At 41.0% G+C, this 288,358-nt stretch overlaps 2 protein-coding genes, 1 long non-coding RNA gene and 1 pseudogene across 7 annotated transcripts; 1 reads left to right on the top strand and 3 right to left on the bottom strand.

Annotated features, from left to right (window-relative positions):
• Positions 1-41,634: 41,634 nt before the first annotated feature.
• Positions 41,635-44,931, bottom strand: LOC148149808 (uncharacterized). Its single transcript, XR_015757365.1, has 3 exons — positions 44,010-44,931; positions 41,951-41,988; positions 41,635-41,711 (listed from the first exon to the last, which is right to left on the bottom strand). It is a non-coding gene; the product is annotated as an uncharacterized LOC148149808 (long non-coding RNA).
• Positions 44,932-59,970: 15,039 nt separating this feature from the next.
• LOC122548022 (protein POLR1D) lies at positions 59,971-105,617 on the bottom strand. The gene is made up of 3 exons (XM_087988197.1): positions 105,243-105,617; positions 78,406-78,480; positions 59,971-66,192 (listed from the first exon to the last, which is right to left on the bottom strand). The coding sequence occupies exons 1-3, from the start codon at positions 105,533-105,535 to the stop codon at positions 65,907-65,909; spliced, it is 654 nt and encodes a 217-aa protein (XP_087844323.1). The 5' UTR covers positions 105,536-105,617; the 3' UTR covers positions 59,971-65,906.
• On the bottom strand, positions 85,112-105,198 carry LOC148149807 (uncharacterized; annotated as a pseudogene).
• Positions 105,618-105,833: 216 nt separating the features above from the next.
• On the top strand, positions 105,834-218,476 carry lnx2a (ligand of numb-protein X 2a). Of its 5 annotated transcripts, XM_087988194.1 has the most exons (11): positions 105,858-105,972; positions 119,399-119,572; positions 136,215-136,732; positions 172,516-172,760; positions 194,259-194,458; positions 197,080-197,448; positions 202,228-202,377; positions 204,625-204,844; positions 207,150-207,381; positions 208,709-208,867; positions 215,947-218,476. In XM_087988194.1, exons 3-11 carry the CDS (start codon positions 136,326-136,328, stop codon positions 216,080-216,082), a joined length of 2,118 nt encoding a protein of 705 aa, XP_087844320.1. In that variant the 5' UTR covers positions 105,858-105,972; positions 119,399-119,572; positions 136,215-136,325; the 3' UTR covers positions 216,083-218,476. The 5 variants fall into 5 exon arrangements, with proteins under 5 accessions (XP_043547941.2, XP_087844321.1, XP_043547940.2 ...); XM_043692006.2 differs by lacking the exon at positions 119,399-119,572 and having other exon boundaries at positions 105,834-105,972; positions 204,625-204,802; XM_087988195.1 differs by lacking the exon at positions 119,399-119,572 and having other exon boundaries at positions 105,834-105,972; positions 207,153-207,381.
• Positions 218,477-288,358: the final 69,882 nt, after the last annotated feature.

Below are 288,358 nucleotides of genomic sequence, written 5' to 3'. Positions count from 1 at the left end.
AAACTGCATGCATTTATGTAAAACTCTGTTATCTCACTGTTTAGATTAGAATCAATCTAAACATCATGGCATAGACAGAGAACACAGGGGGCCAACACCTTCAACATATTGTCTAGCTATCACCATTGTTAACAGCTAACCCGAGAATGCAACTTTTTAAAAAAAGGTTTTGTGATTTACACATGAAAGAAGTGAAACTATCACTGTATTCTAACAGATGAAAGGCTGAACAGACAATCAATTTTTCAATGTATAATTTCAGTTACATCACACAGTAAATTTTTGCTATAAATTCTGTATGTTACGATTGAGCCCTCCACTACCACCTGATGAAGGAGCGTTGCTCCGAAAGCTAGTGTGCTTCCAATTAAACCTGTTGGACTATAACCTGGTGTTGTGTGATTTTTAACTTGGTACATTCAGATAGACTGCTTGTTTGACGATATCAGGTAATGATGTGATATCCATCACTCCACTTAGTACACTTGTCTAGAAATGGTTTGTCAGTGAACTGTGGTCCATTGTCAGATACTACCCATTCTGCCACGCTGAATAAATGGAAAATAATGGTCATTGTGTCAGTGATGGTTGAAATCATTGTGTTGCTAAGTTTTCGAACACTGGGAAATTTGGAGAAGAAGGGTCTAACTTTCTCTTATACTGTGAATCAGTCTTGCTTTTTACATTCAAGGAATAAATGGAATTTTGTATGATGTAGAACCTTTCTCTGCTGCTGGAGTTGGTAAGTTTGACAAGCCTCACATTCATGGGTTATTCCTGCTTCACTCCTGGCCAGTATATCAATTCACATGCTAATATCCTCGCGTGTTCAATACCTATGTATCCCTGGTATAACATGGTCACATAATCTTGCATAATGATTTTGGTATTAAGACTTGTTTGCCCTTGAAAATGACTTGCCATGATATATAAAATCTATATGGCCAAAATGAACAAATGTTCTCAGGAGAGTCTTTAATTGTCCATGCTGACGAGATATCTTAAATTAATCGAGTCCCTTAACTGGGCAGCACGGTGGCTCAGTGGTTAGCACTGCTGCCTCACAGTGCCAGGGACCCAGGTTTGATTCCCGCCTTGGGCGACTCACTGTGTGGAGTTTGCACATTCTCCCCGTGTCTGTGTGAGTTTCCTCTGGTGCTCCGGGTTCCTCCCATAATCCAAAGATGTGCAGGTCATGTGAATTGGCCATGCTAAATTGCCCATAGTGTTAAGTGCTTAAATTAGGGGTAAATATAGGGTTAGGGAATGGGTGGGGATGGTTACTCTTCGAAGGGTTGGTGTGGGCTTGTTGGGCCATAGGGCCTGTTTCCATACTGTAGGGAAGCTAACCTTAATTATGTAAGGCCTTGGATATTGGCTTTCACAATTCTTGTAGTGGCTCACCTTTGACAGTTGCTGATTGCAACTGTTCACACTTGCTCTGATCAAAGAAGAACAGATCTACCTTAAGAGATTTGTCAGTGCCATAGTCAAGAATATCAACATTTGGATCAAGAGGAATATCTCAGTCTTTGCATGGATTGGGTAATCTGCTTAGTCCATCAAATACAGTCATCCTGATACTTGGCAAGTATCTGACCTCAACATTGTATTCTTGCACCTTGACAAATAAATTCTGCAACATGGTGGTGCATTCATTAGCAGTTTATAGCAGATCATTTCCAGCAAATTATGATCTTTCTTAACTGTGAACTTCTTGCTGAATAAGTAGATGTGAAACAGCATGATGCCAAATACAAGAGCTAATGCCTTGTGCTCAGTATTGGAGTAGTTGGCTTGCTTGAGGCAAAAGCAATAGGCTTTCAATTTGTTAAAGACATACACTTAAACACTTCTGTATTGCATCCCCTTACAGAATCATCTTTTCTTTGAGGGTTGTGATATTGCGTTATGTAGCATTTTGCTTGATAGTATCACAGGCATGTTAGTTGTTGTACTGCCACACAAAGGAGCTGACTTTCTCAAGCAAATCTCTAAGGAGAGGTACCATTTTCATAAAGTTGGGAATATATGGCAGGAGGAAGCTGAAAAATCCTAGTCAATGTCATGGATACACTTTACCTTCTGGGATTCTGTGTGGCGGTTGACAGTTTGAATTATACCATTTTACTTTATCTCATTCAGTTCTGCTCAAGGCTTCACACTGAATGTACACACTTTATTTCCTTGAAAGATCAAAAAATAAGGAGGCTTTAATCTTGAGTTGTGATATTGCATCACTCTTAAAATTGCTGATGTTGCCAATGCAGTCTGGATACCGCTGTCTAAGATAATTGACTGGTTCAATCACATCATATCTGGTCTGCTCCAGCATAGTGTGTGCGTTGAATCTCATGAAATGTGACCATACTGAGATATGTGCCAATTTGACATCCTGCTACAACTGGACAATCTGTATATACCAGATAGAAGATTTTGGGAAGCCACAATAAGCTTGTGTATTCAAAATATAGTGTGATTATGCCCATGCATGGAAATGATGATCCGTTGCGGCTGTGAGGTGGCCTCTTGTGCACTTAGCAAGAAGTGGCACTTTCAGCATGTAGTGTATTGTATTGAGTCAAGAGTATGGCGCTGGAAAAGCACAGTGGGTCAGGCAACATTCGAGGAGCAGGAAAATTGACGTTTTGAGCAAAAGCCCTTCATCAGGAGTGTACTGTGTTGACGCTACTTCTGTGTTGACTTTAGCTTTTTGGATATTTCAAACTGCTTTTCAGTATGATATTAATGATTGCACAGAAATTACTTCCTGTAGGCACTAAATAATGATTATTATTTCAATGAATCAATGAGAGAGATCATCTTTAGAAAAGTCCCACTTGTGTCTTTTGATGCACCATTTTTGGTCAAATCTGCCAACAAACCCTTGGAATTTTCTGTCTGTATGATGCGTTGGAGTTTATTAACCCTGAAGTTAATTTTAAGTTAGAAATGCTCTTTGAATATTCTTCAATACTCTTTCTAATCCTCTGTCCAAGGACCGAAAGTATTAATCATGCAAAGTCTCTTCTTGCTGATAGCAAATAAGATTTTCAGAAATTGTTTCTTGGGATCACTAATTATTTAATCTGTGAAATGATACCGCATAAGTTACTTAATTAATAAATCATTTGCTATCAAATCCATAATTGTTTGCCTTCTATTTTTTATTGAAGAAGTTTTAGTTTTTAATGAAATAAAGTACAAGTCTTGTTCCTTTATAGAGTCATAGAGATTACAGCATGGAAACAGACCTTTCGGTCTAACCTGTCCATGCCTGACCAAATATTCCAACCCAATATAGTCCCACCTGCCAGCACCCGGCCCATATCCCTCCAAACCCTTCCTATTCATAAACCCATTCAAATGCCTCTTAAATGTTGCAATTGTACCAGTCTCCACCACATCCTCTGGCAGCTCATTCCATACACCTACCACCCTCTGCGTGAAAAAGTTGCCACTTAGGTCTCTTTTATATCTTTCCCCTCTCACCCTAAACCTATGCCCTCTAGTTCTGGACTCCCTGACCCCAGGGAAAAGACTTTGCCTATTTACCCTATCCATGCCCCTCATAATTTTGTAAACCTCTAAGGTCACCCCTCAGCTTCCGACGCTCCAGGGAAAACAGCCCCAGCCTGTTCAGCCTCTCCCTATAGCTCAAATCCTCCAACCCTGGCAACATCCTTGTAAATCTTTTCTGAACCCTTTCAAGTTTCACAACATCTTTCCGATAGGAAGGAGACCAGAATTGCACGCAATATTCCAACAGTGGCCTAACCAATGTCCTGTACAGCCCCTGCAACCCCCAACCACACACACACAACACCCCACACACAAACCTCCCCACACATGTACCTATGGACACACACACACACATACACCTGCACCCACATCCATACCCATCCACACAAAACACACACACCCATCCACAGGCACGCAGCCACACACGCACATGTCCACCCCCACACCACCGCACACTGATGTATGTCTTGGCAGCACGAGAACCAGGAAGCAATGGTAAGTTAGGGAAAAGATTTCCTGTAGGGCTTCCAAGAAATTTTGCACATCCAAATAACTTTCTGTAATCATAAACTAGTTGAATATTTAGATTGTGGAATCTCTTCTGGCTGGTGTACACAGGCTGACCAGAGAGCAGTCTAATTGCCACATATAGTCAGTCAATGACTATCTGTATCCACAGGAATCTAGCTATTACAGTACAACTGATATCCATCTCTGGAGAGAGAAACAGGGTTAACATATTGAGACTGATATGACTCTTCTTCAGAACTTCTACAGTTCTGAAGGAGGAGATTGTGAGATCTTGGAGATGTCCCCAGCAAATTCCTTGTTGAATTTCTATAGTGTGCCTTGTAGATGGTACACACTGCTGTTACTGAGTGTCAGCGGTGGAAGAAGTTGATGTTTGCAGATATGGTATCAGTCAAGCAGGATGATTTGTCCTGAATGATGTCAAGCTTCTTGAGTGTTGTTGGAGTTGCACTTATCCAGGCAAGTGGAGAGTAATCTACCCCAAACCTAACTTCTGGCTTGTAGTTGGAGGACAGACACTTGGGTGTCTGGTGGCGGTGAGTTACTCACCGCAGAATTCCAAGTCACCATATTTATGCAGCTAGTCCAGATCAGTTCTCCTCAATAGTAACCCTCAGAATGTTGATAAGGATGCATTCAGTGATGGCAATGCTATTGAATGCAAAGGGGTGATAGTTGGATTCTTTCTTGTTGGAGATGGTCATTGCCTAACACTTGTGCAGTGGCAATATCACTGCCAGCTCAATCTAGATATTTTCCAAATTCTTTTGCACTTGGACATGGATGGCATTAGTTTCTGAGGAGTCATTTCAGATGAGTAATCTTCAATGTTATGATTGCAAATATTTTTCCTATAGAGAATTTCTCTGGTGAACTGGTTGTAATGTGTATTTTTCCTTTGAAATCTGATTTTGAATACAGACCAGGATGGAACAATAACTTTCCTTTGTTGCTGCTGATAATTGTGTTTGAGCAATTTCAACTCAATATGGTGGGCAAGAATAACCTCAAAGCTGTTTGAGTTTCAGAAGATCACAAATACTGTTAGGGCCAGAAATGAAAAATATTAGTGCAGGGGAAAACATAGGTAATATTTCTGAGGTCTACCTTTGCTCTGCAGCCAAACTGTTAGGTACATTAGCAGCAGTTAATTATGGCAAAACAATTGCCCCATTTCAAGCATCAATATCCATCTCTTCAAACAGCATAAATATTCAGCACAAACATGTTTTTTTTTCCATTGAAAGAAATTTCTGTTTTAGGGAAGGATCACTGATAGTCAGAAAAGTGATTTTGCATTTCGTAAGAATAGGATGTATCGATTTCTCAAAGTATTCTATAGCTAAGTGAAGAGCAACGCAAAGCACACTGATTCTACTACTACAAAGAAGGTTGAATAAAATGACTACTCAGAGTTGCACTGTCACACAACTCAGGTAGACAATCCATCAGTTCATATGCTGACACTCAGTGGGACCAGTTAGAAAAATAGTTCAATTCTTGTCAGGAGACTAACATTTTACAAGTGAGCAAGAGTAAATAGTGACAACAGGAAGCACAGTGGACATTCAGCCATGACTGAATGGTGGAGCAGGCTCGATGGGCTGAATGGCCTAATTTCTTCTCCTATGTTTTATGTTTTTTATGGTCATTCTGTATCAGAGGTGCATGATACTCAAAGTTCTGCTCAACCAGGAGCAGAAATTTAAGCTTAGGAACTGATGTAATAATAGGTGACTTCTGGAGCAGCAGTGAAGAATGGTGTACTGAAAAATGTTTTAGCTGTTCTGTTGTACATTTACAGAGAGTTTGGAGGAATCCATTTTAGGAACAAGTGGCACGATGTCACAGGTCTCTGAAATGATATATTTGTTCATGAAATGAGTGGTCACCAGCATGCAGCCTAGAAATTAAACAAATGCATGTAGGTCCTTGTCGATGGTCTGTATGCAATGGGTGGAATCTTCCTGCTCCTGGGCTTTCAGCTGGGACCAGGAGGTAATTCATCGCAACTGGTAGCAAACCAGTTAGCTGACATGTTCTTCCTTTGGGCATTCTTCCTAGAAGTTGCCAACACAGGCAGCGGCTTGCAGAAATTTTGTATGTTCAAATGTCAAATTGTGGATTGATTGAGGCTAATATGAACAATGGATCTCCAACTGGGGACTAAGCCCAATGACCATTTAAGAAGTTGTGGCACCATTTGTTTTATTCAATATACTATACCAAAAGAGGGCACCTTGTAGTAACAGTCTCATGTTCTCCTTCTGTCCAGAACCCAGCTCTGCCGATGGAGCTTTTATCATTCCAAAGCATAAGTGGGCCTACAGCCTGCCATTCTTGTTGGATGATGAAGTTGAAAACAGTTCTGAGAAGATCTCAAGGAAGTGCCTTGCCAGGTACCGATGGATCAGCGCCTATAATTAGCCCGGACTCTCACTTTCAGAATAAAGGCAGACAGATTCCAATCTTCATGGTCACTTTAAATATGATTCACAATATCCTAACCTTGATCTTCCATCATCTCACTGACCTGCACAAAGGGGTCTCCAGCTTGTTAGTTGCAGTAAAACATGGGTGCACTAGAAGAGGAATGATGGTAAAAGGAAACAGAGAAATGAGGACTAGGCTCATTCTGTTTCAATGTCTCATCAGAAGCCCCCCACTCTATCCCAGCCAGTGTTCCAGTTGCTGGCTAATGTCCTAATGACAGATGAAAGAGGGCAGTCAAAAACAAAGATGTTGTCATTAGTGGTATCATGGTCATCTGGTGCATTCAACAGTGGGTCTAGTTTACCTGGTTGCAATAATCATTCATGGTGTTACTTGAGATCCTGTACTTCCCAAGATTCTGGCAATTTGGCATATCCAGGAATCTTATTCTATGCCTGAAACCTCCTGTGTAGTGGGTGTAGGCCTCCTGTGAGTTACACGTCTGTTACTATACTCTCATGTGGTTAAGCTGTTAGTGCTGAAGGTCCTGGTCATGTTGGTGCCCTTGTTTCTGCTGATTATCTGAGGACTCATTTAAGATTCAAATTAATAAATTTTCAGGTAAGTGGTACCTCTATAAAGTGCACACCAAAGGCAATATAACATGTTCCAGGTAAATGCAGAAGTTGAGAAGTTGAAGTTAGATCTTAACAAGATCCATCTTCCAGGATTTTAACCTACCACTCACTCTCAAATCCACATGCTCCTACAATTTAAAATGCAGCCAAATGATTGTCTTCCTATTTTCAACAACTTGTAACGATTAGATATTGGTATAATTCTAAACTGTGGCCATTTAGTTTAGAAATTCTTAGTGATATACATATGTTGACATTGTTTTGCCCAGTCTTGGTAAGTTAGGATACTGACATCAAGGAATACTTAATCTAGATATTATTTTGTAAGCAATATAAAATTACTTATCACATGGCAAGTGTAATAGCAAGATCATATTATTCCTTAATGTGGAACAAAAGCAGAAACTGCTGGACAAACTAAGCGGGTCTGGCAGCATCAATAGACAATAGGTACAGGAGAAGGCCATTCTGCCCTTCGAGCCTGCACCACCATTCAATATGATCATGGCTGATCATCCTTAATCAGTATCCTGTTCCTGCTTTATCTCCATAACCCTTGATTCCACAATCCTTGAGAGCTCTATCCAACTCTTTCTTAAATGAATCCAGAGACTGGGCCTCCACTGCCCTCTGGGGCAGAGCATTCCAAACAGCCACCACTCTCTGGGTGAAGACGTTTCTCCTCATCTCTGTCCTAAATGGTCTACCCTGTATTTTTAAGCTGTGTTCTCTGGTTCGGCACTCACCCATCAGCGGAAACATGTTTCCTGCCTCCAGAGTGTCCAATCCATTAATAATCTTATATGTCTCAATCAGATCCCCTCTCAGTCTTCTAAACTCAAGGGTATACAAGCCCAGTCGCTCCAGTTTTTCAGTGTAAGGTAATCCCGCCATTCCAGGAATTGACCTCGTGAACCTATGCTGCACTCCCTCAATAGCCAGAATGTCTTCCCTCAAATTTGGAGACTAGAACTGCACACAGGTGTGGTCTCACTAGGGCCCTGTATAGCTGCAGAAGAACCTCTTTGCTTCTATACTCAATCCCTCTTGTTATGAAGGCCAGCATGCTATTAGCCTTCTTCACTACCTGCTGTACCTGCATGCTTACCTTCATTGACTGCTGTACAAGAACACCCAGATCTCTCTGTACTGCCCCTTTACCTAAATTGATTCCATTTAGGTAGTAATCTGCCTTCCTGTTCTTGCCACCAAAGTGGATAACCATACATTTATCCACATTAAACTCCATCTGCCATGCATCTGACCACTCATCTAACTTGTCCAGGTCACCCTGTAATCTCCTAACATCCTCATCACATTTCGCCCTGCCACCCAGCTTAGTATTATCAGCAAATTTGCCAATGTTATTACTAATACCATCTTCTATATCATTAATATATATTGTAAAAAGCTGCGGTCCCAGTACTGATCCCTGCGGTACCCCACTGGTCACTGCCTGCCATTCTGAAATGGAGCCATTTATCACTACTCTTTGTTTCCTGTCAGCCAACCAACTTTCAATCCAAGTTAGTACTTTGCCCCCAATACCATGCGCCCTAATTTTGCTCACTACCCTCCTATGTGGGACTTTATCAAAAGCTTTCTGAAAGTCCAGGTACACTACATCTACTGGATCTCCCTCGTCCATCTTCAATGTTACATCCTCAATTTCCAAAAGATTAGTCAAGCATGATTTCCCCTTCATAAATTCATGCTGACTCTGACATATCCTGTTTCTACTATCCAGATGTGTCGTAATTTCATCCTTTATAATAGACTCCAGCATCTTTCCCACCACTGAGGTCAGACTAACTGGTCTATAATTTCCTGCTTTCTCTCTCCCACCTTTCTTAAAAAGTGTTACAACATTAGCCACCCTCCAATCCGTAGGAACTGATCCCAAATCTATCGAACTCGGGAAAATAATCACCAACGCATCCACGATTTCTTGAGCCACCTCCTTCAGTACCCTGGGATGTAGACCATCAGGCCCCGGGGACTTATCAACCTTCAGACCTAACAGTCTCTCCAACACCAATTCCTGGCAAATATAAATTCGCTTAAGTTCAGGTCCTTCAGCTACCTCAGGGAGATTGCTTGTGTCTTCCCCAGTGAACACAGATCTGAAGTACCAAATCAATTCTTCTGCCATTTCTTTGTTCCCTGTAAATATTCCCCGGTTTCTGTCTTCAAGGGCCCAATTTTAGTCTTAACCATTTTTTTGCCTTTCACATACCTAAAGAAGCTTTTACTATCCTCCTTTATATTTTTGGCCAGTTTACCTTCGTACCTCATTTTTTTTTCTGGTGTATTTCCTTCTTAGTAATCCTCTGTTGTTCTTTAAAAGCTTCCCAGTCCTCTGTTTTGCCACTATTCTTTGCTATGTTATACTTTTTCTCTTTTAACTTTATATGTTTCTTAACTTCCCTCGTCAGCCTCGGCCACCCATGCCTCCTCCTGGGATCTTTCTTCCTTTTTGGAATGAACTGATCCTGCTTCTTCCGAATTATACACAGAAATATCTGCCATTGTTCCTCCACTGTCATCCCTGCTAAGGTACTGCACCATTGAACTTTGGCCAGCTCCTCCCTCATAGCTCCATAGTTCCCTTTATTCAACAGAAATATTGTCACTTCCGATTGTACCCTCTCCCTCTCAAATTGCAGATTGAAGCTTATTGTATTATAGTCACTACTTCCCAATGGCTCCTTCACTTCGAGGTCCCTGATCAATTCTGGTTCGTTGCACAATACCAGATCCAGAATTGCCTTCTCCCTGGTAGGCTCCAGCACCAGCTGTTCTAAGAATCCATCTCAGAGGCACTCCGAGGTCCAATACTACCCTGATTCTCCCAGTCTACCTGCATGTTGAAATCCCCCATAACAACTGTAGTAACATCTTTGCGACAGGCCAATTTCAGCTCCTGATTCAACTTACATCCGACATCCAGACTACTGTTTGGGGGGCCTGTAGATAACTCCCAAGAGGGTCTTTTTACCCTCAGGATAATTTCTCAGCTTTATCCATACTGACTCTACATCCCCTGATTCTAGGTCCCCCCCACGCAAGGGACTGAATATCATCCCTTACCAACATGGCCACCCCACCCCCTCTGTCCGTCAGTCTGTCCTTACGATAGCATGTGTAGCCTTGAATATTCATTTCCCAGGCCCTGTCCACTTGAAGCCATGTCTCAGTTATCCCCACAATATCGTATCTGCCAATTTCCAAAAGACCCTCAAGCTCATCCATCTGTGGCGAGAAAGCAGAGTTAACATTTTGATCCAGCAACTCTTATCCAGTTCTGAAGACTTTCTATTTTTGTTTCAGATGTTCAGCTTCTGCAGTTCTTTATCTTATTTTATACCTTAATGTGTTATTTATTATCTTGCAAAAGTTGTTTTCATGGTCCATCCTGGAATATGGTTATGGTACAGTATTTGGGAATTTGAGCTTGAGGTTAATTTTTAGTTAATATTTGAAAACATTCATTAATTCTTAATATTTCAAATTAAATTTCATGTTTAATTTCACTTTCATTTACTGAGATTCCATGTCACAGCACATTGTTACCCACAGAATCAATGAATGAAGGTGACAATTAAAAATTTAAATCAATTGAACCTAAGTAAAATATGAGCAATTGTTTTCTCTTTGAATGTCACTTATAGTGATACCTTTCCATTACTAATTTGTAAAAGTCCAGGAGTTTTCAGAGAAAAAGAAATGCATCATGAGTAACATAGTTCCAATCACTATTTGCAATGTGCAAATCTTTTAATTTCTTTCTGTGCACTTGTGAACATGCAATAATGTAAAGCAGCTGTCGCGTGCTCAGGTAGCACAGGAACTTCAGGTTGCCGCATGGCTGAGCAGTTTGGAAGGACCATTGATCATGAGTTTTGCTCCTCTATAAATTGTTGCATAATTTGTTCCATTTTACCATTAGCCAATCAAAAGACTCTTTTCACCATAAGCCTTAACATTGGACATAATGATGATTGTGAGATTACTGGATTTACAACATCATTAGGAACTATTCCCATTCCTGTCAATAAGAGCTAATAACTAATATTGTACTGGCCCCTTTTAATGACACGTTTCATATCCTTGACATAAGCCTCACTAAAGGGAGCAACATTTCAGGAGGTTTTTTTAAAATTACATTTTGTATTGTCTTGGGATGGTCTTGGCATTAATTTTTACCTGTTTTGTCATCCAGATTTGATTTATTATTGTCACATGTACAGTGAAAAGTTTTGTCTTGCATACAGTACAGGCAGATCATACCATATAAAGATCATAGAATAAAAGAACAGAGTGCAATGTTATGGCTGTGGAGAAGAAGTACAGAGAGTGAGATCAACATTAAATTTAAAAGTCTATAAGTAATTTGGCATAAGATGAGGGTTAATCTGTTTGGAGGAAAATAATAACTTTGGACCTATGACTCACAATTAAGCTCTTCGCCACCGAAGTTTTCTCAAATGTTTAAAAGGCATTTGAAGACAATTTGCAAGCAAAAGTGAGATTAATCAGCATTTCAAAAAATAATACATAGCAACAATGAATTATATCAATCTTTTTAACTAACATATAATGAACTATCTAAATTAAAGATCAGTGTTTCTCAAATCCAAATGAGATTGTGTTAATAAAATGTTCAACCCCACACTTCCATTCTTTAATAGGCTTTCATTCTTCATGTTTTTGTGGTTGTCAATTGGAAGTGTAGCATTGAGCTAATTTGTGGTGGTAGTCTGTCAAGAAGTTAGAGGTTTTATCAACTAAAACCAAAGTTATGTCCCATGAACAATATTCAAAAGTATAATTTCACTAGGGGTGAGTTTACTACACTTTTCTGTATTTTTGAAATTAATGGATTAAGCATTCAGTCTTTTAGTTAATCCAAATATCATCTCACATTTTAAAGTGACTGTTTTATTTTAAAATGATTATTTCCTTTCTCAATTAATGTGCGCCCACTTTGACAAACTTAGCTATTGGACATTGATTCCCTTGATCTAAGGAGGCATAGCTGAAATGGAAAGACCACCCAATATCTTTGCTTTCATGTAACTATGGCTATGACAGCCTGTAGACTCAAAATATTGATTCAACTCATAATTAAAAACTGTCAGATGCCATGTTCTGAAATCATGTTTTGAACAATTTTGTGTGTGTAAATTGTAATGTATGCTTTATTCATTGGACAGAATATTCCCAGGACTTTTCAACTTCTGTAAAAGAAATACCTGTAAAATAGTTCTGGAATGGAGGGTCTTGATGCCCAAAATACACTGTCAGCTCTGCATGTGTTAAGAAATGCAGTAAGTTTAACTTTTAACTTTTGTGGACACTTTAACATTTCTTTCTTTTAAACTTCAAACAAGATTACAGAAACAAATAGGTTCTCTGAGAGTTGAAGCCACAATTTCTAGAATAGTGTGTGACCGACACGCTTACTCACAGTAGCTTTATAATGCCCTTTCTTCACATGTTCCATAGTTTAATAAGGTGTAAAGTACTTTGTTCTGAAATGGTTTCTTGCATGGGAACCAATACACTTAAATGAATTAACTTCTCAAAATACAGGTCAAATCAATGAATTTAATGAAGCTAGATTAACACAATGGATGTGGCTAGCGTTCTGACCCCGATAACTAAATGTGTCAGTGCAGGTCACAAGGCTTTAACTGAACCTTAAGTAGTTAGTACACAAATAAGACAAAATGCTTGGAAGCTCTCAGTGTTGTCATGCCCATTAACACATTATTAAATGTGCATTTAGCAACTGCATTGCTGAACTTGGATGAAGTATAACTTTAGCTTTCCCTTTTTGTTTGTCTGCATTCATCCAAAAGCTCTTGGAAGTTTCAAAGATCTTTTAAGAAATCCCTATAAAATCTCTGAATGCTTTGATCTTCCTTTGCTTTTTCACTTCCACATGTTAGGAGGCAATCAATAGGATTTCCAAATTCAATTAGTATTTGTGCTCTAATCTCCATAACAGTCATAACCCTTCTATAATTCAGAATTACAGATTCAAGATAAAGTATTTACTGTAATAATTACTATTAGAAGCAGCATTAGTGCAGGGATAAAATTAAATACTGTTGATAAAATAATAATATTTTTCAACTCAGCATCTTCAACAGAGTTATCAATTTAACTATTAAGCCAAACTTTTCATGCAGTTCTGAATCATGAGCCCAAGGAAGTAATTTGACTTTGTGATTGTATAACAATGGATGGTAGTGAATTGACCACCTATTTCACATAGCTTCCACTTTATATTTCTACCATCTTCAAAGTCAAAATTGCCCACATTGCTTCAGAGTCTTTCATATTCTGGACAAAGAATATATCCCCAAAGTGTAAAGTTAATGCAGCACCATTTTACATTCCAGAATCAAAAGTGAAGTCTGGAGTAATATTGTTTTACCCATTTATCTCACCCTGAGTATTTCTACTGGAAATCATTTCCAATTTTTACAACTAAAACATCAGGCTAAATAATATTTAGGCTGTGTAATATAATGGAAGCATAACAAGAGACTTCACAGATATGGTCTACTAACCAAATTTGGAATACTGTCCATAAGGTCTTGAGCCAAGAGTTTTGCTTAACTACATCAAGAAAATGCACCAGAGTACTTTTATTTTCTTTGATAAAAATAAGACCATTGTCATAACTTGATAGTCATTCTCTGCTCATCCTTCTTAAGAAACAGTTATAAGCATTGCACAAATTCTATTGAAACTACTGCAAGTATATAAAAAAAATCACTGGCAATTCGCACTGAGATACAGTCAAAACCTATTAGTCTCTCCAGAAAACTTTCTTAGAATTTCATGCCCATCATTCTTTGTGGAGGCAATTTATTCGTAGTAATACAACTGAAGTAGTAACCCAGATGGATTCATGCTCTGGGAACATGGGTTCAAATCCAACATCGTACCACTGGGGCAGAAGGCCGGGGTTCACGTCTACTTGCACTGCTGTGCCATTATTTGTCTGAAGAGCTTGATTACAAAGACTATAAAGCTAACCTCAGTCCTAGTGCCCTCCATGTCACTCCCAATCCACAGAAATGTAGTTGATTCTTAATTGCTCTGTGAGATAGGCTAGCAAACTATTCAGTTCATGGGCTTTTAAGGATGGGCAACAAATGCTGGCCTTGCCACTGCAATTCTGGTCTCCTTCCTATCGGAAGGATGCTGTGAAATGTGAAAGGGTTCAGTCAAGATTTACAAGGATGTTGCCAGGGTTGGAGGATTTGAACTATGGGGAGAGGCTGAACAGGCTGGGGCTGTTTTCCCTGAAGCGCCAGAAGCTGAGGGGTGACCTTATAGAGGTTTATAAAAGCATGAGGGGCATAGATAGGATAATAGACAAAGTCTTTTCCCTGGGGTGGAGGAGTCCAGAACTGGAGGGCATAGTTTTAGGGTGAGAGGGGAAAGACATAAAAGGGACCTAGGGGCAACTTTTTCATGCTGAGGATGATGCGTGTATGGAATGAGCTGCCAGAGGAAGTGGTGGAGGCTGGTGCAATTGCAGCATTTAAAAGGCACCTGGATGGGTATATGAATAAAAAAAGTTTAGAGGGATATGGATCAAGTGCTGGCAAATGGGACTAGATTAGTTAGGATATCTGGGTGGCATGGACAAGTTGGACTGAAGGATCTGTTTCCATGCTGTACATCTCTATGACTCTATGACTCTAAGATGCCTACATCCTTTGAAATAATAGAGGCAAAGTAAATATGGAATCAATGTTTGAATTACAAGTCTTGAGCATATCAAGCAACATCCCATTTTTTACCACATTTTAAAAATTTAGTTTCTCATCATTAAAGCAATCATGTTTCGCTGAAGTTAAAATGTGATATACTTTAACAATAATGATTATTTGAACTTTTATCTACCTTGCTACAAATTCAATAAGAATCAAAAGCACTGTTGAAGGTGTCATTTTAAAAATATATATACTTTCTAATCAACTTGCTCAGAGTTGTTACTCCAGGGGCAGATGGGACTTGAAGCTAGGCCTCCTGGCTCAGAGGGGGGGGACACTACCACATCAACCCAACAGCCATAAGGTATCAATTTTTTTTTTCTTTTTTGCATCTGAAATGCACAACTGAATGGCTGTCCTACCACCGAATCATTATGACATTTTATCCAACTATTACCCATCTTCTATCCATATGAATATGTTTTACCATTGCATCATGAGCTTTCATTTTCCACAATAATTAGATTACATTACAGTGTAGAAACAGGCCCTTCGGCCCAACAAGTCCACACCGACCCGCCGAAGCGCAACCCACCCACACCCCTACATTTACCCCTTACCTAACACTACGGGCAATTTAGCATGGCCAATTCACCTGACCTGCACATCTTTGGACTGTGGGAGGAAACCGGAGTACCCGGAGGAAACCCACGCAGACACTGGGAGAACGTGCAAACTCCACACAGTCAGTCGCCTGAGGCGGGAATTGAACCCAGGTCTCCGGCGCTGTGAGGCAGCAGTGCTAACCACTGTGCCACCGTGCCGCCCACAATCTTTGACATGGGACTTAGTGAGAGGCTTTTGAGAAAGCCAATTCTCCGTGCTCCCATTTATCCATTGCACGTTATTCCTTCAAAGTAATGTATTGAATTAGATAAACATGATTTCGCTTTTGTAAAAGTATACTGACTCTTCCCAAATACCTGAGTTTTCATATGTGTTCAGCTATGACCTCTCTAATAATTGATTTAACACTTTCTCCATGATAGACCTATACTTCTGTTTTCTGCCTCAACCATTCTTATAGAAGGATTATAATTGTTTCCCAGTATATCAGAACCTATCTGAATCTTCAGATTTGGAAAATTGACACCAACACATCTACTATGCCATTAGCATTGCTTTTACGATTCTTAGGTGAAGCCCATCTGAATCCAAAGATTTGTCAGTCCCCAGTTCCATCAGTTTGCTTAGCACTACTTCTCTCCTAATTGCAATTTCACTTAATTACTTTCTCTATTCACCTCATGCTTTACAGCTATTACTGGAAAGATTTCTTGTATCCTCTGTAGTGAAGACAGAAGTAAAATATTTGTTCAGTCATCTGCCATATCTACTATTCATGTCCATTCTCACTCTTTAGAGGACTAACACTCAGAGTCACAGCACTACTTAGCAGAAAGCATAAAGGACTGTCAGGGAATATAGGAGGATATAGATAGTCTGGAGAGTTGGGCGGAAAAAATGGCGGATGGATTTCAATCCAGATAAATGAGAGGTGATGCATTTAAGCAAGACCAATTCTGGAGCGAATTATACAATGAACGGAAGAGCCTTGGGAAAAGTTGATGGGCAGAGAGATCTGGGAGTGCAGGACCATTGTAGCCTGAAGGTTGCTGCACGGGTGGATAGAGTGGTCAAGAAGGCATATAGTATGCTTGCCTTCATTGGACGGGGTATTGAGTATAAGAGCTGGCAAGTCATGTTAAAATTGTACAAGACATTGTTTCGGCCACATTTAGAATACTGTGTACAGTTCTGGGCGCCACATTACCAAAAGGATGTGGACGCTTTGGAAAGGGTGCAGAGAAGGTTTAAGGGGATGTTGCCTGGTATGGAAGGTGCTATGGAGGTTGAGTAGGTTAGATTTAGTTTCATTAGAAAAAAGGAGATTGAGGGGGGTCCTGATTGAGATTTACAAAATCATGAAGGGTATAGATAGGCTGGATAGAGACAAGCTTTTTCCTAGGATGAAGGATTCAATAACGAGAGGTCACGCTTTCAAGGTGAGAAGTGGAAAGTTTAAGGGGGATACACACTGCAAGTACTTCACACAGAAGGTGGTGGGTGTTTGGAACGCGTTGCCAGCAGAGGTGGTAGAGGCAGGCACAGTAGATTCATTTAAGATGCGTCTGGGAAGATGCATGAGTAGGTGGGGAGCAGAGGGATACAGATGCTTAGGAATTGACCGATAGGTTTAGAGAGTACATTTGGATCAGCTCAGGCTTGAAGGGCCTGTTCCTGGGCTGTAAATTTTCTTTGTTGTTTGTTCTTTGTACTATGGTCTGTTGTGTCTGCACTGCCTTGCCAATGAGCATTATGATTTAATGCCTTTTCCCTATTACCTTGTTTCTATTTAAATAAAAATCTACTTCCCTCGTTGATGCCTTAATTGAATTTTCCTCCTCAAGTCAGTGCATCCTAGACCCAAACCACTTGTTGAGTGAAAATATTTTTTTTCAGATCACATTTGAAAATTACTTTAAATCTGTGTTGTCTCATTTTCAATCCTTTTATGAGTGGAACAATTTTGCCTTATCTATGCTATACAGACCTCTCATGATTTAAAAACCTTTATCAGATCTCTTCCTAGCCTTTTTCTCTCCAAGGAGAACAGTCCCAATATTTCCAATCTATCCCCGTGTGTATGCATTCTTCCTTAGCGGTGGTGCTCAGAACTATAAACAATACACCAGCTAAGATCAAACATATGCCTTGTATAGGTTCAGCATAATCTCCTTGCTCTAGTCCTCCATATACTGAATAATAAAACCCAGATACTGTACACTTTATTAACTGCTCTCTCCACCTGTCCTGCCATCTTCAATTATCTGTACACATTTACACCCAGTTCCTTCAGCATCTGCACCCTCATTTTGTATAGTCTCTGCATGTTCTTCTACTAAAATGCACCACCTACGTTTTTCCACATTGAATTTCCCCATCTGCCATTTCACCAATTTGTCTATGTCCTTTTGGAGTTCTAAATTATCCACATTACAATCTACAATGCATTCAAGTTTCATATCATTCCCCAAACTTTAAAATTGTCCTCAGCACACCAAGATCCAGATCACTCAAATATATCACAAAAAGCAAGGGTCCCAATACCAATCTCTGGGGCACTCTACAGAAACCTTCTTCAAGCCCAAAAACCATTCACTATTACTCTCTGTTTCCTATCACTCATCAGTTTTGTAGCTATGTTGCTACTGTCTGATTTTCATTCCGTGGTCTATTACTTTCCTCTCAAGTCTGTTGTGTAGTATAGTGTCAAATGCTTTTTGGAAGTCCATGTATACCACATCCAAGCCCTGCCCTCATCAACCCCCTCTGTTACCTCTTCAAAAAAAAACTCCAACATGTTGATTAATCATGATTTCCCCTTTAGAAATCCATGCTGGTTCTTTCTAATCACCCAATTTTTTTCAAAATGGCATTAACATTATCCAAAATAATTGTTTCCAGAAACTTCCTCACTATTGAAGTTAAACTGACTGGACTATAATTACTAGAGTCATATTTAAAGCTGTTTTGGAATAAAGGTGTATTGTCTGCAATTCTCTAGTCCTCTGGAATTCCCTTGAGTCGAGACAAGACTGAAATATTATGGTCAGTGCCCCTGAAATTTCCACTCACATTTCCTTCATTATCCTTAGATATATCATATCTAGTCCTGGTGCCTTTAATTTTGATTATTGATACCTTATCCACCATCTCTAGTAACAGTGCTTCTTCCTCTGTCACTACTGCCAGGGTAACATCTATCTCCTTAGCAATGTTAGATGCAAAGTATTTTTTACAACACAATCTGGAAATGTTTGCTCCTTTCTGCCATTAATCCCACCATCATCCCAGTTTACATTCAGGTAAACTTCTCCATTTTAACTACTCTATAATTTGGGCATCTGTCTGCAATTTCCATACAGATTTGTTCCTTTACATCCTTTTATTTGTTTATGGTCTATAGACTGAACCAAGCAAAGTAATTGTGCCTTTTTTGTTCCTCCACTCTAGCCAAATTGATACCTTGGGTCTGTCCTTCCACCCTCTCTTTCTCCAGCACTACAATCCTCACCTTAAGCAATATTGTCACCTTTTCTTCATTTCTTCCTTTCCTCTCTTTTCTGAACATCTTGTATTTAACACCTGGACTTGCGCCATCTTGAGTCAGGTCTCTGTTATTGCCATAATATCATATCTCCACAATCTGCAATCTGTACCTGTAACCAATATTCCTTCTAAATCTTTTTCAATTTGCAGACATCTGAGGTTCATGCACAGCAGTGACTTCTGAAACTAGAAGTCAATGCATCACCATACTAATCATACCCATCAGCATGTGCAGAACCTCAGTGCAGCCGGACAGTTTGGTGGACAGTGCCTGTAACTATCCCACTTCATTTACTGTACTCCATACATTTACTTTCATGCACAGTAAACCTAACTTAACATTATTACTTTCTCCCTTATTCTAGTTCACATATTTACTTTGTGTTCTTTACACCAGTGGCATACACTAGTACAGTGGTATACATAGTTTTCAAATATTTTTCACATCCTGATATTCCCCTTTAATATTCTCTCTTCATTTCTACATCCCTGTAGAGTTAGTTTAATGTCCTGCTAACAACACAAAAGAAAACACCTTTTGAGGAACTCAGTCCTGGCTCTGTTTAGGAACAACTTGTTTGGGTTGTCCAAGTGCCATCCTCCCCAGAGCCAATTCTAGTATCACAGGAATGGAAAGCCCTCCCTCCTGCACCATTTTTCCAGTCACGCATTCATCTGTTACTATTCAATATCTGTACTCCCTTGCACATGATGCTGTGAATAGTCTGGAGATTACTAAATTTGAAGTCCTATTTGCTAAGCTTTACCTAGCTCCTTAAATACTGATTGCAGGATCACATCCACTTCCCCTTACTCTTGCGGAGTTCAGAAGAGCAATGACTTTCTTCCTGTGTTGCTGAACATCCTACTTCACTTGTGACTCAGGCTGCAATCTCTGTCTGGCCTGGCTTGGTCTGGTTACATGGTCTCCTGTGATGGTCAGTTGGAAAAGGGACTGTTCTCTCCATCACCTTGTCTACCAAGACTGTCAGTTCTTTTCCCTTGGGCTATGTCCTGATTATAGAAGCTTGAGTCCCATGGTGTGATGGGTCATTTCCGCTTTGCAACATCTGAAGTGATGTTCAGCTTTGCTTTAAAAATAGCACTAGGGCATTAAAGCCAACAGTTCCTAGCAGTAATGAGATGTTCTATCTTTCCAAGACACAATTCTGTGAGAAAGGTTCCCAAGGGCTCAGCTGCAGAATTAGTGAGGTGAAGAGCAGAAGATTGAGTGAGAAAAGTCACTCCAAAACATAGCAAAATGGGTGAATCTTACTCAATAAAACACTTTAACTGAAGATGGGAAAGTTATGACCTAATTAGAATTACTAAACAGAGTACACTCTAATGATTATTCTGGCCATCTCTGCAAGCAGAGATGCTCTGAATTCCCACTATTATCTGAAAAATCATGAACAAACTTTACAAAGTTAACTATTTAATATTTCTATTTAAAAGGCTAGTAATTAATGTTAATTGAAAAACTTAACGTTTCTCAAATACAAAATTATTTCTTCAGCTGAGATTAATTTTTGTTTATACTTGGAAATTTTGCCTTGTTTCTCTCTACTATGAGAGCATTAGTGAATGTTAAATAACCACAATTAATGTGGTCATTATTATGCTGCAGCCATATAAAACCCTGGTTAGATCTGGTTAGGAAGCACTTCTTTTCAAAAAAGGTGGTACAGGTTTGGAACTCTCATCCACAAATAGCAATTGATGCTAAATCAGTTGTTTATTTTAAGTCTGAGATAGATAAATTTTGTTAAACTCAGGTAGTAAGGGATATGGGCCAAAGGCAAGTATATACAGCCAGGCCACAGATCAGCCAGGATCTCATTGAACAGTGAAACAGGCATAAAGGGCTGAATAGCCTACTCCTGTTCCTGTATTGCTGTGTGTGTTGAATGCTCATATATGGTCAGTTGAGACATTCTATTAAATTCAGTGAGAATCCATGTGTTCAAGAAGTGATGAGTGGTCAGAAATGATACTCAGAGTTTCATACTTTTGCAAAACTCTGGAGTGGGGAGGGATGTAGGTGGGCCTAGAAAATGGGGTGGGCATTCAATTGATGAGGTGAGGTTAGTTGTCAAATAGACAAACCGCCAAACACTGGTGGGCATGCCTGCAGTCTGGCAGACGGCCCCTCCTTTTAAGTGTGCTCAGCAGAAGGGCTGGCTGTGGCAAGGGAGGGGGTCCATAGGAAACCATACACTGTCTTTTATTGAGATTTGTTTACTCCAACTTTGCCAGGCCTCTGTAACTGACCCTGGTTCTCCCACATCACCTACCTGATTTCGGGGGCTCCAGTGACAATCCTCACCCTCAATCCAACTGTACTATTGTCAATGACCATCCTTTTCAGTGGCACTGAAAAGCAGCTGTCCTCTGATAATTCTCTCAGACAAAGCATTCACCTTGCAGGAGACTTTGCTGCAGGAAAGCCATCCTGCAGTTGCCCAGACCCCTGTTGATAGGCAGCAGATTTGATTCCAATCAGACAATGTCAGTGATACTCTGGGATATGGCCATAGTCAGTAACTGGGTGGGCTCCCCATTGCAACTGTTAAATTCCACTCTATCATTGCAGTTCTGTCTAAAATGTTCAGGTATAGTCAGTGCAGTCACTGTGTGCAGAATGTGAGGCAATTGTAGGGAGACAAACGATTGGAGCTACAATGTTTGCTGTTCTGAAGAATGCTGTGGAAGAAAATGACAGGAAGGTCAGAGTGTGGGGGCTTGGCGCCTGAAAGCATTATGGCACTCACCTTTCCTGTGCTCCTGAATTCATTGATTCTCTGGTGGAACCGTATCCAGGCTGGAGAGAGCACACTCATGTTGCTGACTTCCTCTACAGGCAACTTGCATCCACACTGGCTTGATTGCAGAGGTTTTTCTCTTCCTCATGCTCTTCCTCTCCTCAGGACCATATGTGTGAAATCTGGAGAGCAGTTTTCCCAGGTCTCGGTTCCATTTCTTTGGTTGCTGCAGCCTCAGGTGGTTGTGTTAAATGGCCAGACCATGAACAGTGAAGTCACTATGTAAAAGAATCAAGCAAGGGCATTGAGCTGAAGTTACATTCTGTGATCAGTACGCGGAAATATACAGCATGTTTGTCTGGACTTTCTATCTCTATACTATTGGAACATTGGTTAAATCATTTAACCAGTTTGGCAACATGGTCAGACATCGGCTGTGACTTAAATTGTGAACTAGTATGATTAATTAATAGTTATTTTGCTAACTCCAACCTTGTCAGAAGCAACATGTTACATGTGTTTAATTCTTTTGCAAAAAAGAATATTTTCTTAAGAAAATCTATGTTTCTAAGGCAGAAAATAATAGCATAGTATTTAGTTTAACACTGCACATATATTTATGTTATGTTTTGATAATCTGTTTGGGTAAAGATTTATTCCCAATATTTTTTCAATCTTTTAGATTTTTATTTTATTCTGAGACTTTGTCTTTTTTTATTTGAAAATGTGCTGCATTTTCATTGATCAGTAACTTTCTGTCACCCATCTTTGACTTTTCTGCTTACATCTGCATTAAAGCTGTCATTTACTGCTGCTTCTTTCCCTCTATATTTGACAGCAATAGCTTTCATTCGCTTTTATCTTTTTTCTTCACATTATGACGTAACTTGTGCAAAGTGGAACAGCTTCTCAGTTCTAATATGTAAAATTTGCAACATTTTTTTGAAACGGGTCAGTGCCCATTTTTGGTTCCTTTCTTTATTGAGTACCGTGCTAAAACTTTTTTTTGCAGATGCAGACTATTCAGGAGCAGTCTGTGGCAACATGCAGAGATGTGGAAAGAAGAAAAGACCTTTCCATTTTCCGATTACCATAGTAACTAGAACATTGCCCACTGCTTGTCATTTAAGTGGGCAATGGCAAGTAAATATAGTTTCCTGTGCAATCAAGCCCTCTACTGGAGATTGTAGCTTGTGTGGCTTAGAGTTACAGAGAGGCCAATATGTTTGGTTCAATTAAAATCAAGCATTTTTCTTAAAATAATACCCATTTGTATCCATTTTGTTCACAATAAAACAGCTGCTGCTTTCAAGTTGACAGTTTAATTGTTTAACTAGTGTATCATGTGATAGATTGAAAACAGATTAAAGTGTGTTTCCTTATCAATCTACGTTTCGTTCAGGAAATCCTATAAAAAAAGTGTGTGCAGGCACACATACATACATATGTTATACCTACAGCTGCAAAATGACATGAATACAGGGGTTAATATTCCAAAGAGTTAAATAATTAACTATTTAATTCTCATCCAAATGATACAACATAAACATGTTGCTTTAGATCACTGTTTAATGCCATCCTTTTCAAGGTACTTTAACTTTTTCACAATATACATACACAAATATTTTACTGTTAACTCATTTTGTCAGCTTTTTAAACAGCATTTTTTCTCTCCTACAGTTTTTGTCCAAGTACACTTACCTGGAATAGAAATTGTGAGTATGACCCATACTCAGCCACTAGGAGGTGCACAAGAACATCTTGATTTGCAGGGCAATTTATTCTTCTTGTTCTATTTGTTCAGCTGGAAAAGTGATTTGCCTACATTTGTCTGAATAGTTCATCTGAAATGGGGGAGAGGGCTTGTTGTTAATTAAGATTAATTAATGTAAAACAAATTAAAATAATCTTAAGGGGCCAATATTTTTATTCCTAGTTTGCAATGCCTTATCATTGCAAAGCTAAGCCGAATGCTGTCTGGTAAAGAAACTTTAAATAAAATATTAGCAGTAGCATTCACGTTTCAGTGACCATTTGGTTCTGGGATGAAGTAAGGAAAACTCTGGGCATTGTACCTAACTAATCCTTTTGGGGCACTGAATTCTAAGCAGTGGATCCTATGCAATGCTGACAAAAAGATGTGACAGGAGCATTACTGGACTTTTAAAAATGATACATTGAAAAGAATATACAATGGCTTAAAAATTGCTAGCAACAAGTTATGGTTCACAAGTACAAATTTATGTTGCCATTTTGGCATGTCATAGTAATCCACACTTTGAAATCTTTAATCATTAACATTTCAAATCCTGTAGATCATGTGTAATACACATAGCTCTTAACATTAGAAGATGATTGTCTTTTTTCAAAAAATGTTGTAGCTTTTAGTGCTTTTTGCATTAATTCGTGTCCTTTAACTCACAAACTGATATTACTAAATCATTATAGTTGAAATAAATGCTTCATAATTTGTATTTAATGTAAACCTAATAATAGAGAGTTTTCTCAGAAAAGCATTTGTTTAATAAAATCGAGAAGAGAATGATTCCTTGATAATGCAATGAAGATAATATTAATTGGTTATTAAATTGATACAATAATAATGACAAGCATTTGATAAGAACTTGCTGAATATTAAAAATAATAATGAGTCATAGCCATTTTAAACATAATCTCAGTGTGCATAAATATTTTAATTAATTGTATCGCAACTGGAGGGATTTTAAGATGATTGCCTCTGACTCACTGGACTAAGGGTAGGTTGGGAATTTCCAGAGCTTTGTGTGACTCTTTAATTCAGTCATTGGTGACTACTTCCAGGATCCCAACCAATCAGTGAGGTCAGATGGGTTGATGGTTCTGTATTGCTAAAGGAAGGATTCCTAAAGGGACCATAGCATAGCTTATAATGACTGACCTGTGCATGGATGTTCCAACCACAGGCTGGAGAAGACATCTGAGAAAGCATCTCATTCATACCTGGAGGCCTTGCTGTGGGAACTACAAGGATATGATATAGGCCAAGGATAGAATGAAGAGGGAGAAGAGGAAGAACAGGCATGCCTGAAAATGACTGAGGAAGTCAACAGCAAATGTATAACCCATCTAAATGAAGAGGATTCAGGATCTTAGGAGGACGGTTAAGGTAGTTGGATTAACACTTTCAGATGCTAAGTTGTCCAGCATTCTCCCATGCAGTAGTCCGCAGAACAGTGCATCTTGCAGTCCCAATTATTCCTCTCTTCACACATTCCCAACTGAACAGCCAATATTCACACTCAACCTATCAGCCGATTATACCGAGACATCACAGTCACCTTCCACAAATGTTGTCCTCTCACTTATCTACACAAGCCATTATGAACACAGGCCTCTCTGTTTTCTCTCCTGGCAGGAGAAACAAGCATACAACTTGAGAAGAGATAGTGACCTGTGGAGGTGACACCAGGCAACTTGATAGCTACTGGCAGTGTGTGCTCACCTCACTGACTGGCAGACAGGGCTTGTTCCAGAAAGCTGCAGGTGTCAGCATCAACCTGCCATGAAAACATAAGCCTCCTGAGACACTGGATCTCCAGCATGTTGAGAGCTTATCATTTGCCAACAAATCCTGTTTTAGGAGTTACTCTTTGGAGCTGGGTCTCTTTGTCCATTCTCTCTGCTTTGTAGAGTGTCATGCGGCTGAGAAGGCGGCAGCTGGCACACCCTGCTGGAGTCATTCCTTTGACAGCTGTCAGTGTTGATAATGGTGTAGCTGCTCTTCTTGTTCTTCATCAGAGGTGTAAGTATGTACAGTACTCCCATGTTGTGATAAAGCAAAGTAGCAGGAAAGTGTACTGAAAGTGAGTGAAGTGTGAAAAAGATGGAAGTGGCTTCAAAGAATTTGGCAGTCACCTGTCAGTGCAAAGGAGGGTGTGAGTAACAGCCTCTCACCTGGTCATAGCTACAACTCTTCAGTCTCACTAATGGAAGGCTTCCAAGTGAACACTACCTCAGTCTGTTATAACCAGAGCTGAGTGAGTTAGTTGTATTTCTAGCTATTGTACTGGACAACCGCATGGGCATTTGCCTCCATCCTTTCGTCTGTGTGTGCACGCAAATTCATCTCCTCTTGGCTGTGAAAATTCCACAAATTATCTGTAAGCTCTCTAATGTGCTTACTAAATCATAAACTGTTGTGAGTTGAGTTAATAATCTCTTCTATGAAGCATTTGGTTCTATTCTTGATTCTATCAGTAAAATCTATGGAATTGAGTGCTGATTTAAATACTTTTTCAAATTACTTGTGACCTTGAACAATTTGTGCATTTAGATCCCTCAGTCTCTCTGTTCCTGCACCTCTTTATAATTGTGCTCTTTAGTTCATTTTCTTACCAAAATGTATCAGTTCAATTTTCTCCACATTAAATATCGTCTGCACATATCTGTACAATTCATTGTCCTGTTTATATTCTCTTGAAGTCTATCTTTATCTTCCTCATATTTAGCAATGCTACCAGGTTTTGTGTTGTCTGCAAGTTTTGAAATTGTTCCCTAAACACCTGTTAAGATCAACAATATGATGGGAAATAAAACAGTTGTCTTAATTCAAACCCTTATGGAAACCCAATCTATACCTTTTGTCTGAAACATCAGTATTTATCACACCTTTGATTCCTGTCAATTAGCTACCTTTACTTTCCCTGTCACTGCTATTTAATTTGTCCATGGCATTCAACTTCACTGACCAACTTGTATTATCACATTTTATCCAATTCCTACTGGAAGTTCATGTAAGCCACATCAATTGCATTAACCTCATCACTCCTCTCAGTTACCTCATCGAAAATCCATATCAAGTTAGTGAAACATGATTTGCATTCAACAAATCCTTGTTGGCTTTCCTTATCAATCTACATTTGTCTGACTGACTATTAGTGTTACTTGTAAAAGCTTTCCCATCATTGAAGTTTAAATTGACTGGCTTATTATTATGTACTTGTTTGAATAAAGGTGTATCATTTTCAATTCTCAAGTATTCTGAGATAAGCTTGAATCTAAGGGAGAATTGGAAGATTATGTTACGTTCCTCTTCATTGCCCATCATTATTGTAAACAGTCCTGGTAATTCAGTTTTATATATAGCTGGTCTTTCCAAAAGTCTTCTTTAACAATTTTTACCTCAGCTTCTTCTTATACGCTTTCTTTACTTCTCTTATCTTTTTTTCACTTATTTTTTGAACTTTCTATGTCCAGTCTGGTTCTCATTTGAAATATCCACATGATATCTGTCATTTTCTACTTCACAGAATCAGGGAATTGTAATGGTACAGAACAAGGCCATTTGGCCAATCATACTTCATCTTACTCTCGAGCATTTTGTTGTTCTAGGCAGCTCTGATTTATCCTTGTGGGAATGTACCTTATTAAAGGAAACATTTATTCTGTCACTCTTTTGCCTGCCAAATTTTGATTTCAATTTACCCCCAGGTAGGTCCTTTGTCACTCCACTAAAATTGGGCATCCTGCATTTCCTTTCTACTCTGAATTGGTCCATGTATTTTTCTGCAGCTAACCTAAACCTTAGAATATTATCATATTGTCCTCTTAAGATGTCCCTACTGGCATTCATCCACTTGGCTCACCTGATTCCTCAAAACAAGATCCGACAAATCCTTTTCCTTGCTGGATTATAAGTGTACTGATGTAGAAAATTGTCCTGAAGATACCTTCTCTTCCCTTTCAAGCATATTAGGATAATTGAAGTCCCCTTTATAACTGTTCCGTAATTTTGCACCTGTCTCTAATTTGTAATCCCATGTTTTGCATCTCTCTCTACGTGTAATCCTATGTTTATCTTTCCATTAGTTTGTGGTTTAATACACTCAGTAAATAAGAAATTGGTACCTTTGAAGTTCTATTAGCTAGTTTCTACCTGTCCTTGTTATTCATATGGATCTTGACAGCTGGCTGTTTGTCCGGAGTGCTCCCCGACACCACCCCAACTGCCCCAAGGGTGCTGTGCAGCTGCAGCTATCTTTGACCTCAGCACCAAGACAGCAACATGCTATCCTATATTCATCCATATCTGTATTTGCAGAAATGCCTCTCTGTTCCTCTAACTTTAGAATTTCACTATTGCTTTTCCCATCTTCTTGTTGCCATCCTGTATAGCTCAGCTTCTGTGTTACTGCTTGTTCTGTTAAAGCATTTCAAAACTAAGCTCACCATCCTGCCCCAATCCTCATAACATGGAATTTTTTTCTTTGTCATATATGTAATCATTTTCTCCTGAATAAATGAACAAATAATGCCATGGAAATGTGTTGTAAGCACCTACAACCCTATTTGAATAACTTCTTCATAACCTCTTCTCACAGTCTCAATGTCAGTTTTAAGTTGGTAGCCTCCTTATTGATGACTGCCTTACTTGAGGAAACAGAATACAAAACTGGCAGCTCTACTGAGGCTTTAAATCATTCTACTGTGCACCTATACTGTTGGCTACTTCCTCCAAGGTCACACGACCTTCTTCCAGAAAAGGTACACCCCTGTTGCATCCCACAAAGGTTTGATTCACTGCTATCCAGACATGATAAAGCAGAACTGACTGATAAAATATAAACCGTCCCAACTTTGAGTGACAAATATCCAGGCAGCAACTGCATTGCTTATTCAAGAAAAATTGACATTAAATGGCAAGATGGGCTAAGCAGTAGCATTATTTAAAAGCACTCAGATTGCAAGTGAAGATCTTCTCTTGAAATTCTTTCCTATTGCAAAGTGTTTGAAAGTACTCTGGTTTGTTTTCTGATGTATATCTGCATTTGCCAGATATCATATGGCACAAGAATAGATGGTGTGCCAACAGAAATGATTTGATTGTAGAGCTGGTGTTTTGGATGGTGGTGGGGCTTTCTAAAATGCAATCTGTGCCCTTTCCATCACCATTCCTTCTGCCCTTTACCTGTTTTCCATTTTAAAGTGAGTGGGAAAGGTTTCAAGCTCCTACACCCTTGGGCCTAGTCGGAGGCCCCTAACTGGTCAATGAGCAGCCTCATTCTGCCTCTACAGAACAAGCAGTAACACAGAAGCTGAGCTATTCCAGCCAGACAGATAGCCTAGCAGCTTTCCCTCCATGCATTTCTGTCAGGCAATAAGGAAAGTGGGTTGACCTACTTTGGGGCAAGCCCTGTGCCCATTGGAGTCCTTCCTTTCATTGCTGCCAGACCAAACACCCTCTTCATCTCTAGGACTGCCTTTGGCCAACACTTGAACCTCACTGCTGAGACCCAGAGCTTTCAGCCAATCAATTGTGTCAGGTTTTCTCTAAGGTGCAACTTCCTCAATAGATGAGGTCAGAACTCTCACTCTGAAACCAATTATGGCTGCTTCAAATATAATGTCTGCAGGAAAGCCATATTTTGGTGGGCGAAATTCATAATGAGTTTTCAACTGGGGAGAGGTATTGGGGAAATATGGTGCATTCTAACATTCAGCTCAAAGCCTGTAATAGGTATGGGACAGTGCCTCTGGATCTACAGCATGATAGGGAAATGATGAAGGCTACAGAGAATTCTGCGCAATGTCCCTTTCTAAATTGAATCCAGACTCTTCTATAGTCCTTGATAACAATAGGACATGCCAGACAATGCACCTAGCATCTTGGCATCCTTATAGCATCCTTTCATATTAAGGCACTCATCTGAAGCTTCTGTGGTACAACTGTCCACCCTCGCCTGTGGTGGGCTGGTAATCAAACCCGACCACCCCTCAACCATGACCCCATTCCCCATCACCAAACCATCATCTCCCAGACCATACAGAACCTCATCACATCAGGAGATCTCCCACCCATAGCTTCCAACCACATAGTCCGGGAACCCCGCACTGCCCAATTCTACCTCCTTCCCAAGATCCACAGGCCTGACCACCATGGCCAACCCATCGTCTCAGCATGCTCTTGCCCCACTGAACTTACCTCTACTTACCTCGATACTGTCCTATCCCCCCTAGTCCAGGAACTCCCCACATATGTTTGAGATACCACCCATGCCCTCCACCTCCTCCAAGACTTCTGTTTTCCTGGCCCCCAACGCCTCATCTTCACCATGGATATCCAATCCCTCTACACCTCCATCTGCCATGACCAGGGCCTCAAAGCCCTCCGTTTCTTCCTCTCCCAATGTCCCCAACAGTACCCTTCCATCAACACTATCATTCGTTTGGTCAAACTGGTCCTCACCCTTAATAATTTCTCCTTCGAATCCTCCCACTTCCTCCAGACCAAAGGGGTAGCCATGGACACCCGTATGGGCCCCAGCTATGCTTGTCTCTTTGTTGGCTTCGTAGAACAGTCCATCTTCCGTGGTTATACAGGCACCACTCCCCACTTCTTCCTCCGCTACATTGATGACTGCATTGGCGCCACCTCGTGCTCCCATGAGGAGTTTGAGCAATTCATCAACTTCAAACACATTCCACCTCAAATTTACCTGGACCATCTCTGACACCTCCCTCCCCTCCCTGGACTTTTCCAACTCCATTAATGATGACCGACTTGACACCGACATTTTTTACAAACCCACTGACTCCCCACAGCTACCTGGATTACATCTCTTCCCGCCCTACCTCCTGCAAAAATGCCATCCCGTATTCCCAATTCCTCCGCCTCTGCTGTATCTGCTCCCAGGAGGACCAGTTCCACCACAGAACACACCAGATGGCCTCCTTCTTTAGAGACCGCAATTTCCCTTCCCACGTGGTTAAAGATGCCCTCCAATGCATCTCGTCTACATCCCGCATCTCCTCCCTCAGACCCCACCCCTCCAACCGTAACAAGGACAGAAACCCCCTGGTGCTCACCTTCCACCCTACCAACCTTCGCATAAACCAAATCATCCGCTGACATTTCCGCCACCTCCAAACAGACTCCACCACCAGGGATATATTTCCCTCCCCCCTCCCTTTCTGCCTTCCGCAAAGACCGTTCCCTCTGTGACTACCTGGTCAGGTCCACGCCCCCCCAACAACCCACCCTCCCATCCTGGCACCTTCCCCTGCCACCGCAGGAATTGCAAAACCTGCACCCACACCTCCTCCCTCACCTCCATCCAAGGCCCCAAAGGAGCCTTCCACATCCATTAAAGTTTTACCTGCACATCCACCAATATCATTTATTGTATCCATTGCTCGCGATGCGGTCTCCTCTACATTGGGGAGACTGGATGCCTTCTAGCAGAGCGCTTTAGGGAACATCTCTGGGACACCTGCACCAATCAACCACACCGCCCTGTGGCCCAAATTTCAACTCCCCCTCCCACTCAGCCGAGGACATGGAGGTCCTGGGCCTCCTTCACCTCTGCTCCCTCACCACCCGACGCCTGGAGGAAGAACGCCTCATCTTCCACCTTGGAACACTTCAACCCCAGGACATCAACGTGGACTTCACCAGTTTTCTCATTTCCCCTTCCTCCACCTCACCCCAGTTCCAAACTTCCAGCTCAGCACCGTCCCCATGACCTGTCGTACCAGCCTATCTTCCTTTCCATCTATCCACTCCACCCTCCTCTCTGACCTATCACCTTCCTCCGACCCCATTCACCCATTGTACTCTTTGTGACCTTCCCCCACCCTCCTCCCTGGCCTATCACCTTCATCCCAACCCCATCCACCTATTGTACTCTATGCTACTTTCTCCCCACACCCACCCTACTCTCATTTATCTCTCCACCCTTCAGGCACTCTGCCTCTTTCCTGATGAAGGGCTTTTGCCCGAAACGTTGATTTCCCTGCTCCTTGGATGCTGCCTGAACTGCTGTGTTTTTCCAGCACCACTCTAATCCAGAATCTGGTTTCCAGCATCTGCAGTCATTGTTTTTACCTAACATCCTTAACACTGGCTTGGCTTCAGCCCATTCATACCTGGTGGCTCATCACATGCAGATCCCAGATTTCTCGCAGCCTCCAACTATGTGCCATATCATATTGGGGTGACATGGTGGCTCAGTAGTTAGCACTGCTGCCTTACAGTGCCAGGGATCTGGGTTCAATTCCCACCTCCGGTGACTGTCTGTGTGGAGTTTGCACATTCTCCCCGTGTCTGTGTGGGTTTCCTCTGGGTGCTCTGGTTTCCTCCCACAATCCAAAGATGTGCAGATCAGGTGAATTGGCCATGCTAAATTGCCCATAGTATTAGGTGCATTTGTCAGGGGTAAATGTTGGGGTGGGTTACTCTTTGCAGGGTCACTGTGGACTTGTTGGGCCAAAAGGCCTGTTTCCATACTGTCGGGAATATCATCTTACTGTCCTAGCTGCTCATTAGTAGATTGTCACGACCATGTGAGAAGGGGTGAACCACATTCTCTCTTTTCAGTCTCTAATTGGTCACAAGAAAGGTTTGGAGCTCTTTTAAGTACGATCTTATAATCTCTCCAATTAAAATGTAGTTAACTTCTTTTTTCCTGCAAACAATACTGTTGTAAACTGAGATCAAGGTTGGTTTGTTGAATGCAGTCAGCAATAGTGAATGTTGCAGTTATTTGTAATATTCAGCTCTCTGATGACTCTCTCCAGTCCATGGGTATTTTTTCGGGAGAGAGAGAGAGAGAGAGAGAAAACCTTCTCATCCAATGATCAGTTCTGCAGTTGTACCATCCATGTTTGTGGATGTTATTATTTCCACATTAGTGATTGCACTGGATGTTTCATTTCATCATATGAGGTTAGTTGCCATAGTGCAAATCATATAGGAGATGGGGATCTTTTATGCTTGCAAAGGAGCCTGATTTAATCTCTCTTGGAGGAAAAGTCAAGTTTAGACAGTCTCTGGTCAGGTTATCCCTGGGCTATTTTAAGTCAGTGTTTTGGTCCCATTGTTAAAACTGTTTCTATTGATGAAAGTTCCAAGTGTTCAGTCAGCTGATGGAATTTCAAAGACCAAAAATCCATACTTTATACCATCAAGACAAGATCAAGTGATAGGTTCTCTTCATTAGCCCCTTTGCGATTGCTCTCACTCCTCCTCCCAGGGCTCATGTGGCTGCATAGTTAACAGTCCTTGGATGTTTGTAAGCAGGGTCTCAGAAGACAATGGTTGCTATGAAAGAAGGCATGTGAGATAGAAAGCAAAATGTCCACAATCTCACAATCTGTAACTTGTTTGTCATACCAGATAGTAGGATATGGTACACTGGAGTTGAGAATGGACATAAGACAGGAAGGTGCTATCATCTTCAACTTTCTCAGCAAAGTTTGATGCCCCTGGCTGTGCTACAGCTGGACCCATGATGCAAAGTTTGGTTTAGCTTAGGACAAGTAGGCATCCTTGTCCACCTCCAGTTTTGTTTGGCTCCCTTCTATTGTTTACCATTGTGTCATGACAGAGGACATGATGTTAGAGATTCCTTAGCACTGTGCTTGCATGATATGCCGGCCACGACTGAATAGCTGGAAATACATCGAGGTACATAGAACATAGAACATAGAACAATACAGCACAGAACAGGCCCTTCGGCCCACGATGTTGTGCCGAACTTCTAACCTAGATTAAGTACCCATCCATGTACCTATTCAAATGCCGCTTAAAGGTCGCCAATGATTCCGACTCTACCACTCCCACGGGCAGCGCATTCCATGCCCCCACCACTCTCTGGGTAAAGAACCCACCCCTGACATCTCCCCTATACCTTCCACCCTTCACCTTAAATTTATGTCCCCTTGTAACACTCTGTTGTACCCGGGGAAAAAGTTTCTGACTGTCTACTCTATCTATTCCTCTGATCATCTTATAAACCTCTATCAAGTCACCCCTCATCCTTCGCCGTTCCAACGAGAAAAGGCCGAGAACTCTCAACCTATCCTCGTACGACTTCCTCTCCATTCCAGGCAACATCCTGGTAAATCTCTGCACCCTCTCCAAAGCTTCCACATCTTTCCTAAAGTGAGGCGACCAGAACTGCACACAGTACTCCAACTGTGGCCTAACCAAAATCCTGTACAGCTGCAACATCACTTCACGACTCTTGAATTCAATCCCTCTGCTAATGAACGATAATACTCCATAGGCCTTCTTACAAACTCTATCCACCTGAGTGGCAACCTTCAAAGATCTATGTACATAGACCCCAAGATCCCTCTGTTCCTCCACCTGACTAAGAACCCTACCATTAACCCTGTATTCTGCATTCTTATTTGTTCTTCCAAAATGGACAACCTCACACTTGGCAGGGTTGAACTCCATCTGCCACTCCTCAGCCCAGCTCTGCATCATATTTAAGTCCCTCTGCAGCCGACAACAGCCCTCCTCACTGTCCACAACTCCACCTATCTTCGTATCATCTGCAAATTTATTGACCCACCCTTCGACTCCCTCATCTAAGTCATTAATAAAAATTACAAACAGCAGAGGACCCAGAACTGATCCCTGCGGAACTCCACTTGTAACTGGGCTCCAGGCTGAATATTTACCATCTACCACCACTCTCTGCCTTCGACCGGTTAGCCAGTTTTCTATCCAATTGGCCAAATTTCCCTCTATCCCATGCCTCCTGACTTTCCGCATAAGCCTACCATGGGGAACCTTAACAAATGCCTTACTAAAATCCATGTACACTACATCCACTGCTCTACCCTCATCCACATGCTTGGTCACCTCCTCGAAGAATTCAATAAGACTTGTAAGGCAAGACCTACCCTTCACAAATCCGTGCTGGCTGTCCCTAATCAAGCAGTGTCTTTCCAGATACTCATAAATCCTATCCCTCAGTACCCTTTCCATTACTTTGCCTACCACAGAAGTAAGACTAACAGGCCTGTAATTCCCGGGGTTATCCCTATTCCCTTTTTTGAACAGGGGCACAACATTCGCTACACTCCAGTCCCCTGGTACCACCCCCGTTGCCAGTGAAGACGAGAAGATCATTGCCAACGGTACTGCAATTTCCTCTCTTGCTTCCCACATAATCCTAGGATATATCCCTTCAGGCCCGGGGGACTTGTCTATCCTCAAGTTGTTCAAAATGTCCAACACATCTTCCTTCCTAACAGATATCTCTTCTAGCTTACCAGTCCATTTCACACTCTCCTCTTCTACAATACGGTCCCTCTCGTTCGTAAATACTGAAGAGAAGTACTTGTTCAAGACCTCTCCTATCTCTTCCGACTCAATACACAGTCTCCCACTACTGTCCTTGATCGGACCTACCCTCGTTCTCGTCATTCTCAGGTTTCTCACATACGCATAAAATGCCTTGGGGTTATCCTTGATCCTATCCGCCAACGATTTTTCATGCCCTCTCTTAGCTCTCCTAATCCCTTTCTTCAGGTCCCTTCTGGCTATCCTGTATCCCTCCACTGCTCTGTCTGAATCCTGTTTCCTCAACCTTATGTAAGCCTCCTTCTTCCTCTTTACCAGACATTCAACCTCTCTCGTCAACCAAGGCTCCCTCACACGACCATTTCTTTCCTGCCTGATAGGTACATACATATCATGGACACGTCGTATCTGCTCTTTGAAAAAGTTCCACATTTCCACCACATCCTTCCCTGACAGCCTATGCTCCCAACGTATGCTCCTCAAATCCTGCCTTACAGCATCGTAATTTCCCTTCCCCCAATTATAAATTCTACCTTGTTGTGCGCACCTATCTCTCTCCATAACCAAGGTGAAAGTCACAGAATTGTGGTCACCATCACCAAAGTGTTCACCCACTAACAAGCCCACCACTTGTCCCGGTTCATTACCGAGTACCAAATCCAATATGGCCTCCCCTCTGGTTGGACAATCTACATACTGCGTTAGAAAAGCTTCCTGGACACACTGCACAAACACCGCCCCGTCCAATCTACTTGATCTAAAGAGCTTCCAATCAATATTTGGGAAGTTGAAGTCGCCCATGACTACGACCCTGTGGCTTCTGCACCTTTCCAAAATCTGTTTCCCAATCTGTTTCTCCACATCTCTGCTGCTATTGGGGGGGCCTATAGTAAACACCCAACAAGGTGACTGCACCTTTCCTATTTCTGACTTCAGCCCATACTACCTCCAGAGGCAGATCCCCCTCAAACTTCCTTTCTGCAGCCGTTATACCATTTCTAATTAGCAATGCCACCCCCCCCTCCTTTTTTCCCACCCTCCCTAATCTTACTGAAACACCTGTAACCAGGAACCTCCAACAGCCATTCCTGTCCCACATCTATCCATGTTTCCGTGATGGCCACAACATCGTAGTCCCAGGTACCGATCCACGCCTTAAGTTCACCCACCTTATTTCTGATACTCCTTGCGTTGAAGTATACGCACTTGAGCCCATCTCTGTGTCCGCAAGTAGTCCCTGTCAGTGCTACCTTCTCCACAGCCTCCCTACAGTCTTGGGCATCTTGACACACAGCTAGCTTACTTGCTGGACTACAAGTCCGGATCCCATCCCCCTGCCAAATTAGTTTAAACCCCCCCGAAGAGTGCTAGCAAACCTACCCCCCAGGATATTGGTGCCCTTCTGGTTCAGGTGCAACCCGTCCTATTTGTACAGGTCCCACCTTACCCAGAATGCAGTCCAATTGTCCAAATATCTGAAGCCCTCCCTCCTACACCAGCCTTGCAGCCACGTGTTCAACTGCACTCTCTCCCTATTCTTTGCCTCACTGTCACGTGGTACCGGCAACAACCCAGAGATGATGACTCTGTCTGTCCTAGCTTTTAGCTTCCAGCCTAGCTCCTTGAGCTCTTGAATGACCTCCCCACCCCTCTTCCTACCTATGTCGTTGGTGCCAATGTGTACCACGACTTCTGGCTGCACACCCTCCCCCTTAAGGATTCTGAAGATACGGTCTGAGACGTCTCGGACCATAGCACCCGGGAGGCAACAAACCATCCGTGAGTCTCGCCCATGTCCACAGAACCACCTGTCCGTCCCTCTAACTAGAGAGTCCCCTATAACTAGCGCTCTCCTCCTCTCCCCCTTTCCCTTCTGAGTCTCAGAGCCACAGACCCCTTCACTGCAGCTTACACCTGCAACGCTGTCCCCCCCAACAGTTTCCAAAGCTGTATACTTATTTTTTAGGGGAACGACCACAGGGGAACCCTGCACTGCCTGCTTCTTCCCCTTCCCACCTCTAACTGTTACCCAGCTACCTCTGTAGCTGTGAGGCTCACAGCATTGACAGGTTTGTGAGAGTCAGAGAGAATATCTGAATGTTTAGCAAAGAGTTCTGAGTGCCACAGGGTATTGCTGATTGAGTGGTGGGAATGTGGTGTAGAGAGCAGTAAGGACAGGTTGGTTGTGATGGGCAAAGATATCATTTGAAAATTCATTCACTGACCTTTACCACGCCCCCCCCCCCCCCCCCCCACCAAGGCACTCAGACTACTTTTTTGGCACTATTGCCAGATCTTGGCGTCATAACTCCATACGTTGACCTTCCCAACTGCCTGCTGTATATTAAATTTGTGTGTTGTACATAGCAGTCTGAATAGGCACAGAAAGGTATTGTACTATGTCTCTACGTCCTAAAAGTGTGCTCACCCCAATTTTTAATCTGCAGTCCATTAACTTCTCAAAATCCTTCTTAATTTTAAAATCCATAATTAAATCTTCTTGCAGCATTCTCTGCGTCAATAGAAATAATACTGACATCTCAAATTTCTCCTCATAATTTGATAATTTCCATCCTTACGTTCTTCAAATTGTTGAAGAGTAGTCTGTGGTCATTGTTTCTGCTGCACTGAAGTGAGTTGGGAAGAACAGAATCAAGCAAATAATGTAATGAATGCCCCTTATCTGCTTTGAAAAAATGTGATTTTTTTTTTTCTGAAAACAGCAAATGCCATAAGAAATTTAATAGACTAGCAATGTTAGGACCAGATCATTAATAATTAAGGATTAATGAATTATTAAATCTAAGTTAAGATTTTAGGCCCTTCAACTTGATACTTTAATTCTCAACTTCTGAGTATTAGGCCACAATATGGCACTATTTCACAAGATTGTAATAACTTTAATTTTTCAGTTAAATGATTGAAACAGAGTTGTGAAAATAAGTTAATTGGAATGGATATTTTAAAGGCTATAATGAAATATTAACCTTTCTAAGAGCCAACACTGGGCTAATGCCCTAAATGGTCTACTACTTCTTTTAAAGTTTTATGAGGATAAACTGCAATTTCAGATGGAGTGTAAGTGCTGTGGTACAAGATCAGCCACTTGGTATATCCCTGTAAAATTTTCCTTTCTATTTACTTCAATAGGGAGGAACATTGTGCATTTTGTACAATGGACAGCTGAACCACTGGCACCGATTTTGGAGTCTGCCATGAGAATCCCCAATCAGATCATTTCATACTGCATATCCTGAACCTTGCCAAAGGCCACAACTTTAGTTCTGCAAAGTGCCTCATCTAGTTCAGACTATCCTGGAAGGATAAAATATCTCAAAACAATTTGGGTGACATTTGCTACTAACAGGATTGTGCCGTGAAGCCAAAACATATTCACCTGTCACACAAATTAATAATGTGGTATCTGAATTTTAATGTCAGTGTGGTGCTTGGCATGTAGACATACTGTATAAAATGGTATATCCTTTTCTTTGTTTGCCATTGGCAACGTACTGATTGTAGGAGAAAGCGAGGACTGCAGATGCTGGAGATCAGAGCTTAACAATGTGTTGCTGGAAAAGCGCAGCAGGTCAGGCAGCATCAAAGGAACAGGAGAATCGACCTTCTTCAGGAATGAGGAGGGTGTGCCAAGTAGGCTAAGATAAAAGGCAGGGAGAAGGGACTTGGGGGAGGGGCATTGGGAATACGATAGATGGAAGGAGGTTAAGGTGAGGGTGATAGGCCGGAGAGGGGGTGGGGGTGGAGAGGTTGGGAAGAAGATTGCAGGTCAAGAAGGCGGTGCTGAGTCTGAGGATTGGGACTGAGAAAAGGTGGGGGGAGGGGAAATGAGAAAGCTGGAGAAATCTGCATTCATCCCTTGTGGTTGGAGGGTTTCTAGGCGGAAGATGAGGTGCTCTTCCTCCAGGCATCGTGTTGCCATGGTCTGGTGATGGAGGAGGCCAAAGACCTGCATGTCCTTGGTCGATTGGGAGGGGGAGTTAAAGTGTTCAGCCACAGGGCGGTTGGGTTGTTTGGTGTGGGTGTCCCAGAGGTGTTCTCTGAAACGTTCTGCAAGTAGGCGATCTGTCTCCCCAATGTATAGGAGGCCACATCGGGTGCAGCGGATGCAGTAAATGATGTGTGTGGAGGTGCAGGTGAATTTCTGATGGATATGGAAGGATCCCTTGGGGCCTTGGAGGGAAGTGAAGGGGGAGGTGTGGGTGCAAGTTTTGCATTTTTTGCGGTTGCTGGGGAAGGTGCCGGGAGTGGAGGTTGGGTTGGTGGGGGGTGTGGATCTGACGAGGGAGTCGCGGAGGGAGTGATCTTTCCGGAACGCTGATAGGGGTGGGGAGGGAAATATATCCTTGGTGGTGGGGTCTGTTTGGAGGTGGCGGAAATGACAAAGGATGATACGATGTGTCTGGGGTGGTAGGTGAGGACCAGTGGGGTTCTGTCCTGGTGGTGATTGGAGGGGCGGGGTTCAAGGGCGGAGGAGCGGGAAGTGGTGGAGATGCGGTGGAGAGCATCATCAACCATATCTGAGGGGAAATTGCGGTCTTTGAAGAAGGAGGCCATCTGGGTTGTTCGGTATTGGAATTGGTCCTCTGGGAGCAGATGCGGCGAAGGCGATGGAATTGGGAATATGGGATGGCGTTTTTACAGGGGGCAGGGTAGGAGGAGTTGTAGTCCAGATAGCTGTGGGAGTCAGTCAGTTTATAGTAAACGTCCGTGTTGAGTCGGTCGTCCGAGACAGAAATGGAAAGGTCTAGGAAGGGGAGGGAGGAGTCTGAGGGTCCAGGTAAATTTGAGGTCGGGGTGGAAGGTGTTAGTAAAGTGGATGAACTGTTCAACCTCCTCGTGGGAGCACGAGGTTGTGCTGATACAGTCATCGATGAAGCAGAGGAAAAGGTGGGGGGGTGGTGCCAGTGTAGCTGCAGAAGATGGACTGTTCCACATATCCTACGAAGAGGCAGGAATAGCTGGGGCCCATGCGGGTGCCCATGGCTATTCCTTTGGTTTGGAGGAAGTGGGAGGATTGGAAAGAGAAGTTGTTAAGAATGAGGACCAGTTTAGTCAGTCGAAGGAGGGTGTCAGTGGAAGGGTACTGGTTGGTTTGGCGGGAAAGTAAGAAGCGGAGGGCTTTGAGGCTTTCGTAATGGGGGATGGAAGTGTATAGGGACTGGAAGTCCATGGTGAAGATAAGGCGTTGGGAGCCGGGGAAGCGAAAATCATGGAGGAGGTGGAGGGCATGGGTGGTGTCCCGAATGTAGGTGGGGAGTTCTTGGACTAAGGGGGACAGGACCGTGTCAAGGTATGCAGAAATGAGTTCGGTGGGGCAGGAGCAGGCTGAGACAATGGGTCGGCCGGGGCAGTCAGGTTTGTGGATCTTGGGCAGGAGGTAGAAACGGGGGGTGCGGAGTTGTGGGAGTATAAGGTTAGAGGCGGTGGATGGGAGATCCCCTGAGGTGATGAGGTTATGGATAGTCTGGGAGATGATGGTTTGGTGGTGGGAGGTGGGGTCATAGTCAAGGGGGCAGTAGGAGGAGGTGTCCGCGAGCTGGCGTTTAGCCCCAGCAATATAAAGATCGCTGCGCCAAACTACCACCGCGGCTCCCTTGTCTTCCGGTTTGATGGTGAGGTTGGGGTTGGAGCGGAGGGAGTGGAGGGCTGCACGTTGTGAGGGTGAGAGGTTGGAGTGGGTGAGAGGGGTGGAGAGGTTGAGGCGGTCAATGTCACGGCGGCAGTTGGCTATGAAGAGATCGAGGGTGGGTAAGAGGCCAGCACGGGGTGTCCAGGTGGATGGGGTGTGTTGGAGGCGGGAGAAGGGGTCGTTGGAGGGTGGGCGGGAGTCCTGGTTGAAGAAGTAGGCGCGGTGGCGAAGGCGGCAGAAGAAATGCTCGGTGCCTCACCGTATGCTGATTGTACCCAACCAGCCAGCGCTTGGTTGTGATTCATTTTGGATAACATTTCCTTAACAATCTTGGTTGTGCCAGAAATTATGAATACAACCAAATTAAGATTGTCAGTTGGATCTGTAGCATGGCACACTTTGTGCAGTAGCAAATACATATGTTAATATACAAAGTTCTGTTCTTTGCAGGCAAAAAGATTACGTACATGGTGCCTGTTTCAATCCAACAAAATAGGCAACAGCCCAAAGTTCCACTTCAGCTCTGTGGACACTTGGAGGATCTGCATATGCAGCATGCATGCTAATCAGCTTGCTAGTGCATTGACTTCTGGTTCCTGAAGCCACTGCTGTGCACAGAGTTCAGTGGTCCATACATTGGAAAAAGAACAGTGGGAATGTTGCTATTTTCTCATTCCTCAGGGCAATTCCTTGACCAGGGACAACTTGCCTCATTTAATTTAAATGAAGCTTGACAATTAACTGTCAGTAATCATCTACCTGATGCACTCTCCATGGCAATACCTCTACTAATCAGAGTCTAATTGCCAACTAATTAGCAAGTACTTCTTGTACGATGTAAAAATGTTGTTTGCCTTTACCTTTGGTATTCTTGCAATTTGTCCTGATCGGTGCATGATGTCTCTATATTTCAGTAATATTTAAGTTCTGTACTACCAAATGACTAGAAATAAGATACTTCTAAATCAAACTTCCATTGTTTTCATGGAATGTATTTATTTATTTAGATAAATATTAGCTGTGGCAATTGAATGAGCATTTAAATTGGCTGGGAGGAACAATTTATAAAATTATTAGTCAAAAAGATTTTCAGCAAATTAAAACTTTATTACAGAGTACTACACAATAGTTCCACATAACGATTTAATCTTCCTTATTCATGTCTCTTGCATGTAGTAGCTGAACCTAAAATATGACAAAAAAAACTATTATATAAAACATCACCAAGTAAGATATAAGGCATTCCTCGAGGATTAATTTGATTTAGAAGATACATTGAGTTAGAAGGTAGTGACATACACTAAAATAAAAGTATTTACAGTAGGCAAACATGAAGAAACATTGTCAGCACAGCATTTTAAATATAAATCATCCAGTTCTCTCCTCTGTGCTACCATGATGTTATGGATTTAATGTAATCTTACCAGTATCATCTTCATATTGGCAATGTATTCAAAATTAGCTGCATTAAAATATATGACATAAAATAAGTTTTAAAAGTAAAGCAAGTATAATTAGTCCACTTTCTTATTTATAAACAGTACATTTACACTCTTCTACCAATTCTGGTCTTTGGAACGTATCAAAATAGTATTTTATTTTAATTTTAAAAATTGACACAATATCTCCATTAAATCTGAAGTTTACTTGAACTATCTTTTTGTAATTAATTATTTTTCACCATCATAAGTATGGAATCTGATTGATTCTGAATATTTGAAAACCCTTTAGTTTGAGGTTACTATTATTTTAAAACAGGATTCCTATAGATTTTGATTGTCACCTGAACCAGTTGAGGTTAGTTTGGCATTTTCTATTTACTGCAATGGCATGATTGCATTTTCTTTCATGTATGTGTTGGAAACTAACCTTTCTTTTGCCCCAATTTCTCTTGTGATTCTGAGCTGTTTCATTTTTTTCTAATTCAGTATTGTTGCCATAGACACGGGGTTGTGATACTCCTGGTTTATTGCATTTATATACTGTACTGCACTAAGCTTATTGTTTAAAGCTGTATTCACTCAGTGTTTTGAAGATTTACATTTTTAATGGCTCATTTATGTAATCCCATAAATAAAACACCAGAAAAAAGCATCCCCACACAAATGAATGTGAATTGGGGTTTGACAAGCTGTTGGAACAGGTCACAGAGGGCCTCAGCTGCTGGGCCTTGATTGGTATCGACTATGTAACCACTGTGGACTTAAGACCACCCAGTCAGCCAAAATGGTGTTTTACCAAGCAACAGTTGGAATGGTGCTATAGTTCACTGTCCCTTTTTTGAAAAAAAGAATATGGAGTTCTACAGCAAAACCATTGCAGTATAAAACCCATTTACCTTATTGCTTTGACAGCTGCACATTTCAACCCCTAAGTTCACATGATTAGCTTTTCTTTATGTAGACTGTTCAATTTTTAATTTTATTGTCTAAAAGAGCTCTGTGCTGGTTAATTCTTAGAAAACCGCATAATTATTATTTATTAGACACCTGCTAAAGAGAGTTATATTTATCAGCAGTGAAAATAGCTTAGTTTAATGTATTTTACAAATATGATGAAAGTTTAGAACTCCTCCAATATGCAATTCATTTTAAATTTGCCTTACTTCAACTATTAAACCTGAAACATTTTACATTTCAAGTATGAAATGTAGTTTATCAATGTTTTCTAAATAAGCTAACAAAATATTTTTCAATTTCTGAATGCATGTATAAATTGGGATTTCAAGGTTTTAATCTGGACTAAATAAAAGCAGAACACAGAATAAATAAAGTGACCAGTAAGCAAACATTTCATTATACTGCACTGTGCATTGGAGTAGAACTTAGGTTCTAACATTACGTGAGTACTTTAATTATAATTTAAAGCTGGTCTTTTTTTTCTTTGCTTTCAGGGCCAAAGCAAAACACCCATTGTTTAAAACTTCATCCTATATTGCATTTTCTTGTCAAACACGTAATGCCTAAATGTATAATGGGAAAATTGCAATTGAAATAGTACTTGCCATAGTTAAAGTGGATTTTTTAAAGTATGACTTACCCCAGAAAGCGAATTTAATGGCAGCATTTTTTATTTCCTGACTTGATAGCATAGTTGAAGGCATGAACAGTACAATATATTAATTAGAGAGACTTTTACCATTTACATGACAATAGATAGTATGAAGGTAAAATTCAACACAAATAAAAGGAAGTATTATTAGGTCTACAATTATTAACTATTTGAACATTTGGAGGAGAGGCATAGCGGATCACCTTTGCTATTGTATAAAACAAATGGGATTGGGCAGTTTGTTCACCATCTAATACCTAATTCCATTGATTGCAATGGAACTGATTTTCAAATTATATTACAGTCAATTCAATTACATATTAGATGATGCATTGAATGGATTATTGATCTAATACTGTCAATCTGTATCACTGCCCAAGACAGATTTCTAACCTATAATAGCCAGAAAAGAAATATGATAAACATTGTTACCTGTAACTGATGTTAGAATTTATATGAAGCTCTTTATGCTTTATCCTAAATGCATATCTCACTTATTCCATGATATATGCTTCTGCTATCCTTAGAGGCACTTTTAAACGTTACTATGTCAGTTTAAGTATTGCCAAAATTTTATCCACTTGGTTTCTGAAAGGAATACCCCTGAAAAGACCATAGAAGGAATTAGTACAGCCTTTGATTTACTAGATATGGGTTGTCAAAGGAAATTCAGTATAATCAGTGGAGAAGTTTCATGTCACATACATTTCAGGAAATCACATGTACTTTCAAAATAAAACAGCTCACGTCATCTGCTTATCATTCATGGTCAGAAGGAACTTTGGAGAAACATCTCCAAACCATAAAAAATATGATTAAAGCCTAATATCTGAGAATCCCCTGGCTGAGTATTCCTTGGATTGGGGTCCATGGATATCATTCTTGGTGTGTACAACCAGAGCCATACAAAATGAATTGGTTGGCTTCAGCACTGTTGGATTTGTCTATGGGCATGAGGTATGGGGGCTCCCTTAAGATTGATTAAGGAGCATTTTGGCACACAAGGATGAAACTACCCTCTGGATTATGTGTTGAATTTTCCAGAAAGGTTTTGAAAAGCTAATGCAGTGCCTACAAAACATCTTAAAGTTCAAAGACTGTATAATCAGTTGATTATTCAGTTGAGTAATTGTATGTTCTATGTTAGTGACCATTTTAGATGCAGTAATACTGGGAATGTTCATTTTAGGCAATTGGGACCTTATTTGACTGACTGTCCAACACAAACTTTAGCATAAGTCTGACAAAAGTCAGTTTGCTAAGATCTAGGTCACATATTCAGTAAAGTCCAAGTTCAAGTGATAATAAATTTCCTAATCTGAAGATGAATGGGAAATATTTTACAATTCCTGGGTATCTATGGGTTCCGCAGGTGGCTTGTCCCTAACTTCAACATTTTGGTCACCAGTTAACAAATCTTTTGCAGAAAAACATGAGGTTTACCCAGTCAGACTTCTGACAGATAACCTTGAAGAAGTTAAAGACTTCCTTGATAAATGGGCCGGTTCTGGCGATACCAGTTTTAGTAACATGTGGAGTTTGCACATTCTCTCTGTATCTGTGTGGGTTTCCTCCGGGTGCTCTGATTTCTTCCAAAGATGTGCAGATTAGGAGAATTGGCCATGCTAAATTGCCCACAGTGTTCAGGGATGTGTAAGTTAGGTGCCATTAGTCAGGGGAAATGTAGAGTAATAAGGAATGAGTCTGGGTGGGTTACTCTTCAGAGGTACGGTGTGGATTTGTTGGGCCAAATGACCTGTTTCCACACTGTAGGGATTCTATGAAGAAATATTCAAAGTGGCCACTAATGCCAGTGATATAGACGTTGGGGCACAGCTGCTCCAAGACGGTGAAGTTGCCTTCAAGTGGCCAATTAGAGAGCTCTTTAAGAAACCTAATAAGTATCAGAGAAAGTTCTTGACAGAGAAAGAAACTTTGCATTATGTATCAGCTCTTCAAAACACTTCAGGGTATATGACCAAAATTACAGGGGGGATATTAACCTAATCTGACCACAACCCATTTGAATTCTTGGAAAGTTTTTGAACAAAAACCTCAGGCTATTTCATTGGAGTTTAATACAACAATTATTTACCTGAGAAGTTGTGCATGTTCAAGTGCTGGCAGATTTTCTCCATTATGCCTTCCTCAAGGATCATTTGGGAGAAATGTTCTGGATTTTTGATGGGTTTGTGGTAGGTTTACTTTCTGTGATGACACTCCTCCTCTTCCAAAACGTCCTTAACCCTGCTTAGAAAGTCTGAAAGTCAAACTAGTGAGAACTGGAAACCAAAGTCACTGCTCACCTAGGGTATTGGAAAGGACAGCTCCTGTATGCTGTCCCAGTGGTTATGCACTGCTCATAAATCAGTTGGTGGCCTCTATACCAAGTTAATGTTTGATTATTTTTATTTTTTTTTTTTGCAAAGGTGTTGAGTTTTTGCAAGGAAAAGAAAGTTTAGGTTTGGTCTTAGTGTTTTTTTGGCTATGTCCAAGCTGCGTTGGGTTTGGTGGAATGATTCATACTGCAAGACCAAGTGAATTTTCGCACCTTATCTTACAAAGCTTGCCACATTAATTGGTCTTTCAGCCCTCACAGCAAGCATCACATCTGATTTCAGCCCATCTTAGCATGCACCCATTCCCGGAACAAGTTGTCACTCACCAGATATCCTGGAGTTCACCCTCATCCCTTGCGCTTGCATCAATTTTAAAAGCCCATTGAGCACTTGGACAAGTACCATCAGTCTAGAACTGTGTTATACAGTTCCTGACACTTGGCTCAGATGTGACAGATGGGGACTTTGGGGTTGTGATGCTGAATGGTATGGTGCACAGGCAGGACTTCCTGCTCCCCCTGGGCCAACACTGGAGGCCATGACACAACACCAAGCCAACCCAGTCCAAGGTTTCCAACTGGGGTAAAGCATTCTCAGCCATCTGAAGGAATGCATAGCAGTGTAGGTAGAAAGTCTTTCTCCAATCCACTAGGCTAAGTGCAACCATCTTTTCTCCAGTACCTCCCACTCACATAATCTCTGCTACTGTACCTACTTCCAACAAGCTTCACCACTGTCAACATTGCCTGCAACTTTGTCCCCATTCACCCTCATCCACCCCAATCCCCGACACACCAACCTTGCACGGTCTCTGAACTGTCTACACACTTGCTCAGGACACCTCTCCTCCTGCATTAACATTAATAGCTGAGCCACCTACTTTCATTTTCGTAAGACCTGGCTCTCTCTCATTCCATGAGGAAAACAGGCCAAAATACTCAGAGTCAAACCAAGTGATGTGGTGCACATCATTCAGTACCTCACTCCTTGTGAGGAGACGATCCTGACCCTGACTGCCCAAACAGGGCCTGGACTGCTGTTGGAAGCTCCCTTGACTTACTGCACAGAGATCTCCTGAGTGAAGGCTATCACCTGGGGGGATGTAATGAGTTTCCAGGTCGGCTCAGAATGAGTAAGTATTATGACAGCAAGCAGACAGTCTGGAGATATAGCCTGGGCCAATCCATGCACTGGGATTGTGTTAATGAGGGCACAATGTCCTTGCAGCAGCATTGCAATGATAGCTGCCAATGCAGCATGAAGTACAGCATTGAAGTGTAGGAGAATCTCATAAATGATCAAAGAATGTGCCGTGAGGATCGTTAGAGGCAGGCATATCAGATGCCAATGTCTGTGGATGTTTGGCGGGAGTGGCCTGTGCCCGGGTAATGTGCCCTGATGCCCAACATGAAGGTTGTTTGGAGCAAGTGGCAAATTGAGGCCACATGGAACCACTCAGGTTTCCATGTTGAGCTTTCCTGATGCCTAGTATATGTATCAAGTTTGGTAAGATTGCAACCCGTGACAAGTAGAGCTATTAACAAGATGTTTAACAAGCAACAATATTGTCAATTGGAAATTCATTGCTGTCTATTCTGTATCTCGCCATGCCACTTGTAAAAATATGTGCAAGAAGCAGCCATTTTGATGTTGAAATGAGTCTTGCTGAATATCTTGCCTTAGCTCATGTCACTCACAGCCTTGTAAGATTCCACCAACTGGGTCATTGATGTGTTCTTGAGTGTTCACTTAGGAGGGCAGTTGGACATTGATGTGTTTTCACCCACATAATCATTTCTGTTTTTGAACTTGCACATCAAGGATCCTTCCAGGTGATATGTTCAAGTAATGTGTATCTTCAATAAGCGGGTTGACCTCAATTATGAAATTGAGTTCCTATTTGCAAGCTGCAAAGTAACAAGAGTGTCTTTGCTTTTAAGAGTATCTAATCAGCGTCTGAACTATAGCTGCCTTCAACCAGTGTATTCCTCCATCCCTTTGGAGATACAGCTCAGGAATGCATACTTCCACTGAGTTGTTTCAGGCAACTGGCGGCAAAGACAGTGGCTGCAAGATACATAGATGTACTGAATGTATGTAGCAAGCTATATGTTACCAGAGGAACCATCACACAATATGTTCAGGCACAATATTGGCTCATGACCTTAGCCATCATGCTCAAAGAAGAACTAGGCCATTACGAGGTCAATTCCTGGAATGGTGGGATTACCTTACACTGAAAGACTGGAGCAACTGGTCTTGTATACCCTTGAGTTTAGAAGACTGAGAGGGGATCTGATTGAGACATATAAGATTATTAAAGGATTAGACAATCTGGAGGCAGGAAACATGTTTCCGCTGATGGGTGAGTGCCGAACCAGAGGACACAGCTTAAAAATACAGGGTAGACCATTTAGGACAGAGATGAGGAGAAACTTCTTCACCCAGAGAGTGGTGGCTGTGTGGAATGCTCTGCCCCAGAGGGCAGTGGAGGCCCAGTCTCTGGTTTCATTTAAGAAAGAGTTGGAAAGGGCTCTCAAGGATTGTGGAATCAAGGGTTATGAAGATAAGGCAGGAACAGGATACTGATTAAGGATGATCAGCCATGGCCATATTGAATGGTGGTGCAGGCTCGAAGGGCAGAATGGCCTACTCTGCAAAACAACCTAGGGCAAAACAACCTAGTCCACATATGCCTGGACACTACGGACAATTTAACATGGCCAATTCCTCACCTAACTTGGATAAAAGCAAAATACTGTGGATGCTGGAACCTGAAACCAAAAGAGAAAATGCTGGAAAATCTTAGCAGGTCTGGCAGCATCTGTAAGGAGAGAAAAGAGCTGATGTTTAGAGTCTAACTGACCCTTTGTCAAAGCTAAAAAAAGGGAGCCATAGGGAGGTATTTATACGAGACTGAGAGAAGGTGAGTCATGGCTCCAGAAGCAAAGGTAGAAATAAAGAGGTGATAATGACAGTGCATAGAGAGATTATAGGGAGATTAGGAGCTGTGAGTGAACAAGGCTAAAACCAGTGCTATGTGACATATTATGTGGGGGATGGGTGAAGCAAAGGCAACATGGAAAACAGGGAGAAGGGTAGCAAAGGGGGAAGAGAGAGTGGGGAGCAAGAGAAAGAGAGACAATCAAGAAATGAGGTACAGAGCAGTGAAAAGAAATATAGATAAAAAAAGGATAAATAAAATAAATGAAATAAAAGTACGGAGCAGAATGAAAATAGAGGGGTCCAGATGGGATAATCATCTGAAGTTGTTGAATTCAATGTTGAGTCCGGCAGGCTGTAACGTGCCTAGTCGGAAGATGAGATGCTGTTCCTCCAGTTTGCGTTGAGCTTCACTGGAACATTGCAGCAGGCTAAGGACAGACATGTGGGCATGGGAGCAGGATTGGATGTTGAAGTGGCAAGCCACGGGAAGGTCCGGGACCTGATTGCGTACAGACCGAAGGTGCTCAGCAAAGCGATCACCCAGTTGGCGTTTTGTCTCTCCGATATAGAGAATAAGAATGGAATCAAGGTAGGAGGAAATAAGTTCAGTGGGGCAGGAGCATGCTGACACAATGGGCCTGCCGGGACAGTCCTTCTTGTGGATTTTGGGGAGTGGGTAGAAACGGGCTGTCCAGGGTTGGGAGATTATGAGGTTGGAACACGACTCCACCACTAAACACATCTTCCCTTCCCCCCCCCCCCCCGTCTACATTCTGCAGAGATCATTACCTCCAGGACAACCTAGTCCACTCCTCCATCACACCTAACACCTCTCCCATCACACACGGCACCTTCCCATGCAATCGCAGAAGGTGCAACACCTGCCCCTTTACCTCTTCCATGCTCACCATCCAAGGCCCCAAACACTCATTTCAGATTAAGCAGCATTTCACTTGTACCTCTTTCAATTTGGTCTATTGCATTGTTGCTCCAATGTGGTCACCTCTATATCGGAGAGACAAAACGCCGACTGGAAAACCCGGAGGAAACCCAAGCAGACACAGGGAAAATGTGCAAACTCCACACAGCTGCAATTGAATCTGTGTCTCTGGCGCTGTGAGGCAGCAGTGCTAACCACTGAGCAACATAGGTAGGATGCTTTCTATGGCACATCTATAAAAATTAGTAAGAGTCATTGTGGACATTCAAATTTCCTTAGCCTTTCGAGGAAGTAGAGACATTGGTGTGTTTTCTTGACTGTGACATTGATGTGGATGGATCAGGATAGATTGTTGGTGATATTTACTCCTAGGAATGAAGCTCTCAACTGCATCCTCCTCAACACCATTGATATAGACAGGGGTGTGTTCACCGCTCTGTTTCATCAGGGAGATGACTAGGTTCTTCATTTTGCTGACATTGAAGGAGAGATCATTGACTTTACACAATGCTACTAAGCTGTCTATCTCTTTCTTGTACTCTGTCTTGTCGTTGTTTGAAATCTGAACCGTTACAGTGGTATCATCAACAACTTTGTAAATGGAGTTAGAGCTGAACTTGGCCACATAGTCATGAGTTTACAAGAAGTATAGTTAGGGGCTGAATATGCAGCCTTGTGGGGTACCAATGTTGAGGATTATTGTGGAGGAGATGTTACCACCTATCCTTACTGATTGCAGTCTGTGGTTCAGGAAATTGAGAATCCAGTTGCAGAGGAGGGAGCAGAATCCTAGGTCTTAGAGTTTGAAGAGGAGTTTTATTGAAATTATCATGTTGAAGGCAGGGCTAGAGTCAATAAATAGAAGTCTGACATAGGTAGCCCTGTTTTCCAGGTATTCCAGTCATGGAGTAGGGCTAGTGAGACATCTATGGACCTATTGTGATAGTAGATGAATTATGTCAGATCAAGACAATCTGGGAGGCTGGAGCTGATGTGTTCTATTACTAACTTTTCATGATGATAGATATCAGAGCCACAGAATGGTAGTTATTAAGGCATGTTGCCTGATTAGAATGCAAGAGGTCGCAGCCATTCTTCTATTTGCAAGTGCTCCTCCTCAGTTTATGGCTGTACTTCAGTCCTATCTTCCTAACCTTTAGCTACCTGGTGCAGGGGTGAGTGAACTAGTTGAAGGTTAGTCTCATTGGACTATTCCTGGTCCTGGTCAAGTTGCCATTAATATGTGCAGGCAGTACATAATTGACGACAACATTCAGCTTCAGGAGGAGTTACTATGTTTTATCAGGCATAAAGGTGCATGAATATCTAGGGCCCAATGAGATATATTCCAGGCTACTATGGGAGACAAGGGAGGAGATTGCTGGGAGCCTGGCGGAGATATTTAATACTTTGCTGGCCACAGGTAAAGTGCCAGATAACTGGAGGATAACGAATGTGGTTTCTTTTTTTCTTATTTTTTAATTTAACCACCACACTACCACCTAAGTGCGGTAGTGCTTATTTTTTCGCCAGCAACCATGGTGTGTGTGTATACGTGTGAGATACAGTGAAAAAAACTTGTTTATTTTTTTTTTCTCTTTTTTTTTTCCCACACTACCACCTAAGTGCGGTAGTGCTTATTTTTTCCCCAGCACCCATGGTGTGTGTGTGCAGGTGTGAGACACGAATCTTTATTCAAATTCCACCACCAGGAAGATAGGAAAACACCCGGGTGGCCAGTGACAAACACTGCCCTTCAGGTCAAAGGGCAGTGCTGAGTGATCAAAACAGTGAAGGGGAGGGTAGGGACTAAATCAAAATAGAGTTGGAGGGAGAAATGATGCACTCCACCCCCTGCGGCGCCCACCTCTCCCTGAACAACTCCAGGGTGTTGGTCGACACCGCGTGCTCCTTCTCCAAGGACACCCGGGACGAATGTGGTTTCTTTGTTCAAGGCAGTAGGGATAGGCTAGGTAATTACAGACCAGTGAGTCTGACATCAGTGGTAGGGAGATTAGGAGAAAAAGTTCTGAGTTACAGGATTGATTAGTGACAGCACAGATTTGTTGGAGGGAGATACTTTCTGACTAATTGTATTGAGGGTGTATACAAACAAGTGGCTGATTGATAATTGGTCACTAGACCAATAGACAGATACCATTTTTGCCTGCCAACAACTGTGTGATTGACTCTTAAGCAACTGAACAAATTACACAGAGAGAGTTGAGTTTTTCCCCAGCTAAGGAGTTGTCTTTCTGTGCTCTACTGTTAAAACTCACTGCAAACCTGAAGAAAACCAGTTCATCTTTCCTGCAGTGTTATAAGCTGTGACTGTTAACTGATAAGTTAGAGGCTTTTTATAATGACCCGACTACTTGTGTCTTTCACCAACCAGTGACTCGAGGATTAGCAGGGCTTGATTTCAAGCATGAAAACCTAATGAGTCATAATAATACAGAGATGATCAAATACAGCTCTCTTGTGTAATGTCTAGGAACTCTGTCTTTGTATATTCATTCTAGACCTATGTAGCCTCTTCTGCTGATATCAGAATCATGTATCAAGTATATTAGCATGATGTACATGCATCTCATTGTACCACATCTCTCTTCAAGTTTTCCCCTACTTGGTCTAATTATTTAGTAGTTTACTTTTATTTACTTGCATTATATTTTGCAATCATTAATATTGTTGTTAACATCATTAGCATAATCAATGTTATCAGCATATCAACTTTGCCCTCCCATTCACCCAAAAGTCCTAATCTCACAGTTTGAAACAATTTTGAATCCTGATTAGACGTCCTGGTCTAGTGTTGCATTGTGTCTGGAATAGTTGTACCACTCTGTTTCTGGAGAAAGTGAGGTCTGCAGATGCTGGAGATCAGAGCTGGAAATGTGTTGCTGGAAAAGCGCAGCAGGTCAGGCAGCATTCCAGGGAACAGGAGAATCGACATTTCGGGCATAAGCCCTTCTTCAGGAATCTTTCAGGCAGCATCCAGGGAATAGGAGAATCGACGTTTCGGGCATAAGCCCTTCTTCAGGAAGGTTATGATGAGCTGGCACGAAAGAAGAGTTGAGGGCTTCCTGAAGAAGGGCTTATGCCCGAAACGTCGATTCCCACTCTGTTTCTTCTCAAGGTACCTTTTCAACACTTGGTCTGCTGGACTTTATTTCAAACACGCTTGCAGACAAAGTTGTCTGACTTTTGTGCACTTGTCAGATTTGTAGTTGCATGAATTCCTCTGAGTCTTTATGGAAAAGTCACTGGAAAAGTTATATCTATAGGAAAAGACATTATTTCTTCTACAAAAATATGATCCTCTTTTTCTGCTCAACCCACTGATACTCTCAAAAGTGTATCTGCTGAATCGTGTACTTTGCCTGGACCATAGGCTACACCATAGTAGTATTTCATCAATCTGAATCTAATTTTTTTGTGTGGAGACATTTTTTGCAATTTATTTTGGTACCAAGAAGAATTGAAGAAATAAAAGCAGGAGTATGCCATTCGGCCCCTCAAGGCTGCACTACCACCAAAACGTTCATGGCTGATCTGCCTCAGGCCTCAACTCTTCTTTCGTGCCAGCTCATCATAACCTTCATCTCTTCAGTATTTCAAAAATCTACCTAATATTTAAATACTTTACGAGGTCTAGCCTCCATAATTGATTGGGGCGGAGAAATCCAAACATTCATGTCCCCTTATTCTGTAAAGATGTCTGCTAGTTCAAAACTCCCCCATTAGTGGAAATAGGTTAACATCTAACCTGTCAAATATGCTTGGATCCTCAGATTGTGTATGTTTGAATAAGTCCAGAACCACAGCAACGTGGTTGACTCTCAACAGCCCTCTGGGCAATAAATTCTGGCCTAGCCAGTGACATACTGTAAACAAAAAAGAAAAAAGACCACTCATTCTTCAAAATTTTAATGGATAAAGGCCTAAGCTGTTTAGCTGCTTTTGATAAGTCAACCCCTTCATCCCAGGAATCAGCCTAGTGGTGAAGCAATATGCAATAGACAGGGCTACACAATCCCACAATAAAAGCAAATTCAAGCTCTGCAGTTCTGCCATATCCAATTGGATATGCTGGTTGACATGTAAACTACTATCAGGAGGTGCAGGCTTCACAGTTTGACTTCTGCTAAAGTCATCTGATCTCATTGAAGCCTTGGTCCAAACATGGACAAAGAAGCTGAACTCCAGATGTGAGGTGAGACTGACTATTTTTGAAATCAAGGCAGCAAACTTTAGCAAGTATGGCACCAAGGAGAGTTAGCAAAACTGGAGTCAATGGAAATCAGGGGAAAGCTCTCTACTAATTACAGTCAGACCTAATACAAAAGAGGATGCTTGTGGTTGTTGAAGCGCAATCATGTCAATTCCAGGACATCACTGCAACAATTCTTATGAACAAATAAAAAAAATGCTGTGTCTTCGTAGTGAAGATGCCTCCATTGTGTTGTGTGGGATATATTTTTAAAGGATCCAGCAGCTCAAAATTGGGCATTCATGATATGTTGTGGGCCCTCAGAGCAACAGAATATATTTAACCACTTTCTGCAATCTCATAGCTTGGTATATCCCCACACTCTCTTTACCATCAAGTCCGGAGATCAACCTTCAGAAAAGAAGAATGCAGGAAGACATACCATGATCAGTCCTAGGCAAAGTTAAAAATGAGGTCTCAGCTTGATGAAGTGACAGTATAGGACTACTTACATGTCAAACAGCAGAAGCATGATATAATAGCCAGAGCTAAGACTCCAATATGTTGTCGAGCTGCCATGTCCAGCCGTGAATAATGGTGGACAATTCTAAGGATAGCCCATGTTTTTAAGACACAAAATGGCCAACAAGGGTTAGATAGACGAAAACAGCTTGCTCCAGCATTAAGACACAAAATGACTGACAAGAAATAAACAGAACAAATAGTCTGCTCTAACATTTAAGTGAAACATTCCTTTGAACAGGGCTACTCCAAGGTCAGCGGGATACCTTGCAGGCAATCATCTGAGATTGTTTGACAAGAGGATGCCTAAGCATAGATAAGCGATTGATTCCAGCCTCATTAATAAGAGAATATTATCCCATTAAGTGATTAGTATCAGTTAGAACAAAGGGTGTCAATCTCAGCCCATGAACCAGCCAACCTAACTTATTGAACAGCTGTGAAAACAACAGCCAAAGTTACTTCATAGTAATTTGTTGTTTCTTCAAAGTTATTCACAATATTAGGAAATAGGTTCCAGTTAAAGGTGCAGATTTTCAGATAATCATATGGATTTCAACATAAGTATAGATACACGTATAATCAAAGTATAATAGAAGCATTAGGGGAAAAACACTTGAACATATACATAGAAGTTAATCATTCTCAGGAAATGCTTTCTCCTCACTTTTTAAAAAATGCCCATTACGAAATAGATTAATCACAACTTGTTCATCACAAAGTGCTAACAGTAGAAGTAGCTGTATAACTCTACATTTTATAACAAACCTTATAACAGAAATTAATATTACGATTCTTATAGCAGCTAGTTAAAATAAACAGACTTTGGTATTCTGTAGGTATATATATAAAAATAATTGGGACAGTGGAGAATATAATGAATAACAGAATTCAAGTAGTCCTTGGAAATAAGCAAGTCTGGGAGAGACCAGAAGTAGTATAACCAGTAACTTTGGAATGTTAATTAGCAAGATGCATAAAAAGATTCCAAGGCCTAGAGATTACAATGTTTGTTAAAAACCATGAGTTCATGGCAACCTGGGCTGTCCATGGGGATGCCATCATTGATTAGGTGTCTCAGGGTATACGGAGTAAGAGGGAAGGACATCGTGACCATGCTATATGTCATTTCTGTAACAAAGAATGTATAAAAATGCTGTATTTCACTGTAAAAATCAGAGTGTCATTGATCTCTCTTCCGATCTGAGCCAAAGATTAAAAGAATAATTGGATTCTCACATCAAGGTCAGATTCGGGCAAGATCCCTTGGCCCTCTCCCTGCATTGACCTGTTCCTGCTTGAATTAAAGTCTGCCATTTGCCCGAATCCTGCCTGCCTCCTGAGTCCTTAGCCCTGATCGGGGCTATGCTCCTGCAATAATTAAACACTAATTGAGGAGGTTGCTCCACAAATATCATCATCCCCAAAAAGAGGGAGCATCGCACATCAGGGCAAAGGCCTAAACGATGTATTTTTTGCAAACCGTCAGCCAGAGGTGACCAGTGGATGACTCATCTCTGCATCCTCATGAAGTCTTCAAGATCACAAATGCCAATCTTTAGACAATATGATCCATTCCATGTAATAGTAAGGAATTGTTATGACATAGGGATAAACCCCGCTGTTATTTAAACCAAACACCTTGAAAAGCTCACCTCGCCCCATAATCTGTTAAAATAGGAATGACAAGGAATTCCAAAATTCCACTACTTAGAGAAAATAATATCAATTTATTATTTAACTCTAAAAGTGAACATTAAACAACAACTATTCACAAATCTAAGCCCCCCTTTCTCTTAACTGCTTATTACCTGCTTCCAACTCTGTATCAATATGCTGTTCCAATAAACACAATCAACTTAATTTCAAAACCATACAGTGGCTGTCGTCTCTGGTGTCTTTCTTTTTTCGGCTTAAGATCTCCCTGGGTCAACTTCGTTCTTTTTACTGTGAAGATGTTTCATGTGAAAAGGAACCTTTGATAGAGAGTGTTTCAATCTTTTGTGTCACTCTCCCTTTTGATAGCAGTTACTCTTTCGATGGCAGTTACTCTCTCAATGGCAGTTACTCTCTCAATGGCAGTTACTCTCTCAATGGCAGTTACTCTCTCAATGGCAGTTACTCTCTCAATGGCAGTTACTCTGTCCAACTTTCAAATTGTCTGCTTTTTTATACCCCTAACATCAGATTATCTCATTGGTTCGATGTTGGCAAAATCAATAAATTCAAATTCGATTGGTTTTTAGTATCCTGGGGCATAATTTAAACTGATTGGTTAAATTCAAGTTGTTGTTAAAACAGCAACCAATTCAGGTATCTACTTCACATGTTACATATTTTCAATTTTCAGTACACTCTGAGACTGCTAGCTAGTCAAATGACAGGTGTTTGTAAGCTCCCAGTGCAAAATAGCATTCACTCTTTCTTAAAGTTACAGTACAGGCATTCAACTTCATAACACCTTCCCCCTTAAGAAAAAAATGAACCATCATAATGAAAAGATGGCTTCATTTTTCTTCTAATTCTTAATCCCATTATAATGAAATACATAGAACATTAATGTAAGTTCATATTAATTTCTGCGCGCGCAGATAACATAACACTGGTATCTATTCAATCTTATCAATAGTTTATATCCTTTAAATCTGCAATAACGCATCTGCTATCATATTTATATGAACTGCGATATGTACAATTTGGAGTTTAAAAGTCTGTAACATAAGACTTCAATGAAAAAGTCTCATATTCTTGTCTTTAAATTGTTTCAAGAATGTAAGAGGATTGTGATCTGTGTACACAACTGTCTCTGACACATTGTTTGTACGTAAACATTAAAATGTTGTAAGGTCAGTATCAAACTCAATAATTCCTATATTGCTGGCATCGATTGCAACTTTAAAGGGTTTCAAAAAATTTGGGGAAGCTAAAACTGGTGCGATGGTCAATACTGCTTTTAAATTCTCAAATGCCGCTTGGCATTGTCCTGTCCACCGAAACTTTGTGTTCTTCTTCAGTTAAATCTGTTAGTGGTGCCACCATATTGCTGACGTTAGGAACATACTTCCAGGAGAATTCGCTTAGTCCCAAAAATTGAAGCACCTCGTTCTTTGAGGTTGGTCATGGAAATTCCTCGATGGCCTGCATCTTGGCCTTTCTCTTAATTGCTTATTACCTGTCTCTAACTCTTATAACAATATGCTGTTCCAATAAATGCTTATTAAAATTACATCAACTTAATTTCAAAACCATACAGCAGCTGTCATCTCCGCTGTCTTTCTTTTTTCAGCTGAAGATCTCCCTGGGTCATCTTCGTTCTTTTTACTGTGAAGACGTTTCATATGAAAAGGTATTTTTGATAGAGATTGTTTCAATCTTTTGAGTCTCTCTCCCTCTCAGTGACAGTTACACTGCCTGGCTTTCAAAATGCTTGCTTTTTTTATTCCCCCAACATCGGATCATCTCATTTGTTCGATGTTGGCGAAACCAATAAATTCATACTCGACTGGATATAATTTAAACTGATTGGTTAAATTCGAATTGTTGTCAAAACAGCAACCAATTCAGGTATCCATTTCACAGCCAACTGTTCGATATTTTCAATTTTCAGTACACTGAAACGCCTAGCTAGTCATATGACACGTGCTTATAAGCAAAACAGCATTCACACTCTCTTAAAGGTACAGTACACACCTTCAACCTCATAACAGAATAGTGAATGCATTGCACGCCATCAAGGTTATGAGCCGTGCCAACATTCCGGCAAGTGATGGTCAATAACAGTGGGAAGTAGTGTTGGGGAATTTGGGTTTTTGTTCACATGGTCAATTCACCACCATACGCATAATGTGCACTGAAGAGCTCACAAGCACCTTACATTCACAATTATCTAATGCTTCCTAGTCATTGGGGAGGGATCACTGTCTGCAGCGTTATGCATAAATACCAAGAGTTGATTCACCACTTTCCATCATACTCAACTCTTCTCTTTCTCATGTTGCAGAATTACCTGTTGAACCATAGGAAGGAGAGGGCCCTGATTGTTGAAGGTCTTTTTGATCTATGCATCCTCATAATCTTTGAAGAAGTGGTCCAGGTAGCAGGCAAGGATCAAGACCAGTCCAGTGGGAAAGATCAGCCTGGCTGATGTCATTGAATAATGTTACTGTCTGCTTTTCCCAGAAACATAATCATTTTCACAATCCCTCTAGATAAAGTTTGTACTTGCTTACCAACTAATTCTCTTCCACAAATACAAGCAGTAAGCAGGTAGCAAAATGGAAGAAGCTGTCCAGCACCAGCAGCTCTGAGGGTGAGACCTCAAAGGATGTACCTGTATCTGCAAGATATTCACCAACATAGAGACAATCACATCAGTACGTACCTTAGCTAGAAACGACTCAGGGATAGAATCTGACAAGGATATCACTGTCACATGTTCATAGCTCATGAAGAAACAAACACTCAAAGTCTCTGACATGAGAGGACTACCAGAGACCAGGCACCTGCTCAATATCATACAGATGTGCTGCTGTATTTGACCATAAGTGACATGGTGAACCTGCAGAGATAGGCAGGACAACATTAAGCAGGTGTGCTGGAAAGCTTAACTTGACTGCAGTGAAAGATCAAGGAGTCCTTCCATCTTCTGCCTACTGTGCTGGCTTCTGCATGTAAACACTTGCCTGCCTTCATGGAAAAGGTGACAGATGTGTTAAAAACCCAGGTTGAGCACAATACTCAATAGTTGCTGGATATGCAATTCTGCCTGCACTCCATCACTCTAATGTTCCAGCCATCAGTGCTCAGCATCCGTGGTAAGGCAAAAGGGCATAAGGCATCTGAATATCACTCCAAGAAGAGAGTGGCTCCAACAAGCTCCTACTGCTTCAGCAATGGGTGTGTGCCTGTATGCCTTCGCGTAATCCAGTAAACCATGGACCTAGCAATTTGATAGTGCAGTCAAAACTGCAAAGTTAGCATTCAGGGACTTGTGCTTTGTCCCATTAGTTCAGTGGCAGGAAATTGGGATTGAGTCACCCATGTAGTGGGCTATATATATGTGTGTGTTCGTGTTAGTGAGAAGCGTTGGCATTTGTGCACCTCATGATGCTGGAAGCTCACTCACTGAAAATGCACAGCCTTTGCAAAATTAGTGTAGGATGTTAATATTTTGCAGGATGGTAGGGGAGGGAGGGCAGAACGGGACTAATGACATTAGCTACAATATCAAAGACTTGGGGAACCTTCTTCAGATTAAGTGCTCCCTAATCTGTCCTCTCTTTACTGGAGGTGTGTCCCAGAATATCATAGCTCTCTAAGAATACCTGTTGACAGGGATACCTGTGTTACTGTTACAGGTTCATGCAGTTAATGCAGAGCCTCAAGGTCTCTCAGTTAAATCATCTGCTTTAAAGTTATCACATCACAAAGAGATAGAAGAACTTTGTTTTATTCCAAACAGTAGTGCAAAATGAAACATTTCTTGGTCAGTCTGATCTGTTAAATAGAGCACACAGTGACATCCAAATAGCTGGTCCATAACAAGCATAAGAAAAATACATCCATGTATGTCAATGTCCTGGAAGTGAGTAGCTATGAGGACTTCACATGTCTCTTTGGCTCATTGAATCATAGCCCTGTCGTCCAAGCATTTGTGAAGGATGCCTGGGTCATTTCAGCATTCTTAGTGTCAGCCTTCTCCTCAGAGAGACCTCTCACTTCTCCAATACTTCCCACCCTTCCCTTCAGTTGAGTCAGGTCGTGAAGCAGCAAAATAATTATGATGGGAGACAGAGTTTGCGATGTACTACATCAAAGTCCTAAATCTCATTTTCAAGAGCCCAATGGTCTGCTCTAAATAGACCACTTGCAAGTATGGGGAGATGATGGCATAGTGATATTGTTGCAAAACTTGTAATTTAGAGACCCAGGTAATGCTCCGGGGAACTAGGTTTATAACCCATCAAGGCTTTTGGTGAAATGTGAATCCAAATTAATCTGGAACTAAAAGTTTAATGATGACCATGCAATCATTACTGACTCTCAAAACAAAAACATTTGGTTTTCACTAATGTCCTTTACTGAAGGAAAACTACCACTTCTACCTGATCTGGTCTATATGTCTTCAGACTTAGCCACTTAAATATGCCAAGCTGTTTAAAATGTATCAGGAAATAAATGCAACCTGACCAATCACCTGGCATCAATTTAGGCACCAGAAACAACACTGCAGATTCAACAGGTCTACATTTGCCAAAGTCTTCCTAAGATCAGGAGGCCAGTGCTAAAAGTGGGAGAGCTATCTCACAGACTGGTTAGGTAACTGCCTCGCAAGGCCATACTATGAAGACTTATTGGTGTAGCGCACTGGAAATCACATCCTGGTGTTCCCAGAGTCATCACAAAAATACATAAAATAAGTACACAAAATTCCCCATTTTACTGGTTTTCAATCCCAGGTTGATAGAAAGCACAGACCAAGTTTCTGTACTTAAATAGTAATTCTTCCTGTTACAAGTGAGCTTCAGCTACAGGTAAACAGTTATAAATCTATAACACTTGCTAACATACACACAGACAAGAAAATAGGTTATGGGCAGTGGAAAACTGGGAGACAGTTCAGTGGTTCCTATTCAAGGGTTGATGAAATGATCCTTATGGGTTCTTATGCTCATCATAATGTGACTTTTCAGTCATCTTTCTTCTGACCCTTCCACTGATTTGCAGGAGACACAAGATGGCTGATTTGCTTGTAAAAAGTCTTTGACTTATCAGTTAAAAGTCAGAGCTGACAACAACTGGTAAAAGGAAGATTACATATTTGACTGTAGAGAATAGAGAAACAGCCTCTGTGCTGGTGGGCATCAAAACACTTCTCCCTATCTTGTTCCCGGTTATAAATTGTTCAGTTATTTGAAACCCAATCACATGGTTGTTGGTAGGCAAAAGGCTTTTCCAATTGATAACTGGTCTAGAGTCGCTAGTATATAGAACAATCCACTTCCTGTTGCCACCCAGCTACATCTGTATATGGAACCAATTGGCTCCAATTTGCCTGCAATCATTTCAATTACTGCTGGTTCAAAGCTGTTTACACAATACTTCCTACAAGTGTCAGATAACTTGCTTTTCAAAACATTTAGTATTCTTTTAATACATTGGTTTTAAATCAGTTCTTTTCCATTTCAGTCCATAATTTTATGCAGCTCAGAAATTAAATTCAGTCTTTCCAGTATTTCTGAAGAAGACATGCTCACTGTTTTCAAATTCTAAAAAAGTCGTACTGCATTCAATGCAATAACTTTCCCAGTAGACATTGCAGAACCTGCTGAATTTCCCAGAGGTTTTTATCAGACCACTGTCGATCCTGGATATGCTTCTCCCACTGGTAGGACTGAACCAGGACAGGTGGCTCACAGTGGTGTACAGTCAAGATAGAGTGCCCTGGAAGTCCACACTTGGCTCCAGACCCCAGGATGTCTCATGGTATCAAGTCAAACATGGGCAAGAAAACCTCTAGTTATATCTTGTACACAAAAAGCAGGGCAAATCCAACATGGCCAATTACAATCCATCACCCTGTGCCTCACAATCAGTCGTCATTAGTAAAGTGGTGGAAGGGACCAGCATCAATGCTATCAAGCAGCATTCACCAAGCAACTGACACTCACTGCTCACCGACATTCAGTTTTGGTTCCACCAGAGTCAATCAACTCCTGATTGTATTACAACTTTGGTTCAAACATGGACAAAAGAGCTGAACTACAGAAGAGGAGATTGATGGCCTTTGACATCAAGGTATCATATGACAGAACATCAAAGAGCATTAGCAAAGGTAGAGGCAGTGGAAATTGGGGTAAACTGACCAAAGATCACTGGACAAACATTAACTCCGTTTTTCCCTTTACAGATGCTGCCAGAACTGGTGAGTTTTTTCAGCATTTTCTATTTTTGTTTCCGATCTCCACCATTGAAGTTCTTTGCTTTATTTTTGGTTGTCCATCTACTGGACTCGTCATTAACAGAGTACCGCCTTCAGTTGGTCAAAACTTGCAACATGTAGCTCTACCACACCCAAATAAAAGTATTTCCCACTTCAGTTGCAGCAATTCCTACTTTCTTAAAGTGTCACACAGTGAGCTTGAGATTTTCAGTCTAGTGAGATTCAGCTTGTTTGTCAGGTCAACCCTACTCACCTATGGCTCACCATTCCCCTACCCTCCACACTGTTCCAATCTCAATGCTCACCATTCATGCTTCCCAATGTGACACATTGCTGGAAAATAAGGAGGGGAAGGCAATCATTGGCGGCACTGAACTTTACAATTTTCTCCTGAAGCCCCTCAACATTGATACCCCACTGCCAATGCTGAGCCTTATCCATCTCCTGATCAAAGACATCTGCATTCTGATGTTCCTTGATGTGTCCTCCATGAGGCTGTACATTCCTTGCTTCTCACTTTCCAAATCACTAGCATCCAAATGCCTCCTGTTCCTGTGACCATTCCTTTCATTTTGCAAGGATTCCCAGAATGAGTCCTAGACACAAACTGGCTTCAGATACTTTAAACATACAAATCACCATCCATACTGACTGCAGGCTAACAATATCCAGGCACACTGTTGACCAAGCACCCTACTGACCCAAGCTCACTCTGTGCACTGACTGAAGCACGCATTCTGTACCCTTCCTCCACACCGACAAGAGCACACCCTTTCCTGACTTAACCTTCATTGCATTCACTGCTTTCAAAATCAGATACTGTTCAAACAACGCCACTCCATTCACTGCTTTTACAGCTCAACGCTGTTCAGACATTGCTACTCTGTTTAGTTTTTGCATCGCTACGTGATTCAGCTATAAGTAGCCCTTTGGAGAGTGCACTAAAATATGTCTTTGAGCCATAAACCTTGTCCGCCACATGTCAGATGGGTCTGGATATGGGTCAGGGGAGACACGTCTCCTTAGTCCACTCAGATGCATCAACTGCACTTGGTGACAGCATAAGGACTATAAGCATAATTTAAAGCCGAAGTTAGAACAGAAAACATGTCCCTGAGACAGAAGAAGGTTACCACTCTCCAGATACACACTTGCTCTTTCCTGTCAGTTTTCTTAAGTTCTTGCTTGGGTAGAAGCTAATTGCGAAGATGGTTAATCCCAGTGCGTTTTAGTATTAATGGGATGCAAATCATTCAGATTGGCTTCTCACAACAGCATTCAACACACTCAACCGTCACCTTGAGTGGATGAACATAATCCATTAATTATCTGAACTGTGAAAATAATTTTTTTTTGTGGAAAAAAAAGGAAGAAATGTATGAAGATCTAGGCAGAAGACTGTCTAACCATGTGTATTAGAAATGCTTGTGAAGAAGCATGTGGAGAAGGTGGTTGAGTTCATGGCACAGTTTTTCAATATGTAAATTGCAGTATTTAGCCTTTATGTGTAATAAACAGTGTTGGCCTGAAGACCGTTCTTGACCTCGTCTTCTGCTAGACAACCTGTCTTGAACCTAACATATAAAATGTTTGTATAAAACATGTCAAAAGATGGGAGGGGACTGGAAAATGCCACCCATCAATCCCTTAAACTACTTTCACCAATGCTTTCCCACGTTGTTAAATCTCATCACCACTTACGCTGTGTTTCCTGATCTTCTGAACGAAGAACCTTTCATCTTTTGTTATCAGAGCTAACCCACCCCACTCCCATTTCTCATTCTGCTTGTCCTTTAAAAATGTCAATTATCCCAAAGTATTTAGGTTATCTTGAAAACAACAGCTGTAGAATGGCATTTAGGACAAAATCCATTTACCTCTTTTTATGCCACTTGTTTATCTATCAGGTTATGCATGCATTCTGAAAGAGCCTACAACTTCAATTTTTTACCATTCTTTCCTTGTAACTTATCCATTGGTGCATTATTCATCCAAATTGCTACACTGCCCTTTTTTCCAAATCTTACCTCTAAAGTGTTAAATTTGCCCCTTTTCACAATCCTCCTTTCTCACTCTTTCAGATTAAAGCCATATCTACAGCCCTAGTTTTCAATTATTTAGGTCTCAGATCTCAGCTCACTTTAGGTGGAAGCCATCCCAACAGAAGAAATCCTTTTTCCAGTGTTTAAGGTGGTGCCCCAATGACTTGAATTGCCTTCCTTACTCACTGAACCATACATTTAAAAATTCCAAAATTAATTGTTATTTTGCTTGCGATTTAGGTAATAATCAGAGATTATAACTTTGAGGTTCTATCCAACACCTCAGAACATAGCTGCTCAAACTCCCTCCACAGAACCTCATTTTATATTCTACATGTCATAATAACCGGATCCTCTTCCTCCTCCATTCATAGTTCTTAATATTAAAGTCTGCACGTATGGTTAACAATATTAAACCTAGACAATACTAAACAATATTGAGAAAGACCCAATTAAATAATTCACTAATGTTCTGATAATTAAGTAAGCTAATTTTTGCTGTGTTTTTGCTCTTATTAATTGTTATATATTGCTTCTGATAAAATCACTATCTTCAACTTCAGCAGTAAATCTATCTGAACGTGTGACAATCTAAGACTTCTCATCTTCAACTAGATTTTCAATGTGAAAGGATACATTATATGATGAAATTCTGAATTATTGGTAACTACATAATGTTTTAATGTTAAAAGTCTATATGCTGAAATTAACAGTCTAAGAGAGTTGGTAGAGAGTTTTGTAGCAAAGTATAAACCATTACCAATGAAAATCAGTCAACAGATAGGATTATCCACCACTGCATTAACCAGCTCAATTTTTCTTTTCATCAAAATGAGTAGGACGAAAATTGTAAGGTGATAAGTATAAAAGTACAAGATCAGGTCAAAAGTGTACAATAAAAGTTTCTTCTAGTTAAAAGTGCTTAAAACAACAAATAAATAAAAGCATATATACAAATCCATAATGTTACCATAAAAATACTTATCTAATAAATAACCACTGATACCATTTTTGTAGGATGCTAAGAACTTCTTTATCTACAGAATATCTCTGCATTTGTTTTTACACTTTCTGCTTTTTTCCCCACTATTGATGAGAGCAACCAAATCTTTGTTTTTGTGTCAAATACTGCTTCACTTAAGAGTTCTTCATGTGATATTGTATACCAATGCAATTATGTAGAACAAATAAGTGCAATGTTTGCACGAAACGTAGTCTGGTTAATCTGGATGGTGTGCTAGAATGCTGCCCAAGAAGGTATTTGCCAGTTGTTACTGTTCTGGGTCAATGTTTGAAATTCTTCAAAGCAAAAACTAATTTCTATTCTAATTTGGACTTGCTTTTGTAGTCTAATCATCTTAGATGCCTGCTGATGCAAAAGGTTTTCAATAATCTTTTGAACTCTTGTACATTTTGAATCCTCTCTTTGAGTCATTTCGTCGTGGAGAAGGAGACCTTCTAGCTTTCATCCTCGGTTTTGATCCTGGTTTGTAAGGTTGGAAGCTATTTTTGTGATGCTTCTCCTTTTTCCTTTGTTCCTTCTCAGTTAGAGTTGAATCTTTAACCTCCTCCCTTTGTCTCAGATCATATGTTTGTCGTTGAGATTGTATGGTATTCTTAAGAGTATTGATGAGAAATCGTTTGTTGGCTCCTGGAAGAGGACACTTCATCCTGTTTTAAAAAATGCGAAGTAAGATAGTTTATTATTCTGAGAAGGAGAAATATAAACAATTACATTAAACTATTTGAAAACCGCATCTTCATTTAAGTTTCTATTCCATTCAAGAATTCAAATTTCTCCTTAGGTCCTTGAAGTGACATTTTGAGTAAATTATCAAGTAGGTGGAGCATCTTATTCTTTCAAAACAATTTACGGTAAAGCTAAATATACTTCAATAAATGATATGCAAGAAATTATACTTGTCTAGCACCTTTAATGAAGTGAATATTTTAAATGGAAAAATAGGCTGAGGAAGCTGATCAATTACAGGGGTAAAGTGGGTTTTGACAAAACATTTAATTGCATAGTGAATTTAGAGAGTTTTAGAAAAAAAAAAATCACTGCAGGATGACTGGTTGGAAAACTTGACGTAGAACAGGACCTTGCCATATAGGCAAAGGTCCAGATTTAGAAAATTTCAGTGTTCCATGCGTTTTAGAGTCAAGTGAAGATCACAAGGACTGAAGTGTTGGTGACATTGCAATTTGTGTACTTATAGGATAAAGGCTGTGAAGAACAAGTTGAGATTTGCAAAACAGAGCCTGGGAAACCTGCAAAGAAGTTTTATTTCAAGACTATAAATCGATGATATTGCATACATCTGGAGTATAAACAACACCTTACTAATTTTCCTTTTATCAGGAATACACCACTTTAAGCTCCACAAAATCTTATCACCCACAGACCTAAACATTTCCTGTATTGAAATTTAGAAATATTTGCAAGTTAAAAGCAAAAGCTTTAAACATCATCATATGACGATTGTCCTTAGAACTGACCTTTCCTTTTTCGCAGCATTTTAGATTAGACATTGTTTTCCTAGTGTTGACTCCCAAGACGCTCAAACTGTTCACTACTTTCGAAACATTTTTTTCGGTCCAGTTTAAGACCATTGACCCTAATTAAACAAACTACCACCAAAATAAAAAGCAGGAATATTTATGATAAGCAACAAAGTATTGATGAGGGTAACGCATCTCATAAATTACCACATAATAGGCTTGCCAGCAAAATTGTAACCCATGGAATAACATGGACAGAGGAAGGATGGATATTATGTTGCCTGATTTTAAGAGTTAGGGCGGAGTGTGAATGCTAGTGCTTTGGAATGGAGGAATATATAGTAGTACTTCCTATGATTGGGTTTTAGGACCACTATTATTTTGGATATATTTAATAACTTGGATTTGGGTGTGTAGGGCACAATTTCAAAATTTGCAGATTTTTAAGAGATTGTGATAGATTTCAAGAGACATTGACAGGCTGATGAAATGGTCCGACACTTCGCAGATGAAATTTAATGCAGAGAATTATGAGGTGATACATTTCGGTTGGAAAACGAGAAGAGTACAATTTTATAAAGGATGCAAGAAATAAGAGACTAGGGAGTTATACATGCACAAGCGTCTCAGGCTAAGACAGTGGTTAAAAAAGGAGTTGGGATCCGGTGTGTTACAGAGAGTACTAAAACAAGGAAATCATGAGTTATTTTTACTCCCAGTTTAAATTGGCATATTGTGTTCAATTCTAAGCAAGACACTTTAGGAAGGATACAAAGATTATTTAGAGGATACAAAAAAGATTTAAAAGGATAAGAGACTTTAGGTACACAGGTAGGCTGGAGAAGCTAGAGTGATTATTCTTGGTGAAGATTGAGGGAAGACTTAATAGGGGTGTTCAAAATCATGAAGAGCCTAGACATAATTAATAGAGAGATCTTATTCCTAATGGTGGACCTAGAGGACACTGATTGAAAGTGATTGGTAAAAGAACTAAAAGTGTCATGAGGAAAGTCATTTTTTATATGGTGATTGGTCACATGTGGAATGTACTACCTGAATGTATTGGAGCCAATCATGGTTTTGTAAAGCGATTTACATAAGCACCTTAAACAAGACAAAAAAATATTCAGTGCTTCAGGGCAAGTGTGCAGCAGTGGAATGACCGAACCTGTTCTTACAGAGAGCTGACACAGACTCAAACAACTAAATGGCATCTCTATATGTTGCAACTATTCGATTATTTTAAAAATTATAATTGCAAGGGCTATTTTCTTTAAAATTAATCAAGAAAACAATCACAGGGCATGATCCTGGATGTTTCCTTTGATATCTGCAATTTGTATTTCATACAATATGTATTTTTTGACCAATTCTACTCAAGGGGATAGCTAAGGGTAACAGCTCCGCTGAAGTTACCCTCCATATAATGTCATAACATACACAATTTACCAACTAAATCCTTTTAATTGAGATGTGGCAATTCATGTTCATTGACACAGCATCCCTCAGAAGACCATTATTTGAATGCAAAACAACTCAAGTAAGTAGGTCCTTGTGAAATCCAAATTTCAACATTTAAAAGTTATAAATCATGAATGATATTTCCATTAGCTCTAACAGCTTTTAGATTTTGTAGAGGAGATAATAACACATTTCAAAGGCGCTATGTAGGGAAAAGGAGTCACCATAATTGCAATTTCCAAAAATAGTGAAGGCCATTCCACAAGACCAAGAGCAAAAGTGGGCCATATGACCCCTTGAACTTATTCCACCATTCAATAAGGTCAAGACTGATCAGATGATGGCTTTAGTTTCATGTTTCAATTTGCTCTCCAGACTCCATGGTAAATCAAAAATCTGTCTCATTCAGTCCTGAATGTATTAAATGACCAGGCTCCAATGTTTTGCTAAGGTAGTGAATTCCAAAGGTTAAGATAAAACGGGAGGCCCTTTAAACCGAAGTTGTGACCCACCTTGTTCCAATACTATGAGGGAAAAATCCTTTCAGTATCATCATTGTCAAGCCACATAATAATCTTATTATGCTTCAATAAGATAACCACACATTCTACTAAACTCCAATAAATGTAGGCCCAACCTGCTCAACCTTTCCATGTGAAACAATTCTGTCATCCCAGGAATCAACATGAACTTTCCTTCCAATCAAATAAACAAGAAAACCAAAACCAATACTATAACCAGTATTCCAGATATGGTCACCATATGCTAAAATCTTTTGTAGTAATGTTTTAAATTGGTACTTTGTGAATGTCATTTCTGAAATTCAGATACACTAGATGTCCTAAATCATCTTTATCCTTTCTCCTTGTTGCATCCTCAAAGGACTCTAATCAATGTGTCAAACCTGATTTCCCTTTCATAAAATCATGTTGACTGCTCGATTATATTTTGATTTTCTAAATGTCCTCTTATTGCTTCCATAGAAAACAAGGAAGATAGAAACAGGGCTAGGCCATTCAGCTAGGCTAGGCTAGGCCATGGCTGATCATCCAACTCAGTACCCTGATCCTGCTTTCATCCCATACCCTTTGATCCCTTTAGTCCCAAGAACTATTTGTGCCCCTTCATGAAAACATTCAATGCTTTGGCCTCAACTACTTTTTGCAGCAGAGAATTACATAGACCTGCCACTCTGTGGGTAAAAAAAAAATTCTCTGCATCTCAGTCCTGACTGGCCCATCCAGCATCTTTAGACAGTAACCTCTGTTCCGTCAGTTCCTGGTAATCAGGAACATCCTTTGTTTGTTTGCCCTGTCTAGCCCTGTTCTTTCATATTAAGTTCCAGCATTTTTTCAATGACAGATGTTAGCCTAATTGGCCAATATATTCCTGCTTTCCATTTCCTTTTTTCTTGAATAGAGATGTTAAATTTATGGTTTTCATAAATAAACATGCATTTTACTAATCCTTCACCTATTTCACTTGAATGTCCATGCACTTAGTATCTCAGGCGTCCAATAGACAATTACAGAAACTTTCCAACCACTCAAGAATTAAATCTCACAGCAAGAGATAATTAATTTTGACAGATGCAGCAGCATCCAAAAACAAATTAAGCACACAGCTCCTTGACATAGGTTTTTAAAATAGATTGGAATTCCTCAAAGATATATGAAGCATGGAACCAAACACATTGTAAGGTAGTAGACATTATCTATTATTCAGTTCAATATTGGACAAATGAAAGAGTTTTGCAATTTGTACTGTAATTTTCATCAGCGAAGAGGAGTTGTATTTCATTATTCATCAGAGTGTACTGTTCTGCATAGGGACCCGAACAATATCTTGGTTCCTAACCAAATCTGCAAGTACGCAGATAAGGGATGTACTTAACCAAATGTACTTGCTATCAACAATGAAATTGTGTGCTCAGAGGATGAAAAAAAGTTAAAATCCAGGCAGGTGAGAATGTAGGAGATCTGCTCCATGACCTCTGTCACATCACATATCTGCAGAGAACAAATCCTTAGAAGTGGCATGACTGAAGTTGGAGAAATATACTGTCTCCCTCCATTCCCACTACTACACTGGTCACAATAAAAATTTGAATGTTTTATTCAGTTACAGATATGGTCAATTATGTACCTTATATATATTAGGTTTAGTTTCGGAATATCCATATTTATTTAATAAATAACAAATGATTAGTTTTTTTAGAAAACAAGATTTTTGACAAAGATACAAAACTAATGAGCACACAGTTTGAAATATGAAATTCTACATATTTACCCATCAAAATACTTTCCAAACATGTGAACAAAGCAGAAAAAAACCTACTTGGCAGATATTAATTTGTGATAAAAATCATTTTGGATAATAATGGTTATTTCTTGAAGGAAAAGGAATAAAATATGTAATTAGATTACTTACAGTGTGGAAACAGGCCCTTCGGCCCAACAAGTACACACCGCCCCGCCGAAGCGCAACCCACCCATACCCCTACATTTACCCCTTGCCTAACACTACGGGCAATTTAGCATGGCCAATTCACCTGACCTGCACACCTTTGGACGGTGGGAGGAAACCGGAGCACCCAGAGGAAACCCACGCAGACACGGGGAGAACGTGCAAACTCCACACAGTCAGTCGCCTGAGGTGGGAATTGAACCCGGGTCTCTGGCGCTGTGAGGCAGCAGTGCTAACCATGTGTAAGATACCTTTCACCTGTGCCAGGATTGAAAGCTATCACTAATAACAGGCTGTTGTGATTGGGACCTTGGCACGTAGTTTATTCAGGAAACATTGAGAAAACTCTTTCAGAAATTTTTCAGGAGAATGGGTAGATCAGTATTTCAGTTATCATGCTGAACTCCTAAAAGGGTTTTGTTAGAAAGGCAGAGGTAGAGCTTGATAGCTTGTCTTCCTCAGCAGGCTGAATCCCAAACTGTATCGAAAACAAAAATGATCTCCTGGCAACCATCTCACAGGGATATGATTTCCAGTAAATAATTATAAACAATTGGCTAAAGTCATTTGACTTCAAAGATGTGCCTTTTAATAAAAATGTCCCTTTGTGTTCTTTCTGTGATACCTTTAAAAATAGTCCAGTTATATCCTGAATCTTTTCAAATACATCACTGTCCACAATCCTTTAAGATGAATTTGCAAACAAAAAGTTAATAATACAACCTCTTCATAACAGTAGTATCTCTATGGGATGTGAACACTTGACTACTCATTTGGTTGACACTTTCTTCAAAAGTACCTCAATTACAGTTTGGTTTGGTATACATAGTATTGTATAGAAGGTGGTCCACCAAAATGATCTGGAGACCACATTTGTCTTTTTGCCACATTTAGAAACCATAAATTATTACTGTAGATTTTGACTATCCCATCCTCAAAAGCCATGGAAACAATATTCCCTTTAAGCTATGCAACCTCTTGGACGGTCTGTGTACATTGCATCCACATGTTAATCATCGATTTCCAGTTTCAGAAGCTTCTGCTGTGCACAGATCTCAGACAACAGTGCAGCGGCGAAGACATTAGAGAAAATGTAGCATGGGGCAAACATTTTCAAAGTCTTAAGGGAAGCTACAGCTCTAAGATATAGAGAAAGTCCAGGCAATTATTTCTGGCAGTGCAAACTTGACTTCAGTAGCCATTTAATAAGAGTCTAGATGCTGGACAACATTGTTAGTTATCTGTACACATTTCTGCATCTGGGTGTTTTTAAATTTTCATCTTTGGCTGTCACAAATTAATCCTCTACCCCTTCTTCAGTGGCAAAGATTGTTGATGAGTTAAGATATCTTTGAAGGGTCTGGAAAAGACTCTCTCATTTACAGAGAGAAAGAGTCCATTCAGCCTACTATGTCTGCACCAGTCAACAAGGATCATATTATACTGATCAAAATATTGTTTAAATGTAATGAAAGGTTCTGACTTCAGACAGTGAATTCCCGACTCCCACCACACTTCAAATAAAAAGGTTCCTCCCCAAATTTCCTCTCAGGCTTCTACTTGTTGTTATGGACAAGACCAGACCCTCTCAAAATATTTTAAGGAGGTAGCCTAGACTCTATTTTTTTTAATTTTGAAGGCAATTATAAAGTGTCCTGATGGAATGCAACTGGTCACACTACTCGATATTAAGCAAAACACAATTTATTTAAACACTGTAGTTAAAATACAACCAAAGAAAGAGGAATTTAGAATAACTTAACTCTTTTGGAAAACTTAACAGAATAACAGATAGTGACAATTACTAATTAACTGTTCCAACATAGGAACATGCTACAAACACATCTTTTGGCAAAAAAATGAAAAATCAGCCAGATTCTTACATGCAGTTTTCCAATCCAGGAGGAAAAAAGGTCAAGAGAAGATTCAAAGAGAGTAGCTACCAAGAGATAGTCACTGAAACTTCCAACTGCTTTGAGACCCTAAAAACCTGGTCTGAGAGAGCTGGCCACACACACACGGCTTCCATTGCTCCAAGGCAACACCAATTGTTTGCTTTCTTAGCGACAGCTCCTTATTTCCTTACAACCTCTCTACAGTACAAAATATCCTCTTAAAGTGATAGCATCATCACATTCTTACTTTAAATGTAAGTTCCCTGGTTATTGACCATTCTATTAATGGACAAAGTGCTTCCTCTGCACACCATCTTACCCTCAATTTCACATGCCTCTATCAGGATCCCTTTCAAGTTTTGTTGATCCAAGGAATATACCCCAGACAATCCAATATTTCCTCATAGTTCAGCATAGGCAGCATCCGGGTAGTAAATCTCCTCTGCACCTTCTCTTATGCGATCACATTCTTCCTATAATTCAGTGACTAGAACTTCATTTGGTACTCCAGTTGTAGCCAAAACAGCAATTCATATAGTTACAGCATAATCTTCCTTTGCATTCTGTGCCTCAGCTTATAAAGGCAAGTGTCCCATGTGCCTTCTTAAAAACCTTACTTACCTGCCCTGCTACCTTCAGGGATCTACAGATATGCAAATCAAGGTCCCTATGATTTTCAATATTTTCCAGGGTACTACCATTCATTGTATAAACCCTTGCTTTACTGGCCCCCTCAGACTGTTTTACATCACACTTTCCTAGGTTAAATTCCATTTGCCACTGCTTAGCCCGCCTGACCAGTCCATTGATATCCTGAAATTTACAGGTGCCCTCTTCATTATGACTATGTTTTATATAAGAACACAAGAACATGACAACCAGGAGCAGGAGTTGGCTATCAGGCCCTTCGAGCCTGCTCCGCCACTCAATAAGATCATGGCTAATCTTTTTGTGGACTCAGCTCCACCTAACCATGTTTTTACCAAATTCCTTTAGTTTTCAAAAAAATATCTACCTTAGCTTTAAAAGTGATTACTGAAGTAGCGTCAACTACTTCCCTGGGCAAGGAATTCCATAGGTTAACAACCCTCTGGATGAAGAAGTTCCTTCTCAGTTCAGTTCTAAACCTGCTTCCTCTAATCCTGAGGCTATGCCCTCTTGTTCTAGTCTCACCTAACAGTGGAAACATCCTATCTATTTTATCGATTCCCTTCATAATTTTATATGTTTTTATAAGATCCCCCATCATTCTTCTAAATTCCAATGAACACAATCCAAATCTACTCAATCTCTCCTCATAAGCGAAACCCCTCAACTCTGGAATCAACCTAGTGAACCTAAATTCAATCAATATTCTTGTCAGCAGAAAGCCTTTTGATCATAACTCCTATATTCAAATTTAAACCATTAATGTACACCACAAACAATAAGGGTCACAGCACTGAGCCCTGCAGAATCCCACTGGAAATTCTAGTCACAGAAATATCTTTCTACTGTCAACCTCTGCTTCCTACCTCTCAGCCAATTTTGGATTCAATGTGCAACTTTGCCTTGGATACCATGGGCTGTTGCCTTCTTCATCATCTTACCATGAGGGACCTTATCAAAAGCCTATGAAAACGTCTATTAGATTGCATCAAATACATTATCCATATCAATATTCTTGGCTACCTCCTCAAAATATGCAATCAAATATTTCAAATCTAATCTTCTATTTGCAAATCCATGCAAAGGAACAAAGGAATTAATGGGAGTAGGTAATTCATGCTTTCTAGCCTGCTCTGCAATTTAACGTGATCATGGCTGATCTTATCCTGGTCTCAATTCCACATTCATGCCTGCTCCCATTAGCCCTTTATCCCGCTTTTTATCAGAAACATCTATTTCTTTTTTCATATAATTTCATAGAATCCCAATAGGTCACCTGGGTCCAAACCAAATCTCAGAAGGTTGGCCCACCTAGACCCATTCCCCTACCCTATTACTCTATATTTATCCCTGACTAATGCACCCAACCTACATATCCTGAACACTATGGGCAATTTAGCATGCCCAATTCACCTAACCTGCACATCTTTGGACTGTGGGAGGAAATCGGAGTACCCGGAGGAAACCCATGCAGACATGGGGAGAATGTGAAAACTCCACACATACAGTCGCCAGAGGATGGAATCGAATCTGGGTCCCTGGCGTGGTGAGGCAGCAATGCTAACCACTGAGCCACCATGCCACCCTTGATTCTTTCTTGAATCTGTTGATTGATTCTGCCTCCACTGCACTCAGGTTCTCCTCATCTCAGTTTTGAGCCCACTCTATATCTATGCCCTCTTGTTCGAGACTGTTCCACACGGGGGAAAATCTGTTCCACATGCACTTTATCAATCCCCTTTAGTATTTTATATACCTCAATCAACCCACCCATATTCTTCTGAACTCCAGCCAGAAGAAGCCAAAGCTATTCAACTTGCACAACAGCCCTTTCATCCCAGAAATCAATCTTGTGAACCTCCTCTGAATTGTCTCCAGTGCTACCATATTCTTCCTCAAGTAAGGAGAGAAGAACTGGACACAATACTCCAGATGTGATCTCACCAACGTCTTATATAATTGCAAAAACACTTTACTTTTATAATCTAGTCCTTTTGCAATGAATACCAGTATTCCATTTTGCCTTTCTTATTATATGCTGCACCTGCATACCCACTTTCTGCTATTCATGCATAGAGACACCCAGATCTCTCTGCACTTCTGCTTCCCATTTAAATAATAATTTTTCCTTCTGTTTTTCCAGCCAAAATGGACAACCTCACACTTATCCACATTAAACTCCATCTGCCAGATTTGGGCCCATGCTCCAAGCCTATCAGTAAACTCTATCTCCTAGTCACTGCCTGCTTTCCCACCTATTTTAGTATCATCTTGAAATTACACTCTGTCCCTGCTTGCAGATCATTTATATAGAATGTAAATCGTTGAGGTCTAACAATTGAACCCTGCGGCCATCCAGAGAAGGACCCATTTATCCTGACTCTCTGCTTTCGATCAGTCACCGAATCCTCTCTCCAAGCCAATACTCGACACTTGACTCTCCGGGATTCAACCTCTGAATCAGTCTTTTATGCAGCATCGTGTCAAATGCCTTCTGGAAGTCTAGATATACCGTTCACCAGATCTTCATTATCTACATTGCTGGTTACATCCTCAAAGAACTCCCGCAAGTGTGTCATGCATGACTTGCCCTTCATGAAACCATGCTGACACTGGTGAATTGAGCTTTGTTGTTCCAAATGTTCAGTTCTCTCTTTCTTTATGATTGACTCCAGCAACTTGCCCACTACAGAGGTCAAATTAACTGTTCTATCGTTTCCCACTTTTTGCCTAAAGGATATCACATTAGCATGTTTCCAATCCACTGATACCTTTCTAGAATCCAGGGAATTTTGGAAGATAGTAACTGATGCAGCCATGATCTCTACTGCCACCTCATTTAATATACTAGATTGCAGGCAATCAGGCCCCAGGGATTTATCTACATTTAATCTCATCAGTTTACTTAATACCTTACCTCAGTTATTGCAATAGCCTTTGCAGTTTTGGGGAAGAAATTATCTTCCACTGTGAAAACAGAAACAAAATATTGGTTTGGTGTCTCTGATGTTTCTGAGTTTCCCATAATTACCTCATCTGTTTCATGAAACATTGACTTTCACTATTCTCTTCCTTTATATTTACTTGTAGAGGTTTTTGATATCAGTGCTTATGTTTTCTGCTAGTTTCCTTTCATAGCTCCTCTTAGCTCTTTTGATTTTGTTTCTAGTAATCCTTTGCTGACGTTTAAAGTTCTCCCAGTTTTCCAGAGCACGACTAACGTTTGCACTAATGTATGAAATGCATTAGTTTTTGCCTTTATATTATCCTTGACTTCGTCAAATTATGAATGATTTTTCACCTTTTTATAATTCCTCTTCCTCTCAGAAATATACTTTAATTGAGAGTATTTAGAATCTCTTTAAACATTTGCCACTGTTCTTCAACTGCCCTTTAATATTTTTGCCCAGTCCACTTGGGCCAACTCCTTCCTCAGGCCTCTTTGCCTAATGCTAAAACTCTTATTTGCAACTCTGACTTTACTCTTTCAGTCTGTGTTTGAAACTCCAGCATGTTATGGTCATCCTTCTAAGAGGATCCTTAACCATTTAAGGATCCTTCCTCGTTACATAATACTAAATCTGAAGTAGCCAGTTCTCTGATTGGCTCCATTACATGTTACTCTAAGAAACAGTCTCGCATACACTCCACAAAACTCTCTTCAAAGTTCCCCTTGCCAAGTTGAATAATCCAATCAATATGTATGTTCTAATTACCCATAATTACCATTATGCTCTTCTTACACACCCTCATTATTTCCTGGTTTATTACTTCGAGCTACTTTGGAAGTACTGGTCGGAGGCCTGTAAATTACTCCTACCAAGAGGTTTCTTTCCTTGCTTTTTATTTCCATTCAAACTAATTCAACATTTTGGTCTCAAGCACCAATATCATTTCTTAATACAGTCTTAATATCATCTTTAACCAAGAAACCAACTCCACCTCCTGCTCCTTATTTATTTATCCTTTTGGAATATTGAGTACCTTTGGACACATAACTCCCAGTCCTGATCTTCCTTTAACCACATTTCAGTAAACCCCACCAGATCGTACCCAATTGTCTCTATTTGTGCCATCAGCTCATCAACTTTATTCTGAATACTGTGCACATTTAGGTACAAGGTTTTTAAATAAGTTCTACCTTCTGATCACTTTGACATGTTGCTTTGGTTCCCAACCCCCTGACTTATTAGTTCAAAACCACGCAAATTGCACAAGCAAACCTCCCCACCAGGATGCTAGTGTACTTCCAGTTAGGATGCAACCGTCCTTTTTTTTTAAAACATCTGCCCTGGCAGAGATCCCAATGATCCAAAAATCTGAAATCCTCCCCCTCATACCAACTCTTTAGCCACGTGTTAAGGTGTATTATTTTCCTATTCTTTGCTAGACTTCCTTTTCAACTTATGGCCTAACTCTCTGAACTCTCTGTACAGGACCTCTGGCTATTTACCCTGGCTCCCCCTTATTCTGTCCTTCAAAATTCTAATAATTTCCTCAGCACCAAACTTAGATTAACTGACCTTTTTTTTCCTGGCTTGTCCATGATGTTAGCAAATCTCTACTTTAATGGATCTTTCTGAGTGCCCTCTTTACTTTGGCCAAGAACTTTCATGCTATAATGACACAAATTTCCTCTCTTAACAATAGACTGATCAGCTTTTCCCAGAGTTATTAATTCAATCAATCTTTGATTAGAAAATAGAATAAAATAGGCATTTGAAAATAAGTCATGTTAGTCAGGCAAACAATCATCATACCAACAGGGAAAAAATGAGTTAAAATGTTATTAAAAGGTACAAGAGTAAAAACACATTGTACAGCACTATAAGATTCAATTTCATTTGTATTATATTAATCCTTCAATTTGAACTATTTTCTAATTAGTGGATGTATTTAGGCATATTCTTACCAGCCCATGGGTCCCATGGTTTCAGCTCTGGCTTTTCCACGCTTTGCCTCTGTAAGAAGTTCTTCCACAGCCTTTCTATTTTAAAACAAAAATTGTTAATTAATGGAAGTTAGAATGTTAATGTACTGTTATTGAATTTCCTACCATCTTTCCTTCTACCATATTTCAAAACCTCTCATGCTTGCTGCACGTTTCTTCATTTTTCAGCTCTGATGTTACATTGTACCTTTTCAATACAAGATACAGGGCTGAAATTTGTGGTCAGCAGTGAAGCAATGCCTGCAGAAAACTACTTGCACAGAACAATTTTTATATGTTAGTTTCATTTTCTAAACAGCACTTTAATTAGGCACCAAGTCAAGGGATCCTCCAAGCACCCACAGACAGTGACATCAGCAAGCAAAGTAAGTAGCCAATCACACTAAAGCATTCTCAAGACTGAAACCCAGGAAGCAAAAATCACTGATCTTCAATTACTTTAAAATTATGAACAATAAAATACATGATTAGATCAAAACAAAAGCTGAAATATCAATAATTATGAAGTTAGGGTATTATTTAAAAGCTACTCACATCATCTTCAACAAAGCATATATCTTTTAGAAGTATTTTTACATGCCATTAATTGTGGACAAGTGGAAGCTTCATTGATTGACTGATGGCTTTAGGATTGCAATCAAGGGGACCAATAAGGTTCACCCAATCAAGAAATGTAGAATCACTGGCAGGAACTTCTGGGTTACTGCATTATTCTGCATATTCTTCATTGTAATAATAATGGTGAATGCTAACAATTCTATCATTACCGTTGCAAAATCTTTGAATTTAAAAACAAACTTAAATCCTTTTGCATATTTCAAGCCTAAAATATGCACAGCCTAAAATAATTGGAATTGCACTAAAAGTACAATGATCCAACTACATATTGAGATATTTGATAACAGGCCAGATGTTTTAAATCTAAGCTCAAATCAGAATTCAGAAAACAGTCTCTTAGTACTGTGGTTTTTCAGGTTTTTATTAAGTCACAGCACTTATTCTTCTAACTTTACAAAGGCTAACTTAATTGGTACTAAGAATAGAAGCTTTATGAGGTAATTTAAAACAACTTTTATTCTTAATGGTTTTTGATCTATTCTGCATGTATGCTATTCTTTTATATTTTGCTTGGCAGCATGAAAGACGACTATTGAAGGCAACATAAAAAAAAAATGGGATTTAAATTGAGTGGTTTCTGCATTGATCATTTGAAGATTATATAAGCATCTGCTTCTCTTTACATATATTAATTTCAATAAAAGTAACACAACAGTACTGACTTTATGTGTATCTTATAGAATTGTGGAAATTAAGTGATTTATTTTTATAGTTTATTTATATTGTATTGCCTTACCCAGAACTATGGCGGTGTATTACTACTATAAAACCGTTGTCTTTACAGATTGATTAGTTGTAAAGTGTTGGCATAGCAACAGCCATTCTTACTATTTGAGAGAAATACCGTAACTCCTGTGTTTCTTAATGTATCTTCGATTCCCCAGTACTTGAATTCCCCAACAATAAAACATAGAAGAATCGAATGATTAAGTATGTTTTGTATAGATATTAAGTGATCAAGTTTTCACTTGCCCTCTTCTGCAGCAAAAGAATCAATAGGAATTTAAGGTTTTAACAACCCTTGGGAAATGCTTAACAAGTTATTGTGAATCAATTCTTTTTTGCAAGCGCTGTCACCTCACATAACATGAACATCTACGAACAAAGTGACAGTGGTTGACTGAAAATTCCAATAACCAGATGCAGTGGTTTTTTTCCAAGATTTCTTGCAACTAAGGACTTTTCTGCATATTAACAAATAGATGCTTTTAGTAAATTAAAATGGAAACTGGATTTTTGATTGATTTATTGTCCTAACATCAGTAGTTAATCTTTTTAAAACCATAAAACAGGACAAAGTGGGACTAATTAGAAAGCTGTGGGTTAATTAAAGACAGCACTGATTAATAGTTATTCGGAAGAGATAACAGAATATGCTGAAGAAGAAAATGCCATGAGTTGGTATAAATCAAGATGTAATTCTTAAACATTGATTCCCTCCACCATCACTATGTGCAGTACAGCAAACCATCAACCTCTCAACAGCACATTCCAAATCTGTTACTTCCCATCCAAATGACACAATCCTGATTTCATGTCATATGACTGCTCCTGCATTATTGCTAGAACAAAATCCTGAAATTCCCTGACCAAACCATTCTGGGTATACATACACCATGCAGTGATTCCAGTGACTACACTTACTCAAGGGAAATTAAAGATAGATATTAAAAGTAAGCCTTGTCAGTGACAACCATGCCAAATGAGCAAATAATAAAAGAATTATGGGGAAAATTACACTAACATCATACAACAGAAAATGTTGCCATAAGTCAGTCAGCATCATTGATCAGTTAGCTCAGTTGGCTGGTCTGCGATGCAAAGTGAGGCCAACAGCAGTGGTTCAATTCCCACACTGGTTGAGGTTACCATGAAGGTCCTGCCTTCTCAAGCACGCCCCTTACCTAGGTGTGGTAACTCTTAGGTTAAAAATCACCACCAACTGTCTCTAATGAGAGATCAGCCTTATAGTCCTCTGGGACTACAGCAATTATACCTATCTGTGGAGGGAACAAAGCCAACGTTTCAGGATTTTCTTCAAAATTAACGAACATATTAAACTCGTATGGTAAAGAACTAAAACCAAGTATTTTAGTCTTCATCTACGTTGGATGTTAGTGAAAATAAGCTGAAACAAAACTCTATCAATTTAATGATACTTAGAAATGCAACTGTATTAAATTGATAAGTGATACTAGTCTATGAGAAGGGTGCAGCCTAAGAACCACAGAAAGATCTAGAAAATTTTCAATATAGGTAAATGGAAAATAATGTACATTTGAATGACGGTTATGATATGGTGTTGAACTTACTAACTTACTCACTTGCCAACCAATCTGCATTCTCCTCTCATACAATGTAAACATTACTTTTTTTACATTGACATTCACAGTCATAGAAGACGGACGGAAATGGACCCATTCAGTCCAACTCTCCTACGCCAATCAGATATTCTACATTAATCTAGTTCAATTTCCAGTATTCAGCACATATCCCTCTAAACCCTTCCTATTCATATACTCGTCCAGATGCCTTTCAAATATAGTAATTGTACCAGCCTCCACCACTTCCTCTGGCAGCTCATTCCAAACATGCACCACCCTCTGCATGAAAAGTCTCCTCTTCGATCCCTTTTAAATCTTTTCCCTCTCACCTTAAACCTATGTCCTATAATTTTGGACTTCCCCACCTCGGGGAAAGACCTTGTGTATTTATCCTAACCATGTTCCTCATGACTTTATAAACTTCTATATAGTCACTCCTCAGCTTCCGATATTCCTGGGAAAATGCCTCCAGTCTACCCAGAGTCTCCCTGTAGCTCAAACCCTGGCAACATCCTTGTACATCTTTCCTGAACCCTTTCAAGTTTCATAATATCCTTGATATAGCAGGGAGACCAGAAATGCACACAGTAGTCCAGTAATGGCCTCATCAATGTCCTGTACAACCACAACATGATCTCCCAACTCCTATACTCAATGCACTGACCAATAAAGGCAAGCACAATAAACTCCTTCATTATCCCACCTAACCTGTGACTCCACTTTCAAGGAACTATGATTCTTGCAAGTTTTCTGATTAGTGCAAACTTCAACAAAATGTGTATTTTCTCAGCGATACTCAAGTTCTGTGCTACCAAATGATTATCCATATAATTCTGGTTTGGCTTAATTCCATTATATGCAATAAAACTAGCTTCATTTATTTAAGAAAAGTAGAATCTTGTGCAGTGCGACAATTGGGCAAAATGTGGTTTAGATTTCTCTTTAAATGTGAACAATCTCTAAACAGATTGCAACATTATACAAATGCAAGTTGCTAAACTGAAGCCAATTGGCAGAGTACAACTCTGAAGCCATCATGTTTACCTTGGTCAGGCTGCACCTTCTTTTAAAATTTAACCATGCGATGTGGCTGGCTGTGCCAGCATTTTGTGCCCTTCCCTAACTGCAGTTAAGAGTCAACCACACTGGAGTCATGCCTGGCTAGACTGAGCAACAATGGTAGACTTCCTTCCCTAAACAGCATCAGTGAACAAGTTTTTACAACAATGGTTCATGGTCACTATTAAGCTAGCTTTTATTTTCTTTCCCCAGACTTTTTAACTTTTTTAAATTATTAATTTTAAATTTTACGAATTACCATAGTGGAATCTGAACACTTGTCCACAGAAGATTAACCTGGGATTTTGGATTACTAGTCCAGTGACAATACCACTATGCCACTGGTTCCTGAATGCTTGAAGTCTGATTTCATTTTTATTAACTCTTACATTAGGTTTGCGCATTGCAGGCAAGGTCAGTATTTGTTGATCATTCTTAATTGCCCTTAAGAAGATGGTGGCACATGTCCTTCTGGAGTTGGTGTAGGTACACCTACCTTGCTATAAGGAAGGGGATTTTATTTCCAAAGCTATAAACAGAACTATCAGTCTTGAAAGTTATGCAGAGAAGCTCCAGCCCTAAGTCCCATGATCAAAAGATTGAGACACTGCAAAAGAACTCTGGATTCTCAAAGCTTGAAAGAAATCTTTATAAAAACCACACATATAGCAGTAAAAGGTCAGTGTATAAGATTAAAAATACCTCAAAACAAAGGGGAATATGTGCACAGTGGCAAAATGTTGGCTTGATTGCCATTGATTATTTTCTTACGGTACTTCCTTAACAACATCTAATTATTTCTTGAATACTTCAGCTATTCATTCCCGAAGGTCATTCTAGATCCTGATCGATGGTTGTATGATGAAATATTTTGTGACATCAAGTTGAGCACTAGCTGGCCACAGGCATGACACCAAATACCCAAAGACTGAGAGTGCTATTTATTACATTTATCTGGACTGATTAACTTCTGTACCTTGCACTATGTTATTGATGATTTTCTTATTGAATGCTGTTAAAGTACAGCAGATTTCAAAAACATCCTATACTATCAACCAGTGGTACAGGTGCCAGAATATCCACTAACAAACAGTAATCAGGCCTTGGAATTGTTCGCTTCAAGAGAACTAGATGCTGCACCACAGGACAGATTTCTATATTTCTAACAAGATCTGGACTTGTTGAACTTCTTAGTTACAGTATTTAAAGATGACAAGAATTTGAAAATCTAAGCGTGGATATATCTGTCCTAATGCCTGACTGAAGTTATACAGGGTAAAAACAATGACTGCAGATGCTGGAAACCAGATTCTGGATTAGTGGTGCTGGAAGAGCACAGCAATTCAGGCAGCATCCGAGGACAGGCAAAATCAACGTTTCGGGCAAAAGCCCTTCATCAGGAATAAAGGCAGAGAGCCTGAAGCGTGGAGAGATCAGCTAGAGGAGGGTGGGGGTGGGGATAGAGTAGCATAGAGTACAATAGGTCAGTGGGGGAGGAGATGAAGGTGATAGGTCAGGGAGGAGAGGGTGGAGTGGATAGGTGGAAAAGGAGCGGAGCAGGTCGGACAAGTCCGGACAGGTCAAGGGGACAGTGTTGAGCTGGAGGTTAGAAACTAGGATGAGGTGGGGGAAGGGGAAATGAGGAAGCTGTTGAAGTCCACATTGATGCCCTGGGGTTGAAGTGTTCCGAGGCGGAAGATGAGGCGTTCTTCTTCCATGCGTCTGGTGGTGAGTGAGCGGCGGTGGAGGAGGCCCAGCACCTCCATATCCTCGGCAGAGTGGGAGGGGGAGTTGAAATGTTGGGCCACAGGTCGGTTTGGTTGATTGGTGCGGGTGTCTCGGAGATGTTCCCTAAAGCGCTCTGCTATGGGGCGCCCAGTCTCCCCAATGTAGAGGAGACCGCATCGGGAGCAACGGATACAATAAATGATATTAGTGGATTTGCAGGTAAAACTTTGATGGATGTGGAAGGCTATACATTTGAGTTATATATTTGAGACCTAACAGTTCCTATGTTCTGGATTAACTTCAACCAAGGTACTCCAATGGAGTGTTGCAGTTTTGTTAACTGTTATGCTTGAAGGAAAATGGACAATTAACAGAATCAATTCAGATTATTTTTCTGATATGATCCACAATTATTTTTATAAACAATGCTATTAGATTTCAGATTTTGTCTTCCAATTAATATAAAGAATAATGGTCTGGATGTAGGTTTGCTCGCTGAGCTGGAAGGTTCGTTTGCAGATGTTTCATCATCTAGGTAACATCAGTGAGGCTCTGAATGAAGCACTGGTGGCATGGCCCGCTTTGTATTTATGTGTTTAGGTTCCTTGGGTTGGTGATGTAATTTCCTGTGTTGACATCATTTCCTGTTCTTTTTCTCAGGGGTGGTAAATGGGATACAAGTCAATATGTTTGTCGATAGAGTTCCGGTTGGAATGCCATGCTTCTAGGAATTCTCATGACTGTCTCAGTTTGGCTTGTCCTAGGATGGATGTGTTGTCCCTGTTGAAGTGATGTCCTTCTTCATCTATATGTAAGGATACTAGTGAGAGTGGGTCATGCCTTTTTGTGGCTAGGTGATGTTCATTATCCTGGTGGCTAGTTTTCTGCCTGGTTGTCCAATGTAGTGTTTGTTACAGTTCTTGCAAGGCATTTTATAAATGACATTAGTTTTGCTTGTTGCCTGTACAGGGTCTTTCAAGTTCATTAGCTGCTGTTGGTGGGTTTGTGGGCTACCATGATGCTAAGAGGTCTGAGTAGTCTAGCAGTCATTTCCAAGATGTCTTTGATGTAGGGGAGAGTGGCTAGGGTTTCTGGACGTATTTTGTCTGCTTGTTGGGGTTTATTGCTGAGAAATTGGCGGACTGTGTTCATTGGGTACCCGTTCTTTTTGAATACACTGTACAGGTGATTTTCCTCTGCTCTGCATAGTTTCTCTGTGCTGCAGTGTGTGGTCGCTCGTTGAAATAATGTTCTAATGCAGCTTCGTTTGTAAGTGATGAGGTGATTGCTTCTGGAGTTCAGTATTTGGTCAGTATGTGTTGTTTTCCTGTAGACACTAGTTTGAAGTTCCCCATTGGCATTCGCTCTACTGCGACATCTAAGAATAGCAGTTTGTTGTTGTTTTCCTGCTCTTTAGTGAATTTTATGCTAGTAAGGGTATTATTGATGGTCTTGAAGGTTTCCTCTAATTTGTTTTGTTTAGTGATGACAAAGGTATCATCCACATAGTGGACCCAAAGTTTGGGTTGGATGATTGGCAAAGCTGTTTGTTCAAGTCTCTGCATTACTGCCTCTGCTAAGAACCCTGATATTGGAGATCCCATGGGTGTTCCGTTAGTTTGACTGCAAGTTGTTGTGTTGTTGAAGGCGAAGTGGGTAGTAAGGCATAGGTCCACTAGCTTGGCGATACTGTCCTTGCTGATGAAGTTGATAGTATTTGGTGTATGTGTCTTTGGTTCTACTAATAATGTAGTCTATATTTCCTTGGCCAGATTGATGTTGATGGATGTGAACAGGGCTGTTATGTCAAAGGAGACCATTATTTCATCCCCTTCTATCTTAGTGTCTTTGATGGTCTTTAGGAGTTCTTGGGTGGAGTGGATGGAGTGGCGTTAGTCTTCTACTAAGTGTTTTAGTCTTTGGTGTAGATCCTTGGCCAATCCGTAAGTTGATGTTCCAGGTACTCAGACTGTGGGTCTGAGGGGGGCTCTTGGTTTGTGAATTTTGGGTAGTCCGTAGAAGTTTGGTGTGTTGGATCCGTCTGGTTTCATTTTTTGGTAGTCGGTCTTATTTACTTCTCCAAATTTCTGAACCTCACCTTTGAGTAGAGCCGTGATTTGGTTCTCTAGTTGTGGAATTGGGTCTATCGCCACTTGTTGGTAAGTGATGGTACCTGCATGTAGTGCGTTTGCTTTCTCGACGTAGTCTCTTTGATTTAAGATGACTGTCAACCATCCTTTGTCTGCAAGTAGGATAACAATACTTTTTTAAAAGTCTTTCTAGCGCTTTCCTTTCTTGTGTATTGAGTGTGTTTCCTTCCTTTTCCTTGCTTAATGTTGGTGAGACTGTCTGATGGGTTGCTGGGTTTCCTCTGACAGTTGGTTATCTTTTAGTATTGTTTCTAATGCTGCTAAGAAATCTTCCTTGTCCACACCGCGGACTAGGCACCAGGATACATGAACATCACCTAGCCACAAAAAGACATGACCCACTCTCACTAATATCCTTACATACAGATGAGGATAGACATCACTTTGACTGGGACAACATATCCATCCTAGGACAAGCCAAGCAGAGACACGCACGAGAATTCCTAGAAGCATGGCATTCCAACTGGAACTCTATCAACAAACACATTGACTTGTATCCCATTTACCACCCCTGAGAAAAAGAACAGGAAATGACGTCACCACATGAAATGATGTCATCACAGGGAATTACATCACCAACTCAAGGAAACCTAAACACAAACAGAAAGCGGGACATGCCACCAGTGCTTCATCCGGAGGCTCAATGATGACGTTACCTAGTATGGTGATGAAACATCTGAAAACAAACCTTCCAGCTCAGCCAGCAAACTTATATCCAGAACCTCAACCTGAGCTACAAATCTTCTCAAACTTCGCTAAAGAAAGTTAGTTTTCATTATTGTAGAGAACAGTTCTGAAAGTTATTTTCTATAATACAAAATCATAATGCAAGTGGTATTTCGTTGTGCATCAGTTAAGGTGAGTGGTTCACTAATTATAATCACTTGTCATAATTAGAAACTTACCCAATCACTAAAATTAGTGTTGCAATTTCAGAAGCTGGTGAGTTGAGATATTGTAACTGCCTAAAGCAATTTCAGTAATGAATTTACTTTAATTCAATTTTGTTAACCCACCTAATGTTGGACCTGTAAAGTTGCTTATCCCTTACTCCTTCTCTCAGCCAAAAAAAATCAATCTTGAAACATTATCATTTCAAAATTGGTAACTAATTTTTAAGCAATTCACAAAATAGCCCAGAAACGGAAACTAGCGAACACAACAGTATCAATAAAAATTTGAATGCTATTCCAATAATCAATCATTCAAAATTTGTGATCACGGGATTGTTAGTTTTCAATCTTGCCAAGATGGAATATATAACAATATGGCCTGGATATTGTCGTGGTTATGATGTGAAATTATCTGCATTTATCATTTCTTCATTGAAACTGACAGCAATTTTGGAAAAATAAAGCTTAAATGCAGCGGTTGCTGTCAGCTATTCTCTCCTCCATTGGGTGTTCTGATGAGGTGCCAAATACAATTCCCAAGCAATCAATGAATGGATGAAAAATTTCTCTTTGATGCTGTTAGCCCTGAAGTATTACAGCTCCATGTAAAGCAATCTAGCCTGTCTCCTTCCATGCTCTACTTCTGCAAACCATCAAGTTTATTTCTTCAATTCCTTTTGAAGCCAGTGATCATCTCCACTTCCAACACCTTGAGTTGGCAGCAAGTTTCAGGTAATTAGTACTTTGTATTTTCAAAAGCCCTTTCTCACATTCCACTGCATATCTTTCCCAAACTTTTATATCCATGTTTATTGTACTAGCAGCTAAAGGGAACAGCTTCCTTTATTTAAAGCGGTCATTTTTTTCTGTACACCTCTATCATATCTTGACTCAAATCCTCTCTCTCAAATGGAGAAAAAACACAATTGCTCCCACATAAATGTTGCTAAAATCCCTCTAGCCTCAAACCAATTACTTAAATCACTCTCATATTCTTCCTTAATACGATCAGAACTGGATTTTATTAGTATTCAGAATACTGCAAGCAAATACCTGTTTTAAGTTGCCCCATTTTCAGTCAATTCAGTTTGGGATCAACATTCAAAACTTCCATCTTCAATTTATGTTTAATGTTATCTTGCAGCGTTGTTACATGCCATTGTTTTGTGTCATTTGATGTTATTTTGCATTATTTTCATTCTGGGCTGTTAATAGTCATTGGGTCTCATGATCTGATCAACACCACATTGAAATGAGTATAAATGGAGACATGCATTTGCAATTGAATAAACAGCGATCTTTTTCTAAAACTTTGAAGTAAAAGTTCTCAACAACAAATATTCAACCTGCAGTTTCTTTTTTGTAAGGAAACTGAAGCATGAGAATTTCTGAGCAAAAAGGCTCATTGCTTGAATTTGCAAACTGATTTTCATTTTGGTGCTCCAGAACTGCCCCCTGTGGAACTTTATATCAGGTAACGCTGAAAACCCATTTTAAAGTCTTAGAAAGACAGCAAATGGTACCAACCAAAATAGACAAAGGTTCACTTGGTAAGAAACTGAACATTAGGAAGTCAAGGCAGCTGAGAAAGTGCAAAAAAAAGAGCAAGAGGGAGAGAGAGAGAGAGATGAGTTTTATCAAATCTGAATTTTTATGATATTTATTTTATTTTGCAAGTTACTTCAACTATAAATGCATAGTACAACAAATACAGTACATGTACTTTGAGTTTTCTAGTCAGAAATTTTGAAGGAACCTAGCTTTGTTTTCTTACCTGTAGGAACCAATGATTCACTTAAAGTTACGATTTTCAGAAATACAACAATAACTAAGTGAGAAATTATTGTAATCAGTGTCTCTACTTATGAAGCCTAAGATTCTATATGTTTTACCAATTATATTCTCAACACGTTGGTACCTTCAAAAATCAATGTACATGAATCCACAAGCATCTGTCCCTTCATACTCTTTAGAGCTGTGTAATTAAGTCTACATTGTTTCTATATATTTTTACTATGAATTCTGTGTGTTAGGATTGAGCCCTCCACTACTTCGAAAGCTAGTGTGCCTCCAATTAAACCTGTTGGACTATAACTTTGTGTTGTGTGATTTTTAACTTTGTACACCCCAGTCCAACACCGGCATCTCCAAATCATTGTTTCTTCCTAACTGTTCTGTCAAAATTCATTGCCATATACTTTTCTGTATTAAATTCTATGTCACCTGTTCATTAGTTTATGTCCTATTGGGAGTCAATTTTTATCATCCACACTGCTAAGTTTAGTATTATTGGCAATTTTTGATATTATTTTAAAACATTTTAAGCTATTTAACCTCTCAATGTCTCTCCCCTTTCTTCATATCTTCCCTTTCTTTGTCCACACTTCTAACCCACACTTTCCACTCTACTTACATCTATTCCCCAGTTCTACTCTATTTGGGATTGCCACATGTGCCACATGTAATACAGAAAAGGATAGGTACTTTCTCGAGCATTCAGTTCCACTTTTGAAAAGGTCAGTGCTTGATCTGTGTTACCAATACTTAACAAACGAACTCAGGTTTTAAATTTAAGCAGATTAAAAATATACTTAATCACATGCAGCCAAATGAAATGTTAATGATTCAAAATTAGTGTATTTATTAAAAATAGTGGATATGGTGCACACTGTCAGTCAATATCTGTATTATCAGTATTTTTCATAACAATGCATGTTATGGATAATTCCTAAACATACCACTATTTTATAACAAGAAAACTTTACGAAAAACATGTCACCATCATGAACCAATTAGAATCACAACTTCTCTCATCGTGACTGACATTATTGATGTTCAAAATAAGGTTTTAAATAAAATGCTATTATAATAGTATAACTAAATTTTTGCACCAAATTGCCTTTTGTTTAGCTTTATACTATAAAGCTTTTGCTTGCAAAATTTAGTCCCTTCCAAAGCAAGAGTATGGACTTGATATTTTTGTTTATCACAGACTTACTTTATTTTTGAAAGTTCATTAGAAAGCGTAGAGGAAAAGAACAGTACAAGAGTTTCATTCCAGTTTGACTTTATTTAATTGTATGGAAGAAGATTAATTACTATGTTCTTTATCGATACTTTCAAAATTTAAACATTTCAATTAATAACGTGAAATTGTATGTCTATACCTTTCTTCTTTTTGCCTCTTGTATTCTTTTCTCTCTCCAGGGTCTTTGTTCACCATTACCCCCTCCACCAAATAAAAACCAAATGAGGGCTGGGGTGGAGGGGGTAATGGTGAACAAAGACCCTGGAGAGAGAAAAGAATACAAGAGGCAAAAAGAAGAAAGGTATAGACATACAATTTCAAAATCCATTAAAAAATAGAAAATGTCATAGCTATCTCATCCATTATTTCATGGAAAAAGAAGATCACGTAGCAGCTTCAAAGTGAAGCCAATTTTCTTCAGCTCTGTGAACAGGCAGCCTCTGCTCATGGCAATTCTCTTACAGCTGCTACACTGAGCCAATCATGTCAAATGCTGACCTTCAGTTCTGAAAGCACACTGGGATTCAGGATAAATGTATTTAGCCAAGATCTGCAGTCTGACAAAGGCAACATAGGCAAATACTTTTTCCACAGTACTCAACAGAGAGATGCCTTCACAGCTGTTGCAGGCAGACTTTCTATGGTGTCTAAAGCTTCCTCTAGACTATAACATGATGTAGTGTTAACCTCATCTGTCCAACTGTTATTGCAGTCAGTGATGACCTCCCCTGCTTTTGTTTTCAAAAGAGTAGTTTCCATTGCTGATGGACCTGTTGACTTTTTGATCCTATCAAGTATTATCTGTTTTGAAGGGCATCTGGGGGTTTTAGCAAAGCTGCAAACAGTGGCCATTAGAAGACCCATCTACAGTTTGGTGGACATTATTTAAAAACATCTCTTAGTGCATTCATAGTATTATATCTCACATAATTCTTGTAATTAACGAAAGCAAATTACTTAGCTTTAATAACAGGATCCTTGAAACATGCTACCTTGAAACATGAGTTGGTTTCCGCTCTTCCTTCACATATGTTCAGTGTTGTATTATAAATGGTCTCTTGGTGACTAAAAGGAAGCATCATTCAGGCTCTCTTCAGCCACACTTTAGATGCAACATATCAAACTGTTGGGCAGCATGTGAAAAATAATCCTATTTGTTGCTCCAATAGGAAACATTACTTGAAATCAAGATCAAAGAACTTCCATATAATGTATATTCAAATTTGGGATCTGGAGATTGATGCCTTTAACAAGTTGAGGGTAAGCACTCTTCTTGAACTACTCTACCATGGTTTACCTGTATAATTGAGTGGCTTGTTAGTTCAGTTCAGAGAGCAGTTACAAATGAAGCATATTTGTCGGGATAGGTTTGGCAAGAAAGTCAATTTTATTTTCCAAAAGAATATTATTGGATCAGAAAAATTCTGAAGTTTAAAAAGAAACTGTATTGGAAGTTGCATTATGGTGTTTGAACTCTTACTATTAGTCCACACTTCTTCAATAGGACTCCAACAGCATAATTACTACACTACTATAGCCCAAGCTTTCTGGAAAAGGAAAATATACCAAACATGATCATAACCATGTTAATAAAATGAAATAAGTATGAATTTTACTAGACATTTTTAAAAGAAAGAATGCCTATGTATATATTGGAGTTGGAGTAGACATCGACTGTTTAACCCCTTAAGCGTGTTCTACTATTAGTGAGATAATGGCTAATCAGAAACCCAATCTATTGTTATGGACCAGGCCAGATCCCCTTAATATATTTTAAGGTAGCCCAGACCCTAACTTTGTTTTCGACAAATGTATAGTGGATATTCCAGGAGTGATGCAGCCAGCCAAACCACACACCTTTAAAGAAAACAATTTACTTAAACACTTCTGACAAAACACGAACAAAAGAAAACACAATTTAGAATAACATAATGTATTTGATAACCTGACTCTATCGCAACTTAACAAAGCTGTTCCAATCCCTACAACATCCCAAAAACACACCTTAGCAAAAGGTAAATTCAAATATAGGTTCTTACAGGTAGGAGAGTTTTCAGAGAGAAAGTTTAGCAAGACTTCTGTTGAATCATGGAACCTTTTTTCACTGTAGCTGGTTCTCTAGGTCCTCAGAAAGTTTTAGACTGCTTGCTAAAACTAAACCAAACTAGAAAAAAACCTGAATTGGAGAACTGGCCACTCCTCCGACTGTTGACTTAGGCAGTTTCCGTCAGCCATTTCGGCACCACTGCCTTTACGACACCTCTTGACAAAAACCAATGGCAACATATCCTTGTTAAGGAGCAGGATCATCACAATATCCATCATTACTCCTTAGTCCTTTTCTATATCTGGCTAACAAAAATCAATCTCAGATTAAAAATTAACAATTGAGCTAATATAAATTGCTATTCGCAGTGTGTTCCAAAACTTCTCTCACTCTTTGAATGGATTAATGTTTCTTAATTTCGCTCCTAAAATTTCTGAATCTAATTTTTAGACTTTGGTCCTATTCACATACTATCCAAACTTAGAGAAATAGATTGTGTCAAATGTACCCCTCTATTTCCCTTAGTATTTTGGAATAAAGAATCAAATCCCTCAGACTTTTAAAAGGCCAGCAAAATAGCACCAATTCATGCAGTCTCTCTTCATATTTTGAGTCCAAGTATTATTAGCCCAATATATTCCCCCAAGGTGTGATGCCTGGAAATGCTAACCATACCCCAAGTGCAGTCTAATGCAAGTGTTGTATAATTGAAAAATAATTTCTACCCTTTATACTCTAGTCTTCTGCTGAGGAGGCCTGGAAGCCATTAGCCCTTTGATTATTTTCTGTTCATGACATTGTAATGATTTATACATCATCTTCTATGTGGAATTTTGCTGTTTCTAAGCTTTCACCATTTAGAAAGTACCCTATTCTATCCTTATATAAAAAAAGACCAAATTGGACAATTCAGACTTTTCTACATTAAATTCCATTTGCCAGTTGTTCTTAAAATCCACTTAGTTTAAACCCTTTGTAAATGTATGCACATGCTCCACCATATCTTTATCTAGATTGTTTTTATGAATTGAGAAATGAGGTGGTATCTTTGGAATTGTCTAGCGCAGAGGATTATGAATGTTCCATTGGTGAATATACAGTATTTAAGGTGGAGATAGGCAATTTTATGCTGTCAGGGAGCCGGGGATAGTGAGCATGTAGGAAAGCGGAAGGAAGCAGAAAACCACTCTCAAGACTGTAATATGCAATGAGGCACATCAATGTGACCTACTCTGGCTCTTATTTATATAGTCATAGTTCTATAGCATAGAAATAGACCCTTCAGTCCAACTTGTCCATGCCAAATCAGAGATTCTTAATTAATCGCATCCTATTTGCCAGCATCTGGCCCATATCCCTCTAAATTTTTCCTATTCATGCACCCATCCAGATGCCTTTAAATGTTGTAATAATACCCACTTCCTCTGGCAGCTCATTCCATAAAGCACCACCATCTGCATGAAAAGGTTGTCTCTCAGGTCCTTTTTAAATCTTTCCCTTCTCACCTCAAACCTATTTCCTCTAGTTTTGGACTTCCCTACCCTAGAAAAAGAGATCTTGGGTATTCACCCTATGTATGCCCCTCATGAATTTATAAACCTCTATAATGTCACCCCTCAACCTCCGATGCTCCAAGGAAAAAAATCTCCAATGTATTCAACCTCCCCTATAGCTCAAATCCTCCAATCTTGGCACCATCCTTACAAGTCTTTTCTGAACTCTTTCAAGTTTAAGAACACCTCTCCTATAGCAGGGAGACCAGAATGGAAAGCAGCATTCTAAAAGTGGCCTAACCAATATCCTTTACAGCCACAACATGACTTCCCAACTTCTATACTTAATGCACTGACCAGGGAAGGCAAGCATGACAATGCCTTCATCACCACACTATCTACCTGTGCCTCCACTCTCAAGGAACTACGCAATTGCACTCTTCTGTTTGGCAACACTCCCCAGGGCCAACTCTTGCCCTAATTTGCCTTATCAAAACAGAACACCTCAATCATCTAAATTAAACTCCATGTGCCATTTGCCCAACTGATCAAGTTCCCATTGTCTTCTGAGATAACCTTCTTCACTGTCCACGAGACCACTACTTTTGGTGTCATCTGCAAACTTACTAACCATACCTCCTAAATTCATATCTATTTATATAAATGATGAAAAGCAATGGACCGAGCACCAATCCTCACGGCACACCACTGGTCACAGGCGTACAGTCCAAGAAACAACCCTCAACCATCATCCTCTGTCTTGCTTATGGAGTCACGATATGGACTGGGGTGGACAAAGTCAGAAGCCACATGACACTAGGTTATAGTCCAATAGGTTTATCTGAAATCACAAGCTTTCAGAGCATAGCCCCTTTATCAGGTGAAGTGAGAGAAAAGCACACAGATACAGAATTTATGGGCAGAGAGATCAAAAGATTATACAAACGTTGAGTGGAGTGTCAAATAAGTCTCTGGAGGTGATCAAAGGTGTCACACAGTGCAAGCAAAGTGTTAAAAACTGAATAACAAGCAAAGGGATGACCAATAACCAGATTTGAAATAATTTATCTAAAATATTAAAGCTGTTAATAATTTATATTTATTATATACAACAGTCTCTATAATTCCTTAACTTTCATCGTGTGAACTGATTGAGGTTTTGTTGTTGTAATAAGAAGCGTTGCTTTTATTGATAATGTGGAATTTTTTTTCTCTATATTAGAAAGCATAGGATTATGTTCTACCTTGTCAGCAAGTAGTTTTACAGGACATTTTGATTTATATCACATAGTTTTATCAGCTGAGACAGTAAATCAATGTCATGCCCACTCCTTCAAATCAATGTAAAAGAAATAATCTCATGTCAGTACTTAATGCATAAGCTGGGAAGTTATTTGTTCCTTATCCAGTACCATTAAAAATTCAGATTTTCTAAACATTATTATATTGCTATTTCTGGGACCTAGCAGGGCTCAAAAGACTGTCACATTTCCTACATTCCAATATCAGTTTCCTTAGGAAGAAACAATGCTGAGGAACTGAAATAGTATAAATCACACAAGGACATAAAAGGTGTTTCATAAATGCAAGGTTTTCTTTACCCTATGTAGATTAGATTATGATTCGGAGATGCCGGTGTTGGACTGGGGTGTACAAAGTTAAAAATCACACAACACCAGGTTATAGTCCAACAGGTTTAATTGGAAGCACACTAGCTTTCGGAGCGATGCTCCTTCATCAGGTGATGTCGAAATCACCTGATGAAGGAGCGTCGGTCTGAAAGCTAGTATGCTTCCAATTAAACCTGTTGGACTATAACCTGGTGTTGTGTGATTTTTAACTAGATTAGATTAGATTATTTACAGTGTGGAAACAGGCCCTTCGGCCCAACAAGTTCACACCGACCCTCCGAAGAGCAACCCACCCAGACCCATTTCTCTACATTTACCCCCTTACCTAACACTACAGGCAATTTAGCATGGCCAATTCACCTAACCTGCACATTTTTGAACTGTGGGAGGAAACCTGAGCACCCGGAGGAAACCCACATAGACACGGGGAGAATGTGCAAACTCCAAACACACAGTTGCCTGAGGCGGGAATTGAACCTGGTTTCTGGCGCTGTGAGGCAGCAGTGCTAACCACTGTGCCATCCTGCCGCTTTTTACGAACTTTTTCCAGTTTGGGACTGATATTTGACATTATGGTGACCAGTTTAATATTGATTTAAAAGTTATTCACTTACCAAGTCATAGAGACAATAGAGATGTACAGCACGGAAACAGACCCTTTGGTCCAACTCGTCTATGCCGAACAGATATCCTAACCTCACCTAGTCCCATTTGCCAGCACTTGTCCTATATCCCTCTAAATCCTTCCTCTTCATATTACCACCACCTCTGGCATCTCATTCTATACACGCCCCACCCTCTGTGTGAAAAGGTTGCCCATTAGGTCCCTTTTATATCTTTCCTTCCTCACCCTAAACCTATGCCCTCTAGTTCTGGACTCCCACAACCAGGGAAAAAACCTTGTCTGTTTATCCTATCCATGACCCTCAATTTTATAAACCTCCTTTCATGGCCCTGCAGGAGGCCAGCGAGGCTTACCTGGTGTGGCTCTTTGTGGACACCAACCTGCGCACCATCCACGCAAGCGAGTCACCATCATGCGAAAAGACATCCAGCTGGCCTGTCAGGTCTGCGGGGAGCACACCTAAACAGAGCCTGGCCAGCCCTGCACCCTTCAGTCTTTGATGCTCCAGGGAACACAGTTCCAACTTATTCAGTCTCTTCTTATAGCTCAAACCCTTCAACCCTGGCAACATCCTTGTAAACCTTTTCTGAACCCTTTCAAGTTTAACAACATCCTTCCGATTGAAACGAGACCAGAATTACACACAATATTCCAAAAGTGGCCTAACCAATGTCCTGTACAGCTGCAACATGACCTCCCAATTCTCAATGCTCTGACCAATAAAAGGTGTTCTACCATGAGCTGTACAGCTCCCAAAAACAAAGAGGTGTTGAAATGGAAGATGCCTGACTGGGTAAACAAGATAATATCATTTATATCTTTTGGCTTGTTTTGTACAAAAAGAAGTTACGATATCTTAATGCACAAAGTGGTCACAGAAATGGAGAATTTGATCACAATGAGAGCTAGTATCTGTGGTTAATGAAGGTTTAAGACTGAAAGTATTTTCCCAGTGTTCTAGTGTTCAATACAAGTTAGTTCGTAGCAAAATAAATAAGTTTCAATAAATTAAAAATTAAATGTAAACCAGTGCCTTGAGTGGCTCGGTAACACTACTGTTGACCAAGCTGGCTGGGTCCTACAAAGAAAAACCAGATATTATATTGTCTGCCATGTTTTTGGAACATAATGTGGGAAAATGTGAGTTTATGCACCACGACAGGAAGAATAGAGGAGTAGAATATTATTTGATGGAGAAAGACTACAGAAAGCTGCAACATAGCGGGATTTGAATGTCTTCATGCATAAGTTACAAAAGAGGTGCATCCAAGTTCAGTGGGTAATAGGGAAGGCAAATGGATTATTGGGCTTAATTTCAAAGGGAATGGAATGTTAAAAATAAGGAAGTTTTGCAAAACAATACAAGGCACCAGTTAGGCCATACCTATGAACTAGCATTGGAGACAGTTCAGAGACAGTTCACTCTGAGTATAAAAAGATGCTCTTAAGAGAACAGACAGTGCTTTGGACCTGTACCCATTGAGTTCTGAAGAATGACAGGTGACCTTATTGAAACCTGTCTTAGGGAGGGTTGACAAGGTAAATGCTGGGAGGAATGGGCGAGGTGAAGTCCCAGGATAGGCAGTCAGCATCACCAAGTGCAGCTGGAGCATTCAGGTGCCAGAAGCCAATAGGCTGGCAGCAGACCTGAGAGAGATTCTGAAGTGGTCACAGCAAGGTTAAAAGGAGCAGCAAAAGCTGAGAAGTCCCTAGAGCAGACAGACCAGCAGTAGAGCTGCTTCCACAAAAAGAAATGTGACAACACAGGAAAGCAGGTACAAAATTTGTGGGCATTTCTATCTTGTCTCGTGATTGGATATTGATTTAAGTTGAGACCATAAATACAGCTAACAAACTTTGCACAAATAAGTAATATTTTAGAACTTCAAAACTGATTTTTTTCATTTGGTAGAGTTAAGGAGTTTTGATTAGTTGCCTGACTTAAACAAGAATAAGATTTTTCTCATCTATACCTAAGTCAGAGTGTGGGTAAAATAAACGTGAGTGCACATCTCTTTTGTTAAGCTATATCTGGGAAACACAGATCCTTGATTTTCTCATGCTGCATTATATTTGAAATCCTAAACACTCCTGCCAATCTGGATGACTGTGTGCAGGAGGTGCCTGCAGGTGGAGCAACCAAGGCTCCAGGTTTTTGCACTTGAATGGCAGCTGGGGCACTGTAGCCCCAAAGCCTAGAACATGTTGGTGGCGACAAGTAATATCTAACACCACCATGGAGACATGAAAATGGAATCTGGGAGCAAACAACAATGAAGTATTGATTGTGGCCTCCTTTCTGACAATAGTCCTGATTTTAAACAAAAGTCCCCAAATATATTTTACAAAATAAAAAATAAAACTTCAGAACTATAGAAAAACGTCATTAATAAAAACAGTGGCCTGAATTTTGCAATGGTAAAACCATCAGTTTATTTCACCACTGAAACTGAAAGCAACAGGATGTATAACACAGATAGCAAAATGTTGCTGCTAATGATTCTGCATTCGTTCGGAGGTACTAATGTCCTTCAAAACTACCATCACCGAGTAATCATTGAATCAATGAACATCCATTCTTCTGCTGTTAATCTCACAGTAAAAACCCTTGAAAACCCTTTTTTGAGCAAGGCATTATTGCATTCTTAAATAATGTACCAATGCCTCAACAGTACCACTAATGAGCCTCAGTGATCCTGAGAAGTTTTTTTTTGTGTGGAGAGAGAAAAAAATCCTTCAGTGTTAAAAATTTAAAATGTATCCAATAAAAATTTTACAATTTTACAAGTTTTTTAGTTACCAAAGTTTTGGATTTGCTGGGTATGGTTAAACAGGGCAAAAAAACAGCATGTATGAGTCAGATACCACAAAACTTCAAGGTATCCATTTCACTATATCTATGGCCTCTGTGAGATTAATGGATAAAATTAATAATGTAGACCCAATCATCTTCAGTTGCTTCAATGTATTTATACATTCAATTTTGTTGCTAATAGACCAGAGCTGGAAAATAGGACTAGTACAGTCAGGTCTTTAACTGGCATGGACCCAATGAGCCAAATGGCCAAATGGGTGTATGAGATGGTTTTCCCTTGTGGAAGAGTCCAGGACCAGGGATATAATTTCAGAGGAAAGGTTGCCCATTTAAAACAAAGATGAGGAGGAATTTCTTCTCTAAAGGTAATGAATTGGTGGCATTCATTACTTCAGATGGCTGTTTAGGCTGGTTGTTAAATATATTCATGACTGAGTTTTTAAGAATTAAGGGGATCACAGTTAATGGAAAAAAAGACAGGAAGGTGGATTATTAAATCAACCATGCTGGTATTCAACTATGGAGCAGAGTCAATGGCCAAATGGCCTACTTCTGTTGCTATGGTTTGTGGCTGGCACAGGCATTGAGGGATTCAGAGGGAGAAATCTACTGAGCATCAATCCTCTCCAATCTACCTGATAGTATCAGCAGGAGTAACCACCACTCAGTCATTGTGGTGATCAAGTGTTATCTTTGCACTGAGGACACCCTCCATTGTATTGTGTGGCACTACTGCTATCCTAAGACTTAAACGGATCTTGCAACTCAAAACTATCATGAGATACTATGGGCTTTTAGATCAGCAGAACTGTATTCAACTACAGTCTGTTACCTCATAGCCTGGCAGATGCCAAATGGGATCATTGCCAACAAATTGAGAGATCAGCCAAGAGATCAGTGAAGTGTGCAAAAAAGCAGTTTAATTTGGATAAATGGAAGGTATTGCATTTTGGTAAAGCGAACAAGGGCAGGACTTATACAGTTAATGGTAGGGCTCTAGGTAGTGTTGTCAAACAGAGAAGCCTAGGGGGCTCAGGTATATAATTCTTTGAAAGGTGCATCATAGGTGGTTAAAAAGGTGATTAGCATGCTTGCTTTCATTGCTCAGACCATTGAGCACTGGAGTTGGGATATCACATTGAGGGTGTAAAGGACGTTAGCGAGGACACTTTTGGAGTACTGTGTAAAATTTTGCTATGGGAAAAATATGATCAAACTGGAGGTGGTTAGAAAATATTTACAAAGATGTTGCTGCAACAGAAAGGTTTGAGTTTTAGGGAGAGGCTGCAGTGTAAAAGGTTAAGAGGAGACCTTATAGAGATTTATAAAATCATGATGGGCATAGATAAGGTGAACAAAGGTCCTTTCACTAGGTTGGGGAGTTCAAAACTAGGGGGTGTATTTTTAAGGTGAGAGGAGAAAGATTTAAAAGGGACCTGAGGGGTAACTTTTTCATACAAGGGTAGTTCATATGTGGAATGAACTGTCAAAGGAAATGGTATGTGCCGGTACAGTTACAACTTTGAAAGACATCTGGACAGGTATACGAATAGGAAAAGTTTAGAGAAATATGGGCCAAATGCGGGCAAGTGGGACTAGCTTAGTTTGGAAAACATGGTCAGCATGGACGAGTTGGACCGAAGGGTCTGTTTCCATACTGGCTGACTCTGGTCATGAATGATGTAGACAATAAAACAACCAGGAGGAAATAGTTGCACAAATAGACTATCCTCATCACTGGGGACACTCAGCACATCAGTGAAGTCAAGGCGAACGTATTAGCATCCATTACACAGATGCTAGCCTTCAGTCATTTCAATTCACAACACATGACATTAAGAAATAGGAACCAGGTGCAGGAATAGATAATTCAGCCCTTCAACCCTGCACTGCCATTCATTACAATCATGGCTGAACCTATCTCGGTTTCAATCACACTTTGCTGCCTATTCTCCATAACTCTTCAACCCATTACTAATTAAAAATCTGTTGATGACTTCCTTAAATTTACTCAATGTGCTGGCTCCATGCACTGTCGTGTAATGAATTCCAGATTATCGGTCCTTTGAGAGAAGTAATGTCTCCTCATCACTGTTTTAAACTTGCTACCCCTATTCTAAAACTATGACCATGGTTTTAAATTCCTCTTGTGGGGCAAACATCCTCTCTAGCTCTACTTTGTGAATCCCTTTTTGCATCTTATATGTCTCAATTAATTTTCCCCTCATTTTTTAAACTTGAGTGTGTTTAGGCCAGAAATGCTCAATCTTTCCTCGTGAAACAAACCTTTGGAATCAATCTAATCAATCTTCTCTGAACTGCCTCCAATGCAACTCAAACTCCTTCCTCAAAGAGGGGACCAAAACTGTAGAGTCTCCAGCTGCAGTCTCATTAATGCCTTGTAGTCACAGCAGCACTTCCCTACTTTCATACTCTCTTCCTTTAATTATAAATGCCAAACTCCATTTGCCTTTCTTATTACCTCATGCATGTGGACACCTAGATCCTTCTGCACTGAAACATTTTGAAGTTTCTCTCTATTTAGATAATACGTGCCTTTCTGCTCTTCTAACCAAAATGGACAACCTCACAATTAACTTTAAACTCCATCTACACCTTTCACCTAACCTATCCGCATTTATTTGTAAATTTGTCTTGTACCTAACAATGTAATTTTTCACGTGCAGTGCAAGTGTGCTAAGTGCATAAGCTTTCTAACATCATTCAATGCTGTTTTCTGATCTTTGAAACAGGACATTTTCTTCCCATTATTGATGCAAATTTTAAAATTATCTTTTAATTTCCCCAAACAATAACTTAGAAAAGTTTTTCCTTGTTACTATCAGCATTGGTTGCTTCAGAGGAATTAATACTGTCTCTTGGGATTTCCCATTTTGAATACATAATTACGATAACATTTTAAAAAATGTTTATTTCCCTTTAATTACACCAACTACAGTACAACTTTTCAATGCATAACCTTCAAATGATTCCTCAGAAATTGACGAGGTATTTTCTATAGATAGAAAAGAATGTACAGTCCCTTGAGAAACTGATCCACATTTATAGTTATTAAATAACAATAATGCAGGCTTTAAAGGGCATTTATGTAGACCTTGCACAATTCCAAGGCATAGGTAATGAAATTGCAGCTCATGTTTGACACAACCAAGTATATCAAAGTTTAACATACATGAAGAGAGTGGATGAATTTGCCTCCAAAAGCCCTAAAATGCCTGCGAAAAGAAAAATCGATAACAAATGAGAGAAATGCTATCCCTGCCTGTGAGAGAGATAGAACAAAGATGGTCTGTGCAAGAAGCCCAACTGCTAGCATATGGAATGCCAATGTAGCACTAAAAGCTGTGGTGAATCTGAGCCAGGAAGGAAGACAGTGAAATGGCGACAAAGATTAAAAACGCTCAAATAAGACACCCGCATTATATTCCCTAACCGGTACTTGTCTCAAAGCTGCAGCCTCATCATTTCCAAACAGTTAAACCTGGACAACAGTAGATCATACTCTCCAAACCACTTGTTAATTTATTTACTTATAAAGGTTGTCATATCTTTAAATATTTTGTGCCCTAAATTTACTACTGACTTTAGTTAAGTTGTTGCTAAGGGTTAAGTGCTAGATTGCTAGAAACCAGCTTTCATTTTTCTAATGAATTTTGAACTGAGCTGTCCATATTCATCCTGAATAATTTGAAAGCAAGGTACCTTTCTACAAACTGCTACACTTTACTCTGGTGTTTCACCGCTTTGGGCTACACATTAACTGTAACTAATGTCAGAGCGTCCTCATGCTGACTTTGCAATATGAATACAGTCTTTTTTTAGATTAGATTACTTAGTGTGGAAACAGGCCCTTCGGCCCAACAAGTCCACACCAACCCGCCGAAGCGCAACCCACCGTGCAGATCCATTCCCCTACACTTACCCCATCACCTAACATATGGATAATTTAGCATGGCCAATTCACCTAACCTGCACATTTTTGGACTGTGGGAGGAAACCGGAGTACCCGGAGGAAACCCACGCAGACACGTGGAGGATGTGCAAACTCCACACAGTCGGCTGAGGTGGAAATTGAACCCGGGTCTCTAGCGCTGTGAGGCAGCAGTGCTAATCACTGTGCCACCGTGCCGCCCATTTTGTGTGGACTAAGTACTAAACATCAAATGGTATCTGGGTCCTAATACGATAAGACATAATAAGATATCAGGGCATATAATGGAGCAGTGAAGATAGAAATTTCACGAGATACTTTTATGTTTTACATCCATTCAGTTTGTGACAGGGATCAGTAGTAGAGTGGTCAGCTTACTAAGCTAGCAATCCAAAAGCCTGGATGAATTATTAGGACTCAAATTCCCTTCTTGGAAGGGAAATTAAACTCAATGAAATAAATTGCATTGTTGTAAAGATAAACACATGATGCACTAATGTCCTCTCTGGAAAGAAATCATCCTTAAATATTGAGGCCTTTGTTGAATCCAAACACACTGCAATGTAATTGACTTTGAACTGATCTTTGAAAATGACCAGCAAACAACTCAGTTGTATTCAAAAAGGTAGTTTACCACTAGTTTTTCAAGGATAATTTAGAACAGGGAAAGCACATCAGATTATAGCATTGACATATGTTTATCACGTACTTTTGATCGGATTAATCCTTGGCTGAAAATTGGATGATCTGTGTATTATAGTCTTTTGATTTAGATTACTAAAATGCTGTAAAAGCTAAGGAAAAAAAACTGGAAAAAACAGTACAAATACAGACTAGTCATGTTACCATGTAATCTAACGCTTTATGGAGTAAATGAAAATGAAGAAAAGTAGACCCTGAAATTCCTCAAGGAAATCTCAAAACAGCCTTTGAAAAAGAGCTTAAGCATTTGTATGCAGATATATCAGCCCAGGTTTGACAGGTTAGTGCGATGTGGTATGTTCTATGGTGCTGTTTGCTGTGGTGTTGACCACCTCACAATCTTGGGATATTACACCTCCAGACATATTCCTTGCCTACTTAGATATTTTCTAACCAAACTGTTCAGAGGTGTTATTGCACACCTCTGGAGCAGGTGGACCTTGAACCCAGGTCTCCTGGCCCAGAGATAAGGTCTTTACTGTCGTGCCATAAGAGCTCCAAAAACTAAATTTAAGATTCCCTACAGTATGGAAACAGGCCCTTCGGCCCAACCAGTCCACACCGACCCTCCAGAGAGTAACCCACCCAGACCCACCTCCCTCTGACTAATGAACCGAACACTATGGGCAATTTAGCCTGGCAGTTCACTGACCTGCACATCTTTGGACCTTGGGAAGAAACCGGAGCACCCGGAGGAAACGCACGCAGACACGAGAAGGATGTGCAAACTCCACACAGACAGTCGCCCAAGGCTGGAATTGAACCTGGGACCCTGGTGCTGTGAAACAACAGTGCTAACTGCTGAGCCACGGTGCAACCCCTCATATTGACAACCTCACATTGCCCAGCCTTGGAGTAGAGCTGGGGTGGCACAATATGTAAGGAATAAAAACTTCAAAACAAGTTGAAAATATATGTCAGCTGGATATTGTCACATTGCTGTTTAGGGGACCTTGTATCACAGATGAAATGAAGTCATTATTCTGAAGGGTCACTGAATTCAAAACGTCAACAGTTTTCTCTCCACAGATGCTGCCAGACCTGTTGAGTCTCTCCAGCATTTTCTGTTTTTCTTAGCTTCAAATCTCCAGCATTCGTAGTTCTTAGATTTATTTCTGTTATTATGTTAGTAGCTACAGTGCAAATAAAGAGTAACTATAAAAAAGATAAATTTCCATAAAAATGTAAGTAGGATACCTGTAATAACATTCCACATGTTGATTTGATTTTCAAAAATTATATAAGCAGTAATTGAAAGACCGTGATAAGCATGGTGCTCTACTATGTTCCACTGGCGAGTCTAGTGACAAACAAATCACGGATGGTAACGTGCCGGATTTCTGAACCCTATCATATTCTCCGGCATGTTTTAGTCGGAGGGTAACTTGAACTTTATGTAGACACTGATTGATCCAAATCCCTTGCTGAGGTTGTGGGCGAGGGGATGGCCGTGACATATCCCAGATTTGTGAGGTGGATATCACCACAGCGAGAAACACGTCACACCAACTGGCCACACTGGGCTGGTATGTTTTATGCAGATATGCACAGACACATACTTGGGAAAATGCCTGTAACAAACGCAATACCGAACAAGTAACCAGAAAAGTTTGAATCGGTTTTGCTTGGAGTCGGTTGCCAAGACACCGCGGACAGGGCAGCGCCAGCAGGCCCTGTGCCGCTGATCATGGCATTAACATGGTCTCTGGTTGAAGTTGTTAGACATTGTTTACCTCTCGAGCTCGCCATCTTTCTCCATGACAACTTCCTGCGCCCCTCTAACACGGCTCTGAAGCGCGCGATTTGTTCGGTTTCTTTTCAAAGCCGCGTCTCGGTGCGCGAGCACCCCCCCGGACTCGGAGCGAGCCGGCGCGAGGACCACTAAAGCCCAGCTTCTCCCCGCCCCTCCACTGTCCGCACCAGGATGGCCCATCTCAGTCGCCTGATCATATCTGACCCAAAATAAAAACGACAGACGCAAGTGACTGAAATATGAAACGTTGTAGATCTCGGCGGCAAATAACATTCACTTTCTCAAGGAAATTATTTTTCTCTCTTCCTTTCTGTCTCCCCCTCCGCAACACACACCACCTCCAGCTTTCCTCATTCATGCAGGCAACGTCCAGAGACAGAAAGGTTTCTTCAGGCCGGCTTCACTCTAACTTGCTGGGACTGAGAGGCAGGGCCACTTTGTCATGCGTCCTGAATGGTCTGTTTCCCACGTGATGTCGTCCGGAGGGTGGAACTATGTGGCGTTTCGACTTACAATTGGACATCTGTCCTGTCAATTGGAGGATGTAGCTCCGCGACGAAGCAAGTTTATTTGACTGGTAATTTTTGTACAAATCTTGAATACTGAGACCAAGTTCTGGACGTGAATGCTGTCCGGTCGCCTTGGAACATTGTTGCTTGCACGATTTCTTTGAATGATATGGTACTGTATGCGATTTGCACCAACGAAAGGTAAAGTAAACGTAAAGGAAAACCAATTTGGTATTAATTTCGCAGTTATTGGTATCTTGACAACGAAGAACCTTGGAGGGAGCGTGTGAGAGAGATAGGCAGGCGTTTACTACCCCTCCCAACTCAATCTTTTAAACATGAAATCCTCCTGCTAGGTTGGTTAATTCCCCCCCATATCGCATTACTGGTAGATATGAGTCTATAGGAGCAAGCTGTTAATGTGACAGTTATCTGGGAAACTGCTGGTGAGAGCCGCTTCTTGGTTTGGTTGGCGAGATTGCTTTGATATTTGACTTGTGCATGTTACACGTCTCGCCATGCTTTGAGGAGGAGTGTTTGTTATTGCTGTCAGATGGGATACATATATATGGGCTTGTTAATGGGCAACATAAAACCTGCCATTCTGAGAGCACAAACAAACAGATGTTTAATTGATTCTGTCCATCCCCTACCCGATTTCCAGCATCCGCAGTCATTTGTTTTTGTGTAGGTGTACAATGCGTTGATATTTAACAATGAAATTTAATTTCTTCGCTGTTATTGATGTCCTTGTCGTTCACCTGTTAATTTGTTCAGTCGTTCAGGTCGTCTTCATGTCAAGCATAGACGCAAGTTTCTATTTAATCTTGCAAATATTTAAAGTAGAAGCGATCAGTTTAGAAAATGTTCTTGCGTTGGTAAAATGTAAAGTTGACTTATGTTTTAATGACATTTCAATAGCAATCATTTTAAATTAACGGAATGGCCGAAGATAAGCAGATCTTAATTAAAACAGCCTTAATCGTATGATTTTTTTCGTCTTTCAAATTGAACGAGTTTGTTATTGATTCTTAAATACTGCCATATTGGGTTATATTTTTGAATAAAAGCAGGGTCGTTTTTATTGCATCATTACAACCAGTTATTAATTCTGGATGGAGTTTTGTTCGTGTATTTTTAGTGTCGCAAAATATGTGATTGCCAAATCATTTTAAATGATTTGAATTCCTTTTTATATTTGAAATGCACCTTTGCACACCAATTTTATTTAATTGGTACTTGTGAGGATGTTAATTTATATACGTTTTTGTACTTCGAATTGCTTTGTTCAGCAGTAACAAAATAGATCAGTGTAACTCCGTGTTATTCGATATTGATATATGTATTATATATGGCCAACCAGAAATCCGAATTTGCCAACTAGCATTTCTGAGTAAATAAGTAATATTTATCATTGTTGGATAGTTAGGATTAGATTTGTCTGGAGCAAGGAATCTTGCAATGTCCCCTATTAGCTTGACTTGCAATTGCAGGTTTAGTTTTTTTTTTGCCTACAAATCACTGGAAGTGCTTGCTGATAGTTGTCCAGTGAGGTCAAAAAGATCGTGGTACCTTGCTCAACATTGGGACAATTTGTGTATTTTCTTAATCAATGAGAATAAGTGACTGAAATAAATACAGATGTGGTGTCATCTGGTTTCCATCAGTGAGACATAATAGCCCAGATCATCTGATAGGTGAAAGTGAAGACTGCAGATGCTGGAGATCAGAGTCAAGATTAGAGATTCCTGATGATTCCTGATGAAGGGCTTTTGCCTGAAACGTCGAATTTCCTGCTCCTCGGATGCTGCCTGACCTGCTGTGCTTTTCCAGCACCACTCTAATCAGATCTCCAGTTACTTACAGACTGGGATTACTCCAGAAGATGTGCCATTGAATTCTTTGGAAGTCCCAGTGCAAGGACTCCATGGGAATTGATGAATTTGAACTTTTGGTCGGCAATGCTTTGCTCCGAGGGCCCACAAAAATGTCTCCAACTCTCAGTTATAGTAGGAGACTTTGGAGAATATAGGCCTACCTACTCAAATGGTTACCCTGGAAATGTTGAAACATGAGGAAATCTGGTCTAAATCTTAATAACTATCCAGCTGAATCCCTAACCTGACCTCTCAATCACTCACACTGATTTCCCCAATTACTCCTGCAACGGTCCCAGCTTACCTCAGGGCACACCAACTACCCTGCCTAATTGTCCAACTCACCCCGACTTACCCCCAACGGACCCAACCTAATTGTCCCCAACTTGACTACCTAGCATCTCACCCACTCTTCCAAACTATCCACTGCACTCATCAGTAACCTTAGCCATCCTTAGTACTCAATAACCCTTAATCATTTACCTCACCTACCGTAACACCTCACTAAACCTACTCCCTTACCTACTAACTCCTTTACTTTATATTTTTACGTCATCCACACTTACCCGTTACACATTTGCCATCTTTCTGTGCTCTTCAGAGAAAGGTTGGAACTTTTGGCCTTGTAGAAAGCAGCAGCTAGTGCTTTAAGAAGAGGACATGGTGTGTCTTATCTGAAGCAGTTCCATTTCAGACACACTCCAGATTTCTGGGGAATCCAGGAATAAAAGCAGGACCAGAAATGTAGTGGAGAAAAGTATGAGTGGAGTGACAATATGACAACGACTGCCAATCCTCAAAAAATTCAGGCCAATCATACTTTTAGCTTTTTTTTCAGCTCTCCATGTGACTGTAGATTGACAGATTGATACATCGTTACTCAGCACATGACTGTAATATGACAGTGAATCCAGCACCATGGGATACATACTCATATAACAAGTTCTTTATGAATAATATAAATGCTTGTCGTCATTTTTTCTCTAAAAAGTCTCTAAATAAATATTAAAATTCCAACAATTAACATTTTTTCTATTAACTAAAGTAGATTGATAATTAACTTTTATAAATAAACTGAACACCTAAGAATATTTTATTGCTTAGTTTCTGTTCTTAAGTCCATTATTTGTTGTGTGGCTTGGGTGATGGAATGCTGTGTGTCCATTTTGTGGATTTGGTATTCATCGCTTTCAGTGATGAATGGCCAGGCTGCACAGGCAATATTGCTTTTGTTACTCCTAGTGTGTAGCAGTTTTGCTCAATGTTATTGATTTTGTGTCAGTTGCTGGTGACATTGCTGATGATGTACTTCTTGCTGGTTCATGATGCTGCTGACATTGTTGCTGAACTTTTCTACATTTCCAGTTCAGGATTCTAGATTTTCAGGATGGGATTATGTATGTGTACAGTTTGCCCTTGCAATTACTCAGGCATGGATTGAAAATCTTTGTTGAAGTATTGATATCCACCTACCTGTGAATAAGTGAGTTGACCAGGAGACCAGGAAGGAGTCTTGTACTTTCTTCCATTCAATTATTCCAAAGATAATTTTATAAAAACCTTGAGAGTTATAGATCAGAGTTGTAATAAAGCAAGATTGGTGTCTTTGTTTGATTTTCATTTTTCCATGAGTGTTCGAGTGACCATTTGGACATATTTATTGGTAATCCTTTGTCCTCTTTGGGAACGTAGTGCTGCTGTTGAACTTTGTGTAATACTGTTGGTATTTTTAAAGTGTCCTGTTTATCACATCCTTCATAATAGACTCCCATTATTTTCCCATCTACTAATGTTAGGCTAACAGGTCTGTAATTCTGGTTTTCTCTCGTCCTTCTTTTCAAAATAGTGGGTTACATTTGCCGTCCTCTAATTTTCTGCGACTGTTCCAGAATCTATAGATTTTTAGCAGATTAAAAACCAAAAAAATCTATTTCCATGACCTATTTTCTTTAGTACCCTGGGATGTAGATTATTAGGCCCTGAGGTGTTTTCAACTTTCAGCCCCATTAATTTTTCTAACACTTTTTTTCTTTGATACTAGTTTTCGTCAATTCTTCATTCCCAAAAATACTTGTTTCCCTATCACTTCTTTAAAGACAGAACAAAGGTTGGTGCTTAATTGCTCAATCATTTTTCTTCTCTATTATCAATTCTCCCAATTCAGACTGTACATTTTGCCTACATTTGTCTTCATTAATCCTTATCTTTTTACATACTTACAGAAGCTTTCATCATCTACTTTTATGTTCCTTGCAAGTTTGTTCTCATGCTCTATTTATTCCCTCTTAATTAACCTTTTGGTTAATTCATCCAATTCAGTAACCAGTTCCTGCTTCTTCCCCATACCCTTTGTTCCCTTTAGACTCAAGAACTATGTCTAACTCCTTGAAAACATTCAATGTTTTGACTTCGGTTGCTTTCTGTGGCAGAGAATTCCACGGGCTCACCACTCTCCAGATGATGACATTTCTGTTCATCTCAGCTCTATCCTTAGACTGTGACTCCTGGTTCTACACTCTTTGGTTTTCGATAATATCCTTCTTGTGATTACTCTCTGCAGGCCTGTTAGAATTTTATAGATTCCATGAGGTTCCCCCATTCTTCTAATCTCCACTGAATATATCCTAACTGATTCAGTTTTTCTTCATACATCAGTCAAGTCATCCCAAGAATCAGTCTGGTAAACCTTCATTCCATTCCCTGCATAGTCAGAACATCCTTCCTCAGATAAGGAGACAAAAACTATACACAATATTCCAGGTATGGTCTCACCAATGCCTTGTGCAATTGCAGCAAGACAACTCTCCTGTTATACTCAAATCCTCTCACTATGAAGGACAAAATACCATTTGCCTTCTCCACAGCCTATTGCACCTGAATGGATACTTTCAGCAACTGGTGTGCAAGGACACCCAGGTCTGTTGCTGCTCCCCTTTTCCCAATCCATTCCCATTCAGATAATAATAAGCCTTCCTTTATATTACCAATGTGAATAACCTGACATGTTATATTTCAGCTGCCATGCATTTGCTCACTCGCTGAATTTGTCCACATTACACTGAATTATCTCTGCATCCTTCTCATAATTCACCCTTCCACCCAACATCGTGTCATCTGCAACCTTGGAGATATTATGATTAGTTCCCTCATCTAATCATTCATGTATATTGTGAATAGCTGGGGTCCAAGCACTGATCCCTGCAGTACCCCACTAGTCACTGCCTACCTTTTGGAAAAAGACTCATTTATCCTATTTTGTGTTTCTTGTCAGCCAACCAATCCTCTGTCCATTTCAGTACACTACCTCAATCCCATGCACTTTAATTTTAACATACTAATCTGTTTTATGAGAGGCCTTATAGAAAACCTTCTGAAAGTCCAAGTAAACCATATCTACTGGCATCCCCTTATCAACTCAGTTAATTACATCCTCAGAAAAATTCCAGAATTTTGTCGGGCATCATTTCCGTTTTGTAAATCCATGCTGACTCTGTTTTCCAAGTGCTCTACTATTAAAACTTTGGTAATGGGGAAAATGTCCATTACAAATGTCAAGTTAAACAGTGTGTAATCTACAATATAAACTTCCCTGTTTTCTCTCTAAAAAATTTTAAATAGTGGGATTACATTAGCAACACTCGAATCCATTGGAAGTGTTACAGAATTGGACAGAGAGATTCCATGATGAAAATCTAAGACGGTTTCATTAGAGCTTAATGCTACAGCTATTCACTTAAAAATCAGTCATGTTGCAGGCAACGACAGTCCGGTAGCCAATGCTTCATCAAGAGCAAATATGGAAGAAAATGTATTGTGATCAAAATGAACTTGTGTAGAAAATGGCTATTATGAAAACCTTTTGTAAATTTAATGTAAATAGATTATTGCTGTCAATGTAAAAAAGCAATATCAAGAACTTACATTTTGGTAGAAATTGAAAATGCCTCATAAGGAATTTATTTGGGTAGGAGAAGTGTAATATGAGCTTGTCAGTTGGGAAATTGGCTTCCATACTAGAGGAAAAAATTATTTCAGTAATCATTTCTGTGGAAGTGATTTTTTTTTTAAGAGCTCAGTGAGTCGTGTTTGAACAGTGACTTCAAAGATTTCCAAGAAAGCATTTTATTAAGCAAAGCAACTTCACCTGAAACGTGGTGGTCAATTGTTCAATGTTTAAAAAGTAGAACTACAGAATGACCACAGCACGACAAATGGTCAATGGCCAGAATGAGGCCTCATTTACATAAAGAGTTCCATGTCAGTGGAAGAACAGTTTGTGCAGTTTTCAGGTTGGAAAGGTGTATTTTATTATTTCAGCAGTTCAAGGAAAAGACCCTTTTAAGGTTCAGCAGAAAGAGTTGTGAGTTCATGTTTTTCTGTGTCTGGGACAAAAAAGAGCAATGGAGAGAATCACATCTGGTAAATGTACAGAAAATCACTAAAACGAAATGCTTGCAACTTCAGTTTAATAAGAAATTAAAGAGTTAATATAAGAGTAACATTTCACTGGGATTGAAGGACTCTAAAGGATATTGCTGGGAAAGGATTTGTATATTTTTGGCTGTTTATTGTCTTTCTAAATTGTCTTTTTTTTTGTATGTTATGAACTTGGGTTTGTTCTTAAAATAACATTTGGAATATTGTATGAGTATAGGGGGTGACTCAGAGTCACATTAACAAAATTGTACAAATAAAACTTAAAATATACCAACCAAGCAAGTTTTGAGAAGGTTTGTAGCTCAGGTTGAGGTTTTGGATGTAGGTTTGCTTGATGAGCTGGAAGATTGATTTCCAGATGTTTCGTCACCCTACTCGGTGACATCTTCAGTGGGCCTCAAGCGAAGCTCTGCTGATAATTCCTGCTTTCTATTTATATGTTTGGGTTTCTTTGGGTTGGTGATGTTTTTCCTCTGGTGAAGTCACTTCCTGTTCCTTTTCTCAGGGGGTGGTAGATGGCGTCTAACTTGGTGTGTTTGTTAATAGAGTTCCGGTTGGAATGCCATTCTTCTAGGAAATCTCACGCTTGTCTTTGTTTGCCTTGTCATAGGATGGATGTATTGTCCCAGTCGAAGTGGTGTCCTTCCTCATCTGAATGTAAGGATACTAGTGAGAGAGGGTCATCTGGCTAGTTTTCTGTCCGTTTGTCCAATGCATTGTTTGTTACAGTCCTTGTACGGTATTTTGTAAATGACATTAGTTTTGGTTGTTGTGTGTATAGGGTCCTTCAAGTTCATTAGCTGCAGTTTTAGTGTGTTGGTGGGTTTGTGGGCTACCATGATGCCAAGGGGTCTGAGTAGTCTGGCAGTCATTTCTGAGATGTCTGTGATGTAGTTAGACTCCATCTACCACCCCCTGAGAAAAGGAACAGGAAGTGACTTCACCACAAGAAATAACATCACCAACCCAAAGAAACCCAAACATATAAATAGCAGGAATTTTCAGCAGTGCTTCACCGGAGTCCCACTGAAGATGTTACCTAGTAGGGTGATGAAACATCTGGAAATGAATCTTCCAGCTCAGCAAGCAAACCTACATCCAATACCAAACCAAGCTCTGAAATCTGACTTGTCCAGTAAGCAGTCAGGATTGTAGCTAAGTGTGGGCTCTTGGTGGGACAGAAATTTGTTGAATTTAAGAGGGATCTGTGAATCTTAGTTCTATGTGGGAGACCTATTGCAGTAACAGGAATGCCTAAGCAATTCTGAGTAAGGGGTGTATCACTAAAGAAGTGGATATTAAAACTGTAGTAATACAGATGGTGCAAGTTCTACTCGAACCTCCTCTGAAGGGACTTGAACAGTCAAGATTGGTCAGTTCCATGATTATTGAGAGAGACTCTCGCTACTGGAAGTTTTATAAATTTTATCTCAAAAGAAGAGGTATTTGCTTATTTTTCTACACAAGGAGGTAAAGCAATAAAAAAATTAGAGTACTGCACTAAGCCAGTCTTTGATGCTGGCTGATGATGCAGTTTTTCTTCCAGTGGAACTAATGCACAAATAAGCATTAAATGGAGTTATAAATGGAGGTTACAAATCAGCTGTTTTAAATGGAGTTGGATTAAATAGCATCTTTGTAAATGGAGATGTTGCAGTCAAAGTAGTGTAACAAATCTTGATAGAAATAATTGATTTTATCTTGCGGAGTTACTGCTGTTTTAAGAATATTAGCCTCATTCAGGGTGTTGGAAATCTAGTAGAACTAAAAGAATCTGAGATGCTACAGGAGAAACATCCTGAGTTGTTTCCTGGTTATGTTGTCTTCACTAGGTCTTATGCCATACATTAGATAAGAAGAGGAAGAATCCATGAAAAAGATGATATAGAAGTTCGGTTATTTGACACTATTTTTCAAAAGCTAAACAGAAAAGATGAAGGAAAAGACAACGAAACTGACATGTTTCACCCAGCGTCTTTGACAGAAATGCAACAGATGGAGCCTGAATTGAGAAAGCCTAATCAGAAATTGAACTAATATCATAGCCCTAAAAACCTGCTGATTAGTTTTGGGCAGTAGTCTTTTAGGTGGTAGTTCCATCTGAGTATCACAAAATTCTCCGAGCAGCTCACAAAATTTCAATAGCAGGTCACATAAGTATCATAAAAATATAGGCTAATAGACTAAAACATTTTTATTGGCCAGTGTAGTAATTGTAACCAGGGACAGATGGATCTCATTGACTATGAGATCCTTGATTGCGGTTGTTAACCTGAGCCAATCAGGGATCCATAGCTGACAGAGATAAACAGGAGATTCAGTGAGTCTCCTCATTCTAGGGACTGGCTCTGAGCTGGCAAATCAGAGCCAGTGTACTGTCCACATGTAAATAAGAGTGACTTGGTGACAGGATACCACCCTCTGTGCAGTTATTTCAGAGGCAATGGGAGAAAACAGTGTGCTGCTGAAAAAACATTGCTTGTGACAGTCACCTTTAAGTTGGGATAAGCATTTCTGGCATCGTACCTTTATTTGGGAAACTTAACTCATCGATCCTGTTGTCGAAGACTGGGCCCAATATGCGTTACTTTGTCTGGGCAAATCACATTGGTGAAGATGAAAAGCAATAATTAATCCTTCTGACTGCTTGTAGACCTGTAGCATTTTTGGTTTTTAGGAGCTTAACTTTCCCTGAGGTGCCAGATAGCAAAATCTTTCAAGCGTCGCCAGATTTAGTTAAGGAGTATTATGACCCCAAGCCTCCTCTAATTCTGATACGCTATCAGTTTTTTAACAGCTGTTCAAGAACCAGGGAAATCCGCGTCAGGATTTTTGAGGTTAAGATGACTGGCAGAGGCATGTGAATTTGGGTTAACCCTGTATAAGATGCTGAGAGACTGTTTTGTATGTGGGATTAATGATGTAAACATGCAAAAGCACTGACTAGCCAGTCCTTTCACAGGCTGAATGTTCTTGGTCATTGTGGATGCCCATTCAAGGTGGTTGGATGTGCATTGAGTTCATTTGGCAAACTCAAGGATTGAAAAACTGTGATCATAGTTCGCAATACACGGAATCTCAGAAACATTGGTCGTGGACAATTTACCAGCAGAGATTTTGAGTAATTTCTAAAGTTGAATGGCATTTGGCATGTTCAGACAGCTCAAAACAATCCATCGTCCAAACATTGAAGGCAGGCTTAAAGAAACACCCTACAGCTTCACTCAATACCAAATTGTTCTGGTTCATATTTGATTATAGGACAACCCCTCATGCAACTGCAGGGATAGCTCCAGCAGAGTTTCTCATGGAGAGAAAACTCCACACCAGATTAAGCCTGATATTCCTGGACCTGGGAGGAGGGTGAAACGGCAGCAGTAATGCCAATGCCAGCCACATGCGTACTCTGAGCGCAAGAGGTAGTTTACTTAAGGGGATAAAGTTTGGTATCGAAACCATGGAAATAACTCTGCATGGGTACGAGGTGAGGTCGATGTGAGGTCAGGTCCCGTGACATACAAAGTCCAAGTAGGTGAGATGATCCTGACCAAACATGTGGATCATATGATGGCTGTTACCTCACAAATTGTGCTGGAGCAAAACATATCTAACCCCTCAGAACAGTCAGAAATACCATTAGAAACAGTGAGTTCTCCCCCTTCCTCTAACATCAAAGAAACACCGTAGTCCAAGATGGATGCTTCGCTACCGTTACCCCCTGAAGAAGAGGAAGCTCTCCTGAGATGCTCCAGATGCAAGAGAAGAGCTACGGTCCGGTATATGCCACCTCCGTCCAAGTCAGAGGAATTGGACCTTGGACGACAATGTACTGGAAGAAGCTACAAGAAAAAGAACAGGTCTACATCCCTGGACGTAGTGAGGGAGGGATGTAATGATTGGAACACGGGCCAGGTAGATCTCATTGACTATGAAATCCGTGATGGGAGTTGTTAATCAGGGCCAAGCAGAGAGCCTTGGCTGACAGAGAATGATTCAGAAGATCGCACTATTCTAGGGACTGGCTCTGAGCTAGCTGGTCAGAGCTCATGTACTGTGCACATGTAAATAAAGAGTGACTTGGTGGCAGGATGCTGGTCTGTGTTAACTTATTTCACTAGAATTACTAAAACCTTGGTGAAATTTTTCCAGACATGCCAACCGTACTGTCTTCCTCATATTTACCCAAATAGCTAATGTTCTGTTGTCAGTTCTTCATTTGTTTGTTCAAGCTTTTAAGTTTCAGCCTCATCTACACCTGTGACGTTATGAACTTGCCCTTTTCAATCAATTCTTTTTATAATTCAGGATTTGCAAAGTCCCAAATAAATTAATCCAGGAGCCTTTAATCTGCATTCTTGTATTTACATTTTCTGGTTGCATCGTCTAATAGTTTTAAGAAATTGGCAACAACTTCACCTAATTCCTGCTGCAAGCTTTAAAGTGCATATCAGTAGATCTGATGGCTTGATTTTTGCTGCAGAGGAACATTGAATGTTTCAAAAGTTCTACATGACTTGGCTACTACTGCACTGTCTGAACTTATTTCCCAGCTGTTAAACAAAATTAACTATTTCTCTCATACCAAAAAAGAATGTAGCCATAACTTTTTGTTAGTAATACTTTTTTAGAAAGTGACTGAACGGTAGTCTTTTGTTCAAACTTCTCACATGTCTTTATTGACATCATCAGCCTTTAATTTTCACAGGCTGGAGCTGTGTGATTATTGCTACTGCAGTGTCTATTTTAGATTTGCTCGTTTCACCTATTTCTCTCTCATTGCCGACTTGATTTTCAATTTAATTCAGCATTAAACTTGTTTTGAAATGTTTAGTTTTTTACTTGCAAATAACTGCTGCCACAATGTTATATCTTTTGGTTCCCAAAAGTTAAAATAAGAGTCAACATAGTGCATGTTCATACACTATTTATTTCAGCACTTGGTGTTGCTGGTGAACTGATAGACTGGTGTGTTCTTACTCAGGACATGGCTCAGATTGACAGTAAATGTCACTACAAACTCACATGAAAATTAGTTTCTAGTTCTTTAACAGTGAAGGACTGAATATTGGGAACAAAGCATCTCTTTAACTAATAAGATTAAATGACTGAAAAGTAAGTACGATATGGACTTATGTAAAAGTTGCACATCTAAGACTACATTTCCAAATTATGCTATCTCATACAGATTACCACTCCACTCCTATTAAACAAAGAAAGAGTTCCACATATCTGACAGGTGATTCTGATCAGGGTTCCTTCAGAAAGTGGAGCAGTACTTCCGTTTCATAATTCAATCATAGTGCAGAAGAGTAAAGGGAAGGCAAACCATTTTTGCTTTTTCACAGTAGACAGCTGCTTTTTTTTTTAAAGTTACTGAATGAAAACAGCCATGTTGACAGCCGCAGTCAAAAAGTATATGAGGTAAGTGTGAGGTTTGAATGCTGGGAAAGGTAAGATGCCAGATAGGTGGAGAGGACAGGATGCCAACTGCACAGGGCATTAAGTGCATAGGGAGGCCATGTGGATAAGGTGTTGCAGGTAATTAGGGGGCAAGGCACACGGTGGCAAGGGGGCCAGATGGAGTCTGTCAAGCCTGGATGTGTTGGGCCCTGCAGATGGCTGCAGAGGGTAGGATCCAGTGGCGATGAGGGTCTGGGACAGGGGTAGAGGGAGAATCAGATTGGAAAGGAAATGTCAAGTCCACTACTGGGGGTGCGGGGGCATGGAGGTTGCGGGGTTCAAAGTGGGTGAGTGCGGTTGGGTCCAGAGTGAGGGAAAGCTTTTTGGAGAAATTGAAAATCATTCTCACTCATCCCTGACTAGTAGAGTTGCCAATCCAGATACTGATCCAGCCGACCCACCTCTGAAAAGTACTGCGCAAGGAACTAGAAATATTTTGTATTTTGACATAATGTGTTGACATGTGTCTGAGCAGCCATGATCAGTGCTATGCTATTCAATGATTTTATTATGTATGCACCAGGGTGTGTTTATTTTCAACTTGAGTATATACAGTATTTATTTTTCAGTCATTTAAACTCATTGGTTTAGGTAGATGCTTTTTCCCCCAATATTCAATGCCATATTATTGTAAAGAGCTAGGTACTAATTTTTATATGAGCAGGTGGTAAGTACAAAGAGTTTAGCTAAAAAATCAGTTTGACTTTTACACAGGATAGGTTATTATTTGAGTATATATGGTATTGGAAAGACTGAGAGTCTTTGGCACAAAAGCAAATTAGACTAAAGAATTTGAAAAGTTTTTTTTTTAGAAATGCTTTTCAATCTGTTAAAACAGCTCACACCCTAAGGAGATCAGATGCCATGGTTCTATTCATTTTCTGAACAAAATTTGATTGACAGTCATGAACAATTGAAAGGCAATTTGAAAGGCATTTGTTAATTATTTTCTGTTTTGCATTAATGTGCATTAATGTGCAAATATGTCAACTTGATGAAAATAATGGATATTAAGTGCAAGTTGTTTTGTGAAGCTGACTATGGAGCAATCCAAATTAGCCAGCAATTTGTGGGGCAGCTATTTCACACTACAAATCCTGGCAATTTATACTGGTTGTACCCTTTGTTTCATAGAAAAACTTGGTCTCGGGTCTCAATACTTGTATTTAACCAATATGTGACGGTAGTTATTTTATTCATAAAATAGTAGGTCTGCAGAGTGTTGGCAGAGTGTTGTGAATATTTTTGACCATTTGAGTAAAGTACTTCCTTGGTTATGAAAAGACAATAGATGTTAAGTACACATACACATAATCTACCTTTTTATTTGTGTTTCATGAGTGTCTTATGACAGTTTCTCCTAAATTTATTGTGTGGTTAAATCTGTTGCACTGCAGTAATTCCTGTAGCCAGTGAGAAATTTGTAGTAGACAATTAATGAAACTATCAGCTTATGTTTCTGAGACTCTAGACATAACTACATTAAGCAATTGTCTTTCATTGACCAATGTTCTTCTACATAATAGAGTTCATGATCAAATTTAATTGAAAAATTGCTGGAATCAAACTTAATTAAAGTAGAAGTTGGTGTATATCATTTGTAGTTCCCCAAGACGACAATACATTTTGAAATTCTTTGCCACTGACCTGTAGAACATTAATTCTGATAAGGGGACAAGGCTGTTGTGGGAGAGTTCTGGCATTGTACATTTTTTATGCTTACAAAATTTATTATACTTATAAAATTTATTATACTTTATAGATATATATAAAACCAAATTATACAAAGAGCAATACTTAACAATATGAAATCAAACATTTACTTGTATTTACTAAAATGCTAACCATTGCAGGTAGTTGAATCTCTGAATTGTCCATCCACACAAGACACACTTTTTCTGGAAGACATTACCTTTTGAATACAGAGAATTATTTGGTGGAAGAGTTGATTGTAGCAATTTTGTGTGACGACATATTATGCAGAATCATTTTCTATATCTATCTGGTTCAATTAAATACAGAAATTGGTAAGTACAGTATATGCGTTATTCATAAACTATTTAATTTGTCAGTTGGTTTCGTATGGTTTATTGATTTTTTTTAAAAGAAAGCTGAGTTCTGAAGTGCAGTGGTAATGTCCCTACCTCTGAGCCAGGCAGCCCAGGTTCAAGTCTTACATTTTGACACATCTCTGGAGCAGGTATCTGAACAGGTTTATTAACAACAAAAATAGCTGATTTCTTACACTGCTTATGGTGCATGTAATTTGTTGTTTATTAATTGAGTGATTGTTTAATTTGACAGGTTTATAAAATAAGGAGAAAAACTAGGTTCTTAACTCAGTTTTAATTGAGTCCACCTTTTGTGTGCTTTTTAAAAAAGATTCTGTTACTGTTACATTGCTCCTAGTGGCAGTGTCTATAGTCATTTGTAATTTAGGAAATTCTGTTGAATTCTTACTGGTCCAGGCGGTGAGTCGAGGAATGTGTCGTATTTTCATATTTCCTGACTGACTGACTGACTGACTGTTTCTCTTCTGTGGTTACAATTGTGCTCAGGTGTCCTGGAAGAAGTATCTCACAGTATCCACCAATACACTCAAAGCCTTTAGGTATAGGTTGGCATAGGGGGGCCTAGGATGTATTACTTTTATCCATCGTTTTCACTTAGTTTTCTGTCCCCACCACCTAATTTCCTACTTTATTTTATTTTTGTTATACTGCTCCTGGTGGCTTTATGTGTCTATTTGTTTGTCAGTAATTGGGTGTTTTATACATTTAGTGGTGTACTTATTTTGTTAACAAAGGGAGTTCTTCCCCAATGGAAATTAGTTTCTGAAAATGTTCCGGAAAAGAAAGGTGAAAACATACATTTGTACCATACAGCAGAAGTACTACTTACCTTGGTAATTTGCTGCCAAATTTACAGTATGGATATCACTATATAAAAAAAAGTCTAAACCTAGAACAACGAACAGTAGAGCTCTTCAGCCCACCAAGACAACACCAACACATGATGCCTTTCTAAATTAAATACATTTTGCCTCTTTTCAGTCTGTGTCCCTCTATTCTCTGCATATTCAACTATCTGTCAAGATGCCTCTTAAATGTTACATTTATATCCACCTCCACCACCTCTCTGACAGTGCTTTGCAGGATCTTACCACCCTTTTTGTAAAAAAAGACTTGTCTCTCTCATCTCCTTTAAATTTACCTTAAACCAAGTCCCTTGTAATTGGCACTTCGACCCCTGGGAAAAAGATTCTGAATATCCATTCTATCAGTGTCTCGCATAATTTAGTAAACTATCATTTCGACCATCATTCTTTGCTCAATTAAAAAAAAACAAGATTGTCCAATCTCTCCTTGTAGCTAATACCCTCCAAATCAGACAACATTCTGGTTAACTGTTATTGTACTCTGTCCAAAGCCTCCATATCCTGGTGTGGCAACCAGAACTGTACACAATACTCCAATTGTGGCCTTACTAAAGACCTGTACAACTGTAACGTGACTTGCTAGTTTTTATATTCTATGCCCTGACCGATGAGGGCAAGCATGCCATGTGCCTTCTTGACCACCTTACTCACTTATATTGTCATTTTCAAGGAACTGTGGACTTGTATACCTAGATCCCTCTGTATGTTGGTGCAGAGGTTCTGCCATTTACTATATACTTTTCTCCTGCATGAGACCTTCTAAAATGCATCACCTTGTATTTGTCCAATCAAACTTAAATCTGCCATTTCTTTAGCCAAGCCTCCAGCCTATCTATATCCTGCCATATCTTTCTGTCTTACTGTCTGTAGCTCCCCCCAATCTTTGTGTCATCTGTAAACTTACTAATCATGTCATCTATGTTTTCCAAATCAATGTAAAAAAAACAATAGGGGACCCAGCATTGATCCCTGCAGAACACCAGTCAGAAAAAAAAACACCCTTCCACTGCCTTCTCTGTCTTCCATGACTAAACCAGTTTTCTAGGATAAAGTGAGGACTGCAGATGCTGGAGATTAGAGCTGAAAATGTGTTGCTGGAAAAGCGCAGCAGGTCAGGCAGCATCCAAGGCTGCACCGTGGATGCTGCCTGACCTGCTAAACCAGTTTTCTATCCATCTTACCTGTTCATTGTGGATTCCATGTGATATCACCTTTTGTTATCAGTCTACCATGAGGGACCTTGTCAAAAGTCTAGCTAAAGTTCATATTAGACAACCTCTACTGCCCTGTCCTTATCAATGATCGTTGTCACTTCCTGAAAACTCAAGTTTGTGAGACACAACCTTCCCATTCTGCCTACTGCTAATAAATTCAAATTTTTCCAAATGAGAGTAAATTCTATCTTTAAGAATTTTCTCTAATAATTTCTCTACCGCTGACATAATTTCCCAGCTTATCCCTGTTATCCTTTTTAAGTAAAGGAATAACATTGGCTATTCTCCAATCCTCAGGGACCTCTCCTTTTAACTAAAGAGGGATGTAAAGATTTCATACAAGGCCCCAGCAATTTCCTTACCTGCCTCCCTCAACATTCTGGGATAGATTCCATCAGGTCCTGGAGACCTATTAACTTAATGCTTTTCAAAAACACCCAATGTCTCTGTTTTTACCCCAATATAAAAAAGATGACTGCAGATGCTGGAAACCAGATTCTGGATTAGTGGTGCTGGAAGAGCACAGCAGTTCAGGCAGCATCCAAGGAGCTTCGAAGGGCTGATGAAGGGCTTTTGCCTGAAACGTCGATTTCGAAGCTCCTTGGATGCTGCCTGAACTGCAGTGCTCTTCCAGCACCACTAATCCAGAATCCTTTTTTATATTGACATGTCCTAGAATATCAACATACCCCTTCCAAGACTCGCCATCCTCTGGTTGCATGCATAAATTCCTTTCTTTGACCTTGAGTGTCACAGTCGTAGAATCATATGGCCAGGAAACAGACCCTGCCATCCAATCAATCCATGCTGACCATGTTCCCAAGCTAAACTTGTCCTGTCTGGCTGCGCTTGGCCCATATTCCTCCAAACCTTTCCCATTCATGGACTTATCCAAATGTCTTTTAAACATTGTAACTGTACCTGCATCCGTCATTTTCTCCGACAGTTATTCTAAACACAAGCCACTCTGTGTAAAAAAAAAAGTTGCCCCTCATATCCTTTTTAAATCTTTCTCCTCTCACTTTAAAAATATGCTTCCTAGTTTTAAACTTGCACGCCCTCAGGGAAAAATCCCTTGTCATTCACTTTATTTATGCCCCTTGTGATTTTATAAATCTCAAAAAGGTAGCACTTCAACATCCTACACTTCAGCGAAATATGTCCCAGTCTTTCCAGTGTATTTTTGTATCTCAAACCCTCCATTCCTGGCAAAATCCTAGTAAATCTTTTCTGAACCCTCTCCAGTTTAGTAAGATTTTTTAAATAGCAAGGCGACCAGAACTGCTCATAGTGCCAGAAGAGACCTCTCCAACATCCTGCACAACCTCAACGTAATGTTCCAATTCCAATACTCCGAAGTCTGAGCAGTGAAGGCAAGTGTGCTAAGCACCTTCTTAACCACGCTGTCTACATGCGACGCAAATTTCAAAGAATTATGTAACCGAACTCCAAGGCTTCTCTGTTCTACAACACTACCCAGGGCCCTACCATTAATTGTATATGTCCTGTCCTTGTTTGTTTTACCAAAATGCAATACCTCACATTTCTCCAAATTAAACTCTGTGCCCCTCCTGAGCGCCATTGACCCAATTGATCTTAGAAAACCTTTACGGTCCAAAATGCTACCAATTTTGGTGTCATCTGCAAACTTACTAACTATGCCTCCTATATACTCATCTGAATCATTTATATAAATGACAAACACAAGTATGATCCAGTATGGCCCCTTTCCTAGTTAGACTATTTATGTATTGTTTGAAAAAAAATTGTCCTAGACACACTGAACAAATTATCCCCCATCCATGCCCCGGCTGTAAGTACCAGTCAATATAGAGTAAGTTAAAATCACCCACCACCAGAAACTCTGTTTTTACATTTTTCCATAATCTGTCCACACATCTGGTTGTTGGGAGGTCTGTAGTACCAATCCCATTAGTGTGCACCTTTCCTATTCCTGAACTCGACCCATATGGCCTCATTGAATGAGCCTTCTAAGGTATCCTCCCTAAGTACAGTTGTGATATTCTCCTTTATCTCTATTTTTTACATCCCTCTCTCTCTCGCCTGAAACATCTAAATCCCAGAAATGTTAAGCGGCCAATCTTGTCCTTCTCCCGGGTCTCTCAACCCAAATCTCTGTAATAGGAACAAAATCATAGTTAGATGTACAAGTACAAAATCTGAAATCAAAAGTTCTGAAATCCGATGTTTTATTCGTGAAGTATTTTTCTGTATAACAAGGTTGCTTGGCATGCGAACAAGTGAACCAACTCCACACCCACTCGACCCACATCACTCAGGTGTAATGTGGTGTGGCCCAGCACTGGCAGGCAACAATTGTGTTTCAGCGCAATTGGATCACACGTGGGTCTGCTGTTCAGTAAGAGTTTTTAAAATTTCACTGTGAAAATGTCATTTATTCTGAAATCCAAAAAACAACTGGTTCCAAGGATTTTGGATAAGCGATTGTGTACCTGTATTAATCCAAGCTCTAAATCCATCTGTCATATGCTTGACATTAAAACAAATACACCTCAGACCACCAATCCTTCTGTGTTTGGTAACCCCTCCCTTTGTGTTCTTCCTCTTAGTCTTACTGACATTAGCCTCTGACTCCTCTTCTGACATACTGCTCTGGTTCCTGACCCCCACCACACTAATTTAAACTCTCATGAGCGGCACTAGCAAACTTTCCTGCCAGGATATTGGTGCCTGTCAAGTTTTAGGTGCAATTTGTCCTTCTTGTACAGATCCCACCTGCCCTGGAAGGTGCCTTAATAATCCGCATTCCTGAAGCTCTCCTTCACCAGCTCTTTAGCCATGTATTTAACTGTACCCTCTTCCTATTCCTAACTTCACTAGCAAGTGGCACAGGGCATCCCAAGATTACATTCCTAGAGGTTTTTCAACTTCCTACCTAACTCCCTGAACTTCCTTTACATTCTGCTTTTTGTCATTAGTACCAATATGGACCACAAGGTCTGGCTGCTCACCATTACCCCATCAGAAATCCTTGTGCGCTCTCAGACATCCTTGATCCTGATGACAGGGAGGCAATACACCATCCTGGAGTCTCATTTGTGATCATAGAAATGCCTATTTGCTCCTGATTATCTAGACCCCTATCACGACTGCTTGCCTAAACTTCAACCCTCCCTGCTGTACAACAGTGGCAGTCATGGTGCCAGTGATCTGGCTACAGCTGCTGCTTTCCTCTTAGAGGCCATGCTTCCGGATTGAACCTTAGTCATCTTTTTTGTTTCTGTGTGGCCTCACGTGAGTCATTCACTTCTTCCATCCAAGTCATTCAAATATATTGTAATTAATTGTGGTCCCAGCATTGATCTCTGTAGCATTCCAGGTTGTCATACTGAAAATGCCTCCCTTATCCCAACTGTCAGCATCTGTGGAGAGAGAGTAAGCTAACGTTTCAAGTATTAAAGACTCTTCATCAGAGCTGATGAGTAAATTAGATATTTACTCACAAGAAGTTAGTAATTATTGAATCCATTAAACCTTTTGTCATACAGACGCTTAGTGATTTCAAATGTGATGTTTTTAACTGGACACACAATTTCCAATAATTTGATTTGAATAAATTTAGGAAATTTGACAAATGCAATAAGAGTTTTATAAAACAAATAATTGTTTTAGTTCTGAGTAAGCTGTAAATGAAAATAATCCATATGCTTTGCATTTAGCATTTAATAACCGAAGTGGTTGCAGCCTAAAGTCAGGAAGAATGCATTCCAGTGTAAGTGACGGCTCACATCCATCCTGGAACATTACTGCCAATGCATTTCAAGTTAACACGGTTAAGTGGAGGCCAGTTCACTCTCATAGCAATGTCAGCTGTCTGTCTCTTTAATGGCACAGGAAGACTGCAAACTATGTAAGAAGAATTCTGTCTGCAGCAATGATGTCCTTTACGGAAAATTATTTCAAATTTTTAAACAAATTGTGCTACCGTTAAGTTGGCTTGGATCAAGGCCATTAGAGAAGTCTGATCCAATGATAGCCTGGATTCCTAGTGAGGCAATGGTGCCAAAAAGGCCTAGTATTGGGAGTACTCAAGCCCAGCTCCCATTACACCACTGAAAAAGTAGGTGCCTTGTATCAGGTCCTGTGGAATCTAGGAAATATTTGCACATTCTGGACTAATTTGCATGTCTCCTAGAGAAATAGGAGGTATTTGCCAAAAGCGTACTGGATTTTCAGCCAAGAATAGTTGTGTTTAAATATTATTTTCATCTTTTTTATTTTTAGAAGTTTTAAATCAAAAAAGAGGTTGCAAAACATATGGCGGTACCATATTCTGCAGACTTGGCAATAATATAATTTTACTTAGAAGATTATTTTGAAAGTCAAAACCTGACTTTAGAACAAGCTTGTATTTTACATTCTTGACAACAGAAGGGCATTGTAATTCTTGCCTGTAGATAGTCTTAATGCATGTTTTTTAAAGTTGACAGTGATGCATCACTTTTTAAACTGACTTGTGTTTGATTTAGAATAAATGACTTGCAAGGGATTTTTTCTCCAATTATCTCTTCTGCCTTCTGATCAGCCTGTACATGTATCACTTGCATATTATAGTGCCATTGCACAGCAATATGAGTCACACAATGTAGGAGGTATAAATCACGATTCATCACTTGAAAACAAGTACACTGCTGTGGGTGGCACAACAGCTGAGTATGTATCAACCAACAGTGTACTGTTTTTTGAGAAAATAAAAATTGTATACATAATAATAGCAGCAGTATAGTTACAATGGAAAGACTTGCCAGGTTTTTAATTCAAATTAGGGATTTAAGTAACTAAACTTCAGCGATAAAGTTTATTAATGTCAGTAAATAGCTTAAGGCTCAAGAATGTTTTCTCTGTATCCTTTAGCTAGCATTAAATGTATCAGCAGCTTTTAAAATGGAAAAACCTTAATCAACACTCACAGATATAATTACAATGCTGAAATTGCATATCATGGAAAGAATATAAAGGAATATCAGAGCTTGAGTGATGTAAATGGTCAATCAAATGGCAATTAATAGTTTTGACCAACCCAATCTGTTCTTGTTCGCAAAGAGGCCAATAATCTCGTGTCATAGATTTAAACGTAATAATGAATGGATTAGTAGGAATTTAGATGAATTTTGGTGAGCTGCCTGCACTTGAACCTCTGCTATTAATGGTGGTTGATGTACAGCTACAATGCAGTTGGGAAAAGAATTCCAGAAATTTGACCCAACAATAGTGAAGGAGTGGTGTCATAGTTCCAAGTCAGGACTATGGAAGGAAACTTCATTTGTGTACTTCGTCCTTCTATGCGGTAGAGACTGTGGGATTAAAAGGTGCTGTCAGTGGCCTCAGTGAGTTACTGCAATGCATATTGTAGGTGTTATATACTTTAGCTGCTGCTGCTGTGCATCAGTAGTCAAGGGAGTGATTGGTGAAGATGGTGGATAGTGCGTTATAGGTAGTGTTCAGGCTTTGAAGAGTAAGAAGTGAGTGACTCGGCATAGATTTTCTAACCTCTGACTTGCTGTTGTAGCCACAGTATTTATATGGCTAGTTCAGTGTGGCAGGCAATCCAGTCAATGACATTCCGTAGGATGTTGATAGCAGAGATTCGGGAATGATAATGCAATCAGCATTCCCACTAATGTTCTGACTGGCACAGACCTCTGACCCTGTGCACAACAGCAATGTCTGGAGCCAAAGTCAATGCTGCAATCAGCAGGCCAACACTGATAACTATGCACAGAACATTGGTGTTTATAGGGAACATTTCATGCCATTAAATGTCAAGCAGAGATGCTTTGATGTTACTTGTCACCTATCAGCACAAGCCTTCATATTGTCCCGGTTTTGCTGCAATTGGACATGATACTTCAGTATCTGAGTAGTTCAGCAACATTTGCAACATTATGTAATTAATCATCAGTGAATGACTGATCTCACTTCTGACGTTAAGATGGAAGGAAGATCATTGATGCAACCATTGAAGATGGTTAGTTTAGTCCATTAGTCTTATTGAGCCATAAATTTAGAGAAATGGATAATTGAGGTGTTGTGGTATCTGGCACATGCGTGTTTTCTTTCCTTTACTGTGCCTTTAAGGATAATTATCAAGCAAATAAACTTTGGCAGCTTGAGAAGCTCCTACAATGTAACATTTTTATTGCCTAGGACCCCTTTAAACTCTTAACATTGAAGAAATCTGACATTCCATAAATATAACATTTAACTTCTGAGGACAATTTGGTATTTATTGTACTAATGCTTCAAAAATACGTTGACAGTGAGACTAACAAAATAAGAATGGATGTTCATTGATTCACTACTTAGAGATTGTATTTTTGAGAAATGTCAGCACTTTCAGAGGAATATTAGCAATGGTATTTTGGTTATTTGTGTTATACATCCTATTGCTGTCAGTTTTAGTGACTAATGATAGTGAACACTGGTTTCATCATTGTTAAATCCAGGCTACTACTTTTACTGGTGGTTATTTTTGCCATAGTTCTAAAGTTTTTATTAACTTTTGCAAAACATGTTTGGGAACTTTATTTTAAAAATGACGAGTATTATCATAAAAAAGGCCATGATCAATGCCGTCTTGCTATTTATATCCAGATTCTGGTTCATGTCTCCAATGATTGAAGTGAGCTGGATTTTACCTGTCCACATGAAATAGGAATTGGAGTACACTCCGCTGTTCAATAGGATCATGGCTAATCTGGCAATTTTCATGTCCACCTTCCTGCCCTCAACCTTTAATTCTCATACTGATCCCGTACAATCTATCTTTCTCAGCCTTAAACATGCACAAGACCTCTGCCCCACAGCTTTGTGTGGCAAGGAATTGCAAAACCTCAACCCTGTGAGAGAAGAAATTCTTCCTCACCTCAGTCTTAAATTTTCGCCCTTTAATTCTGAGGTTGTGCCCTCTGGTCGTAGACTCACCTATGAAAGGAAACATTCAGCATTTACTGTGTCAAGCCCCTAAAGAATTCTGTATGTTTCAATGAGATCATCTCTCATTCTTCTAAATTCCATGAGTAGACCCTCAACTTGTTTAACCTTGCTCATCAGACAATCCCTCCATACCTAGTGAACTTTCTCTGAACTGCCTGCAATGAAATAATGTCTTTCTTTAATTAAGGGAACTAAACCTGTGCACGATACATCAGATGTGGTCTCATCGGCACATTGTATAGTTGCAGTAAGACTTCCCTATTCTTATATTCCAATCCCCTTGAAATAAGGCCAACATTCCATTAGCCCTGGGATTACCTGCTGCACCTGTGTTCTGGCTTTCTGGGTTCCCCGCCCCCACAACTCACCCATCCTTCGTGTTGCAGCTTTCTGCAGTTTTCTCCATTTAAATAATTTTATTCTCCCTTCCAAAATGAATAACTTAATATTTTCCTGCATATGCTCCATTTGCAAAATTTTTGCCCACTTACTTAACCTATTAATATCTCTTTGTAAACCTTTTGTATCCTTCTTGCAACATGCTTTTCAATCTATTTTTGAGTTCTTTACAGATTTGGCTACATTTTCTAAGTGACCTCTATTTACTTTGACTTTTTTCTTCCTCATTATATATTTAGAAAAGTTCTTCTTAGCAGTTTTTATATTCCTTGTTAGTTTGCCCTTGTAGTTTATTTTCTCTGTCTTTATTATCTTTTTATCTTTTGCTGGGTCCTAAATTTATCCCAGTCTTTGCGGCTTTCACTGAATTTTGCATCCTTACATGCATTTTCTTCCAACTTAATACTCTCCTGAACTTCCTTGGTTAGCCATGGTTCGTATATCCCTCTCTGAGAATCTTTCCTTCTGACTGGGATGTGGTTTTGCTGAGAATCATGAATTACATCCTTAATTGTTTGCCATGGCTTTCTTACAGTCACTCTTGATCATCTGTCTGCTCGGCTCACATTAGCAACTCTAACCTTATTTCATTGTAATTCCTTTCATTTAAGTTAAACACGGTTGTTTCTGACCTAAGTTTCTCATTCTCAAACTGAATATTAAATTCATTATGTTGTGATCACTACTTCCCAGGATCTTTTACTATGAGGCATTTATTAAACCTGCCTCATCATCCATTACCGTATCCAAGATAGCCTGCACCCTGATTGGATCCATGACATGTTGCTCCAGGAAAATATCCCTGATGAATTTATTGCCATAACTACCCTTTCCAATTTAATTAACCCAATCAATGTGAACATTCGAGTCACCCATAATTATTACTCTATTCTTTTTATTATTATGCTCTTATTATTTAGTGTATATTCTTTCCTACAAAGTGGTTACCGTTTTAGGGTCTGTACTCCTACCAATGCCTTCTTACCCTTGCTGTTTTTTTACCTCTGCCCAAATGGACTCTACATCATCTAAACCTAGATAATTTCTCCCAAGTATCTTCATTTTGATTCATATCAACAGTGCTACTGTCTACCTTTTTTTTTTACCTCTCCTGTCTTTCCGAAAGGTCAAATACCTCTGAATATTAAGTTCCCAGTATTGATCTCCTCATAACTATGTTTCCGTAATAGCTATATGGGATCATGTCCATTTGTCTTGATTTACATTGTCAGTTCATGTATCTTATTCTGAATGTTTTGTGCATTAAGATACAAAGCCAATTCCCAGCTAGCATGTGACTGGCCAGGCACAGTTACCTAGTATAAGTAAACAAATAATTAAAGATCAATTGCCATTTTCAAAAGTTAGTTTAACCTCAACGTAATGCTGGCATAATAACATTGCCCTGGGCAGGCAGGCATTAATGGATGGCCCATTTTGCTTTCCTCCAGATGATGTTTTAAAAATGGTGGGAAAGAAAGGAGGACTTTCTTTGAGGGCCAGCCTTCACGCATTTTTAACCCACCCAAAACATAGTACTTCACTTCCTTTCTCCCCATCTATATTGCAAACTCCATCTCCCTCACATGCAGTTCCCCCTCCCTAATAGGTCCAATCTGTTCCTCCTGTGACAATGCTGCTCGTTTAGAAAGTTATGTTGTCCTCGGTTTTCTTCAAGAGGGGTAGTCAAGTCAGTGGTGCTGAAATGGCTAACAGACACTGCTGAAGTCAACAATCAGAGGAGGCCTTTAGATTTTTTTAAAAAAACAGTTGTACAATGAAAGGGAAGTGGACAGTTTTCCAGTTCAGGTTTTTATTTCTAGTTTGGTCTGTTTTCACAAGCAGTCAATAACTTGCTGGGGACCTAGAGAAGCAGCTACAGTGAAAAGTGATTGCATGCTTCAACAGAGGTCTTGCCTGAACTTCCTCTGTGAAATCTCTCCTGCCTTTAAGAACCTGTGTTTGAATTTACCTTTTGTCAAGGAATTAGAACAGCTTTTGTTAAGTTGTGATAGAATCGATTGGGTTATCAAATAAGTTATTCTAAATACTGTTTTCTTTTGTTTGTGTTTCATCTGATGATGTTTAAATAAATTCTGTTTTGTTTAAAGCTGATAGTTTGATTGACTGCATCACTCCTGGAATATCCACTATACATCTTCCGAAAAAAAATGAAAGTTAGAGTCTGGGTTAACTTAAAACGTTATGGGTCTGGTCCATAACACTCCCCAATATTGCTGACTCACTTTGGTCCAGGATCTTTGTCTGTCTTTCCCATGAGTCTGTTTGTAGTGCTGCTGGGATGGCAAGAACTGACCAGTCCACATTGGCTGGGAGATTTGGTGTGTGGATTTCCTCAAGTAAAGGGTTTTCGTCCCATTGTCACCTTGTCAATGTCACCACAGAAAAACATTGCCGTAGGGCGGATGTGGTTCTGATTCATCACTTTTTGACCAATATTTGCCATTAAAATCAACCTAGAATTTTACTCATTTAAAAACGCTTCACTATATAGAAAGGGTGCAAAGAAGATTTACCAGGATATTGCCTGGACTGGAGGGCATGTCTTCTGAAGAAAGGTTGAGGGAGCTAGGGTTTTTGTCATTGGAGCGAAGAAGGATGAAAGGTTACTTGATAGAGGTGTATAAGATAATAGGCATAGTAGAGTGAATAGTCAGAGACATTTTCCCAGGGCAGAAATGGCTATCATGAGGGGGCATAATTTTAAGGTGATTGGAGGAAGGTTTAGTGGAGATGTCAAAGGTTGTTTCTTTACAAGGGAAAGGTGGGTGCATAGAATGCACTGCCAGTGGTGGTAGTAGGTATATTTAAGTGACTCTTGGATAGGCACTTGGTAGATAATAGTACTGTGAAGGATATGTAGGTTAGTTTGATCTTGGAGTAGGATAAAAGTTTGGCACAGCATTGAGGCCGAAGGGCCTGTACTGTGCTGCACTGTTCTATGTTCTATATTTTAGTTGCATGCAAGATCACTTTAATTGACTACATCAATTTAATTGTAAGCTCACTGTATTGTATGAGGCTTGCTTTATCAAACTATCAGGCTGCCCAGGAAGTAAATCAACTGCTTTGACTAGAAGTTTCTCATTCACACAAGTTATCATTGAGAAACGCACAAATGTGTGTAAGCTATTCCTTTTTGTAATGCAAAAGAAGCTTAAATTATCCAGAGAAGGAGGCTTGGGAGGTATTGATTACCATTTGATGTTGTTGAAGACTTGTTACAACTATAGAAAAGTTACAGCACAGGAAGTGGTCATTCAGCTCATCGTGTCTCTGCCAGCTAAATAAAGTGCCTGTTCTAATCCCAATTTTCAGAAGTTGGTCTATGGCCTTTCAAGTAACAGCACTTCGGGTTCCTTTTAAATGGACTTGATGGTTTCCACCTCAAGCCAACAAATTAGTCCAAAAATTAGAGACTCTTCAACCTCTGGCTGAAAGGTATTTTCCCCCTCTTGTCCCTTCTAATTTTTTGAACAATCACATTAGATCTGTACCATATAACTGATCTCCCCACTAGAGGAAACAAATCTGCCTTGTTTATTCTATGTATGTATCTCATTATTTTATAAACTTGAATTAGTTCACTTCCAAATTTTCTCTGGTCTAAGGAAAACAATCTTTAGCCTTTTCAGTATTTCATCATACCTGAAATTTTCAAGTCCTGGCATTACTCTTGTAAATCACTTCTGTACTCTCTAGAGCAATTATGTACTTCTGTAATGATATCCAGAAATGTACACAAAACTCCAGGTGTAACCAAGCTAGTGACACCCTTGTATGTATTCATGTATTCAATACCTTGCCCAATGAAGGGGGTCTCATAAGTCATTTACAGCACAGAATGCTATTCTTTGTGCCTGCACCAGTCAGTAGTGATCAGATTATACTAATTTCATTTTTCGTCTTATGGCTATATCCTTGAAGGCTATCGATTTTTGAGAAGATTTGTAGCTCAGGTTGATGATAAGTATGTAAGTTAGCTCGCTGAACTCCAAGATTGTTTTCAGACGTTTTGTACCCATACTAGGTAGCATCATCAGTGAGAGTCTCTGGCGAAGCGCTGGCATACTTCAGCACTTCACCGGAGATTCTCACTGATGTTACCTAGTGTGGTGAGGAAACATCTGAAAACAAGTCTTCCAGCTCAGTGAGCTAACATACATACTTGAAGGCTATGGCAAAGCAAGTGAATATCTAAACACTGATTGAATGTTACAAGAGTTTTGGGCTCAACTACCTATCAGGAAGTGAGTTTCAGACCATCTATTTAATATGGACAGGTCCCATATCCCTAGAAATGGTCCCAATGCTTCAGGAATCTAAATCTCTCCCTCCTGCACTATCTCTCCAGCCTCTCATTCATCTGCTCTATCCTTCTATTATTTATACTCAGCACTGCATGGCACTGGGAGTAACTTAGAGATTATTATTATTATTGACATCCTAGGTTTAAATTTCCGACCTAATTCCCTAAACTTTGCTTGCAAGACCTAATTTTTCTTTCTTCCTTTGTCATTGCTTTGTCATTGCTTTCTTCCTTTGTCAAAACTCATGGACCATGAGTTTTGGCTGTACACCCCTCCCCCAGCCCCCCCAAAGAACTTTTGGAAAGACATGCAGGCGTTACAGTACATTCTTCACGCTGATACCCAGGAGGTAACATATCAACCTGAGGTGTATTCTATGGCTGCAGAAGCACCTGTTTGCTCCCCTCACGATTAAATTCCCTTCTATTATTGCACACTTCTTCCTCCATCACCTGAACAACTGGATATCACTGTGCCATGGTCTTGGCCCTGGCTGACATCTACAGTGGAAGCATCCCATACATCTTCTTTGCCTCCTTTTAAAATTGCACTGCCATCTTCAGGGACTTGTGGGCGTGCAGACCAAGGTCTCTCACTTGTCCTATTCCACTGATATCCTTCAATTTGTTGTGTAATCCCTTGCTTTGTTTGCTCTGTGAAAAATAACGACTTCACACTTCTTTGGACTGAATTCCGTTTGCTATTTTCCCCCAAATCAACCAAATCATGGATATCAGTCTGAAGCCTTCCTGAGAATGTAACTTTTAAAATAAATTTTGTGATTTACATATGAAAGAAGTGAAACTAACATGGTCATTCTAACAGATGAGAGACTTAATAAACAATCAAGGTATTTTTCAATGTATAATTTCACTTACATCACACTGTAAACTTTTGCTATAAATGCTGTGTCTTACAATTGTATACTCCACAACCACTGATGAAGGAGCAGCACTTCGAAAGCTAGTGCTTCCAATTAAACCTGTTGGTCTATAACCTGGTGTTGTGATTTTTAATTTTGTGAAACCTTCCCCTTCACTTTAACTATCTGGCCAATTTTTTTGTGTAATCTGCCAATTTCCCAATCATGCTTCTCACATTTAGTCTAAATCATTGATAAGTACCACAGACAGCAATGCTTGCAACTCTGAGCCTTGTGATATTACCAGAAACAGCTTTTCATTTGCAAAAATGTCCATCAACGGCCATTCTTTGTTTCCTGTCATAGAACAAATTACTGCTCCAGTTTGCCACATTCCCCAGTACCCAGTAACTTTTCTGCCCATGCCCACTTGAGACCTTGTCAAATTCATGTTGACCACATCCACTGCCCAACCTCATCAATCCATCCTTGTTCCTTTCTCAAAAAATTCAATTAAGTTACTATGACATGACCTTCTTTGAGAAAGTCATGCTGACTGTGTCTGATTAACCTGTACCTTCTTAAGTAACAGTTAAGTCTCTGTTTCAGTATGGATTCTAGTCATTTGTCCCCTGCTGAGTCAGACTGACCTATAATTATTTGGACTATCCTTGCATGCTTTTTGTCTAACGGTACAGTATTCACAGATTTCCTGTCCTCACCTGTATCTAGTGAGGCTAGCAAAATTTATCCACAAAACATCTACCTTTTCCTCCCTGGTTTCTTGAACAGCCTAGGATACAATATATTTGGCCCTGGGTGATTCATTCACCTTCAAAAGGAGGTCAGTCACTTGAGTACTTGGCATTATGCATATCTTATCAATTATTTCACTGTCCTCTTTAATTATGATGTCTTCTTCATCCTTCTTTGTGAAAACGTAGACAATACTCTCATTTTGAACATACCCAAATGTCTGCATTCACACACAACTTATCAAATATACCTCTGATAGGTCTTATTCTTGCCTTAGTCATCTTTTGCACTTCATATACTGGTTTTTCTTTTACTTTTTTGGAAACTATTTGCTTTCTAATTTCCTTTTTCACTTCACACCTATACTTTCCATATTCCTCTAAACTCCCTTTTCAAGATTGGTATAATCTCTATTTTCTGCTTACCCTGTATGCTTCTGGATAACCATGGGACTCCAGATTTGGCAGTACCATCCTTTTTTCTTTGTGCAAACAAGTCTGCACTCTGCTGTATAATCTCAATTTGAATGTCTCCCAAAGATTTGTCACTAATTTTCCTTCAAGAAGCTGTTTCAAGTCTGAGCAGAGAAGAAGGATGTAACGATAATTTTCTTAACACAGGATGGATGGAAAGTGGGGATGGTGAAGGAGATGAAGTAGTGTCGAGAAAGGGCATTTTCAGACATCATTGTCTTTGAGTGGGCTACTCTGACCATAAGCCTCTTAAGGTCATATGTGCACCTAATTTTATATTTTCTAATCAATCTGTTTGGGGATGATATTACACATTTCTGCAGCAAGTAGGACTTGAACCCGGGTCTCCCAGCTCAGAAGTAACAGCTGGTCAGCATGTCAGTTTTTTGTCAAGGCAGCAAGTTGAAAATTTTACTCAAATTTAATTAAGTTTTGTGAGATTATACATGACAGCTTTAGGCTTTTGGGTTTTAATGAAGGGAACAATTACTCATAAAAGCATAACTTTTTTTAGAGCTAAGTTTCTTTTTATCTCCAGGAGATTTGAAGTAAAATTACTTGTTCTGTTTTTATATGGAACGATTGAACTGTCTTTCGTCAATGTATTCTTTGATCCTGTTAAACCTTGTCTTCCTCAGTTAATGATGAATGGTAAACAATTAAACAAAATGCTTTTGCTTTGATAGAAGATGAAGTTTTTTGATTTTATTTTTCACAGAACAATGAGAATCTGAAATTGCTGGGACCAGGATAGTTTGCATTTGAATATCTGACTATGGACTAATGACTGTAGATGAGTAACTGATTGAGAGCAACCGTGCCAAAGTGAATGATCATGAGTACTACTAATGATGATGCTAATCCAGAGGAACAGGAGTTTCCTTTAAATCCATTATGCTTTGAATGTGGCCAACAGCACTGGACAAGAGAGAACCATCTGTACAATTACCAGCATGAAATGGATGATGACCTCGTTTGTCACATTTGTTTGCAGCCTCTACTGGAACCACTGGATACTCCCTGTGGACATACATTTTGCTACAAGTGCCTCCGTAATTTCTTGCGAGAGAAGAACTTCTGCCCATTGGACCGTATAAGTCTTCATTTTAAACTGTGCAAAAGGTCCAGCATTCTTGTTCACAAACTTTTAGACAAACTGTTGGTGGCTTGCCCTTTTGAAAGTAACTGTCAAGAAGTGATGCAACGCTGTGATTTGGAGGCGCATCTTAAACACAGGTAAGCAATGTATGAAGAGTGATTTTAAAAATTGCATATATTATCATTGTATCAATGTTGATAAAGGTACATTATTGTAACTTCCAAATATGATCAGTTGGAAATTCAGGCGTACCGACTTTTGAGCATCTTACTCCAGAATGGAAAGGTCTGAAGAGCCCTTGATTTTAGACCTCTGAGCACATCATAATGTAGTTGGTGCAAATGTAGGAGTCCGCACAGTTTAGTACCCCAATTTCCAGGGAGTAATTGAATTGAATCATGTGCGGTCTGGAGGAGTTGTAAGTGGGCCTTGGAGTGGATGATCAGGGTTCATTAGGGTTGGAGAGAGAGGATTACAAATCGGATTAATATTGGGGGTGTAAAAATCAATGTTTGGTTTAGGTAGGAAGATTGCAAATCTTAGGAGCACGTTTGGGTTGAGAGTTTGGATGGGATCATTTGTAGGCCTTTGAAATCCTGGCATTGGGGGTTGGATAAGGAGATTGCTGCCCTAGGGAGTACTGTTGGGAGCAAAAACTGAAAATTCTGGTGAAATGCAGTGAGTCAGCAGCAGATGTATGATGGACAGATTTTTTTTATCAGTAAGGGAATTCAGGGTTACGGGGATAAGGCAGTAGAGTTAAGGATTGTCAAATCATTCATGATTTCATTGAATGGCTGAGTATACATAGTAGATCAAATGGCCTCATTTTGATCCTAAATTTATGGTCTAAAGGGTCACTGGACTTGAAATGTTAACTCTATTTTTTTTCTCCACATGCACTGCCAGACCTGCTGAGTTTCTCCAGCACTTGATGTTTTTATTTCCGATTTCCAGCATCTGCAATTCTTTTTATTTTTACTTTTATTGTACTGTAGGGGTCTGGTTGGATAGGAAGATTACAGATCTCTGGAGTATTGTTGGGGAGTGGTTGTGTAAGAAGATTACAAGCATTGGGAGTGCTGTTGGGGTGATTGTCTAGCATACTAAAGGATAGAAAAAGTGCACAGTTCAGAGTTGGACAAGGGAAGTGCTGGGACTATGTTGGGAGGTGGAGCAAAAGAGCTCAAGACTGGGGCAAGGTTGCACTAGTGGGTGAAGTTGAAGATATGTGGATTGGGAGCACTGATACTGATTGCCTCAAGGCAAACCAAGGTTGCAGAAGAGCCAGAAGCTGGCCTTTATTCTTTTACTTTTATTTGCAAATAGACTAATATCTGGTTCATCATAGAATCCCTACAGTGCAGAAGGAGGCTATTTGTCCCATTGGGTTCACACTTTCCCTCTGAAGAGCATCCCACCCAGACCTAGCCGCCTACCATATCGCTGTAACTCCACATTTACCATGGCTAAGCCACCTAACCTGCACATCTTTGGACTGTGGGAGGAAACTGGATTACCTGGCAGAAACCCACGCAGACCCAGGAAGAATGTGCAAACTGCACACAGTCACCCAAGGTTGGAATCAAACCCGAGTCCCTGATGCTATGAGATAGTGGTGCTAACTACTGTGCCAGCGTGTTGTAATATATAGGTGAAGGTCACCTCTTTATCAAAGTGGCATCTGGCATAAAGGATTTCTTTATCAAATTGGAATCTGGCATGACTTTCAACAGGAATGACTAAATGCATGCATGATATTTTTCTTTGATAGCTTTAGGCATGTGGCAACAACAGAACAGTATCGTGGATGTAATTTTAAACAGTTATTTTAATCCAATGTATAATTTAGTAGTATTATCCATGATTAATTTTCCTACAAACTGTTAATTAAAATAGCTAAATCTCCCTAAAAGAAAATATAGATCAATTTTGTGTATAATGAAATTTTATTAACAGCATTAAGCATGCTGTTCCTTTTTTGGTGAAAATTTTTACTTGGTTGAATATAATATGTTAACAATTCAAAAAGTTATCAAGTTAGAAATGCTTTATGTCACTGATCTAGAATTCTGTACAATGCAAAACAAAAAGCAATTCAACCCATTAGAATTCCAGGTCCTGTTTTTTTTCTATTTGCAGTTAATGAATAAAGGTGTATGTAGTGTAAAATTGAAATTGGTATATTTTCACCATATTTGCAAACATATTTTTCTATTAGAAAGAGTTCTTATGGCACAGTGGTAACATCTCAATTCAGAATCTCCAGGTTTGAGTCCTCTGACAGGACTTATTGCCCATAGAAGTTGCGTGCGTAATTTAGCCAAGCAGGTTGATTTTCAATCTGTAAAGATCCTTCTGGTATACCTGATGGCAGGTTGTATCAGTGGAATCCTGCAGAAGGCAATGGCCAACTTCGGCAATACTTTTGCTATAGCATAGACCAATCCAATGAAAGAACATGGTTCAGCCCTTGGAAATGAGCACAGGAGAAAAGACAGATAGAGTCTGTTATAAAATTATTTCTATTTAGTATTTTTCAGGTTATGAATACTTACAGTGCAACATGATTGTTGCTAATAAAACCTAAATACTAATAAACCTAAATAGTACTTGTTAGGAATTATGAAAAAATGACAATGAAGTGGTGAGTTGTCTTTAGAGGTACAGTTGATCTAAAGGAATCTCTAGCGCTTTAATCAGTAGTCTATTCGCCATGAACCAGGACTGCAGCATTTATCTATTTACATAACGTATCACTTACAATATTTAAAGCTACTAATTATTTAAGATTCCACTGGGCGATGTACTTACCAGATATACCTCGGTCATTATGTTAGTCCAAGGTCTGGTGATGTTGATCAATACATTTTTAAGCATCAATTTGAAACTATAAGATTTTAATTGGCTGAGTTTGTACAGAACTATTGTTTTGGTTTATACTTTATATTGATACTGAAATTAATCATGTTATTGGTTTATTGTATGAATCCTGGCATAGCACTAATGGTATTGAATTGGTAACATGAAAAAAATTAAATCATGATTGTATAAATAAGCTAATCCTTTTAAATCAACCAAGCAAACTGCTAAGTCATAATTAAAATTCATATTACAGCATGTTTATGTTTAATGTAGAACCATGTGGATTTTCAAACAGTAAAGCATATTAAGACAAACTAGTATATTCTGCTGGAATGATGTCTTAGTTTTTTCATGATTTGGAGGAGCCGGTGTTGGACTGGGGTGGACAAAGTTAAATATCACACAGCACCAGGTTATAGTCCAACAGGTTTATTTGGAAGCACTAGCTTTCGAAGCGCTGCTTCTTCATCAGGCGGTTGTGAAGCGGGACCATAAGAAGCAGAATTTATAGCAAAAGATTACAGTGATACGGTGATACATTGGACAAATCTAGATTGTTAAATCTTTCATCTTTTAGAATGGATTTGCTGTTTCAGTTTTTTACTATGTAAATCCCAGAACTTCGTTTAAGTCACATTTTCAAGATAAATCATGGTTTTATAACAAAAGATGACATCTCAGCTCAGACAATGTGTTAGAGATATGAGATTAGGGTCTGTCTGTATCCCAATCTTGAGTCAGACTGGTTATATTTCCAAAATAGAATTTACAAATATTATATGGACTGACTGCCCGCATTGACTGCAGGCAGGTTCTGCATTTTTTGAACAAAATAGAATGTATCTGCAAATAAAGTTCTGCAAAATTCCAGTAATCCAGAAATTCACAATAGAATGAAAACAAGGAAAATGGTCATGATTATTTTTAAAGAACTTCCTACTTCATGATGTGGGAATTTCCTATGACAATAAAAGCATCCCAGAAGCAGGATTTCCTTATTTCCAGTTATTTTACTGCAGTGATAAATCTGTTTCAAGAGAGAGACTTCTTAGAAGCAAAAGGCTTCTGAAGACTATTGCTGTGTCTAGCTGGTGCAGAACTAAGCAATATAAAATGCTTATGCTTTGTGATTTTGAATCAAATCTCTGAATGTTCTCTGCTCTAAGGAGATCAATATCTGCTCTATGAATCATACTCTTAATTTGTATTACCTACCAGGGGTTCCGGACAGGGTGATTTTGCTGAGCCATGTTGGTGGATGCACTGGCTGGCCCATCTGCCCTTGACTAATTGAGGCTCCAAAGTAATACTTAATGCCTCATTAAGGTCCTTATCCTATTCCTGCGGCTATAGTACAGAAAGTAGAGGGAGGCTCACACTAACTGTGTTGGCAATGTAGCTTTAGCTGCTCAATGTGAAGTCAGGCAGGATGTTGGGGCACTGCAGGTGGATTTGGGCGCAGCGCCCTTTTCGTTTTGTAAGTCCTCTATGCCAGCTGGAGACTCCTCCCTCCCATAGTAGCTCAAGTTCATTACAAGCTCCCCACTCCTGCCAAGTTTAACAATTCTCCTACTCCTGCCTTCACCACCTTAAATGCAGCCACTTAGACTATTCACTTCTCCACTGGGCCTTCCAGCTAGACCCTGCCAATAGTCCAGACTTAGATTCAGCCAAACATCTATCAGCTATTCAGGGACTGGCTATATGTAGTGTTAGCAATGGTTACGGCTCTAACCTGGTGTTGCTGAGACTACAGAACTATCAGCCATCCAATTGGCTAATGGCTCTCTAAAATGGGATAGAGATATTTGGAATGGAAACATTGCCTTCTGAAAAGTCCTCCCAATAGATACATTTGGTTAAACTAAAATTTGTTGTTCTAGGCACTATTTAATTATATCTTATGCAGAAAATATCCTTCAGTACAAAGAAACTTTGCAAAATTGTAAATGAAGTATATTAAGAGTCAAGACTGACACTGATATAGTGCCTTCAGGAATTTAGCATTTCACAGCCAGTTCAGTTCAGCACGATTAAGGTGTAGTCAGTGCTATAATATAGTCATTTGAAGCCACCAAGCTCTTCTGTAGTTCCATTTTCCAACATTTGGTTTTAGATTAGATTAGATTAGATTACAGTGTGGAAACAGGCCCTTCGGCCCAACAAGTCCACACCGACCCGCCGAAGCGAAACCCACCCATACCCCTACATTTACCCCTTACCTAACACTACGGGCAATTTAGTATGGCCAATTCACCTAACCTGCACATCTTTGGACTGTGGGAGGAAACCGGAGCACCCGGAGGAAACCCACGCAGACACGGGGAGAACGTGCAAACTCCACACAGTCAGTCGCCTGAGTCGGGAATTGAACCCGGGTCTCTGGCGCTGCGAGGCAGCAGTGCTAACCACTGTGCCACCGTGCCGCCCACCTGTGCCACCGTGCCGCCCACCTGTGCCACCGTGCCGCCCACCTGTGCCACCGTGCCGCCCACCTGTAGCCTTGAATGCTATAGCCTTGAATGTTGTGCTAGTAACCTTTATACTGCCCTTTCAGACAGAGTTCCAAATATTCACCATGCGCTGGGTGAAACATTTCTTCCTTAAATCCCCTCCAAACCTCTGCCCCTTACTTCAAATCTATGTGTCTTGATTATTGGCCCCTCTACGAAGGGGAAAGTTCTTTTCCTACCTACCCTGTATATGACCCTCATAATTATGTACACTTCAGTCAGGTTCCACCTCAACCCTCTCTATTCTAAGGAAAACAAAATCAACCTGTCTACTCTTTCTTCAAAGCTAAAATGCTCCAATCCAGACAACATTCTTGTGTCTCTCGTCTGCATCCTCTCTAGTTCAATCACATCTTTCCTATAGTGTGGTGGCCAGATCTGCATACAGTACTCCATATTTGGCCTAACTAACATTAATTTTGTAATCAGTGTCTTGATTAATAAAGGTAGCTATCCTGTATGGCTTCTTAATCACCTTGTCTACCTGAACTGTTGTATCCAAGCATTTATGGACATTCCTGCCAAGGTCCTTTTGATCCTCTGTGCAACTTGGGTTTTTACCATTCGTCATGCATTCCCCTGCCTTGATCGTCCTCTCCGAATGCATCACCTCATACATTTTATGATTAAATTCCATTTGCCACTGTTCTGCCCATCTGACCAGCATAACTGTATTGTCTAATGGACTAATATTTTCCTCTGTGCTGTTTACCACAACAGCAATTTTCATGTCATTTGTGCACCTACTGATCAAACTTTTACGTTTCTGTCTCAATCAATAATGTACACTATAAGTGGCTTAGGTGCCCAATGTAAAACTCTGCTGTACGCCACTGGACATAGGCTTTCAATCACAAAAACAACTTTCGATCATTACTCTCTACCACTTGCTACAAGCCGATTTTTGATGTGTTTTTCTAAATTGCATACTATAGTGGTTTTACCTTCTTGTCAAAAGTCTTACTGAAGTCCATGTAGACTAAATACACTACACTACGCTCATGTACGTACTTGGTCACTTCTTTTGAAAATTTACACAAACCTGTCAGGCATGATCTTCCCCCTGACAAAGCCATGTCTATCATTATATCTAATTACCGTCATTATGCCAGTTTGCACACCACAAATCTTGGAAAAGACAATGAGATGATTGAGCAGTTAACTTACTGCTGTTGGTCGAGGAATTTTTGTTGCCCAGGATGCCAGAAGAACAGTTTTTATGTGAATTTAAATTAAATTGAGAATCATCATGGGCCTGAATTTTCATAGTGACATGCCAGAGCTGCAAATCTGGAAATTCCACTCCCATTTCCGGCACCGACCATTTTCTTTGGGGGAAGAGCAGGGATTAGGGGGTATTATTTCACAAATGCATTGTTTACAGAGCCAGTCACATACTTAAAAGTGTAGCTGCCTTCGCTGTGTGTAACAGTCATCTATTCAGCAACATTATGCGACCAATGCAAATGACATGATAAGATAACGTAACTTCTCATGTGTTTTGTGGATGTCAGTGTTCATGTTCTGAGAAAACTGTCGAAGGCTACTGAATAAGCCTTGCATTCTTTGAAATGTTTCATGCTTCTCTTGTATCCACTCCGAGTGATGATTGCTGATGCTGCACAATCTGTACTCCATAAGAAAGCATCAATGTGACTTCTCCAAGAGGAGATGTGCATATATATCTCTGACTTAGACCACTCCTGCAATCTGCTGTGGTGCCCTTTATCATTTGCCACTCACCTTGTGTGTGCTGGATCCCTCTGTTGCACCGTCATTTTTTAAAAATATCATGGTATGTGGTGTCACTGATTAGACTAGAATTTATCGCCCATCCCCATTTGTTTTTAGAAGGTATTGGTAAGTTATTTTGTAGAACCACTACTGTCCTTGAGATGTAGGGTCACCACAGTGTTTTTAGGGAGGGAGTTCATGGATTTTGACCTAGGAACTGCAACATAATCATGGTAGTATGTCGCTTTGAAGGAGAATTTGAGGGAAGTTGTGTTCCCATGTGTCTGCTGTCCTTGCCTTCTAGGTGGTAGAGGTCACAGATTTGGAAAGTGCTGTCTGAGGAGCTTTGGTGAGTTGTTGCAGTGTGTGTTATTGGTGGTACACATTTTCTCTTAGTAGTGGAATACTAACTAGAAACAATGAAGGAACGATAATATGTGTTCAATTTAGATGCTGTGTGACTTGTAGTAGACTTTGTTGGGGGTGTATCTACAATGTTGCTGCCGTTATTTTCATGGATATAGGCTACATGTAATGATACTGTCCATGTGACCTTGGTGAGTTGCTGCAGTGATTTTCATTAGAATGGATTCTTAAGGTAATATTGTTTTAAACTATAAATATACTCGACTGCAGAGCTTCACAAAGTACTGAAGACATCAATGAGTAGCCGTTTCTTTGTATTTTTAGCTGTCTTGATAATGATAAATTTTATTCATGCCTGGTGAATTTACAAAAGGAAATTTATAAAATTCCAACTGAGACTACTGTTTAGCATTTTGCGGTATGAACAGTGTGTGGAGGGTTTTACAGATATGAAAAGTGTGCCGCCAGATTCAATGTTTTCTTTTGTAAGAACCCTTTATTTACAGCTAAAGATATATGTAGGATCTTCAAATGAGATTAGAGTTCTGCTTCTACCCAAATAATTGCAACTAATCTTGTGACTCTGACATCAAAGTTACATCATCATCATGAATACTTCTCTTGTTAGCTCACTATTCTACCACACACATGCACACATACCTCGCAAAGTATCAGACCTCGCAAAGTATCAGACTTCACAGGGTTCACTCTGTGGTGTCTTAACCAATCACTCCAATTATGAACTTTAAGAGTTTGAGGATACATTTATCAATGTGAATGTCCAGGTTTCCACATTATGTGTTCTGTGCGTGCAGCTGAGATCCCAAACCTGATTGTCTCTGCTGTTCTTTATCATCTTGTGGCTATTTTCTGTAATGTTACGTTTTAGTATGTGTGAGACAGATGGAACCTGTGCCCTCAATCTCCAATCCATCACTAATTCTAACAGTGCTATATGGGTGAAGATCAAGAACTCGAGTGAAATCAAGGCCTTCATATTTCCTCAATAAAGCTTCAATTGCTTGTGACCCTTTCTCAGCCTGTTCATTTGCTTGAGGACAGCAAAATGAGCTGGTAGCCTGACCAAAGTCATATTTGTTTGCAAAATCTTGGAATTTCTCCTTTGCAAATTGTGTCTGGTAACAGACACTTCAATATCATAGAGTTATAGAATCTACAACAAAGAAAAAGGCCCTTTGGCCAATTGCATCCACACCGGTAAAAAACAATCACCCAACTATTCTAATCCCATTTTCTGGTACTTGATCCATGGCACTGTATGCCTTGGCATTGCAAGTGTATATCTAAACACTTCTTAAATGTTTTTAGGGTATTTGCCTCTACCACCTTTTGAGTTCCAGATTCCCACCGCCCTCGAGGTGAAAAAAAGATTTTTTCCTCACATCCCCTCTAAACCTTCTGCCCCTTACTTTAAAATCTTTGTCCGGTCATTAATCCTTTTCTCAATGTCTTCCTGTCTATTCTATCTGTACCTCTTACACTTTTAAACATCCCAATCATGTCCACTTTCAACCCCTTCTGCTGTAAGGAAAACCACCTCAGTCTGTCCAATGCCGCTTCATAACTGAAACTCTCCAGCCTAGGCAACAATCCAGTGAATCTCCTCTGCACCAGCTCCCATATTGTTGAATCAAGAATTGCACACGATACTCTTGCTGTAGCTTAACCAATATTTCATACAATTTCAGCATCACCCTCCATGATCTTAAACAGTATGCATCGACAGATAAAGGCAAGCATATCACATGCCTTAACTACTTTATCCACTTGTCCTGATATCTTAAGGGGCTGATGTACATGCACACGAGGATCCTTCTGACCCTTGGTGCTTCCCAGGGTCGTACCGTTCGTCATGTATTCCCTTGCCTTGGTTGTCCTGCCCAAATGCATTATCTCTCATTTAAGTGGATTGAATTCCACTTGCCACTGAATAGCTCATCTGACCAGATTGTTTATATCCTCTTGTAGTCTAAGGCTATCCTCCTCACTATTTACCAAACCACCAATTTTTGTATCCTCAGCAAACTTACTGATCAACTCTCCTACTTTCAAGTCTAAATCTTTTACTTAAACCACAAAATAACAAACAAAATGTCCAGAATCCTATGTGAGAAATGAATTCTCTTGAGGAATTGAATGACTGCTTCTGCTATAATGTTATGCAAATGGTTCACTTCAATCCACTTCAGTAATATTCAATAGTTATAATAAAAATATTTCCCTTAAAGTTGAATAAATTTATTTTCAGACACTCCCATGACCTTGATGAAAAAGAAGAAGGCAATTGTGGTTTCTTTTATGCTTGGCTATTTACGGCACAAGTATAATTAGACATCATTTCATCCATAGAGTGAATAATGCCTGACCACCAGACTAATTGCTGTGGCTTCACATTCACTTTGCACTTCCTAATTGGCCTTGGTGAATTCTTTGAAGTATATCAAGCTGAAGGGCTCTTAGCGTGACTATACTCCTATTGAAAAATAGTAAATCATCTCAACAGTGAAATGCTTGCAGTGTTCAAAATAGTGGCATATTTTCAAGATTGTTTGCGATATAGTTTGGCTATCCTTCTTGACAATATCTTTGGATTTGAAAACCATCTTCATCCCATTTTTGGGCTTGTCTTAACTGTTGCATCTTCCTTTTGGTAGCTGCTAAGTGCTGTGATTAAGGATGTTAACATGAACATTTCAGTGTTCTCGATGGATAACCCCTTATTTTTAGTACAGGTAATGGTATTATACCACATGAGTTTTAATCTGAAAAATTGGATTCTGAGCAGTATATTAGTGATTTCTTTCATGATCAGAAGTGTGACCAATAGTTTATGGTCAGTTTCAATTTTGGAACATCAATAGCATGAGCCGCCTCCTCCAATCATTATGATCATGACTGATCATCGATAAAGAAATATCCCATTATTCTATTAACCTCAAGAATTGTATCTACTTTCTTCTAGAAAACACTATGACACTTTGGCCTCAACCTTTGAACAAGTTAACCCATTATCCTCATCTTAGTCCTAATAGGTTTATCCTTGTAATTAAATTATGACTCTTAATTCTGGATTTCCCCAGCTTTGGGAACATCCTTCCTGCATCGAACCTGTCTAGTCCTGTTTAGAATTTTACAGATTTCTGTGAGATCCCCCCCTCATTTTTCTAAACTCCAGTGAATACAGTTCTAACCAATGTAATCTCTCCTGACACATCAATCCTGCCATCCCTGTTATCAATTTGGCAAACCTTTGCTGCGCTCCTTCCATAGCAAGAACATTCTTTCTCAGATAAGGAGACCAAAACTGACACAATATTCCAGATGTGGTGACACCAGTGCCCTGTACAATTGCAGCAAGACATCCTTGCTCCTTTACGGATGTTGTCTAACTATGAAGTGCCTTCTTTACTGCCTGCTGCATCTGCATACTTATTTTCAGCAACTTGCCCACAAGGAGACCCAGGTCTTGTTGAACTTTCCAGTCTCTCAATTTATAGCTATGCAAGTAATAATCTGACTTGCTAGTTGTACTACTAAATTGAGTAACCTCACATTTCTCCACATTATACTGTATGTGCCATGCATTTGCCCCCTCACTCAGACTGTCCAAATCATACTGTGCCATCTATGTGTCCTCCTCACAGCTCACCTTTCCACCCAGCTTTGTGTCATCTGCAAATTTTGAGATATTACATTTGGTTCCTTCACCTATATAATCTGAACAGCTGGGGTTCCAATTGCGATCCTTGCAATGCCTCACTAACCACTGCCTACCATTCAGAAAGAGGTCTATTTTTGCATATTCTTTGTTTTCTGGCTGCTAATCAATTTTCCATCCATCTCAATACACTACCCAAATCCAATGCACTTTAATTTAGTTTACACATTAATTTGTTATGTGGGACCTTGTCAAAAGCCTTCTGAAAGTCTAAATAAACCACATCCACTCACTCCCCCGATCAACTCTACCAGTTACATCCTCAAAGAATTCCTGTTGATTTATCAAGCATGATTTCCCTTTTGTGCATCCATATTGATTGTATCTGATTCTTCTTCTTATTCTAAATGCTCTGCTGTAAAATCCTTGAAAATGGAGACTAGCATCTTCCCACTACCAACATCAGATTCACTGGTCTCTTATTCCCTTTTTTCTCTCTATTTCCCTTTTTTTTAAAATAGTGAGGTTATATATATAGGAACTGTTCGAAAGTCTAATGTCTTGGAAGATGACCACCAATACATCCACTATTTCTCGGGCCACATCCTTAAATACTCTGGGATGTAGATTATCAGCCCCTGGGGATTTATACCTTCAATCCCATCACTTTCCCCAACATTATTTATCTACTAATACAGATTTGTTTCAGTTCCTCCTTCTCACTAAACTCTGTGTTTCCCCATCATTATTTGTGTCCTCCTTTGTGAAGCCAGAAGCAAAGTATGAATTATGTTTGTCAGCCATTTCTTTGTTCCCATTATAAATTTCCCGTTTCTGACTCCGAGGGACTTACATTAGTTTTAACCAATCTTTTTCTCTTTCTTAATCTAAAACTAATTCACAATCCCTTAGTGCTGTCATTGCCTTTCTCGATTGTGATGTACACTGTTCTGTCTCAATTGATGATGTAGTCTCAATTGTGATCTAGTGGCATAGACTAAGTGGTGTAGTGGGAATGTCACTGGACTCGTAATGCACAGGCTGTGCCTAATATTCTAGGGATGTAGGTTCACATCCTACCCCAACTGGTGAAATTTGAATTCAGTTAAAAATTCTTGAACTTCCAACTAGTTCCAGTAGCACTGACCATGAAATTATCATCAATTACTGTAAATCTCATTTTATGTGCTGTCAATTTTATGTGCTGACAACGTATCCAATGCCGCCTCCTTATCAATAAAAGACTTTGGGATTTCCTTCTGTGTTAGCTGCCAGTCTGTTTTCATAATTGCTCTTTGCTTTCTTTATTTTCTTTGTCATCTCCTTTCTCTTCTTTGTTCAGCTTGGTTTTCAATTGTGTTTGCTGTCAGACACCCTTCATAAGCACATTTTTTTCTTCTTTAACTTAATTTGTAACTGCTTTGTCTTCCTGAGAGCTCTATACAGTATTTGTTTATCCTACCTTTCTCATTTGCAGTAATATACCTTAATTGTGCCTGAACATTTCCTCTTTGAATGTAGCCTGATGTTCAGTCACTATTTTCCCTCTAACCTTTATTTCCACTGTGTCTGGCTCAGCTCTACTCTGGACCTATTGAAGTCAACTGTGTGTTAGCAGATTATTCCTACTCTGGATTGACTAATGTCATTTTCCATCATCATTATAAATATTATCATATAATGATCACTATTCCCCTACTGTCACTTGATATACTTGGCCTACTTGATGTAGTGGCATACCCAAATCCCTCAGCACTGCAGCTTTCCCCATTTAGATAACATTCAGTTCCTCTATTCTTCAGGCTAAAGTACATAATCTCACATTTTCCAATATTATATTATGAGTTTCTGCACAGCCACTTAACCTCTATAACCCCCTGCTGACTCTTTAAGTTATCCTCACCTCTTTGCCTTTCCATCTATTCTTGTGTCATCCACAAACCTGGCTATACTACATTCACTTTCTTCTTCCAAGTCATTAGTGTACATTGGAAATAATTGTGATCTGGCAGTGATTCCGTTGGCACTCTATTAGTTACAGGTTGCTATCCTGAAAATATCACCTTTATTCTACTCAGTCTTCTAATAGTTAACTAATCCTCTATCCATGCTAATATAGTACACCAAACAGAAGTGGTCTTTTATCTTATTAAGTAGCCTTGTATGCTACGTATTGCATGCCCTTCCTGTATTTATATTTCCTGCTTCCAGTGTGTGAGATTAGAAATTTACATTTTTTACCAGTGCCACTGTCAGACTTTTTTCTCCACTCCTCACACCATTTTATCTGGTATCCTGTCTGCCATGCTTTGTCTTGGATGTGATTTTGCGAAAACTTTCTAGAAGCGGTTCCAAAGAGTAACCTATTGAAACAATAGCATCTGTAGGGTGCTGTGGATGTGGTCAGGAATCCAGATTCTTCATCAGGGCTAATTGCCAAAATGTACTTTGAGCATCCAGTTTCGAAAATAGAATGCTCCGAACAAATTGAGAGAATGGGCAAATGCATGGCAGATGAAGTATAATGTGGATAAATGTGAGGTTATTCACTTTGGTAGCAAAAACAGGAAGGCAGATTATTATTTGAATGGCAATAGATTAGGAAAGGGATGCATGAAGACCTGTGTGACCTTGTACACTGGTCACTGAAAGTAAGCGTATAGGTGCAGCAAAGGTGACAAAGTCAAATGGTATGTTAACATTTGTAGTAAGAGGATTTGAGTACAGGAACAGGGTTGACTCGTTGCAATTGTATAGGGCCTTGATAATACCATGCTCGAATACTGTGTCCAGTTCTGATCTGAGTCAGGATGTTTTGGCTATGGAGGGAACGCAAAAACATTTTATCAGACTGATTCATGGGATGGCAGGACTGATGAATGAAGAGAGTCTGGATTGGCTAAGACTGTGTTCACTGAAAGTTAGAAGAATAAGGGAGAGGGATCTCATTAGAAAACTAAATTCTAAAAGAATTGGACAGGGTAAATGCATGCTATACATGCACATATGCATTATTAAACACCTAGATCCCTCTACAACTCAAAATTCTGCAATCGTTCTTCATTTAAGTAATGCTCTGCTTTTTTATTCTTCGTGCCAAAATAAACAACTTCACCTCTTTCTGTGATATATTTCATATGCCAGATATTTGCCCACTCCCTTAACTAGGATGCAGACCAACATAATCTACGTGTGCACCACATCAGTAGCTTTACCTGATCAACCCTTTCTTTTACCTCGTCAAAAAACCTCCAGCAAGTTAGTTAAACATGATTTTGTCTTTATACATCTGTGCTTATACAGTCCTTCCTAAACAACACATCTTTTTCCATGTCTTACTTATTATACAACCATAGAGTCATACAGCATGGAAACAGACTCTTGTCTCCAACTTGTCCGTTCTATCCCAAGTAATTAATTCGATACCTCCTTTGTGTGGTGTTGCTTTAGGAATTTAATTTCATCCTTTGCTGGTTGTCAAAATGACAGCTGCTTTACAGTCGCTTATTTCTCCACAAAAGGAAAAGTTGACATTCCTCACATTTCTCTGTTTTGGTGCTTTTGTGGCCTTTCACCTTTGTGACCTAGAAATTTGAATTGTCTCATGTGGTGTCCTTCACAGACCTTCATCTTCTCCACACACAAATATCTGATTCTGTTTTTCTAAGTTCAGCTTGTCTCATAATTTGAATCATTTTCTCTACTTTTAAATTGTCCTAACCTGCAAGAGGTCCAATAATTCTGATAATGATCAAGTCACAGTCACTTTGTTTTTTTAAACTCACGTAAGTACATTTCTCTACCAGCATGTAAAGGTAATTGAAAGCAAAATCTATGTTTTCACTTATACTTAGTCTTTGCTATATTTGGATGTTCGATAATTAAGTTCTGATGATCCCTGAAATATGAGTCAAGTTACTGTATTAGTTGTTCAAAAGCGCTGTTGTTTCATCACTCCCTGCATTGCTCAACATTTCATTAGCAATGGTACTCATTGCGTAAAGTAATGTACTGACATGGTCTTTACTATCATTCAAATTAGAGGCGGAAGTAAGCCACTTAATCCTTTGAGGCCACTCTGCCATTTAATAAGACTTTCATTGATCTGTTTGTTTCAATTTCCTCATTCCCTTCTATTCATGATGACCTCTGATTTCTTTGCATAACAAGAATCCACCTACCTCCATCTTAAGAATCCAGGCACTAATCCAGAAATCATTACCCTTGAAGACCTGCTTTCTAGTTAGTGCCTAACTTCTCATACCCCTTCACCAGAACCACTTGCCTGTTCTCCCTATGTTATTGGTCCTGACAGTGACCATGACCACTGGATTTTCTCCTTTCCGCTGAACGTTCTTCTCCATCTCAGAGCAGATATTCCCAAACCTGGAAATGTGTTGCTGGAAAAGCGCAGCAGGTCAGGCAGCATCCAGGGAATAGGAGAATCGACGTTTCGGGCATAAGCCCTTCCTGAAGAAGGGCTTATGCCCGAAACGTCGATTCTCCTGTTCCCTGGATGCTGCCTGACCTGCTGCGCTTTTCCAGCAACACATTTCCAGCTCTGATCTCCAGCATCTGCAGACCTCACTTTCTCCTCAGATATTCCCAAACCCTGGGTAGGCAATACAATCGTCTGGACCCACGCTTGTTGCTACAGAAAACAACATCAAAACCCCTCACTACCCCCCAATACAACTACATTCCTTCTTATTGTCCTACTTGAATGGCTCCTGTACCACAGTGACATAGCCAGTTCCCTCATCCACTCTGCATCCCTCACTCTCAGCAAAACAACTGAGAAAATTTCAAATCCAATGGACAATTGCAAATACTAAGGCTCCTGTGTTATAGCCCCACGGGTCCCTTACCAGCTTTGTGTGCAGTTAAACTCTCCTGTTCCTGACCACTGACTAAATCCAAGTAATGTGTAACTAAGGGGTGTGAGTGCCTCCCAAAATAAAGTATCCAGGTAACATTCACCATCCCTGATGTGCTGCTTGGTCTGCAGTTCTGCCTCTTGCTCAATAACACTTAAGCTGACATTTCTGTAGCCACAAACAATTGCTACAGGTGTGTTTGCCCTAGATCTCACTAGCATCCAGAAGCCTACGCACTCTGAAATCTCAGTACATTACCTGCCTCTAATATGTGTGAATCAATTAATAATTGTTGACTCATTAACTTATAATTAATACAGCCTTTACCTCCCAAAATGCTTTAACTGCTAGCAACTTTTACTATAGAGATGAAACCAGGTAATACAATAACGATAAAACACACAGTTTGTAGCAATACCACTTGCTTATTTGCCTGCTCTTTCTGCTGCACAAAATTAAGAATCAAATGCTGGAGACTAAAAACAAAATTAGTAGAAAAAAATCTGCTCCTCAGCCTTCACTGAATACCCCACTCTGTAAACTTTAGGTATTGCAGTAATCCTCATTATAAAGCACATATTCTTTCCTATGCATCAATTTCCCACTTCGAACCAAATTGCTTGATATGCTCTCTCACTGTCCCACTGAGGTGAAGTTTCCCTCGCACTGAGTAAGCTCCTTTCTGGCCTTTTTATCCAAGTCTGAAGCAGTTTTGAAGCTGATGAATATTTTTTACTCTATTCCCATTCCCAGACCTGTTGTGGTCCTTCCATAGCCTGGAATGTTTTCATGAGTAGTAGGACGGTTTCCATGCTTCTTCTGAGCTCTGGAAGCATTCCTGCACTTGATACTGCTTCCTCACCACTGCTTGCAACTTTGGGCTCACTGCTGTCTGATCTCCAACTTTGTGTTCCAGCTTCTTTCTGCTCCCACAAAGTTCTAATTTTTTGGTGAGTCTTAGATTTGTTTTCTTTTTTTGCCTCAAGTGACCTTCAGATTTTCTTGAAATATTAGCATTGTCACTTCTTTATGTGCTTTTCCACTGCTTTCCTGCTTTGTTGTAAGGTTGAGCCTGGAGGGTTATTTGGGGCTAGTTAGTCTCTCAAAGGTATGCTGCTGAGTCCATGGTCTCTTTTACAAAAACCCTTAAAAATCAGCTAAAAAATGCACACAAGAACTTATAGCTCTGCTTCCTTCCAGATCTCTCCAACCCATCATGATATTCTGATATCAATTACATCATGTATGCATCTGATGTCTACAGTAAACTACTTTCAGAGCTGAGAAATAAAACTAGGAAAGAAAATAGGCCATGCTAAATTGCCCTTAGTGTTAGGTAAGGGGTAAATGTAGGGGTATGGATGGGTTGCGCTTTGGCGGGTCGGTGTGGACTTGTTGGGCCGAAGGGCTTGTTTCCACACTGTAAAGTAATCTAATCTAATCTAATCTAAAATTGTTCTGGGTTTGATCAAGGAATGCAAGTTTAAAGCGAAGGCTTGAAGTGATAATGTTTGATCAAATAGCTTTTGTAAATTAAAAATATGGCAGAAGAATACAGAGACAAATAGCAGTATCAATTTGTTTCGCTTTGTATCAGAATTTTTTCAAGGGTGTTCAATGCAGTAATCCATTGTGTTGGACAGTTAACTCGGTTGTTTTTTTTTAATCATCCCTTAAAATTTAGAGTTTGGCATCATTTTGGACTTTGTTAATGAAACCCTTGCCTACAAGTGGCTGGAGTAGGATGTTAGAACAACAAAAGGATGTTGTTATCATTAGATTATTTTTAGGATGTGAACTTAATGTGAACTTTGTACTTGAGGAAACAAACAGCAATTGTAATCTGTTTCTTTGGAAAGTTATTTGCATTTTGAGGACTATTTGATATTTGACTTGAGGACACTGTATTCTATCACTTATGCTACATAAAAGCTAATTAAACAGTGTCGACACATGTCAAACATCTGGAATTGTTGACTTTTTGATTTTTAAAAAATTTTTTTCCAACTTATAGTAACTTTGAAGCTAATAAATTCTCAAAAAATATGATCAATAACTCAGTGAATCAATTGTTTTGCATCAATAACAGCCTGTTACATAATTCATCTATAACACTGCAGAATAATGTTTAGTTTTTCAAGACAAAATTTAAATTGTTTTCTCATTTATTATTCTAGGACAACAGCTTTTTTGAAGATTGTAGTAATTAGTACATTTATAATGTTCAAATGTTAATATTGGTGATTGGTTTAGCATTGCTAGTTTTCTCTCACATTAAGCAGTAAGTGGACTGTGCTTCAAGCTGTGGACTTTGTCCTGAGAATGTGAAAACTGTGATATAAGTGCAGATTTTTCCCCTTTTTCTTTTTATTGTTTCTGTTTGACTCCAGTTGTCTTTAGATCTTACATTCAAAGCAATTAGCTATGTCATCTATATCACTGGTGATTACGGGGTCCTTGCCTTATGCAGGTTTAGTGGATCCCATTTCAAAACAGTAACTCCAATCAAGAAATTTATCTGGATGAAACAAAAAAGCACAAGATACTTGCAAATTCCTGCTGCATTTCCTAAGAAAGTGCTTGTGATGGGGAACACTTTTGTGTCATGCCATTCAACAAAATGGAAGTTCAAATGGAAGTTTAGCAATTCCAACATAATCAACAATAGCTAAAAATGACAGCTGTACAAAACCCATTCTAACTGAATGGTATTGCTTTTTGTATTGGAAGGGCACCGCCATTTATTGAAGACTAAATTGTATGTAGGCATTTTTGATGATGTTAATGAAACACTGATGTGAATTTCTAATTTTCCACTTCTTGACATACCAATTTTTAGTCATTTATGTTATTTTGCTGAATAAGAGGAGAAAGAAGCAATATTGGATGCCTTGAGTATGCAGTATTCTTGCAGAATCTTATGCAAGTAAAAAACATCAACACTGGAAAATAGGTTAAATTTCCAAAGTTTGGCACATGGTACATTTTAAGCCAGTCATACTGTGAATCTTTTTGTTTTACTACAGCAATGTTTATTTTAACTACAATCGGTCAGAGATACATACATCTTTGTGGAAGACCTCTTGGATTTGTGTAATTTCTGTTCACTTCAGACAAAGCTTCTTGCTAAATGGAAGTCCTTCATCATTTGATGTTTTCTTCACACACACATCTAAGAGCAGATCTCACACTCAACAATAGACACAATGGACTGAATTTTTATGTTCTGATATCAAAAACATCCTGCTTTTGTTTCAGCTTCAAAGGAAAAACTTTAATTCAGACAGCAAGCGTTTTCCTTGAGTATGTGTGAATTCAGGTAAAATCACAACTGGATGATGTTTTCCAGGCCTCTGACCTCATCAGCTCTTAGGAAATTCCACTGCAATGACTGTTTAAAGATTCTGTAACATGCGATGTTATCATGTCATGCATATGACTTAAAAGGCATGCAGCAAAGTCAGATCTTTCTTGTTTCTTTTCCCTGTATTTAAAAGTATTTGATGAAAACCACTAATTTTGAAATCATGCCTTTGCTATATACCTTAATTATCGTTTCGGTCGCACAATTTTTTCCTCTACTCCTTTTCTCGTAGCTATTTGTGTTTTATTGACAGTACTTTTTCTTTCCCACTTGGTAAATTTTTGTGCCATTGTCAGGGCAAGTTATATTAAAGTGGGGAATTAAATACTTCTTTTATACTGGAGTACCTAGTATCAACATCACGCACACCAAATTAGCATTATTTATAATGTACTGCATTGCAGATTTACCAGCAACTTTTATTATCTTACATCATGCATTTTAATATTTTAACACCTTTTTATACCCAAATTTTGCAGAAAATATTCTTATTATAATGCATATGTACAATTTAAACAATTATTTTTGTCATTAATGTGACATTTGAGGTTGTTTGTTCAGGCATAGACACACAGTAGAATTTTTTATTTTTTTTATTTTTATAATATTTTTATTAAGAAAAAATAGATTTTTAAATATTATAACAAATACAAAACAATGCAATTCAAAACAGTACAAAAATAGTATAAAACTAAACCCAAATAATAAAAAAATTCCCCAACCCACCCTTCTATATGAATGTATAAACATATATAGAGAAGTATAAAATAAAAAAAACCTAAACTAGCTATTTAACTAACTAAATAAATTACCTAACAACAAACAAATAAATAGTAATAACTCAGCCCAGTCGAACAAAACACTCATACATTCACAGTTCCTCCTCCCTGGATATTGACTCATGAAACACAATTGTTACGGCTATATAAAAGCCCTTGTTAGTGTGGCAGATAAATCTGTGTCCAGGTATTTCAAAAAGGGTTGCCATGTCTTGTAAAAATTCTCAGTTTTCTGATGTACCATATTTGTGAGAAAATCCAGGGGAATATGCTCCATAACAATCTTCCGCCAACCCGACAGGCCTGGGGGTTTTCTGATATCCAACCTAGCAAGACATTCTTCCTTGCACAGAATGTAAGAATATTGAAAGGTTTTCCCATATACGAGTCTGCAGGAAATACAATAGGTAGGCCTAAAAGGAGCGTAATAGGATCCTTCTCCACCCCTACACCCCACCCTCTCCATTGCACCCACCACAGCACTCCAATATGTTTGAAGCCTGTCACAAGACCAAAGACAATGGGTAAGAGTACCCGTACAGACCTTGCACTTGGGGGATGCTGAAGAAACCCTGGTTTAAATTTTGACGAACGGTCTGGGGCGAAGTGGACCCTGTGGAGAATCTTCAACTGTAAAGCATATGCCTTATTGCAAATTGATATCTTCCTTGCATTCTCCCAAATATCCTCCCATGCCTCTGAAGAAATTTCAACACCCAGCTCTCTTTCCCACATCTTGCAGAGTCGATCAGACTCATCTGAGGTGGCACCCCCCAATTGGTGATATAGAGTACTGACAGAGCGTACTCTTAGCCCTTAGTACCCCTCTTTCTATGTCAAATTTGTAGGGATCAGTCAAAAGTGTGGTCCTTTTTTGAATAAAATCCCTAACTTGAAAAAAACGAAAGAGGTCTCTATTAGGTAACTCGTACTTCGTACTAACTGATCAAAGGACATCATTACATCTCCCTCAAATAAATCACCCATGCAAGATATACCCCTAGCTGCCCAACGTTTAAATCCTGAATCTATCATACCTGTATTGGAACAACCGAACAACCCAGATGGCCTCCTTCTTCAAAGACCGCAATTTCCCCCCAGACGTGGTCGACGATGCTCTCCACCGCATCTCCTCCACTTCCCGCTCCTCCGCCCTTAAGCCCCGCCCCTCCAATCACCAACAGGACAGAACCCCACTGGTCCTCACTTACCACCCCACCAACCTCCATATACATCGTATCATCCGTCATCTTTTCCGCCACTTCCAAACGGACCCCACCACCAGGGATATATTTCCCTCCCCTCCCTATCAGTGTTCCGAAAAGACCACTCCCTCCGTGACTCCCTCGTCAGGTCCACACCCCCCACCAACCCAACCTCCACTCCCGGCACCTTCCCCTGCAACCGCAAGAGATGCAAAACTTGCGCCCACACCTCCCCCCTTACTTCCCTCCAAGGCCCCAAGGGATCCTTCCATATCCGTCAGAAATTCACCTGCACCTCCACACACATCATTTTCTGCATCAGCTGCACCCGATGTGGCCTCCTCTATATTGGGGAGACAGGCCGCCTACTTGCGGAACGTTTCAGAGAACACCTCTGGGACACCCGGACCAACCAACCCAACCACCCCGTGGCTCAACACTTTAACTCCCCCCCCCCACTCCACCAAGGACATGCAGGTCCTTGGACTCCTCCATCGCCAGACCATGGCAACACGATGGCTGAAGGTAGAGCGCTTCATCTTCCGCCTAGGAACCCTCCAACCACAAGGGATGAACTCAGATTTCTCCAGTTTCCTCATTTCCCCTCCCCCCACCTTGTCTCAGTCCCAACCCTCGAACTCAGCACCACCTCCTTAACCTGCAATCTTCTTCCCGACCTCTCTGCCCCCACTCCCACTCCGGCCTATCACCCTCACCTTAACCTCCTTCCATCTATCACATTTCCAACATCCCGCCCCCAAGTCCCTTCTCCCTACCTTTTATCTTAGCCTGCTTGGCACACTTTCCTCATTCCTGAAGAAGGACTCATGCCCGAAACGTCGATTCTCCTGTTCCTTGGATGCTGCCTGACCTGCTGCGCTTTTCCAGCAACACATTTTCAGTTCTGATCTGCAGCATCTGCAGTCCTCACTTTCTCCATGAAGCAGTTTTTGTCAGGTATGTCCAGGAAGGGTTCCTGACTCAATATGTAGATAGGCCAACTAGAGGTGAGGCCATATTGGATTTGGTGCTTGGCAATGTGGGCACTAAGTGGGAGAGCATTTCGGTGATAGGGATTAAAAACTCCCTGACCTTTACTATACTCATGGAAGGGACAGGAGCAGACGGTATTGGAAAGAATTTAATTGGGAGGCGGGAATTACAATGCTACTAAGCAGGAACTGGGGTGCCTCAATTGGGAACAGATGTTCTCAGGGAAATGCACGATAGAAGTGTGGAGGTTGTTTAGGAAGCACTTGCTGATAGTGCTGGACAAGTTTGTCTCACTGAGGCAAGGAAGGAATGGTAGGTTGAAAGAACCTTAGGTGACGAGGGATATGGAACATCTCGTCAAGAGGAAGAAGGAAGCTTACTTAAGGTTGAGGAGGCAGGGATCAGACAGGGCTTTAGACGGTTACAAGGTAGCCAGGAAAGAATTGAAGAATGGGCTTAGGAGAGCTAGAAGGGGGCACGAAAAAGCTTTAGCGGCTAGGATTAAGGAAAACCCTAGGGCATCCTACACTTAGGTGAGGAACATGAGGATGGCCAGAGTGAGGGTAGGGCTAATCAGGGATAGTGGAGGGAATTTGTGCCTGGATTTGGAGAAGGTAGGGGAGAACCTTAATGAATACTCAACCTCAGTATTCACTACTGAGAGGGACTTTGACATTTCTGAGGATAGCGTGAAACAGATTGATCTGCTTGAACAGGTTGATGTTAAGAAGGAGGATGTACTGAAAATACTCTAGGTTACTATAGGAAGCAAGGGAAGAGATTGATTTGCCTTTGGCAATGATCTTTGCATATTCACTGTCCACTGGAGTAGTGCCATTTGATTGGAGGTGGCAAATTTTATTCCCTTGTTCAAGGAAGGGTACAGGGATAATCTCGGGAAATACAGACCAGTCTGTCTAACATCTCTGGTGTGCAAAGTATTGGAAAGGATTCTGAAAGAGAGGATTTATGATTACTTGGAAAACCATAGTTTGATTTGAGATAGTCAGCATGGCTTTGCGAGGGGCAGTCATTCCTCACAACTTTATTAAATTCTTTAAAGTGTGACAAAACACATTGATGAAGGTAGAGCAGTGGTGGTGGTGTACATGGATTTTAGCGAGGCGTTTGATAAGGATCCACATGGTAGGCTCATTCAGAAAGTAAGGAGGTATAGGATACACAGAAATCTGGTTGTCTGGATACAGAATTGACTGGCCCATAGAAGACACAGGGTGGTAGTAAGTGGAAAGTATTCAGCCTGGAGTTAGATGACCAGTGGTGTTTTGCAGGGATTGGTTCTGGGGCCTCTGCTGTTTATGAATTTTTATAAATAACTTGGATGCGGAAGTGGAAGGGTGGGTTAGTAAGTTTGCCGATGGCATGAAGGTTGATGGGGTTGTAGATAGTGTGGAAAGCTGTTGTAGGTTGCAACGGTACATTGACAGGATGCAGAACTGGGCTGATAAGTGGCAGATGGAGTTCATCCTGGAAAAGTGTAAAGTGAATTACTTTGGAAGGTCAAATTTGAATGCAGAATAAAGGCAAGATTCTTGACAGTGTGGAGGAACAAAGGGATCTTGGAGTCCATCGATCCCTCAAAGTTGCCACCCAAGTTGGTAGCATTGTTAAGAAGGCTCTGTTGGCATTCATTAGCAGAGGTATTGAGTTTAAGAGCTGTGAGGTTATGCTGTAGCTCTATAAAGCCTTGGTTAGTTCACACTTGGAATATTGTGTTCAGTTCTGGTCGCCTCTTTATAGGAAGGATGTGAAGCTCTAGAGAGGTTGCAGAAGAGATGTACCAGGACTGGAGAGCATGTCTTATGAAGAAAGGTTAAGGGAGGTAGGGCTTTTCTCTTTGGAGAGAAGAAGGATGAGAGGTGACTTGATAGTGGTGTACAAGATGACGAGAGGCATAGATAGAGTGGATCGCTAGAGACTTTTTTCCATGACAGAAATGTCTATCATGAGGGGGCATAATTTTAAGTTGATTGGAGGAAGGTTTAGGGGAGATGTCAGAGGTAGGTTTTTTACACAGAGTGGTGGGTGCATGGAATGCACTGCCAGCAGTGGTAATAGAGTCAGATACATTAGGAACATTTAAGTGACTCAGAGGCACATGGAAGACAGTACAATGAAGGTTATACAGGTTAGCCTGATCTTAGAGTTGGATAAATGGCCGGCGCAACATCATGGACCAAAGGGCCTGTGCTGTGTTGTACTCTTCTCTGTTCTTTGTCTTTTTCCTGGTTTGGGGGAGTCCAGAACTAGAGGGCATAGGTTTAGGGTGAGTGGGGAAAGATATAAAAGGGACCTAAGTGGTAATATTTTCAAACAGCGGGAGGTACATGTGCAGAATAAGCTGCCAGAGGAAGTGGTGGAGGCTGGTACAATTACAACATTTAAAGGGCATCTGGATTAGTATATGAATAGCAAGGATTTAGAGGGGTATGGGCTAAGTGCTGGCAAATGGGATTAGGTTAGGTAAAGATATCTGGTCGGCATGGTCGAATTAGACCAAAGAATCTGTTTCTGTACTGTACATTTTTATGACTTTATAAGTAGGGTAAGCTGCTCACTGAAGCAAAGGTTATGACAGAGAATCTAAATGAGTACCTTGCTTCTTTCTGTACCAAATTAGAAAATGGTAACAATGGCAGAGTTGAAAATGTGGTTATTGAGCAACTGAATAGATAAAGAAGAGATGCTAAAAAAGCAGGTAAGATAACTCCACAGAGACCAGTATCTCATCACCAAGTCATCTCTTATTTATACATGACTTGACTTTCGTACTGCCTCATTCAAAGGCTGGTACCAGAGTGTCAATATCTCTGACACTCACCCTTTTTATAAGTCAGCTAGGGCTCCCTGATTGGTGCAATTAATCTGGTACAATCAGGGAATTTGATTTGATGTATTATTGTCATGTACAAAAAAATCAATGAAAAGTATTGTTTTGCGTACTAACCAGACAAATCATATCCTACATAAGTACACCAGATTAATAGAACAGAATGCAAAATATACTGTTACAGCTTGAGAAAAGGTGCAGAGAAAGTAAAATAATTTTGTTAGTAATTCTGATGGGCTTACAATTCAGATTTAAAAGAGTAGAACACTTATAAAAGATCTGAGGGGATGATATGCTTAGGAGCACTCTAGGTAGAGACATCATCAGACCTGGATTGGATACAGCCTAGATTGCTAAGAGAAGGAAGGGAGCAAACTGCACAGCCATTGACAGAAATTTTCCAGGCCTTTCTGAACACAGGATTAGTTCCAGGAGATTGGAGAATTGCAAATGTGACACAATTTTTAAAGTAAGGAGCAAAAGATAACCCAGGATACTAGAGACTGTCAGCTTAACATCAGTAATGGGCAAGCTGATGGAAGCCATAGTACGGGATAAGATAAATAAACAACTAGAGAAAAACAAGTTAATACCAGACAGTCAACATGGCTTTGTCAAGGGCAGGTCATGTCTGACAAATTCGATTGAGTTCTTTGACAAGTTTACATAGGCAGTAAATAAGGGTAGTGCTGTGGATGTTGTATATTTGGACTTTCAGAAGCATTAGATACGATGCCACATGGCAGATTGGTTAGCAAATTATAAATGCGTTGGATTGATCAATCCTTGGCAGCATGGATTCAAAGTTAGCTAAAAGATAGGAAATGGAGAGTAGATGTAGATGGGCATTTCTCAGATTGGAGAGTTGGAAGTGGTGTTCCCCAGAGATTGGTGTTAGGGCCCTTGCTTTTTATGATATGAATAAACAATTTGGAATTGAGTGTTGAAGGAAAAATCACTAACTATGCAAATAATGCCAAATTAGGGAAAATAGTAAAGTACAAGGTTGACTCTAAGCACTTCAGAGGGACATTGACAAGTTGGCCAAATGAGCAGACACCTGATAGATGAATTTCAAAGTGAAGTAATGCATTTTGGTAGAAGAAAATACAGTTTGCACATTCTCCCTGTGTCGTGTTGGGTTTCTGTCAGGTGTTCCGGTTACTTCTGACAGTCCAAAGAAATGAAAATTAGGTGGATTAACCATGCTAAATTGGACTCTTTAGGGGTCTATAGTACATTTCCAACAATATGGTTATCTTTCTTTGCTTTTAAGTTCTACCTATATGACCTCATTTGTGGAGTCTTGTAAGATATCATTCCTTTTTACAGTAGTAATTGACTCCTTGATCAATACTGTGACACTACCTTCTCTATTTCACCTTGCCTTGTCTCGCCAGAAAATTCTACATCCCAGCATCCCTCAACCATGTGTCTGTGATGGCAATTATGTCATACTCCTTGTGTTAACCAGTACCATCAACTCATTTTCTAACTCGCAAGACTCCCTCCAATAAAATAAAAGTAATCCAATCTTACTGAGTTTCCTCGTGTCTTAACTTGACAGTCTCACTTGACCTTTCTTCTCCACTTGGGAGAAAGTGAGGACTGCTGATCAGCTTAATCAATAGTACTGCTGCCAAACACTTGAAATCACCCACCCAGGGTACATTTTGCACCTTACCACCCTCAGTGTTTCCATAAAGTGTTGGTCAACATAGAGGACTACTGATTTGTCAACGGAGGGGGGATGGTACATAGTAACCAGCAAGAGGTTTCCTTGCTTATGTTCAATCTGAAGCCATGAGATTTCATGAGGACTGCAGTCAATGTTGAGGACTCCCAGGGCAGCTCCCTCCTGACTGTGTACCACTTGTCACCACTTCTGCTGGGCCTCTCCTGCCTGTGGAACAGGACATATCCAGGAATGGTGATGTTAGTGTCTAGGGCATAGTCTGTAAGGTATGATTTTGTGAGTGTGACTGTGTAAGGCCATTACTTGACTAGTCTATAAGACAGCTCTTCAAGTTTTGGCACTAACCCCCAGATATTAGTAAGGAGAACTTTGCAGGGTGGATGAGTCTGTTTCTGCAGTTGTCCTTACTGGTGCCTGGGTTGATGCCAGGTAGTCATTCGGTTTCATTCTTTGATACAACTGAGTGGCTTGCTCGGCCTTTCAAAGGCAGTTGAGAGTCAACCACATTGCTGTGGGCTCGGAGCTATGTGTAGGCCAGACTAGGTGAAGAAAGCAGATTTCCTTCCCTGAAGAATATTAGTGAGCACAAGAGAGTGTTGCCTTGGCTGGAGTTTTTCAACTATGAAAGGAAACGAGAGAAGCTAGGGTTTTCCCTAGAGCAATGAAGGCTGAAGGGGCACCTGAATGAGTTGTACAAAATTATGAGAGTGCCATAGGTAGGGTAAATAGGAAGAAACATTTCCCCTTAGTACAGGGATTAATCATCAGAAGGGCATAGATTTAAAGTAAAGAACAGGAGTTTTAGAGGGAATTTAAGGAAGAGTTGTTCCACCCAGAGGGTGTAGGTATCTGGAACTCAGTGCCTGAAAGGGTTTTAGAGGTAGGAATCATCACAACATTTAAGAAGTATTTAGATAATCACTTGAAGCACCGCAGTCCTTGGCCCGTAGCTGCATGTGCTGGAAAATGGGACTGGAATAGATAGGTGCTTGATGGTCAGTGCAGACATTAGAACATAGAACATGACAGTGCAGTACATGCCCTTCAGCCCTCGATGTTGCGCCGACCTGTCATACCAATCTGAAGCCCATCTAACCTACACTATTCCATGTATGTCCATATGATTGTCCAATGACGACTTAAATGTACTTAAAGTTGACAAATCTACTACCATTGCAAGCAAAGCATTCCATACCCTTACTACTCTCTGAGTAAAGAAACTACCTCTGACATCTGTCCTATATCTATCACCCCTCAATTTAAAGCTATGCCCCCTCATGCTCGGCGTCACCATACTTGGAAAAAGGCTCTCCCTGTCCATCCTATCTAACCCTTTGATTATCTTATATGTCTCTATTAAATCACCTCTCAACCTTCTTCTCTCTAATGAAAACAGCCCCCAGTCCCTCAGCCTTTCCTTGTAAGACCTTCCCTCCATACCAGGCAATATCCTAGTAAATCTCCTCTGCACCCTTTCCAAAGCTTCCACATCCTTCTTATAATGCGGTGACCAGAACTGTACACAATCCTCCAAGTGTAGCCGTATCAGCATAACCTCATGGTTCCGGAATGCGATCCCTCTATTAATAAAAACTAAAACACTGCATGCCTTCTTAACAACCTTGTCAACCTGGGTGGCAACTTTCAAGGATCTGTGTACATGGACACCGAGATCTCTCTGCTCATCTAAACTACCAAGAATCTTACCATTAGCCCAGTACTTTGCATTGCGGTTACTCCGGCCAAAGTGAATCACCTCACACTTGTCCACATTAAACTCCATTTGCCACCTCTCAGCCCAGCTCTGCAGCTTATCTATGTCTCTCTGTAACCTACAACATCCTTCGTCACTATCCACAACTCCACCGCCCTTAGTGTCATCTGCAAATTTACTAACCCACCCTTCTCCACCCTCATCCAGATCGTTTATAAAAATGACGAAGAGCAGTGGACCCAATACCTACCCTTGCGGTACACCACTAGTAACTGGACTCCAGGATGAACACTTCCCATCAACCACCACCCTCTGTCTTCTTTCAGCTAGCCAATTACTGATTCAAACTGCTATATCTCCCACAGTCCCATTCCTCCGCATTTTGTACAATAGCCTATGGTGGGGAAACTTATCGAACGCCTTGCTGAAATCCATATACACCACATCAACCGGTTTACTCTCATCTACCTGTTTGGTCACCTTCTCAAAGAACTTTGAGCCAAAGGGTGCCTTTCTGTGCTATGAAACTTTATGACTTGATAGCCATGCTCTACATTTCCCATCAAGACAGGGCTTAATGAAGAGTATAGGAGCACATGCCAAGTGCAGGACTGGGTAGACTTAAAAATGAGTTGTGAACCTGATGAAGCTACAACTCTACAACAGTATTAGCAACATGTGATAGCCAGAGCTAAACAATCCCACAATCAACAGATCAGAGGTAAATTCTGCAGCCCTGCCATCTCCATCATGAATGGTGATGGACAATTAAATGTTTAACAGGAGGTGAAGGCTTCACAAATATCCCCAACTTCAATGATGCGGAAGTCTAGCACATCAATACAAAAGATAAGGTTGAAGCATTTGCAACGAGTTCAGCAGAAGTGCTAAAGAAATTATCCATCTCAATGCCCTCCAATATCACAGACTCCAGGCTTCAACCAATTCAATTCACTCTACAGGATGTCAAGTAACAGCAAAAGGCATTGGATACTGCAATCACCACATTCTGGCAATTGTACTGACGACTTGAGGTCCTGAACTTAGTGCATCCTAGTGAAGTTGTTGCAACAGTCATCTATAATAGACTATGGTTTCTCATCAATAACTGGATGTTCTGGTGCAAGACGCAAAGTTCTGGATAGTGATAGTTGATCTGAGGCTGACTGCTTGGAGTCAGCACTGGGAAGGAGGAGGTGGATAGATCAGCCCCCAAGTTAGTGTGCTAGGTAGCTCAGTGAGAAAGTAGGGTGTGGCAATTGGATTGCTGCTGGAAGGAAAGGGTAATTACAGGTGCCTCAATGGGTCCGTCAGAGAATGCCATGCAAGGCACAGAGAGAAGCTGTAGGCTTATTTTAGAGGGAGCCACGGTGAACAATAAGGTAAAGACTTAAGAAGGCAGAGTACTCGAGAAGAAATGAAAGGAACCAAAACAGTGAAGAGTAGAGGAAAGTGGAGAGAAAAAGGAGGTAAGAAGAGAGTACAAATAATCAAGCAAAAATGGAAGGACCAAAGAGTGCGTGCAAATGGACAATGGAAAATTTTAAATTGCCTTACTCAATACAGTTAGCTTACTTGATAGATCTCATCCCATTAAGATACAATCCCACTGCATACTTAACACTTCTAACTGCTCAAATGAAAGCAAAGTTCAGCAAGTGCTGGAGGAGGTCTGAAATAAAAACACTAAGTGCTGGAAAAGTTCTGTTGGTCAGGAAGCATCTGTGGAGAGAGAAATAGGTTTGAGTCCAAAGAATCTCCAGAGCTTCATAGTTAAATATGCATATGAATTACAATTGAGTGGATCCAATTAGTAACAAAGAGTTTTTGCTGTGTTTTCTTACCCCACCTTACGAGTTTAAATACTTTATTATTGCCCTTTGCTCTTTTTTGGCAGGCTGGTATGAAAGGAAAGCTACTGGTGATTGAGAGCTCTTTATTTTAGAAAAGGCCTGCTCTTTTTTCAGGTGGCATTATCCTCCCTGTAGCATAACATAACAATAGAAAAGTATGCAAGAGCATTATGCTCTTTTTGAACCCTGGCACCCTGGCATTGCAAGACAACAAAGTTTCCATGATAGTTGACAACTGTGGCACTTGCTTGCATCTAAACATAAAATCATTGGCAGCTGCTTTTCTCGCTGTAAACTCAAGCAGCTGCACTCAACACAATTGGAGATCCCACAAAAGCACCAATGATTGACACTGAAGCAGCAAATTTCATTGAACGAAGGAGTTCTCTATTCCAATTGCCAACAAACATGAATTCTTTATCCATTGTCAGTGTTCATAAGGATTCTTGTTTCCCAGCTGCTGACTTAGTTGGAAAATGTTAATGCTGTGCAAGAGGAGGAAAGAGAGGGAGGAAAATGACCAAGTAAATGAATTCAATTAGTAGATTGGGATACAGGACCACTTCAAATTGTATGCCCATATTGAGGAAGTGGTTGGCAACCAAGCCAGACATCCTAACTTGCCTCGTACACACAAAGTAGAGTTGAGTATGTGGACAAAATTTGGAAGGACTCAAGCAGCATTTGCAAGTATTTCACAAAATTCTTGAAATGTATGTTGCAAGTTTTATATGATGCTTAAGATTTGATTATATGCATTTTAAGTTGTTTCATGTATGCTGATATTTATAGTTTTTCTGCACTATACTGAAAAGCCATGTTATTAAAATCATTTCATGTACACTATTGGGTTATTAAGGTTTTTGGAACGCTGTGCTAGGCCTTACAGCTGGAAAGTTATGATTCTTCCCCACCTCAAACTGTCTTTCCTTCTTTCTCACAAGTCCCTCCCAAAATCCTGCACAACAATCTCCTTTTGGTGCTGATTGCTAGGCTCTGGCTTTCCCAATTTCTGTTCACTCATTTCAGAGATGTGGCTGATCAGCTGCTGGCCAGGAGCTAACAGATCCTGTGTTTAGGCCTGTCAGAACATTTTATATTCATGCCACCTGAAATCTGTTGTGATTTGAAATAATTATGTCCTTGTAGACATTCTCAATGGAGCATATTTAATTTAGTTTGTGGAATTGTCCAATTCTACTGGATCAAGAGAATCAATTTTATTATTTCAAATGTGCAAAGCTTCTTTACAAAAGTTACTTTTCTATGTCGTAAATTATCAAATATAAAAATACATTGTCAGCCTGCCAAATTTGCTAATATTTGACTGGTTCAGAGAACTATGGACTGGTCGTAAATGTTAGTGATTGATTTATGTGGAAGAACTACATCTAACTCCTTGAAAGCATTAAGTATTTTGGCCCTAACTGCTTTGTGTGGTAGAGAATTTCATATGCTCACCATTTTATGGGCGAAGAAATTTCTCCTCATCTCAGTCCTAGGTGGGCTACCCACATCCTTGGACTGTGACCCCTGATTGTAGACTCCCCTGATCATCGTGAACACCCTTTCTACATTTACTGTGTCCAGCCTTGTTAGAATGTTATAGGTTTCTCAAGATTCTTCTAAACTCTCCAGTGAGTACAGTCCTAACCATTCCAGTTTCTCTTCATGTGTCAGTCCTGCCATCCTGGAAACAGCTTGGTAAACCTTTGGTCTACTGAATTTGCTTGGTCCAGTCAGGAAGAATATTCCAGTAATCTCCAAGATTCTATAGCATACAACAAACAACTTGTCTGGTTCAGCACCAGGGTCACAATTCAGCGGAGAGGTAAATGGACCATCCTCAGACAAGGAAGAAGGGAAGTCTGACGTAGATGCAAAGGGAAGCGAATCTGATAATACAGCTGCTGAAGAAGCCAGGGCACAAGTGAAATGTGACAGTCAAGCCCAAAAGTACTTAATGATACCTGAATTTAAGAACAAATAACTGTGGACTAACAGATGTGAACAGTCAGAACTAGGAGATGGCTGTGGCAGTGACACTCTGCCTTGAAAAGAGTGCTTGATTTTTAACATTTAGAATTTATTCTCTCTCATTTGGCATTCAGCATTATGGGTGTACCTAGAACAAATGGTCTGAGCTGTTCAAGGAAGTAGCTCATCACCACCTTCTTACAGGAAGCTAGGAATGGGCAATTAAGTGCTTGCACAGCCAATGAGCTTCCATCTTAAACTTGTTTTAACTTCGAATCCCTGCAGTGCAGATGGAGGCTAAATAGACCAAGCATCCCATCCAGACCCAGTCTATCCCACACTTCCACATTTATCATGGCTAATCCACTTAGCCTGCACATCCCTAAATATTGCAGACAATTTAGTATGGACAATCCACCTAACCTGCACATCTTTGGACTATGGGAGGAAACTGGAGCACCTGGCAGAAGCCCACACAGACACAGGGAGAACATACAACTCCACACAGGCAGTCACCCAAGGCTGGAATCCAACCTGGGTTCCTGGTGAGGTAGCAGTGCTAACCACTGAGCCATCCTCTTATAAATGAATAAAAGAAAATTCAATGCTCCGATTATCTCCTGGTCCAAGCAACTTCAGCAGACCAAAGGAAGTACGACAAAGGTTTCCCAGGCTGTTTCAGGGATGGCAAGATCAATATGGAATTATGCAGGAGCATATGGGAGATGTGCATACTTTTCTCAAACACAAGAGGGCAAGATGCATTATCTACTGCAGAGACAGTGTGTTGAGGCACACATCAAATGCATGCATCTCACTTAAGGTCATGCTTCCCAGAGATTATGTTCCTCTCACAGGGCAGCAGAGACCAGCATCCTGAGTGCTCCAGGCACGTGATTGTACCTATAAGCACCTCTGATGATCAGTGTCCTTCAAGGTTGGGTGGAAGAGAAACAGGATGAATCAAAAAACATAACGCGTGCAAAAAGACAGCATTAATATAGTACAATGTGGACAGTGCTTGATTTTATATAACATTGACACATGTGCATCCAAGGAGATTTCGATGTTCTTTCATCCTTCCTGTCCACTGTGCGTTGGCAACTGCAACTGAGCTTTAAGGAGCCAGTAATATCCATGAGTTTGTTATCTGTTCTCTAACCTGGCTAAGCTTTACAAAGGATTTACTACTTCTGAGCTTTCAACCCTCACTTTATGCTGCACTGAACTACTGGTGACACATGGCTTCTTCTGATTCCCCATGGATACCAGGACTTTTCCAGAGCCCTGACTCCAACACTAAGCTGCATACTAATTGCTCGAACTTCTCTGAGTTCTAACTGCACACACAAACCTCTTGACTTCTGAGTCCCCACCTCCCCAATTCAGTATAGTTGCCTTTCAGCAGAGGAGTTAATTTCTGCATGGAGCTTGTTTCAGTCTTTTTCTTCTTCAATTAACTGTGACCATGAAATGCTCGCCAGTGACCCCTAACCTGTTCTGAGTGAAATAATCTCCAAAAACAAAGATTCTGCCTGAAGGGCCAAATAATAACCTCCTGTGTTGTACTATTCTAAGATTCTGTGATCATAAGAGATTACTGAATGCAACTGATCAGAGTATTAAGAATTGGATGAGTGGGGGGAATCTTAATCTATTTCTAAGATTCTAATTTTGATTGTCTCTCATATTTAACTATTTAGCAGTAATTTACTGTTTAAATTCTAAATTCCATCCAGACTTGAGCAGGTTTTTCAAATTTTCTACTTGCGAGCAGCTGATATCAGTTAACCAAGGAAACCAACTTTGACTAGTTTTCCTGTACCTGTGACTGAGCTGACTCAGAATATATAGATAGCACCTCAGTGCAAGTTAAGGGAGAAGGGGAATGAAGTACTCCTTTGTATTTTATTATTTTTTTCAGTCTGTAGGAGGTTCTTACTCTACTGCAGGGAAAAAAAGCTAGCTGTTGGTGAGTATCTAGGAAGTGGTTATGGTCTATTCTATTCCTAAGGCTTAAAATAGATTTGATTGATTGATTTATTGTCACATGTACCAAAGTACTGAGCAAAGCTTTGATTACGAACAGTACAGGCAGATCATTGTAAGCAAGGATGTACAGAGCAAAAAGACTTAGATAGAAGTATACAGCTTACATTGCACGGTTGTGCGCTAGGCGAGATCAACACTAGCAAGATCAGCATTATTTGAGGCCATTTATCATCATAACAGCCAGGAAGAAGCTGTTCTTGAATCTGCTGGTGCGTGTGTTCAGACTTCTTTATCTTCTGCCTGATGGAAGAGGTTGTAGAGATCATTGCCGAGATGGAAGAGGTTGTAGAGATCATTGCCGAGATGTGATGTGCCTTTGATGAATTTGGCAGCCTTCCTGCAGCATTGAGCCATGTAAGTGGAGTCCATGAATGGAAGGTTGGCTTCCATGATGATCCAGGCTGTGCACGCCACCTTACGGTCCTGGACAGAACAGTTGCCATACCAGGCCGTTATCTACCTGGACAGTATGCTTTCAATTGCTCATCTCTGGAAGTTTGTGAGGGTCCTTATGGACATGGCAAATTTAATGAGCTGCCTGAGAAAGAAGAGGCATTGTTGTGACATCTTGACTGTCGCATCTACATGGGAAGTCCAGGACAGATTGTCAGTTATTGTCATTCAGAGGAACTTGACACTGTCCACCCTCTCAACCTCAGTTCCATTGATGTAGAGGGGGGGGGTGTTCTCCTCCTCTCTTTCTGAAATCAATGATCAGTTTTGCTGACATTGAGAGAGAGGTTGTTCTCATTGTACCATGTCACCAAACCCTCTATTTCCCTTCTGTATTTTGACTTGTCGTTGTTAGATATCTGTCGTACTATGGTGGTGTTGTCAGCAAGCTTGTAGATGGTGTTCATTTGGAATTCGGCAACACATTTGTGGGTGTACAGGGAGTACAGAAGGGGGTTGAGGACCTATCCTTGGCGGAGGGGGCGCTCTAGTATTATAGAATAGGAAGTAAGATCAATAAAACTTACAAAAAGAAGCAGCAAATAATTAAATATAATGATTAAGCAGTTCATTAAAACATTAAGAATGGCAGGAGAAGTGCTACTTTGTGGTTGCAGGATGTGGGGGCTTCTGGATGCCAGTATAACCCAGGGCCAGCATATCTGAATTAAATATTGCGGCTGGAGTAGCTTTGGCTCCAAATCATTGAGCTGGAGGCAGACCTGCAGGTACTTAGAACTTACAAACTAACAATTCTAGTTGACTCTATTGTATTTTCACTTTGGCCATCGCAATGAAATGGGTTGCGCAATATAATTTTAAACCAATTTATTGATTGCTCTGCCCCTTACAGTTCATGTTTATCTTTTAAATTTCAGAGACTCTGTGCTTTTCAGCATTTCCCACCTTTCAAAAACTGACTGAAATTTTTTTGGTCTACTCTTTTTAGGTGTCATGGAGCATTAAACCATAGAGCTGCTTTACAGGTACGCAGATCTTGCAGGTTACAAACTGAGATTGGAAAGGACAGCAATTCCACTGTGGCAGGGCAACCAAAGAATGAATCATCAGATGCAGACCAATTTAAGACTGTATCCCAGTGTTGCCATTTCAGTGTTGCTTCAGCAGCATCCACTTGTGCAGATGAGCAAAGCAGAGAGAATCCTGTCTTTGAAGGAAACACAGAGGAAAACAGTGAGTATTGCCAAGCAGTTGCAGATTTTAATTGCTAATTAAAGCCATTTTAGTTAATTTAGAACCAAAGTTTTACCATTCATTTTATATTCTTTTCATTTTGTTGAGATTAAAGAGCTGATGGGCTTTCTGTACTCCAATTTCTGAATATGTAAAAATTATATTCAGTAGAGTATTGACCACATTTAAGTGGCAATTTGCAGTTATGACTAAATAATGCAGTAAATTTTGTTATCAATTTTAATTTTATCAATGCATGTATTTTGAATCCTAGCTGTGATTTTACTTCTTGTACCCAATTAGCCAAGTAATGGTACTTAATATTTTTGAGCTGGAAAACTCTTCAAATTTGCACTGGCTGTCCAGACATCACTATGAAGTTTTAGCAGCGCATGTATATTCTACCAAACATTTGATGTCAGCAGTGGAATTGTCTTAATTACTAGCATAATTTTAGTCAAAGGTCAGTGGAAATCCTGGCAGAAATGTTCAGCAGGGGCATTAACTTTTTATATGACCCTTGCAGAGGTTAATAACTTTTACAGACAAATTTGAACTTCCAGTTAATAGCTGAAAAAAAAAATGATGCAATAAGATTACGTCTTTAAATTGTTTACAAAACATAAAGCTAAATATTTCATTGCCTAACAAAATCTTTATGAGTAACTTATACTTTTAACCTCAGGCACCTTTCCCTATTTACTTAATACAGCAATAAGAAAGCCAATTCACAGATACGCTATATATATATTATGTTATGAACCAAGTTAATGGTCGCAGAATCACAGTGTTGTCATACAGTATAGAAATAGGCTCTTTAGCCCGCTATGTGAATGCCAACCAACCATCACAAACTATACTAATCTCACTTACCTGTGCTTGGTCCATGGCCTACAATGGCCTGGAATTTTAGCTGCTCATCCAGATGATCTTAAATATGTTGCCTCCACCACTCAGGCAGTGCATTCCACATTTCTACCATCCTTTGGGTGAAAAAGATTTTCCTCAAATCCGTCTAAGCTATTTACTCCTCACCTTAAACTTATGCCTTCTGGTCTTAGACATGTCTGCCATGGGAAAGAGATTCTCAAGATCTAAGCTGTCTGTGGCATTCATAATTTTGTATCCCTCAATCATCCTTCTGATAGTGCGGTGACCAGAACTGCACAGAAGATTCCATCTGTGGATAATCAATGTCTTATAAAGTTGTAAGGAGACTTCCTTGCTCTTATATTCTATGCTCTGGTGAAGAGCTGAAAATGTGTTGCTGGAAAAGCGCAGCAGGTCAGGCAGCATCCAAGGAACAGGAGAATCGACGTTTCGGGCATAAGCCCTTCTTCAGGAATGAGGAAAGTGTGTCCATCAGGCTAAGATAAAAGGTAGGGAGTAGGGACTTGGGGAGGGGCGTTGGAATTGCGATAGGTGGAGGGAGGTCAAGGTGAGGGTGATAGGCCAGAGTGGGGTGGGGGCGGAGAGGTCAGGAAGAAGATTGCAGGTTAGGAAGGCGGTGCTGAGTTCGAGGGATTTGACTGAGACAAGGTGGGGGGAGGGGAAATGAGGAAACTGGAGAAATCTGAGTTCATCCCTTGTGGTTGGAGGGTTCCTAGGCAGAAGATGAGGCGCTCTTCCTCTAACCGTCGTGTTGCCATGGTCTGGCGATGGAGGAGTCCAAGGACCTGCATGTCCTTGGTGGAGTGGGAGGGGGAGTTAAAGTGTTGGCTACGGGGTGGTTGGGTTGGTTGGTCCGGGAGTGGAGGTTGGGTTGGTGGGTCAGGTCAGGTCCACACCCCCCACCAACCCAACCTCCACTCCCGGCACCTTCCCCTGCAACCGCAAGAGATGCAAAACTTGTGCCCACACCTCCCCTCTTACTTCCCTCCAAGGACCCAAGGGACACTTCCATATCCGCCACAAATTCACCTCCACCTCCACACACATCATCTATTGCATCCGCTGCACCCGATGTGGCCTCCTCTATATTGGGGACACAGGCCGCCTACTTGCGGAACGATTCAGAGAACACCTCTAGGATACCCGGACCAACCAACCCAACCACCCCGTAGCCCAACCCTCCCCTCCCCCAAGTCCCTCCTCCCTACCTTTTATCTTAGCCTGCTGGACACACTTTCCTCATTCCTGAAGAAGGGCTTATGCCCGAAACGTCGATTCTCCTGTTCCTTGGATGCTGCCTGACCTGCTGCGCTTTTCCAGCAACACATTTTCAGCTCTGATCTCCAGCATCTGCAGACCTCACTTTCTCCTCAAGCATCCCATATACCTTCTTCGCCATTTTATGTACCTGTGCTAACACCTTCAGGGATCTATGGACTTGTACACCAAAGTCATGATGTTCCTCAGTATTCCCAATGACTTACCATTCATTGTGTATATCCTTCCCTTATTAGATCTCCCAAAATTCATCACCTCAGACTCTATACTGAGACCATCTTTCTCACTATCAACAATGCTACCAATGTTCCTGTATCTGCAAACTTACTAACTATATCTTCTGCATTCACATCCACTTGCCTAATGTACATAACAAACAGCAAGGGTCCTAGCACTGATCCCAATGGTAATACTGAACAATCTGGATCCCAGAATGTGACCTGGTTTAATTGACCATAGTTTCTATTTTGTTTACAATAGTGGTGAGTTATTGAAAATAATCACAAGAGATTGCATTTTAAAAAGAAAACATAAAAGCTTATTACACGGGCAAAAAAAAATCACGAACTTGACTATGCTAGAATTATTTGAAATGGTCTTATTAGAAATATCAGAAATATAGATTCAAACTCTTATACCCTCAACAACTAACTTACAGACACTCAAATCTCAGTGAAGGGTGGCCATGTCTCTATTTCAAAGTTCCCTGTTCACTTGGAAGCTATGGATGTAATTATTTCTTTTCAGCAAATTTCTATATTCACTCAATGCTATATTCTTTAATTGATCTCTAGTTCTAAGACACTTAATTGAACAGCTAAGGGTTCCTTAACATGGGATCCTTAAGCTCATGTCTTCCACCGTTTTCTCCTCTGGAGTTTCCTTCTAAGCAGTTAAGGACTTTTTCCCCACCCCTAACTGTTCTGCTGTTTTGAACCTTTCTGTCTGAATGAGCAGGCACACTCCTTAATTGTTTCTGGATATTATTGTTCTTTTATATATTCACCCCTCGTTATCCACTGATTCACTATCTGCATACTTGTGACCCCAGACCGTTTTTCTCATTCATTCATCTATTCTGATCATGGGATCTTTTGTGGTACAGTACATGCAACTGGAGTCTACATTTCTTGTTGTCCACCAAAAGTCGATGCCCTGTCCCCTGCGGATAGCAACCATTTAATGGACTGAATTCCTATCAACAGACAACAGCAGCTATATTTTTCACTCATGCCATCTTTTCCTATTGCACTGAACTGTTCCCCTGAAGGATTTAATCAACTCATTGAAATGCATATTAAGAAACAGCTGCCCAGACCTCCCGCTTACATTTACAGAACTCAAAAATGAAACTAAAAACATCAATTTTAAAGCTATGTTTTATTCACCCAATTTAGAACCCAGCTCTCAGCCACTAGTAGCATATCATGAATCTTCTTCATATGTTCTTTATGTAGTATTCTCTTAGAATAAGTCAATAAATAATTCATTGCTCCAATGAGTTTACTTCCAATCTTTTTCTTTCACAACCTGATAACCTCTAACCCCAAGCTGTCATTCATGGTGAATGTATTACTGGAGACCCTCCTGCCAGTGCAAGATAACTGAATATTCCTGCTTTATTTCAACTCCTCTCAAAACTGGGCCTGGGTTTTCACTCCTGGGTCGAGAATTCAAAGTCAAGACATCTCCTGATCCATGATCCATGAGATGATGGCTTGAGAGATCAGATTTTTGTTCTGAATTTGTGCAGTTCCTTGGGAGAAAGGCCAAATTACTCCAGAACAAGAGTAAAGGCTGCGAGGTATGCAGGTGGACTGCATGGAAGACTTTCCCTAGATTACAGGACTATGCTGAAGTTTAATTTTTAAAAGGACAAATAACATTCCTCCCATGTTCACGTCCCCTCCCCAGCTCATATCAGCTGATGTACCCTATCTACTAGACTTTTCTTTACACTAACTATGCCAAATGACCCAGTATCCATCATGGACAGTCCTCAGCACACATGCAGAGATAAAATAAAACAGGGTTTGGTAAAATGAAGTTCCAAATGTTTGCGGCAGATTTGATCATATTGAAAAATGAATTCTATATTTTAATTCTTTCAACTTGAACTTTTAACTTTATTTCTTTGTTTTTCTATCTTTCTGTCCTGTTTATTTCTGTGTCTTAAGATGACGCCAGAGAGAAGCAACATTATGCAACACTTTTGTGACATGTATTTGTGACAAATACTGTGAAAATACATGACAATAAATAAATAAACCACAAATAAATGAATAAAAATACTTTAAAACATTAAAGTTCTCCAACAACAAGCAATGAATTTCATAGTCCTACATCAAATAATCTCTAACCACATTTGTCAGTCACATAAATGGCTGACACCCTGAGGTGATCATGTGGAATTGCGATACCAGATAAAAGAACTAACCCAGCCGTTCAGTCTTCTAAATATTTGTTTATTAAAAAGCAGAGGAAGCATCACATAGGATACAACAGGTGGAGCAGAATGTTCATTTTAATGAGGGCTATCTGACCTAACCAAGAGGTCGGAAGCACCTCCCATCTATGAAGGTTCTGTTTGATTCTGTCAAATAAATGGGCAAAATTGGCTTTAAATAACCGATCAAAAGTAGAGAAAGCCCTCCTGCGACCATCTAAAAGGGAACCGAGATTCGCCCTCAGGATCAGGCACTCTTGGGAGACCACCCATGGGCATGGCCTCTGACTTCGCAAAATTGTCTTATAACCTGAGAAGTCGCCAAATAAATTGGTGCATTGTATCAGGTGTGGCACTGAGACTTTTGGGTTTGATAAGAAGACAAGAACGACATCTGCATACAGTACGATCTTCTGTGACATTGTCTCCACTTCTGGAGTGGTTATATTGGGATCCCTGCGTATTGCCTCCCCCAGCAACTCGATCACCAATGTGAAAAGCAATGGTGACAAGGGACAGCCTTGTTGACTGCCCCTACAAATATTAAAATTGCTTGACTGTATACCATTGGTGCAGACCGCAGCACGAGGATCACGATACAAAACCTCCAGCACCTGATGAAGGTCTTTCCCAGGTTAAACTGCCTCAAAGTATGGAAAACATATGGCCACTCAACCGTGTCAAATGCCTTTTCCACATCTAAGGAGCTCACCAGTCCCTGTACCAATTACTGTTGACATACTTGGATCATGTTAAGTAATCTCCTGACATTATCTGTCGATCTACGACCTTTTATGAACCCTGTCTGGTCTTCCTTAATGATGGAGGGCAGTACGGTTTTAGCCTTAGTGCCAGAGTCTTGGATAGGATTTTGAAGTGGACATTCAGGAGTGAAATGGGTGTATAGGAAGCACAGTCCTCCGGGGCCTTCCCTTTTTTAAGAATGAGAGATGTTTGCCTCTCTTAGAGATTGTAGGAGGAGGCCACAATCATGTGAATCATTAAACATACTAAGCATCAGCCCTGACAATATACTTAAATTCTTTATAGAACTCACTGAGGAGCCTGTCAGGACCCGGCACCTTCCCATTCTGGAGATGCCTCACAGCCTCCTGCACCTCTTGCTTTAACAATGAGGCAATGAAGAGAGACTCTTGTTTAGGGATCACTTCTGGAAGGTCCAAATCCTTAAAAAAAAGGCTCCATCATAACCCACCCACTTTTACAGCTTTCAGATTGGTATAATTCAGAGTAAAATTCCTGGACTGCTGCATTAAACCCAGTCATACCCATTCTGTTGCAGCTTCAAATGCTCTGCATCATCCAAGTGTGTTTCTTGTAATAAGGCAACATTCAACCTTTTAAGGCTGGAAAGTACCTTCTTCCTCTTGACAGGTGAATGACTCCCCTTAATATTCCAGGTGCACATCCTTGGCCATAACCTTCCATAACACCATCTCGACTCCAGAGAGGAAGAACCTGAACTACAGATTGCTGAGCTTTAATGCAAAAGAATCCACAAAACCCAAAAACTAAACAGAGTAAAATAAGTGCAGCTAACAAATTGACAAAACTTACAAAAATGATGTCCAGCAGAAACAAAGACAAAAAATAGCCAAAGTCACTGATTGGAGGAATTACCACCCCCCCCCCCCCCCCCCCCCCTTCATATGGGATATCTACACATCCTAAAATCCAACTAACCATCCCAACCACCCCCTCAGCTCCTACCGGCTAGGGTCGCACCACATACACCAACTACCCAGTAGAGAGTTAGCACTAGACAAGTAAACTAAAAGTAAATATGTCACCCATCTCTTTATAATAACTTAGAAATTAAAGATAAATACTCTCTCCATCCCGGACATTATTTCACGTAACTTTATTACCAGAATGGAGACTCCACCAAGTCCTTTTTAAAGAAGAGCAAACCCAAACAGCTCTGTCTTCTACACCTATTCGGCCGTACAACTTAGGTCAACATGTCCACAAAGTTCTTTGCTTTATCTTGCGAGTCGAACAAATGTATGGATCCATTACGATTGATCTAAAGCACTGCTGTAGATCTTAAAGAATACTGGATCTCAAGTTCTTTCAACCTCCTCTTGATGCCATCATAAAACTTCCTTTTCCAGACCACTGCTGAGGAGAAGTCTTGAAAGAAATGTGACCCTGGAGCTGTCGTCTGGTCCCTCCTCTGGGCTCTAGAGGCTTCCATGACCCTCTGCTTGTCTTTATAATGATAGGACCTTACCAGGACAGGGTGTGGCTGCTGATCCGCACCTGGTTTTCTTGCCATGATCTGGTGGGCTCTTATCCTTCCCTTCTCAACCTCCAAACCAAGGAACCCCGGGAACCACTTCTGGAAGAACTTCACCAGCCTCTGTCTTTCTGTCTCCTCCGGTATGCCAACAACATGCAGGTTCTTTCTTCTGCCCCTGTTTTCAAAATCGTCTACCAGTTCCAACAGACCATGGACCAGTGTTTCCAAGGCTTCAGTCCGGTTCTTGGAGGAGTCAGTCTCTGCCTCTACTCCTGCAGCCCGGCGCTCGAGTTTATCGGTCCTTTTTCCCAACTCTTGCAGCATAGCAGATCCAGGACCTAGCTTCTCTTCAATTTTTTCCAGGATCTGCCTCCCCAGGACCTCACAAGATTTGGCCAGCTCCTCAACTAGGGTCTGGTCAGTAAGCAAGCCCACTGCTTCAGAGGGATGGGCTGTGGCCCTGGCCCTGGGCAAACTTCCTCCTTTCTTCAGCATTCTCCAGCTGCAAAGACAAAGGTAAGTAGATTTTTTTTCAGGTTTCTAGCTCCTTTACTGAGTTTTTACTCACAGTAAAATGTTTGACGGGTTCTGGCTCTGTCGGGTTGTTATTGCAGCATGGATCCCTGCAAATGCAATCCTAACAGTACGCCGCTATCTTGGACGACCCAAGAGTTAGGTCACTTAATGTGAAATCAGGAGGCTTTGTTTGCGCAAAGGTGTTAGAAATCTAGCAGGAAGAAATTAAATAGATCGCTTATTCCTTTTTTGATCATGTAACCGTGACTGATTTCCAGGCCTTCCAAATTAAGATATTATTGTGGATAAATCACCGTATAGTTACCTTTTAATTCAACTACTTATAATGAGTTTTATAGACAACCAAGTACTGAAACAATAATTTAGACTTTTTTGCATATAGCAACCAAAATAAGACCCCTCAAGCAAGCCAGTTAAGCCTCGCAACCCAATTTAGGGCTATTGCTTGATTAATGATGGAATCTGAGTCTAGATTAGAGTAGTGCTAGAAAAGCACAGCAGGTCAGGCAGCATCCTGCTGTTGGATACTGCCTGACCTGCTGTGCTTTTCCAGCACCACTCTAATCTAGACTCTGGTTTCCAGCATCTGCAGTCCTTGTTTTTACCTAATGATGGAATCTGGCCAGGGTTTCACCAACAGTAGTCCGTCTCTGGAAGCGTACACGATTCAGTCCTTATGCAGTGTAGATCTGTGAAATTCTGCTACTAACTTGATCTGGTATTGGGATTCTTATCCAATTTTCTGTCTTTCAAGTTTGTGGTGTGACTATTGATTATTCAATAGATTTTTTTATCCCCAACATTGATTATTCTTTTTGGAGACCTCAAGTCTGTAGCTTGCCTCCCCTTCAGAAGTAGTTTTCCTGTTCCTTGTTACATTCGGGGTTAGCTATCTGTTTAAAACACTTCTTTTCCTGCTGCTAGCTCCTTAAATTGTTCTGCCAGGAAATCCTTGTCCTTTGTGGCAATAAAGCATCCAATTTATCAAGTAATATATGAGAATTACCATTTTTTTTCTCTTTATTGTTTATTCTACAATAGCTGTTTCTGTCTTCACCCCTCTTTCCCTTATATATTTTTAATAGACTTTGTACAAAAATAAGATCGATAACAGGTATTTAATGAGAATAATAATTTTCCTATCACACACAGGCGTTTATCTTATTAAAAGCAAAAGTAATTTACAAATAATATCTGAGCAAAGCTTTTGAAATTCAGTGTTTTCATTTGAGAATTATTTGAGAAAAAGGTAATGGACAGAATATGCTGTGAGGAAAATAAAAATATCTCAGTAGTAGAGCTGGTTGAATTATACTGATACATTCTGTGGTATTGGATAAATTATGCTCACTAAATCAGGTTTGGGAACAATTATCAAGTACAAGCTCAGGTTTTTGTGATGAACTCTACACAAAAACTTGTTGCAAATGGGAATTGAATAAATATGCATAATGTGTAATTGTTTAAGTCTTTATTTTGGATATTAGCAATATCAGTTACTGAGAAAAAAATGCATGAAAAATTCCTCAGTATTTTGTAACAATATCTAGAAACTCACGTGTAGTAGTTAATGGGAATCATACAATGTGAAGCCTTCGATTTGAAATATCTGTTGCATTAAAACATGATTAAGTAGGTCACAATGTCCTATGTTATTAAATTTAATGTTTAATTGATTTTACTTGCTACTTTGCAAATTTCTTGTGTCATTTTGGGTTTAGTTTAGCTTTCTGCACACTGCAATGTGCAAGTATTATTTGAAACCAATATGCGTGACAATATTTTGTTTATTAAACCATGATGTTGCAAGTGATTTTTGTCCAATTTCTATGCCCTTACTATTATGTATAAAGAAGAAATATGGAAATTTCATTACTGTAATATTGTGCCACACAAGTTAAGAATTATCTGAAGAAAGCTACGAGGCAATAATTGTAAGAGAGAAAGAAACTATCCCAATCAAAACAGTTGGCTGATATTGTTAAGTTGGGTAAATTGATCTCACAATATCAAGTTTGGGCCAAATTATCAGGCAGAAACTTGCATGTTTGGGAGAGAACTGAATGTTCACTAATAAAGAAAGATACAAACAGCAGTTTAATGAATACATTCAATCCTATAGAATAGTTTGTTTCTTTCATCAAAAAAACTTCAGAAATACTTCATGCCCGAATGCAGGCTCATCTTTCTTAGCTTGAACTTCTGCAGGCTGCAGCAGCAAAGTCATGGAGGAGGTGGAGGACCCAGCTACGTCTGGAGTGTCCTGAAAAAAATCTCTGGAGTTAATTTGTAGTTCTTTTCTCTCTGGGTGCCCACTGGCACTATCCCATCTCTGAGAGGAAAGGACACCTGGAGTGAGTTTGAAGTCCTTCACCTTCTCTCACCCTGTCATTGATGTAGAACACCTATGACCAAAATAATCCAGTGCAAAGTTGTGCATATATCTAGCAGACTGAGTAGTTGATATTGTCTCTCCATGATGATTGGCACTCTCTGCATTGGCACAGCCAGATGCATGCTTGCCGAAACCAGCACAGTACAGATAATGTTGGTGGACTCCTTCATCCTCTGATCCAGTTTACTGTCTCTGACAAATATGCATGTGATTCCTGTGCCTTTGGCAAAGTCATTAATGACCAAGACTTTGAGATCTTTTATGCCTGGAGCTGAGCAGGTGTCTGCTCTCTGGCAGTTTTCAGAATGCCATAGATCTGGATAAGTTCTTCCTCTGCTAGCTGCACAAATATTTCAGTGATGTGCTCACCAGAATGTGTTCCTGAGTCTAATCAAGATGGAATACACATTGAGATGGATGTCTCTAAGCTGGTGGAAGCCTTACCAATGAAGATTTAATGGCTTGCTTCTCAGAGGTGGAGTGAGAGTGTCTGGCCTCTTTGTGAAGGTTTGTTGTGTGCTGCCAGTGTCTACATAAGAAAAGAGAGGGAATTAGTTTTGTAAGTGGAAGAAAAGTTTGTGTAAGTTAAGAATCACTATCTACACTTCGCAAGGCAACCTGTTCGAATTTTCCCATCTATTGCTGTGTATACCTAGACTGGACAACCTCATCCCATAGAAGCGAAAATTATAACAGACTGAGACTTCCATATTTAAGGATCCTTCCAAACCACCCAAGGGGACAGTTTCAACATTTGGCAGTCTATACATTTATCAAAAACTTGACTAAAATTATGCTGGCAGAGCATTACAGCTTCATAACAATTGCTGTGCAAAGAAGACAAGAGTTGGACACACATGGACCTTTACTGGTATCTGGTGCAAAATATCAAAGATAGCAAACAAGGCTATTTACATCAACCTCTAACAAAGGATTTCTAGTCAGTTGATGATCAGGTGGGGGCTGAGCATAGATAAATCATTACACTGTATGTATTACTCACAGTTATCCATGAAATATTCACTACGTTACAATTATTCTTTTCTGCAGTTTCCTGAAGAAGAAAGACAAAAGGAGTGATTGTTCTCAAGGTAGCAGGGTTAATTGTACAAGGTTGAGGCTGTTTTCCCAGGAGAGTTGGACGTTGAGGGGTGACCTTTATAGAGGTTTATAAAATCATGAGGGGCATGAATAGGGTGAATAGCTAAGGTCTTTTTCCCAGTTAGGGGAGTCCAAAACTGGAAGGCATAGGTTTAAGGTGAGAGGGCAAGATATAAAAGGAACCTAAGGGACAATCTTTTCACACAGAGGGTGATATGTGTATGGAATAAGCTACCAGAGGAAGTGGTCGAGGCGGGTACAATTAGAATATTTAAAAGGCATCTCAATGGGTACATGAATAGGAAGAGTTTAGAAAGATATGGGCTAAATGATGGCAAATGGGACAGGATTAATTTAAGTTATCTGATCTGCTTGGATTAGTTGGACTGAAGGGTCTGTTTCTGTGCTGTACAACTCTATGACTCTAAAGCAAAATTATTCATTTTTAAGCAACCTTTTAAAAAGTGACCTGCAGCTTTTTAAAACATATTAGGATTTATTTCATCTCTCATGGCTGTATTACATAGCTGTTGGGCCTGCATATTCATACATCAGAGCTCATAACAATTGGGGCAGTGATTCCTGTAGAAATGTCCAGTGAAACCGACCCTTTGTACCTCTGGCACAAGTGGGCCTCTATCATGAGTCAATCCAAAGACCATTTTTGATATTCTAGATACAAGTTTGGAATTTTTACTCCAATGATTATCAGTCTTACTAACATCCATGCCATTCATCAAACATCCATCTATTCTAATTCTATTTTCTAACACTTGGCCTTGTATGCTATGGTGGGTTGAGTCTTTATCTAAATAGTGCTTACATGTTTTGAGGATTCTCATCTCTACCACCCCTTTAGACAGTGAGTTTTATCCTAACTTGAGGAATGCTAGCAATGGAATCTTTTTTCCATTTTCATACTCAATATCAGCAATAGTGTGGTTTAGATGCAGGATAAATTCTGTCCATTAACATGTTGTAGAATCCCATGGAAGAGGGATTCCTATATATAAAACACCTGATTACATATCAAGCTATAGATAGATTGGATATGAGTTGACATTGTAAAAACTAATTACTGCAAACGTGTAATGTGACAATAAAAAATGTTACTTTCATAGAATGTTTTCACAACTCTAACAGTTTCTTATTGAATACTATTCATGCTTAATTTGGCATGGTAACAACAATGTGCACTAAAAGCAAATTATGGTCATCTATAAATTTTAATGGTAGGTTAGCCAAGTATGAACAGTGAAGTTATTTTTTTACAAATAGCATTGTTTGCTTTCCAATAACCAGCAATGAGTAACTATCGGTTCTGAGATTCAATCTTGTCTAATCTCCAAGTATCTGCCCTGTTTGAGCCACTGTGCTATATACCATGAGTTTACTGCTACCAGTAAAATGTTTGGTGCTTCAGCTATAAAAAAAACTAAAGACACATTATTTAGGCCTAAAATTTAGACTTTAAAATGCCTATCATAAAATATAATAAGATTCTTAACTATTCATGATCCTTGATCAGAAATGGTTCAGTACTAAATCTGTGGTGCATCATCTAGTATAGTACTCTCAATCTGGAAAAATCTAGATTGCTATCAATTCAATTGTCAGCACAATATGCAATCAAGTATGAAATCATTTCAGTAGATGGAATATAATAGTAATATTTTATTTGTTTTACTTCCACCATACTGCTGACTGAAGCATGTGTTTTTTTGGAGTTAGATGAAAATGTATGAGAGGACACTCATAACCAATGGCCAATTTTTTGTGCTGCAAATTCTGGGGAGAATTTCAGCCCCAGAACTCATGATGAGTGAGAAGACAATTGGAAAGTTTAACAGTATTTTTATGAAACCGAAGTCTCACCATAAATACGTCTACTTCTGTTTTGACTGCAGTATGTTTTGGAGTATCAAAGTAACCCATTCTGAAAAGATGGATATATAATTGTAATCCATAAATCAGTTTGATATGGATGGGAATAGCACAAAATTAAGCTCTTTAGTCCACTGAATTTGTATCACCTCATTCAAAGAGTAGCAAAGCTAATCTTGCTCCTTTGCAAAATTTCTGTATTTTTCTCCATGAAGTAATAAACCAATTCACTTTTGGAGTCATCTGTAGAACAGCCATCTACCGTTTTACTAGGCAGAGCATTTCAAATCTTAACCACTCATTTTGTAAAAACCTATGGTGTTGCCTCCAATTCTTTTGCTAATTATCTTAGATCTGGTTATTGTTTATTTCAAACATAGAAATCCCTTTCTTTTAAACTTCATGAGTCTTCACTCCCCGAAGGCAATCAGTGAGATTTCGTTCCTGCTATCTTGGCAGTGAGTTAAATTTAAAGCTAGGTCTCAGTGAACCCAGCAGCGTAAGGGTGAAAAGAGCAGTCAGATCCAGTAAATTACTTTTTTTTTGTAGTTCTGCTTGTCAGCCAGGAAGACTAAGAGTGTTCTTCCCCATCTCCATCAAATCATACTTTCCATCTGCCCCAAACCCCTCCTACTATGAGCAAATCAAGAATACTTAAAGCCTCGATTTTCCTGATCAACCTCTAATCATCTAACTTGATAATTTCTTTGAAAATACTCCAGTGAAACATCTTGGGACATTTCATATGATAATTATACTTATATAAATAAAATATTATTTTTATTATAGATTTGTTGCTTGTGAGCTATTTTAGCTCTGTTGATTAGCATGCATGTAGTCCTACTTAATAGTTTCAGCAAGTTCTTTTGACATGCTCTTCTACACTCCTCATTGACCCTGGTTTGATTTCCAAGCACATTGCTGATGGGTAAGTGACAGGTGGCAGGCCATCAGGTGACAAATCGACAGGAAAAAAATTTATATCATGCAGAAATGAAAAGTTGTTGGCTGAGAGTGAGGCAACAATCTCATTAAGACATCTGCATTTTTATTAATTCCACAGAGAATTGAAAAATAACCAAATGTACATGATTTATGCATTGTGTTATCAAATCATCATGTTGCAATATGTAAAGTCCAAAAATATCTTTTTTCCAATTTTTTTTAATTGAATCAAACTTTTTTCCAAATTATAAGACAAAATACACATTTTCACACCATTCTCCCAGCTTTGTGTGCACATACAAATGAGGAGCAGAACTGGGCCATTCAGGCCTTCAAGGAGACAGTGAGAAATGCAGATGTTAAAGATCAGAGTCAAAAAATGTGGTGCTGGAAAGGCACAACCGGTCAGGCAGCATCCAAAGAGCAGGAGAGTCGACTTTTTGAGTATAAGCTCTTCTTCAGGAATGTGATGAGCTTATGCTTGAAACGTCGACTCTCCTGCTCCTTGGATGCTGCCTGACCGGCTGCCCAATCAGCTCCCTCACCCCAAACCTCTCTGCCATTCAGTAAGATCATGGTCAATTGGTTTGTATTTTGACCACATTTCCAACTATCCCTAATAATCTTATTTCTTGTTGTGTGAAAAAAATCAGTCTACGTCCAGCTTAAAAATATTCAATGACACTGGCTCTTCAGCCTTCAGACTTTTTGAGACTCATGCACTTTCTGGAGATTTTTCCCAGTTATTCCCATTGGCTTCAATTTTGCTATGGCTGCTTCATGCCATTTTCAGTCAAATGCTGCCTGATGTTAAAGGCAGTCTTTCTCACATCTCCTCTGGAGTTTAGCTCTTTTATCCAAGTTTGGATCAAGGCTGTAATGAAATCATGAACTGAGAGTTGTTCACTTTAGCTTTCACCAAGGCCGATGAGCAGTTTATTGCTGAGCAAGTGCCACTTAATAGCACTGTCAATGAGCCTTTCACCATTGTATTGATGATCAAACGTGGATTGGCAGGGGTACAATTGGTTGGGTTAGTTTTGTCTTGTTAATTGTGGATATGACATACCTGTACAATTTTACATATTCTTAGGCACATGCCAGTGTTGTAGCTGTACTGGAAAAGCTTGTTTAGGGGCCCAGCTAGTTCTTGAGTACAAATTTTCAGTTCTATTGTTGGAATGTTGTCCAGGCCTAGAGCTTTTAAAGAGCAGTTATTTAGTGCATTCTGTCATTTCTTGATGTCATGTGGAATGAATTGAAAAGGTCAAATGCTGACAACTATAGTGCTGGGGACCTCAGGAGGAAGCCAAGATGAATCATCCACTTGAAAGTTCCAGCTGAAGATGAATACAAATGCGTCAGCCTTATTTTTTACACTGATTGCTGGGCTCTTCTGTCATTAAGAATGCGAATCCTTCCTGTTATTTCTTAATTGTCTGCTGCCATTGAATGCTGGATGTGGAGGGATTGCAGAGCTAACCTGCATGTAGGATTGTTTAGCCTTGTCTATTTCATGTTGCGTCCTCTGTTGGACTTGCAAGTTGTCCTGTGTGTAGTTTCACCAGGAAGACACCTCATTTTTTTAAGTATACCTGGTGTTGTTCCTGACATTCTCTCCTGCACCCCTCATTGAATCAGATTTAATCTCCCACGTTGATGGCATTTTTAGTAGAGTGGGAGCTTGATGAACAATTATGGTTAAATATAATTGTGCTCCTCTTGATGGCCCACGTTACCTCATGGATACCCAATTTTGAGTTGCTAGTTCCAATTGAAGTCTGTCCCATTTAGCATGGTAATGGTGTCGCACAACACAGTGAAGGGTATCGTCAATATGAAAATTGGACTTTACTTCCACAGAGATTGTGCACAATAATTCCACAGCACATTCTTCACCTGAAGGAGGGAAGTGTTACATTAGCATGGAACATGAACACAATGCCTACATTTATAGATACAGGTAGAGATTTCAGTCCCTAGAGCTGAGATTGTCTCGGAGTCTTCTTTGTAAGAGGAATGTGGAATGGGCATGTTAAGTGTCAAAGTTTTCTTAATGAAAGATGGTCTGTATCATCACAGAGCTACAGTTGATGAAAACCAGTAAGATGTTAGATCATGTATGTGCCTGGAAGGGTTCATCCTGAAACCACATTCAGTGGTCATTTCCTGCCCTGTGCAAGCCTTTGGTGAAAAGCTATTCAATGTGTATGCACTCTTAGTTGTGAAACAAGGTCAGAAACATTGGTGCATAAGCTGTTGAATGTTTTAGATCTTTTTTTATGTTTTAAGTGTGTATCCTGGTAGATGTGTGGGAGACAGTACCAATGTGGGGCCAGTAGAGCTACATTGGAAGCTGCAGTGAAAGTTACAGAGATTGATTATACATGAGGCATCTGATGAAGATCCCAGGCACCTAATTTTGTGTGTGACAGTCTTCTGTCCAAGGCAAACGTGCAATGCTAAATCATTCATAAGGATATGAAGTATCAAAGAGACAGTGGTACAAATCTTATTGGAGCATTAGTCATTGTGGACTCCATAGTTAGGGGGACAGATAAGAGATTCTGTGGGAACGAGAGAGACTCACGGTTGGTGTGTTGCCTCCTAGGTGAAAGGGTCCATGATGTCTCTGATCATGTTTTCGGGATCCTTAAGGGGGAGGAGAACCAAGTAGGCACCAATGACATAGGTAGGAAAAGGGAAGGGATGTAAAGCAGAAATTCAAGGAAGTAGGGTGGAATTCTAGATCTAGAGCAAACAGAATTGCTATCTCTGGTTTGTTACCTGTGCCACATGCTAGCGAGGCGAGGAATAGGAAGAGAGAGGAGTTCAACATGTGGCTACAGGGATGGTGCAGTAGAGAGGAGGGACCTAAAGAGAGCTAAGAAGAGCCAGGAGGGGACATGAGAGTCTTTGGCAGGTAGGATCAAGGAAAACCCTAAAGCGTTCTATAGGTATATCAGTAATAAATAAATGACTAGAGTAAGATTAGGGCCAGTCAAGGACAGTAGTGGAAAATCGTGCTTGGAGACCGAGGAGAAAGGAGAGTCACTAAATGGATATTTTTCGTCAGTATTCACACTGGACAAAGACAATGTTGTTGTGGAGAATTCAAAGTTTGTGAGAAGATTTGTAGCTCGGGTTCTCATTGTTGTGGTTCTGTTCGCCGAGCTGGGAATTTGTGTTGCAGACGTTTCATCCCCTGTCTAGGTGACATCCTCAGTGTTTGGGAGCTCCTGTAAAGCGCTTCTGTGATGTTTCCTCCGGCATTTATAGTGGTTATAAATGCCGGAGGAAACATCATAGGAGGCTCCCAAGGACTGAGGATGTCACCTAGACAGGGGACGAAACGTCTGCAACACAAATTCCCTGTTGTGGAGAATACTGAGATACAGGCTATTAAAATTGACAGGATTGAAGTTCATAAGGAGGCAATTCTGGAAAGTGTGAAAATAGATATGTCCCCTGGGCCAGATGGTGTTTATCCTAAGATTCTCTGGGAAGGGAGGGAGGAGATTGCAGAACCTTTAGCTTTGATTTTTGTCGTCCTTGTCTACAGGAATAGTGCCAGAAGACTGGAGAATAGCAATGTCCCCTTATTCAAGAAGGGGAGCAGCGACAACCCTGGTAATTATAGACCAGTGAGCCTTACTTTAGTTATGGGTAAAGTGTTGGAAAGAATTATAAGAGATAGGATTTATAATCATCTGGAAAGGAATAATTTAATTAGGGATAGTCAATACAGTTTTGTGAAGGGCATGTCATGTCTCACAGCCCTTATTGAGTTCTTTGAGAAGGTGACCAAACAGGATGAGGGTAAAGCGGTTGATGTGGTGTATATGGATTTCAGTAAAGCATTTGATAAGGTTCCCTGTGGTAGATTATTGCAGAAAATATGGAGGCATAGGACTGAGGGTGATTTAGCGGTTTGGATAAGAAATTGTCTAACTGAAAGAAGACAATTGATGGGAAATGTTCATTCTGGTGTTCAGTTACGAGTGGTGTACCGCAAGGATCTGTTTTGGGGCCATTGCTATTTGTCATTTTTATAAATGACCTGGATGAGAGTATAGAAAGGTGATTAGTAAATTTGCAGATGACACTAAGGTCGCTGGAGCTGTGGACAGTGCTGAAGGATGTTGCAGGTTACGGAGGGACACAGGTAAGCTGCAGAGCTGGGCTGAGAGGTGGCAAATGGAGTATAATGCAAAAAATGTGAGGTGATTCAGTTGGGAAGGAGTAGCAGGAATACAGAGTACTAGGCTAATGGTAAGATTCTTGGTAGTGTAGATGAGCAGAGAGATCTCAGTGTCCATGTGCACAGATCCCTGAAGGTTACCACCCAGGTTGATTGGGTTATTAAGAAGGCTTTTATTGGTTGAGGGATTGTTTTTTGGAGCCGTGAGGTCATGTTGCAGTTGTAAAAAACTCTAGTATGGCCGCACTTGGAATATTGAGTACGGTTCTGGTTGCAGCATTACAGGAAGGATGTGGAAGCATTGGAAAGGGTGCAAAGAGGATTTACCAGGATGTTGCCTGGTATGGAGGGCAGGTCTTATGAGGAAAGGCTGAGGGACTTGAGGCTGTTTTCATTAGAGGGAAGAAGGTTGAGAAGTGACTTAATACAGACATACAATATGATCAGAGGATTAGAGAGGGTGGACAGCGAGAGCCTTTTTCCTCAGATGGTGATGGCTAGCATGAGGAGACATAGCTTTAAATTGAGGGGTGATAAATATGGACAAATGTCAGGGAGTAGTAAGGGCATGGAACACCCTGCCTGCAACAGGAGTAGACTCACCAACTTTAAGGGCATTTAAATGATCATTTGATAAACATATAATTGATGATAATGGAATAGTGTAGGCTTCAGATTCATTTCACAGGTTGGCCCAACACCGAAAGCCAAAGGTCCTGTACTGCGCTGTAATGTTCTGTTTTCTAATACAGGAAATTATATATCCATAGGGAGATGTTTCGTTGCTGGAGGAAGTTGCAGAGATATGGAGTGGTACAGGTGCTGGAGTACGCTGATCCCCACAACTGCCTCTATGCAGACTAGCTTCATCAGTCAGGTTGGCCTCCTGTTGTCATCCCTGAGGAAAATAAATATCCTTGTGTCCTGGATAGCCTTCAATAGAACTTTGAGGATGGTGTTGCTTGGTATGGTGCTATTTTTTTGCCTGGTCTCTGATAACTCCAAGAGTGGATGGGAGTGATGAGCAAAAGTTTAGTGATGCAGTGGGTTGCAGATAGTTTAGTGTCTTCTGGATGCCTTCTAGCTATGCCTCTTAACGTTAGAATCCGGAATGTCTGAGATCAGATTCAGAACTCATGTTTAACCTATGCACACGTATATGATGAGTTTAGAAAAACATAATCAACTGGCAAAAAACCTAATCCAATCAAGTGTCCAGACTTAATCTAAAAGAAACAAAATTTTACTCAATAAGTGCATCATTATTGCTGAGCAGCTTGTTGTATCTGAAAAATTAATTTTATATTTGTTGAATGTTACATTTCTCAATTATCATGAAAATATTGTTTTAAACAAGTTTATTTCTGTTTTTACTTCAGTCCCATGTCCAGGTCTCAATAATCTATTAGGCTGTCAGTAAAATTTTAATTAAAAGTGGAAAATTTCCATTTTTTTTTACTTCCTGGTTTACTATTCATTAGAGTATTTCAGTGTGATTGGCTACTTAGGCTGCGTGCTGATATCCATGTTGCTAGTGGCTTGGATAACATCTTGACTTGGCAGCAGATTCTAACTGATTTTGGGAAAGGGGCAATCCACACCACAGAGACTGTCAGATCATTTCTTTGCAATCAGCTTAAGTTCCATCTTTTCGTTGCTGACCTCAAAATCTAGCTGTTATGTCCAGAAGTGTTAAATTTCAAACCCTTTTCAAGTTTAAGCTATGTTTTCTTTTAATGCTACTATATCATGTCACTCCTTATTGATGCTACTATTACCTGCTCAATTTTAATTAGCATTCTGGAGCATTCACATACTTCCAATCAATTCTGATATGATTTTTCTGGTACATTTCAGTTTTTAAAGACAAAAGCTAGCATTATCCCTTTAATATTTTTTCGTCCCTTGCTAGTTGCTGGTTTACATCTCATGCCCATGTTGTTATTAATCATTTCTTTTGTCTTTTACTTGTATTGTTGTATATACATGGACTTTAGTAAGGCGTTTGATAAGGTTCCTCATGGTAAACTAATAGAGAAAGTGAAGTCACATGGTGTGCAGGGTGTTCTAACTAGGTGGAGACAGAGAATAGAAGACAGAGAATAGTAGTTGAAGGGAGTTTCTCGAAATGGAGAAAGGTGACTAGTGGTGTTCCACAGGGGTCAGTATTGGGGCCACTGTTGTTTATGATATACATAAATGATCTGGAAGAGGGCACTGTTGGTATGATCAGCAAGTTTGCAGGTCACACAAAGATTTGTGAAGTAGCAGAAAGCATAGGAGACTGTCAAAGGATACAGGAGAATATAGATAGACTGGAGAGTTGGTCGGAGAAGTGGCAGATGGAGTTCAATCCAGATAAATGTGAGGTGATGCATTTCGGGAAGTCTAATTCTCGAGTGAATTATACAGTAAACGGAAGAGCCTTGGGAAAAGTTGATGAGCAGAGAGATCTGGAAATTCAGGTCCATTGTACCCTGAAGGTTGCACAGCTGGAGAGAGTGGCCAAGAAGGCATATGGTATGCTTGTCTTCATTGGACGGGGTATTGAGTATAAGAGGTCATGTTAAAATTGTACATGACATTGGTTTGGCCGCATTTAGAATACTGTGTACAGTTCTGGTCGCCACATTACCAAGAGGATGTGGATGCTTTGGAGAGGGTGCAGAGAAGGTTTACGAGGATGTTGCCTGGTATGGAAGGTGTTAGCTATGAAGAGAACTTGTGTAGGTTAGGTTTGTTTTCATTAGAAAAAAGGAGATCGAGGGGGGACCTTATTGAGGTCTACAAAATCATGAAGGGTATAGACAGGGTAGATAGGGATAAGCTTTTTCCCAGGGTGAAGGATTCAATAACAAGCGGTCATGCTTTCAAGGTGAGAAGTGAAAAGTTTAAGGGGGATACACGCGACAAGTACTTTACACAGAGTGTGGTAGGTGCTGGGAATGCATTGCCAGCAGCGGTAGTAGAGGCAGGCATGGTAGATTCATTTAAGATGCATCTGGACAGATGCATGAGTCGGTGAGGAACAGAGGGATACAGATGCTTAGGAATTGGGCGACAGGTTTAGACAGTAGATTTGGATTAGCCCAGGCTTGGAGGGCCAAAGGGCCTGTTCCTGGTCTGTAAATTTTCTTTGCTCTTTGTTATTTATTTCACTGTAACCTATTCCAGTAGTTTTAATAATCCTGCTGTCTAAGTCTCAAACAGAATATTTTATTACACTTCCATCTGCACTGTAGGGATTCTATATTTCTGTTCTGTGATTTTAAATACTCTTCCAAATTAATTTATATTACCTCCTGTGATAATTTACATTGTAACCTTTTTCCTTGCCTTTGGCAAGGAATTAGACTTGCACTTGGACGCAGGTCTAAGAATGGAAAGCAACTTATTTAAAAACATAAACAACTTACTACTCCATCCTGTGCACTTTGCTGTGTAGTTTAACTTATTCATCTAAAAAAAGAACTTATTAAAAAAAACCTAGTGACAACTTATTGAAAATTTGAGTTAGTGGTTTAAATGCACTTGTTTGTGTTTTCTTTTAATTGCAGCACTACCAAAGCAAGCTAGTCTGCCTGAAGGAGAGGTTGCCAATATTGAAATCCACAGAGCCAATCCCTACATGGAGCTAGGTCTGAGTATTGTAGGTGGAAATGAAACCCCTTTGATAAATATCGTAATTCAGGAAGTTTACCGAGATAGTATCGTTGCAAAAGATGGAAGGCTTCTTTCTGGTGATCAAATATTGCAGGTAATGAGATTAAAAATTGTTTATGCAATCTATTTTTAATTGTTTGAAAGTAAATGAGGCTCAGTATGAGATGTGGTTAAAGTAAATATTCTTGCTGTGTTTTGTAAAGAACACTTTCTCCATCTATCAACTGCCCTAACCAATTTCCAGTTAGGAACATCAAAATAATTATTTTAATGCTCCCTTGGATACTAGAACAATTGTAAATTTAATGTAATTGCCTTATCATTATGGTGAACTATCATTCTGAATATCTGGACTTGCCAGGGACTTATCCAATCAATTAGAAATTACCTTGTCAGCAGATTGTTACTTATAGCAGTATATCAGATGAGGTCATATCTACTATTGAATGCTTTCATGAGGAGAGAAATAGTTGAGTTATTAAACCTTCCTATTAGCAACTGCATATTCAATCTCTCTCACGCACTCATTTAAGCCTTTTTTTTCATTCGTGGGATGTGGCTGTTACTGGCGCAGTCTGCATTTATTCCCCACTCCTAATTCTCTAATGTCTAAAGTCATAATTAGGTCACTCCCGATCACGATGGCAGATTTCCTTTCCTAATTAATATTAGTGAACTGAAAGGGTCTTTATCACAATCTTCACTGTTAGGCTGCCTTTTCTTCTAGATTTTTATCAAATTTCACCATTTGCACTGGTAAGTTTCAGCCCATGTCCCTCGAACATTAACCTGGGGTTCAGGATTACCATTCAAGTGACATATTAATCATGCCACTCCCCCACCCTGCCCCAACTCTTAACTCCTAAAATCTAATTAAAATTTTACAAACATGTTGAAAGCTGACCGAAAGGTATTTGTTCAGCAATTGAGGTTTAAAATATTAACCAGGCTATAAAACCAGATATTACCCTTTGAAATATCCAGCAGCCTTGAAACTCCAAACTCCAGTAATAGTGATTTTGATCTTTAAGCATGAATGTACCGGTAGCATGTATTCTATACAATTGTATGTTTGTTAAAGCAGTTCTGTTTTTCTCTCAAGATTTAGATCCAAAAATCAGTGTTCAAACGAGGAAACCAAGACATAAATTTACAACTTTGCCTAATGAAGATTGGTCATACGTTATTGGAAATAGCTGATTTTCTGACTTTTCCTTTTGTGCCAGTCAAACCTAATGAAAATTTACTTATTTTTTGCACCACACCGTGATTAACTCTGCGCTTTGCTATAATGTATTTTATCAGCCGCACTCTTACTCATTCATTCAACCATTCTATAGCCCTTTGCTGTCTGTCGCATTCTCCTCACTAATTATTTTCCCTGTATGGGTTGGAGGTTGTAAATTTGATAACCTTTTGCTGACAGTCAACTCAGTTGTCCAGATGGCTAGTGTACGGTTCAGAACCACGCCAGCAAGGCTGGTTTGATTCCTGTTCCAGCTAAGATAGATTTGAGAGCTGGTTCCTTAGTCTGTCGCTGAGAGTAGAGACAGTGACAAGTCACCGGGACAAAACCTGCAAGAAAATGATACAGGATTACAAGGCCATCTGTCATTCTGTGGGATTGTGGCTGATCTAACACTTATGTTCACTTTCCTCCCCTTTCGCGATAACCCCTGATACATCTACTGATCGAGAATCTCCCTATTTTAGCCTTAAATATTCCTTTTTATGGCAAGGAGCTCCAAAGATTCACAACCTTCTGAGAGAAGAAATTCCTCCCCACCTTAGTCTTAAGTTGACGCCCCTTAATTCTGAGACTATGCCTTTTTGTCATATACTGTCTCACGAGGGGAAACATCCACTCAGCATTTGCTCTGTCATGACCCTTCAGAAATCTATATGTTTCAATGAGATCACCTATCATTCTTCTATATTCCAATGAATAGAGTCCCACATTTACTCGTAAAACAATTCGGAGGAGAAAGTGAGGTCTGCAGATGCTGGAGATCAGAGCTGAAAATGTGTTGCTGGAAAAGCGCAGCAGGTCAGGCAGCATCCAGGGGACAGGAGAATCGACGTTTCGGGCATAAGTCCTTCCTCCTGAAGAAGGGCTTATGCCCGAAACGTCGATTCTCCTGTTCCCTGGATGCTGCCTGACCTGCTGCGCTTTTCCAGCAACACATTTTCAGCTCGTAAAACAATTCCTCCATCCTCAGGATCATCCTAGTGAACCTTTTCTGAACTGCTTAAAATGAAATAACATATTTTCATAAATAAGGGGACCAAACCTGCTCACAGTATTCCAGTTGTGGTCTCATCAGCACCTTGTACATTTGCAATAAGGCTTCCCTACTCTTATACTGTAATCCTTGAAATAAGGGCCATATTCTGTTAGCCTTCCTAATTATCTGCTGTACCTGTGTACTAGCTTTCGGTGGTTTGTGCACAGATATCTGCAAGTCCCTTTGTATTGCATATTTCTATAGTTTTCTCCATTTAAATAATACGGTTCTTTTTTATTCTCCCTTCCAAATGAACAAAATCAACAGACAATGAACCAAAATCTTACCTTCAGACTGAACACACATGGTATGAGATATATGTAAGCTTCATGAGGCAATAATTGATATATTTTGTTGTGCTGATCATGTTTTTGTTAATGTCATGTAAGCATGAAATAGAATGCCAAATGTTTTTCAACTTTTTTACCAGGTAAATGGTGTTGATATCAGCAATGTACCTCACAACTATGCTAGGTCTGTGTTTACACAGCCTTGCTCTACTCTACATCTCACTGTTCTAAGGGAGAGACGCTTTGGTGGTCGAACAAGTATCTACCCTGATGGCAGCTGCATGAGAGAAAATGGCTTACATGTGACTTTGTTTAAAAGAGACTCTAGTGAGCAACTTGGTATTAAGTTAGTTCGTAGGACAGATGAAACAGGCATCTTCATCCTGGACCTTCTGGAAGGTGGTTTGGCTGCCCAGGACGGGAGATTGTGTAGCAATGACCGGGTACTCGCCATAAATGGACACGATTTGAAGCATGGAACACCTGAAGTTGCAGCTCAAATTATACAGGTAAGATTACTTTAGTGCATCAGATGTGTGGGTGTATATATAAATGTTTGGCTTGACATTGCATGGATGTTAATCTCCATGCTGCAGTGCTGTTTGATCAATTACAATAATAAAACAAAAGTATAATTTTATGTGATTGGAAGATTTACAAAAATATGACCTGATTTCATAATCGAGAAGCAAGAAGAATGTTGTGAAGTAAAACTGGTGCAGCTATTGTTCAGGTTTTTAATCTTGATTTTTTTTCTTGTTAGCATATTTTGTGCTCATGAAGCTAAGAGATATACATGCTGATGAATTGTTCTCTAGGTCCATGATACTGAGTGTTGGTCTTCTAGAATTCCCAGAGCAGAATAAAGCACACAAAATGATCTGTAGAACAGGGTTGGTGCAACTAGATGCAGATTGAATCTTACTTCATTATGTCCCTACATGAGTTCTAACATCAGCAGAGCAACTTGACATTTCTTACATTAACTATATTGGTTCAATCACTCTGATACAGTCACTTACTTTCAATAAATCTGCAAGGCTGCTAAAGTTTCAACACTTACATCATAGTTTCTTTTCTCTTTTTCAGTTGCTTTTAAAGGCTTAATGTAGTCAGCTGTGGAGCTTTTATTGATACAGTTAGAATCATTGTTGAATGGAATCTCATACTGTGTGCTTGGCTGAGTTTCAAACCCTTTAATCAATTCTACACATCAGTTGTTTATACAGTTACAATTATGCATTAGAATTTCATTACAACCATTTGCCAGTTCTCAGCCCATTTATGAATTTTTCTCAGCAAGGTTTGTTGACACAGATGCTGAAGAGACTGTGCTTGGCTATGTTGGTGATTTATGCGGAAAAAAATCTTTTTACAGTGTGGAAACAGGCCATTTGGCCCAACAAATCCATGCCAACCTTCCAAAGGGTATCCACCCAGCCTCATTCTCCTACCCTATTACTCTACATTTCCCATGACTAATGCATCTAACCTACACATCCCTGAACACTATGTTAAAATCACACAAAACCATGTTATAGTTCAACAGATTTATTTGGAAGCACTAGCTTTTGGAGTGCTGCTCCTTCATCAGATGGTTGTGGAGTATAAGCTCATAGGACACAGAATTTATAGCAAAAGTTTACAGTGTGATGTAACTGAAATTATATATTGAAAAAGACCTGGATTGTTTGTTAAGTCTCTCATCTTTTAGAATGGGCATGTTGGTTTTAGTTCTTTCATATGTAAATTCCAGGACTTTCTTGAAGTTACATTCTCAAGTGAACTTTAACAATAGGTACCATGTTGGCTCAGATAATGCATTGAAGGTGTAAGGCTGTCTGTGCCCCAATGTTCAGACTGACTCTAATCTAAAAAAGGGACTTCACAGAATCTTACATGGATTCATGTAGTTTTTGAGCAAAATAAAATGTAATTCTTCAAGTACAAATTCACATGTGTGTATGTGCATGCGGGTCTTTGTGGGTGGGTGGGGGGGGGTGTATGAGTGTTTGTGAGAGAAAGTGTATACGTGCGTGCATGTGTGTGTAGTGCAGTGAGATGATTTGTAGTGTGACACGAACCCAAAGGCTCAGATCAAACAGATCATTGTTTGCAGCAAACTGCCCAGCTTTCAGGACAACACCATACAGCCTTGTCATAGTAGACGATGCAAGACGTGTCAGAGTGTTGACATGGCTACCACCATTACACATGGGGACACCTCCCACAATATGCGTGGCAGGTACTCATGTGACTTGGTCAACATTGTCTATCTCATACACTGCAGGCAAGGACGCCCTGAGGCATGGTACATTGGTGAGACAGGCAACAAAGCATAGTGGCTGAGCAGAGGCTGATAGCCAAGTTTGGAACCCATGGGGATGGCCTCAACCAGGACCTTGGGTTCATGTCACACCATAGGTAATCCCACTGCACCATATACACACACTCATTCTCTCACTATCTCTCTCTCTCTCTCTCTCTCTGTCACTCACACAGACACTCCTACAGGCACACACACATGCACATGCACACGCCTACAGACCCATACACTCAACCAGACCCTCTCTCATACGCTCATACAGACACTCCCACACTCATACAAACACCCTCTCACAGACTTAGATCCCTTTACACTCACACTCACTCACATACAGATGCACACACTCTCTCACAGACACTCATACCCCTGCTTCTGGATTAATGGTGCTGGAAGAGCACAGCAGTTCAGGCAGCATCCAAGGAGCAGCGAAATCGACATTTCGGGCAAAAGCCCTTCATCAGGAATAAAGACAGTGAGCCTGAAGCGTGGAGAGATAAGCTAGAGGAGGGTGGGGGTGGGGAGAAAGTAACATAGAGTACAATGGGTGAGTGGGGGAGGGGATGAAGGTGATAGGTCAGGGAGGAGAGGGTGGAGTGGATAGGTGGAAAAGGAGATAGGCAGGTAGGACAGGTCCGGACAAGTCCTGGGGACAGTGCTGAGCTGGAACTTTGGAACTAGGGTGAGGTGGGGGAAGGGGAAATGAGGAAACTGTTGAAGTCCACATTGATGCCCTGGGGTTGAAGTGTTCCGAGGCAGAAGATGAGTCGGTCTTCCTCCAGGTGTCTGGTGGTGAGGGAGCGGCGGTGAAGGAGGCCCAGGGCCTCCATGTCCTTGGCAGCGTGGGAGGGGGAGTTGAAATGTTGGGCCACGGCGCGGTGTGGTTGATTGGTGCGGGTGTCCCGGAGATGTTCCCTAAAGCACTCTGCTAGGAGGCGCCCAGTCTCCCCAATGTAGAGGAGACCGCATCGGGAGCAATGGATACAATAAATGATATTAGTGGATGTGCAAGTAAAACTTTGATGGATGTGGAAGGCTCCTTTAGGGCCTTGGATGGAGGTGAGGGAGGAGGTGTGGCCGCAGGTTTTACAGTTCCTGTGGTGGCAGGGGAAGGTGCCAGGATGGGATGGTGGGTTGTAGGGGGGCGTGGACCTGACCAGGTAGTCACGAGGGAACGGTCTTTGCAGAAGGCAGAAAGGGGTGGGGAGGGAAATATATCCCTGGTGGTGGGGTCTTTTTGGAGGTGGCGGAAATGTCGGTGGATGATTTGGTTTATGGGAAGGTTGGTAGGGTGGAAGGTGAGCACCATGGGCGTTCTGTCCTTGTAACGGTTGGAGGGGTGGGGTCTGAGGGCGGAGGTGCGGGATGTGGACGAGATGCGTTGGAGGGCATCTTTAACCATGTGGGAAGGGAAATTGCGGTCTCTAAAGAAGGAGGCCATCTGCTGTGTTCTATGGTGGAACTGGTCCTCCTGGGAGCAGATACGGCGGAGGCGGAGGAATTGGGAATACGGGATGGCATTTTTGCAGGAGTTAGGGTGGGAAGAGGTGTAATCTAGGTAGCTGTGGGAGTCGGTGGGTTCGTACTCATACCCCTGCACACACACACACACCCACATGCGCATGCGGACATATAAGTTTGTGGAGTGTATTTGTACTTGCAGAATTTCATTTCATTTTGCTCAAAAACTGCATGAATCCATGTAATATTTGGTGAAATCCATTTTTGAGATTAGAGTCAGTCTGAACATTGGGGCACAGACAGCCTCACACAGGGCACCTCACATCCTTCAATGCATTATCTGTGCCAACATGGCACCTGTTGTTAAAGTTCAGTTGAGAATGTAACTTCAAGAAAGTCCTGGAATTTACATATGAAAGAACTGAAACCAACATGCCCATTCTGAAAGATGAGAGACTTAACAAACAATCCAGGTCTTTTTCAATATATAATTTCAGTTACATCACACTGTAAATTTTTGCTATAAATTCTGTGTCTTATGATCTTGTACTCCACAACCACCTGATGAAGGAGCAGCACTCCAAAAGCTAGTGCTTCCAAATAAACCTGTTGGACTATAACCTGGTGTTGCATGATTTTTAACTTTGTACACCCCAGTCCAACACTGGCACCTCCAAATCCTGAACACTATGGGCAATTTAGCATGGCCAATTCACCTAACCTGCTCATGTTTGGACAGTTAAGCCAATAATATTATTTCAAATTGTTTTTCAATGACTGTTTATATTGACAGTTTTGTGAGCTTCTCCAATATCTCCCAATATTATTACAGATCATGTGTGATCTATATGTTATGGATTCTGACTGAATTATTATTGATGGTGGGATTTTATGGGGGTATCGGGAATGAGTGGTATGCAAACATTAGAGGGCTGAGGAGTTATGTAAGTTTAGAGGAGAATGGTTGATGCAGGGAGGTTCCATAGGTGGGGAAGATGAGTATGTTGGGGAGTCCATTATCACCAGAATAGGTCCAATATTCCACAGAGCACAGACAAGTGTTTCAACCTAGCTGCCTTGCCAACCTGCCAGTTTGCCCTCAGGGTTGCTAACAGGAATGCCATTCTTGGCTCCAGCCCATTCCGATTGTCCATCATGAAGCTATTGTGGGCAGGCACTGATGTGTTTTGGGCTATGGCCAAATTCCCAATTCCCACCTCAAAGGTATGCACCCAGTTCTTGCATTTTGGGTATCAATTAGGAGTTGAATTGGTCCTCCCAAATTCATATTGACTGGAACGCTTACAACAGCCAGAAAAGGTTTTCATTGCAATCTGGGTCTAATTTTTATTGCATTTGAGATAAAGGTCAACCTAATGGATTATAATAATTTCAAGGCTTACTTTTTCTATCTTTTTTATCCCTCAAGAGATGCTTTTATTTTAAGAATTAATGAATAGTATATAAAATAAAATAAGAAATGTTTTATTTCCATGTTTATCAGGCCAGTGGCGAGAGAGTTCATTTTGTTATCTGTAGAACCACAAATGAACAGCTTTCTAATGTTATTCGAGAGTCAGGATCTCTCACAAGTAATCAACATTTGCCCCAACACACACAGCTCCTGTATCACAGCAGACTGAGTTCTCAAAAGGTGAGTGAGAAAGTAACTCAGTTATGAATCTCATTAAAATGCATGATTTTATGTTAGTTGAACATGTTAGATGTTAACTAATTAGCTGCATTATAAAAATGGTTTTGAAATTATCTCTATTAGCTTTAGTATGCTTGACAATCACTTCAATTAAAATTATTTGCTTCAAATTTATAATCACCCAAGATAATATTCTTTGTCCATTAGGAATTATTTTACAGTTCCCAATATGATACATTTCATTGCTCAAATCTATGGTGATCTGTGGAATACCATTATATTCTTGAATATTATTTTTGAACCCGCCCAGCAGAATAACAGAACTTCTGTTAAATTTTCTTGTCGTCTTAATTTTGTTAGAAATGCCGACACCTATGACTGTAAGCAGTGTTTCTAGTTTTGACAGGGAGAATGGGCCAGAAAAAGGAAACTCAGTAACTAATGAGATCTTGTATTGACGTAGCCCCTTTAAATTGGGAAAGTGTCCGAACACACTTCACAGGACTTTTGTCAAACAAAATGTCACACCAAGCCATCTAAGGAGGTGCTAGAACAGGTGACCAAGAGCTCAACAGTGTTAGATTTTAAGGAATACCTTAAAGGAGGAGAAAGTGGAAAAGAGGTTCAGAGAGGGAAACCAAGAGCTCGATGCCTAGACAACTGAAGGCATTCCAATGTAGGAATGAAAGTTGGTGATTTGCAAATGGCCAAATTAGAAGAGGACAGAAATGTTATAGGACTGGAAGCATTCACGGCCATGGAGGGATTTGACAGCACGAATGATAATTTTAAAATCAATGCATCACTGGCCTAGACGTCAATTTATGTCAGCAGTGCACAAGTGTAGATGGTAGTGAGCCAATAGACCTTGGTGTGAATTAAGATACGTACTGCCGAGTTTTGTGTGAGCTCAGGTTCACAAAATGAACAAAGTGAAAGGAGCCTTGAAATAAGTAAGTTTTGAGGTAACAAAGGTTTAGCTGAGGCAAGGGGAGACCGACAATGTTATGAAATAGAATTAGTTGACCTTAATGATGAAGTGGATAATGAGTTAGAATTTCATCTCAGTGTCAAATAGGACAACAAGGTATTGAAAGATTTGCATCCGCCTCAGGTAGCAGCCGTGGTGATGAATGGAGTTATTGGCTAAAAGATTGACTTTGCAATGAAGACTAAAACGTTGCTTTCAGCATAGCCAATATTTAACAGAAGGTCATTTTGCTTACCCAGCGCTGGATGTTGGAATCACAGTTCAACAAAGAAGAGGCCATGGTGGGGTCAGAAGAATTAGTAGTTGGTAGAGCTGGATGTTGTTAGTGTACTCGTGAAGCTGATGTGTTTTCAGATAATGTCACTAAGGTGCAGTATATAGATGAGAAATAGGACAGGATCAAGAATAGATGTTTGGGCAAATTTTCAGAGGCAACAAATGTTTCAGAGGAAAGGTTAATGATGGACATTCTCTGGTCTACTATTGGAAAGCTAGGAATAGAATCTACAGAGGGCAATCTCACCCAGTTCAACTACATTAAGGAGGCTTTGGAGGAGGATTATGTGGTCAACCCCAAGAAAAGCTGCAGATAGTTTACTGTGCCATTAGAATCCACCGTTCAGTTTCTTTTATTTGTTCATGAGATGTAGGCATTGTTGGCTTAGTTAGCATTTAATTCCCAGAGGCCACTTAAGAGTCAACAACATTGCTGAGGGTCTGAAGGCACATATACCAGACTCAGTAAAGGTGGCAGATTTCCCTCTAAAATACAGTAGTGAATTATATTGATTTTTACAACAACCCACAGTGGTTACATGGTCACTAATAGGCCAGCTTTTAATTCCAGATATTACTGAATTCAATTTTCACCATCTGCTATGGTAGCTTCAAACTTATGTCCCCTGTATATTAGCCTGGCATTCCTCGGTTACTCATCTAGTGACTTTGCCATGTTGCCAATGCCTCTCCTCCCCTGAGTTAAATAAATCAGGCGTAAAAATAAGGTGCAATACAAATAATTCAGAATCAGTGAAAATGTATTCATGATGATTTAAATAAAAGCAAAATACTATGGATACTGAAGGGTTCTGAAGAAGAGTCAAAATGGACTCAAAAAGTTAACTCTGTTTCTCCCTCTGCTGCCAGACCTGCTGTGGTTCTCTTGCATTTTCTGTTTTCATTAACAATAACTGCCTGTTTTGTCATTAACATTTTAAAACATTTAATGAAAGCAGATGTTTTCCCTGTTTCCTCAGGACCTGTCCCAATGTGTTACTTGTCAAGAAAAGGAGATCCATGTAAAGAAAGAGCCTCATGAATCTTTAGGAATGACAGTAGCAGGAGGACGGGGCAGCAAAAATGGTGAATTGCCGATCTTTGTCACCAGTGTACAGCCACATGGCTGCCTCTACAGAGCAGGGAGGATCAAACGTGGTAAGACTACACACTGGCCAGAGCTCCACAGGAACTTCATTGGTGATTCAGTTTGATATCTACGTTAAATAGCATACTTGTTAACATTATGCAGAGTCAGAATTGACCAAATTTTGCTTGCTTTACTTAATCGTAGAGCTTGAGAGCAGTTCCAAGAAATTACAATGCTGACTAATCCTTTTCTCAGGATTTTTTGTATCTATGAATTTCATTTTCTATAACTTTTGCAGGCCTGGTAAAGTGTTGGGCAGATTTACCACTGGCTGGACGGTTTTTATGTCAGTGTAGATGCAACGCACAGAGAGGCCCACCAGCAATCCCCATCATAGCAGACTCAGAAGGAATTGCCCAGGAAATTGGATTTTCCACTGGGCAATTCCTCGCTGCTGGGATACCTCCAAAACTCTTCATTTAACCAGAAGCTTTGGATAGTCCTGATGAAATTAAGTAAAATAGTTATTAAGGAAAAGTTAGACTACGACGATCTATTGTGAGATATTGTGTTTTAGTTTATTTTTACTAATTTACTCACCGGTTCACTATAAAACAAACCCCATACTTACTTTAGACTCTCCCATATACAGAAGCCCCAAACCCTTTGCACCTGCACAAGAGGTTTAGATGACCTAACCCCGTCCTGCTGCCAGTTCCGAAACCCCAGTCCTGACACCCACATTCCCTACTCACCTTCTCCTCCACCACAAAACCCAGCCTGTCCTTGCACCAGGACACCCTAACTCACTCTAAAGAGTGCATCATTTATCTTCACTCCTTGCCACTTTGCAACATAGCACAAAGCCCACTTAGCATCCTACCCACTTGGCAACATACCCAACTAGTACTCTACTCCCTCCCCAGCTGGCACCCCACTTTCCTGGCTCCATACCTATTTAACACCCAGTACACTCCCAGCAGCTGTCAAAATGGCTGTCAGGAGATTACATTTGTGAATATAGATGCTGACAACTGTGAAAAGGGGCATGGTTTGCCTTCCTCTGACAAATCTGTGCTATGAAAGAACTGTCAGATTGGAAGTAAAAATCCACATTCCTATGTAAACCAGACCAGGTAAGGACAGCAGCTTTTCATACCTAAAGGACATTAGTGAGCCTTATATGAGAATTTGACAATGGTTACATGGTCACCTTTAGATTAGCTTCTAATTACAGATTTCATTAAATTCCAGCTTCACCATCTACTATGTTGGAATTTGAACCCATGTCCCCAGAATGTTAGCCTGAACCTCAGGATTCCTAGTCCAGTGATGTTACAACTGCACTACTGCCTCACCCAACATTTTTTGAAATTAAGAACAGGGAAAGAAATTGAGTAATCCCACATCCTACATTATTATTGACCATGCTTTGTTTTGAATGGTTGCTTATGATTGACACTTGAACTTTTTCTTTTGTTAGTGCTATCTTTCAGGAGTTGTTGTATAGGCTGATAGAGCATTCATTTCTAACAGTTTACACCAAAATTTGACAATGAGGACTGAGATCATGGCTGGGATCTTTCGCTCCTCTGGAGTATATTTTACCCACAGCAGAGATAACAATGGATGGCATTTTCCTGTAGGCACACTGAGGCCCTTAACTACTGTTCAGCATTTAGCCGTGGTGTGGAAGACCAGTGCCAACTCCCAGTAAAAGCTTGTAAGCTGTCGGAGGTGGAAGAGAGGACAGGGTGACTTATGGGGAACCTGTGCCTCTCAGAGTGCATCCTCACACAACATTTCCCTTCCCATCCCACCTGTTATTCCTGGTCCATGGCCCTTGGTCCTGGTGAGACCCCATATTTATCTTTGTCCAAACTCCACTGGCTGCTCTCCTACAGGGCAGTAGGGCACCTGCAAGTGGCATTGCAGGCAGAAGAGAACTGCTGCTCTTCTGCTTAACCAACATCTATCGAAAGAAGAACTTTCTTCCTGATTATTGGCCTGATGATAAGGAAGTGGTATGGGACATGCCAACAACTGAACCTGCCCTGACTTTGGCACTGTCAACATACCTTGACCCTATGTATCAAGATCAGCCTTTCAGCTCTGAAATATATCTCTTGAGTTGATTATGCTGACTATTAAGAAAAGAATCAGTCTCTCATTTCTTCAAAGGATCAGTGTAACAAGCCAGCTATTGTCTCCTTCTCAGTAAAAAAAAATTAAAACTAACATTTTCCCAAGTTAGTGGATAATTATATTTTGTTGATTCAAGTTCCAAAATGTTTTCTAGAATGATCTTGTAAAAATGTCAGAAGGCATGAAAAATTGAGATTTGTGTAATTTAATGCAAGCACCCCGCAGCTAAAATGCACAGAAAGTTGAAAGTAAGTTTGGTTATTTTAATAGGAGATGTGCTACTAAGCAGCAATGGTATTGACCTAACCTGTCTGAGTCACAGTGAAGCCGTGGCCACGTTAAAAACTAGTGCCACTTCACCAGTTGTTATACTAAAGGCACTGGAAGTACAAACTGTAGAAGAACAGGATCAAGTTGCAGATGAGCAACTCAGCACAAACATTGAGAATGAACATGATACCACTTGGTCACCATCATGGGTCATGTGGTTAGGATTGCCAAGGTGAGTGAATTGTGTATTCAGTCAAGTTAAACAGATGATCATCCTTTTCAATGTTAGCTGAGAAACATTGAAGAAATTTTCTATAAATTCATTTCTGTCCAAAGAGTATGAGGGCTTCCTGAATGGTATATGATTGTTTACATTTCTCCAATTCTTCATTATCAATATTCTTTGCATATCAAGGAGGTGCACAAAATTGGCATTTGTTGTTACATGGTGAGGACTTTCAATTTGCTTGACATATTCAAGCATAGGATTGCAGTTGCTAAGTGGGTGCATTTGGTTTAAAACTCCCCATCAGTGTGCTTTAACCAAGACTCATATTGGGACTGGAGAAATGAGCACTGATTGATACAAATACACCAAAATGCTCTTAGCCTTGCCTGGTATTGAACTTTTTACATCAATCCCAATAATGTTTTCCGAATGGGTTGGCCTTTTGAATCATGGTCATGTTCAGTTCATTCATATTCTATTTCCATTCAAATTTATGTGTCATTTCAGTAGCAACTTACCATAATCTTCTGCCAGGTTTCATTGGGGGAATCATCCTTATTACCTTCCTTTGTGAATTTGATGTGTAAATTCAATTTCATTCTTGCACTCAATAATAGTTATGTTTCTTCATAAATAAGGTATCCTGCATTGGAATTTCTAAACTTTTGCAAACTAATTTTCTCTCGTGAACTTGTACTACTGGTCATTAATTTGGCAATATAGTTTTATGGCTAAGTCTTATTATAAGTTGATTCCCAAAGTGGTACTATAATTTGCCCGTTGTTAGGATAGTATTATACCAACTTTAAACCCCTTCCTCACAAATCAAAATGTTGCTTTTTACTACACTGATGATCAGAAACGTTCAGCATTTGATATCGATCATATCTTTGTATGTGTTTCGCCAAAGATACGGGTATGTGGCACAAAAGACTGAGACTAACTAAACAAGGATAGTGCAATCTATTTTTCTTTGCTGTTCTGTGGTAGGCAGAATACTTTGTTAAGGATACTCATTAAGATTTGGTATCATATCAGCTAACTTAAAGTAGATCCCAGTTGAGCCACAAAGCTGCTTCATGGAGTGATCTGCATACCAAAAGAATGAATTGTGACTTAGATCACTCATCTAAGGATGATTTACGTTTTGATCTGTTTTTCCCGTTGCCAGAATCTTAGTATTCACACAAGAGACACATTTCTTTTCTTCCTGTTTATGCTTTTTTTTTCTGTCTCCTGAAGTCTGAAGTAGATGTCAAGAATAAAGACCACTTAGCAATCAAGTGAAAACATAATGGAGCATTCATTATAATGTTTCATTTCTTTTCAGCTCCCTTCATGCTAGTCATGATATTGTCCTCCGGAGGAGTAACTCAGGAAGCTGGGGCTTTAGTATTGTTGGTGGTTATGAAGAAAATCACTGTAATCAGCCATTTTTTATAAAAACAATTGTATTTGGGACACCAGCTTATTATGATGGAAGATTGAGGTAAGTAACCTTTCTTTGTCTTAAATTGGAACCACCTCCTGAATGAAGCCTCCATTTTAAACTGAGAAATTCTACATACGACTAGCTCTTTCATTGCTGAGGCAATGTCCCAGATGTGTTCCTCATTACAATAGCATGAATATTCGATTATAATATAAAGTCGACTTTTGAAGCATCAAATTAAAAATTGACTCTCCCCTCCTTACAATTTTTCTTTTTGTGTATATTCTGTTTACAAGAGATTGTCGACTTGAAATTTGTACAAAAGAACGTTACGTAAAAAGTCATCCAGTTACTGTTGTTTCCTATAGTATTGGAGCACAACTTATCATCTTGCAGGAAAATTCATTAATGCACAGATTTTCTGAAACATAATATCATGTACCTAATTCACAATACTAAGTATTGACAACTTTCAAATTTATTCTCAGTGAATAGTTAATGGAATTTCAAATTCCTTAAGCTGTAAAAATGCAATATTCCTAATCAAGCTGATATGGTAAAATGGGATTATGTTAATCATTTTAGTTATATCATTAATAGCACTGAGATTTTTTGTAACTGTCTAGTTACATTTGAACTTTCTAACTGGCTCATAGGCCTGTATTTTCATTTGTAAGTCCAGTGCACAGAATCAGGAGAGTCAAGCTCCATGAACCTGACCTCTAACAATGATTGCCCAGGTATCAGATCTTTAGCCTGGGGTATGTATTTGAAGCTGGGGAGGTGACCCCAGAAGCAGTGAAGAGAAGACTGTGTACAGAGGTCAGCTGTTTGGAGTTCCGGCACTGTTTAAACGAAAGCACAAAACATCCCTTCAACCCTCACCCCTCTCACTCCACACACTTCCCAAGCCCCGTCCATGCACCTATGATCTGCACATATTCCTGCAAGACCCTTCACACCCTCCCTCCCAATTTGTGCCCCTGTACCCACCTAACGGTCCTTTTTAACTTCTTTGCCCTTACACTGCAACATGATCTCGGCCATATTTTGCGATGGTCAGGCCTCAAGATCCATGCAGAAATTAGATAAAATAAATTTCTAAGTGTCATTTGCAGACTTCTCGAAATTTTAAATAATACTGTCATTCATAACACTACATTTATATTTCTTCAATTTCATGGTGCCTTAGAACAACAAACATTTAATTCAAATGCATAATCTTTTATAACATAAAGCTTCGGAAATTCATATGATACAAGAACCACTTGTAACTGTGAATCAGAATAGGACACAGAATGCACCCTGCTATGATAATCCAGTATCGGAAGCCCTCAGGCTTATGTCAACAGTTAGAATGATATAGCCAGCAATGATATTTTTAACATTCCAGATACATTTTTCAAAGATTTAAAGGACAGGACTTTTATAGGTCCTCTTGGCAGTTCACTTGGATAGGTAAGTCGATGTTTCCAATAAGTTGGAAGTTAATGAGTTTATGTACTTTTAATGCACATGTATGCCTACTTTTTAACAATTCTCGAGGGCACCCTACAGGGCACCAGAGGAGTTCAGGACTATATCCAAAGACCTTATCTATCTAAAGGGATACCCTGAGATCAAATGAATACACAAAGATTAAACCTACCTGTTACCATGTACACTCTACAAGGATTGCACTTCACAGTCCTGGGCTGCAAAAATATATCTTGAATGAAGGCAGCTGATTATTTAAATAGCCAGCTATCTCCATGACCATGCATGGCAGAAACATGGCCTGACTCCATTGCAAAACTAGGAAATGCTATATTCATGAGAGGGACTTGCAATTTCCAAGCTCCTCCCCCAATGACAAATGGAGCCCAAACAAAATTAACAAAAGACACCTGGTGACCTGGAGGATCTCTGCAGTATTCTCCTTTAAGGTTGTTGGTATATAGTTCAGAGGTGCTGGGGCATCTTGGGAGGAGCGTATCATCAAGGTGAGGCAGATATTGGGCATTCTCTCTCCATTGTGTCATCAGCTGTGAGGTACTCATGGAGTTGTTGTACGTGACGTTAGACTGGCCTATTTCCCGAGCTTGCACCTCTGTAGTCACCAGGGCCCCACCTTCTACTTCATCTGGAGATCAAAGATGGACCACATCAAAAGGGACACCATGTATAAAGCTCTGGATAAGATGGAAATAACATACCCAACACCGACCTCACTCTGGCCACATTTGTGTGTGGCTTCATCAAGCTGTGCATAGATCCTCAGTATGCAAGCACCAAGTATCAATATATACTGAGATTCTATCTGTCTCTGGTTTTACGAAGAAAGAGCTTGGCCTTTTGCCACTTCAAGTAGTGGGATCGTTCCATGTCACCTGCCCTAATTGGAAAACTTTGTAAAGAAAAACACGTTTGACCATACGTCTATCAGGCAGTGGTCAGCACATTAGAATCATCAAGACCCTGCAGAAAAAGGAGAGGGAGGATCCTGTTGGGTTGTTCCCTGAGCAGACTGTCAAAGTCATTTGGTAGAATGTCTCATATCAGAATTTTCCAACAAGCATCAAGTCATCACTTGGCTGATGCTGAGAAGGCCACTACCCGTGCAATCCTTCATGCATGCCAGATTTTCTCCGCCACTGCGTGCTACCCTCAAACCATCTGCTTCTGGAATTTGTCTTTGCAAAGAAGGAGAATGATGCAATGGCTTTTGTTGAAGTATGTGCCAAGCAGCTTCCTGATGCAGGACTCTGTGCTCTACGGCCTGTTCCCTGGGACACACACCAGGACAAATATCAAATATGCTTGGAGAACTATCACCTTGGTGAAAAACTGTGATCTTTCCAATCTAAAGAGTTGACCTTGACAGACTGTTGCAGCCTGGCACATTCCGTGGTCCAGGATAACGTGCGAAGGACTCATTAAAGCTTGGGGCAGCTACCACCACAGTCTAAGGTCTTTCTGCCAAAGTTCAGTGGGAGTCTGATCAGTTATCAGGACTTCCCAGTGCCTGAAATGTATGTAAATATCATCCTGCATACGTAAGAAATGACTTGGTTTTTTTTTGCAATTACAGGCAATGCCAAATTTCAATGTTTGTTATTCATGTGCAAAGACTACAGAAATGCTTCAGTAACTGTGTATGTCTATAAAGTTTTTTTGTGAATAAAGTATATTTTTATAATATAAAAAGTAGCTACCTCCTTGAGGTGTACTCTTGAATCCTGGAAGCTGTTATGGATCTGTGTCAATCATGAAAAATGCTGAGTCAGTTGGGAATGACTCCGTATGAATAATTCATCAAAGCCACCAGGGTACTGTGCACAGATTTGCAAAAAAACCTTCTGTGATTACAAATAACCTGCACATTCAGGAGGTGGAAGGACTTTTGGTTAAAGAAGGTATCAAGTTTGTAAATCAGAGCTCTCAAAATGACAAGATTGCAAGGGAAGCCTGCTAAATAGAACTTGTGGCTGTTTGCATCTACAACACGAGCAAGTCAGTGCACTCTACCATCTGAGAACAAATGACATCAGTGAATCAGTGACTCCTTGATGCTACAAACCTAAAGTTGATCTAATATTAATGAAATGTATATTGAATTCATATCATCACGACATAAAATGCCTTAATGAAATGTATTTTCAATTTTTTAGCTTGTTAGTCTACATAAAAGTAAAGTTTTTTTATGAATTAATGCAAATGTTTCTCCCACTTACATCACTCAGTCAGTTATATGAAAGAAAGAACTATGGATATTGGAGATCTGAAACAAAAACAGAATTGCTGGCAAAATTCAGCAGGTCTGGCAGCATTTGAGGGAAGAAAGCAGAGTTAACTTTTCAAGTGTGGTGATTCTTCTTCAGTCAGTAATATTATGTTGGCGCTTTGCATATGTTCCAAAGAACAATGTAACTTTCTATTTGGCATCATCTATCCATGCTCATTATTACAAACTGGGCATGTAGTGATCCATGGGCTGAGAAGTGGCAGATGGAATTTAATTCAGGTAAATGCAAGGTGCTGCATTTTGGGAAAGCAAATCTTAGCAGGACTTATACACTTAATGATAAGGTCCTAGGGAGTGTTGCTGAACAAAGAGACGTTGGAGTGCTGGATGGGGATTGGGGGGGGCGGGTGGGAGGCAGTATTGAATGGGGTTTGGGGGCGGGTGGGGGGTGCGGTGTTGGATGGGGTTGGGAGGTGGACATGGGGGCGATGTTGGATGGGGTTTGGGGTGGGCAAGGGGCAGTGCAGGGCTCGCGCGAGGTGTGCTGCTGCCTTGAAAGCTCCTTGAAAGTGAAGTCGCAGGTAGATAGGATAGTGAAGAAGGCGTTTGGTATGCTTTCCTTTATTGTTCAGAGTATTGAGTACAGGACTTGGGAGGTCATGTTGCGGCTGTACAGGACATTGGTTAGGCCACTGTTGGAATATTGCTTGCAATTCTGGTCTCCTTCCTATCGGAAAGGTGTTGTGAAACTTGAAAGGGTTCAGAAAAGATTTACAAGGATGTTGCCAGGGTTGGAGGACCTGAGCTACAGGGAGAGGCTGAACAGACTGGGGCTGTTTTCCTTGGAGCTTCGGAGGCTGAGGGGTGACCTTATAGAGGTTTACAAAATTATGAGGGGCATGGATAGGATAAATAGACAAAGTCTTTTCCCTGGGGTTGGGGAGTCCAGAACTAGAGGGTATAGGTTTAGGGTGAGAGGGGAAAGATATAAAAGAGACCTAAGGGGCAACTTTATCACGCAGACGGTGGTACGTGTATGGAATGAGCTGCCAGAGGATGTAGTGGAGGCTGGTACAATTGCAATATTTAAGAGGCATTTGGATGGGTATATGAATAGGAAGGGTTTGGAGGGATATGAGCCGGGTGCTGGCAGGTAGGACTAGATTGGGTTGGGATATCTGGTCGGCATGGACAGATTGGACCAAAGCGTCTGTTTCCATGCTGTACATCTCTATGACTCTAAACACCTCTGCATACTTATCTGCTTCTATTACCTATCCAAAAGGATTTACAAGTCCAAGGCTCTTTTGTTTGGAGAAGAAAAGACTGGGCAGTGACCTGATTGAAATCTTTAAGATTTTGAGAGGTTAGGCAGAGAAAAGATGTTTCCACTTGTGGATGAGACCAAAACGAGTGGCTCCAAATATAAGATTAATCACTTATAATTTCCATAAAGCATTTTGAGAAATTTTCTCCAGAGAGTAATTAGAATGTGGAATCTATTTACAGAGGGATGGTTGAGAAAAGTAACATGAATGCATTTACAGAGGAACCTCGATTATCGGAACGAGATGGGCAGGCACTATTTCATTTGGATAATTGATTATTCAGCTAATTGATTCAATGCCTTTCCTCTGGGGCTCGGAGTTTTCTGTTACATCAGCCCAACAGAAGAGGCAGTTCAGGAGACAAGGCAACAGCACACCTCGCACGAGCCCTGCACTGCCCCTTGTCCACCCCATACCCCATCCAACATCGCCCCCACCTCCATCTCCCAACCCCATCCAACAACGCACCCCCCACCTGCCCCCAAACCCCATTCAGTACTGCCCCCACCCGCGCCCCCAATCCCCATCCAACATTGCCCCCCCACCCGCCCTTACACCCGCTCCAAACCCCGTCCAACTCTGCTTCCCCACCGGTCCCCCAAAGCCCGTCCAATACTGCTTCCCGCTTGTCCCCCAAGCCCCGTTCAACACTGCCCCCTGCCTGCCCCCAAACCCAGTCCAACACCGTCCCCCACCTGCTCCTACTCCCGGCCCCAAACACCGTCCGACATCACCCCCTGCCCATCCCCAAACCTTATCCAACACCACCCCCATCCGCCGCCCAAACTTCATCTACCACCGCCCCCATTGTCCGCGCCCGCAACACCGCCACCCAACCCCATCCAACACCACCCCCCAAACTCCATCCAACACCCCACCCGCCAACTTCCCCAAACCCCATTCAACACCTCCCCCCACCCGCCACCCAAACCTCATCCAACACCGCCACCCTGCCGGCCCCCACTTCCCCCCACTCCCAAAACCCGTCCAACACTGTCACCCTTCCTCCCCACCCGCCCCCAACCCCGTTGAATACCGCCCACTGTGCCCCCCGCCCTGTCTCCGTGCAGCCAGACTGGACACCAACAACAAGACTGCTGCTGCTGCCTTTTCGGGTGGAGGGGGTCACTCTCCAAGTAGCACACACACAAATGTTTACTGCAACGTTTTGACAGGTTCGACATTTGCCCTGTACAGGGCAATGTTGGAGTGATTATCTGGGGAAGAGGGGTTTAGTGTACACCCCTGTGTAGAACTCTAGGGAAAGTGTGTGGGGGGAGAGCGAGAGGGCAGGAGGTCAGTCATTTGGAGACAGTGCCTGGGCTCCCATCAATGTCCAGGACTGTTCTTGGCAGCATTTCATTAAGGCAAGTTTGTTTTTAATCCCTGTAAACAAAAAGTGCGATCAGTGTTGGAAACATGTATTTGATCTAATGTTTCTATCGGGATCTCAAGTTCTCCTTTGGATAATCTGATATTCGGATAATTGATATTCTTCTGTACTTATCTATGCTAGATAAGTATATAAGGGACAAAACAATGGAAGATTATGCCATTGGGGTAGAGGAAGTCAGATGAAGTTAGCATTGTGTATAAATACCAGAATAGACAGATTGGCCAGAATGCCCTATTTCTATGTAACTGTTCATATTTTCCCAAGTTATATGTTTCTTTACAAATTTAAAGATTAACCTATCATTTCAGTGTGGGTAAAAAAGCATTTTCAATTCTGCTACTAAAGTGTGTTAGATATACGTAGGAACTGAATTTGTATGGTGAGCAGGATTTCCAAACAACTATCACCCACTGTACCAGTAAGAATCTGTGTAGCATTATCACTGACTGGAATTTTTAGCAGGACATTAGTTTGGAAGTGACCACACAGATGCCAGAAAACAACGGGAATCAACTAATCAGTAAATGCACCTATATTTCTAAATCAGTCCAGAGTAGCCAATAGAATTACATTATCTATTTGGAAGCTGAGTGCAGTTGTTAGTATTCTTACAATGTTCCAACCTGTCATTCCTTATAAATGATTAGGTTTCACGGGTATTTATTTTTGTTTGTTCTCTTCCTCATAGGTGTGGTGATATGATTATAGCAGTGAATGGACTCTCAACAACAGGGATGAGTCATTCAGCTCTCGTCCCAATGCTGAAAGAGCAACGAAACAAAGTTACATTAACAGTGATATCATGGCCTGGAAGCCTTATTTAAATTAAGCCAAATGATTAAGAATGATTATTGTGAAAGAACATTGGATTCATTTATTAAAAGGTTCACTGAGTATTTTTTTTTATCAATCAGTGACCAGCAGGATATAAAACTACAATATATTCTTTTTGTAAATTTTGAAAATATTTACATTTGGAGCTCAAATCATGTGATCAGCTCATCTATTCAACATTTTAAAATCAATAGCCCTTATTCATAATAAGTAAAGATAATCTGATTCATGGTTACAAGAAATTATGTAATCAAACACTATCATTACCGACAGATCTAAAAAGCCTTACCAGCTGAACAAGTTTTAGACAGCCACAGCCCAGCACAATGATCTTCGAACATCTTATTACCATGAATACAGTTTTTGTGTAAAATGCATTTTAATAGCAGACTTTAGCGTATGTTTTAATTTATTTTGTGGAATTTTGCTAATGTTTAAGGTGCACTTATTTTCTACTACAGCACACATTTGTTGAAGTGAAATTGTTAGCAACACTTGCATTGAAAGCTCTAAGGTTCTGAAGTAGGCTGTTTGGTGTAGGATATGTGTCTATTTGAGATATTCAGATGCACACAAGTACTATATCCAATTTCAATATAGAATGCTTTTGAGGTTCAAAGTCCAAAACTTACTGTCAAGCTATTAAGAGTGCCTTTTTTTTAATGTTTTCTATTTTAAACTATCTCTTAAATATTTAGCTGTCTTATTACCTCATTAAAACAATTGGCTTAAAGATATTTGTTGATATATTGAAAGGGAGATTTTACAGTCAAAAATTTTGATCCAAAATAAATACTTCTCAACTATATAAGTTACAGAAAATCTGTTTACTTACTACATCTATTATTTTATTTGATTAAGTTTACTATTTGTAATGTTACTTATAAAATAATCTTTTCATTGGGAAATAAAACAGAAACAGTTGGAAATACAAAGATGTTTAGTCTAGAATGAAAAACGTGGCTTAACATTTGATTAGGGGCCTTCAACAGAGCCCACTCAGTTTGAGTTCTGGAGAAGGCCAAAACATTGACGACAGTCAAGAAAGATGTAGATATAGTTCTTAGGACTAAAGATATCAAAGCAGAAATATGGTACTGAGTCAGATGCTGAGCCATGATTGTATTGAATGGAGAAGACGATTTGAAGGGCCAAATGGCCTACTCCAACACCTATTTTCTATGTTTCTAGCGTTCCCATGCAAAATCTAAACCTTTTTTTCATTTTCAGATGCTAATTGGATTTTACTGTTCCAGAATTTTCAGTTTTTATTTCAAACTTTTTACATTCAGGATTTCTTTGTCCATCTCTAATTTTCCATCGTGTAAGATTTTTACAAAAGCAGAATGCAATTGTTGGCTGAACCTTCAGATAGAATCTTGTTGAGGTAATGGGAGTTTGTCTGTCAGCTGCAGAGCCAACAAGAGATCCGCACTGCCTCCTCCAAGGAAGCCCCAAACCCAATCATGCACTAGTAAGGCCACCAGAAAGGGCTGTGGCTACTGATGGAAGATCATTCAGAATCATGGAGGATCCCATAATCAGGTAACTGATTGATTGCTTTGAGGAGTTGTAAGGGAATGGTTGTTTCTAGGGATTGGGCTTTGCAGGAAGAAGGATTGCATGGATCAGAGGCCACTATCTCTGTTGGGCACTGATTCGCCCTGTCAAGGGACAGTCTGCTCCCCGCAGCCAGAAAGAAGCAGCACCACCAAGGTGTCAAGCTGAATGCACAATTGACCCAAAATAAAAGTAAAATGCTGTGAATATTAGAGATCTAAAATGAAAGAAACTGCTGGAGAAGCTCAGCAGGTCTGGCACCTTCTGTGGAGAGGGAACCTGAGTTAACATTTCAAGTCAGAACAATTCTGAGGCAAAGTCAAACTGGACTTGAAATGTTAACTTTGGCTTTTTCTACAAACATGCTTTCCAATCATCTATGTTTCTCCAGCACTTTTGATTTTTTTGCACACCTGGCTTGTCAGGAATGTTGCATGGCAACAAGCCAACTTGCAACAGATTAATGCCAACTGGGTCAAGGCCTTTAAGTATCCTTAATTGGCTACTTAAGGGCCTCAATGGTGGCAGGTAGGACAATCAATCATGGACATCACACTGCGGCTTTAATTCAAACAGAAGCAATAACACAACAGGCTTTGCGGTAAACCAACATCTCCTCTAATTAAGTACCCATCCTGACTCCAAGCTTGCCAACTCCATGACTACAAAATTGTACACTTCGTTGCAGCTGCTTCTTTTAACCCAACTGAACTTAATAAATAACGTGAAAATAATTATTTAAACTTTGTGTTTACTTTATTCACTTACTAGGACCTGGATTGTTGGATATTTAATTGATATATGATATCCTGCTCTTCTCTAATTATATCAGAAAATAGTAGGTGCAAAAATAATTCATAATTTCTGAAAGAGAAAATAAACAGGTCCATACTTCAGCAGAATTATCGTTACAAAGGATATTTGAAAGTCCATTTATAGTCCCGAATGAATCAAAGATTGTGCAGTGCAATAGGAAACAGTAGACATCAGAATGTTGACATCTGTCATGAGTTCAAAACATAGCTGTCAAACCAACATTGTTTTTGAAATAAATTGGGAAACTGGCATTTTTCAGTAACAGCTATCATTATACAGTGAAGCAAGTATACAATGCCATCAGATCATATTTACCATCAATACAAAAATTGGATGTGTATCAAAACAGAAATATATCTTGGTAATATGACACCATGCACTAAAAATAATTTCAGAACAACCTTGATTATCTGAACGAGATGGGCGGGAGTATTTTGTTCAGATAACAGATTGTTTGGATAATGGATTGCGTTTTTACAGGACATTGGGATCTTGTTCGGATAATGCAAAATTCAGATAATTGATGTTTGGATAGTCGAGGTTGCTCTGTACAGAACTGGGTGGTCTCTAACCTCTTGAAGTTTCGGCAGTAGAAATAATACAACAGTAAAGTCCTACTTAAGAAGTTACATAGGTTAGTAAATGACCTGGATATATTGTAAACTTAATTTCATTTCAATTTTCGCAGAGAATGGAAGCACTGTCCTACTCTTAGTGTACTCAGCAAAAATAATACTGCACGTATATGCTTCAGGGGTTGCTACCCCTACTTTGCTGTGGAGCTAATTACAGGGTGCAACCAGAAATTCAACATGACCATGCAAATCGTACATCACATTTTAGCAGTTTGAAACTTTTACCTGGAACAACATTGTCCAATAAAAATCACTAACTAGCCACAGCTATGTCTAAAGTATAACCAGTTTAGCAACATGCCTTAACTTTAGTAGAGAATATCATGTACACAATACTGATAAAGGTACTTCACATGTATCAGTCCTACAACTGTTCATCAAGTACATCGATGACATCATCAGTGCTGCTTCCCACTTTCATCTGGAATTGAAAACGTTCTTCAATTTTGCTTCCTATTTCCACTCTGCTCTCAGCTACATCTTATCCATTTTCAACATCTCTGTTTCCATCTCTTGGGACAGGCTGACCACCAATATCTACTACAAACCCACCGACTCTCACAGTTACCTGGACTATACATCCTCACACCCTACTTCCTGTAAAGATTCCATTCCATTCTCCCAGTTCCTTTGTCTCCATCGCATCTGTTCCGATGATGTCAGCTTCGACAAGCGGGCTTCAGAAATGTCCACCTGCTTCCTGAACTGAGGATTCCACGCCACCATGTTTGACAGGGTCCTTAGCCATGGGCGATCCATCTCCTGCACTTTGGCCTTCACCCTCTCTGTTCCCTCCCACAACAGCGATAGGGTCCCCCTCATCCTCGCCTAACATCCCACCAGCACTCGCATCCAAAATATCCTTAGCTGCCATTTCTGCCATCTGCAGTGGTTTGCCAGTACTACACACACATTCCCATTCCCTCCCTTGTCAATCTCTTGCAGGGACCGTTCCCTCCAGTACCCTCTGCTCCACTCATCCTCCACTCCCTACACTTTCCCACAGCCCCACAGCATCTTCTCATGCAATTGCAGGAGGTGTAGCACCTGCTCATTTATTTACTCCCTGCTCACTATCCAAGATCCCAAACACACCTTCTAAGTGAAGCAGCAATTTACCTGCACTTCATTCAGTCTAGTCTATTGTAACTCACTGTTCACAATGTAGTCTTCTATATATTAGGGAGCCAAAGCACAGATATCATTTATATAAATGATTTGGATGTGAACATCAGAGGTATGGTTAGTAAGTTGGCAAATGACACCAAAATTGGTGGTGTAGTGGACAACCAAGAAGGTTACCTCAGAGGGCAATGGTACCTTAATCAGATGGGCAGGTGGGCCAAGGAGTAGCAGATGGAGTTTAATTTAGATAAAAGTACGGTGCTGCAATTTGGGAAGGCGAATCAGGGCAGGACTTCTAAACGTAATGGTAAGGTCCTAGGGAGTGTTGCTGAACAGAGCTTGGAGTGCAGCTCTTTATTTGAAAGTAGAGTTCTGGGTAGACAGGACAGTGAAGAATACGTTTGGTATGTTTGCCTTTATTGATCAGTGCATTAAGTATAGGAGTTAGGAGATCATGTTGCAGCTCTAAAAGACATATACTCTGTAACGATAAATCTGCTGAGTATGGCCTTTTTTATCTTTCAGAAATTATGAATTATTTTTGCGTCTACTATTTTCTGATATAATTAGAGAAGAGCAGAATATCACATATAGATTAAATATCCAATAATCCAGGTTAGATCACTTCTGGAATACTGCATTCAATTCTAGTCTCCCTGCTAAATGAAGAGTGTTGTGAAACTTGAGAGCGTGAAGAAAAGATTTACAAGCATGTTGCCAGGGTTGGAGCATTTGAGCTATAGAGAGAGGCTGAACAGACTGGGCCTATTTTCCCTGGAGTGTCGGAGGCTGAGGAGTAGCCTTATAGAAGTTTATAACATCATGGGGGGCATAGATAGGATGAACAGCAAAGGTTTTTCCCCCAGGGTAGCGGAGTCCAAAACTAGAGGACATAGGTTTAAGGTGAGGGGGAAAGATTTATCAGGGACCTAAGGGGCATCTTTTTATCACAGAGGGTTGTGCGGGTATGGAATGAGCTGCCAGAGAAGAGTGGATGCTGGTACAATTACAACATTTAAAAGGCATCTGGATGTGTATACAAATAGAAAGGGTTTAGAGGGATATGGGGCACATGCTGGCAAGTGGGACTAGGTTAGGTTTGGATATCTGGTCAGCATGGACGAGTTGGACCAAAGGGTCTATTTCCATGCTGTCCAGCTCCATGACTCTATGACTGGGCGACCACTTTGCAGAACACCTATGTTCCGTCTGCAAAAATGACCCTGAGCTTCTGGTTGCCTGTCGAGAACATCAACATGTTCTCTGGCGAGCATCTCAGTCTTGGGCTTGCTACAGTATTCTAGAGAAGCTCAGTGCAACGTAGAAGAACTGCACCTCATTTTCTGCCTGGGGACCTTGCAGTCTTCAGTTTAATAATTTTAGGGCCTGAGCACCTTATCTCATGTCCTTACCCCAAATTCCACACACCAGACCTTGTCATCACATAGACTGCTATTGCGAACAACTCATTGTCAGCTCCTAACAGTCTCCATGAGCAGCTATTTATTCTCCCAGGCTGATCTTTTACCTGCTCCTTTGTCTGCCCAACCGTTTTTCTCTCTCTCTGGGCTCCATCTCCACTTTTGTTTACTACTTCCCCCTTCATTCACCCCATCTTCAGCATATATACCAACCTTTTCCTTGCTACAATCAGTTCTGAAGGTCACTGAACACAAAATGTTAACTGTTTCTCTCCACAGATGCTGCCAGATCTGCTGAGTTTTTCCAGTAATTTCCGATTTTGTTACTTCACGTTTATTAACTAGCATCAGTACATTTTTCTTTTCACCAAATTTTGGAATGAATTTAGTGATATGACCACATTATAATGCAAAATCTGGTATTTGTACAGCAATTGTGAATAGTGTTTTGCCTTTATCAGAGTAAGAGCTAAGCGTGTTAACTTGAAAAAACCTAATACACATCATTTTAGCAAATAAGCAGCATTCAAGGAGGTGAAGTCTATAGAACAACCAAAACATTTACATGCTACACTTTTTGTTTTGCTATTTAATCAAAGATGCGTGAAGTCTGAATATTGAGACCACATGATTGAGTGTGACTTTTATTTATTTTATATATACTAACTGAAAATACAGTTAACCACATTCAATTCCCAATTATCCAAAGGTGGATAGTAACTAATGTATTGGTCACCACTGATCCACAGCATTATACAACTCCATAGGTATGATAAAAGGCTTCATTAGTAGTTGAAAATGTGATTATTATTTATCTTTGGGGAAAATTCACTTATAAACTACTTAACACTATGGTATTCTAGAAACAATTGTAATGACTGAAATTTAGATATATTCAGTGTTGTACAGATTAATTTGTCTGTAATTGAAGTGATGAAACGCCTTAATACTATCATATTAAAATAAAATATTGTAGTGAAATGGCACAGCACGATTGATTCTTTTCAGAATGCACCAGAGTTTTTGCACCATTCTTAAAATTTTGCAGTTTAATGGTTAGAAAAACTGAATGTTTCAAAAATAATTGTCACTTAAGATGGCTGTTATTTAAGTAGCCAATGTATATTGAAAGCTTGACTTTAAAATACATTTTTATAACTTATAAATTGATTATAGAGAAAAATACCAAAGTGTCAATGTTTGTAGAATAATGAAATCTGGCCGAAAATGTCTGAATAGCAAGAATGGATTAGAATGGCTAAGATGTTCTAATGTTGTGCCATAGCTACTATGAAACACAATTACGTGTTTACAACCCAATAAAATATTGATGAAAGGTGTGTACATTGAATTGTTGTTTTATGTGTTTAAATTACAGCATTACACAACAACCAGATTCATTTATTAATGTATTGAGAGTCATATACTAGAATAATATGTGAAAGAGAAGTGTGTGATTTATAACTTAGAAATTTCTAGCCATTTGGCATTATTTCCAATAAAATTCTGCATTTTTTTGAGATGACTATTCTTGTGGTTGAAATTGAAAATGGTGCCACATGTATAATGTAAAATCACAAAACAATCCACTATGGGAGCTCCATTTTCAGCCAGTGCAACTTTGAAACCAGAAATCCCTCTAATAACAAGGCAATTGCTTTCTTATTCCAGAGCATTTATAACACAACCACACTGATAAAGAAACAAATTTACCAATAACAAAAGTCAATGGTAAATTCCAAACTTTCTACTAACAGGTGTGGAGCAGCCAGCCTTGCGTGGGTGCTAAGAAATGATAATCCAGTATTTTAAACAGCTCCAGAAAATGCTGCAATGTGTTGTATGTGTAAGATTCAACCCTGTTAAATCTTAAAATATATAAAAACATTACTCGTGAATGTATATTTCTAATGCTATTGAGAGTTGATACAAATTGTATGTATTTTGAATTTGAGCCTGAATATAGTTAAAAATTACTTCCTTTATTCTAAGCCAGATATTGTTTGACTGGTAGTTAATAACTTCCAAGATTTTCTATAGAAAATCTTATTAAAAATTTGGAATATTTGATAGTACTTCATATTTAAGGGATCATATATGTAATTTCTTATTTTCTGTGTAGCTGTCATTTGTTCTTGCAACAATTGCTTGATATTTTTTTAATGTCTTGCTGTACTTATGTAAAATCATATGTATTCTAATTCTGACGCTGGACACTATGGGCAATTTAGCAAGTCCAATTCACCTAACCTACTTGCGTGGAAACAGACCCTTCAGTCCAACTCGTCCATGCTGACCTGATATCCTAAATCAATCTACTCCCATTTGCCAGCACTTGGCCCATATCACTCTACACCCTTCCTATTCGTGTACCCAACTTTCAAATGTTGTAATTATACCAGCCTCCACTACTTCCTCTGGCAGCTCATTCCATACACGCACCACTCTGTGTGAAAAATTTGCCTCTTATGTCCATTTTAAATATTTCCTGCCTCACCCTAAACCTATACCCTATGTAATTCTGGACATCCCAACCCAGGGAAAAGACCTTGTCTATTTACTCTATCCATGCCCCTCATGATTTTATAAACTTGTATAAGGTCACCCCTAAGCCTCTGACGATCCAGGGAGAACAGACCCAGCCTCTTCCTATAGCTAAAACTCTCCAACCCTGGCAACATCCTTTTAAATCTTTTCTGAACCCTTTCAGGTTTCACAACATCCTTCCTATACGAAGGAGACCACAATATTCCAAAAGTGGCCTCACCAATGTCCTGTACAGCTGTAACATGACCTCCCAACTCCTATACTCAGTGCTCTGACCAATAGTTGAAGGCAAACCACACACCTTCCTCACTATCTTATCAACCTAAGACTCCACTCTCAAGCAACTATGAACCTGCATTCCAAGGTCTCTCTGTTCAGCAACACTCCCCAGGACCTTACCATTAAGCATATAAGTCCTTCTCTGATTTGCCTTTCCAAGATGCTCACATTTATCTAAATTAAACTCCATCTGCAACTCCTCGGCCCATTGGCTCATCTGATCAAGATCCCATTGTACGCTGAGGCAACCTTCTTCACTACACCTCCAATTTTGGTGTCATCTGCAACGTTACTAACTATACCTCCTATGTTCACATCCAAATGACGAAAATCAGTGAAAAGCAACCCTCCACCTTCAGCAACCCTCTGTCTTCCACCTTGGAGCCACTTCTGTGGTATCTTCAGGCTGTGGGAGGAAACCCACACAGACACGAGGAGAATGTGCAAACTCCACACAGACAGTCGCCCGATGGTGGAATTGAACCCACGTCCCTGGTACTGTAAGGCAGCAGTGCTAACCATTGAGCTACCACATTGCTTCAATCAGAGCTAGGTGCGCCATTGTTCGTCAGTTAAATAAACGATTGGGATGTGAATATAGGAGGTATGGTTAGTAAGTTTCCAGTTAACACAAAAATTGGTAGTGTTGTAGGCAGTGAAGAGGATTAACTCAAGTACAATGGGACTCGATCAGATTGGCCAATGGGACGAGGAGTCGCACGTGGAGTTTAATTTAGTGAAATGTGAGATGTTGCATTTTGGTAAGGCAAACCAGGGCAGGGCTTATACAGTTAATGGTCCCTGGGGAGTGTTTCCAAACAAAGAGACCTGGAGTGTAGGTGTATAGTTTCTTAAAAGTGGAGACGCAGGTAGACACAGTAGTGAACAAGGCATTTGGCAAGCTTGCTTTTATTGGTCGCAACATTAAGTAAAGAACTTGGGATGTCATATTGCAGCTGTAGAGGACAGTGGTGAGGCCACTTTTAGAATACTGTATACAATTCTCATTTCCCTTCTACAGGAAGGATGTTGTTAAACTTTAGAAGGTGCAGAAAAGATTTGCAAGGATGTTGCCAGAACTGGAGGGCTTGATTTATAGAAGAGGCTGAATAGGCTGGGATTTTCCTCCCTAGAACATTGGAGACTGAGAGGTGACCTTATAGAGGTTTATAAAATCATAAGGTGTATGGATAGGGTAAATCGCCAGGGTTGAGAGTGTGTTATTGGAAAAGCACAGCATGTCAAGTAGCATCGGAGAAGCAGGAAAATCAGGCTTCAGTCGATTCTCCTCCTCCTCTGATGCTGCCTGATCTGTTGTGCTTTTCCAGCAACACACTCTCAACTCTGATCTCCAGCATCTACAAACCTCACTGTCTTCTAAATCGCCGAGGTCTTTTCTCTAGGGTGGGGGAGTCCAAAACTAGAGGACATAGAAGTTTAAGGTGAGAGGGGTAAAATTTACAAAGGACCTGAGGAGTAACTTTTTCATGCAGAGGTTGGTGTGTGTGTGTGTGTGTGTAGAATGAGTTGCCAGAGGAAGTGGTGGAGGCTGGGTACAATTACAGCATATAAAAGGGATCTGAATGGGTACATGAAAAGGAAGGGTTTAGAGGGATATGGGCCAAATGCTGGCAAATATACAATGGGACTAGGTCAGATTGTGAAGTCTGGTTGACGCAGATGAGTTGGATGAAGGTTCTGTTTCTGTGCTGAATGACTCTATTGTTTTCTTTAATTGAGACAATTAACCATATTTTTAACTGTCAGAGTTTGGATGGCTCTCCAGGGAGAACGGTCACAATTTCTTCAGTCTGTCCTCAAAACTGAAGTTCCTCATTTCTGGAACCATGCTTGTAAATTACTTCTGCAATCTCCTCAGCACTTCATGTCTTTCCTGTAATGTCACGTGCACAACTGTACATAATACTCCACTCAAGGTCTAACAGGTGTCTTACACAAGTTCAAAATCACTTCCTTGCTCGTGTACTTTCTCTCCCTACAATCAAGAATATTACATGCTTTTTTAACTAATCTCTTTTTCACGCAGAGAATGGTGTGAGTATGGAATGAGCTGCCAGAGGAAGTGGTGCAGGCTGGTACAATTACAACATTTAAAACGCACCTGGATGGGTATATGAATAGGAAAGGTTTAGCGGGTTTTGGGCCACATGCTGGCAAATGGGCCAAGATTTATTTAGGATATCTGATTGGCATGGACAGGTTGGATCGAAGGATCTATTTCCATGCTATACAGTTCGATGACTCTATAAGTCTCTACCTATCTTGCCACATTGAATGAACTGTGCATATGTACGTGGACATGGTCATGGTCCTGCTCCTGTACCCTTTTAGCATTGTAGCACCTATTTTATGTTGTCTTTCAATGTTCTTCTGACCAACACGCATCACCCCATAGTTTTTTACATTGAACCTCCTCTCTACTAACTTGTTTATGTCTTTTCAAAATTCTACACAGTCCTCTTTACAGTTTACAGTTCTTCCAATTTTTGTGTCATGCTGCAAGTTTTGAAATTTCCTCTGCACACCAAGTCTATATCCGTAATGTGTATCGGGAAAAGCAAGGGTCTCAATAGGGCTATAAACCTTCCTCCAGGTCAACAAATATCTCTTGACCATTACTCTGTTTCCCATCAGTCAGCCAATTTTCTATCCATGTTGCTGCTGTCCCCTTTATTCCCTGATCTATAACTTTCCTCTCAAGTCTCGTATGGCACTGTATTAAACACATTCTGGAAGTCCATATGCACCTTTCAACAGTGCTACTCTCATCAAACCTTTTTGTTACTTTCTCAACAAACTCCAGCAAGTGAGTCAGATACAATTTCCCTTCCGAAATTCATGTCGACTCTTCCTAATGAACTTTCTCTAAGTGGCTGTTAATTTATGCTGATTTACCACTGTTAGCACTGCTACCTCACAGTGCCAGGGAACTAGATTCAGTTCCAGCCTTGGGCAACCATCTGTGTCGAGTTTACACATTCTCCCTGCATCTGTGTGGGTTTCCTCTGGGGGCTGCAGTTTCCTCCCACAGATGTACAGGTTAGATAAATTTCCCCGTAGTGACCAAGGATGTGCAAGCTAGGTAGATTAGCCATGGGAAATATAGGGCTACGAGGAGAGGGTGGGAAGTGGGATGTCTTTTGGATGGTCGGTGCAGACTCAATGGGCCAGTTGCCTCTTTCTGCACAGTAAGGTGTCACAAAGCTAGTCCTTCTTTCTAAAAGTTGCTCCTTTTCTCAAGGATACTATGTCCTTAGCTTTTTTCAGAGGGTTCATAAACATCTCCCAGTTCAGATTAGTCTGGTTTGGTACAGAGATTAAAGTGTATTGAGAGGCCTTTTTGTTTATATGTAAACAGATGAGACTTCAGTCCAAAGTGGTCATGTTTTAGAAGTTACCTGTATAATGAAAGGGGAGTGGTCAGCTCTCTAGCTGAGCAGTTTAGTTCAGTCCAGAAGTAGTTGGGAGTTAAACAGTGAGCTGTGTGGAAACAAAATCTCTCTCTTCTGCCCTTCTGACTTCAATCTGTAAGCATGTGTTCCATTTTCACCGTTTTTTAAGGGGGGAGGGTTGCTTATTGGGATTGTTGTGTTTATTCGGAACAGCATAATTAAGTCTAGTTTGGATCGACTGAATTCTGTAGGGGTTCTTTATTCTGTTCTTTGTGTTTCATTGTGTAATTTTGTGAATAAACTTTTGTCTGTTTTAAAACGTGGTAGTCAACCTCGCTAACTTAATCTGGGTAATTTTCATTGTACACTTAGCGAAAGAAATTGCAAAGTTAAGTTCTGGGCTGTCTGCTTAAGAATGTTTTGAGTGGTCTGGCCTAGTCCATAACAAAGGATTCTATGAATTGTTTCTTGAGGCATCCCTACTCTTGAGTTTAACTGACTGGTCTGTAATTGGTGCAATCTTTCTTGAACAAGGCTGTAACATGTGCAATTTTCCAGTCTTCTGGCACCTCTCGCAAGTCTATAGAAAACTGAAAGATTATGGTCTGTGCTTTTGCAATTTCCATTTCACTTCCTTTGAGATCCATTAATGTATCTCATCTGATCCTTTGTCTTGACAACTTTAAGTACCAACAGTTTATCCAACACTTCTTCCTTAGCATTTGATTCTTTCTAATGACATTTACTTCCTTTGTTACAATGGCCTGGGTAGCATTTCCCTCTTTGTTAAAGACATACAAATGATTCACCTCAGCCATGTTCCCTGATTCCATGTGTAAGTTCTCTGTTGGGTCTCTAATCGTCATCTTTTTGCTAATTATAATATGTCTATAAAAGACTTTGGGGCATCTCTTTATGTTGGCTGCCAGTCTTTTCTCATTATATCTCTTTGTTTCTTTTAGAATTATACAAGCCCTACAGTGCAGGAGCAGGCCATTCAACCCATTGAGTGTCTACCAATCCTCCAAAGATCATCCCAGACCAACCCCCTTCCTTATCTCTGTAATCCTGCATTTCCCATGACTAATCCACCTAACCTACACATCCTTGGACACTATAGGCAATCAGCATGGCCAATACACCTAACCTGAACATCTTTAGACTGAGAGAAAACGGGAACACTGGGAGGAAACATGTGCAAACTTGGGGAGAATGTGCAAACTCCACACTGACAGTCGACCAAGGCTGGAATCAAACCCAAGTTACTGGTGTTGTGAGGCAGCAGTGCTAGCCACAGTGCTCTTTATTCGCCACTTTTTTTTTCCCATGCAGTCATTGCTATTTATTTGAAACAATACGTAATACTTTAATATTTTACCAGAGAAATCGCACCACTAACAATGCAACACTCCCTCAGCACAACGCTGAAGTAAGCATCAATTTGATTTTAAGCTCAATTTCTACAATAGAATTTGAACCCACAATCTTCTGACTCAGATGAGAGTGCTACCAATGAGCTAAGCTGGCACTTTCTTTTGTATACACAATAAAGGATTATTTATAAACTATGGTATAGTTCCTAAATGAATGTTCATATTGACAATTCAGTACCACAACCTACTTCAAATAAAAGCATAAACACAACATTGGAGGCCTTTAAAACAAATTAGGAGGGGGGAGTGTTTGAAAGAGGAGAAATGCAGGCTTACAAAACAGGAAGATATGACGGCGTTATGGGGCAACTATTGAAATAACAATTCCCAATGTGGTGCTGGAAGGAGCAAAGCATCAAAATATAGAGAAACAGCAGTAAGTAGGGTCAAGGGAGGAAATTTGTACAAAGGTAACATTGGTTTTTTTACTTGAATGCGCATGGTGTTCGGAGAAGCTGATTTAACAGCACAAATGCAGAATAATGGGTATGACATTATAGCCATTACAAAGAGATTAGAACTAGAAACTAAATATTCAGGGCATATGTGACTTCTTGAAAGAAGATGATCATGTATTGAGGTGTGCAAATTCTGAGGAACATAGGGTAGATAGGGAGAAAACTTCCCCTTAGTAGAAGGGTTAATAACTGGAGGCATAGTTTTAAGGGAAAGAGCTGGTAGTTTACAGGGGATAGGAGGAAAAGCCATTTTGCTCAGATTGTGGATGATTGGTATCTGGAACTCATTGTCTAAAAGGGTAGTAAAGGCAAGAACCTTCAAGATGTTAGTATTTTAGTTAGTACTTGAAATGCTGCAGCATAAATGACTACAGGCCAATTGTTGAAAAATTGGTTAACCTTGGTAAATGCTTAATGGCTGGTGTGGACACAATGGACCAAAGGTCTTTTTTTTCCATGTTGTGAAAATTTGATGACTCTGTGACATTCTTCAATCCATAGAGAATGCTTCAATTATTTTCTTTGCTGTAAACTGCCTTCTTCAATTCCTTTAACCCCATCTCTTCCAACATTACCTCTTACAATTGGTGCAAGGAGCTTGTTACTTCTTTGTCACGAGGATCAAGACCATCCAGTCAATTGCCTCAGCCTGCTCCCCGTTTTCTAATCTCTCTCTAGCTCAAACCTAATTCCCGCTTGCCTTAGCCCTGAATTTTCATCTTTCTTTAGTTTTCCTACTGTGCCCCTCCTCATGCCTTCTCCAATTCAGCTTGTTCATAAAAAGCCACCTCCTGTTCCCTTGACCTAAGTCCCATTAGACTGCTGACCACACAAATTCCCATTCCTATGTGGTTAATTCTTCAAATGAGATTGAGGTTAAGTTAAATAATTGCATATACTATTAAGAAATCTGTTAAGAGCTTTATAAGAAATTGGGATTCTGTGAATCTTTGTGCTATTTGCTCCAGTTGGACATTTAAGAGATAGACTGCTAAGCCAGTGGCCACCACCATAAAGGTATGTAAAAACATTTTGTTTTGAGTTTTCATGGAGCTAGTCATTCTGCTGTACTTCTAATAGCTACTATTGTCCTCAGTCATTCTCCTGCTGTTCTTCCACAGCCAAGGTTTAACTGAAGGCATTTGCTGGTGAGGCTGTGCACTCATTACTATATATTTCATTTTGGAGAGCTAATTATGCAAATACAGTTCACCTTGAATATTGAAGAGAAAGACAGAGGATCAACCCTTTAAAATTATTGGCTCCATTTTCAGATACAGGAACTGTTCCCAGTTTGCATGTCCAACCCATGGTAAACTGTAATTGTATATTGCTTGGGAGCGGATAGTGTACTCAGAAGCTTTTCAAAAACACGCTATTCCTTTCAAAGTCCAGCATCGTTCTCTTCTAACTGAAAGAAATACTATCAATTCCTCCATCAATACTGTACTATCATTGTTTACAAGTGGGTTGCTAAAATTAGCTCACTTGTAAGTTGAATGGTGATCTCTTTAAAAGATGTTGTTGGAGGTTACTGTGTGCAACTAAATGAATGGTCATCTGTGCTTCTTTGAGAGATTGTTAATGAGAGTGGCAAAGTCTAAAATGGAAGCATGGCATCAAATCCATGTTACACACTGACTGAACTTGTAATCTGCACATTGCATATTCCAGTGCATAGTCACATCGGCTGTGCCAGCAGTATTCAGTAGCTGGCCACACCCTTTGATATCTGAATCAGCTCACATAGAGCTGGAACTAGCTATACACACACCAATTTTGTGCCTTACTGTTTGCTGTTTGTTTTGTGGTGTTAAATTTTGTGATATAATTTGATTCATTATTGCAATCCATAATAATTATTTGGACCTACTTTTTCATGCATGTTACTAGTTGTTTTTCTGTTGTACTCTATTGGGAGTTGTTGGAGGGTATTGTTGAGGAAGACCCTCAGATGTTCCTAATATCCAGAATTATAATCCAACGTGGAGGTCCTTTGGAGCACGCAGTGAGCCGAAGTCACCAATTACTAGTTCTGGTTTGAGTTTTCTTGTTTGGTGAATTTATTAAGACAGAAAGCTGAGTAAAAATGAAGTCAGTTGGACTGTCGACAAGGCAGTTAACAAGCTTTAATCACCATCAATTGGCAACTCACTATAGCCTAGCAAGAATCTCGCCCATGTCATTTGTGAAAAGCATTAAAGATGGAAAAAGGTGCTTCCAGTGTCAAGATAGGCTTTGTCAGACTTCTCATCTACTTCTGCCACCAATCTTACCACAGCCCACATCATTCAGATCCCTGTAAGATACCGCTCTATGTATACACAGTTTGCGATATCACTGTTTTTTCAGTTCATACTTCGTTGTAACCAACAGAGGAATGGGACAAGGAAAATAATTGTTCCCCCTTCTTAAATTAATTATAACACATTGACTTACTACAGCATTTGACCCATTGTGATCCTGCTGGCCCTTGTAAGGAGCAATTTACATATCTCTGCTCCTGTCCCCTCCCCCCACCTGCATACACATTCTTCCTCTTCAGATATTTGGAATATTTGGAAAATGTAGAAACACTTACGGCACAGAAGGAAGTCACTCTGCCCATCGTATCTGTGTTTTATAAAAAGGGAACCATCCAGATTATTTGCATTTTCCAGTACTTTATCCAAATCCCTGGAGGTTATAGGACTTCAGGTGGCTATCCAGACACTTTTTCAATGAGTTGAGGGTATCTGCCATGACTACCCTTTCAGGCAGTGAGTTCCAAATCCTAAACACCCCTGGGTGAAAAGAAATCCCTGAAGTCTTTTCTAATCCTTCTACCAATCTATCAAACCTGTGTCCATGAGTCACTGATTAAAATCTGCTAAGGGAGATAAGTCTTTCCCAATCCCTGTATCCAGCCCTCTCAACCCTTGTACATCTCAATCTGGATTCTGTTGACTGGAGTCAATGGGAATCAGGAAAAATCTCTCCACTGGTTAGAGTCATACCTGGCACAAAGGAAAATGGTTGTGGTTGTTGGAGGTCAGTCATTTCAGTCCCAGAGCATCAGTGCAGGAGTTCTTCAAGTTGTGTCCTCAGCCCAAACATCTTCAGCTATTCATCAATGACCTTCCCTCCACCATAAGCTCAGAAGTGGGGATGTTCACTGATCAATGCAAAGTGAACAGCATCAGTTGCGACTCCTTGGATATTGAAGAAGTTCATATTCATATGCCGCCAGCCTTAGACAGTATCCAGGGTTGGGCTGAATAACATTCATGCCATACAAGTATCTGACAATGACCATCTCCAACAAAAGAGAACCCCAACTATTGTCTCTTGTCATTCAATGTCATTGTTATTCGCAAGGTCCTACTATCAATTTCCAGGGAGTTCCTCTGAACAAAACTGAACAGGACTAGCCACATAAGTACTGTGGCTACAAGAGCAGATCAGAGGCTAGTAATACTGCAGTGAGTAGCTTACATACCTGTCCCTGTCCATCTTCTACAAGGTACAAGTCAGGACACACATCATTCAAAACCCTTGACGTCTACCATCAAGAAGGACAAGAATAGCAGATGCATGGAGATACCACCACTTCCCCTCCAACCCAAACATCATCTTGAATTGAAAATATATCACCATTCCTTCAGCGTCACTGGGTCAAAGTCCAGAATCTACCTCCCTTCCCAACAGTACTGTGGGGACTCCAGCAGTTCAAGAAAGCAACTCACTACCACCTTTTCCAGGGCAATTAAGGATGGGCAACAAATGCCAATGATTTCCATGTCCCAAGAATAAATATGAAACAATTAAACTCCCCTCAGCCTCCTCAGTTCCAAAGAGAATCATCCCAGCTTATCTAATCTTCTCTCAAACTACAATTTTTCAGTCCAGGGAACATTCTCGTAAATCTTCTCTGAACCCTCTCTAATAAAAGAACATCCTTTGTGTAATGAGGTGAATACAAATGTATTGAATTTGTTCTCTGTCAACTCTTTCAGAATAATTCCAAACCTCTGATGGAAATGAGATTTTTGATCTTTTGATTTATTTTGAAATAGTCAGTATAAATGTACTTGTTATAAATTACAATATCTAAGCATCAGTAACTGAATTTTATTTGAGGACGTTATGCCTTGCATATCTGAATCTAAGTTAAGACAAATCTGAGGAAAACATTGTTTTTGAAATTAAAGCCAACTAAAATTGAAATCAGAAGATTTTTAAGATAAAAATTGTAGCTTTAATGCATATTCTTCTAATTGATGAGGAGAGAAAATGTACTTATATACAAAACTGGGGGTTGCATGTATTTCTTTCCTTGCAGTTGAAAACTCTTTTTGAGTTATGAATTTTGACTTCCAGCTTTCTAATGGTGAAGGTATCTCCATATCAGAGCATAATGTTTTCTATTTCCTTGTTTATCTGTCGCCTAGACAAAAGTTATCCTCCTTTTGTGATAAATGCAAGTGATAAAATGTGTGCTGTAATGTTACTTTGATGAGGCAAGGTGCTCTGTAGTATCAGGTCTGAGCTGTGAGATATTGTTGCTGCATTTCAGCTGAATTACATTGCTAATTTGTGGTGGGAGATGAAACATCAGTTTAAAACAACAGCAACTTACATGCTATGTTTCCAAATTACCTTGTTATATAGCTGAACTTTATGCTTGATGTTCTTTAAAGGTATTAATAAAATTCATTTGATTGTGGAACAGGTATGAATATCAATCATGATGTGTAAATGGGTATTTACAAACTGATCACAATATCACAGTCAATTAACATTCTCTCTTCCATCTCTCTCAGGTGGACATGAGCAATCCCATGGCACTCATTCAAAGGAGAATTTGTTAAATTATTGTTGTGTCCAATATTAATCCCCGAATCCCCATCACTAAAACAGACGATTTGGCCATTATCACATTGCTCTTTGTGAGAATTTGTTGAATGCAGATTGGTTGCTGCCTTTTCATCACATCAGAAGTACCTTATTGGTAATAAACATTGTGGATGTTTTAAGGTGGTGAGAGGTTTGATCTAAATACCATTCTAACTTCCTTTTCCTGACCTTATAGTCCAGAATGCTTCTTGATGTGGCAAATGAGCCCCATCAAGGGCAGACAAGTTCTCTTGCTTTATAGGTTGTTAATTAGGGAGTAGTCCAAAAAGCTGGGAATGATTCTGTTTTGTCAGCAGTATCTGAAGGTTAAAAGTAAATAATTACCAGGTACAGTATAATAGCTACATTTCCAAAAATGTCTTCTCTTTTGAAATACTTAAGTGCATTGAATATTAATAATATCCATTCTGCGTGTTCAGGTTCCAAACACAGTCCAAATCCTTCATGCTGCTGCTGAAAGAAATTATATCTGGATTTGTTTCAATGCTATCTACATGGTAAAAGGCCATAGTAGGGTCTGAATATTATGCCTGTGTAATATTGCATGATTTCAAAATTCATTCAAAGAATGAGAAAAGTAATCAGCCATGGCCGTTTGTGTCTGGCGTCAAGCTGAGATATGAATATGAAGCAAGTAGAGACAGTCCTCCATCTCAACATCCTGAAACTTGTTTTACAAGAGAGAGTGAAGATGGAGCTAAAGATTCATTAACATAAACAGACACAAGCCAGAAGCGTATTGCCAATTGCTTTTAATGACAAATATTAATGACAAATGAGAAATAAATCACAATTCTTTTCTGACATCTGGTTACACCAGACCTCCAATTGCCTCATTAAAATCTGCCCTGCCAAATACACCCGCACCATAGTCATTAATGAATTTAACATTTGGGAGTGATTAAGATATTTACTGTTGGTGTTGCTGAGGATGGTTCAGGAGTTGCAAATCTTGAATAGATCCAGCTTTTCCTTTGACCACTTCTCTTTCATCCAAACTAATTTCTGGGATATTAAAGTGATAAAAGGGGATGCAATGCCCTAGAGGTATTATCACTGGACTGTTAGCCCAGGTAATGTTCCGGGGATCTCAGTTAGAATCCCACCATGACAAATGGTGGAATTTGAAGTTAATTTTTAAAAATCTGGAATTAAGAATCTAATGATGGCCATGAATCTGTTTCAATTGTTGTAAAGACCCATCTGGTTCACTAATGTCCTTTAAGGAGGGTAACTGTCATCCTTACTTGGTCTGGCCTATATGTGACTCCAGACTCAGCAATACGATTGACTCTTAATTGCTCTCTGGGCAATTAAGAGTGGGCACTAAATGCAGGCCTAGCTGGTGATGCACTCATCCTGTGAATGAATAAATAAAGTCAGGGAGAAGTAGTGGCCGAGGTCAAAGTCTTCCTTTCCCTACCTTCAGCAACCTGCTCTGTAACACACCTTCTAGTTCATCATCTCACATGACCTCTCCTGCATATCTGAATGCAAAAATCCTTCATGTGTGCTCAAACATTGGAATGTGAGAATTATTTCTCTAGTGACTGAAAGCAATATTTTCACTTACATGGTAACAAAGAAATCAAAGTGTGAATTACATTCTCACTGCAGTGACTGCAGTTTTCTGATGATTAATGCCTAAATACCACATGGTTCCTTCTTAGTAGCTCTCCTTTAAGACCAGCAATTCCCTCACATGCAGTGATTTGTTGCTCTGACAGTCACATCTGTATTTATCAGGATATTGTGGTACAGTGGTAGTAGGCCCACCACTGGGTTAGAAATTTTGAGTTCAAGTTGCACCTACTCCAGAGGTACATCATAACATGCCCAAAAGGTTGACTAGAATAAGTTCTTCTTTTCACACAGTGGTTGGATATACCATTGATTATACAACATAGAACAGTACAGTACAGCACAGTACAGGCCCTTCAGCCCTCGATGTTGTGCCAACCTTTTATCCTACTCTAAGATCAAACTAGCCGACATACCCATCATTTTACTATCATCCATGTGCCAATCCAACAGTCGCTTATGTATCTGTCCCGAATGTATCTGACTATACTACCACTGCTGACAGTGCATTCCTGCACCCATTCTGCGTAAAGAAACTACCTCTGACATCTCCCCAAAACCTTCCTCCAATCACCTTAAAATTATGCCCCCTTGTGATAGATATTTCCTGAGAAAAGTCTCTGGCTAACCACGCTATCTATGCCTCTCATCATCTTGTACACCTGTATCAAGTTACTTCTCATCCTTCTTCTCTCCAATGAGAAAAGCCTTAGCTCCCTCAACCTTTCTTCATAAGACATGCCCTCCAGTCCATGCAGCATCCTGGTAACTCTCTCCTGCGCTGACTCTAAAGCTTCCACATCCTTCCTCTACTGAGGCAACCAGAACTAAACACAAATTTCAAAGTGTGGTCTAACCAGGGCTTTATAGAGCTGCGCCAAAGCCTCACGGCTCTTAAACTCAATCCCCCTGCATTAGCCAACACTCGATGTGCCTTCTTAACAACTCTATCAATTTGGGTGACAATTTTTAGGGATCTATGAACGTGGACCTCAAGATCCCTCTGTTCCTCCACACTGCCAAGAATCCTGCCTTTAACCCTGTATTCTGCATTCAAATTTGACCTTTCAAAATGAATCACTTCACACTTTTCCAGGTTGTACTCCATCTGCCATTTCTCAGTCCAGTTTTGCATCCTGTCAATGTCCTGTTGCAATCTACAACAGCCCTCCACACTATCCACAACTCCACCAACCTTCATGTCATTGGCAAACTTGCTAACCCACTCTTCCACTTCCTCATCCAAGTCATTTATAAAAATCATGAAGAGCAGAGGTCCCACAACAGATCCCCGCAGAACACCATTGGTCACCGAGCTCCAGGCTGAATCCTTTCCATCTGCTACAGCCAGATTTCCCATGCCTTCTTACTTTCTGAATGGGCCTACCATGTGTAACCTTATCAAGCACCTTGCTAAAATCTACGTACACCACCTCCACTGCTCGACCTTCAATGTGTTTTGTCACTTCCTCAAAGAATTCAATAAGGTTTGTGAGGCATGACCCTCTCAAAGCCATGCTGACTACCTCTAATCAAGCTATGCTTTTCCAAATAATCATAAATCCTGTCTCTCAGACTCCTCTCCAATAATTTACCACTCACGAACCTAAGACTGACTGGTCTGTAATTCCCAGGGATGTTCCTATTCCTTTTCCTGAACAAGGGAATAACATTTGCCATTCTCCAATCATCTGGCACTACTCCAGTGGACAGTGAGGATATAAAGATCATCGCCAAAGGCGCAGCAATCTCCTCCCTTGCTTCCTGTAGTAACCTTGGGTGTATCCCGTCTGGCTCAGGGATTTATCTATCCTCATGTTTTTCAAAGTTCCCAGCAAATCCCTCTTCTTAACATAAACCTGTTCAAGCGTATCAGACTGTTTCATGCTGTCCTCTCAAATGACAAGTTTGTGAATACTGAAGCAAACTATTCAATAAGGACCTCCCCTACCTCCTCTGACTCCAGGCACAAATTCATTTCATTATCCATGATCGCCCTATCCTCACTCTGGCCATCCTTTTGTTCCTTACATAAGGGTAGGACGCAGTGGGGTTTTCCTTAATCCTACCGGCCAAGGCTTTTTCATGCCCATTTCTAGCTCTCCTAAATCCATTCTTCAGTTCCTTCCTGGCTACCTTGTAACCCTGTAAAGCCCTGTCTGATCCTTGCCTCCTCAACCTTAAGGAAGCTTACTTTTTCCTGTTGACTAGATGTTCCACATCCCTTGTCACCCAAGGTTCCTTCACCCTACCATCCCTTCCTTGCCTTAGTGGGACAAACCTATCCGGTATTATCAGCAAACTCCTTAAACAACCTCCACAATTCTGTTGTGCATTTCCCTGAAAACATCTATTCCCAATTTATGCTCCATCCTTCGCACCAAATAGCATTGTAATTCCCCCTCCCCTGATTAAGTACTTTCCCATACTGTCTGCTCCAATCCCTCTCCATGACTATAGTAAAGATCAGGGAGTTGTGATCACTATCACCAAAATGCTCTCCTACCTAGAGATCTGACACCTGGCATGGTTCGTTGCGAAGCACCAAATCCAATATGGCCTCCCCTCTAGTTGGTCTATCTACATATTGAGTCAGGAATTCTTCCTGGACACACCTGACATATTGTGTTCCATTGAAACTATTTGCACTAAGGAAGTTCCAATCAATACTAGGGATGTTGAAGTTACCCATGGCAAAAACCCTGTTACTTTTGCAAAATCTGACTCCCAATCTGCTCCTCTGTGTCTCTGTTGCTGTTGGGCATTCTATAGAAATTTCCTAATAAAGTGACTTCTCCTTTCTTGTTTCTGACTTCCAACCATACTGACTCTGTAGACAAATCCTCCTCGATGACCTTCCATTCTGCAACTGTTATAGTATCCCGGATTAGCAATGCCACTCCCTACCTCTTTTACCTCCCTCCATATTCCTTTTGAAACATCTAAACCCTGGTTGGAGATGTTGCTTGTGAATTGAAATATCTTCATTTAACCGAGATAAAGATGCTGACATAGGTAAAGTGGGGAACAACACCTCTACTACGTTACAGCTTATGGTCTCCAAGTACATTAATTCATTTTTTATAAATTCCTTTATTGGGGTGAGGACATCGCTCACTAGTCCAGCCTGGTTGCCCATACCTCCTTGAGAAGTTAGTGGTGAGTTGCCTTCTTGATCTACATGTGGGAAAAGTACACCCATAGTGCTATCAGGGATACAGTTCCAGGCTTGTGTGTCATGGAGGTTGCATTTAATGCTTTTCCTACCTTATTTTGTAAAGCTTGTGTCACCATTTTCTGTAGCCTTCTATTCTGAGTCCCTAGGATTCAATTCCTTCTCATTTCAGCAATATGGAAGTCTGCAGATGTATAGTATACTAATACTGTTCCTGCTACTGAAACCCCCACTGCCCCTACAATACCATTCTTCCTTCTGACATTCATTCACTTTGAGAATGATAGAGTGGTTACAGATCAGAAGGAGGCCATTTGGCCTGTCAAATTCATGCCATCTTGCTTAAAGAGCAATTTTGTTGATTCACCTCTCCATATCCTTTCCCTGTGCCCCTGCAATTTACTTTTTCTTCAGGTTTTTTTTTAGATTAGATTATTTACAGTGTGAAAACAGGCCCTTCGGCCCAACAAGTCCACACCGAAGCGCAACCCACCCAGACCCATTCCCTTACATTTACCCCTTCACCTAACACTATGGGAAATTTAGCGTGGCCAATCCACCTAACCTGCACATTTTTGGACTGTGGGAGGAAACCGGAGCACCCAGAGGAAACCCACACAGACACGGGGAGAATGTGCAAACTCCACACAGAGAGTCGCCTGAGGCGGAAATTGAACCCAGGTGTCTGGCGCTGTGAGGCAGCAGTGCTAACCACTGTGCCACCGTGCTGCCCATAACTAGCTAATTTCCTTTAGAAAACTACAATTGAACCTACTTCCAGAACCTTCTTATGTAACGCATTTAAGATCTTCACCACTCACTAAGTGGCTACGTTTTTCCTTATGTCACTTTTTGTTCTTTGCCAATTACTATAAAACTATGTCCTCTTGGTACTCACTCAACCTTTCTGCTTTTAAGAATCATTTTTCCCTGCTCTGTCTAAGCCTCTTATGATTTTGAACACCTCTATCAAATCTTCTCTTAACCTTCTCTTTACCAAGAAGATTAGTACCAGCTTGTCCAATCTATCCACATCTCTAATCGCTGGAACAATTCTGAAAAAAATCTTTTCTGCATCTTCTTTAAAGCTATAATTTCAATCTTGAGGTATGTTGTTAAAAAATGGGTATAATAGCCACGTTCAGCTGAATCAGTGTCTAATAATCAGAAATTACTTCCGGTTTCACTCTATGCTTTATAATGTAGACAATCCAGTATACCTTGCTCAAGTAGTACTGTCGAAAACCACTATTTGGAATATAAACAAGGCATGAAAGCAGAGATAGTGCAAATTAATTGGCAATTTAGGTTAAGGGACAAGTCAATAATGGCAATCATTTAAAGGAATATTCTATCTCAGCTTAACTACAGAAAAGTCAAAGATAATATCAAATTCAAAGAAAAGACATGTAATTCTGCAAAGATAGGTGAGAGGTCAAAAGATTGGACAGAATATTAAAAAATCACAGAATAATAAAGAAGGAAAAATTAAAGTATGAAAGCTAGCCAAACATATAAAAACAGAGAGAGAAAGTTTTTAAGATTTTTTTAAAAACTAACAAAGTAAATGATGACCCTATGGAGAATGAATCTGGGGAATTACTAATGGAGGACAAAGAGATGGCAGACAAATAGCACAGATATTTTCTGTTCATCTTCATCAGAGAGGATAGAATTAGCGCCCAGAAAAAGCTGTAATTCAGGTATAAAAAGAGAGGAAGAAGCTGAGTAAACTATTGGAACTGTGAATTGTCATACCCCTGGTCTTGATGAATTTCATCCGAAGGACTTAAAAGAAGTAGCTAATGAGATTGTTGCCCTATTGCTCTTAATCTTCCAGAACTCAATAGGTTCAGGGAAGGTTCCTTTAGATTGGTAAAAAGGTGTAGTTGTCATAGTAATACTGACCATTGGCCCTGTTAATAGAGAGAAATGACTGATGGTGGTTTAAACTGAGGGTCACCATACTTTGGGTGAGGTGTGAGATTAAGAAGGACAGTCTTTCATAGTAATCTCAGCCGGTGTGGGAATTGTACCCCTGCTGTTGACACCATTTTACATTGTAAACCAGCTGTTCAGCTAACTGAGCTAGCCAACTTTAAATTCGAAAATAGTTGATGGAACTCCTTTATTCAAAAAGGAGGGATGCAGAACACAGGAACCTACAGGCCAGTTAGCTTAACATCTGTCATGGGAAATTGTTTGAAGCTATTATTAAGATTTTATAACAGGGCTTTTGGATAAGTTCAAGGTAATCAGGCAGAATAAACGTGGTTTTGTCAAAGGGAAATCATGTTTAACTAATTTGTTGGAGTTCAATGAAAAAGTGATTTATGCTGTAGATATAGGGGAACCAATGGACATATTACATTAAATTTCCAGAAGGCATTTGATAGATACCACATCAAGGTTATTGCAGAAAATAACATATTGGCATGGATAGCTTGATTTGCTGACAGGAAGCAGAGAACAGGAATGAATTGGTCTTTTTGAAGCTGGCTGTATGTTACGAATGGTGTGCTGTAGGGGTCGATGCTGGGACCTCAACTCTTTACAATTTATACAAATGATTTGGATAAAGGGATCAAAGGTATGGAGGCTAAATTTACTAATGACATAAATGTCGGAAAATGATTTGTGAAGATAACATACTGAGCCTACAAAGGAATAAAGATCAATTAAGTGAATAGGCAGAGATCTGGCAAATGGAATACAATGTGGGAAAATGTGAAATTGTCCATTTTGGCATAAAGAACAAAAAAGAATCATATTATCTAAATAGTGAGAGATTGTGGAGCTCTGAGATGAGAGACATCTGTTTCCAGTGCATGAATCAAAGAAGATTAGTACGCAGGTACAACAAGTAACTTATGCTTCAGTTACACAAAGCATTGGAGAGATTGCACCTGGAGAACTATGGACAGTACTGATTACCATAGTTACGGATGTAGGTTAATGTGTTTAAAGCAGTTCAGAGAAGGTTTGCTACACGAAAATCTGGAATGAGGGGATTTCCTTACAAGAAATGGCTGGGCCTGTATCCTCTGGAGTTTAGAAGAGTTAGAGTTGACTTAATTGAACCATACAAAACATGAGGACTTGACCTGGTGGAGGTTAAAAGGATGTTTCCTGTTATGGGAGAATCTAGAACTGGGGGTCATAGTTTAAGGGGACCCCATTTAAAACAGATAGGGGAAACAATTTTTTTATCAGAGGGTTGAGAATCTTTGTAATTCCCTTTCTCAAAAAGGCAGTGGATGCAGAATCTTTAATTGTATCTGAAAAGCAGTAGATAGATTCTTGATTACCAAGGGGATAATAGATTATCGGGGTTATGCAGGAATGTAGTGTTCAGGTTAAAATCAGATCAGTCATGAAGGGACAAGTGTCTGATTTGTCTGATTCTTGTTCCATGTTCCTATGTTCATAATTAATGCACATAAACCTCCTAGTCTCTCTAGTCCTGTAGCCCTTTTAGAATTGTACCCTTTGTTTAGGATTGCCTCTCATTTGCCCTACAAAAATATATCATCTATGCTTTTCTGCCTTCAATTCCATCTGTTACAAACCTGCATATTTGATCAGCTTGTTTATGTCCTCTTGAAGTTTGGCCTCATGCAGAAGTTTAAGGGCTATGACAAAACTTGATTTGCTTTCATCCCAGTGGTAAGCCAACAAGCACTACGTTTACTGCTTTAAGTCTTAATAAGAGCTGTGAGTTAGCAAAAGCATCATTTGGGGAAGTAGGAAGTTCCAAATCCAGTGCTAAACCACCAACTGAAAGAGATTCCAGTCCAAAATGTCTATAATAATCAACAGCTGATAATTCAAAACCAATATTCTCCATGTACATGTAAGGGATTTGGCATCAAATATCATACAATGAAGAGTCATCAATCAGCAAAAAATCTGAGATACAAATTATCCTTTTAAAGGCTCCACAGATCAATATTCATGAAGGGTCCAGCCTGAAACATCTATAATGAAAAGCTCTTACGTATATATTTGTAATAACTATATTCCCTTTTATTAATTATGTAGCATATTTATCCCTTTGCTTATGAGCCACTGGAATTAACTGGTCTGCTGCATTTTCCCCTTCAATTCACTTCCACATTATGAAAACCTTACTTCTCAACCAAAATTTTAGTTAATTTTATAAGGAACTTAATTTGCTGTTAAAAGTTTAAAATAATCTGACATAATTATCATTAAGAACTGTGACTTCCAACATTAAATATTTTAATTATCTTCAATATTTCAGTTTTGATTTGAATTTATGATTTTTTTTCTGATGAAGAGTTTTACTTGAAATGTTAACAAATTTTCTCTGTCAGACACTAACCAACTTGTTTTGTACATTTTTATTTTTTGGTTTGCCAATATTTGTTATCTTTCATTCTTATCTTCATTTGTGTAGTTGTTGCTTTAAAAAGGAAACAGTGTGGTGGAAAATTAAACTACCCACAAAATAACAAAAGTGCAAATATTTCCCACCCTCTGTGCTGTCTCCTAACACAAAAGCCACCAGCAGTCCTCATTGTAACACCACGGTCAGTACTCCCACTATATCTTCACTATGTACAGAATGTTAATAGCTAGCAGAGGATGAATAGGCTTTGTGGTGTACTTGAAACATATAAAAATGGCCCAAGCATTAAAAAAGATAAAAGGGAAAAGGGCAGTAATGAATTTTGCGGAAAATGAACATTAATGGTACTCGCATTACTCATGTTCCACATAACAAATTATTGGAAATTTGACAAGCACACCAAATTATCTACTCATCTACTGCTGTAAGCCCTTTGGAGCCATCCAAAGCCAGCCGAAGCAAGACAATTTAAGCTAATTTTACTATTTATAACAATAGAGTAGACCATTAAGACAAATTAATGTCATTATCAAGTTTCTATGAAAATGACAAATACCACCATTTCAAGCAGCTTTAGAGGCTGTTGACTATAATGAAATTGCCTGTACAGGTACTGAAAAGAAACACTCCAAGTAATTATTTTCTAGTAGCTTGTTTGTCTCCTGTCCATTCATTTGCCTACACTACAATTAGTTCTACGCACAATATATGGACACTAACAGTCAACATTATGCAGCATTAGTCCTAATTGGGCAATTACAGTGCAGTTTTCCTTCTTTATAGCCACTGAAGAGAGATCCATGTACACATTCTGAAGGGCATGTATGGGGCTTGCTGCTGTAACTTGAAAATGACCAATTTCTGTTCTGCTATTTTATCTGTGTGCTTCCCATCCATGGACAAAGCTTTTATTACAACGGTCTATATGTACTGATTCATTCATGATTATTAATATTCAATTTTAGGGTTTATTTCTAATTACTATAATATTCAAGGTATAGTGATTATGCAAATATTCAACTAATAATCAGTGATGAAGAAGGTGAGAAACTTTGCACATTTAATAGGGTTGAACAATGAGATACTGTATTTGAATTACTGCTTAATATTAAAATCTTCCATCAAAAAACTAGGAGCTTTTAAATAACCGCTTGTGTTCACGTTTCACTAATTTAAGTAGAATGCATGTGAAGACTTTGAACATATGACAATTGATCTATATAATGTATTTGAACTTTTGATCCCTACTGGTTTCATTTTTAATCAGATTTGGACCGTTTCCTCTAATTATTTTAAGACATCCAACACTTATCAATAGTAGATTTGTATCAATTTTAACATCTTGTGCCTGTCAATAAAACAGTTTAAATGTAGCAAAAACAAGAGTCAGGCTCTAGTATCATTATACAGAGGAATATTACACATTAACAAGATTCATATCAATCTGCACCGGTATCAGAATGCATAAAATTGAACAGATCACAATTTGACAATTGAGTTTGCATCTAACAACACAACAGAGTTTCATCAGAGATGGTATTATAGATTGGAGGAAATTGTGAAGTATAGTTAAAAATGTTTTGGTACTTGATTGCAACCAAAGAATATGAAGTAAGTTAATTTAATTTAATACCATTTGTAACAACCATTAAATCATTAGAAGATAGTAAGTATGGTTTGTATACCAAACTAAATTTTAACTCAACATACTTGTCAGCTGTCACTGAAAAGGACTCAGAAAGTGGTATTATTACAATTACTGTCATTCCATCTATTCTATTGGTGAAGACAGGCTCAAAAGCTTCAATGGAGCTGCCACAATTTCTTTTATTGAATTAATTGAAAGGCAACACATTGTTAACACTGGTATGTGCCTCATGTTCAAATGCTGAAAGAAGTAAATATCTGTTCTTCTCTTTATAACTATTTATTGTTACTTTTTTTTGAAAAGCACAGTGAAAGTATTACATAAAGAAGTCCTCCATTGAAATTCAGAACAGAATCCAGAAAGCTTGGGGGTATAATGTTTGCAGTGCATCACTGACTGCTTCATTTATTTACAAGTAAACACCAGTATTAACTAATCTGACAATCAGCCTCATTGTGCACTAATTAAACTCCCTTTCACAGTATTTACTCTATCAAGTATCTCTGAGTGTATCATGTATTAGGGTAAGCCATAGTACCTGCATTTAAGATAATGGATATATTTTTATTAAAGTAAAATTTGGACCATTAATTGTTACTGTCAATATTCTAGTTGAATAGCCTTATTAACACATAGAACAATTTGAAGGTAGCACTCACTGTCACTGTTCTCCATATAATGTTTTAGTTGAATAAAAGCTTTATTATCTCATTGATGTGTTTTTGCACACTGTAATAATCACTTGATGACACAAAATCATATTCAATATGACATTTTACAAGTTATTATAAATTTTGTTGCAGGAAACATGCACATTCGCTGAAATCATGTATCATTACAACAAAAAGAAGACAAAGTCAGTTAAAATTTTAACCCTACCTATATTACAAATGTAAATCAGTCTTATAATGATGAAGCAAGGAACAGATTTGTTATTGCATTGATCAATAGACAACTAATGAAATGGAACAAAAACTAAATAAAGAATTCAGTTAAAGACAAATGGAAATTTTTTAAAAAAATAGATATATTAAAAAAACTGAAAATACATTTGCTACCAAATTAACATGCAACATTTACTTCAAAATATTTTCAAATTTGAGAGGAATTAACTGGAAACTAGCATACATTTTTTAAAAATAATAATTCTATGTGCAGAGCTTAATAAATTAATATTTGCAAGCAGTCCAACAATGCAGAGCTGTTCTGCACAAACTGTAGATTTCAGATTAATACTCAATGTTTATTATTTAATATAGATGACTGGTAACTCATTCTCAGATAACTGGTAAAATCTTGCATGGTGTTATAATCTAATCATGGAAATATGTAAACTTGAAGATGACAATTACTTTTTTTTGAGATATACATCAATTCTGAATGTTTTGGCCATTTAATGCAGGGCTCATGAGAGACCCAATGTATCAACAGCACAATTATAGAACCAACAGGCTTAGCATTAGGAAGCATTCTTTTCATACATGAATGGGCTTTCTTTCTGTCCCATGGTTGAACTTTTAAAATCCACTGAACCATGCATGTGGCTCCACCTGTTTGAATGAAGCCCACGGTTTTAATGAAAGCTGTCTTTTCTAATTGGTTGTATAAACGTTCAGTGTATTAACAGCGACTTCCATCCTTTGTCAGCCTATCTCTCCCTCTAACCACCCCCCACCCCCTCAACCCAAGTCCAGCCATTCCACAGCTCTTTTGAAGGCACCTGTCTGCCTTTCAGTCGCATGAATTACTTGGTGCGGCTGCCATTATGGAAAGGCTGCATTGGAAGCGTAGTTTTATAAATCTCTGATTTACTTAAAAGTCTAACATAATTACAGAACCTTTTAATTAAAATGAATCTCCTAGTCATACCAATAGCTCAGCAAGACCACAGTTGAGCCATGCGGATAAGCCCAGGTTTTCTCTGATCTATGCTATGCTAGCTGGACCCAGCAGTATAGACACGTTAGAATTAGCCAAAGCATCCTGAGTTCTGAAGAGAAAAATCAGTAAGGACTCCAATCTCTGGCTACTGTTGAGTGATTCCTTCTGGAAATCCATATGTCAAGACATTGGCTTAGGAGACTATCAAGTTTGATTTTGAGGCATGTTGTCACAATCAAATAGTCCACCAACATTTGCTCCCAAAATTTACAAGTAAATGATGGTTAGTTGGATGTTATTTTCTTATAACTGTAATCCGGTAAAAAGTTAACCTCTTCTAGAGAATAAAAGGAGAAAATTAGAGGAATTTTTATATTAATGAATTTTGTTTTCATTTTGCTTCAATGAATTCTCTCTTTTTTAAAAAAACTGCTCACTGTTAAGAAATTTCCTACATATTAGTGGGACACAAATTGCACATTGGCCAAAGATAATGAAGCATGAGATGTGATGTCATCACAGGATTGTATAACACACATTTCTTTTGTTAAGTACTCATTTGAAAAGGATTGAGAAAATGCTCAAATTAAAATTGTCTTTTGGGAAATAATTAGAATTGATTAGTACAACTAATTCAAACACAATGACAGCATCTTATTAATCTTAATAAACATCTGCATTAACAGCTAGAATCATTCTGAAAGCTGGTTACTAAGCAGTAAAATCATTAAAAAATATGAAAGTCTTTTCATGAGTAACATATGAATGTATTATTAGCGATTGGGACATTGTGTCGCATCAATGTTGAACCTAGACAGTGTGAATAATTAAGGAAATATTACAGTGGTGCAAAAACACATTATTTTGAAAGCCCAGATGAATATTATGATAAAGCTATGAGTGCATTTTGTGTCTTGACTGGTTCAGATCTATCCCCAATAGACATCAGACATTGTGATTTGATGTTTCCCACATTTGTCATGTACCAGCATTTGTGTCTCAGACTGAGGGATATATGTTACGCAATGGTCCTTACACATGCCACTCAGAGTTAATTGAATAAATGTCAATTCTAAGGAGAACAATTATGAATGTCACCATTAGTTATATTCTCAAGCAGTGATGAAACAATTCACCTTTATTTTTTGTTCAAAGCTTGAGGTTGCTGTTCTGTCACATATATCCTGGTTTTCTTTAGGCAATTAGGAGTCAAATTTTTGAGAGAGGAATGGGTGAAAATTGGTGAGAATTCTGTTTGAATGAATTTTGTTCTAATTTTGTTTTAACAAATTCCCCACACATTGGGTAATTGACTCTTTCTGAGGAGTATTCACCCCTCCCATAATATGTAAAATCACACAAGAACACAATATGACTGTGACCATGGTGTATTATGATTCCTTGTTCTTTTCAGCCTCTCTGCAGTCTTCAACAACATTAATTCTATTTTCATCTTCAAATGCCTTTCCTCCTTTGTCCTGTTCAGTGAAACAGCCTATACCTGATTTTATTACAAAGCTAAACATACCCAGACCATCCTGTGATGAAGCTTCATTAAATTTTATTTGGAAACTTGTGTTCTAAAGTGGACAGAAACATATCTAGGTTTAAGTTTGATTGGTATTTCAGTATTGTATGTATACTTGCAGTACCAAAGCATACAAGGCTCTGGGTTAAGTACTGGAAAATAGATTGTAAACCTCAATGACTCTGTAGTGTGCGTTAAGATGGGAAATATAATTTTAGTTTCATTTTGAGAGCTGACTGGTGAAGTGTTGTCTAGAAATTTGTTCACATGCATTTAAATGTTGCTTTTTAAAAAAACCTCTGAGGTGAATAGTCCATCAGTAAAGAAAGGGTAGAAGAGGGGAAAGAAATTGGGGTGGTGGGTAAGGTGACCTAGGACACAAGGTGAAAATGATGAAAAAAGTGTCCTTATGAAAAGAAAGAGAGAACTGTCCAGAAAGTTACTGAACTTCTTTGTTTCTGTCAGAGAGAATAGATCAATGACAACAAAGATGCTGTTAAATCAGCAGTCTCCAAAATAGTTGGGCCTCAAAATAAGTCCTGAGTGATTTTAAAGTTAGTAAGAGAAAAGCTCCAGGACAAATGTCAGAGAATATAACATCCCACAGGGCTGCTGAAGGCACGAGTTTTAAGAAAGATGTGAAAAAGTAAGTAAGCTGTGTTCACATTTTGAAGGCACTTTATTGTGTGGCTGTGTAAATAATAGGAAAGGCAGAAAAATTACACCACATGGAAGAGTGTGGGCCCCAAAGTTTTTGGATGCTCCAATGGAGACCTTGGTGGAGGATCTGGAGAACAGTACTGAAGCCAAGCCTTGATAGTGAAGAAAATGGAGAATATGATGAAACAAAACAGAATGGTGTTGGCTGCATGTCAGGTGAATTCTTCAAGGCTGAACTGAACTGAACACAATAAAGAAGGAAGTGGAGTGAAAAATACATCTGCCAAATAAAGAACATGAAAAGAGAATAACACATAACATAACAAGGAACACAAAAGTCTTCTATCAGCATGCGAACAATAAGCAGGTAACAAGAGGCACTATGGAACCTTTTAGGGACTATAAAGGTGACCCCCTCAGTAAGAACTGTGAGGGGAGGGACCTGTTAGAGTGGGATACGATTATCATAACTCTGTCAAAGTGCCATGGTGACTATTGCTCTCCACAAGCAGAAAGTCATAGAGATGTACATAGTGGCAGTAAAGGCAATTATTTAGTAACATGGGAATGTGACGCCGTGGCGATAAAAACAATCTTTCTCAAAAAAAAAGCATGTTAAATATTAAAGTGTTCAGGAAAGATGTAGAAGACAGAACATAGTGGTGGAAGCATACTTTTCTAAGTGCTGAACCCCCTGTTGTTTCTAATAAATGATTTGGAGGGGAATGTGGGTAGTATTAGTAGGTTTGCAGATGACACAAAGCTTGGGGGAGCAGTGGATTGCCAGAGGATACAGCAGGATGTAGATAGGCTGGAGACTTGGGCAGAAAAATGGTAGATGGAATTTAATCCATGCAAATGCAAGGTGGTGTATTTTGCAAGGCTTACTGTAGGAGGGAAGTATACAGTAAATGGCAGAACCCTTAGAAACATTAATACACAGAGGTGTGTAGGCCCACATGTCCTTGAAAGTGGGAACACAAGTGGAAAAGATAACCAAGAAGACTTATAGAATGCTTGTCTTCAATGGTCAGATCATAAAGTATGAAAATTGACAACTTATGTTGCAGCTGCTAGTTAGGCCACATTTGGAATATTGCATCTAGTTCTGGTCGCCACACTACCAGAAGGATGTGGAGGCTTTGGAGAGGGTACACAAAATATTTACCATAATGTTGCCTCATTTGGAGGGTTAGAGACAAAAAAAACTCCAGAGACTAAAGGGATACAGACCACATAGAGGCAAAATGTTTTTAGTTTACAAAGACATGATGTGTTAGTGCAGACGGTGGGCTGTAGGGTCTACTCCTGTGATGTATTGTTCTTTTTTCTTTGTTCTTTGATAGGAAAGGAAAGAATGAAGGGAGGAAGCATTGATTAAGAAATATCATTACAACGCTGGAGTGAAAAGATGTCTCCAAGAAATCAAAAACAAGATCTATTTGTTATATACCTGGCCAAATGAGGAAGCAAGCACTGCCAAATGTCATTCTGGGAAAAGGGGTAGGTGAAGTGGATAAAATACCAGTAGGGGAAGATTCAGGGGACATTGATCAGTGTATTATTAAGTTTAATTTAACCATGTAAAAAATATAAACTACAATTCAGAATTAGAAGAATGAACTGTTGGGGATAGCTAGCATCCATGGGATGAGGATAGGTCTAGTCCATTACATTGGAATTAAACATTGCGACGCAAAATTATAATGGAACAATGGCTAACTTTGAGTATAGTCGGGGGAAAATTAATCCAAAGGTCCCTGGGTGACAAAGATGATAGAAAATAAGATAAAGCAGACAGTCAGTGCCTATGAAAGCTATCAAAGTGACAATACAATTGGGATTCAACAGAATATAGGAAGTTGGTAGTACAGTAAGAGATAAAAGAAAGATGAGAAACAAAGAGAGAGTACGAGAAAAGAATAGCAGTTAACACAATGGCAATCCAAAGTCTTACTTTAAATTTTAAAATTTAAAATTAAGTTTTAAATATTAAATATTAAAAAGAGATGAGATGAAAGGAGGGCTAAGGTCAATTAGCAACAAACAAGAGGATTTACTCATCAGACAAGGAGCATGGCTGAGATACAAAATTAATACTTTGCATTGGTCTTAACCAAGGAAAAAGAAGCTTGCCCCAAATCAAGTGAAAAGTGAGATAGTTAAGATACTGGATAGACTAAAAATTGATAAACAGAGGATATTAGATCAATTGGCTGTAATTAAAGTTGCTAAGCCACAAGGAGCAATGAGATGCATCCTAAGGATTCTGAGAGAACATAGGACATTACAGTGCAATACAGGCCCTTCAGCCCTCAATGTTGCACCAACCTGTGGAACCAATCTGAAGCTTATCCATCCTAGACAATTCCATTTTCATCCATACGTTTATCTAATGACCACTTAAGTACCCTTAAAGTTGGTGAGTCTACTACTGTTGCAGACAGGGCATTCCACGCCCCTACTACTCTCTGAGTAAAGAAACCACCTCTGACATCTGTCCTAAATCTATCACCTCTCAAAGCTATGCCCTCTCCTGTTAGCCATGACCATTCAAGGACAAAGGCTCTCACTGTCCACCCCATCCAACCCTCTGATTATCTTCTATGTCTCAATTAAGTCAACTCTCAACCTTCTTCTCTCTAATGAAAACAGCCTCAAGTCCCTCAGCCTTTCCTCAAAAGACCTTCTCTCCATACCAGGCAATATCCTAGTAAACCTTCTCTGAACCCTTTCCAAAGCTTCCACATCCTTCCTATAATGTGGTGACCAGAACTGTAAGGAAGAGTTGGAATTGTAGAGGCACTGACCATAATCTTCCAATCATCCTTAGACACAGGGATGATTTTAGAGGCTGGAGAATTGTAGATGTATTCCCTTGCTCAAAAAAAAAGATGTAAGGAAAAGTCCAATCAGCCTGACCTTAGGGTTGAGAATAGTTTTCAAAATGACAATTCAAGATAACATTGACTACCTCTTGAACAAATGTGGATTAATTAAAGAGAATCGACTCAGATTTACTCAGGGAAATTCATGTTTTACTCACAAGCATTTTCTGAAGTGTCACATAATAGATTTGTCATCAAAGTTAGAACTCTTGAAATAAAACTGTAACAGCATAGGAGTGAAATTGTCCATATGACAGGAGATGGAAAGTAGTGATGAACTCAAGATCAATGCACTTTGTGGTTCCTCAGGGGTCAGTATTTGGCTCCTTGTTTTTCTTAATTTATGTCACTGACCTTGACATGGATGTACAAAAAAATCTGGCTGATACAAGACTGTACCTGCCTTGTGAAACATGAGGAACGCTGTGATAAACATCAAGAGGACATTGATGAAAAATGTGGTGCTGGAAAAACACAGCAGCTGAAAATGTGTTGCTGGAAAAGCGCAGCAGGTCAGGCAGCATCCAGGGAACAGGAGAATCAACGTTTCGGGCATAAGCCCTTCCTGAAGAAGGGCTTATGCCCGAAACATCGATTCTCCTATTCCCTGAATGCTGCCTGACCTGCTGTGCTTTTCCAGCAACACATTTTCAGCTCTGATCTCCAGCATCTGCAGACCTCACTTTCTCCTCAAAAAAAAAACACAGCAGGCCAGGCAGCATCCGAGGAGCAGGAGAATCGACGTTTCAGGCATAAGCCCTTCTTCAGGAAACATTCCTGAAGAAGGACTCATGACCGAAACGTCGATTCTCCTGCTCCTCGGATGCTGCCTGGCCTGCTGTGTTTTTCCAGCACCACATTTTTTAACTCTGGTCTCCGGCATCTGCAGTCCTCATTTTCTCCTATCAAGAGGACATTGACAGGCTATTGGAATGGATGAACAAATGGCAGCAGAACTTAATGCTGAAAATTGGGAAATGATTCATTTCGAGCATAGAACATAGAAGAGCACAGCACAAGATCAGGCCCTTTGGCCCACCATGTCTGTGTTGACCATAATGCCATTCTCAACTAATCCCACCCTGTCTACACATGCTCCATGTCCCTCTATTGCCTGTCTGTTCCTGTGTCTAAAACCAAAGTTGGGAATGTGGAACTTAGGTAGGAAAAGTATGGAGAGGAAATATAAAATAATGAGTACAGTTGTGCAGAAGCAGAGAAATCTCACGGTACAAATCATTTAAAAGAACAGGACAGAAAAGAAAAATTAATAAAGCATGCAGAATCTTGGGCTGTAGAACTAGGGGCATTGAGTACAAAACAAGGAAGTTATAATACTCCTACACAAAACATTGGTACTCTCAACTGGAGTACTGTTTCCAGTTCTGGGCACCACATTTTAGGAAGGATGTGAAGGCATTAGGGAGAGTTCAGAAATGTTGCTTAAAATGGTTCCAGGGTTGACAAACTTCAGTTCTGTTGATAAATTGGAGAAGCTGGTGATATTCTTCTTGGAGAAGAAAATTAAAAGGAGATTTGATAAAGATGTTCAAAATTATGATGAGCATAGTTAGAATATGGAATACATTGTCTGAGAGGGTGATGAAAAAGATTTGAATAATTACATTATTGGGAAAAATCCATGTACGTGGTATTTAATTGATTATAAGTCAGAGAGAAAGACTTCAAGATGAACTCTAGCCAGGAAATTTGCATTTGAACTAAATTCAAGTATTGAGGAAGGCTTGGTTAGTTAAATGAGTGAAAATACAAGATCAAAATACATTTTCCTGTGTCATACAAGAGACTGAAACAAATAACACAAATGGAAAATAATTTTGTTGTTTTAAATATAGTTTTAACAAGTATGGATGAAGACAAACATCCAAAATATTATTCATTGTCCACCTTTTATTACTTTAGGACTTTGAATGACCTGATATTTCAGAAAGTTGAGCCACTTTAAAAAAAATGTTTAAATAATTTTTGAGCAGGGAACAAAGAAATGCTTCGTAGCATGTCTGCTAACAATACAATGTCGTTAAGTGGAGGCAGTTTCAATGAGAAATAACACAGTCACATAATGAAACATTTTCTATTTACCGTATAGTGAATTTTTACATAAAAGGAGAAAAAAAAGAATACCTGAACATGGGGATAGACGAGATTCTCTATTGTTGGTATTTTCCTGATGTTTATGAGCATGCATGGTAATGTGCAAAATATTTTACAAGTATTGTTTTCCCATGAACGCTCTCCTTTGTAAATGAGTGTTGAGAATATAAGCCAAGATGATAATATCATCAGCATGAGATTGATACACTTACAACCTCATCTAGCGGCCAGATGTTGTATCAGAATTACAGCAGCTCTGAAAATCGACCATGGCATTTTGCCAACAGGGCTATAGCTGTACTGTGGTAATAGGAAAATTGCTTGTTCAGAGACACTAGTGTCTGTACAATAGTTCCCTATCAGCATGAAAACATGACCTAAATGGTCTCTCTCTATGAGTTGAAGGTCACTATGTCACATCATTTGCAGCTTCTAACAACAGCCAGAATACACTAATTATAAAATGTTTGCCACACTGCAGTTCCCAACTGCCAAAGTCTTTTTGATCAAAATGTATGCAATTTCTGAAGGCATGACATTGTTGATGAGGAAGCAGGGAATAATAATATAGTCTTTATGGCTCTCTGAAAGAACGTGCCCAGAAAATTAGATGACTGTTGGAAAAGAATGTACACATACTCTTGAGTTGTATTTTAATATGTCATTAAGAGAGGAAAACAAATACTATTTTCTGTAGCCTCTTGCACTTTTTTTGAGGCACTATAATTATCAAACCCTTCAGGGAAAAAAACCCAACACATTATAATATAAGGAATCATTGTGAGTGGCATAAGAATCCGCTGAACAAAGAAGCCTTCCCACCATTAGAATTACTGTTCTATAAAGTACCTTGTCGATTTAACTCCAGCATTTCTGTATTTATGGCCCTAGCATTTCTACTGGGACAACAAAAGTAATTTTATCATTGCATTGACAATATTACAAATTATTAATGTAATATTCCATATTTAAAAACAAACAGCCTCAAAACATTGGTCCCTTCTTAATTCAAACTAAAGCAAACTATTGTAAATGCTGGAGATTTGAAATAAAAACATTAAGTGTTGGAGAAACTCAGCAGAAACTCTGGCCTTTATTTTACAGGAAATTAACTAAGTGTCATGTTTGGCAAGGTTGATGGAGGATTTCTCTCCATGAGGTATATTGAGTTTTCTCATGATATCATCCTAAACCTGCCTCATTAATGGGCTAAGCCTGTGTTGCCCGTCCCAAAACAGGGGCTCTTTGCATTGATCAGGCAACTTCACAGAACATGATGAAGCTATCTGTAATCATTGCAGATATTGAATGCACACGCGCTGCTGAATGACTGAGGAGACCTAATAGAGCACAGCCCAGCAATTTAGCTGAGACATTTATGGCTTCAGTGCATTTTTAAGAATTCATTCATGGATGTGTCTGTCGCTGGCAGAGTTGAATATTTATTGTCCATCCCTAGTTGCTGTTGAGAAGGTAATGGAGAGCTGTCTCAGAGAAACACAGTAATCCATTTGCTATACGTGGTCTCACAGTGCCAGGAGTGAGGGAATTCTGAGAATTTGACCCAGTGACCTTGATGTAACAACAATACATTTCCAAGTCATATTGGTGGATGGTGTTATGGATCAGATCAAACCCCCCTCAAAATGTATTAAGAAGATAGTCTACTTCCTAACTTTTTTTAATAAGAAAAGAATTCTTATTTAAGTGTACGATGTTGTGTTCTGGATGCAAATCGATTGGTCAAACCACCAGGCTTGAAACAAAACACACTTTAATTATTTACTATAATTAAAATACAGACAAAATAAAAATAAAAATAAAAGAACTGGCTTAACTGTAACTCTATCAAAATGCTTAACAAAGTCATAAATATATTAACTACACTAACTGACAGTTCCAACCCAGCAACATCCCATAAAACACTCTTGGCAAAGGCAAACTCTGTAAAGTAGAATGTCTCACATGCAATTCTAGCAGGAGTTAGAGAACCTCAGCTTTTAGCTATAACAGAGAGAGAAATAAGAGCTTCAACATCCAACTTCAAGACCCCAGTAACTGCTACTGAAGGCTAAAACTAAACAAAACCTGGTTGTGTGGGAGCTTGACCCCACCCATTCAGGCTGCCTTTTTTTTATTCATTCATGGGATGAGGGTGTCAATGGCTAGGGCAGCATTTATTGTCCATCCCTAATTACCTGAAGGGCAGTTAAGAGTCAACCATATTGCTGTGGTCTGAAGTCACAAATAGACCAGATCAGGTAAGGATGTCACATTAGTGGACCAAGCGGGTTTTTCTGACAATTGACAATGGATTCATGGTCATGATTAGCCTCTTAATTCCAACATTAAAAAAAGCACAAACGCCTCACAAGCTGTTTACTTTATTGGCTTTGGAGCAGACTGCTCACCACATCTGTCTTGACTTCTCTTCATTAAAAAAAAGGACAAAATACACCTCTAAAAGCCATTGTATTGTCACAATGGTGAGTGGCTTGGAGGGGGAACCCGCCATTGGTCGTGTTTCCCCATGTACCTTGTTGTTGGTCAGGGTTTGTAAGGTGTTATCTAAGAAGCCTTAGTGAATTTCTGCAGTAGATGGTATACCAACAGTACGTCAAGCAAACCTTATATGTTCACTATATATCAACATGCATTAGAAAACACACCTTGCCAAAGCATTCAAAATACAAATGGGGTGGTAGACAGATCCACTCCCTGAAAATCTTCAGACTGACCAGCTGTATTATCCCAACATGGAGAACAGCAAGCTGGCACAGGGGACAGTGAGAGAGCATAGGGAAAGCGAGAGAGTGAGTCCAACACAGAGGAGAACGAGCCTAACAGAGAGAAGAATGAGCCTAATTCTAATTCTGGTTACATCCTCAAAGAATTCCAGGAGACATTTGGCAAGCATGATTTCCCTTTTATAAATCCATGCTGACTGCATCTGATTCTATCACTGTTTTCTATATGCTCTGCTATAAAATCCTTGAAAATGGACCCTAGCATCATTCCAACTCCTGACGTCAGACTCACTAGTTGAAAATTCCCTATTTTTCTCTCTAACTCCCTTTTTAAAAAGTAGGGCTACATTAGCTATTCTCCAATCTATAGAAACGGTTCCAGAATCTTGGAAGATCACCAATGCATCTGTAATTTCCAGGACCACTTCTTCAAGTACTGTGAATTAAAAGAAAGCCAACAGAAAGTCTTAAGGCAGTGCATCAAAAAAGAAACAATAATTTGACCACTGCCTTGCCCATTTCGGCATTCCCTAAGGAGGAGATATAACCAAGCATTACTTTGGTTACACTACCACATCATGAGCTTTGATTTTTGTTATAAAGCAAAAGTATAACACAAACATGTAGCCACCTATGAAAGCAAACTAATTCCAAACCATTTGTAGAGATTCTCCATCAAGACAGGTGCTGCATTACTACATCTGATATTGTTTGTATTAAGAGTTGGACCCTGTTTTTATCCTGCTGTACATATTTTTTAAGTAGTTAGATGTGTTTAATGGACAGGCATAATCTCTTTCATTGGGGGCTCAAATTTCCCTTTAAAGGTGTCTCCGAGGATTGTAATGTAGTAAGTATTGCCATGAGCTTGGGTCAGCACCCTTAATTGTTAGTATGTTCTCTCCCTGCTTTCATTGGCAAGTTTCAGAAAGCCCAGGAAATCTATAACTGTACCATCAAATTTGAAGTTAAAAATCGAACAACGCCAGGTTATATACTCCAATAGGTTTATTTGGAAGCATTAGCTTTCAAGGCGCTGTCTCTTCAGCAGGTACACACGCCTCGAATGCTAGTGCATTCAAATAAACTTGTTGGACTATAATCCGGTCTAGATTAGAGTGGTGCTGGAAAAGCACAGCAGGTCAGGCAGCATCCGAGGAACAGGAAAATTGATATTTCGGGTAAAAGCCCTTCATCAGGAATAGAGACAGGGTGCCTGCAGGGTGGAGAGAAAGTAGCATAGAGTACAATAGGTGAATGGGGGTGGGGATGGAGGTGATAGGTCAGAGAGGAGGGTAGAGTGGGTAGGTGGAAAAGAAGATAGGCTGGTAGGACAAGTCATGGGGACAGTGCTGAGCTGGAAGTTTGGAACTGGGGTGAGGTAGGGAAAGGGGAAATGAGGAAACTGGTGAAGTCAACCCAGTGTTGGGTGATTTTTAACTTTGTCCACCCCAGTCCAACACCGGCACCTCCAAATCAAATTAATGATGAACTTGTTGCATGATGCACTTGGGTTACACATGGAAACAGGTGGGTTGAAGTTGTATTCACACATACTTGCTGGTTTTAACCCCTTCCACCAGACCTTTTCCAGTATTTAAACCCATATTCTCCATTGTTATTGATTCTATAAAAAATGATACTGCAAATGCACATTCTAGACCATAGCAAAAAAAGCAGCTAATCAGTGTTATGTAAGTAATTGATGTATTAAAGACCAGTTGTATCCTTTAATGGTGCAATCTGGGAAAAGGTTTTAGATTGAATTACTTTAAAAATGATGACGTGAAGTTGCCAAGTAACAAACATATTTCCAGTTATAAAGAATAAGTTTCTGGGTTAGGTGAAGTCTGAGTAACTGCAGAAACTGTGCCTCCTGGAAATTGTTTAGCGCATGAGAGAGAAATTTCCCAGGTTTGTGGAGGGAAATATCCTCGCTATTTATTAACTTTTCTGATGAGTTTGCATGATTAAAGCATCTGCTGTCCTCACTTTCTCCTAGAAGATTTTAACCTACTGCGAATCCTCTTGTAAGGATGCCTTCCTTGAAGAAGCTCTCTTCCTCCCTCTACAAGGCCTGCTGGGCACACTTTCCTCATTCCTGAAGAAGGGCTCATCATTGTTTTGGAACTTTGGAAAAAAACAGTCAAAACAACAGCAGTTTAAAAGGGAGAAGAACAGACAAAGTAAGCACATGGTGAGGACAGTGCAAGAGAGAGAGAGAGAGAGAGAGAACGAAAGTACATACGTACATACGTGCACAGTTACTGCCTTTGCTGTTTGAATTCATGTATCGCTGGACATCAGAGTGCATCTGAGAAAATTAACAAACAGTGAAATTCACAACTAATCTTGGAGGAACTGTTGGGTGAAGTTCACAGCACAGAATCAGATAAGTAAATTGTTGTTTTAAGTCTGTCCAAGAGAAAGGCTGCAGTAGTGAGTATAGTGGATTCTTTCTTGATTATATGTTTTTGGAGATAAGTCTCTTGATTATATAAACTTTAAGCCATAGCTATTAATTTAACCTGGGGCAGTGTTTGTAGAGGAATAAGACGGTGTTATTTTCTTGGTCTGTAGATTGTGAAGGAGCAAAAATGGCCTTTGCAGTGATATAGGAGAAAGTGAGGAGCGCAGATGCTGGGGATCAGAGCTTAAAAATGTGTTGCTGGAAAAGCGCAGCAGCTCAGGCAACATCAAAGGAGAAAGAGAATCGACGTTTCGGGCATAAGCCCTTCTTCAGGAATGAGGAGGGTGTGCCAAGCGGGCCGAGATAAAAGGTAGGGAGGAGGAACTTAGGGGAGGGGCATTGGGAATGTGATAAGTGGAAGGAGGTTAAGGTGAGGGTGATAGGCCGGAGAGACCTGCAATCTTCTTCCCGACCTCTCCGCACCCACCTCCGGCCTATCACCCCTCACCTTAACCTCCTTCGACCTATCGCATTCCCAACGACCCTACCCCAAGTCCCTCCTCCCTACCTTTTATCTTAGCCTGCTTGGCACACCCTCCTCATTCCTGAAGAAGGGCTTATGCCCGAAACGTCGATTCTCCTTCTCCTTTGATGCTGCCTGACCTGCTGCGCTTTTCCAGCAACATATTTTTAAGCTTTGCAGTGATATGTACTTCTTGTCAGATATGGGAGTTTAAAGAGAGTTTAAGCAGATTATATCTGCCATAAATGCTGTTGGATGCAAATCTTATCAGATCGAGTGGATCGGTTGGAGAGACAGATAGAAGCGATGAGGAATTTGCAACAGCAACAGTATGTAATGGATGGCAGTTATAGGAAGGGGGGAAAGTCTCAGATACAGTCACATAGATGGGTTAACTCCAGGAAGGGTAAGAGGGGCAGCTAGTGCAGGAGTCTTTTGTGGATATACCCATTTCAAACAAGTATGCTGTTTTGGAAAATGTAGGGGGTGACGGATTCTCAGGGGAACATAGCACGAACAGCCAAGTTTCTGGTATTGAGACTGGCTCTAATGCAACGAGGGGTACGTTGGGTTCCAAGAGATCAATTGTGTTAGGGGATTCTGTAGTCCGAGGTACAGACCAGACGTTTCTGTGGCCAGCAGAGAAAAAGCAGAGTGGTGTGTTTCCCTGGTGCCAGGATCAAGGATGTCTCAGAGAGGGTGCGGAATGTTCTCACGAGGGAGAGGGGCCAGCAGGAGGTCATTGTCCACATTGGAACCAACGACATTGGAAGGGAAAAGGTTGAGACTCTGAAGGGAGATTATAGAGAGTGAGGCAGAAATTTGAAAAAGGAGGCCCTCAAGGGTAGTAATATCCGGATTACTCCCAGTGCTACGAGCTACTGAGGGCAGGAATAGGAGGATAGAGCAGATGAATGCATGGCTAAGGAGCTGGTGTATGGGAGAAGGGTTCACATTTTTGGGTCATTGTGATCTCTTTTGGTGGAGAAGTGACCTGTACAAGAAGGACGGATTGCACCTAAATTGGAAGGGGACTAATATACTGGCAGGGAAATTTGCTGGGGCTGCTCAGGAGGATTTAAACTAGTAAGGTGGGGGGGGATGGGACCCAGGGAGATAGTGAGGAAAGAGATCGATTTGACACGGGTACAGCTGAGAACAGATGTGAGTCAAACAGTCAGGGCAGGAAGGGACAAGGTAGGACTAATAAATTAAACTGCATTTATTTCAATGCAAGGGGCCTAACAGGGAAGGCAGATGAACTCAGGGCATGGTTAGGAACATGGGACTGGGATATCATAGCAATTACGGAAACATGGCTCAGGAATGGGCAGGACTGGCAGTTTAATGTTCCAGGATACAAATGCTACAGGAAGGATAGAAAGGGAGGCAAGAGAGGAGGGGGAGTGGCATTTTTGATAAGGGATAGCATTACAGCTGTGCTGAGGGAGGATATTCCTGGAAATACATCCAGGGAAGTTATTATGGTGGAACTGAGAAATAAGAAAGGGATGATCACCTTATTGGGATTGTATTATAGACCCCCCAATAGTCAGAGGGAAATTGAGAAACAAACTTGTAAGGAGATCTCAGCTATCTGTAAGAAGAATAAGGTAGTTATGGTAGGGGATTTTAACTTTCCAAACATCGACTGGGACTACCATAGTGTTAAAGGTTTAGATGGAGAGGAATTTCATAAATGTGTACAAGACAATTTTCTGATTCAGTATGTGGATGTACCTACTAGAGAAGATGCAAAACTTGAGCTACCCTTGAGAAATAAGGCAGGGCAGGTGACTGAGGTGTCAGTGGGGGAGCACTTTGGGGCCAGCGACCATAATTTTATTTGTTTTAAAATAGTGATGGAAAAGGATAGATCAGATCTAAAAGTTGAACTTCTAAATTGGAGAAAGGCCAATTTTGACAGTATTAGGCAAGAACTTTCGAAAGCTGATTGGAGGCAGATGTTCGCAGGTAAAGGGACGGCTGGAAAATGGGAAGCCTTCAGAAATGAGATAACAAGAATCCAGAGAAAGTATATTCCTGTCAGGGTGAAATGGAAGGCTGGTAGGTATAGGGAATGCTGGATGACTAAAGAAATTGAGGGTTTGGTTAAGAAAAAGAAGGAAGCATAGACAGGATAGATCAAGTGAATCCTTAGAAGAGTATAAAGAAAGAGGGAAATCAGGAGGGCAAAACGGGGATATGAGATAGCTTTGGCAAATAGAATTAAGGAGAATCCAAAGGGTTTTTACAAATATATTAAGGACAAAAGGCTAACTAGGGAGAGAATAGGGCCCCTCAAAGATCAGCAAGGCGGCCTTTGTGTGGAGCCACAGAAAATGGGGGAGATACTAAATGAATATTTTGCATCAGTATTTATGTGGAAAAGGATATGGAAGATATAGACTGTAGGGAAATAGATGATGACATCTTGCAAAATGTCCAGATTACAGAGGAGGAAGTGCTGGATGCCTTGAAACGGTTAAAGGTGGATAAATTCCCCGGACCTGATTAGGTGTACCCGAGAACTCTGTGGGAAGCTAGAGAAGTGATTGCTGGGCATCTTGCTGAGATCTGTATATCATCAATAGTAACAGGTGAGGTGCCGGAAGACTGGAGCCAGGGAACTATAGACCGGTGAGCCTGACCTCGATGGTAGGCAAGTTGTTGGAGGGAATCCTGAGGGACAGGATGTACATGTATTTGGAAAAGCAAGGACTGATTCAGGATAGTCAACATGGCTTTGTGCAGAGGAAATCATGTCTCAGAAACTTGATTGAGTTTTTTGAAGAAGTAACAAAGAAGATTGATGAGGGCAGAGCAGTAGATGTGATCTATATGGACTTCAGTAAGGCGTTCGACAAGGTTCCCCATGGGAGACTGATTAGCAAGGTTAGATCTCATGAAATACAGGGAGAACTAGCCATTTGAATGTAGAACTGGCTCAAAGATAGATAGGGTGGTGGTGGAGGGTTGTTTTTCAGACTGGAGGCCTGTGACCAGTGGAGTGTCACAAGGATCAGTACTGGGCCCTCTACTTTTTGTCATTTACATAAATGATTTGGATGCGAGCATAAGAGGTGCAGTTAGTAAGTTTTCAGATGACACCAAAATTGGAGGTGTAGTGGACAGCGAAGAGGGTTACCTCAGATTACAACAGGATCTGGACCAGATGGGCCAATGGGCTGAGAAGTGGCAGATGGAGTTTAATTCAGATAAATGTGAGGTGCTGCATTTTGGGAACGCAAATCTTAGCAGGACTTATACACGTAATGGTAAGGTCCTAGGGAGTGTTGCTGAACAAAGAGACCTTGGAGTGCAGGTTCATAGCACCTTGAAAGTGGAGTCGCTGGTAGATAGGATAGTGAAGAAGGTGTTTGGTGTGCTTTCCTTTATTAGTCAGAGTATTGAGTACAGGAGTTGGGAGGTTATGTTGCGGCTGTACAAGACATTGGTTAGGCCACTGTTGGAATATTGCGTACAATTCTGGTCTCCTTCCTATCGGAAAGATGTTGTGAAACTTGAAAGGGTTCAGAAAAGATTTACAAGGATGTTGCCAGGGTTGGAGGATCTGAGCTACAGGGAGAGGCTGAACAGGCTGGGGCTGTTTCCCTGGATTGTCGGAGGCTGAGAGGTGACCTTATAGAGGTTTACAAAATTATGAGGGGCATGGATAGGATAAATAGACAAAGTCTTTTCCCTGGGGTCGGGGAGTCCAGAACTATAGGGCATAGGTTTAGGGTGAGAGGGGAAAGATATAAAAGAGACCTAAGGGGCAACTTTTTCACACAGAGGGTGGTACTTGTATGAAATGAGCTGCCAGAGGCTGTGGTGGAGACTGGTACAATTGCAACATTTAAGAGGCATTTGGATGGGTATATGAATAGGAAGGGTTTGGAGGGATATGGGCCGGGTGCTGCCAGGTGGGACTAGATTGGGTTGGGATGTCTAGTCGACCTGGACAGGTTGGACCGAAGGGTCTGTTTCCATGCTGTACATCTCTGTGATTCTATGACTCTCAGTCTTTTCAAGTGAAGACTATGAGTAAATCTAATTCAAATTATTTAGAATTATGAATCTTTAACATTGGCCTACATTAGATAAACATGCATTATGAAGAAATGCAAACAAAGGTCTCTATGGCAACTGAGCCAAATGTGATACACTTCAGAATCATTAAGGAAATTAGAGGAAATAAATAAAGCTGTAGTTAACAGGAGAAGATTGAATTATATCCTGATCACCAAACATGGTGCATTGTAAACTTGGGAATTGAAGCTCTGTTTTCCTTCATGGAAAATTACACTCAATTATTCCAAAGTGTTCAGTGGGCTGTCATCAATGCTTATCTGAGGATCAGTGAAGCTTTGAGAAACAGTTAGCCTGCATTTAGAAACTACATTCATTGACTGGAGTTCATTGAAGAAGTAACAAAATTAATTTGTAAATCTAAATGTATAAATCAAACAGGAATGGCAATGACATTGCCTGATCACATTCTGATATTTGACTGAATTGTTTTTGTAACAAGTAAAAGAAGAATGATTGTGGTGTATCAGCGATCCTTCTTCTAAATGGCAGTGGTCATGGGTTTCGAAGGTTCTGCCTGAGGACCATTGATGAATGTTTGCATGAATAGGAACGATGGATAGTTGCTTCATTTTATTTTTAAAATATAAACGTAATGGTAAGCTACATTTTAATATCTTGATTTAAGAAGCAACACTAACTAAATCTGACAATGATCCTTTCACAAAGATGAATTCTCATAACTTATGGAAACATACATGTATACTGAGATTCTGATGCATTGACACATCCACTTTCTTAAGTGCACTGAGTGCTTCATTTTTCACTACTTTGTCCAGCTTCATCGATTTAGAATTCACCCTTAGTTGCCCGTGTTACATAAATATTGCTAAATGAAATTCACAAGGAATAAAACGTTGCATGCCAGCAACTTTGATCTCTATGAAGAAAATTGTATTTGTTACTTAAAGTAATTGTGTTCCATCTCAATTATTTTTCATCATGTGAGTTTTTTGGTTACAAATATTCTCTGTCTTGACATGCAGCTGAATTGACCTGCATTTTTGAATTCAGATATAATAAAGCCAGTAAATGAGACACCTAGTTATATTGTCTTATAAAGAATATAGTCAAGCAGAAAACATCTGCAAAGATGACAATAGAGAAGTGATGTGATATTTTAAAATGACTTTGTTATTAGGCCCATCCAGATAGAAATCTCAATCTCAAAAATGTCCAAGAGCTTCAAGACTCTCACTTACAACAGTAAACCCAGGGACACAGTCCATTGAACGGCAAAAGCTGATTCATTTGACTCTCTCATTCACACAACGGCCTTAACTGAATGTTGCTGAATGTGAAACCTTGGCATTTCTATTGAAAGGTAAAGACGATAATACCCAAAAGTTTAATTTTCACTTGCTGCTGCTTTGTAGGTGATTTTTTTTTTAGAAAGGTGCTAACGTTTTAGGCTACTCCAGTTCTGGCCTAATTGAAGATGATTTGCTCAAGCTTTATACACAGTTGAACCTGCTGTTGACTGTAGCCAGAGTAAAATATTAAAGAGCCTAATGGCCAGGCAAAGGTTTTGATTTACTTTTGGTTTTGATCATGTTGCTGTAAGAAGTACCTGCTTTTATAAAGAGTAAATTTAATGGATTCCCAGACTAACTGGTTTCACAGATCCGTGTTATATAATTTTGTTGTTGAATTTACTAGAAGGTTTCAAATGTGAAGTAATTGCACATCAATATGAAATGCTTTGTAAATCCTAAGGTATAAGAAAGTGGTGTAACTGGTATGTTCTTAAGAGACATTATAAATTAAGGTTTGGGGAGGAAGAGAAATACCTTATTTTCAGATTTTGCATATAGGTCTATTACAATATATTTGTTATGTTTTGGAGATGCCGGTGTTGATCTGGGGTTTACAAAAATGATTCTGGGGATGAAGGGCTTGTCAATATGAAGAGTGGTTGAGGACTCTTAGTCTTCACTTCAATGGAGTTTAGAAGAATGTTGGGCAGGGATGAGTGGTGGAAATCTGTTTAAAACTTAAATAATACTGAGAGTCCTGGGTAGAGTGGACTGGAGAAGATGTTTCCTCTAGTAGGAGAAACTAGAACCTGATAGCACAGCCTCAGAATGAAGGGATGACCGTTTAGAACTGAGACCAGGAACAATCTTTTCAACGAGGGGGTAGTGAATCTGTGGAAATCATTGCGACAGAGGGCTGTTGAGGCCAAGTCATTGAGTGTATTTAAGACAGAGATAGATAGGTTCCTGAACAGTAAGGGGATCAAAGGTGACAGAGAGAAGGCAGGCGAATGGGGTTGAAAATCATATCAGTCATGATCGAATGGTGGAGCAGACTCGATGGACCGAATGTCCTACTTGGGTTGTGTCTCCCACCCATCCTCCTCCTCTAACAAAAAAAAATCTGTGCGTCGTTTGGTAAGGTGATAAGTTTTCTTTCGTGTTTCATTTTTTCAGTGGTCTATTTGGGAATTTAGCGTAGTGGGAATGGAGGTTAGGGCAGTTGAATGTTCTGCCTGCAGTATGTGGGCAGTAAGGGTCACCTCTAGTGTCCCTGCTGACTTCATTTGTGGGAAATGCATCCAACTCCAGCTCCTCAAGAACCATGCTGCTGCTTCCAATTAAACCTGTTGGACTATAACCTGGTGTTGTGTGATTTTTAACTTTGTACACCCCAGTCCAACACCAGCATCTCCAAATCATGACTCAAGAGCCGTGTTAGGGAACTGGAGCTGGAGCTGGATGAACTTTGGATCATTTGGAAGGCAGAGGGAGTTATTGAGAGGAGTTAGAGGGAGGTAGAGGGAGGTAGTTAATCCACACTCACGTGAAGAAAGTAGAGGGGTTACCGGCAGGAGTAGGAAGGAGAACCGGCAGGCAGTGCATGAATTTCCTGTGGTGGTTCCCCTCAACAACAAGTATACCATTTTGGGTACTGTTGCGGGGGACGACTTAGGAGGGGTAAGTCATGGGCACAGGTCTCTGGTGCAGAGTCTGTCCCTGTTGCTCAGAGGGGATGGAGAAGAGGAGCAGAGCTTTAGTCATTGGGAACTCCATAGTTAGGAGGACAGATAGGAGGCTTTGTAGGAATGAGAAAGACTCACAATTGGTGTTTTGCCTCCCAGGTGCCAGGATTCCTATATCTCTGATCGTGTTTTCAGATCCTTGAGGAGGAGCAGCCCCAAGTCGTGGTCCACACAGGCACCAACTACATAGTTAGGAAAAAAGGTGGGGATCAAAGGCAGAAATTCAGGGAGCTAGGGTGGAAGCTTAGAGCTAGAAAAAACAGAGTTGTTATCTCTAGTTTGTTGCCCGTGCCACGTGCTAGTGAAGCGAGGAACAGGGGAGAGTGCGGAGCTGAACACACGGCTGCAGGGATGGTGCAGGAGGGAGGGTTTTGGATTCTTGGATAATTGGAGCTTTTTCTGGGGAAGGTGGGACCTCTACAAACAGGATGGTCTTCATCTAAACCAAAGGGGTACCAATATCCTGGGGGGGGAAGTTGCTAATGCACTTCGTGGGGTTTAAGCTAATGCAGCAGGGGGATGGGAACCTGAATTGTAGTTCCAGTGTACAGGAGGTTCAGGGGAGTGAGGTCAGGAATAGGTTTACAAGGTTGCGAGAGGGCACCAGCAATCAGGATGTTGATTTGAAATGTGTGTACTTCAATGCCAGGAGCATCCGGAATAAAGTGGGTGAACTTGCAGCATGGATTGTGACCTGAGATTTCGATGTTGTGGCCATTTCAGAGACATGGCTAGAGAAGGGACAGAAATGATTGTAGCAGATTTTGGGATTTAGATTGTTTCAGCAAGAACAGAGATGATGGTAAAAGAGAGGAGTTTGTGGCACTGTTAATCAAGGGTAGTATTATTGCAGCTGAGAGAATGTTTGAGGACTCATCCATTGAGGTAGGTTGGGCTGAGGTAAGAAACAGAAGAGGAGAGGTCACCCTGTTGGGACTTTTCTATAGGCCTCCGAATTGTTCCAGGAATGTAGAAGAAAGATGATTCTCAATAGGAGCAGGATAGTTGTTATGGGGGACTTTAACTTCCCCAATGTTGACTGGGAATACTATAGTTAAAGGAGTTTAGATGGATCAGTTTTTGTTCAATGTGTGCAGGAGGGTTTCCTGACACAGTAAGTAGACAGGCCAACAAGGGGAGATGTCATATTGGATTTGGTACTGGGGAATGAACCCAGCCAGGAGGTAGGTGAGCACTTTGGTGATAGTGACCATAATTCCGTTACGTTTACAATAGTAATGGGCAGAGATAGGTATATACCACAGGGAAAGAGGTATAATTGAGGGAAAGGCAATTATGATGTGATTAGGCAAGATTTAGGATGCATAGGATGGGGAAGGCAAGTGTAGGGATGGACACACTTGAAATGTGGAGCTTATTCAAGGAACAGATACTGCGGGTCCTTGATAAGTATATACTTATAAGGCAGGGAAGTAGTTTTCGAGAGAAGGAGTCATGGTTTATTAAAGAAGCTGAAGATCTTGTCAAGAGGAAGAAAAAGGCTTATGTGAGGATGAGGCATGAAGGCTCAGTTAGCAGGCTTGAGAGTTATAACTTAGCCAGAAAAGATCAAAAGAGAGGGCTAAGAAGAGGGATCATGAGAAGTTATTGGCAGATAGGATCAAGGAAAACCCTAAGGCTTCTATAGGTATATCAGGAATAAAAGAATGACCAGAGTAAGATTAGGGCCAATCAAAGATAGTAGTGGAAAGATGTGTGTGGAATCTGAGGACATAGGGGAAGTGCTTAATGAATACTTTTCATCAGTATTCACTTTGGAAAGGGTAATGTTAGGAAGAATATGGAGATACAAGCTACAAGATCAGATGGGATTGAGGTTGACAAAGAGGAGGTTTTAGCAATCTTGGAATATCTGAAAATAGATAAGACCCCTGGGCCAGATGGGATTTTTCCTCTTTTTCTCTGGGAAGCCAAGGAGAGCCTTTGGTTCCGCTCTTTATGTCATCATTGTCGACAGGGGTGGTGCCAGAAGCCTGGAGAATAGCAAATGTTATTCCCTTGATTAGAAGGAGACTTGGGACAACCCTGGTAATTATAGGCCAGTGAGTTTTACTTCGGTTGTGGGTAAGGTTTTGGAAAAGGTTATAAGAGATAGGATTTATAATCATCTGGAAAAGAATAATTTGATTTGAGATACTCAACACGATTTTGTGAAGGATAGGTCATGCCTCACTAACCTTACTGAGTTCTTCAAGAAGGTGACAAAACAGGTGGATGAAAGTAAAGCAGTTGATGTACTGTATGTGGACTTCAGTAAAGCATTTGATAAGTTCCACACGGTAGGCTATTGCACAAAATACGGAGTTTCGGGATTGATGGTGATGTAGTGTTTTGGATCAGAAATTGGCTTGCTGAAAGAAGACAGAGGGTGGTGGTTGATGGGAAATGTTCATCCTGGAGCTCAGTTACCAGTCGTGGGCCTCAAGGATCTGTTTTGGGACCACTGCTGTTTGTCATTTTTATAAATGATCTGGATGTGGGTGAAGAAGGATGGGTTAGTAAATTTGCGGATGACACTAAGGTAGGCAGAGCTGTGGATAGTGCCGAAGGATATTGTGAGTTACAGAGGGACAGAGATAAGATGCAGAGCTGAGCGGAGTTTAATGCGGAAAAGTGTGAAGTTGTTTACTTCAGAAGAAGTAACAGGAATGCAGAGTACTGGAATAATGGTAAAATTCTTGGCAGTGTAGATGAACAGAGAGATCTCGGTGTCCAGGTGCATAAATCCCTGAAAGTTGCCAACCGGGTTGATAGGATTGTTAAGAAGGCGTATAGTGTATTAGCATTTATTGGTAGGGGGATTGAGTTTCAGAACCACAAGGTCATGCTTCAGCTGTACCAGACCCTGGTAAGGCCACACCTGGAATATTGCATGCAGTTCTGGTCATCGCATTATAGGAAGGATGTGGAACTTTGGAAAGGGTTGAGATTTACTAGGATGTTGCCTGATATGGAAGAAAGGTCATACGAGGAATGGCTGGGGGGACTGAGGCTGTTTTCATTGGAGAAGAAGAAAGTTGAGAGGTAACTTAATCGAGATGTATAAGATAATCAGAGGGTTAGAAAGGGTGGAAAGGGAGAGCCTTTTTCCTCAGATGGTGAAGGCTAACACGAGGGGACATAGCTTTAAATTGAGGGGTGATAGATTTAGGACAGATATTAGGGTAGTTTCTTCACTCAGATAGTAGTAGGGGTGTGGAACAGCTTGCCTGCAACAGTAGTAGACTCGTCGATGTTAAGGGCACTTAAATGGGCATTGGACATACATATGGATAACAATGAAACAGTGTAGGTTAGATGGACATCAGATTATTTTCACAGGTCGGCGCAACATCGAGGGCTGAAGGGCCTGTACTGCGCTGTAACGTTCTATGTTCTGCTCCTTTCTTTATGGTCTTAGATCCTCACCCTCTCTTATCTCTCTGTGCGATTCTCAGTATCTCTCTCAGAGATCCTCACTTTCTGTCTGCAGTCCTTCGTCTCCTCTCTCTCTGTGATCATCAGTCTCACTATCTCTCTCACATCCTCCCTTTCTCTCTATCTCTCCATGATCTTCTCTCTTTATGATGCTCAGTCTGTCTGTCTGTCTCTCTCTCTCTGAAACTCACGCTCTCTCTGTGATATTCAGTCTCTCTCTTGAAAGTTCTTCAATCTCTCTCTGTGTTTCTGTGTTACTCAGTGATTCTTCATTTTGGTGATTTTCAGTTTCTCAGTACTTTTCAGTCGCTTTCTGTGATTCCCAGACTTCTCTCTCTTTGACTCTGAAAGTCTAATAATTCTGAGGAAGGATTAAATCAGACTTAAAAAGTTAACTGTTTCTCTCTCCACTGAGACTGCCAGACATGCTGAGTTTCTCCAATATTCTTTGGGTTTGTTTCCTATGTTGTTGTTGGTGCACACTGCTGCTACAGAGCAATGGTGGTGAAGAGACTGCAGGGTGATGGATGTGGTACCAATCAAGCAGGCGGATGGTGTGAAGTTATTTTGAGTATACTTGGTGCTGCATTCATCCGTGCAAATGGGGAGTCAGAAAGTGAGTTACTCACTAAAAGATTCTTAGCCTCTGATCTGCTGTTGCAGCAATGGTATTTATATGACTACTCCAGGTCAGTTTCTAACCAATGGTAAGCTCTAGAATGTTGATAGTGGTGAATTCAATGATGGTGATCACATTGAATGTCAAGACGCAATAGTTAGATTCTCTTTTGTTGAAAATAGTCATTACCTGTCACTTGTGAGGCACTTGCCACTTGTTAGCTCAAGCCTGCATATTGTCCAGATCTTGTTGCATTTGGGTATGGATTCTTTATGCATCTGAGTTGCAAATTAAGCCAATCATCCCCACTTCTGACGTTATGATAGCGGAAAGGTCATTGATAAAGCAGCTGAAGATGGTTGGACCAAAGGCACTACCCTGAGGAACTCCTGCAGAAATGTCCTGGAACTGGATGACTGACCTCCAACTACCACAATAATTTTTCTTTGTGTCAAGTATGATTTCAAGTAGCTGGAAGTTTTCCACTGATTCCCACTGACTCCAGTGTCTATACACTGTGATCCTCAATTTCCCTCTCTCAGTGATTCTTCTTTCTCTGTGAGACCCTACTGGAATCTGGGCTGGAGAGTTTTAATAACGAAGAGAGTTTGAATAGACTAGGGTTGTTTTCCTTGAAGCAGAGGAGACTAAGGGGGGAATTGAAATGTATAAAATTATGATAGGGTAGATAAATGAAGGATCAATGACCAAGGGGGCATGAATTTAAGTAAGAGAATTGTTTGGTGGGAATCGAGGGTGGCAGAGGCAGTAATCCCCATAACATTTAAGAACTATTTACATTTACACTTGCATACAAGGCTAGGGGGGAAAGTTTGGTAAAATTGGATTACAATAATTAGGTATTTGTTTTGGATCTGCATAGGCTTGATGGGTAGAATGACCTTTTTCTGTGCGGTAGATCTCTACAACTGGGTTATCTTATCTCTCTCTGAGATCCTCAGTCTCTCTCACTGCCCCTCCCCCGTGATCCACTTGCTCTCTGAGATCCTCAGTCTCTCTCACTGCCCCCTCCACCGTGATCCACTCGCTCTCTCTGAGATCCTCTGTCTCTCTCACTGCCCTCCCTCCCGTGACCTACTCACTCTCTGAGATCCTCAGTCTCTCTCACTGCCCCTTCCCCAGTGATCCACTCGCTCTCTGAGATGTACAGTCTCTCTCACTGTTCCGCCCCCGCCCCCCCCCCCTCCCCCCCCCCCACCGTTATACACTCTGTCTCTGAGATCCTCAGTCTCTCTCACTGTCCATCCCTCGGTGATCCACTCTCTCTCTCTCTGAGATCCTGTCCCAAAGCCCCTCCTCCTGTGATCCACTCTCTCTCTGAGAACCTGTCTCTCACTGCCCCTCCCCCTGTGATCCACTCGCTCTCTCTGAGATCCTCAGTCTTTCTCACTGTCCCTCCCTCGGTGATCCACTCTCTCTCTCTCTCTCTGAGATCCTGTCCCAAAGCCCCTCCTCCTGTGATCCACTCGCTCTCTCTGAGATCCTCAGTCTCTCTCACTGCCCCTTCCCCAGTGATCCACTCGCTCTCTGAGAGGCACAGTCTCTCTCACTGCACCCCCCTGCCCGTTATTCACTCTCTCTCTGAGATCCTCAGTCTCTCTCACTGTCCCTCCCTCGGTGATCCACTCTCTCTCTGAGATCCTGTCTCTCACTGCCCCTCCCCCTGTGATCCACTCGCTCTCTCTGAGATCCTCAGTCTTTCTCACTGTCCCCTCCCCAGGTGATCCACAGACTCTCTGAGATCCTCAGTCTCTCACTGCCCTCCCCGCCGTGATCCACTCGCTCCTGAGATCCTCAGTCTCTCACTGCCCTCACCCGTGATCCACTCTCTCTCTCTGAGATCCTCAGTCTCTCTCACTACCCCCTCCCCTGTGATCCACTCGGTCTCTCTGAGTTCCTCAGTCTCTCACTGCCCTTCCCCTGGTGATCCACACTCTCTCTCTGAGATCCTCAGTCTCTGTCACTGCCCTCTCCCCCTGGTGATCCACTCACTCTCTCTGAAATCCTCAGTATCTCTCACTGCCCCCTCCCCCCAGTGATCCACTCGATCTCTCTGTGATCCTCACACTCTCTCACTGCCCCCTCCCCCAGTGATCCACTCGATCTCTCTGTGATCCTCACACTCTCTCACTGCCCCCTCCCCCCAGTGATCCACCCGATCTCTCTGAGATCCTCAGTCTCTCTCACTTCCCCCTCCCAGTGATCCACCCGCTCTCTGAGATCCTCAGTCTCACTCACTGTCCCTTCCCCCATGATCCACTCGCTCTCTCTGAGATCCTCAGTCTCTCTCACTTCCCCCTCCCAGCGATCCACCCGCTCTCTGAGAACCTCAGTCTCTCTCACTGCCCCCTTTCCCCGTGATCCACTCGCTCTCTCTGAGATCCTCAGTCTCTCTCACTGCCCCTCCCCGTGATCCACTCGCTTCTGAGATCCTCAGTCTCTCTCACTGCCCCCTCCCCGTGATCCACTCGCTTCTGAGATCCTCAGTCTCTCTCACTGCCCCCTCCCCCATGATCCACTCGCTCTCTCTGAGATCCTCTGTGTCTCTCACTGCCCTCCCTCCCGTGATCTACTCACTCTCTGAGATCCTCAGTCTCTCTCACTGCGCTCCCCCGCCGTGATCCACTCACTCACTGAGATCCTCAATCTCTCTCACTGCCCTCCATCGTGATCCACTCGCTCTCTCTGAGATCCTCAATCTCTCTCACTGCCCCCACCCCTGGGGATCCAATTGCTCCCTGAGATCCTCAGACACTCTCACTGTCCCCTTCCCTGGTGATCCACTCTCTCTGAGATCCTCAGTCTCTCTCACTGCCACCTCCCCTGGTGATCCACTCTCTCTCTCTGAGATCCTCAGTCTCTCTCACTGCCCCCTCCCCTGGTGATCCACTCTCTTTGAGATCCTCAGTCTCTCTCACTGATCAGTGAAAGAGACTAAGGGGGCAGTGAGAGAGACTGAGGATCTCAGAGAGAGAGTGGAAAACGGGGGAGGGCAGTGAGAGAGAGACTGAGGATCTCAGAGCGAGTGGATCACTGGGGGAGGGCCAGTGACGGAGACTGAGGATCGCAGAGTGTGGATTATGGTGGGGGAGGGCAGTGAGAGAGTCTGAGGATCTCAGAGAGCGTGGATCACCAGGGGTGGGTGCAGTGAAAGACTGAGGATCTCAGAGAGAGCGAGTGGATCACTGGGGGGAGGGGGCAGTAAGAGAGACTGAGGATCTCAGTGAGTGAGTGGATCACGGGGGAACGGCAGTGAGAGAGACTGAGGATCTCAGACAGATCGAGTGGATCATGGAGGAGGAGGCAGTGAGAGAGACTGAAGATGTCAGAGACAGTGGATCACGGCGGGAGGGCAGTGAGACAGACTGAGGATCTCAGAGAGAGAGTGGATCACGGGGGAGGGGACATTGAGAGAGACTGAGGATCACAGAGACAGTGGGTCACGGGGGGAGGGCAGTGAGAGACTGGGGGATCTCAGATAGAGCAAGTGGATCACAGGGGAGGTGGTAGTGAGAGCGACTGAGGATCTCAAAGAGAGAATGGATCACGGGCGAGGGCAGTGAGAGACTGAGGATCTCAGAGAGCAAGTGGATCACCGGGGTGGGGTGCAGTGAGAGATCAAGTGGATCACCGGGGGGCAGTGAGAGAGACTGAGGATCTCAGAGAGAGAGTGAGTGGATCATGGCGGGGATGGCAGTGAGAGAATGAGGATTTCAGAGAGTGAGTGGATCACGGTGGGGGAGGGCAGTGAGAGAGTCTGAGGATCTCAGAGAGCAATGGATCACCGGGGTGGGTGCAGTGAAAGACTGAGGATCTCAGAGAGCGCGAGTGGATCACTGGGGGAGGAGGGCAGTGAGAGAGACTGAGGATCTCGAAGTGCGTGTGGATCACTGGGGAGGGGCGGTGAGAGAGACTCAGGATCTCAGAGAGAGCGAGTGGTTACGGTGGGGAGGGCAGTGAAAGACTGAGGATCTCAGAGAGAGAGTGGTTCACCAGGGGAGGGGGCAGTGAGAGACTGAGGATCTCAGAGAGAGTGAGTGGATAACGGGGGAGGGCAGTGAGGGAGAGACTGAGGATCTCAGAAAGCGAGTGGATCACCGGGGTGGGTGCAGTGAAAGACTGAGGATCTCAGAGAGAGCGAGTGGATCATGGTGGGGAGGGCAGTGAGAGAGTCTGAGGATCTCAGAGAGCAATGGATCACTGGGGTGGGTGCAGTGAAAGACTGAGGATCTCAGACAGAGCGAGTGGATCACTGGGGGGAGAGGGCAGTGAGAGAGACTGAGGATCTCAGAGAGAGCGAGTGGATCACGGCGGAGGGCAGTGAGAGAGACTGAGGATCTCAGAGAGAGAGAGTGGAACATGGCGGGGAGGGCAGTGAGAGAGTCTGAGGATCTCAGAGAGCAAGTGGATCACCGGGGTGGGTGCAGTGAAAGACTGAGGATCTCAGGGAGGGCGAGTGGATTACTGGGGGGAGGGGGCAGTGAGAGAGACTGAGGATCTCAGAGAGAGAGTGGATCATAGTGGCGGAGGGCAGTGAGTCTGAGGATCTCAGAGAGCAAGTGGATCACCGGGGGAGGGGGCAGTGAGGGACTGAAGATCTCGGAGAGAGCGAGTGGATCACCGAGGGAGGTGAGGGCAGTGAGAAAGACTGAGGATCTCGGATTGCGAGTGGATCACCAGGGCAGGTGGCAGAGAGAGACTGAGAATCTCAGAGAGAGAGTGGATCACTGGGGGAGGGGCAGTGAGAGAGACTGAGGACCTCAGAGAGAGCGAGTGGATAACAGGAAGGGCAGTGAGACAGACTGAGGATCTCAAAGAGAGAGTTGACCACTGGGGGAAGGGGGCAATGAGAGAGACTGAGGATCTCAGTGAGAGAGTTGATCACCAGGGGAGGGGGCAATGAGAAAGACTGAGGATCTCGGAGTGCGAGTAGATCACTGGGGGAGGGACAGTGAGAGAGACTGAGGATCTCAGAGAGAGAGTGGATCACAGGGGAGGGCAGTGAGAGACACTGAGGATCTCAGAGAGAGCGAGTGGATCACGGAGGAGGGCAGTGAGAGAGACTGAGGAACTCAGAGAGAGAGTGGATCATGGTGGGGGAGGGCAGTGAGAGAGTCTGAGGATCTCAGAGCAAGTGGATCACCGGGGTGGGTGCAGTGAAAGACTGAGGATCTCAGAGAGAGCGAGTGGATCACTGGGGGGCGGGGGCAGTGAGAGAGACTGGGGAACTCAGAGAGCGCGAGTGGGTCACGACAGAGAGCAGTGAGAGAGACTGAGGATCTCAGTGAGTGAGTGGATCACAGGGGAGGGTGCAGTGAGAGACACTGAGGATCTCAGAGAGAGAGTGGATCACTGGGGGAGGGGCAGTGAGAGAGACTGAGGACCTCAGAGAGAGCGAGTGGATAACAGGAAGGGCAGTGAGACAGACTGAGGATCTCAAAGAGAGAGTTGACCACTGGGGGAAGGGGGCAATGAGAGAGACTGAGGATCTCAGTGAGAGAGTTGATCACCAGGGGAGGGGGCAATGAGAAAGACTGAGGATCTCGGAGTGCGAGTAGATCACTGGGGGAGGGACAGTGAGAGAGACTGAGGATCTCAGAGAGAGAGTGGATCACAGGGGAGGGCAGTGAGAGACACTGAGGATCTCAGAGAGAGCGAGTGGATCACGGAGGAGGGCAGTGAGAGAGACTGAGGAACTCAGAGAGAGAGTGGATCATGGTGGGGGAGGGCAGTGAGAGAGTCTGAGGATCTCAGAGCAAGTGGATCACCGGGGTGGGTGCAGTGAAAGACTGAGGATCTCAGAGAGAGCGAGTGGATCACTGGGGGGCGGGGGCAGTGAGAGAGACTGGGGAACTCAGAGAGCGCGAGTGGGTCACGACAGAGAGCAGTGAGAGAGACTGAGGATCTCAGTGAGTGAGTGGATCACAGGGGAGGGTGCAGTGAGAGACACTGAGGATCTCAGAGAGAGACCCTCGCTCTATCTGAGATCCTCAGTCTCTTTCACTGCCCCTCCTCCGGTGATCCACCCGCGCTCTCTGAGATCCTCAGTCTCTCTCTCTCACTGCCCCCACACCCCGGTGATCCACCATGATCCACTCGCTCTCTCTGAGATCCTCAGTCTTTCACTGCACCCACCCCGGTGATCCACTCGCTTTCTGAGATCTTCAGTCTCTCCCTCACTGCCCTCCTCCGTTATCCATTCTCTCTCTCTCTGAGATCCTCAGTCTCTCACTGCCCCCTCCCCTGGTGAACCACTCTCTCTCTGAGATCCTCAATCTTTCACTGCCCTCCCCACCGTAACCACTCGCTCTCTCTGAGATCCTCAGTCTCTCTCACTGCCCCTCCCCAGTGATCCACTCGCACTCCGAGATCCTCAGTCTCTCTCATTGCCCCCTCCACCGGTGATCCACTCTCTCTTTGAGATCCTCAGTCTGTCTCACTGCCCCCTTCCCCCGGTGATCAACTCACTCTTTGGATACTCAGTCTGTCTCACTGCCCTTCCCGTGATCCACTCGCTCTGAGAACCTCAGTCTCTCTCACTGCCCCCGCATGATCCACTCTCTCTCTGAGATCCTCAGTCTCTCTCCCCATGATCCACTTGCTCTGAGATCCTCAGTCTCTCTCACTGCCACCTCCCCTGTGATCCACTCTCGCTCTGAGATCCTCAGTCTGTCTCACTGACCCCTCCCCCGTGATCCAATCGCTCTGTCTGAGATCCTCAGTCTCTCTCACTGCCCCCTCCCCCGTGATCCACTCGCTCTCTGAGATCCTCAGTCTCTCTCACTGCCCCCTCACCCGTGATCCACTCTCGCTCTCTCTGAGATCCTCATTCTCTCTCACTGCGCCCTCCCCGTGATCCACACACACACTGTCTCTGAGATCCTCAGTCTCTCTCACTGCCCTTCCCCCGTAATCCACCCGCACTCTCTGAGGTCCTCAGTCTCTCACTGCCCCCTCCCCCGTAATCCACCCGCACTCTCTGAGATCCTCAGTCTCTCACTGCCCCCTCCCCCGAGATCCATTCGCTGTCTCTGAGGTGCTCAGTCTCTCTCACTGCCCCCTCCCCCGTGATCCACTCTCTGTGAAATCCTCAGTCTTTCGCACTGCCCCCTCCACCCTGTGATCCACTCACTCTCTGAGATCCTCAGTCTCTCTCACTGCCGTCCCCCGTGATCCACTTGCTCTCTCGGTGATCCTCAGTCTCTCACTGCCCCCTCCCCGGTGATCCACTCGCTCTCTGAGATACTCAGTCTCTCTCACTGCCCCCTCCCCCGTGATCCACGCTCTCTGAGATCCTCAGTCTCTCTCACTGCCGCCTCCCCTGTGATCCACTCGCTCTGAGATCCTCAGTCTCTCTCACTGCCCCCTCCCCATGATCCACTCGCTCTCTCTGAGATCCTCAGTCTCTCTCACTGCCCCCTCTCCAGTGATCCAATCGCTATCTCTGAGATCCTCAGTCTCTCTCACTGCCCCCTCCCCACGGTGATCCACTCGCTCCCTCCGAGATCTTCCGTCTCTCACTGCCCCCTCCCCCGGTGATCCACTCGCTCTCTCTGAAATCCTCACTCTCTCTCACTGCCCCTTCCCCCCATGGACCACTCGCTCTGACCGAGATCCTCAGTCTCCCACTGACCTCCGCCCCCCGTGATCCACTCTCTCTCTGAGATCCTCAGTCTCTCACTGCCCTCCAACCCTTGATCCACACTCTGAGATCCTCAGTCTCTCTCACTGCCCCCTCCCCCGTGATCCACTCTCGCTCTGAGATCCTCAGTCTCTCTCACTGCCCCCTCCCCCGTGATCCACTTGCTCTGTCTGAGATCCTCAGTCTCTCACTGCCCCCTCCCCCGTGATCCACTCTCGCTCTGAGATCCTCATTCTCTCTCACTGCCCCCTCCCCGTGATCCACTCGCACTCTCTGAGATCCTCATTCTCTCTCACTGCCCCCTCCCCGTGATCCACCCGCACTCTCTGAGATCCTCATTCTCTCTCACTGCCCCCTCCCCATGACCCACACACACACTCTCTGAGATGCTCAGTCTGTCTCACTGCCCCCTCCCCCGTGATCCACCCTCGCTCTGAGATCCTCAGTCTGTCTCACTGCCCCCTCCCGTGATCCACTCGCTCTCTGAGATCCTCAGTCTGTCTCACTGCCCCCTCCCCCGTGATCCACTCTCTCTCTGAGATCCTCAGTCTGTCTCACTGCCCTCTCCCCCGTGATCCACTCTCTCTCTGAGATCCTCAGTCTGTCTCACTGCCCCCTCCCCCGTGATCCACTCTCGCTCTGAGATCCTCAGTCTGTCTCACTGCCCCCTCTCCCGTGATCCACTCTCTCTCTGAGATCCTCAGTCTGTCTCACTGCCCCCTCCCCTGTGATCCACTCTCTCTCTGAGATCCTCAGTCTCTCTCACTGCCCCCTCCCCCGTGATCCACCCGCACTCTCTGAGATCCTCATTCTCTCTCACTGCCCCCTCCCCATGACCCACACACACACTCTCTGAGATCCTCAGTCTGTCTCACTGCCCCCTCCCCCGTGATCCACTCTCGCTCTGAGATCCTCAGTCTGTCTCACTGCCCCCTCTCCCGTGATCCACTCGCTCTCTGAGATCCTCAGTCTGTCTCACTGCCCCCTCCCCCGTGATCCACTCTCTCTCTGAGATCCTCAGTCTGTCTCACTGCCCTCTCCCCCGTGATCCACTCTCTCTCTGAGATCCTCAGTCTGTCTCACTGCCCCCTCCCCCGTGATCCACTCTCGCTCTGAGATCCTCAGTCTGTCTCACTGCCCCCTCTCCCGTGATCCACTCGCTCTCTGAGATCCTCAGTCTCTCTCACTGCCCCCTCCCCCATGATCCACTCTCTCTCTGAGATCCTCAGTCTGTCTCACTGCCCCCTCCCCTGTGATCCACTCTCTCTCTGAGATCCTCAGTCTCTCTCACTGCCCCCTCCCCTGTGATCCACTCTCTCTCTGAGATCCTCAGTCTCTCTCACTGCCCCCTCCCCCGTGATCCACTCTCTCTCTGAGATCCTCAGTCTCTCTCACTGCCCCCTCCCCCGTGATCCACTCTCGCTGTGAGATCCTCAGTCTGTCTCACTGCCCTACCCAGGTAAATGCACTCGCTTTCTGAGATCCTCAGTCAATCTCACTGTCCCTTCCCCCATGATCCACTCGCTCTCTCTGAGATCCTCATTCTCTCTCACTGCCCCTTCCCCGTGATCCACCCGCACTCTCTGAGATCCTCAGTCTCTCGCACTGCCCCCTCCCCCCGTGATCCACTCTTTCTCTGAGATCCTCAGTCTCTCTCACTGCCGTCCCCCGTGATCCACTTGCTCTCTCTGCGATCCTCAGTCTCTCTCACTGCCCCCTCCCCCGTGATCCACTCTCTCTGAGATCCTCAGTCTCTCTCACTGCCCCGTCCCCACGGTGATCCACTCACCCTCCGAGATCTTCTGTCTCTCACTGCCCCCTCCCCCGGTGATCCACTTGCTCCCTGAGATTCTCAGTCTCTCACACTGCCCCTTCCCCCAATGAACCACTCGCTCTGACTGAGATCCTCAGTCTCTCACTGACCTCCTCCCCCGTGATCCACTCGCTCTCTGAGATCCTCAATCTCTCTCACTGCCCTCCCCCACCGTGATCCACTCGCTCTCTCTGAGATCCTCAGTCACTCTCACTGTCCCCTCCCCCTTGTGATCCACTCGCACTCTCTGAGATCCTCAATCTCTCTCACTGCCCCCTCCCCTGTGATCCACTCTCTGAGATCCTCAGTCTCTCTCACTGCCCCCTCCCCCGTGATCCACTCTCTCTCTGAGATCCTCAGTCTCTCTCACTGCCCCCTCCCCCGTGATCCACTCTCTCTGAGATCCTCAGTCTGTCTCACTGCCCCCTCCCCTGTGATCCACTCTCTCTCTGAGATCCTCAGTCTCTCTCACTGCCCCCTCCCCCATGATCCACTCTCTCTCTGAGATCCTCAGTCTCTCTCACTGCCCCCTCCCCCGTGATCCACTCTCGCTGTGAGATCCTCAGTCTCTCTCACTGCCCCCTCCCCCGTGATCCACTCTCGCTCTGAGATCCTCAGTCTGTCTCACTGCCCTACCCAGGTAAATGCACTCGCTTTCTGAGATCCTCAGTCAATCTCACTGTCCCTTCCCCCATGATCCACTCGCTCTCTCTGAGATCCTCATTCTCTCTCACTGCCCCTTCCCCGTGATCCACCCGCACTCTCTGAGATCCTCAGTCTCTCGCACTGCCCCCTCCCCCCGTGATCCACTCTTTCTCTGAGATCCTCAGTCTCTCTCACTGCCGTCCCCCGTGATCCACTTGCTCTCTCTGCGATCCTCAGTCTCTCTCACTGCCCCCTCCCCCGTGATCCACTCTCTCTCTGAGATCCTCAGTCTCTCTCACTGCCCCCTCCCCCGTGATCCACTCTCTCTGAGATCCTCAGTCTGTCTCACTGCCCCCTCCCCTGTGATCCACTCTCTCTCTGAGATCCTCAGTCTCTCTCACTGCCCCCTCCCCCGTGATCCACTCTCTCTCTGAGATCCTCAGTCTCTCTCACTGCCCCCTCCCCCGTGATCCACTCTCGCTGTGAGATCCTCAGTCTCTCTCACTGCCCCCTCCCCCGTGATCCACTCTCGCTGTGAGATCCTCAGTCTGTCTCACTGCCCTACCCAGGTAAATGCACTCGCTTTCTGAGATCCTCAGTCAATCTCACTGTCCCTTCCCCCATGATCCACTCGCTCTCTCTGAGATCCTCATTCTCTCTCACTGCCCCTTCCCCGTGATCCACCCGCACTCTCTGAGATCCTCAGTCTCTCGCACTGCCCCCTCCCCCCGTGATCCACTCTTTCTCTGAGATCCTCAGTCTCTCTCACTGCCGTCCCCCGTGATCCACTTGCTCTCTCTGCGATCCTCAGTCTCTCTCACTGCCCCCTCCCCCGTGATCCACTCTCTCTGAGATCCTCAGTCTCTCTCACTGCCCCGTCCCCACGGTGATCCACTCACCCTCCGAGATCTTCTGTCTCTCACTGCCCCCTCCCCCGGTGATCCACTTGCTCCCTGAGATTCTCAGCCTCTCTCACTGCCCCTTCCCCCAATGAACCACTCGCTCTGACTGAGATCCTCAGTCTCTCACTGACCTCCTCCCCCGTGATCCACTCGCTCTCTGAGATCCTCAATCTCTCTCACTGCCCTCCCCCACCGTGATCCACTCGCTCTCTCTGAGATCCTCAGTCACTCTCACTGTCCCCTCCCCCTTGTGATCCACTCGCACTCTCTGAGATCCTCAATCTCTCTCACTGCCGCCACCCCTGAGGATCCACTTGATTTCTGAGATCCGCAGAACTCTCACTGCCTTCCCCACCGTGATCCACTCTCTCTCTGAGATCCTCGGTCTCTTTCACTGCCCCTCCCCCAGTGATCCACTCACTCTCTGAGATCCTCAGTCTCTCTCACTGCCCCCTCCTCTGGTGATCCACTCTCTCTCTGAGATCCTCAGTCTCTCTCACTGCCCCCTTAGTCTTTTTCACTGATCAGTGAGAGAGACTGAGGATCTCAGAGAGAGAGTGGATGACGGGGGAGGGCAGTGAGAGAGAGACTAAGGATCTCAGAGCGAGTGGATCACTGGAGGAGGGACAGTTAGGGAGACTGAGGATCTCAGAGAGTGGATTATGGTTGGGGAGGGCAATGAGAGAGTCTGAGGATCTCAGAGAGCAAGTGGATCACCAGGGGTGGGTGCAGTGAAAGACTGAGGAAATCAGAGAGAGCGAGTGGATCACTGGGGGAGGGGGCAGTGAGAGAGACTGAGGATCTCAGTGAGTGAGTGGATCACGGGTGAAGGGCAGTGAGAGAGACTGAGGATCTCAGATCGAGTGGATCATGGAGGAGAGGGCAGTGAGAGAGAGACTGAAGATGTCAGAGAGAGAGTGGATCACGGGGAGGGGGCATTGACATAGACTGAGGATTTCACAGAGTGGATCACCGGTGTGGGAGCAGTGAGAGAGACTGAGGATTTCAGAGACAGAGTGGATCACGGTGGAGGGGACATTGAGAGAGACTGAGGATCACAGAGAGAGTGGGTCACGGGGGGAGGGCAGTGAGAGACTGGGGGATCTCAGAGAGAGCAAGTGGATCACAGGGGAGGTGGCAGTGAGAGCGACTGAGGATCTCAAAGAGAGAGTGGATCACGGGCGAGGGCAATGAGATCCTGTCTCTCACTGCCCTCCCCCACCGTGATCCAGTCACTCTCTTATATCCTCAGTCTCTCTCACTGCCCTCCCCGCCATGATCCACTCACTCTCTGAGATCCTCACTCTCTCTCACTGCCCTCCCCCTTGATCCACTCGCTTTCTCTGAGATCTTCAGTCTCTCTCACTGACCTCCCCACCGTGATCCACTCGATCTCTCTCTGAGATCCTCAGTGTATCTCACTGCCCCCCCCGATGATCCACTCGATCTCTCACTGCCCCCACCCGTGACCCACTCTCTTTTTGAGATCCTCAGTCGCTCTCACTGCCACCTCTCCTGTGATCCACTTGCTCTCTCTGAGATCGACTTGCTCTCTGAGATCCTCAGTCTCTCACTGCCCTCGCCCGTGATCCACTCTCTCTTTGAGATCCTCAGTCGCTCTCACTGCCACCTCTCCTGTGATCCACTTGCTCTCTCTGAGATCCCCCAGTCTCTCACTGCCCTCCCCCCGTGACCCACTCTCTCTGTGATCCTCAGTCTCTCTCAATGTCCCCTCCCCCGTGATCCACTCTCTCTCTGAGTTCCTCAGTCTGTCTCACTGCCCTCCTGCCGTGATCCACTCTGAAATCCTCAGTCTCTCTCATTGCTCCCCCACCGGTGATCCACTCTGTGAAATCCTCAGTCTATGTCAATGCCCCCTCCCCATGATCCACTCTCTCTCTGACATCTTCAGTCTCTCTCACTGCCCCCTCCTCCATGATCCACTCGATCTGTCTGAGATCCTCAGTCTTTCACTGCCCCCACCCCCAGTGATCCACTCGCTCTCTCTGATTTCCTCAGTCTTTCACTGCACCGACCCCTGATGATCCACTTGCTCTCTGAGATCCTCAGACTCTCTCACTGCCCTCCCCCACCATAATTCACTCTCTGAGATCCTCATTCTCTCTCACTGCCCCCTCCCCGTGATCCACCCGCACTCTCTGAGATCCTCATTCTCTCTCACTGCCCCCTCCCCATGACCCACACACACACTCTCTGAGATCCTCAGTCTGTCTCACTGCCCCCTCCCCCGTGATCCACTCTCGCTCTGAGATCCTCAGTCTGTCTCACTGCCCCCTCTCCCGTGATCCACTCGCTCTCTGAGATCCTCAGTCTGTCTCACTGCCCCCTCCCCCGTGATCCACTCTCTCTCTGAGATCCTCAGTCTGTCTCACTGCCCTCTCCCCCATGATCCACTCTCTCTCTGAGATCCTCAGTCTGTCTCACTGCCCCCTCCCCCGTGATCCACTCTCGCTCTGAGATCCTCAGTCTGTCTCACTGCCCCCTCTCCCGTGATCCACTCGCTCTCTGAGATCCTCAGTCTCTCTCACTGCCCCCTCCCCCATGATCCACTCTCTCTCTGAGATCCTCAGTCTGTCTCACTGCCCCCTCCCCTGTGATCCACTCTCTCTCTGAGATCCTCAGTCTCTCTCACTGCCCCCTCCCCTGTGATCCACTCTCTCTCTGAGATCCTCAGTCTCTCTCACTGCCCCCTCCCCCGTGATCCACTCTCTCTCTGAGATCCTCAGTCTCTCTCACTGCCCCCTCCCCCGTGATCCACTCTCGCTGTGAGATCCTCAGTCTGTCTCACTGCCCTACCCAGGTAAATGCACTCGCTTTCTGAGATCCTCAGTCAATCTCACTGTCCCTTCCCCCATGATCCACTCGCTCTCTCTGAGATCCTCATTCTCTCTCACTGCCCCTTCCCCGTGATCCACCCGCACTCTCTGAGATCCTCAGTCTCTCGCACTGCCCCCTCCCCCCGTGATCCACTCTTTCTCTGAGATCCTCAGTCTCTCTCACTGCCGTCCCCCGTGATCCACTTGCTCTCTCTGCGATCCTCAGTCTCTCTCACTGCCCCCTCCCCCGTGATCCACTCTCTCTGAGATCCTCAGTCTCTCTCACTGCCCCGTCCCCACGGTGATCCACTCACCCTCCGAGATCTTCTGTCTCTCACTGCCCCCTCCCCCGGTGATCCACTTGCTCCCTGAGATTCTCAGTCTCTCACACTGCCCCTTCCCCCAATGAACCACTCGCTCTGACTGAGATCCTCAGTCTCTCACTGACCTCCTCCCCCGTGATCCACTCGCTCTCTGAGATCCTCAATCTCTCTCACTGCCCTCCCCCACCGTGATCCACTCGCTCTCTCTGAGATCCTCAGTCACTCTCACTGTCCCCTCCCCCTTGTGATCCACTCGCACTCTCTGAGATCCTCAATCTCTCTCACTGCCGCCACCCCTGAGGATCCACTTGATTTCTGAGATCCTCAGAACTCTCACTGCCTTCCCCACCGTGATCCACTCTCTCTCTGAGATCCTCGGTCTCTTTCACTGCCCCTCCCCCAGTGATCTACTCACTCTCTGAGATCCTCAGTCTCTCTCACTGCCCCCTCCTCTGGTGATCCACTCTCTCTCTGAGATCCTCAGTCTCTCTCACTGCCCCCTTAGTCTCTTTCACTGATCAGTGAGAGAGACTGAGGATCTCAGAGAGAGAGTGGATGACGGGGGAGGGCAGTGAGAGAGAGACTAAGGATCTCAGAGCGAGTGGATCACTGGAGGAGGGACAGTTAGGGAGACTGAGGATCTCAGAGAGTGGATTATGGTTGGAGAGGGCAATGAGAGAGTCTGAGGATCTCAGAGAGCAAGTGGATCACCAGGGGTGGGTGCATTGAAAGACTGAGGAAATCAGAGAGAGCGAGTGGATCACTGGGGGAGGGGCAGTGAGAGAGACTGAGGATCTCAGTGAGTGAGTGGATCACGGGTGAAGGGCAGTGAGAGAGACTGAGGATCTCAGATCGAGTGGATCATGGAGGAGGGGGCAGTGAGAGAGAGACTGAAGATGTCAGAGAGAGAGTGGATCACGGGGAGGGGGCATTGACATAGACTGAGGATTTCACAGAGTGGATCACCGGTGTGGGAGCAGTGAGAGAGACTGAGGATTTCAGAGACAGAGTGGATCACGGTGGAGGGGACATTGAGAGAGACTGAGGATCACAGAGAGAGTGGGTCACGGGGGGAGGGCAGTGAGAGACTGGGGGATCTCAGAGAGAGCAAGTGGATCACAGGGGAGGTGGCAGTGAGAGCGACTGAGGATCTCAAAGAGAGAGTGGATCACGGGCGAGGGCAATGAGATCCTGTCTCTCACTGCCCTCCCCCACCGTGATCCAGTCACTCTCTTAAATCCTCAGTCTCTCTCACTGCCCTCCCCGCCATGATCCACTCACTCTCTGAGATCCTCACTCTCTCTCACTGCCCTCCCCCGTGATCCACTCGCTTTCTCTGAGATCTTCAGTCTCTCTCACTGACCTCCCCACCGTGATCCACTCGATCTCTCTCTGAGATCCTCAGTGTATCTCACTGCCCCCCCCCCCGATGATCCACTCGATCACTCACTTCCCCCACCCCGGTGATCGACTTGCTCTCTGAGATCCTCAGTCTCTCACTGCCCTCGCCCGTGATCCACTCTCTCTTTGAGATCCTCAGTCGCTCTCACTGCCACCTCTCCTGTGATCCACTTGCTCTCTCTGAGATCCCCCAGTCTCTCACTGCCCTCCCCCCGTGACCCACTCTCTCTGTGATCCTCAGTCTCTCTCAATGTCCCCTCCCCCGTGATCCACTCTCTCTCTGAGTTCCTCAGTCTGTCTCACTGCCCTCCTGCCGTGATCCACTCTGAAATCCTCAGTCTCTCTCATTGCTCCCCCACCGGTGATCCACTCTGTGAAATCCTCAGTCTATGTCAATGCCCCCTCCCCATGATCCACTCTCTCTCTGACATCTTCAGTCTCTCTCACTGCCCCCTCCTCCATGATCCACTCGATCTGTCTGAGATCCTCAGTCTTTCACTGCCCCCACCCCCAGTGATCCACTCGCTCTCTCTGATTTCCTCAGTCTTTCACTGCACCCACCCCTGATGATCCACTTGCTCTCTGAGATCCTCAGACTCTCTCACTGCCCTCCCCCACCATAATTCACTCTCTGAGATCCTCAGTCTCCCTCACTGCCCCTCCCCCAGTGATCCACTCACTCTGAGATCCTCAGTCTCTCTCTCACTGCCCTCCCCCGTTATCCACTCTCTCTCTGAGATCCTCAGTCTCTCTCACTGCCCCCTTAGTCTCTTTCACTGATCAGTGAGAGAGACAGAGGATCTCAGAGAGAGAGTGGATCACGGTGGGGAAGGCAGTGAGAGTGTCTGAGGATCTCAGAAAGCAAGTGGATCCCCAGGGGTGGGGGCAGTGAGAGAGACTGAGGATCTCAGAGAGTGAGTAGATCACAGGAGGGAGGGCAGTGAGAGACACAGAGGATCTCAGAGAGAGCGAGTGGATCATGGGGGAGGGAGCAGTGAGAGAGACTGAGGTTCTCAGAGAGAGTGGATCACCAGGGGAGGGGGCAGTGAGAGAGTCTGAGGATCTCAGAGAGAGAGTGGATCACCAGGGGAGGGGACAGTGAGAGAGTCTGAGGATCTCAGAGAGAGAGTGGATCATGGTGGGGAAGGCAGTAAGAGTGTCTGAGTATCTCAGAGAGCAAGTGGATCCCCGGGGTGGGGGCAGTGAGAGAGATTGAGGATCTCAAGAGAGTGCGAGTGGATCACGGTGGAGGGCAGTGAGGGAGATTGAGGACCTCAGTGAGTGAGTGGATAACGGTGGGGGAGGGCAGTGAGAGAGACTGAGGATCTCAGAGAGAGCGAGTGGATCATGAGGGAGGAGGCAGTGAGAGAGACTGAGGATCTGAGAGAGAGAGAGTTGATCACCAGGGGAGGGGGAAATGA

This window comes from Chiloscyllium plagiosum, unplaced genomic scaffold (assembly GCF_037043375.1).
Source record: "Chiloscyllium plagiosum isolate Xiang-an unplaced genomic scaffold, Cpla_swu_hap1 HiC_scaffold_6, whole genome shotgun sequence".
Lineage (NCBI taxonomy): Eukaryota > Metazoa > Chordata > Chondrichthyes > Orectolobiformes > Hemiscylliidae > Chiloscyllium > Chiloscyllium plagiosum.
Note: the sequence above shows the minus strand (reverse complement) of the source record. Positions and strands in the feature narration are given on the sequence as shown.

Coding starts and splice junctions, on each gene's coding strand:
- lnx2a (XM_043692005.2), top strand. CDS start 136,326: ATGATCATGAGTACTACTAATGATGATGCTAATCCAGAGGAACAGGAG. Junction 136,733..172,515: donor GAGGCGCATCTTAAACACAG/GTAAGCAATGTA, acceptor TACTCTTTTTAG/GTGTCATGGAGCATTAAACC. Junction 197,449..202,227: donor TTGCAGCTCAAATTATACAG/GTAAGATTACTT, acceptor CATGTTTATCAG/GCCAGTGGCGAGAGAGTTCA.
- LOC122548022 (XM_087988197.1), bottom strand. CDS start 105,535: ATGTTATTTGCCGCCGAGATCTACAACGTTTCATATTTCAGTCACTTG. Junction 78,481..105,242: donor AAAGATGGCGAGCTCGAGAG/GTAAACAATGTC, acceptor GTTTTAAAATAG/AAAGGCTGTGGAAGAACTTC. Junction 66,193..78,405: donor ACCATGGGACCCATGGGCTG/GTAAGAATATGC, acceptor TTTTTAAAACAG/GATGAAGTGTCCTCTTCCAG.